Source organism: Balearica regulorum, chromosome 3 (genome assembly GCF_011004875.1).
Source record: "Balearica regulorum gibbericeps isolate bBalReg1 chromosome 3, bBalReg1.pri, whole genome shotgun sequence".
Lineage (NCBI taxonomy): Eukaryota > Metazoa > Chordata > Aves > Gruiformes > Gruidae > Balearica > Balearica regulorum.
This window is the reverse complement of record NC_046186.1, coordinates 40,999,258-41,232,418: the sequence shown is the minus strand read 5'-3', so window position 1 is coordinate 41,232,418 and position 233,161 is coordinate 40,999,258. Positions and strand designations below refer to the sequence as shown.

General features: G+C 42.8%; 4 protein-coding genes across 19 annotated transcripts; 3 read left to right on the top strand and 1 right to left on the bottom strand.

The window, feature by feature from the left end:
* Positions 1-496: 496 nt before the first annotated feature.
* ANKRD6 (ankyrin repeat domain 6) lies at positions 497-112,374 on the bottom strand. 14 transcript variants are annotated; one of them, XM_075747692.1, is made up of 19 exons: positions 112,221-112,343; positions 111,629-111,761; positions 53,372-53,527; positions 52,536-52,701; positions 35,752-36,008; positions 26,687-26,785; positions 18,570-18,668; positions 17,784-17,882; positions 14,162-14,260; positions 13,016-13,114; positions 11,172-11,270; positions 10,865-10,942; positions 9,940-10,044; positions 9,553-9,693; positions 9,008-9,184; positions 6,791-6,943; positions 6,103-6,216; positions 4,046-4,388; positions 497-2,827 (listed from the first exon to the last, which is right to left on the bottom strand). In XM_075747692.1, the coding sequence occupies exons 5-19, from the start codon at positions 35,869-35,871 to the stop codon at positions 2,256-2,258; spliced, it is 2,397 nt and encodes a 798-aa protein (XP_075603807.1). In that variant the 5' UTR covers positions 35,872-36,008; positions 52,536-52,701; positions 53,372-53,527; positions 111,629-111,761; positions 112,221-112,343; the 3' UTR covers positions 497-2,255. The 14 variants fall into 14 exon arrangements, with proteins under 14 accessions (XP_075603807.1, XP_075603810.1, XP_075603805.1 ...); XM_075747695.1 differs by lacking the exon at positions 52,536-52,701 and having other exon boundaries at positions 9,553-9,690; positions 112,221-112,374; XM_075747690.1 differs by lacking the exon at positions 52,536-52,701.
* A 3,325-nt stretch (positions 112,375-115,699) lies between these two features.
* RRAGD (Ras related GTP binding D) lies at positions 115,700-134,468 on the top strand. Its single transcript, XM_075747680.1, has 7 exons — positions 115,700-115,978; positions 122,668-122,963; positions 123,387-123,586; positions 124,581-124,695; positions 130,444-130,586; positions 131,191-131,339; positions 133,293-134,468. Exons 1-7 carry the CDS (start codon positions 115,831-115,833, stop codon positions 133,442-133,444), a joined length of 1,203 nt encoding a protein of 400 aa, XP_075603795.1. The 5' UTR covers positions 115,700-115,830; the 3' UTR covers positions 133,445-134,468.
* Positions 134,469-148,292: 13,824 nt separating this feature from the next.
* Positions 148,293-178,698, top strand: UBE2J1 (ubiquitin conjugating enzyme E2 J1). Of its 3 annotated transcripts, none has more exons than XM_075747666.1 (8): positions 148,293-148,518; positions 160,274-160,347; positions 162,915-163,046; positions 163,693-163,777; positions 165,194-165,299; positions 167,707-167,836; positions 171,661-171,792; positions 177,175-178,698. In XM_075747666.1, the coding sequence occupies exons 1-8, from the start codon at positions 148,488-148,490 to the stop codon at positions 177,442-177,444; spliced, it is 960 nt and encodes a 319-aa protein (XP_075603781.1). In that variant the 5' UTR covers positions 148,293-148,487; the 3' UTR covers positions 177,445-178,698. The 3 variants fall into 3 exon arrangements, with proteins under 3 accessions (XP_075603781.1, XP_075603783.1, XP_075603782.1); XM_075747668.1 differs by having other exon boundaries at positions 148,315-148,498; XM_075747667.1 differs by lacking the exon at positions 171,661-171,792 and having other exon boundaries at positions 148,319-148,518.
* A 1,646-nt stretch (positions 178,699-180,344) lies between these two features.
* On the top strand, positions 180,345-221,023 carry GABRR2 (gamma-aminobutyric acid type A receptor subunit rho2). Its single transcript, XM_075747679.1, has 9 exons — positions 180,345-180,500; positions 190,166-190,272; positions 202,489-202,556; positions 205,661-205,884; positions 209,926-210,008; positions 211,541-211,681; positions 211,927-212,079; positions 214,138-214,334; positions 218,021-221,023. The coding sequence occupies exons 1-9, from the start codon at positions 180,388-180,390 to the stop codon at positions 218,327-218,329; spliced, it is 1,395 nt and encodes a 464-aa protein (XP_075603794.1). The 5' UTR covers positions 180,345-180,387; the 3' UTR covers positions 218,330-221,023.
* Positions 221,024-233,161: the final 12,138 nt, after the last annotated feature.

Below are 233,161 nucleotides of genomic sequence, written 5' to 3'. Positions count from 1 at the left end.
AGAAAGGAATTAGCAGAAAATGCCTCCCTTTATTTTACAGCGTGCTTGTTGGCTTCAGAAAACCTCTGAAATCAGCACTCTGCAACCAAGTGACTGTCTTAAATGACTACTCCCTTAGTTACCATCTTCAATTACTGCTCCAGTGGCGACCCTGGTAGCACAGTTTGTGAAGCAGATCAGCTAAAGCCACAGCCTCGCCCTTTCCCTTCTGCTTGTGCAAGCCCACGAGAGCACCTGTGATCCGCTGCGCAACTCCACCCCAGGCCAGAAACTTCCGAAGCGTGCGTGCATCAGGTAACAAATGGCAGTCAGTCCCTGCAGCCTCCCTCGGGACAGGTGGTAAACCCGGGTTCTGTGGTTTATAGCCACAAATACAAAAGCTTAAAAAGTCAAAAATCCCAATTTTCTGCTTCCTCTCCTGAGTCAAGTGAGGTGGATTTTTCTCCATTTTCTCTGGCTAGAAAACACTACACAACAGACTTCTGAGCAACACAGATCACTTCTGAGCAACGCTTATTTTAATTGCTTGGCAAAACATTCACTTGATCAAGATGATACAAAAACGGCATGCTTCTGCATTCCTACAGTAGCTTAAACAAAACTGTAAACGTATGAAAGTGTCTATATTAGACTACAGAAGTCAGAGCAATAAAACTAGTATTTCCATAACTGCGGATATATTTTTCTTGTCTTGATAGTGCATTAATAGGAACTTTAAAAATATTGTTATATAATACAATTTTCTTCACTTTATACATCAGCTAAGAAGATGAAAGCTTAATTACTAATTAGTCAATGGTGTCTTCAGTACTGTGAAGTATTTTGTATTGATTTTAGGGCTCTTCAGTACAGGATAAAAATCTCTTTCTCCCTGGCATAACAGTACTGTCCTGTGTTTGAATTGGTTTTGAACAATTGTTCCATCACAATCTGCTAAGTAAACTTACTTTTCTAACAGAACCTGATGGAGCCGCCTTAGAGGTTGAGGAGGAAACCCTAAAGGGGAGCAGATGAAACAAGTTACGGTGCTTCTAGTTGATTTGGAGTCTGTCAGCCTGGACCATGACATTGGTCCTTGGAAGTTTTGATTTTGTAACAAAAACCAGATCCATAAGAACTTTAAAATGTTGCTGAGTTCTATTTTGTGGGAGTGCTTGTGAAACCAGTCCTAAGACCTAAAGACTCACCAGAGCCCAGCCTCTCTTTTTAGAGATACAAGGTAAAACCAGAGAGGAATCACTCGGGGACAAAGGAAGACGGTCTGGACAAGGTGTCTGGGAGAAAATCCTCCCTCTGCAGAAAAAGAAACATCTGACTTCAGGGAACCAAGCTTTCACTTCTTTAGATAAAAGACTTCAGTAGTAGAGAATTCAGCCATTTGCTGCTTGCAGGAAAAGAGAGTTATGTAAAAATTACACCTAACAAGCAGAGCATGGTTATGGTAAAATATTTGCCATCCGTGCCCTAAACAGAACTTTTCAGGCAGATTACTCAAGTACGGCCCCCAACAACCGTGTAACCACAAGGAGCTTTGCAACCAGAACACCAGTAAAACCAAGACAAAGCTAATTTAGTATTTGTTTTAATAACATAAAACCAAAAGACAAGCAAAGTGGCGACTGCAGCCTCCGTACCTAATGGGATGACTCACCTTAGCATCTCACTGCGTGGGCGCCTGGCCACTCCCAGCGGGCAGCCTGCCCCTGGCACCTACACGGGCTTGTAGTTTGAGTTGGGTCTGTAGCTTCTCTCCACTGACTAGAGGGAGGCCATGGGGAGTATCTAAAATAGTATCGCTAGCCCTTCATCACTAAGGAATTTCTGTCAAAAGCTCTCAAACATCCTGGATTTGTTTCAGTATTGGTATCGCCACGTGTTTACATGTAGCATACAGTGGAACCCTCTAGCCACACATGACCTGGGTGGAAGTAAGGAAATTCCCTTTTCAGAAAGCAATTTTGGTTTCTAATGCAGTTTGTTTTCAAGCAGCACCTGGAAATTGAGAGTGCAATATTTAACGGACTCTGGGAAATAACAAAGAAAGGATCTAATCTGCAGCATCTCGTTGTCATCAGTACGGTCTGCATATGAATTCTCCTTGGTTCTGGAGTTTACAAAGTTATTTCTACTCCTGAAAAAAGAGCATTTTGTTTGGATGTAACAGGCACTACAAATGTACATATTGGTATTCCAGATTCCTGTACAGCTGGTTCCAAAATGAGTCCCATTGCTTGTCTTCACCTCCTCGGTAGATGCTAGCTCTCTTTCTGCACCTTAGTCCTTAATTTGCTGAGCTCCTCTTCTAAGCTTTTAATGTGTTCCTTGAGCGCAGCTTTGTCTTGCTGCGCTTTCTGATTAGCTTGGCACCGGGCTTCTTCTATCTTCCGTTCGTACCACTTCTCCATCTGTGTGGAGACAGCCTCAAAGAAGTACTGTGTTATCTCCAGGGCCTGGGAGGTGTCTCTGAGCGGAGGGGCAGGCGGCTGCCCCGCGGGCAAGGTGGGGGGCTGCTGTTCCTGGCTCGGATGTGCCCCGGCATGGTGCAGAGCTTTGTGCCTTGCCTGCCCGCTCTTGCCGGACTTCTTTGTCTGAGTTCCTTTGTCGATGAAGTAGCTGCTCTGTGGTTCGGTCTTCACAGGTTCAGTCAAGGGCTGCAAAGCAGCTTGAACTTTCACATGTCTTAATTTGGATCCTGAAAGCTCAGAGGAGGGCAGCTCCTGCTGGAACCGGTGGAACGTGCTGGCACTAACAGCTTTGTCTTTCGGCCTGACATCTTGAGCAGGGGCAGAAGAAACTGGTCCACCAACGATTAACTGTTGCTCTGTACCTACAGAACAAAATATATACGTATGTATTTAGACAAGCTCTTGGCATTTATTTGAGCATTCATAAATCCTCATTGTTTGATGAATGATGTGGTTTCCGTGTACCATGCTGTGTGTACAGTGTAGAGGCTCATGTTAGCTTATCGCATCTTCACAGTCAGGTGATGTAATAGTCACTAAAACAGAAAAGCTGGCTCAGGCAGAGAGGCGCTGCATTGTGGCTGCGGGACTACAGACTGGCAACAATCAAAGGACTTCACAAGAAGGAATTGTAGCAAAGATCAGGCTAAAGTCCCAAAGTAGTTTGCTGGTATTTATGAACACCCCGCTTCTACAAAACTTGAAGCCCCACTAATTTTGCAAAGGTAACACATTTTGATGCTCCTGAACTGTTCATTGCAGTAGCTACACTCATAGTGCCACAACATCTCCTGTGTGGTCTTCTGCCCTTCTAGTCTGGGGTAGCCAAGTCCTTGTCTGTTCTGTTTGGGTAGTAATTTGAGGGGCATATACAATGTAATTCACAGAAGCCTAGGGCTTTGATGGCGCTCTCCTTGGCTGTGGAGTCCTGGGCATTCTGCCCATTTCTTTTTTCCTCAAAAGCTTCCCTGACCAAGCACAGAGAGGTGGCTTGAACCAGTCTTCCCTGTCTTAGGGTGGCCATGATCCCTGAATGGCCTTGAATGTTGCTATTTTTGTTCTTGTCCAATGAACTAATAATTAAACAGACTTTGGTTCAAGGAAAGAGGAAAAAGTGAGAGGTTTATTCTAGATCCTTGCAGTTTGAATATTAACAAGGAAAATGAGGTTCACATCCTTGCACCCTGCCATTATAGGTTCTATACATGTGAAAAACGCTAAATACCATACACTTTCTTCAGTAGACTGTATAATCTGCGCACCTTCCTGACAGACAACAGTGTGGGAGCAATTCTGACTGGGAAGCTGTAGAAATTTCAGAAAACAGAGTTATAACAGAGCATCCAAGCACCTGGCTTCAAAGACACAGCAACATGGAAGCATCAGGAAGAGCCACTGGAATTCCACCACCCAGCTGCATCTTAAAATATTCCCAGTGGCTGCCTTGAAGTATATTCTAATCCCAAGACATCAGGCATATGGATGGGGGGAACACACAGCGAGAATTGATATCTGTGGCATTACTGCAAGTATCCTTCAGATAATTAGCTCGCCTTTGAATGAATATGACATCTAAGTACCTGACAAGGTTGTACCTGATGCACCATCTTGCTGAATGCAAAACTGTTGCCCAAAGCTCTGTTCTGGCTCCTGGACTCTGCTCCTTCCCCCGTCTTCCGAGAGGTTATTTGGGAGCGTGATAAAGGAATGCTGGTGGGAGCCCTCTGACTGCAGCAGAGGCTGGTTGGCTTTACAGTCCTTGGCACTGTGGGGGTTGTTCTCGGTATCCAGGGTCTCAGTGAGAGACTCACAAGTGGACAAAGTTGATTTTGGTCTTGATGACCTGGAATCTCCAGAAAGCTTGAGCTCCAGATTCTGAATTTTCAACATGCACCAAGTCTTCAGCTCATCGACCAAGGAAATCTGTGAGAAAGAGACTGTGAATTAGATGATCCCACAATTAGATCCTATGGTTCCTGGGCTGCTGAGGATGTGTGGCAGGGAGAAAGAGGAGCAAGTTAGTATCTGTGGGCTTAGACTCCCTGTACTGACGTGCATGCTGCCACTGGGAATATTTAAAGGACTGCAAATCAGAAAAGATGAGGAACTATGCATTAGCTAACGAAAGGCATCCTCTTTAGACCAAGCTACCACCTCTTAGATTTGAATGTGGTACTTCAAATGTGGCTCTAAGTCCTCTGGTCAAGGCTGACTTGTTTAATCATGCAGTCAATCGTACTTTCTAAGTGCAAGGAACATCACATGTGCTCAAAGCTGCCATTTTTAAAGAGTGAAATTCAAAATAGCTGCTTGTGGGACACAGCTTTCTACCATTGCCAACCTCTGCTCCTCTATTCATTTGGTGCTAAAAATGAGTCCAAGGCTAAATGATAAATTACTAACAGCTTTCAAAGTACAAAGGTGCTTAATAAGTGTCAGCCGCAGAGGCATTTGCCAGTTATCATTTAGAATATGAGTAGCTCTTTTACCTTCTTGTTCATACAACATCATTAATTTAGGTCGGGCCCTCCCATGCACATGGACATTTAGTCAAGCCCAACTCAGTTTTTGCAGTAGTTACAATTAGACCCAAGAGAAGAGGAACAGCCGATCTGGCTTAATGGTAATTCCAGTTCACCTGATGGATCACTCCAGCATCTCATTTCTTAAATGGAGATTACAAGGAGCTGGAGCACAAGCCCAGACATTCAGAAGCCAATATAATACGTCTTTTACAATGAAATAAAAACTAAAGCTGCCTTAGTTTGGTAAGTACTTTGGAGAAAAGCATTTTGCAGATGTTAGACTGAAGATCAGTAGTTTATGCTGGGATTATCACAGCTGCCAGCCTTTTAACATGGATTTGGAATGGTCTTACAAAAAGTCATGACATTTTACTAGCACAAATTCTTAGAAGAATACCAATCATGAGAAAATTAATTGCATTTTAAATTTACCTGTGTGAGTGGAGAAATGCAAATTTCTTAGCATGTTTTAATGGTGAGTTTTTGCAGAAGCTAGAAGGGAAAGAGCTGGATCTGTATGGGAACAGTTATTCTTGTAATGCTGGTTCAACAAGCACGCAGAAAGAACTTGCCTATTGGCAGTAACACACAGCGTGGAGGTGGTGCACCGTTGCCAAAGTCAGAGGGAAGAACTGCAGCCTTTTAATACGTGGGCAAAAAAAGATGAGATCGAGAAGAAGGGAGAGATTCCCAGGGCACACAACCAAATGGATGAGAAGTAAAAGGAACAACACAGATCTTAGCCTGTGGTGCTATTTGCAGATGTTCCTGCAGATGTCCTTTAATGAAGCAAAAGCTGAAAGCACAACTGTAAAAAACATAGCGGTAGGAATTTTTGTAAAGCACTATGCTAGAAAAAAAGATACTTTGTTACAGATCCCACACTTCTGACCCACCAAACTAAGTTATGACAGCAGGACTGGATTTCTAATGCAAAAGCTTTATAAATTTGGATTAAAGATTAAGGTGGTGGATAGGAATAATTTGATCTTTGAAGCTCTTTTGCCTGTTTCAACAGATGAGAGAAATCTCCAGTATTCTCTCTGCCTGCTGGAACAGAACTCTTGAGCTGATCCATCTGAGCTCACAGGAGTAGCTGTTTCAAGCCCTACCTGCCGTTTCTCCCCCTCACTTTTTTCCAGCTCAGCGTGCTGTTGCAGGCGGTGAAGGCACTCTGTTCTCTCTGCGGACAGCCGCTCAGCCATAAGCTTGTCTAAAACACGGAGCTGTGGATAAAAAACCACAATTTAGCTGAGATGATCATGTTAAAAAACAAACAAAACCCCCATGCGTGAACCTTGTAAGCCCAAGTACAGTCTGTCTTTCAGTCTTTGTTTCTAGAAATGCCACCAAGTACAATTGGATGTAGCTTGCAAAAAGGTTCAAGCACAAGATTATCAATGAATAACAATTACATTAAAAATAAAAAATAATTTAGAGGCTCTTCAATCTCAGTGCAAACAGAATTCAGCAAGAGGGATTTTTACAATTATGAACCAACCAGCTGTAGGACTGCCTTCTGTCTTTAAGCTTCCCTCTTAGGGCCTCAAGCAGTTTAGATTTATTGGCTGAAGAACCACCTGAAGCCACTTAACACATTAAATGTGTTTTCCTCAGGACCCTAGTTTGCAACATTAGATCCCTGTGGAACATCACAGTTCCCTGGTCTTGAGTATCAGGCAGGTATCAGGTTCAATTTTACAACACAAGAAGCAAAAAACAAATCATGACAATGAAAATATTCATTCAGCTTAGGATATGTTTCTAATAGGCAGGCAGAGCTCTGGGTCATATTCTTACTTGATGTTGAGTTTTGCTTTCCATCTGGCCCAGCTTAACATTCATCTTATCTTGTACTGTCCCAAACTCAGCTTTCATCTCTTCTACTGTTGCCTCCAGCTGATTCTCCAGTTTATTTATCAGGGGCTCACAACGACATCCATTTATTGGTGCCTGAAAGGAGTAACACAGTCACTTGCTACCTCCCGCTGTCCTCTTAGTGCACTTGGAACATTATCACAGCCTCCTTGAGTGGGACTTGGGCTCTTCTGTACCGTGTACTGTATCTCACCCTCCCGAGAACATCTTACGGTAGCTCAGCAAACAGGCTATTATTAGCTGGAAAAGCACAGACTAAAACAAGGATTAATCTGATTTATACGGACACATCCTAACAGAGCAGTGTTGATTTTTGCTGGGGCTACAAGCAGCAACGAGCTCAGGTCACGTATGCTGTGCGTACCGTGTGCCGTATGAAGGGTTACCACATTACAGGCCTGTGCCCCGATGTCTCGATGCAGTAATTCTGAATTGTATGAAAAAAATGTGATTTTTGTAGACATATGTGTCCTTGTGTGCATTTATTTTTTTAACCTCATGACAATAATGTGCTGTTTTTTCCCATGTAGTGTGTGGCAAGGTCTCGCTGCTCCTGCCTGCCATCACCCTGCTGACACGCTGCGCACCCCGCTGCCTGCCTTTGACTTGCACAACGCGTCCCAAGGCTCCTCGGCGAGGCGAGCTGCACCCACCACACTGAAATCTCTCAGGGAGACGGTCGCAACAGGCTCCCTTAAGTGAGGACAGCTAATCCCCGTCGGCTTCCTCTGCGCTCCGCTGGCAGAAGTTGGCTCCTGCAGGGGGGTGAGTCAGGAGCCCAGGCAGCAGCTCGGAAGCCGTCTGCAGAGAGAGGAGCCTCCCTCTCCCCTTCGGCCCTGCACTACCGTTTCACAAATTGGGGTTATTCCCTTGGCAGGGGAAGGCGGGTGGTTTGCGGAGGGCTAGAGAAAGCTTTGGAAATACATGTACTTAAGAAATTTGGTTTGCTCTTCAGGGCCTGAGGGCATCAAAGAAGACAGACAAGCTCAAAAGAAGGGGAGAGAGGAGTGTCATGTGTTTCAGGAAACGCTCTAAGGGAGTCTAGCTGTATTAAACTAACCTTGGTGAATAGATTAGATTTGTATACAAATCCTATCTGCTCTTTGCACCTTTCTTCCTGCACCCCAAGTTGTTCCTACTGGCCCATCCTCCCACCATCAGATCCTAGGGACAGGGAGATACCCCTTTTAATGGACGAAAGGTCCTCCATCCTCCCTGATGTCTGCTACTAGGATAATCCCAGAGTGCCCCTGCCTGGAAGCTTCCCAAGCGTTACACAGTGAGATGCTGGAAAACAAGGCCAGTAAAACCTCTGACATCTGACTTGAGTGATCTTCAGAATCTGCTGAATTTCTTATGCATAGCAAGGGATTGAGGAGAGCTGGTGGATGGATTTGAGAAGCCGAGGAAATGAAAGAACTGACCTCCAAGAAGTACCGGAGGGCAATATTAAGAAAGCAAGAGTGTAGACGTTTACAATGTCTACGGGGTAATTTGCTGACTGTTTTCATGCTCTTTTAGAAATGTGTACTAGTAAATATTTGCGGAATAAAATAAATTGAGTGGAGTAAAACATCTGCCTCTAAACCAGAATAAATGCACATGCACTGGTATTTCTTGGTTTATTTGTGAACCAATTTCTGTACCACTCCTGCCTCCAGTAATCCTAGAATCCCCAAAGACACCTTGCAATAAACAGAACTGAAACACAATGTATGGAGCGTACTCAAGCTCTTGGTATAGGTAGTAAGCTTCAGTGCTCACACAATGCTTTAATTTATTTTTATTGGCAAAGGTCTTTGCATTTCCTGCTGGAAATTTCAATATTTCAAAGTGTACCATAAAAGTTCCGGTGTCATTTCCAATCACTGTTCACACCTTACTTCAAAAAGAAATACTTTGTAGAACAAAACTAGTTAAGCATGTCTTCCTCAGCACGCAGAAAACCAGCTTATCGTTTACCAGACTTCAGGCCAAAATGCAGCTGAAGCCCAAACGAGGCAAACAAATCCACAGTTGTGATTTCATACCCTTGGGAGGGCAGTTCAGCGAGCGCGTTTTCCATCCATTACCTAACTGTGCCGCAACTCCAAGCGCTGCTCCCTGCCTCTCCCTCCGCGAGGGCAGCGGCCGGCTCACCTGCATCACCTTCCCATCCTTTCCTCGATAGAGCGTGTAGAGCTGGTAGGCTCGGACCTCGTGGGGAGGGGGTGGAGACGTGCAGTGATGTTTACTTCTGCGCTTCGGCACGTTTTGCTGGGGCCGAGGGAGAGTCTGCTGATCAGCTGGGGAGATGGGGTCTGAGAGAGCTGAAACCTGCGTGAAATACACACAATGTTTTCCCTGTTTATGAGCCCCCTGGTAAACTATTTCTGGTGGGAATGGGACAAACCCATGGTGATAACTGCAGCAAAAACCTGATTAAAACACCAATCCAGCCACAGTGGTTGGCCACAGCTTTGGTGTCTGGCAGCAGAGTAACCAGATTTCCACACAAATCCAGTGCGCGTGACTCTCAATAGCTGAATTTCCCCACCAGAAATTGGTTTTGCCTGAAGACAACCTCTGCCCCATGGGCACGGCGGGGCTGGTGCCCTGCCTCACTGGCACACCAAAGGGACACCTGTACCTTTACAACTACACCCTCTCTCTCTCTCTCTCTGCTGTTTTAAATCTACTGATACCTTTTCCTTTGGCTTTTTCTTTTTGCTCTTCTTCCCTTTGGGATCTGGTGAGGTTGACCGGGGTTCGTCTTTCAGATCGCTCTTCCCCTGCGGTGGCTGGTCACTGCTCGGCGTGTCGTCAGCAGCCGAGACGCTGCCCTGCTTGAAGCAAAGACAGGGAGTTCAGAGCAGTTGCAGAGATGGGGAAAAGGTGCCTTTTCGTCAATTTCCTAGCTTAAAGCTGCTCTGCGCACGAGTGGGCAACTCTCCAGCAGCAAAGCATGACAGACTGCCCCAGACAGCTGCCACAGTCACGCACAAGTGATGGCTCCAAACAGATTTAGCCCTGATGGGTTCTATTTACACCCCCTCCTCGCAGCAGATGCAGCTGGTAGTGCCGGGCTGTACCTTGCTCTGTACCACTTCATCCCGTGGTACCGACTGCGCTCGCCTTTCCTCCTTCAGCCTCTCTCTCTTCTTCCTCAGGCTTCTTCCACGGTTAAAGCGCGAGACCTGAGGGCAGACCACACTATTACTCAGCAATGCCATGCTCTTTCCTACCACAGAAGTCAAGCGATAGAGCAGACCTTTCTCATCTCTACTAAAAGGGGATATAGAAAAGAAAGCACACTGCCAGATGGATGCGGATGGGCCAAGCAACGTAGGTGTTTATAGTCATGAAAACACACCACCACTGAGCTAAGGCCACCAGGGCACTTCGCTGCCCATGGAGGGATGACAGCCTCCTCCTGTGTCCCCACGCTGATTGCCAAGCCCAGCCCAGCCCTTGTCACACAGAGATGACGAGGAGGAGCAGGGCAGGGACGGCGCCTGGTCTCCTACCAGAACACAGAGCCCTCCCACCTGCCTTCCGGCCTGGAGAGCATTGTAACATATTGCACAGAGCAGCAGAGTATAAACAGGACGTTTTGTCCCCATTTCAAAGCATTTTCAGTGCAAGCAACCATCTTGGAGGTGGGAGATGTCTGAGGTAGGCAGCAGCGGGCATAGCCTGGGAGCTTTTCGGTACAGGGCAGCTTTCCAACCCCTGGGCCGCCGCAGGGAACAAGTGCCTTTTGCTGCTCCATCCTCCACCAGCCAGGACAGCCAGGACCTCTGCCAGTGCTTAATACTGAGGCTTCATCTGCACATCTTGCTGGGCTCATGAGCTGAAAGGCTCCATGCCAACAGACCTGAGGCCACCACGCAATGCCAGCAGAAATGTAGGCACCTTTCACAGGAGAAAGTTAAGGACCAGGGCATGTGGCCGCTCTAGGTTAACTGGCCTCAGCTCTGTGTGTATGCGTGTCTTGGGGAGAGATTTGTAACGTACCTGTGATGCTTTAGTGAGGAGGAGAGCAACTTCAGGGTTATTGTGCTGTCTGGCAACCTCTAGAGGGGTCTGACCTGCCTGAGAGGAAAAAGAAAACAGCATTTCCTTCAAAACACAAGCTACTGGAAATGTGGAATTTGTTCACCCAAGGTTAGTACATGCTCTGTGCACAAGAGTAAAGTGACTAACTGCTTTCATTTACCCAGATTTAATTCGACACCCAAATATTTTCTACCAACACTACGAAGAGTGTTGAAGGGAGTCTGCATTAATACAAAACACCAAAGAAACTCCACTTTCTGCTTACATTGTTGACCACGGATGCATCGGCCCCTGCCTCCAGCAACAGCTTAACCACCTTCCTGTGATTCAGAGCCGCAGCTAGATGGAGTGCAGTGTCCCCTGCCTGCAAGTTAGAAAGCAGAAAACAACCGTGTAACGCAAGTCCTTGGTCTCGCCCTGCAGAAATCACACCTTCCTAACAGATGCTCAGGGGTCAAAAGACCTACACTTACTGATGCAACAACTAAGACTAAATAAGGCCTGGTCAATGAAAAAAGCAGAGTTGGGAGGAAGAGGACAGGAGGGGGCAAGGAGCTACTTCAGCCTGGTTTTGAGAAATGCAGCTGGGGTGCTGGTGATCTGGTTTAACTAAACCAAGTGACACAAGATGCAGCTTGGAGACATCCCAGCTCTACCGCCAGCAAACGGATACGACATCTGAGGGCAGAACCGGTTTTCCCACCACAACTTTCTCTTTTTTTTTTTTTTTAGGTTTGATTATTTGGTGCGCAGGTGGTCATGTATCACATTACTCAAAAATAATCAGATAAGTACCAGCAGCAAGATGGCTGGTGTTCTCTTCACGAGATTCCTCAAGAAAAACAGGCTTTGGACCAAAGCCAGGAGGCGATCTGGGTCCAGCACTAACACAGTGCCCTGCCCTTGTCCTGGTGCAGTGAAGTGAAGATGGCCGTGATCAGATTCGGGCACCAGTAACAGAGCCAGCAGCTGTTCAAGGGAGGCCAGGCACGTGCATATAATGCCCTCCTGTCCCCTTTGCCTTCCATTTTGCCTTCTGAAAATTACATCTCCTCAAGACGAGTAGAAATCTATTGCTTGCTGCTAACTTAGATGAGGCGCATTCATAAATAAAATCATTGTATGTGCAAATATGGAACAACTTGGGGTAGTGCTGGGGAATGAAGGAATGAACCTCTGGGCCAGGTTCACACTAGTTGATCTTAATATTCAGTAGCTCATTTTGCAAGTTAAAAAACTTATTTCCAAATAAAATTACATAGTAAATTTAACATGATGAAACCCATCTTGTTTGCTGTAGTATCTCCTATCTAAGAAACAAGATTAAATGTACAGATCAGGAAACATCTTTATGATCCTCAACTACACATAGAAAATTTCCCAGGAACATGAGACGATGTGGTTAAGCACCACATAATCTGTTTATTTAGCAGATTTAACACATTTTCATGTCCTAAATCCATTCCCTTCTACCACCCAGTTAGGCTACGCTATAGGTACAGCAATCAATTACTTCTCTATAAAACAACTATGGATGATCAATCCTAGGTTAGACTGATCATTAATTTGAATTTAATGCATTCTTTTTCTTCACTTTCATGTCCTTTTAATTCCCCCTACTGCAAAGGGGCAGCAAAGAAAAGTATTCCAGAGGAATTCACACTTTTGTAGCATCTGAAAAGGAGTTCTACTTCACAATGTCTCTGTAATGGCCACAGGATCATTAAAATCTAGTTACAGAGGAGAAAATGGGCCCCCATAAAACAACCGAGTCTCTTGCCAAGTCCCATTCTGCACAGAACTGGTAAGGTCCCAGGATCTCCAACTCCTAATCCTATGCTATGACCCCTGCCCCAAACCCCCTTTCAACACCAACATACAATCGCAGAACCTCATAAATAGGCAATGCTTTAAAGAAACGATGCAAATGTGATGGCAAAATAATAAACCACTGATATGCCATCACTTTAAGGCTATTCTTAAAAGCTCAGGCATTTGGTGGCACAATGAAGCACAAAGAGAAGCGGGATTACTTGGGTAGGAATCCCTCTTCCCAACAACTAGCCGTATGCAAAGGGCGCAGAGTTGCAATGAGGTTCATGCACTGACCTGGTTCTTTTCATGGACAGAACAGAAAGCACTGAGCAGCACCCTAACGATGGGCAAGTGATTATAACGAGCAGCCACATGCAGACAGGTATCTCCTGCCTGCGAACAGAAACAAAGCTCTGAGCACGTAATCGCAGTAATAAAGCTTGCACTTGTCATGGTGTTCAGGGATGAAATAATCCTATTAAACCAAAAAGAGCAGTAAATGCCACACACCTCCACTGAACAGCAATGCTGTTGTCTCTGCGGTACAAAATCTACTGTCATGGGTGGGAAAGTTTAGCAAGAGCTGGGGTCAGACAAGGTGGGGGTACAAATTCTTTAACCACTGACAGGAAATACTGGAATTATAAAATGCTGGTTTATGCACTACAAAACCTGATTTACATTTTTACATTCAATCTGTTGTTCTGAACCGCAAAACAATGTGATTTGGAAACTCAATGTGGTGTTGCACATAATAAAGAAAACCTGAGGAGTGGGGGCCAGGCAGCGTCCCCACAGGGGTGGCACGTGCACAGCTGGAATGGGAGCTGGGAGCAGAGCCGCATCGGTTTCCATCTCTGTGTCCTTCTGCCCACCTTGTTATCAAGCAGGAACAAAAACATCTGGCTTCCTTTTGTAGATTTTGTTTTCCTTTGTCATGCTAGAATCATTATAAAATAGGAGGAAAGCTGTCTGAAATTGAAGTCACCTTGAATCTACCTCATTTGACAGACCGACACACAGTGTATATTATCTGTCTCAGCAAGAGCAGATCTGAAGACTTTCACTTCTCTGGCATAAAACCTCTTTAACATTTCCATCTTTTTGAGAGAGGAACCCTTTTGCAGAATTGCACGACAGTGTATGGGTCAGGCCATCAGGACCCCCAAAAAGCAGCAACCAGCTGCCTCCGTCTGTGCAACAGCAAAGCCCCTTTTGGCTCCTTCCGTCCCTGCTCAGGAGATGGGTATAAGTAGTGCATCACTCAGCCATATCAAAACCATTCCTGTACTTGATGTAGACAATGGTTTGTTGGGGGGGGGTCAACAGCATTTCTAATAAAAATCACAGCTTAAAGCATTTCTGAGCGTTTGTACAAGTTAAAGCAATATAGCTAAAAGAAAGGCACACAAAACCGAACATATTCTTTCCAAAACTCACATTATTTTTGAGGTCTGCTCGAGATCCTCCAAGTAACAAAACACGAGTACTCTGGGAATGGCTATTCTGGCAAGCCAGGTGAAGAGGTGTATTACCTGCCTTAGAGAAATACAGAAAAATATAAAAGTCGTATTTAGAAATTGGGTGTAAGCATTAAAAAATAAAACCTCACAGGTCTTCCCACAAGAAAATCCACCCAGGGGTGGGAAATTATCGCTGTTATTTTCCCAAAGATGTGAGCTGAATGAACCCGGAGACTGAAATACCCTCCTCATCCTGGAAGCGATTTATCTGGGATATAGTAAAGGCAGAAGTCGGATGGTCTAATGATATCTGCATTGGTCAAGTCTGTTTGCAGGAAGCAGACTCTAGAAACTGTCTGGTTCATTAATATCAAACAGCACTATCAAGTATTTCATTTAAAGAAATATAATTCTTGTGTTTCGGGTTTCCCCCACGCGCACACACAAAGAACCACGCTGCCACGGCACGGCATCTCTGATCTCAAGCAAAGTCAGCTGCAACTGCAGCAGGGTGCTAGGCAGACGAGGGTCACAATGATTTCTGTTTCCTTACGATCGTAACACAAACCAGCTCCAAGTCTTGCTGAGTTTGTAGGTGGTCTCACAGGGCAGGATGCAGGTTTCAGGCTATCGGGAAGCTTTGATGTTCAGAAAGCATACCAGTCTCCAGCCAAGATGAGAAAGTGAAAAGAAAAAAAAAAAAAAGCCACCCAAACCCCAGAGAATCACATGCTAAGGTTCCTGAAAGAAGCAAACGTGCAGTTTCTATGGACAGAAATCAAAGAAGAGTTTGCTTGTGTTTTCTAAGACTGTGAAGGATTTTATTGGTCTGACAAGTTTTTCTGGCAGCATTTGGCTTTTGTTGGCCTGAATATGACTGGGAATTTTGGCTCTTGGGAGCTAGAAATGAAATCAGCTCAGGTAAAAAGGTTTCCCATGCTTACTAGGCTGCCTGTTCACCTCAATAATGTCCTTTAATTTGTCTCCCGTGCTTTCAAGACACAGATCAAGCTGCAGGGTTTGAATTACAAAAGGCCAACTCTTAGATGTGGTTTTAGGTCTTCGGTTCCATGTTACAGACTATTTCAGGCCTGAATGTAGTCTCTAAGCTGTGGCAGACATGAACATTTTCTTTCTCAGCTAAATTGCATTTAAGTGTTGATTTTTTTCCCTCTTGAGTTTATCTCTAAAAAGCCTCTGCAATGTCTTTATCATCTGCTGTTTGGAAGGTCAGCCCTGGCGGGAAGGCTGAGAGGTCCCGTGCAGTAGGTGGTGGACGAGGACCTCAGAGCTGGGAGAAGTCATAGTGCTGGTGCCTCGGGTCAGGGCTCACCGAGCAGGCTCATCTGGCTCGTCTCCCACAGCGTGACAAATCTCTTACCAGCTTCTATGAGAGGGAGAGTGGGTCCAAGTTTGTTGTTGGGGGTCTTCACTGGTCTACTGAATCTTCACTGAAATGTTCATACTGATGGCGGATCTAAAAAGAAGGCTACAACTGATCCCATGGGATGATCTATCACAGCAGAAGAGGTTTTATTAAGCCAAGTAAATAAAGTGCATTTCCAGGGTGATTGCTGGACAGGAGGAATATTGATACCCACGTGGTTTACCCACGTGTTGTCCCATTCCTCAAATGCCTGCCTGACTTGCCTTTAAAATCCCGGGTGTCCTGTCTGCCCTCTGCATTTCACTCAATATAGAAGCTGTCTTCAATTGCATTGCTCTTTTATATACTGTGCTCAAGGTGCTGTGCTGTGAGAAGTGCGTCCGTACAAGTGTTCTCCCAGGATACATTAACCAGGAGTTACAGAAAATACAGAGTCAAATCCCTCCGGTCTTCTGCTGCTCAGCAGGCTTTGGCAAATCTAGCAGCCCGTATCTGCCCATCCAGCCAAAATTGCACGATGCCCAGGTGTAAGTCAACAGTCCCTAGGGTGTTCCTGGACATGGCTCTCAGCCCTGGCTGCCACAAAAGCTGTCAGAAAGATTATGCCTTGTTGTCAGTAACATAAAAAGTTGAGAGATCACAGAAACCGTTTTGGGATTAAGTAGACTTAAGCTCTTCATTTTTCCTTTAAATCAAAAGGGGTAAAAGCACGTGCATATGTGCAAGCATGCACGATTCCCACATTTTTCAGTGGCTCCTGAGAAAAGACCCTGTCCATTAAAAAACACCCAAATGGTGAAATGCAAAGGGAGAGGATTGGGTGGGTAAGACATCAAAGACCAGCGCAGGAGCTGTTCACACAGTATTAAAGTCTGCCAGTCACATTTCAGGCATCAACCCTACCAAGCTATTCTGTGCGCGTGCTTTCCAAGACAGGTTGTCTCCAGTTGACATACGCTGTATTGTAAGCTAAATCTTCCACTACCCTGAAGCATCCAGCATCCAGGATAACCAGACTTGCATCTTAAGCCCATACCTTTGTACAAAAGTATACCTATAGACATAGACAAGCGTATCCAGGCAGAGGAGTATAATGGTTCACAGGACTATAAAGTCAAGCATGAGAAGTTGTCTGAAGTACCTTTGATACAAATCTAGGTGAATATTACAGCAAAAATAATTACAGAAAATTAAAATTGGAAGTTGGAACACTATCAAAGAAGGAATACACATAAAATAATATCAAAGATGATGTAATTATAGACCACAAAGTGACCACGACTGTACAAACACATGCATGTATATTGCAAATGTACACGTGCACACAGAGAAACACTATGCCCAGGCAACATGCCTTTTTACTCAAAATCTTGGACTTTGGCCATCTGCCTCCCTTCTTCCCTTTCTTCGCTAGTCCCTTTCAGTTGGCATTTTCGAGTGAAGTTTACTAAAAAATGCTCAGAGACCCCATCAAGCCATCCCAAAGCCCTCTCGCCTGTAACCAAGGACATGGTGCCAACCGAGCGGTCCCAACCCTAACTCAGCTCACGCCATAGGCTGCTACTGCCACTTCATAGACTATTTCATTAACTTTTGAATTTGTGAATTGAAGTCTCCCACAGACATTACAATTAAGAGTGGAACTAAAACCCCTTGCTTTGTTGTTCTTTCCTCTAAACTGCTCTCAAAGTATTATAAATACAAAAAGAAGATAATCTGGGTTCATTACAAGATTTTGGTATGAGCTTACGATCATGTATTAGGAAGAACTTGCTAACAAAAGATACGGTATTTTTTTCCCCTCTGTGGCTTACATTCACTTGGCTGTTTAATTTATGGGGGGAAAAAAAAAAGATTTTGAATGCCATATTCCTATTAGTACAATTCCTTTTCATTTTAAATCACACCAATCACAATGAATTCACTCGGTATAAATTAGAGCACCGTGGAGACTCCACAGGAATTGCAGCCATAATTAACGTATCATTCAATGTGCTATTGAGTTCCTCCTGCATCAGCTGTCAAAATATGAATTTCCTAATGCCTGTGGAGGAATCATCCAGGCATAATAAATGCAAAAAGAGACGAAAAAAAAAAATCCTACTAGGAGCTGGTCCTCCACTTGCTGAGAAATGCCATGGCCAAAACTCTCCAGTGCTAAGAATCAGCCACCTTACACCAGAACTGAAAGAGCCTCCTGCATGGGTCTCACCTTGTTCTTGGCAAGAACGTTGGCTCCTGCTTTAACGAGCACTTTGGCGGACTGACTGAATCCATGCCAACACGCTTCATGAAGAGCGGTGTTCCCATCCTGAAGAGCACACACACAAGAGGAGAAGGTTAGTGCACTGTGTCCACGTGCAGAGTAACATTACATTCAGAAGGCAGCAGCTGCACGGTCCACCTGCTCCCCCAAAAAATAAATAATTTTCCTTCCCTATTAGCTAATTTTCTATTTTATTTTTTATCAGAGGCAGATATACACCAGACTAAAACATAAAATAATTTCTACTGACAACTTGTGTACTTTTTCCTATCTACTCTTTCTATCTTCAACCTCTATCTTCTACTCCTTCCCACATCTCCTAGCAAGCAGAGAACAGCACTAAAGCTTTTGTTTGGATCTTGGAATTAGTTATATTTACTCCTAAACTAAATTTACAGCTTGGAATTCTCAGTTTCAGGGATAATCAAGGGAAACTGCAGTGTTTTGCTTAGGGCATAGTATATTTGTACGTTTCTTTAATTCCTCCCTTAATAAGCTGAGACTAGATTCTTAAATCAAAAATTATCAGCCTGATTGATACAAAAAGAATAACTAAATAATCAGTAATTTATATTAAAGATATGGTACAGCTTTTTTTCAGTGTAATTGTTCCAATTACTTTCCAAGCATCAGATACTTACTCAGGAGGATAAACCATAACTTTCTCTCTGAGACCTTAATATCACTGGCTGGCAAGGCTGCCATCCCACAGGACTTTGTTTTGCCTGTTACCTTGTCTTGTCTGTCCAAAGCACACCCCTCTTGAATCAGAGATGCTATAACATCGGTGTTCCCTACGACAGCAGCCCGGTGCAATGCTGTCTGATCACCCTGCAAAAAGAAGCAAATTTGTAATCGGTACCATTCCCACCTCATTTTGACTCAATGCAAACGCATACAACACACGCAGGGGCTGCAACTTCAACACACGTACTGTTTAAATCCAAGCTGCCTTTGAAAACAGTCCCTGTAAACAACTGTCACTAAAGTTTCCAAGATTAATGAAGTTATTGAAAGTATCAGAAAACTACAAACCAACTGTTTACAGAAGTCTGCAAGTCATCACAATCCCATATACAGCGCTGAAGCATTCTAAAAATATGGTAGTATTAGAAGGACAGTGAATCTAACACATTTGGCACTAGGAATCTAATAACAATATCTGAAGGGAACTAAAGGGAATTACAGGCTGTTGTAATACATCATAATGATCCTCCAGTACTTAGACTAACTGGATGAAGCTCTCCTGTTTTGGCTCTGATCGCTCCATCAGCCCTGCTTAAGACAAGGAGCATGAGATGAGATCAGTCTTTTCAGCACCTCTCATGAATTTACCAATTAGTGCTAAGAGTGGAGGCAATTTTATGATGAGGACCACAACTGCAAGACCACCAACTCATTTCATTCAAGCAACTGAGTGATCTTGAAGTCCGAACGACCTTCATTTCTCATTGACCTGCCACATAGCAGCAGCAAGCAAGTTTCTTACATCAGTTATTTTCTTGATGGCCAAGTTTCAAAAAGAAATTACGCTGATGCAGTCATCTTGTCTGACTGCCCATCTATCTCCCCTCTAACAACTGTCAAACTCGTTTGCTGAGCTGGAGAGCCCAAGATTAATTTTCTGTAAAACTTCCAGAAACCGAAGGCTAGGGAGATGCAAACTACTGGCCCTGCCCATCGAGAGTTATCTCTGTATTTTTACGTGCATGTTGGTGAGACCATGATAAAGGAGAGGGAACAGGAGGATTTATGCAGCAGCACGTAGGGACGCAAAAGACCGACTGATGGCCAACCGAGCTGCAGTAGCTCCACTTGCTGCCACAACAACAGGTCTTGGCTTCCCTTTGAAGTTGCTTTGAACCTGCAATGCTGAAGCAGAGCCTGTGAGTCCAGGCACAAAGACTACCTTCAAAGCTGCACACAGCCTTTTTTGGGGGATGAATAAAGAGAGTGGGAAACCAATCCCTTTCTGTTATCTAGATAATGGTCACCAAAACCACACGAAGGGCAAAGATAGCCAATGTATCCTGAGGGGGAAAAAAGCTTGCAGAAAGCTAGTCCTAAATAGATACAAAATTTCTCTGCTAAAAATCTGTAACAGATAATGCCATATTATATTAAATACTAAAACTAGAGGAATTTCTGTACTTTCTGTCCTACGGTCTACAAGTCTTTAGATAACTGGACAATTCAAATAATTTCTTCTCAAAGGCAATTAGCAGCTGACTTAAAAATTGCACTTAGTGGGGTTCTTTTGTGCTAATGACACCAAAATAGTTATTAATCCGTAAGGGAAAAATGAGCATTGCCAACCATGATCTTTCAGTAACTCCTATAATACCAACTCCCACCAGCAGTAAATCATTAAACTGGCTTATAATCATGAAGTTGATTTTTCAAAAAATGTGTTGAAGGCTTTTCTAAAATTTGCTAGATGTGTTTCATCTCTAGAGGTTACATACTCTTACTTTTGTTCTTGTCCCTATCAAGACTGGAAATGACTGGACAGTAATGGTTCCAGGAACTGGGACTTTCAGAAAAACACAAAGTATTGGGAAACTGACAGCACCGCAAGTTCTCTGAACCTGTGTATTTGTTCCAAATTTAAAGATAACCAAAATGTTATGGAAAATGTCCAGATTATACCATGTCACAAGTGCAAGTGTCAGATAATTTCCAGTAACTATTACTGCACAGAAATCTGCTTGCTAACAAGCCAGGGAAGAACTTAACACCCTTTCTTGATAACGCATGGTACTGATGACTGGCACAGCTACTGCAGTACTGGTAATGTGGACACTGCAAAGGTCATTTTATCTGACTACCATGAAGTGGAAAGTAATCCGTCAACTATCCCTTTGCACCAGCAGAACTACACAAGACATTATAATAAAGACTAAAACAAGATGACATCTGCCATTGCGATGGATGGAGCTTGGACAATGAATGGTTGGTTCCTACTTCTTTACAGTCAGGAAAATTGTTCGTGGAGAAGACCAAATTGGGGGTAGGAATGGATTGTATTGCATTTAATTTGTAATTAAGGATCTTCTCGCTGGGCCAGTTTAAATCAAGGCTGTTCTTGTCATTAGCCCAATCCCATCACAGTAATTGCAGTGAGGTCAAAGGCCATTCAGCTTTTTGGGGTTTGTTGATACGACAGCTACTTCTAATGGCATCTCAGTTAAATAAAAGACAACACATATGTGGAAGGCGGGAAGCACACCTCACTGCTGCAGGAGCAGGTCTCCCTTGGGGTGCCCAGTCCATGTGCTGGGGGGACCATTCACCAGGGCTGCACAGCGGCACTGGGACAGCTTCAGCCATGTCCGAGCTTTGTCCATTACTATATTCTGGTCCACAAAATGGAAGCATGGGTAGGTGAAGGGACACAAGTCCTGCAGATGGCAGGCTCAGGTGTCTCCTGCCCAAGGTGTGGGCTTTGGTGCTGACATCTTCCCTCACAAGCATGGGGAGAGCCAAGCATCAAAGAGTAAGGTCCGACCAGCACCCCGACCAGGTAAAGAAATACATCATCCATGTAACAGGGAGTGTCAAAGGATATCTCAAACCTTGCCCCACCTGGACTGAGGCACCTCCCAGAGAAGAGATGGCAGGTACCAATGTCCTGGTGAAGGTCCCTACCACCACCAGGCCCCTCAGCCAGCAGGGCAGGACCTGGTCAACCGTTCCCTCGGACCACAGCACACACATTAACCTCAAACTGCTTAAGGTGCCGTGCAAGCTGGACCCTCAGACTGCAATGGCCTCTGCGTGCAAGTCACTGAGCGACCCAGACAGAGATGGCGTAGCCCACTGATAAATAACACTGCCTGCACCGCTGTGTTTCCAACCTGTCCTGCCTCCTCATCAGAAGAGGAGCAAACCCCTATCTTACCTCTTACGGAGTCAGATAAAACAGATGAGTTATATTTTTTTCACAACGTGAATTTTCAGACAGTGTAATCACTGACTCGTGCATCTTTTCATTAATTGCTAAAATAACTGTCTGTGAAAGCACTCATCAGAGTTCTGCCTTTAGCAAGGCATTGGGGGCTGTTCCAGAGGCTCGGAGAGCAATTACACCGGTAAATGCGTATTAACTGCCCAGACTATTACGCTGGGCAGAAATTATGATCCTATTTGTAAGTGATTTATGCCTTAGGAACAGACTGCAGATCAGCAGCAATGAGGAGAGATAAGTCCAGTGCTATGTCACGCAAATGTGACCTTGACAGAAACAACAGAGTCTGCCTAAATGCAGATGTGGGCCCGATGCCAAAAAGACACTTAGGTGCTTGAGTGAAGCTTGGTAGAAGTAAAGCACTTAAGTCTACACCGGTGCATCTTAAATCCCCTTCCTCAGCTGCTGCCTAGCCCTGAAAACAACTCAAACTCAGGTGTTTCCACTCCAACACCGCAGACATCTCGGTTTGCACACTGCCACAGGGCACCGCCGTCACGGTGGCACTGAGGAGGTCGTTGCGTGGCACACGTCCCGCCCTGCCGCAGCCCCTAACACAGGTATCCCCGCTCCTCTCCCTCGCCCTGTGAGCGCCCTTGTCGCAGGCGTGCTAGAAGAAGCTCCACACAAGTTGCAGATAGGCCCACCACCTTTTAAAACGACACCAGCGAAGGAGGTGGCCGCTGGCTCTTCTGCAGCAGCCCTGAGATGATGGTACTTGCCCAGCTTGTCTTGCCATGAAAGCACTGCTGTGTGCAAAGTGCTCCACTTTTAAGAAAAATCTCGGTATTGACTGGGCTAGAGAGAGGGAGACGCTGGGACAGGAGTCTGCATCCCACAGTGCAGAGGATGCAGGGCGGCACATCCCGAGAGCTCTGCCTGTGACGGGGCTATTGCACAGCCAGGCCCAGCACCAGCAGGCAGTATGTTTCCACAGAGTGAAACCACGCTCTTTACAGAGAGCTTAAACACCTGCTTTCAGGAGAGGGTTACAGGCTGGGAGTCCTGAAGAAAGGCAGATACCTAAATCTTGACCATCTCCATGGATTTTGGCATTACCCTTTTCTTTAGCACTTCTGTTTCGGCTAGGCCTGTAGTGCTTGTTCAGTGTCCCGGTGTTTGCAATCACCTCCTCCAGTTTCCTCACTTGCTGACTAACTTAAAGCAGTGGGTGCAACCACTAGGACCAGGCACCTAGGGACTGGACAGGCACCTGTTTTACATCTGAAGTTCACCCCAAGGGAAAGGAAACAACACAAGCAACTTACAAAAGGGTTTCAAGTGGCATTAGTACTTCTGCCAGCTCTCCTGGGTTACTGCAGTCTCTTTTATAGACTCTACAGCCCAAACTTAACAAGATTCAGTGTACACTAGTTTGTAATACATGTTACTTTTTCCTTTCTCTGATTTCAAAAAATACTATAACCACCATATTTTGTTTTCCTGCACAATCCCATTCTCCAGAACATCCATCAGTTGTACAATCTCCTTTAAAGCCCCTCTCCAGCATCACACTTTGCCTCCTCACCTTCTTTCCATCTTTGCAGAAATCACCAAATAAACTGTCTCACTACAGGAGAATTGCACCAAAATAAGCAGCAAAACCTTATGCCTTCTAGCCCTGATGCAAAGTGCTGGACGGCACTTGCAAAGTCTTATACTATGAAATCAAACCACTAAATTGATGGTAGAAAGTTGAAAATATTTTAAAGTTAAATATAACCAACTGTTAAATACTCTCAGGAGCACATAAGCATAGGTGGATATCCTGAAGCAGCCGTACACAAAGGCAACTGAATGTGCCCTAGTGTTTCTCAACATCACTGTGCTGCTCTCCTCCTCCTCCTCTAAAGAAAGGCAGTCACCATGATACACAGTAAGAACAACTTCACTCTGAACGATAAATGATGATGCATGACCAGCAGATGTGATCAAGGCATGAGAAAATAATCAGGAACGAAACAAATTACAGCTTCAATGAGACTGAAATGGTTGTACAGGCATAAGCCATTTTGCATATTTACATTCAGCTAGAAATGATTATGAACCCTGGGTTATTGTTCTATTTGAAATTAATTTTCTGCTTCTTGAACTGGAGCTTCCAGAAGGGAAGTTTCGGTGCCTCGAGCCTTTGTTTTAAATCAACTTGTTTTCCCAGCTAGATTTTCAGAGAGCGCATACAGGGCAGGAAACTTGATGCAGAGCACCCAGCACAAAGCCCGCCATGCAGCCATGCACCGCCAAAGAGCTCGGTCATGCCAGACCGCCAGGCCAAGGTTTCGCAGCATGCAGCCGTGGGAGACGTCAAGCTCAAGGCAGGATTGATGCACAAGATTTCTAACCTCCTTCTCTCTTTCTGATCTTCTAGGTTCCTTCCTAGCCTTTCTCTTCTGGTTTCTCTTATCTTTTTCGTCCTTGGTTTCCTTCACCGGGACAACTTTCTCCTTGACTATTTCTGAGGTGTGTGCTGTATGGATACTCATTGACCACTCAGAGATGGCATTGGGATCCCAGTAAGAGTTTTCGGTATTGGCAGGGAGAAGGAAGGAGTTAGCTCCCGGGGTGGCGTACTCTACAGAGCTGGACTCCACCGGTTGAAATTCATAATAATCCCACTCCAGGCCACTGGAGGTCATTCTTCAACTAATTCTTACGGCTCCTACTGTGTTTTAAAGAACGTATCTGTAGAACATGAAGTGAGTGTTTTAATCTCTCCACAACATTTAGCAACTTTTAAGTTTTCGCTTATCATGTGGCAGATGAAAAGTCTTGTATTCATTAATTAAAGTCTTGTATTCATTAATTAGCTAAAGAGAGTCAATGCCAAAATAAAATGTGTTTAGGTTTCTCTTGTTATTTAGAAAAATAAAATATAGGTCATCTTTATAGAACCTGGAGATGGTTTTGTGTTATCATAACAATGCCACAGACAAAAATCAACTAAGTAATTTACTTTTTAATTAAATATGATAGTCCCCACTCCCACATGTGATTTCATCTCTGAACCTAAATCTGTATTCCTGAAAAACAGCAATGAAATGTACAGATGTTAATCAACATTTGAAACCAAGATGCCTTTGCTGCCAAATAAGCACACAGTAAAAGTGAGCAAAGGCATAACTAATAGATTGCAACCAAAAGAGAATATGAACATATTCTGTGGGGCATAAATAGCGTGTAAAAATGAATTATACAAGGAGAAACCATAGAGAACCTTCTTTGAAGACCTATGTAAAAGGAAAGCAGAAATATTTTAGTTAATACCTTTCACAAGAAAAAATTGTCACTTGGAGTTTTAGCCTTCCTCCTCCTCTGAGTTAAATCCAAACACACCCTCTGAGATTCAGCAACTCCTGAGGCTCTCCTCAACCCCAGCCAAACTACTGCTACTAAATACAGAGCTAAAATCAAAAAACATTTTAAAGAAACAGTATCTGTGAATCAAGCGTGCATCTATTCTGTTTAGATTAATCACATTTAGAAGCGGTATTAATTTGTCGTGAACAAAGCCACTGAGAAGCTTGCAAGGCAAGTGAAATAGGTCTTCTACGAGCCGAATATTTCTACAGCACAAGACTCTTCACAAAACTGAAATGATGCTAAACACTCGTTTACTGTTTTTCCATTATGGCTATCACGTTTACATATAAACAGCCTAGATATTATTCCTAGAGGATTAAAAAAACCCCAGACTTACTCAAAAAACAGTTTTCACCAGAAACCCGATTTGACAAAGTCAGTGGAAGCTCTTGCATTCTTAGAGCAGCAACTTGCTTTTCTCAGGAAAACCAACTGTACTTGTAAAGTACCTGCAATTTTGTCTTAAATACCTGATGAATCATTTTCGCTGGGAGAAGTCACAAAACATACTCAGGATACATCTGAATAAACTGATACTCCCATTACACTTGCAAATCTGCTCCATTTCACAGATGGGCACAGGGAAAGAATAAAGAGCGCAGGAAGGAAAATTTCTTCCTAGAAAAACAAGTTTCCATGTAGAAAGCTGGCTGCACCATTACCCCAGTCCTCAGCTTGTCAGACAGCCTGCTCACATCTCACAGGGAAGCAGCTACTCATGCAAAGAAAGAAACCAGTTTTCCAATTTCTATAGATATTTAAGACTCTCTAGATGCAAACAAATGCTTAAGGGGATTTTCAAGAGTGAGGTAACTAAAACCATGTTACCGGTCACTCCAATGTGCCTTAAAGCTTGGTCCAAGATTAGAACTATTCTTGTGGAAAACCCGAGAAATTCCAGTAACTTACATATTTTACCGAATGAAAACAAACTCCCATTTGTTAAATTCAAAGCTGGTTTCGGTTGTGCTGATGCTTCACCACACGACAGCCTCACAGATGCGACCACCCCCACATCGAGTGCAGCTTCCAACAGGATGATTTCCCTGCGATGCTGCACAGCGCTCTGGACAGCTGTGCAATACTCCATACGCTGTGGCATGTGTCTACACAAAAAGCATCTCCCACTTCAGGCAAACATCACAACGGATTGTCTCCCTTACCTCACATCCTCCAGTGGGTTCCCATAGGGTACAACGAACTCCTAGTTTATTTCCAAACCAAGCGTCAGACGACGACTCTCACTGCTACTCACACCCGCCTGGTGCAACCAGAGGTCTAATAAAGCTCTGCAGCTTCAGCAAGAGGACCAAGCTATTCGTTGAAAACCACCACATTTTACATTGTCTCCCATGCAGTTTTGGATCTCCAAATTAGAGGTTACATCTCCAAATTAGAAAATAGAGAGACAGATTTTCTTTTCATTTAATCCTACTTGGATTAATCCTACAGTGAAGGTCTACTGTTACTTGCAAATTACCTTTTCCCCTCCACCCCAAGCAAGAAGGTTGTATCTACTTACATCATCCTGAATATCCAGGTCACAACCTGCCTTCAACAGGACCTGGACAACGTGGAGATGACCCTTGTGGGCAGCAAGATGCAAGGGGGTCCGGCCATGCTGTGAATGAGAAGAAAACAGTAATACCTTAAGATGAATTTTTACATGTGGTAGTTGACAAGAACTTTAACCCACACAATCTGAAAAAGAAAACTCATCAGGGAGAATCAAGAATTAACTCCAGGAAGAGAGAGACAGAGAGCGAGAGCATGTGTGTATGTGTATATATGAAATCTCAAAGCATCAATACAAAAAGTGAGTCAAAAACCTTAAGAACTGTTAAACGCCAACACTCTAAAACTGTTCCTTGCAAATTTTATTTCATCGCAATTAAGAAAACAGGATCCCAGACATTGCTAAAATCACAGAGTATCTTCACAAAGAATCCCATTTACTTCATTAGTCATTTTATGAGACAAGAGTTACATTAGTCTTCACCTGTGTCTATTACCTATCTATATCTTCATTACTACTGCTATTGTCTATTTTTCCACCCAAAGATTTAGCTTGCAAAGGAACATAAATCACCTACGGAAGGAGCGAACACCTCAAGAGCTGGCTGGCTACTAGTGGCCTGAAGTAAGCAGAAGGCAACCACCACTGTTCTGAGGTTTTAAGTAACTTCCCCAGTGGGAAAGCTACTTCAAGTAAATAAAAAAACAATCTCAGGACAGGATTGTTTTCACTGAGCAAATCTCATACCCACATTGCTGGTAGAGCCTCGGGAAATCAGCCTCTTCAGAGCAAAAAGGAAAGCCAGCATTGAAATCCACAGAACTGCTGGGGAGAAGATGTCCATGTCACTACTGATGAGTTGTGCTGTGCTTTGAAAACGTTAAATGTTGATTAATTGTCCTATGTTATCGATCTGAAGGGCCAGATCTAAAAGTCCTCACCCACTCTGACACATGGGTCTCTCAAAACCCAAACGTTGTCTCCCATTAGTGGCAGCACCTCGTTCCCGCATGGGAAACTTCCCTTCCTGTCCCGGTGAAGGTGTGGGAAGGGCTCGCTTTCAGCTGTCACCACTGCCCCTGGGTGCTTCTTGATTGACCTGGTTGCAGGTCCCTAAATGCCTGCCCCTACAGTGAAGGGCACCAACCTGCACCGAGCACGCTTCCTTCTTCATCAGCCTGGAGGAGAGCCAGGGCTATGTCTCTGTTCCAGGTAACTCAATAGCAGGAGGCAGAAAAAAAGAAAAAGAAAAAAACCCCAGAATAATAATAAAAAAGAAGCTAGATTGACCTATCATTCCCAGCTATGAACAATGTGGTTGGATTATGAATATGTGCTCCAGCATGTTCAGGTTTATGGGTTCTGACTTTCTACATTACTTAATGGCAATAAGTAAATCACTTAATCCGGGCATCTCACTTCCTGGCAAGTTACTAATATATCATGAAAACAATTTATTGCAATCTGTGCACAGAGCAGAAAAAAATCCCAAACAAACCCAACTTGAAGTCAGCTCATGTACTTTAAAAGGAAAACAGTGTCAACTACATGAATATATCGCAGCAGGGAAACTTTCTGATAAGATAACCATCTACAACCACTGAAAAAATGCTGAGGTGCAGCCAAAGGTACTATGTTAAAAGTAAACTATGAAAGCAGGGTATGTGTTTATTTCAGTACGAGGGACATGTCTTCCTCACCCAACACACCCTCCTAGGCAATCACCACACAGAGCATGCCTGGTGGCAGGGCACAAGCCCAAGAAAAGGTTGCAAAACCGCAGAAGATCCAGATCACACAACCTTGACCTGCCCGTTCAGTGCCTTAAGGCACATTAAAATGAAGCCGCCCCAGGGAACGGGCTTATCCGGAGGAGGCTGCCCTTGCCCCAGGGAGCAACAACTTCTCCTGTCACAGGGACCAACCTGTCCCCCATTCTCCGTAGCTGGGCAGCCTCCCCGTGCTCATGGCCAGCCACAGGAGATGGTGCTGGAGGAGGAGAGGGCATTTGCTGGAAGAGGCCACCACGGGGCCAGGGAGAGCTGCGAGCAAGGGTTGCCTGGCTGTTCCTGTCACTCAGCAAACAGAGGCTCACATTAACAGTGCATTTCCCCTATCATTGTCCCCAAGCGTTCAAAAACTTCAGCCAGGTCCCCAAAACTCAGGTTTTTGTTTTAAAAAAAAAAAAAAGTCATTGAAATGGAACACTAAAGCATTATTTTTCTTGCAGACAGTTTGTGTGTTTTGAGATTCTCTATCCAGTAACATAGGTTCAGAGGCATCCCACCTACTGGAGACCCCTAGAGAGAGACCTTCAGAGAACAGAGCTACTGCATACATGCAGTCCTTGAGCTCTTCCTACTATAAAGGGACACTATAAATGAAAACTGTGACTCTGCCTATGATGGGAGAGTGGGAAGGAGGATCAATTCCAGCACATTACACTGATTACAGGCTCAGGCTTTTGGAAGAGCACTGATCATCTCAAAATTAATCATAACTCTGCAAGAACTGGCAATGCCAGATTTTCTTTTTCTTCCCAGTAACATCAAAATGAGAGATGGGCAGTACAGCTGGATGGTGTTCCAGTGCAGGCAACACAAACACTGGAAAAACACTCCAACCCTCTCCCCACAAAAACATATACATAGTATGTACGTATATATGCACGCACACACCAATTCAGAAAAAACTCGGAGGGAGAGACAAGGCAATCTGGGTGCCCCTCATGCTGTGATGACAGACTTGGAGCTCAGCAAGCTTTGGAGAGAAACATTCAATGGGGCCATGCCACAGCGAGAAGCCTCAGCAGCAACAGTCAGAGCTGCTCATGCCTTCATATCTCTACGTCAAACCAACAGCCCATAAAGTTTTTCTCTCACAGCAATGCATCCTACCCAAAATATCTAGGGGGAAGAGAGATGAAGGCAGCCAGATGAACTTCCCTCTGCACGTCTCCTCCATGAAGACATTTTGCACTCACCACTGCAGCACCAAAGAGGGGGCTTATCTGAATATAAACATGGGTCCTAGTGGGAAAGGAAACACACACAAACAAGAGTGTCTCCTAGATGCTAATTTCAAGGAGACATCACTAAAACCGGGGACTGCTTAACATGCAGATTACCAACTTAAAAGCTTATGAGCATTTCCAAATATGAACTGTAATGGTTTGGGGGTTATTACAGAAATACAAATGAGAGACTGCTACAAGTTAGGATTAATGAACCAATAAAGCAGTCATTCACTTTAAAAAATACGCAATTCGGACTTCTATTCAAATGTAAATAATTGCTTCAGCAGGCAACAAATCATACAAATCCTCCCGTGTCACAGGCTTATTGACACAATAAATGGGACCTATTGCACCAAGGCTGCAACTTCCAACAACCGTGACACGCTGCTATAGCTATGGGGTGTATCAGGTTGCAGCCAAGCACAGTAAGCAGCCACATGAATCTCAGCAGTAAAATGCAAGGGTAGGGGTTTTGTTTGTATTTAATCTGTATTCTAACTTCCAAACATTGACAGGCAGCTGTCGATAGGTACTGTTTAAAAGCAGAATTTTCTCAGAGCAGCTGCCAATGTGTGCCCTCTGCAACCAAATCCACAGAGGAGGGCCTTAGCACGGTCAGCCACATGAGCTTTCCTTGAGTTTATGTCCTTGTAGATACTTTTATGCAAGTACATTCAGTTCTCCATCTCACCCTGCTCTGGTGCTGCACAAGGACTGTTAGTTATTCATCCATTTTGCACTTATACAAAAACACGCCTATCCATGTTTTATCTGAAAGCTTGAAAACAAAACCCCAGTCTTGTCACATTGCTCACACTGATGATTTGTTAGACCGCTCTTCGTGAATACCTGCTCACTCAAGTCAGCAGCAAGTTTCCCAGTGACCTCAACAGGCATTCAGCGAGTGCCTAAATGTTTGCAAGTCCCCTTTCATTTATTTTTATTTATTGTTTAAAACAGACATAACTAGTTTTTCAAACACAAAGATGTGAAAGCACCAAAATATATTTCTTTTTTGTTTCTGTCTGAACTTAAAAAGGAAGGAAAAAACCAAGATTGTTTTAAAGAACTCAATATGCTCTGAATTTGAAATCTTGATGACAAGATTACAAGTACGCCAGCATTATGAAAGTGTTGCCATATGGCAGGTTCCTAACATGACTAGTTCAAAAATCAAATCAAACAAACAAACAGAATTATTGAATCAAAACAGAAGCACTACCTTTTGAATTTCTATGGTTTTTGCCAAATGATCATTCCTTCTCTGCAGAATTCAATTTTATAGCTATGATCTTAATGCTACGCTCTGCAGAAAAGCTATATTCTGTTTCCCTTTGAAAAAATATTCATAAAAGCCATAGTGCTATACAAATTACAATAAAACTGCCTGTATTACCTTTATGACTTCCTCTGGAAATCATTTTCACGTTTAACAGACAAATGGCACACTCCTCTCTGCGTGCTTGCTAACACACAGCTTTTTCTGGCCCTCTTAATTCTCGCTATTGAATGCTACACCCCATGCTGCAATGCCCCAGTGAAATCCAACACCCAGTAACACTTCGTTTTGGGGAGCTGTAGCACAGAGGTTCAGACCTGGTAATTTCAATTCCGGGCACGGAGCAAGCCCATGTTAAGGGCTGCCATTCTCCCAGAAGTGCCTTGTTTCAGCCAGGCACCCTTGGGATGCACCACAAGTTGATGCCTACGAGGTGAAAGACCACTTTTCTTCATCCTCCAGGCGTAGTTCTGGGGACAAGATCGAGAGAAGAGCTGACCTCATCTGAGATGTCACTACTACCATTCCTCCTGGGCCACTCCTAGTGGTTCTCAGTCCCTTCCCTAACCTATCTCAACTCACAAAATAAATAAAAAAATAACCCAGGAAAAGGAAAACATCCTGGGAGGACAGCGAGGCAGAGCAGCTCAGCAAAAGTCCCAGTGCTTAACTGTTGAAGATGCAGCTGTCAGTAACTTTACTGAAAGAGAGCTCTACTACAAAAGGACTGAAAGAAGGGACCAGCTTTCTTGCTTGAAAGAAAAGACTTAATTATACCAGGCCCAATTCTTAATTTTCCAGCTTTTACAGCATATTCATCAAAATACTTTACAAAAGCACCTGCTTGTTGGATGAGCCAATCTGTACGATCACTTGTTCTGGGTATTTTTTGCCCATTTCATGAAGAAAACAGCTATAAATTTCACACCTATGAATAATGTCAGACAAAAAGGCACAAAAATGGTAATCTTCTCTTCTTTCTACCAGGCAGAGCAGGAACAGAGCACCCTGGTCGAGAAAACAATCAAATCAGAGCCATGAAGCCTCACACACTGAGATGCAGACCATCTCTTGGCCACCACCTCACATGACTGGTGGCAGAAATTCCAGCACCAGGACGAGCGATCGATGTATGTGCAATGCAGGACCACCAGCCCTGTCTCTCTCTGGGCTCCCTGACGTCAGATCAACAGTGTTCAAGGCCAGGTTGGATGGGGCTTCGGGCAACCTTGTCTAGTGGACGGTGTCCCTGCCTGTGGCAGGGGAGTTGGAACCAGATCATCTTTAATGTCCTTCCAACCCAAACCATTCTATGATTTTATGAACCTGCTGGCCATCAGCTCTTCTTTACGTATTTTACAAGGCCCCAAACCTGGAAAGCGCCCCAGTGTCCCCCACTGGAGTCGGAGAAGATGCTAGAGCACACACTTCCATATTGACTTCACCTGCACAGAAGCCTTGCTAGTAACGCTGTCAAAACAAAACAAGTGCATCCCTAAGGAAACACTCAAGTGAGCACCTGGACACTCCAATTCTCCATTGAATTTTGATTCTTTCAAACTATTCTTCTGAAATCATATAGTTAGAGGTGGCAAAAATGAAATACTATTTTGCAGCTGAACTGTTGTTTACTGAAATGGCAATTAACCACATTATATGACCATCCCTATATATAATAAAAATAGAACTGGATGAGCTTGCCAGCTATCCATCATTTAATAGTACTTGGTTGGTTACAGAAAATATGCTTCATTATTCTTAAGGCATGCTCAATTAATCCAGTTTGAATAAAGAACTTTCTAGCATTTAGCTCTAGACCCTGGTAACTTCAAGCTGTGGCTCTGCATGGTGTTTTTCCACAAGAATCGGTCTGTGCTTACAGATGTGTATCAGAAATAAATTTTAAGCCTAAAGTGATGTGGGAACTTGGTCCCTCCCTCCAAAGAGCTTTGTCTCTGCATGTCGTCTTCCTCCAATAAAACTGATAGAATTCAGCAGGAATTTTGGCTGAGAAGTACAAACCTCCCCCCCTTTGTTTTTTCTTTTAGAGTAAATCCCTAGAATTTAATTTGACAGAACAAACTGAAGACTTTGTATAAAAGCAGAAGGCGTACAGGTATAAGAGAACTAAGGCATGCACGTGAATAGATTTATTTTTATGCTTCATTTGCAATGAGTTTTATGTTGGGGAGGAGAGTGGGCTCTGGGTTTCAGTTTATCTGAAAACTTGATCAATAATTCTCCACTTCAACAAGCATGCCATCTAATTTCCATCCCAAAATTAACATCTCCTATCCTGAAAGTAGTTCTCATTTTGTGCCTCTTCTGCTTATTGAAAGACTGCACAAGAACCTGTCTCTCTGATGGCTAAAAAATCCCTTCAAATTTCCAGTTTAAATATACATGAGGCTAATTCATACATGCTTGCTCCTGTGATAACCTTGTCCTTGACTTTAAATGGCTCTTTCTCCTTCCAGCCTTTGTGTGTCACCAGATTAGCAAGCCAAGCTCTTGCAGGGTATGTTTATTCAGCCTTTCATAGGGAAATAGGCACATGCTCTCCCTATGCTGCTAGCTGGCTGGGTGAGGGCCAGATGCAAACTGGATGCTGTGTAGACCTGGATAGGACATTACTCAGCCTGAACTGATGACCTTTAATGAGGGCAGCAGCTTGGTCTCATGCCTCATTGTTCACATTGAGCTCACCTTTATCTGGCTCATAGCATGGGAGGAATTAAGTGCCTGAGCACCTCCAAAATACTCCATGTGTGTAGCCTCGGTTGCTCTGAGAACCTCTCTGCTCCTCTGTGCACTCCTCCACAGTCTTGCTGATCTGACTTCATCTCTTCTGAGCCAGGCTTGTCACTGGGCTACCCAAGTACCTTGTATGGGCTGCCTGCTGATGTGCCACGATGCATCCGGAATGAAAAGAGGCACAGATTTTGTCATCCCCCCTCCCTGGGCTCCATGGGGATGACCCACAACCTCTACGAAAGAACAGCTACAATCCCATAGTACCAGGTCAGCTACAGGGATGGACTCACAGCTCACCGGCTTTCCCAACAGAAACACCAACACTCTGCACCTGGGCACAGTTTTGCCACCAAATGAGCTTTGCTTTGATTTTCCATGCAAGGGTTGAACAACAAAGCAAGTGCAAGAAGCAGGAAGCCACATATATCGTATAGGAAAGAAAAACTTGTTAACTCTAGCAAACCTGCATTTTATCAAATTAACGTGATTTTGTGTTTGACAGATCTACACAATTTGCTTCTTATTGCAATTAACTGAAGGCCTTGATAATTGCATAATAAACAATCTTAACAATGAGAAAGTGTCAATTTTACATTTGAATCATGGATTATGGCAACTAATTCCATGAAACAGTTAAATCCGTGGCATGATTATTCTGGCAACCATTACAAAGGACACCACATTTTATGTTCAAACAGTGTGGAAGCTGGATTTGAAATTACATTAATGCACAGATTTATACAAAGCACAGCATCCTTTCAATCATCTATATATTTTCAGGTAGGTCCCTCAGCAGTCTCAAAGCTCATGATCTTAAAAAATAAAAACAAAAACCGAACAACCACAAAACCCTGAGCTACCATTCCGACATCTGTAAGTCAGTATTCTCTGATCTATTATTACCTTTAATAGCTGTTCATCAGCTACAGAGCTGCTTGGACAGAGCCAAACAGGCATGGATCCCTTCATGTTTGTTACATCTGTACTTTGTATCTACCAACCAGAGGCCGCTTAGTTTTGGCAAAAAAACCCCTTACAAACACTGGTTGTTCTTGGATTGCTCCAGCTTTCAAAATAAATACTATGTACAACTCAAACACTGCAAAGGGATTGAAAACAACTGTCACTGACAGATAAAAAGAGGAAAAGGCAGATTACTTATCAAATGCACTCACATTTGCTTTCTGTCTGTAAATATTAGCTCCCATATATATATAGTGTTCAAAACCAATATGGAAATATAAATAAAACTAGACACGATGGAGAACAATAGCTCATCAAAACAGGACGTCCCAAATTTTATGTTACAGCTCTAAAGATCTAACTTACCCAATTCTTTTTAAGTGTTTTTGCTGATCAAACCTCTGCAACAGCCACTTCTAGCTCATCACTTATATGCCAGTATTATTTATAACATGTTGAGAGTTAGGAAAAGGTGAGTATCAGTTCAAACTCTCTTAGCATCTAAGCAGAAATCCTTCAATGCTGACTTTATCTCAAAGGTACGGGGAACACAGTTTGCAACCTCCAAGTTTGGAACTGACTGGGGACTACACAGCACAAATCAATGAAGATGTCGGGTATAAGTGAGACTGCTGTACCAAGAGATCTCAGCGGCAAGAAACGCTTTCTGCGTACCTTTACCCTACCGCAACAGGTGGCTTTCCCCCATCCCCTCACCCTGAAAGATGGGCGCTCTAAACCGCCCTCCCTCAACCCTGATGAATCACTCCATTCATCAGTTCGTACGGTGTTCAAAAGTCAATGCACGCTTTGAAAAATGTCGCTGTGTTTCTAAGGACTCGGTGTTCATCACAGCTGCGTCCGCTGGGAAGTGTATAAACACAAGGCATGCACTATATTGTAAATTCACATGCGCTATTAAGTATAAACTTGAAGGAAATCTAAACACTAACCTCGGTCACATTCAGAACGGTAAAGCTATGAGGGCATTTTCACAGACAATGGTCTAGGAGTTATGTTAGTTCCCACGGATTTCGCAAAGCGTTTTTCTCTTGTTACCTTGGTAACCGCTACCTTGGCACCCTTGTTGATAAGCTGCACCACATTCTCCACTTGGCCTTTGTAGGCGGCTACTAGCAGGCGTTCTGAAAGCACGGCGACCACATCCTGCTGGCTCATGAATTAGGAGAGAAAGGTTTTCAGGTTTCTTCAGTCCAAAAACAAAGGCTTGGGATCGGTTCAAGCAGCATGCAGGCAGGTGAGGAAGGACCCCGGCTCCCTGGACGGTGATGTTATTGCTATGCCATCCTCTGGACCTGTGGATCAGAAAACAACACTGCCGTCAGCACGGTTTCAGAGACGGAAACACTGCAGCAGCTCCTCCCTGAGTGTTTGTCTTTGCATCGCTTTGGGAGGGGGTCACAAAAAACCCTCGGAGCCTCCTGAAGACATTGCACTTGTGTTGCAGTGCAGAGGGATGCAGACAGTAGCACATTTTCAGCATGCCCTCACTTCCCTACTTTGGGACAAAAATCCTTCAACTTTCTGAAAGCGTAACTCTTTTGGCCTAACCTGTATTTCTGTGGGCCCCTGTCATTCTCTCCTTCCCCCTAGGTCCCCCAGACTTTAATCGGCCAAGGATGGGTTAACTACCTCCACTGCTAATAGCAGCTCTGCCTGTGTTGGCCAAGGGAACAAGAATAGGTTATAGTTACTGGCTGCGGATATAAATACACAAACCACTGCCCTGGAAGGATTGAGTGCAGTCAGCAATTACAGGCAGCTGACTGTTCCCTCATGAGTATAAAATGCTTCACAGCCTCCCCCGAACCATCCCAAGGACACCTTTGGGAGGGATCACAACCTGCAGTTGGGAAACACTCATCTTTGCTGTCAGCTAGAAATTATGTTCCCCCTGCGGTGCTGACATCACACTACATCGACCCCAGAAACAATTCAGATTTAGGACTCATCATGCAGACTTATGAGCATGTTCTTCTTCCCCAGCTCCACTGACCCATCCACTGAGCCATCAGAGCTGGATAGACATTTCTGACATAATTCCAGAAAATGTACCCGTAGAACACTTTGAGCTGTAGCATCCAGAACCTGCCCAGTTTGGGAGGATTTCAGCTTTACCTGTGCTTTTCACACTTTGGTATTTAATTGTTTCAGTACAGGAAAAATACCTTCAAGAGAGCCAGTGTGTATACAGATGATTTATCTTTCTTTCTCACTTGAAATATCACTGCACTGCTCCTTATCAGCTACCAGTATCACAGGCTTTGCATAGTCTAAGGGTAATTGGTACAAGGACTAGATGATCCTGGAGATTGATAGTGGAATACAATGCCTTTCACCCTGATGTTATCCCTTTGAATCCATCTCAAAAGAGCAATAACTAAAAGCTATTACTGCTTAATGGCTTTTGCCCCCCTAAATTGATTTGTTTGTCTCAGTTTAGCTGATAGTACAAAACCCTCCCCATCATAATCCCACCACTCAAAGTACTGACATTTTTGCTAACAGCTCCAGCAGGGAGATCATCACCAGATCAGCGGAAAGATTTAATTTCCATCCTCATACCAGGAAGACACTCCCAGCAACAAGAAGAAAATGCATGGGTGGTTGTGGCACACGAACTTCCCATCTTCTAAATATTGGGGGCAAGACCTTTTAATGAACATCACTCCAATGTTACAAGATCATACCATGTTGTGGTTTAACCCCAGCCAGCAACTAACGCACCACACAGCTGCTCACTCACTTCCCCACCCCTGGTAGGATGGGGGAGAGAATTAGAAGGGTAGAAGTGAGAAAACTCATAGGTGGAGATAAGAACAGTTTAATAATTGAAATAAAATACTACTACTAAATTGTAATGAAAAGGAAAATAACAAAAAGATAAATAAACAAACCCAAAGAAAAACAAGCGATACAAATGAAAAACAATTCCTCACAACCTGCTGACCAATGTCCAGCCAGTCCCTGAGCAGTGATTGCCACCCCCAGCCAAATCCCCCCAGTTTACATACCAGGCATGACATCATATGGTAAGGAATATTGGCCAGTTTGCGTCAGCTGTCCTGGCTGTATCCCCTCCCAGCTTCTTGTGCACCCCCAGCCTTCTCGCTGGCAGGGCATGAAAAGCTGAAAAGTCCTTGACTTAGTGTAAGCACTACTTAGTAACAACTAAAACATCAGTGTGTTATCAACATTATTCTCATCCTAAATCCAAAATACAGCACTACACCAGCTACCATGAAGAAAATTAACTCTATCCCAGCCAAAACCAGGACAATCCACCAGTATAACTCTGCAACAAAAAGATGCTGTAGCCTTGTTTATTTGAACGGTTAACAGGGTATTGTGATCCTCCGTGTCACCAAAGTCATAGAATCATAGAATGGTTTGGGTTGGAAGGGACCTCAAAGATCATCAAGTTCCAACCCCCCTGCCATGGGCAGGGACACCTTCCACTAGACCAGGTTGCCCAAAGCCCCATCCAACCTGGCCTTGAACACTTCCAGGGAGGGGGCATCCACAGCTTCTCTGGGCAACCTGTTCCAGTGCCTCACCACCCTCCCTGGACCCTGCAGGATCACTGATCTACACTAAATGTTTTTGATCATGTATATTAAAACACGTTGGTTAATTTGTAGTAGTAGAGGATACCAGCAGAATTTAATTTGCACTCCTATGGTAATTTGTATTAACGAACCTTAAAACACTTTATGAGTATTAATTCTTATAACACCTTGTGAGGTGAACGATATGCTCAAGAATATTACATGCATTTTAGAAAAAGACCCCGATAATTGACTCTTGATTTCTAAGTATAAGCATTAGGTAACACTATTTCCAGATAAGAGATTCAGGTTAGCCTTTGCTCACCTTCCTCCTGCTTTCTAAGTGCAACCATGTTTGGAACAACATGGAAATAGCTGCACATTTATTCAGAGAAACAAGACAAAAACTTTCTGGGCCTCAAAGTCAGTGCAACAAGGGACAACAGAGAAGCGGTGTCGTACCCTGTGCCACTGGGCCAGTCTCACCCACACCCTCAACATGAAGGACACAGTTCGGACACCCTGGTAACATGGAAAAGATGGAAGTAAGAAGAAAAAACCCCTCGTGTCCTTCACCAGCACTGCACACATTGTACCCTGCCCCTCCAGCACAGTGATGTGCCCAGTATAGTACAAACCACATAAAAAAACCAAGAAATACAGATGGCCTACACTTAATAATTTGATCTGTGAAAAGCAACACAAGCTTCCATCTCACCTCCCTAAGCATTTGCTTTCTGGTGACTCATATCGAAGCAAGCTGAAACCCCCAAGCCTGGCTCCCCTGCTCCCAACGCCTCCCTGATGCTCCCATCACGTCCCAGAGCAGCTTCTCCACAACCAGAAGCGCTTCCCACTCCTTCCCTCCGTGACCAGCACACAGTGCAGGGCAAGCCTTACAACAGGGATCTTACTCCGTGAGCTTTTCAGGCAGCGAGGTGGTTTGTTTCGGTGCCAGCCCTTGCTGGTGCAGTGGTGGTTTCCAGGTGACTTGTACCATCACTTGTTTGTCCCCATCCTTACACCTAACCTGGCTACCCATACACTAACAATCAGCTCTGTGCATCTTAAAACATCTGTTGTTGGACCCTGTGTGGTTTTCTTATCCCTTAAATTAAAAAAAAAAAAAAAAAAAAAGCAGTTGCATCATTGACATGGAGAGGTTTTCATATTCACTGCAAAAAGCCCAATGTAAGCACTTTCCTGACACGCCGACATTTCTGAGCAAATTCAGAGACAGAGTAGATGCTTGTTACGTCTTAGCCACACACACTAATACCCCAAATGACTTGCAACAGTGGTAAGTTTAGTTTAGGGAAAAGGCCAGTTAACAGGTATGTACCTGCGCAAGGTAGATGCTGGAAATCGTACTCACTTCCTAGTTTGATTTTTCCCCCCTCTCGCTGCCTTCCCATTACTACAGTACGCGTGGCCAGAGATCACGAGCCTCCTCGGCCTGCCATGCCCTGCCACGCTGGAGTGACAGACCGCAACGGCCCCGCTGTTACCATGTAATCTGCCTTCTTGCCTCTTCCACTGATTGTATCATGTATAAAAGCACAGCAAGGAGTTGACTCAACTATTGGTCTTTTACAGATGTCTCCTAGGCTGTCCAAGTCTCCGGCAGCCGTCGGTCCCTTTCCTGGGGGCAGTCATGTCACAAGCCCAGCTCCTGCTCCTGGCTGTTTTGCAGACAGGTGCTCACACAACAGGTCACATTCCCCACACCGGCTGCTTTATGTCTTCTCAGTTGGGATTATTTGCGACTCAGAAAAACATGTCCAACTAGGATAGGAGCCCAGACCAACTTTCCTTTTCTCCTGAGCTGGTAGGAAAAGGCAATGGGTGACCGGTGGCAGTGGGAGGGGGAACAACCTCCTCGTTCCCTTCCCAACGGACCCTTCCCCAGCAACCCCACCTTGGCAGAGCCGGCGGGGTGTAGCACCCTCACCAGAGCAGGGAGGCATCACTCCCCACTGGCTTTAACTCTTTATGCGCCTCAGACCCCCAGAGTATCTTTCCTTGAACACGTCTGCACCCGCAGCAGGAGGAGGAAGGTACCAGATCCCCAAGGACTACAATTAAAAGCTCGACCGCTCCTTTCACACCCAGATGGTGCAAAATGAACCTGAAAACACGATTACAGGCGCTGTATTGCATCCCTGCTGCCAGCGCCTCCTGCCCAGAATTAAATCCCTCATTATCACCCCCCAAATCCAGGAGCTCGAGCGAAGCACAGAGCACGGGAATATTCAAACCTTCTGCCTTCAAAACAAACAAAAAAAAAGGATTTTGCTTTAACATATTTTTCAATAAGAAACAGCCATGTCTGTGTTTCTCTGTTTAAGATCAGATTACTTACCTGGGGCAGGTTGGGAAAGCAACACCTACTTGCCCTGCCTCTCTGGGGAAGCCTGCCAGGTGTGATGCCCACAGGTTCAGCTGCTCTGCCGCAGGGCAATCCCTTCTGAGGATAACCTGCTCACCCCATCTGTGGAGTGTGGAAAAGGACAGGTCGACTGTGGATTATTTCTGACCGGCAGCAGCGAGGCACCATCCCCAGACGCTTGAAGTCCAGCCACATCCCCACAGATGATGCCCGCAGCTCACGCCATCCCACGGATGCTATAGGAGATGTTTGGCCGGGAACGGCACAGCATGAAAAGCTCACAGCTCCTGCCTCTCTCCCGTGCAACTGGCAGAGCAGGCGAAAAACACTCTATGCACCTTCCCCCCTCCCCAGCTCCCTCCCCTCCAAACTGCTGCCAGACTGCTTCAGCGTCTGTATCGCCTAGATGTCTGTAACAAAACAAGTATAGGAATGATGTTTTTTGTAAGCTAAAGGAAAGTCCAGGACACATCAAACATTACTGATACTGAAAGGCTAGGCAACGACCTCTCCTAAATTCAAAGAAAGGGTAAAAAACCAGCTTCCTCTCTGAGGGAAGTGAAAATAGCTGAAAACTCTGAAAGATTTAAGAGACATGAGTTAATCAACTTTATAAGTCCCCTGTGCTAAACGGAAAGGATGCAATGCCAGAGCACAGGTTGCTTTCTGTACAACCACCAAGTTAAAGTAGTATCTATCTGAATAAAAGAACGCTTATGCTTACATAGCTAACAAAAAGTTTCCATGCGTAGCAAGGTACAAGATGAAAGGGAGAGGAAAAAAAAAAGAAAAAGGGATCCCCCCCCTTTTCTGCAAGGGACCCCAAAAACTCTCAGAATGTGGTAGCTTCATTTTATGCAACATAAATAATAGAATAAAAAATATTCTAAATTATTGTAGAATAGCTCAGTATAAGATAAGGAGTTGGACCATTTTGTAATGGGAGTGTACATAATAGCTACTATTTTATAATAATAAAAATCTTTCTACGAAAACTTCCTGTGTTTAAATACTGCCTATCTCTTCTTTGCTTTGCTCTCAGAGCAAAATGAGTTTCTTTGCTTATTAGTACATAGCAGGATATTAAAATGTATAAAATTATCTTCTTCTGGTCCACCCTCTTTGCAAAGCACTTTGTCATATTTAAAATATGACATAAACGCAAAGATTGTACTCACTTTAGAATAACAGCATTATTCAGCAGAGTGCATTATTGCATTAAAAACAGTTTCATGGAATCAAACCCATTTTATCATTTACTGCAGATATATCTGCCATTTCTCTCAAGTGACTTTAAGAGGGTTTTTTTTCCAAGACCTGTGGCACTGCTTTACTTTAAGTGATTTTTCTCCAGCTCCCTCATGGATCCAGTATGAACTACTCCAGAAAAATGTACGTATTTTGCTAAAGGGAGGACTCTGCCTCTTACCCCTTCCTGCCCCAAAAGACAGATAAAACCAGTCAAAGGTGTCATTATGAAAACCACACTGGAAGCAGCCATTATCTGGAAAACAGCAAAGCCCCACCCAGTCAAGAACAACATGCTTTTAATTCATACTTTTCTGTACAATGACACCAATACTATTTTTTGAAGCTAGATTTTATATCAATCAACATTTCGAACTGGATACCTACATAAAAGTCTGATAGCTTATGTGTTGGTCTCTTCTTTTTTTCCTATTGTTTTCATTGCATATTTTATCATACCAAGTAAAAATTTTTCAGTTTTCATATGGACAGTGGTGTGATTCATCACCCTATGTATCAGCACAGTCTGGGACATGTGAAAGCGTTTTCTGGGCCTTTTTTTTTTTTCCCCACTTGTTGCTATTAATTACTTCAACAATGACTATTTAGCAGCCTGCCAGGGAGCATCTGCATGACAGCTGCTCATCATGCTTCCCACCACAACCAGACCGGACTGATTGATGTCACTGCCCCACCACAGCTGGTGGCCGCCTGCAGCCAGACCAACAGCCAACCCCACGGGCGGCGAGCATGGGGAGACAGTGACGGCAGCTCCCCCAACTGCTTCGTCGAGCACGGCTCCGTCGCCTGACATCAACCATCGGCTTCACTGAACGTAAACCCTCAGCTGTCCGGCAGCTCTCGGGTGATGCCTTGTTACCACCAAACCCAACCTTCAAAGTTGCACCTGCCAAACAGAATGCTTTTGGACAGAGGTACAGGCACACAGAGACCAACGATGCAGACCAAAGAGGCAGTTTCAAGTCATCAGTGAGACATCACTCATCTCCTCATACAAAGACAACTGTTTTTCTTCCCCTCCTGCTTATCTCTCTGCCATGTAGCCCTGACCCCTCTTATTTATTATGCAGGTTATATATTTACCGCTTTCCATATAACGTGATTTATTTTTTTATTTGGCTTATCTCATTGAAGTTTCACAACTTTATTACTCTCCCCGCCCTCTCTTTCAACACCTGTGTGCACACACATGTCAAAACCATTCAGCACAAGCGAACTCAACCCTCAGCAAGCCTTCATCAGTTGAGCACTATTTACATGACAAAACAATATCTATTGTTTGATAGGGGACGGTGCCTGTGTGCAAACACACATGCATGAGATGTCGCGGTCCCATTTGCATAAAACCAGTTAGGAGGTCTTTCCAGCTCACTGCTGTTTAACAGAAGTGCTAAAGCCCAACCTTGGGAATGAAGCAGGCACACGGCTGCGCTCGTGGGAGAGCGGGGTTTTACGTTACGCTCATGCACAGCGGGGCTTCTGGATGGGAGAACCGTCCCTCACCACCATCCTCTGCGCAGGAGCCACCTGCCAATCGGTTAAAAGGCCATATGGATCCCACCCAAGCGGACTGCAGAACCTCACTGGGAGCAGAAGGTGCCAAAATCCTTTCCATAACAAACTGCCTTTCCTTCTCCGCTGCTCCTCCCTGCTTTCTTACTCCCAAGGGCATGTCCTCCGCTGCTAGGAAAGGCCTTCTGACCTCCGTGCTCCACTTCCATACTGGAAAGATGGTTTTAGAATCACCACTTTTCCAGTTACCTATAGCACAGGCAGTACCTGCCATTCAGTTTGGGGACCCTGCTGCCGGTGTGTTGGTGTGGCAGCACAGAGGTCTCTTCCTCCTTCTCCCTGCGTTTGCTCCGAACCCTCCTCCCTGCCAGCACAAGGAACCCCTTGCTTTCCCAGGCAGTATATAATGGCAACTCAGGTAAACATTGCAAAAGACACACTGGAAAATGTCAAGAAAAAATTAATTCCTACTTTTATAGAGTTTTTTCCAAGGCCAGAAAACACCGCTACGATAATCTAATGCCAGCCGGCACCAAGCCACAAACTTCTATTTGAGCTAGATCTTATCTTTTATAAACAGGAGTAAAGATGTGTAGCCAGGCAGCAATCAGAGAATGCTCTGACTGACAGAGCAGGGAAGAAGAAAACACACATTTACCAGCTTTGAAATATTTTCCAGCTGACAAAAGAGCATTGGAGATGTTCCTCCTCTTCAAGAAAAACACAGTGTAGGAGCTGTCAGCAGCAATGACACAGTTTCCCCTGTGCCATCACAGCTAACATCTTGGGAGAGCATGGGGAGATGCAGTGAGGTAGCTGGACCGGTGCCCCCCAGTTCAGCACTGAATCACAGAGACACCGCGAATACCCAAGATGTTATGGCATTAGCACAATATTCCTCAGTATCACTAGGTATCTGGCACGAGTGCAGGAGTCTGGCAGGCGGTGCGTCAATTAAAAGCTTAATGAGTCTCAAGCTGAAAGTCAGTGGATGAAATCTTTCTTACTGATGCAGTGGCCTGGGAGGGAGAGAGATGTATTCAGACCAACATGAGTGGAAATGCCAAGTATGTCCACTGTGCCCCGGTTATGGTGCATGCTATTACCGTTGAGAGAAGGCAATTTTTCTAGTTGCGTCCCATCACGGGGTACTGCAACAGCAAGAGGAAGCACAAATTTCCAGGGATCTGGCACACCCTGGAAAATGGGCAAGTGGGAGAAACCAAGCGCAGCAGGGAAGCAAACACAGAGGTCGCACACCACCGCACGGGTACGGTATCGCCCCGCCAGCCAGCACTGCTGGGACGGCAGTTCTCACCTCCTAAACCCGGGCACTAATCCCCAGCCACTGTTGAGACACTGGCTGTAACATCCAAGCAAAACCATTATCAATCAGCTACAACAAGCTGCACCTGATTCACACAGGGAACCACTTTAGGGAAGGTCCCAAACCAGAGGGCTCCCTCTGGCCTCAACAGGCTTTAGAAGAGCCCTGAACACCAAATACTGAACTTCAAATACAATACAAGAACAATACAAGAACTCCAATACAAGAACTCCAAATACTGGGACGCAACTTAAAAGCATCTCTGAGGAAATCCTAGTAAGGAGAGAGCCCAGCCTTTAGTGACTACAAAGCCTGCTGAAAAAGTGTGCGTTTAGGGACTTTCTCCTGTCCATGAGTTTGGGTCAGAGGTAGCAAGACTCTCTGATGTTGTGCATGAAGCCTCCACGCTGCACATATCTCATGGTGCTCAGCGTTTCAGGTTACACAGCAGCAGGTGAAGGGGACAAAGCTTTTGTCACCAGACCACAGGATCGATTCTGCGCCAGGTTAGGTCAGCTACCAAAGTTGCTGTTTCATGGCTGCACAGGATCCTACATGACACCCACAGAAAGTCTCTACTCCATTTCTAGTGCAAAGGTGTTCCATAAATGACTAAAAAATTGCAACACATATTAAAGGATACATTTGTCAGCAGTCTCAGCAAATACACTGGACTTCCACATCATTTCTTACATGTGGAGGTATATAATGGTACAGAAACAAGGGCAATAAACAGAGATTTCAATACTGTCAGTGTTGTACCCCAGAAAATTACTACACTCACTTCTTTTCCCCACAAAATTAGCCATTTTATCAAAATGACCCCTAATCTTTTTCTAATATATTAACGAAGCATGGAAGATCACTGCCCATAGATGGGGATCCCTGTTCTTTCATTTCCTTCATTGCTTTCTATTCTAGATAAAACACACTGAAGTCTTTTTGTCCCTTCCTTCTAGATCATGTTTTCCAGCTCTTTGCTTGTTCATTCTCTGCTATATTTCTTTTGAGGCTTGGTAATCAAAACCACACAGTGTATTTGCAGAGGACTCTTGATGTGAGCAGCCCTAAAGGGGAGAAATACTGAACAGAAGATGTCTGCTGAAATACTGACAGAGAAAATTCCTGCCAGCCTGGGAACCAGCAGCAGCCTTGAGAAGCACAGCTGGCATCTTTGCTGTACAGCTGGGTACCTAGAAACCAGAGGCATCCTGAGCTACCAGCGATAAAGCACAAAAATAAGGGACTGTAACAGCAACTCACTATCTGAAAAGGTGAAAAATAGTCTGGAAAAAGGGGAAAACATCCTGAGAAAGTAAAGATCAGTAACTGCCATTGGCTGTTCTAACTCTAAGAATAGGAAAACAGTCTGGAAAATAAAAATTGCTCTTTCAGAACAAAAAAGCATCATCTGTTGGCCATCCCAGGTGAAAAATAGAAATTAACAGCACCTGTTGGTTGCCTGAAGGGGTGGTGTCCTACACCCTCTTAAATCTCTATGATATAAAAAGGACTTAATTTTTAACTAAAAGGGTGCTTTTCCTTCTGAGAACTTTCTGTGCTGTATGCACTTTTTAATTCCCTGAACAGGTTGAGCTTCCTGTATGAACTTTCTATAAGATTTCCGAGACAAGCTCTTGGACCCTCAATGGGGATGCCTGGCTGACTCCCAACTCTGTGACAAGGATCATCTTTGAAGTGAGACTCTACCTATTACTTTATTAGTCCTCTCCTGGCCCCACTTCTGGGGTCAGTTTGCTTTGTTCTCCCACTTCTGGGATGATGCACTTGGTATCAGTAATATGATGAACATACATATATCTATGATTCTATATATGCATGTAAGTAATCTACTGTAAGTATATCTGTTGTTATATTATGAATAAGTTTACTAGGGAAAAGTTTGTAGTAACCTGTAATATTAAATATATATTCTTGTTGCTACTATTATTGATCACTGCTGTTATTGTTTGCTGTTAACAATTTGTAATAGCTTTATATATATATTTGCTGTATTGATCACATAAATTTTGTGTTATTTTTGGTAACCTTAATAGAGCAGAGAAGTTTAGAGGATGAAGCCTCTGTGTTCTTGTGTATTACAGAATCCCTGCAAACCCATGGTGGTGATCTCCTTACTCCCACAGGCCAGGTAACCCTTCAGGTCATGACAACTCCCCAGTTAATAATTCCCCCTGGTCTCCTCCACAGCTCCACTTCTGCATCCCAGAGCCCTGGAGCCAGGCTTGCCTTTCCTTGCAACTGCATCAGACAGATCAAATCTACTTCCCAGCCCACTCCAAATTCTCAGATCTGTTTCTGCAGCCTAATCAGTCGTTCCCTGCCTTGTAGGAAGCAGAGATTGATTCTCACAGCCGAGCGAGCGTAGTGCTTGGCACTCGCCTCTGCAGACTTTAATCCTCTTGATTTTGGACCCAGCGCTGCCAAATCCCTACAGATTACTGCTCCGGAAGTTTCTGTATCTCCTCCCCACGCCACCCTCCCACAGTGCTTACAGGTCCTTTCTGTTCCACCACCCCATTTGTGAACTAAGGGTTAAACACCGTTTCTACTTTTCTGAAGCGGAGCACCAAGAAAAACACATTTAAGTGAGTGTGAGGAGCCCAACGGCCCTATTTTAACACCCATTTCTGTGTAGTTACACAAGGATGGTCAGAAGCAGTAATAACTTGCAAAGCCAAAACCCACAAACATTTCAAGCAGCAACAGAGAGAGTATCTACTTGGAAACCCTTTTTTATTGTGTTAAAGGAATGTTACATCATATTGTACAACATACTGCAGTCCTGTCAGGACTAAAGCAATTAGTTTCATTAGTAGCACCCCATAGCTGCTAATCCATCTGAAATATCTAGATAACTTAAATCCTTGTGAAAAGCAAGTCTGCGTGATAAAAAACACTTTAAAAATAAATAATGCATTTTGGAAAGGGTTATATGCATCAGAATTTTTTTTTTTTCTGCTTTACTGTATGGTGCTATTAACTTTAAGTTCTTTTAATGCTGATATTATGGATGATCTTGTTTCCATGTTGGCTTGCAAGGGCAATAGAAGACAGCTGTGCAGGGATTTTCTCAATGGAAAAACCTCTGGCAAGATGAGAAGTTGCACTGGTGGGAGCATGTTAGTGAAAGAGGCTTAATGGGGGAAAAGACCCTCCTTCGACACTGACAGTATTTCTTCCCCGATAACTCACGTACAGGCCTTGGATCAGAGGTCTCCATCATGGAAGCTGAGGACAGTGAGACCGAAGTGCTGCAAAGGAACGATGCCTACTGAGGTTTTGCACTACTCCCTCCTCCTCCTCCCAAAATGAACTTGTAGTACAGTTTAATTTTTTTCCTGTTTAAACAAATTCAAGGGATGCTTTCTTATGAGTTACGAAGGTGCATCTTCCACAGGTAGCGACTGGGTACCACAACCCCTTTTAATCCACACCTTCACAAATGACAGCTTCCTATCCACCTCTGTAGCTCACAAGGCATCAGAGTGTAACTCGGAGGTCTGCTCCCCATACTGCAGTGACCCCTGAGACACAAGGCTTCCAGTCTGGGTCCCTGGGCAGGTACTTCTCAGTGTCAGGTATCACCCCCTCCCAAGTTACCATCTGAAGCAAGCTCTCTAACTTACCATGGGAAAACCTTCCTCTGCCAGGGAAGGAGCCTGAAGTGCTCTGCATATTTGCAGACACCAATAAATGTATTTGTGTTGTGGGAGAAGATAGAATTTTATCTCAGTGTAGAAGTCATCCTGCCTATCGCCATATACAGTGCCCCGGATTTTAATGATCACGTTAGCAGGCAATAAAATGAACACTGATTATCTTCAGGGTTTGGCCCCTTCATGTACAACATCCATCAAGGCCATATATACAGAACAAATGGTAAAGGATATGCAAGTACCACTTGCTTCATAAATCTATTTGCAAGTTGTGAAAAATCAGTCACTATGGGCTAAATATATTTTCCTCAGTGAGGATCATAAAGCAATTCAGAAGCTTTCTGCAGATGTCTTGATTTCTCATCCAGTTGGTACACCTGAAAGGGCTGCACTGGAGAAGGCTGACATTACTGCTTTGAATGGTTGGGCACTTTCTTGAATGGGCCCAGAAAAACTGCATAATTATCACTATCTTTTAAAAATACCACAACTACCACACTATGAACCACCTTCTGAATCTTTACGCTTGTCTAGTAACAGAATTTCAGTATTATACAGATGAAGACTTTCACCACCAAGAGGAAAAATATTTTTAAAACAACAGCTTAACTGCACAATTAATTCTTTACTGCTGATGCCAGTGAGTACTGTGCTATTCCTGTTGCAGTAAATGTAATAGATCTAACGTATCTGCTCTGCTTCACTGATAATTAGTGTAAGTAGGGCCATTAGAAATTTATGAATCAGGTGCTCTGACTGCATATATGATCTATCAAAGGCAGTTTAAACTGACTTCACCATCTGAACCAACATTGTAAGACAAAAGTGTCATCGGGGTAATATTTCCTAAGTATCCAGCCGCATTTTCAGTGTTTTCTGGGGGCTGTTACTGAGCAGATGTTTAGTACCCTTGCCAGGAGCCCCGTGCAACCTTGTGAGAATTCCTGAGAAGGCTGGCAACAGTTTGTGAGGGACAAACAGCCAGTTCTGCCTAACTCACAGAATCACAGACTGGCTGAGGTTGGCAGGGATCTCTGGATCAAGCAGGACCACCTAGAGATGGTTGCCCAGGACCATACCCAGATGGCTTTTGAATATCTCCAAGGATGGAGCTTCTACAACCTCCCTGGGCAACCTTTGCCAGTGCTCGGTCACCCTCACAGTGAAGGTGCTTCCTGATGTTCAGAGGGAACCTCCTGTGTTTCAGTCTGTGCCCACTGCTTGTGATCCTGTCACTAGGCACCACTGAAAAGAGGCTGGCTCTGTCCTCTTCAGGTATTTCTGTACACTGATGAGATCCCCCCAAGCCTTCTCTTATTCAGGCTGAAAAGTCCCAGCTCTCTCAGCCTTTGCTCATAAGGGAGATGATCCAGGTCCTTCATGGCCCTTTGCTGGAAAATTTATTAAGCTATCGTCACCTGAACCCATTGAAATTGAACCACGTGTTTAATATTGGACACATGCTCATTGGGTGAAGAGTTTACACAAGAAGAGGAAATTACTTCTTCATCTACAGAACGAGAAAGTCTATAAAACAGCACAGTATACGCTACTTGCAGAACAGTTTGCACAGCAAACAGATTAATTCATTACACTTGCAATCTAAATGGTTTCTCCTGGAATGAGATTAGGAAAGCTAGAGATTTTCACCAGTGGGACTCAAACAGCAGGACGGCATCCTTAGTGCAAGCACATTCCTGCAGTATACCACCCTGCAGCACACTCATGCTTTTTCTCACGCTACTGGCATTCTTGTCTACTGTCTCCTTGCTAGCTTCTTTGTTGTCTTCTGCTTCTTTTCACGTGCACAGAGCTCCAAAACCAATATCCAGACCATGCCCACCACCCACATGGCTGGTCTGTGCTCAGCCCTGTATGCTGCGCATTTGGATCACTCTCATACGTTCCTTTCCCCACCTCTTCTACACAGGAAGGTTTTTCCAAATAAATGTAAGAAACAATCAAGTTCACTCCAGCGTCAGTGAAATTTGAAACATCTTCACAAAACGATTAAAAGCCAGAAACATCTGGATTTCTCTGCCATCCATCCAAAAACCAAACCTGTATTTCCAGAAATTCTTATTTTAGAGGTTGTATGACATGGACTACACTTTTAAGATACGAGTTCACATGCAAGTTTTACCATAGAGCTACGATTCACAGTAACAATTAAAAATTATCACTTCCATTATATTACATGATGTTCCTCCAAAGACAGTCATTGATGACTGAAGCCAAATCTCAGATTCGTGAGAGCAAAAGAAAAAACAAACCAATCGCGAGGAAGTGTTTGGCACCACTCTTTCTGCTCTGACCACAGATGACTGAACGCAAATTTTCAAGACTCTCCAAAAGTCAGGGGTTCTCTGGACAGCACTGTGCCACCAGATGTAAAGAAAAAGGTTCACTGGGCAGTGCAGACATCTACCACTGACTTAATCAGCTAGGCTCCCTTTATGGTCAACAAAGGACATGATCCATGTCATCCTAAAGTACATTTCAACTGTCAAGATGAATCACACTCTAAAATTACTTACTTCATTAAGCATCATCTTGGGTACTGCACTATAAACATCCAAAGTTGGATTAAATGAATCCTATCCACAATATTTGTGAGAAACACTCAGCTTTCTGCAATTTGCTAGAGGACTTTTATCTGCCTGACTTCACCATGACATCTCCTGTAAATGTAAATCACTGTGATTTATTTAGAATTAAAACACTCAAATTGGAAAAGAAATGCAAAAAACAACTGGTGCAGAAAGTATCAGCAAATCTCAGTAATTACTTGCTTTTGCACGGACTTCAGAAATCACACCACGCTCTCAGGTTTTATTTTCTAAGCCCTAAGCTGCTTCTGGCGATGATCCCACAAGCCTGGCTCATCCTCCAGCATCAAGACTGCCTTATTTCCCAGAAACAATAAAACAGCTTAGCGTGTGGAAAGCCCCTCCTTGTGCAGAAGATGGGACTTTCTAGGGGGACAGTCTCTGACATTCTCTTGAAAAATTCAATCATCATCACAAACCCTATTCCATCAAATACACAGTGCACTACTGCAACATGTTGTACACAACCAGGTCGGGAACAAATACATTATATGGCATAAAACATATTCCTTATTCAATACCATCACAGACTCCGCTAGATGCAACTCCCCCTCACGTGAAGTAGGCTAACTGGAGAAAACGAAGTTCGTTCTTCTCTCTGTGTATATCACATTTACATACATGCACATATATGCATATGCATATATATGTGACAGACCTTCAGGTCATTTCTATATCCACCAGCAACTTAACAGTTAAAGAATATTACACAATTATATCCTTCAGTCATTCTGACTCCAATAAAACATTTCTCCACTTCCCCATCCACTCATATACATTTTCCACGTGTAGCTGAGAGGATGAAAATACTATTGTACACATACATATCTACATATGGACACACATACATACAAGTATGTAAAAATACAGATCTTATTTCTAAGGAACTATGTGCATTCTTACAAAGTGTTTGAGCTTTTAACATTGTGAACTCCAGAGGCTAAAGGTTTTAAGGAACTGTCCTCCAGATTTTGGTCTTTCATCTTCCTCTCCATCCAGCACTACAGTCCTGGTTTACATACAAGGGAAGTGGTAGACACTGTATACACATCCCTGTAAGCTGTCAAAAACACAGTCTTCCACAGAAAGCATTACAGGCTCCACCTATCTGAAAATCCACTATTTTACAATGCTTTCCTGTACCTGAGTATTTATCCTCCTGAAGCATTCATATAGCTGTGATTCCTTTTTAAGCAGAAAATGGAATAAATAAAATACATAATTGTAATCTATGCTTCTAACAACATATTGCTCGGTCTGTCATTGCTTTAATTGTGCAACTTTTAGCAAAGACTGGTTTGCGTTTTTTTTCTTCTTACACGTGTATCAGAATTGTAAGTGCCTTAATATGTCAAGGAGGACTATTTCATTTTACCATATTTGCTGTTAAGGTACCCTTGGAAGACACTCAGCTTGCTTTCACTCAGGGCTCAGGAATCAATATTGCTGTACCATGCATAAAAAGTTATTAACCAATACTGTATATACCTTAGATAAATATCCCAGCTCATCAAGCACTCCACGAAAGGAAACTCCCCAGATTGCTCTGAGGGAAACCAGTCACTCAATCTCAAGGATTTTTTGCCAGCTGGGTCCAGGCAGAGCACAGGTGATGTGTCTCAAGGGATGGGCTCCACAGGCAGACCTCTTTCAGCTGTGGAAAGGCAGGAGTGGTACCCGGGTTCAAATGCCTGGGCAAGGCCTAGACACTGGAGTCGCCTCCTTCCAACCTCCCCAGCTGCTGCCTCGTACTCTGTAGCATCCCACTGAGTATGTGATCCTTTGGGTCTACAAGTTTGTCTTTTAAAGTCTAGAGCTACGACCTACAAAACATCTAAGAATGCACCTTGCAGTGGGTTTCTGAACACAGTCATTCACTATTCAGAAGTAAAAGGCAATTGAAAATCACAGAGAAAACAGCAAGCATTCTGAAGATGTCCATGCAGTCTTCCTATCAGCCCCAGGAGCTGGTCCCTCCCAGGTGATCTTTTTCCCTGACAAAGCAGTTCTCCTTCCTAGGAGCCAGACCCTTGCTTAGGGAAATCCCATTTCAATAGGATACTTTTCTTCACTAGCCTCGAGCCACCAGTCCTTAGAAATGCAGTTCAACAGGGGTGTACATGGACAGCAGAGGAGGCAAGGAACTACATACTTGACAGGACACAGAAGTGTGATGTAAATACCATAACCCAGCCCCACAGGTAAAACTCCGAGCTCTTCTCAATCCCTATTTACCCAGGAACTTTAATGCATTTCTGCATGTCATTATTTTTAGACATTTTAGACAAAAAATTTTAAAAAAATCAGGTTTGCTTTTTACTCACTCTTATAGATCAACTGTTCAGTTTTTTCTGATGAACATTTTACAGATGTGTCTTGCAGGGCAACCTCTGGCTGGGAACAACAGGGATGCCAGCTTCAGTCTTTTCCAGTGCTGACAGCAACAGCGAGTCTCTGGACCACGGTATGGTACACTGCTCCTGCATGAGTGGAAACACATCATAAATGAAGCATCAAAACAGACTGAGGAGTACAGAAATTTAACACTGGTGTTTTCTGCAGCATTCAGCTGCCTGAATGCATCTGGGCAAAACCAGCCATTTCCTCCTGAGGTTTTCACACCCGCTTCCCACTATAAACAAAACCAGTTCAAACCATGGCTTTCCAGTTTGGTTCCCGCTAACTGATCTCTGAAAATGCAAAGCAGTGAGAGCTGCACAATTATACAAACAAGGAAAATGAAGCAGAAACCTTTGTCTTTTCCCAAAAATCATGTGACATCAATAAAATCAGGAAAAGGACTTGTTCTGTCACTGTCACCCCAGCCCAGGTATCCAGTTTCAGCCATGACACCTAGGTGGATGCGAGTGACAGAACCAGGACAGAGTGAGAAGATTTTTCGCTGGCTGTGGGAACTTATTAGGCGTATTCGCTAAGGTTTCCATTTTCAGCATGTGATCCCTCTCTTGTTCTCTTTACACAAATAATCCTACTAGCTCCCCTTTCTTGCTGCTTTTCCAGGTTTATCTGTTGCCATAACTGTCATTACATCCTTTCTGAAGCCAGCATATCCCCTCTAAACTCCAGACAGGCTACCATGTTAGCAGTATTCGTGAGTAGCTGAAAAGCCTTACAAGCCTTCACTGCAAAAAAAGGAGGTCTCTACTATTCCTGGGTCATAAACTCAACCCCTGAGGCACGCAGGGGTGGAGTGGCCGGGGACTCAGGGTGGTTTGCTCTCCGAAGGTAAAATGGCAGCTCTGAACATCGGTAGAGAAGCAAGTTGCAGAAGCTTCCCCAGGGCACAGAGGCAGAGTGAGCAGCTGCCACTTTAACAAGCAGGAAATGGACTTTTACTGTCCTCCTAAAATCCCTGCGGTGGAGGCAAGGGATCTGCCAGAGACTGGGCTGCTGGTAAAACAGAGCAAGCCATAAAAATAAACGATGCACTCAATTATCGCCTCTAAATGGCAATGACCACACTGGGGAGAAAGGTGACTCCCTTCTCTTTCTGAAGCCCACTGACATGCTACAGAAACAGTTTAATGACAACAAGCTTCCCTGCTTCACCTCTTCCACCCTGCAAAGATAAGAAATATTTCATATGAAAACTGCTAGGAAATGAGGGTAGTATTCTAGCAGAGCATTACTCCACGCTTGCCCGCTTCTTGCTTGCTTCACTAGGTATCTGCTTCAGGCCAGTGCTGGGAGATGGACTCATGGACTACCCACGTTTCACCACGCTCATGTAAAGGTGAGAGAAAAGTTGCAAGAGAGCGTACGACCCCAGTGCTGAGCATGTAAACTCACATGCATCTTATAAAAAGTTAATACCTGTGTAGGGTGTTTTTTTGTTGTTTTTTTTTCTCCCAAAGAGTGATGCCTTTTCAAATGAACCTTTTTTGCAAAACAAAACTGGAGCAGTGGTCATCTCCTTGGTCATCTCCTTCCCTTACAGTTAGAGAGAGACCGAATAGACTGCCTGGGAGTGCCTGGCTCCACAGGCTAGAAATGAACCCTCCGGTCTGGGTGCAATGTCACTGCTTGTTCAACGGTGGTAACAAATGATGGAAGTCACTTGGCCTGCTTGAACTTTTGAGAGCTGCAGGCAGAAAACTGCTAAGAATAAATGATGTCTCTTGATCTCTGAAGCAGAACTCACTGCCAAAATGCCAGTTCAGTGACTTCAATTAGAAAATGCTGTTGGAAGACCTTACCATCCCTCTTTCCTACTAATTAACATCTCCACATAATTCAGCTGCTTTTCCTGTCGTTTTTCCTAAAGCATTCAGATCAGCAGATGTGTTTGTGTACAAAACCCCTGGTACTACAGAAAGGCATTGGAAAAATAACCACTAGTTATGTCTGTGACTTGACCTTTTGGTACGGTTTTGCTGACTGTGTTGTCAATGACAATGTCATTATCTTGCAAATACACCTTTCTGTTTCATTTTAATTAGAAATATCAGCTGAAACATAAAGAACCAAATAAATAAACTGTAGCTAAGCTACAGGTAGACTATTAATAACCATGTTCAAGATGATGCGCAAAAAGACGTAGTCTAAAGTTAGAATCGCAGAAATGGAAATTGGAGAGAGATCTGCAGAGATCATCTAATCCCTTCTTATAGCTTTTACCAGAGCTGTGGTTACCACAATTTCTCTGGGTCTGTTGGTTTTGGTTTTTTCCAGTCTCACAGGATCAAAGGCAGAACTTTAAACTGCCTTGTTGGGAAACCATTCTTCCTTTCTCAAAATCCTTATCATTCCCACAGGTTATTAACAGCACTTCCCTTAAGTTTGTTGAAATTAAGCCCCTTGTCTTTATTCCACTGCTCCCACTCCTTCCTTCTCTGAAAATCACAAATGCTCTTTTTTTTTTTTTAAAGGAAAAATTAAGAAAAAAACCCTTACCAGTATTACTTAAGGTAGAATAAAATAGCTATACATCTCTCTTGCCCTTCCTCACATCCCTCTCTTGGATGAAAGTTTTTTTCCAGTATACTTCAAGATGCACTTTGGACATTTACTTTTTTATAAGGAAATGAGAAACTCCTCTGTGATTATCAAGAACCTTTACTATCATTAACAAACTCAGGTACAAGTCTGATTTTTCTTTTTTTTTTTTTTTTTTTTTTTAAGGTGAAGACACAGCAGCTCCTTCAACTATCAATAGGTAGTTTAGATGCTATGCTTCAAACTCCTTGTTCAAACTTTCTTCTTCAACTTTTATTTCTGCAAGCAAGCCAGACTGTGGAACCTGACCCACTAGCAATCACGTAAGTACAAAAAATACCAGCTACTGACAGTGAATATAAGTCAGACAACAGCAGAATAATTAGACGTGAAAACATCTTTATGTCCTACAGGCCTAACGCAAACATGAAGGGTGGTTGTATCAATACGCAGGACAGTCATAACCCAAGTAAAGCAGGCACAGATGGGTTTGCTGGACCCAAATGTACGCTGCAAGCAAACCCCGACCTCTCCAACTTTGATGCTTTCATGCGCCAAGTCTTGACAGCAGAAAGCACTTGGTGTGAGAGGCTGCACGGCGGGGAGACCCCAACACCACCACACCTGAAGAGGGACCTGAGTCTTGGGCTGCACCTGGGCAGGAAGGCTCCCAAGCAGGACCTTACCCGTAGACAGTGCAACACCATGACCTCTCCGGGAAGGAGCTTAGGAAGGGAACCAAGACCTGTGAGTTTCACATCCAGTGTACAAGGTTTGACAGGGCAAAACCCAAACGTTTGCTCTTGAGCAGTCTCCAATTAGCCCAGACAGGCTGCTGGGTGCGTGGCGCTGTGCTGCCTGAGGGCTCAGGGCAGATGGGCAGCACACCTGCGGACAACTACATTCAGCTGAACAAAACAAAATGGAAGAGTTTGATTTTGGCTTTCAACCTAACCACTGCACTAATCCCGTTCAGACTAAAATTTAACAAAAATAGTCCAAGCTGCCTTTCTTCTCTTTTCTTTTACAGAAGTGTCCACTGAAACACAAGCTGTTGACAATACAAAATGCAGTAACACTGAACCTAAGATGTAACTCAATTCACCGACTGCAAAGGAAGAGTAACTTAACAAGACCGAAGTCTGACTCCTTTTATCCTTTGCTGTATCACTTAAGTCATTACTAACTAGCCACGCTTTTAAGTTCTTGCAATTAATATGAATGTTGGTCATTAAGTTCCTGTTTATATGATGCTTCGAGATTTAAATTATGTTTCCGTTCCACTACCACACTTAAGTATCTGTGGATTAACTTACTGTCATGGGACTAAGCAATGGAAAGCAAAATATAGGCCATTTTCACAAATCATGTAAAAAGAATTACTTCTTTTTATTCATTTATTCCAGCTGCTTTATAGTACAGCATGTGTCTCTGGGGCTCCATATTTTAGCGTAACAGGAGCTGATGCTGGTACTTAGCAAGCTGGAAATATAAATCTAACCTCTCAAGTCCCTGAATTACAAACTCAGGTATCTGAGTTTTGGTAACCAGCTTAGAAAACCATGATTTCTATTCTGGGAGAGCCTGCTTATACTCCTTGCTGAACAGCTGCTCCTCTCAAAACTGCAGTTCATTAATGAATGGAGAAGACAACCTACTGACAGATAATGCAGCCTAATGACAAATACTGACAGCCTGAGGTATTCAACCCCTTTTTCCCTTCGGTCTTCATAGGCAAAGCCTGCTGCCAGACCACTGTGCATAACAGTGCAATTTGGGAAGGACAGCAGCAACCAACAGTAGGGGAGCAACAGGGCAAAGACTGCTTACAGAAGCTGGATTATGTAAATCCATGGGGTTGGATGGGAATCATCCATGCTGAAAGAGCTGGTTGATCATTTCTTTATCATGGTGAAGTGGAAGAAGTCCCTTATAACTGGAAAAGGCTAACATTACACTCATCTTCAGATGGTATAGACGGGAAGGAGGACCCAGGGAAATATAGGCCACTTAGGTTACCTCAGTCCCTGGAAAGATCATGGAGTACATCCCTGTGGAACACATGTTCCAGCATGTGCAGGATGAGAAGGTAAATCACTAACAGCCAGCCCATACACGCTCAACAAATCAATGAGCTACTGTTTAATATCAATGACCCCAATGATGGCACTGAGTGCACCTTTGGCATATCTGCGAATGACACTGAATTGGGGGAATGGCTGACCTGCTAGAAAGTAGTGTTGATCCGTTGAGCTTGACAAACTTCAGGACTGAACCAACGGAAACCTCCAAGGAGAAGCGTGAAGTTCCACAGCAGGGCAGAATAGCCCATGGACCAATACAGGGTGGGAACTGACCAGCTGAGCAATAGCCCTGCTAACAAACGCAAGCGTTACAGTGAACACTGAGCTTAATGTTTACCAACAGTGTGCTTTCATGTGCATAAGGCAAACTCCATGCTGCACCACACTAGTAGGGAACATGACCAGCAGATCAAGGGAAGCTGTTTGTCCATCACTTCTGAGGTCACACCTGGGACACTGTGCCCCATTTTGCACCCCCTAAGTTCAAGAAGGGGGTTGAGAAACTGGAAAGGATCCAGGAGAGGGCTACCAACATGGTCATGAACCTAGAGTAACACCTGCAAGAAGAGGCTGAGAGAGCACAGTTTAATCTGGCAAAGAGGAGGTTATGGTTGATCTAACAGCAGCCTACAACTACTTGAGCAGTAGCTTGGGTGATTAAGAAGGTAACAGAGCCAAATGTTTTGCAGTAGTGGAAAATGATGCAACAAGGCACAACAGGTGCAAATTGAAATTTGGGAGATTCACAATGGACATTAGGAAGAAATTCCTTTCTAGGAAGGTAGTGCAGTGCTGGAGCAGGCAGCACAGAGATATGGTGGACTCTCCATCCTTGGAAATATCCAAGACCTGGCTAGACAAAGCCAGGGCTGACCTGATCTGGTGTAGTGACAAGTCTGCTTCAAGCAAGAAGATGGATTAGATGACCTCAGAAGGTCCCTTCCAAACAACATCCTATGAGTCTACTGTAGATAAAACCACTTTACCCTAGTGATGACTTAGAATCATGGACTTATTTTGGTTGGAAATGACCCTTAAAATCAAGTCCAACCATTAACCTAACACTGCCAAGTCTACCACTAAACCATGTCCCTAAGCACTGCATCTACATGTCTTTTAAATACCTCCAGGGATGGTGACTCCACCACTTCCCTGGGCAGCCTGTTTCAATGATTGACAGCCCTTTCAGTGAAGAATTTTTTCCTAATATCCAATCTAAACCTCCCCTGGCACAACTTAAGGCCGTTTCCTCTTGTCCTATCACTTGTTACTTGGGAGAAGAGACCAACACCCACCTGGCTACAACCTCCTGTCAGGTAGTTGCAGAGACCAATCAGGTCTCCCCTCAGCCTCCTTTTCTCCAGGCTAAACAACCCCAGTTCCCTCAGCTGCTCCTCGTAAGACTTGTGCTCCAGACACTTCACCTGCTTTGTTGTTGTTCTTTGGACACGCTCCAGCACCTCAATGTCTTTCTTGTAGTGAGGGCCCAAAAGTGAACACAGTACTCAAGGTGTGGCCTCACCAGTGCTGACTACAGGGAGACAATCACCTCCCTAGTCCCACTGGCCACGCTACTTCTGATACAAGCCATACTTAATGCAGAAAGAAACATTATTGCAAAATACAGTCACAAGTACTCTGCCTCTTAAATTCAAATACATTTTCATTTTTAAAAGGTACCAAATATAATTGACATTCCATATCTATGTGCAGTATTTATTTTTACTTTTATTTCCTACAATTTTTGACCATTATGCTAAGACTTAGTATTTTGCAAGGCACCTGTACTAAGAAATGTCACACCACAGAGAATGTAACTGTGATCACACAGGCTCATGTTATTATTGAATTAATGAATTCTCCCTCCTCATCCTACTTGTTTCCAAGTGCAAAGGTATGCTGAGAACAGCTGTTTTGGTAAAAGTCACCAGAATACGTTTATGTTATAGCTCCCTCCACCACCACCCAGACATTTCAAATGAGGCGATTTCTCCATTTGGTAATCCCCAACTTTGAACACCATCAGAAGGTACTACTGTTCAATTAATTTCTGTTTTTTGTGGTTACTTCTTGGATGAATTTATACACTATTTCTACTTAGGAAAAAATGGTATATCCTGAAAACAGGTTCCCAAAATGTCTCAGAGGGTGTACAAGGAGCACAGGGTAGGTACTGTCACAATTGCATTTGGGAACTGGAAAAATAGCATGTTCTTTTCTACAACAAACAAACCAACCAACCAGAAACATTAGTGCTATAAACCTAATTAAGCCTAATTTAATTTAATTTTCATCAGCTATATCATTCTGTTCACCTCACCAGGTTCAGCAGGAACACCGCTAGTGTGATTTCACTTGGGTATCTTATCTCTTACCTGTACTCCTTGGAAACTGTGTACTAACAGAAGTAACTTTACACCTACACGAATGGTTCATCTGGCAAATGATATCTGGAATGCACAGTGCAATTTATGAAATTACTGCAATGTGCTGCTAATTTACACCTTATCTGTTAAAGACTACTTACAATCTGAAACGGTTCAATGAAAAGGGTCCGGAGGGTGAAATAGGTCTCAATGAATCTATTTTAAACCTGCTCAATTTAAAAATAAAATAACTTATTTTCTAATAGCTTTTTGAACAGCAAACACACCTGCAATGCAAAGGTCAAATTTCCCCCCTCTATTCTACCATTACAGCCTCATTTTTTCAGTGCCTATACTAACAACAAAGCTTTTCATCATGATTGCACCTTCACCAACAAATATGCTACAGATGCTACTGACTCCTACATGGACAGCTATCTATTTTGTTTCTCTAAGGACTTCAGTAGTTTGATCAGAGAAATTCTGGACCTAAAGTCACTGCCAACAATTTGGATATATGCCTTTTTTTGATAAATAAATCTAACAGAGAAATAGTGGAAATAGTATTGGTAGGGACTGTTAACACCTTTCCCAAAGATGAGCAAAAGGTCAGCATCTCATAACTGATGGGTGGGCCCCTTGCTCAGTAAATAATTTCTTCATGTTGATAGTCTTGGCAACTCCCTCTCTGCCACTGACCAGGATCCTGCTGGAGGAAGGTTATGGTGGAGGGGAGGCTGGAGCAGCTGGGCATCACCTGGCAGCCACAGGATTGCTTCGACACCTACGTGATTTTGAGACACTGCAATGGGACTGAAAAGGCACAAATGGCCAGGTAGCTTTGCTTGCTGTGTCTTTTTAAAATTAATTTTTACACTTTTCCTAATTGAAAAAGTGTAAAGGGGCCATACCGCGCTTGTTGCTTAACATTTGAAGTGAGACGGGTGGCAACGGGAGTAATTCTCCACCTCCCAGACACTTGTGCACAGAAGAGATGGCTGCAGGACAGACACTGTTCAGGTGCTGGGGTGCCAGCAGCATTGCTTCCCACACCTGTCATCACGTGAAAGGTGAGGACTTCAAAATCCAAGTGGCCTTCTGTTTGGTCAGGTCAATGTTTCCAAGCTTCCTCAGTGTCTAGCAAAACTGTAATCCTTACCTGGCCCACTGTTAAGAATTCCAAACTGGAAGTCTGAGCAAAGCAGCCCTGCTATGTTTATTAGCGTAAATGAGGTGGCTGAAGGACAGTAGAGTAATACTGTAGTACTTCACACTACAAAAAGAGAATGGCAGTGGGAAAAAGCTTATTTTTCTTTAACAGACTTTTCCTTTCAAAATCCACTTATTTGAACTATTTATCTTCAGGAATTTATTTTATAACTGCCTGCTCATTTTCATCCTTGCAGGCTGCCAGAAAACAGAATTCTCGAGAGAAGAAATCTGATTCAGCCTCTCTCTTCCAGGCTTACGAATTTCAATTGGGAGCTCATGAGTTGAATTGCTTTTTATTCATACCTCATCTTGCACTGTGATAGAGTTTTGGACAATGACGGTAAGACTGATTTTCTTACTGTATGGTACTTCCTTTACATTTGAATAAATATAGTTTGATCTTTACATGTGAGGTAGTTTTCAGCATGAATTTTATAAAGCATCTGAAGAGGCAGCAATAGTAGATCTCGTTTTTCCTCTCAGATTACAAACTGAGGTATTAAGAATAAAAAGCAAAGATCAAAAAAATAATTAAAAACATGAAAAAACTCTTAACAGGAAAGGATCTCACTTGCTGTTTTTATGTCTCTCTGGGATGTTCTTCTTCGCTCTGTTCTGCTTCCTTCTTTTCATGCCTCCATCTCAAAGCCCATCTGCTGTCAGTCATCCGCACTCAATCTGGTTGCTAATACAATACTTTTCCTTCCTGCCTTTGTGTCAGAGCCTCTGAGCTCCTCACAGTCTCCCGTTCATTGTAGAGATTCAGATCAGCACTTTTTATGGAGCCTTAGTTCAATTTGGTGGATCAACCAGGACACTGTCCTCTTTTATCACTTCATTTACACATTGCAAAATACTTCTAAAATGTACAACTAGTTTACAATGTACCCACATGGTTGTTGGAAACTACTAGTGTAAATGCCTTGACGTTGGATACATTAGTGAAAACATGGCTGTAATCTGTGTGCTGCTGGAGGGCAAAACACAATTCCCTACCTACTACTCAGGGAAGGCAGTTCAAAAAACAAACAGAAAACACACAAAAATGGCAGAAAAAAAAAAAGTTGTAAGAGCATGGTTTTTAAAGAAACAATGCAGAATACAGGCCCAGAGTCTTAGCTGTGCATTGAAAAAACTGTTTCTGCCATCGTCAGAGTAATCCCTTCTGTTTTTCATAATTATTATCAAAACATTTATTTTCCTGTGAAAATCAGCCTGCCATTCAATCTTGGAAAATCATAACCAGCCTGAAATAAAAAGATGATGAGTATTAACACAAAGGTACTGATCCAGTCTGATCTTCAGGTGCCTTCACAGCAGTATATCCAGAATCTTCCCCTGAAATATTTCACCTTTCTGCCCTTTTCCCACTGCTCCATTGCTTTTCCCTGTGTTTTCTGTTTTGACATCATGTCCAAATCAACAGCAACCAAGCAGAACTTAGAGCCTATCTAAGAACAAATACAGATAGCTCTCAGGTGAAATTAGGCAACAGACTTAAAAGCTCATTTATGTCAGGGAAACGGGAAAGGACAGAAGTCTCATGGGATGTGTGACTGCAGTCTGTAGAGCAGGTTTACTGACCACCAAAGATGAACGCACATCCTCAGATTTTATACAGAAATTGCTAAAACCAGTAACAGCAAACTGCAACAAGGGCAGTCTGGAAGGCAAAAAATAAAAACTAGAAAACAAAATATCAAGGTTTAATTATCCCTACTCCCCCAGCCCAGCACACAGCTTTTGAGGTTGATGTTATTGCCATGACAGCCCAACTTTTGCTATAACCACCACTGAGCCGCAGTTGCACCACTGCCCAGAAACGACTATACAAACATAGAAGAGAAGATGATCCCTGCCCTTTTGAGAGAGAATTTGAGAGAAAAACCAAGAGGCAGCAACTGGACAGACAGGCACACGGTGTAGGAGAGATTCAGAAGCAACGCTAGCAGCAAACTAGCAGCATCTTAGTTACCATTTTCTTTTGCAGGCACCACACTAAACCACGCAAGGCTTCCCAGGCAGCACCATGGATCTTTCCATGCAGTTCTCCCTGGGCATGAGCGTTTTTGTCAAAGTGTGTGAAGGAGGGAACAGAAGGTGGCATCCTGATTCATCCAGGGATGCAGGCCAAGCTCTTAAAGCTGAATGAAAGATGAAAAGTCACCAGAGGCTCTCCCCCCTCCCATAAAAAAATGGCAACCACATTACGTTCATTACGGTAGAGAAAAGGGGGATGGCTGTGGGGAGGAAGGTGCTTTGGTCAAACCCTAAGACTAGGGAAACAACCTCCGCAGGGGTATGCCAGGGCAGCAGCAGCAGGGTAAAATCCTCACCTTACCCACATCACTGAACTATGTTGTAGTAACAGACGCACAAATTACAAGACATAAATTCTAGGCAGTTTTAACGGTACAGAAGTATACAAAAGAGATGGATGCAGAAGAATTTGGCAAGTTTTAGGTACAGTGTAGTCACAATCACCTTGAGGAACCCTGCATTAAAGATTTTATTACTAGGAACCTGAGTGGCAAGCAGGATGATGACTGTTAAACAAATGATCAAATATACGGAATTGCTGGTGACGGTTTGGAAAAGGGGAAAAAAGTTGGAGGTTATAGGATAGAAAAATGTCAGCTGACATCTCCAGGTCCACAAGACTATGTTGTAAAGACAGGTATTTCTGGCCCATACAGAAGATAAGTCAGGCGTACAGCAACAAAGAGAAGTCTTCAGAAGTTGAGCTGATGTTTATCTCAAGGTAATCTCATCCACAAGGCGCAGAAAACAAAGCCAAATGACCAAGGGCACAACCACAGAGAACAATTACCAAAAAGCCAGACAGGGGAGGATTCTCCAACTAAATCGCTGAGGTGGCAGAAGAACCCGAAGAGGACACAATCAGAGAACAAAAGCATGGGCATGATTTCAAGAACAACATCGGGGACTGCAGACAGCTGACAGCTCAAGTGAGGCTAAGGAGGCACACTGCAGGTTGTAAACATTGATGAGGAAGAGGTCAGTAAAGATGCTGCCCAGAATGAAATGTGCAAAGCTGGACTGGAAAAGGCATGGGTGCATTAGAGAGAGACACTCCACCAACAGCTACTGACAGCATGTTGAGCAACGAGAGGGAGAAGAGAGTTGCAGAGAGTACTTAGAGGTGCGAATGTAACTGGTGATGGGGTGGCCTTTTTTTCAAGCTGGAAGAGATTCAAATGAGCTTATGTTGCTAGCAAAACCAGAGGAACAGGAGGTGAGGGTGGGTACTAAGAGAAGAGATGAAAAAATCAGTGAAATGATTGAGATCGGACATAATCAGTAGGGCAAGTGGAGGGGTTAGCAAAAGAGGGCAGGCAAAGAACTTCTCCTTTGCTGGAGGATGGAGGGCTTGTAAGAAGGGAGACAAGAACACAAGCAATGAAAAAAATTCTTTTGCCAGTCTTCTCTTCAAAGCAATTGCTGAGTTCCTATGCATGGCGAGAAGTGGAGGGAGAAAAATGGGAACTCCACAGGGACAAGCCCAAGCTGGCAAAAACAGGCTCTGGAGAGGGACTGCTGTTAAGCCAAGGGACGGCGTGGCTACCAGCCTACCAGTACCATGGGAAACCAGCCTGGCACTGAGCTCCACAACAGCACAAAGCCAGTCCAGGGGCGCCTCACAGAGATGTCAGAGCAGATTCTCGTGTTATTCCAACAACGAAATACAAGACACATCAAAAGAAAACACATACCCTTAAATATCCCTAAATGAATGCTGGAATGGCGCTTGGTATGCAATAAAGAAGCAAACATGCCCCCGAAGTGTCAATTGTATTTGTGTAATATAAATTGTAAATACATTTGTATTTATATATTGTATTGTAAATATATTTGTATATATTGTACAATATATGTAAATATATTTTTGTTATTTTGATGTGTGCACAGCCTTGCTCACAAGTTGTTAAGAAATTTCAGTTTTTAAGTTCCTGCCCTGTTAAGGCCTTCTGGGAAACCTGAATATTCCATTTTACAAAGATTTATCCAACATAATGAGAGCTAAAAGATGCAAGAATCATTTGGAAGACTGCCCTATTAGATGTACTGTTCAGATGCTTCCCATTTTTCCCATGTTCACTGCTTTAAAGACTAGAGTATCTCTAAGAATTAGGACGAGATACACCATAAAAGTTTTTAAATCAATGATTACTGAGAAATTTCCAGATATTAAAACTGAATAGAATAAGCTTAGTTCAGAGAAAAAATATCTATCAATCAAGTCTACTATGTTCTTTCAGATTTTCTTAATGCACATGATTCAAGAAACACATAGGTATTTTCCAAAATACGCAGCAGTCCATTTAGGAGGAGGTATTTCTAATTTTCTTTAGGAGGGGAAAGATGATTTACATCCTCCTGTCTTTTATATCAGTCATGCAAGTCTTTTTTAAAGACTTTTCCCCACACACACACACATTTTTGATGCATGCACTATTCAATTAAAAAACAACCTTTAACTGAAGGTTATGAAATGAACTACTCTGGCACGGGTCCCTTCCATGGGGTGCAGACCTTCAGGAGCAAACTGCTCCAGCATGGGTCCCCCACGCGGTCACAAGTCCTGCCAGCAAACCTGCTCTGGCGTGGGCTCCTCTCTCCACGGGGCCACAGGTCCTGCCAGGAGCTTGCTCCACTGTGGGCTTCCCATGGGGTCACAGCCTCCTGCGGGTGCATCCACCTGCTCCAGCATGGGGTACCCCACAGGCTGCAGGCAGACATCTACTCCACCATCAACCTCCATGGGCTGCAGGGGGACAGCCTGCCTCACCATGGTCTTCTCCACAGGCTGCAGGGGAATCTCTGCTCCGGTGCCTGGAGCACCTCCTGCCCCTCCTTCTGCACTGACCTTGGTGTCTGCAGAATTGTTCCTCTCACATATTCTCACTTCTCTCTCTAGCTGCAAAAGCTCGCCCTAAGTTGTTTTTTTTTCCCCTTCTTAAATATGTTATCACAGAGGCGCTGATTGGCTTGGCCTTGGCCAGCGGCGGGTCCGTCTTGGAGCCGGCTGGTATTGGCTCTGTCAGACACAGGGGAAGCTTCTAGCAGCTTCTCATAGAAGCCACCCCAGTAGCCCCCCCCCATCCCCCCCCCGCTACCAAAACCTTGCCACACAAACCCAATACAGCACCTTAAATATATTTTAGCAGCATAAATATTAGTTATTGTATTGTATAAGAGCAGAATTGTTCCTCTCTAGAACCATCAATTCAATACGTTCATATACTTACATTCAGTTAATAAAATGCAAAGCATCTATTTCACTACCTTTGAAATATAAATATGCTGAGCTCCACAATTCACCTGGTATACTTGGCAAAGTATTTTAAGTGATGTTGGAAAATACAATGAGTTATACAGCAAAGACCAGTAAGGCTAGACAACGTTGATAGTGATGCCGTAACACTTATTTAGTTTTCAATCTTCTAAATCCAGAGGACACACGGTTTATGTTCAACAACATACGTCAACACATTTATGTCAACACAACGGTATCTTAGAAAATCAACTGTTGACAGAAAGGTGATTGCTTTTCCTCAGTACCGAGACTGAATAAGGTCATCTTTTCACAAACAAGCATCATTATAGATCAAATCCTATGTTGGTAAAGCCCACCTAAACCTCTCTTGAAACACTTTGTTTTATTTATTAATGGTCAGAAAATTTTAGTCTGCCACACTATAGAAACAGAAAATGAGCAATGCTCCCGAAAAAAGGCCAATCTTACTGGAAGTTGCAATTAAAGCCTTCCACACGGTGGCCACAAAAATCAGACAGAAAATATATAGCACATGCAGCAGCAATTTTTTCTAACTGAACGTTTGATTGATTCTACAAACCTTTCCTATAGAAGGGAGGCAAAAGAGAGCTGGCACTGTACTTTATAATATATACAAGGAAGAGCACTCAGAAAGGGAAGTGTTTAGCCATTCATAGGCTGTACCTGTATTATTAACTAAGTCTCTCCAAGCTCTAGGTGAAAGCAGAAACAGATGCCGTGTTTTCTTTGAGATATTTTTGCAAGTTCAACCCAATGCACTGGGGACACGTCCGTCTCTGGGTGCACACCCTGCAGAGCTGTGCTACACCTCACTGAGAGTTTTGGCCAAGAAAAGATCGTTTGCCTGTGCAAAAACTGGGTAGAAAAAATGGTAGACCTAGCTGGGCTAGGTTTAATACACTGTATGGGATGGTTAGTGTCTGGAGAGTATTCAATAATGTGCATTATCAGGGCATAATACACTGACTTTCTTCCAAGATGACTGGACTTGATTATTTGTGTAAAAAAGCTGGACAGGGCGCCATTCAGTAACGGCGCTAAACTGAGAGCACAGGCAAAATCCCCTCTCGTTCTGGGGCACAGCGGAGAGCCAGAGTTTGCCCAAAGACCCACTGTCATGGCTCATACCTATTTTCATGTGGCATGTCCACCCAGAGTGGGGAGATGGTAATTTGGTCTCTTTGTTCATTCAGTTCCTAATCTCTCTGTTGAGACTGACAGCGGGGGAGACCATTAGTGTCAGCTCTGCTGGGACATTCTGTTATTAAGGCTACTTAAGCTTTTCCAAGTAAATTGCATGTGTCAAACTAACATCACACAGTGATGGGCAAAAAAGCCATTACGCAACTGCTCTCCCTTTCTATGGATCCACCCAGGAGCAAGGGGGAAGGGAAAAGACACAACCCTGGAGACTTTGGCCAATTCTTTGCAGTTCCCTGTTCCTCCCACTCATTATATTCCTATTTTACACTATTCAGAGCCAATGCATTAGTCATTCCCTCAAATTCATTCACTTAACTGGAAGTTAATGACTGGGCATACATGTCCCTCTCAAAGCCTTGCAACAGTCACCACGTTGGGTACACCTTGCTTAACTTAAACCTTATAAAAGATTTGGTTTAGACTAGTTTAATTTCCTTCTACAGTCAATGGAGAAAGAGAAACAGCTGTAATGTAGTCACAGGATGAGTGTCCCAGGTTCTTTCTGGCCCCCTCCTCTGACCACAAAGGGAACTCACCTCTAATTTTCACACACCTCTACTTAGATGGTGTGGACCCCACACGTAACAACAAACTTTCCATTAAAGAAAGTACTTTGCTATGTCAAGGCTTCCATCTTCTCACAAAAAAGAGCCAAAAATTGTTTGTAGACTATCTGCTGAACTGTAATTTTAGCCCTGAGATCTTATCTGCAGGCTACGAGATCCCCAGCACCTTTTAACCACTGTTCATTCATCTGTCATTTAGCATCTTTAAGCAGCAAAGGCATTCCTTGTGTCGCTTTGAGTACATTTAATCTTACACATGTAAAACCTTAAGTAGAAAATAAGTACGATTCTTGACCCTATTAAGCCACAGGGAATTTGCTGTTAGCTTTGACAGGGTTTGGATTTCACTCCAGCTCCTGACACCCAGAGAGCTGTAGGCTTGTTATTGTTCATATTTGCAAATGGATTTAAGTATTTAGGATATTTTTTTTATCTCTGAATATAGGATCTTTTTTGGATCTCAGAACATTTAATCTGTGGATCTTCTCCACCTATAACACAGCACACTGAAGAATTCTTTCTGCTGGGTGTAATGTCTGCTGTTTAAAATCCACACATGTTCTTTGAAGTGAACAGGACCGCCAGTCTACTATAAAACTCCAAAACACAAATTTGAAAAAGAACAGTTCTTCCCAGTTCAAATATGCGTTCAAGTGAATTATGGCATTTCCCCATTGTGTCTTTCTTCCCTCTCTTTTGCTAGTTTCTTTACTCCTTGTCAGAATGAAATAAAACGAGAAAAGGGAGAAATACTAGAGGGGAAGTTTAAGCACATAAAAGTTAGTCAACTCAAAGTTATAGCTGCCAAAGGAACATTAATTCAGCTAACTGCACAGTCACTGTAAGGCACACACGTTAAAACCAGATACCGTTACACTCTATGATGCACAGACACTAAAGAACTGTTACAGTTCTTACAGGAAAACGTACCTGTATATTTACAAACTTGCTGGCTTAGTTTATTCTTCTCTGTTTAAATTCCTCATGATGAATGTAACTAGCTGCATTGCTGTTTCATTAAGTACCCTGACATTTTAGCTAGATGTTTCAAAGAGATTTATGCCCCTCCATCGAAAAGGGGCAAAAGGAGAGGCAAAGATGAACAAAGGCCTGTGGAGCAGTATGACCGTGGGAACGAGGTGCTCTCCACATGAAAACAGAAGAGCTCTTCAGATAACATCAGAATGGCTAGCCTATGAAATGTCACTTTTTCAGCTTTCTCTAATATTTGAGGAATTCCTATACTGTGTATAGGAATTAATTCAAATAAATGAACAAGTTATCAAACTTCCCTCCTAAACTATGTCCCACAACTGAAGAATCTGATGTCCACACTGCCCCACCTCTCTCTCTCATCACCATACTGGGACCCAAACCACCACCCCACGGGACAGACAAGGGACAGAAGCAGCATATCAACAGGTATCTCAGCCCGACCCTCTTCGCTGACTGCAGAGCACGCTTATGGAGACAGAGGCAGAAGGCAATCCCGACTAGGCACTGATTTTGGTGATTTTGAACATCCCTCTGGAGGAAATACTTCTCTTTCCATTCACTAGAAGGGAGTCCAAGGGAGACAGGTTAGCTTAAGAGTCCAGTGAAGAGCCTGATGATTCAGTAACACCCAAAAGACTTCACAAAAGACCTGCTTATATTTCTCACATTCATTATAAATCCTCATGTTTAAAATATATTAGCAAATACAGGAACTATTTTTCCTCACCTAATATAAACTAAAATGCATACTTTTCATGTATGTATGTGAGGGCACTAGATTAGTCCCATTTCTGGTTTGGATACTGAGACCCAAATACAGGATTCAGCCTCAGTGGTGGTTCCCACCATACTGCCACTACCGACTCACTTCCAGTCTTCCCATAAAACATCCAGCTCAGAGAAGATGCACAGATGCGTCTGGACAGGCAGGCAGGTCTGTCTGAAAGTGCACTCGCTGGGTGAATTGTTTGGTGTATTTTTGATACAACATGACTACTACTTCTCAATATTGTGCAGAGCTGGTTTTAGAGGGAAATGTTTTGGGGTTTGGTGCATTTGGGAGGGTTGGTTTTTTGTTTTTAACTGTAAGTACCTTATTGCATATCAAAGTATACTTTGAAGAAACCTAGTACCAGCTTCATTTTGCCATGCAATCTTAGAAACACAAGACTAGCTAATAAGGTTTTGAAATGTTTCACATCGTACAAATCAAGTGGCTTTGAACACACTCAACAAATACAATTCTTATTAAATGGAGCACACACATACTTCTAACATCTGATATGAAACAGTTAAAAGAACAACATTCATTAAATGGATATTTCCAAATCAATTAAAAGACCTTCAAAAAAATAAAAACCAAATCAGGAGCGGAAAGTATTTCTCAAATTAAGCTGTGCATTGTACAGCAAACACCTGCATCATCGCCACAGTTAGACACCTGCAAGCTCCAAAGCCAAAGTCCAACCAAGACAGAAGAAAGCAGAGATCACAGCACAGGTAGCATGCCCTCTACTAATCACCTACTATGGACCAAAACCATCTTCTCACCAGAAAAAAAAAGGGGGGGGGAAGATGTGTGTGTGTGTATATATATATATATGTGCGCCTATGTATCTATATATGTATGATACATCTTTCATTAGACACTTGCATCAAAATACATGAGATGATACTGTAATTGCTACCTGCCAAGGTTTATGAGTGAATTACAGAAGGGGCCACTCGTTACAATGAGCAGGAGGGAAATTATTTCCAAAAGCCAAAGAAATTTTATTTCCTTGCATTGCCTCAGAGCTGACAGTTCATTGGAGATGTCTCAGCAGAGAGTGGGCTCCTCTGACTCTGCGGGGTCCTGAGAACAGCTGCTCCTGTCCCTGCAAGATCTCTTCTTAACATCTGGAATGTTTCACATCTTACTACCTTCTACCTGGTTTCCAAACAGAAATTATTCCCAAACAATGCATTATTGCTCACTCTCCAACCGAGGAGAGGGGAGGGGGAAAGGAATCCTCTGAGCAGGATCGTAGAAGATTATATTTACCCCAGTTTGATCCCATTCTCAGTAATTTGGGCAACAAAGAGCTCCGGCTCCGCTGGGGGTGGGGAGAAGGGCACATCTCCTGGTGTGCCTGATCCTACCATAAGTAAACCAAGTAATCCCCTTCTGAACTACTTGAGTCCTCCCAAGCAATTATTTTAGAAAACAAACACATCAGCCAGTCTGTATTATCCATATCCAGACATATCCACCAGGCTCTTGAATAAACTCTCAGCTACTTCTTTCACGCCCTCAGTGGTAACAGTCACCTCTCCAGGGGTGCGGGGTTGCACACAGGGTTGGACAATCCCAGTGGCAAGAACCATCAGTCCCTGGCTTCATCCTGCAGTCAGCACACGGAGCCAGGACTCAGCACAAACAGCAACAGAGAGAAGGAGAATTATAGGGAAACGTCACAAAAATAAGGAGCATCAGAGGTCCCTGATAAACCTATGGCATCTTAGGAGCTGCAGAGGCGAGAGACGTATGCTGCTCTGCTTGTATAAACGTTCAGTAGGGCCAGGCTTTTAAGAAGGCAGACAAGAAATTTGGTCATAGCTGCTATTCACCGAGCCCTGGCATCACCAACACAGGAGGGTAAAGACAAAGTTCAGTCCCAACTTAAATTCTGTTTTCGAACATAAAATCATTATAAGAAAAGGGAGCAAACAACTCAGCTGCCAAAAGCTTGCCTAATTAGCAGGAATTTGTTTGCCTCACATTTCTTGAATTCCTTTCTCTTTGCAAGACAATTGACTAAGAAATACTCCTTTCCTCAAAAAAGCACCCAAGCAGAATAAATAGAACAACTAATATAAAGTGGCAGCTGTAAATTAATCTATATAGTAGGCAGTTCGTAAGGCTTTGTTCATCCCGACAGCTTTGTTGGCTACAAACCAGAGGAAACAAAAACAACCCCAAATATTCATTCATATCCGCAAACTGTGCATTAAACAGCGGCGCTAATACTTAATCTCACCAGATGCTGGGACGAAACAAGCATTACAGTCTCAGCGCACTGAAGTGTTGTCGTGCCAAACAAGAACTGTTATCGCGCCGGTGCAATCATCTGAAAAACAAGCAGGTGTGCACGCACACGTGCACAAGCGAGCAAGTAAAGTTCTTCAGTTGTTGCCTAAGTTCCTTCCAAGGCTCTCTTACTTTTTCAACTGGTATCTTTTGAGCCTGTTACACACAGATTACAGACAAAGTATATGTTCTCTTTCTCCAAATGGACCTCTGTGCCCCCAGTTCACACTCATGCACTCTTAATGCAGAATTTTGAGTGATTATACCTATTTTTGTCATACTTATTTTTATGTTGTCAATTTAAATGAAGCCGAACGTAAGAAAAAGGACTGAGTTTGCACAGTAAAACACTCTAACTTATAACCTTTTTGGTAAGGAGAAAAAAACCCAGCTGTTCTGTAATAGCTAGTAGAGCGCTATGTTATTAAGTGCTTTTTTCTGAAGCCTATCTCAAACAAGTTATTACATCTTAATCACTCTAACAACTATTGAAAAATGTTTAGCAAAACCTCTGATGAATAGTTTTATAACTATTTCTTTAACATTGAGCTGGGAATGGGAATGAAAACAACGGCAGCTGATTCTAAATGTTTATTATATTCAGGTGATGTTATTTGCCTCACAGATACATTACCCAACACAAAAATGTATTGTTATATTCAACACAAGTAGAACAATATGTTCATTTGAAGCATCCAGATCAAAGCTCCTCCTGGGTTCTTCAAACGAAAAGGCAATGTCGCTAAAAGCAATTTATTTTTTTTAACCCCTCTCTTAATTTATGGTGTCATATGGAGAAAAAAAATATTATATATAGCTGCTCATATTACATACTGCAGTATGCAAATATCATGGGGAAAAAACAATGAAAATAAATCACAGTCCTCTCTTTCACTGCCATTTAAATGTATTTCATCCAGGAAGGTAACCTCTAGCTGATGACTTGCAGCAGCAGCATCAGTAAGAGTATGTCACAGCTCATTTGCCAGAGCTGCAAGAATGAAGCTCGTCCTGTACTGGAGATGTACCTCCATAAACAAAGTGAACAGGTGTTTGTGGAAATACCCTCTTTATGAGGTCTGACTTTTGGTTTCTTGATCCATAGCACCACTGCAAAGACAGCTGCCAGATTCAGGTACCCACAAAACTTAATGCCTCAAAAAAAAAATTTAAAAAAAAATAAAATTAAATTGAGTTATTAACCAGGTCAGTTCATACAGCACCTTCTCCTCACTCCTCCCTTCTTCCCAGGGTTAACTTTACTCCTGAATTCTCTCCCTCCTCCCCCTCAGCAGCACAGGGGTTGGGGAATGGGGGTTGTGGTCAGTTCATCACACGTTGTCTCTGCTGCTCCTTCCTCCTCAGGGGGAGGACTCCTCACACTCTTCCCCTGCTCCAGCATGTGGTCCCTCCCACAGGAGAGAGTTCCCCACCAACTTCTCCAACACAAGTCCTTCCCACAGGCTGCAGTCCTCCACCAACTTCTCCAATGTGAGTCCTTCCCATGGGCTGCAGTTCTTCACCAACTGCTCCAGCATGGGTCCCTTCCATGGGGTGCAGACCTTCAGGAACAGACTGCTCCAGCATGGGTCCCCCACGGGGTCGCAAGTCCTGCCAGCAAACCTGCTCTGGCGTGGGCTCCTCTCTCCACAGATCCACAGGTCCTGCCAGGAGCCTGCTCCACTGTGGGCTTCCCACGGGGTCACAGCCTCCTGCGGGTGCATCCACCTGCTCCAGCATGGGGTACCCCACGGGCTGCAGGCAGACATCTACTCCACCATCAACCTCCATGGGCTGCAGGGGGACAGCCTGCCTCACCATGGTCTTCTCCACAGGCTGCAGGGGAATCTCTGCTCCGGTGCCTGGAGCACCTCCTCCCCCTCCTTCTGCACTGGCCTTGGTGTCTGCAGAGTTGTTCCTCTCACATATTCTCCCTCCTCTCTCTGGCTGCAAAATGCTGCTCCTAGTTTTGGGGTTTTTTTCCTTATTAAATATGTTACCCCAGAGGTGCTACCACTGTCACTGATGGGCTCGGCCTTGGCCAGCGGCGGGTCCATCTTGGAGCTGGCTGGCATTGGCTCTGTTGGACATAGGGGAAGCTTCTAGTAGCGTCTCACAGAAACCATCTCTGTATCCTCCCCCTACCAAAACCTGGCCACACAAACCAAATACAACCATCTACCACACCGGACCTGCTAAACCTGCTCCTGCCACCTTTGGCTCGTACCCCTACAGCCAGGCTCCAGCCAGCACCCAACCCTGCAGCCCCAAGCTCCAGCAGCTCTGCCCCCTCTGCCCTGGGATAAGGCAAGCCCTGGCCACACTGGTCTCACCACCAACACAGCATATAACCATCTCACCATTGCAAGAGAAAGCTTTTGCTCCCCATCAAGTCCCCTTCAGTAACAGCTGGACCTGAGACGTCTCTCCTCCAAGCTACTCCCACCTCTCTTTGCACCAGCAGTCCATCCGCGCTGCCCCTGCACAGGATCAGCATGTGTCCGAGGCAGCTTGTTGGCTTGGGCTTTGCACTGCACCTCTCAGGCTTGTGCTCCCACCAAGGCTGAAGGGAACTGCGGCAAGCCCCAAACGCCAGCTCCGGCGCAGCACCGGCAGCTCAGCTGGGAGGCAGCAGGGAAAAGTCAGTAGAACTGCACTCCTCGGACCCTAACCCCAGGTGAACTGCTGCACACATTCACGCCATCTGTGTCTGGAAAGACTGCATCACTAAAAAGAAGAGGAAACCCTGACTATAAGTGCTAAAAAGGGTTACAGCAAACTATCAGCATACCCATTCCTAACTCAGTAAATTGTGAAATTCATTACGAGAAGGATTACGTCCCCAGGGCACTGTGCTCTGGCCAAAACACACCCACACATCCCTATTTGCAGTTCCTCCCTGGACAAACCCCAGCAAATAAATAGTCTTCCTGCTGACATGGTGTTGTCAAGTGCTAATGGAAACACTCGGTAGCTTATGAGCAGAACTATTTCCAGGTGACCAGGTCACTTCACTGAAGCGTAAACATAACATAAAATTATATATGAACAGAAACTGGGCTCAGTTCTTCTATGCACATGCACGTGTGCATGTATCTTGCACTGCCGTCTGTCAGAGGCTTGTACTAGCAGCTGCAGGAGGCAAACGCACCCCCTGCTTAATCCCCTCTCCACATCAGAAAATAGCTCATTTTCCTAGCTGAATGCATGCTATATATTTTCTTTATCTATGTGTATCATTAGGCATTCTTTTCTCCATGTCATGAATGAATTGGGGAAGAGTCACTGATTTCTAATGAGGAAGAGCAGAAAGGCTGGATGACAATAAAGGGACCCTGCATTAATCAAATGTCCAGTCCAGACAGAAACACCAAGGCTTTAATCTCTGTCTGAGAGGAGTGTCGGTTAAAGCTTTCACTCAAGAGAGAAAAAGAGATTTCACATGGCAGGTGCTGCAATTGCTGTAGAAGTGAAAAACTCCATTATCCCAAACGTCTGGTGAGTGTTAGGAGAGAATGAGGGAAAAGAAGAAAGGAAACAATGCAGACAGCAGCCTCGACACAGAGGCAAGTGAGAAGAAATGGGATTTCTTGCTAAATTCTCACATTATTATGCATTAACAAATTTAAAGAGACTAAACAACATGACAGGCCAATGTACTTGTTCCTCATCTGTAAGCAACTCGGAAGAGGCGACGTTTCGTTCCAGCACTGCTCCCTGCATGACCAGTGGTAGCTATGCAGGACGGAGACGGGGCACGTAAAACACGAGCCTGCCTCGCTCCATGGTGCAGCTCAGCCTTCGCATCCCTCATGCTGGGATCCTGCTCCCATCTCTTCCCTAGAGCATGTTCCTGTCTCTTGGCTCAATCGCCTCTTTGGCCATCCAAAATCACGTCGGCACTGCGGAGTCTGCAGTGCAAAACTCTTCTCTGTGCTGCCTGTGTCATCTAGAAGAGCCTTCATGCATCTCCCTGTCTCATCTACTTTCCAACTCCAGGATCCCAGGAGAAAATGTGTCCTTTCTTGCCTGAGCTTCTTAATTTCTCTCTGTGTTATTAATTATCTCTGTAACAGTATTATTTCAGTCAGTGAAGTGTTTTAGCATAAAAATTGTGTGAAAGACTCTTGACAATGACCTGCCACAGAAAACCTACCCTGTGCCTCTGTAATATTAAAATATATATTTAGATGAGGAGAGGGAAAGCTCCTCTTTATTACTTATATTAGAAATTAGGGTCTTGCCTCTCATGGGATGTCTTATGAACAACTGGAAAGGCCATGTCAGAGTAATAGGCATCACTGCAAAAGTACCAAAGGAAAGGAAAAATCCTTCTTGTTACTTTGTTTGGTTTTGGATTATGTTCAGGAAGACACATCGCTTTGGTACAATTGCCAAAGTATTTCCTGCATCATCCCAGTTTGCAGCCCAGAGCTGGGTAAACTCCCATCCTAACCACACTGGTCCTCCATGGAGACCTCCAACACAGTCAGACAAGACTTTGGTGTTTGAAACACTGCTACGGTGAAAAGCGAAGCAGTCAGGAGAAACAGCAGACCTTTTCAGGCTCACTGCATGCATCATTGAAATAAAAAAATATACAGTTTCTTCCTTCCTTCACAGATGAACTACAAGCCAATAAAGTGGCGTGATTCCTAGAACTAGTGAGCACTTTGCAGAGCCTAACCTTCCCAATCATCAGCTTCATAACAACACGAAACCAACACTGACATTTACATCTGACAGGCTAATCTCTAAGACCTACACAAATTTACAAATCCTCAGCTCAAAGCACCGTGACTTCACTACGTTCACCCAGCTGTACTGAACGTGTATCCCGCACCTTGCATTTCTCTCCTTCTGCTGTTCCACCTGAATCTGTCATCCTTCTTGCATCACCCTTCCCTAAAAACAGCCTACTATTTTCATTTAAAATACGGCTTCTTAACCATTTTAGATAAAACTTTTATCAGTCATGTTCACATCCCCAAAATAATGTTGCAGTCATTCAATTCTCACACAATATATAAACATTTGTCTCAGCTCTCTAGGCCAGATACCCTTCCAAAAGTCATGCCACAGTTTATGATAAAAAAATGCTATCATCTGCAGCTACAGTAGTGGTAGGGTAGTATCAGGAAAAATTACAAGGAAGTGCTGCTGAAGACAAACATTTATTATGTGAAAATAATCTGATTAAATATTCAGCAACAGCTACACTGCAGCAAAAGAACTGTTTCACCTTCAGAAATTAACACAAACATTCATTTATGAAATGCGGGCTGCTGCTGTCCAATCCCATGTTATCCAGAGAAAGTCTACAACTAACATAATACAGACAGTGGCTTGAAGAGTAACAAAAAGCTTCAGGTCTGAATTTTTCAGTGGTTCTTCCCAAAGCAAAAAAGGAAAAACATATTGTGCACACACACACACCCCCCAAATACATGTGCTATAGCTGCTGGATGGAGGAAAACCAGCGGTACCACATTACCTCGCACAGACAAAACCCAGCATCACCAACACTACTCGCAGCCGCGCACTGAAGCCCTCACAGTGAGACGTGTTTGCGAGGCATCTGCTGCTGGAGATCCTCTTTCCTTGCTCCCTCTTCTGAGGACTGCTAGTCTATACAGGTATCTGCCTTAAACATAAATACATTGGGATGTCAATATACAGAGAGAGATTTAGAACTTGAAGGGTGGCATCTTCTTCAGTACGGTCTCAGGAATAAAAAGAAAAGAAAGAAAAAAAAGGCCTAAATGTGGAGGAGTGGCAGCAAAGTATGAAGGTCCTGCATCCCGGGAGGACTGGAGTGATGTGAGGCTGTGCCCAAAGAGAAGCTGCGGATGGGGAGGAAGGAAGGCACGGAAAGGGTGGGAGGATGTTGCCCTCGCTTTGTTTGGAGGACAAAAGAGTTATAGCTAATGATGAAATGCCTCATGGCCTCATTGGTGAGCGGTAGTCTTTGAGGTGCAAATGTGTTCAGCCAAACAGCCATCAATTTCAACTGCCAAGTGTGTTTTTTCAGTCTCTAGATCCCAAAGAGTTCAAAAAAAAAACCATGCAAAAAGCACCAAGGGCAGGCTGCAGGCAGCCCAGCGAGGCAGTGTGCTGGGAACAGCCCTCCTTGCCCAGGGTGGGTTGAAGTCACCTTTTCAGGCTTTGTTCTGGTGAGCAGGCTACGAGGCTTTCAGGAAATCTGAAGAGGAGTAAAAGCCAAACCCAGCAAGCAGATCCCAAGTGTGCAGGTGACTGACACGGCCAAGATGACTCAACAGCATGCTCCTGCTGAAATGGGAGCACTTACACTCTTTGCTGTACACTTGGCCACCTGCTCCTGATGTTCCTTTTGCTGGAGCCCACGGGTGAGCTAGTTCAACTCACTGAGCAGGCACCAAGCCAAGGTGGGAAGTGAACACTCTTCTGATGGCGCAGTGGAGGGACCCTTCTTTTACAGGACTGGCGACACAATGAGGAGCTGATCACTGACATTCAGGGATCTTGGGATTATGACAGTAAAGTCAGTGAAACACTAGTTCAATAACCAGCCATGGTCAGAGCCTTGGGAATTAATGGGGCCAAACATTAGAAACTGCTAGAGAAAAAAAATACAAGAGGTCCCCAAAATGCCACTGAATAAATATATGATACGTAAACCAAAGTCCATATCTCCAATTTTGCATGAGGTTCTGGCCTCCTCACTCAAAAAAAGAGACACCAGCTCCAATACAAGGATTGTTGAGATGAGCCAGAACTCCTCGGAAAGGAACAGAGGAAACTTTGCAGGGAGGTGACACAGGGCAGCACAATGGTGCCACACAGATGAACTGTTCATTGTCCTTTCTAACAAAAACAAGACCAAAAAAAAAAAAAAAAAAAGAAAAAAAGGGGAAAAAAAGAAAAATATCAGAGGAAGCTGGGAGGAGCCAGTTTAAGAACAAGCAAGAGGAGAGCAAGACCTCCACAACTCCTTGTCAAAGGAGGCTGTAGATGCTGAAAGATCATACGGGGTCAAGGGAGAGCAGACAAGTACATGGAAAAGAAGTCTGCTGAGGGACAACAAATACACAAAACCATACTTGGCTCTGAAAGTCCCAGAGCTGCTGGTATCCTAGAGAGCCTTAGGGGGAAATAACTGGGATGGTCTCAGTTGACTACAAGTTAGCCAATGTGGCACCCATCTACAAGAAGAGCCAGAAGGAGGATCTGGGGAACTACAGGCCTGTCAGTCTGACCTCGGTGCTAGGGAAGGATATGGAGCAGATCATCCTGAGTGCCATCACGTGGCACATCCAGGACAATCAGGTGATCCGACCCGTGTTTATGACAGGCAAGTGCTGCTTGACTAACCTGATCTCCTTCTATGACAAGGTGACCCACTTAGTGGATGAGGGAAAGGCTGTGGATGTTGTCTACCTGGACTTTAGTAAGGCCATTGACACTGTTTCCCACAGCATTCATGGAGAAACTGGCTGCTCATTGCTTGGATACAAGCAAGTACACTTCACTGGGTAAAAAACCGGCTGGATGGTCGGGTGCAAATAGTTGTGGTAAATGGAGTTAAATCCAGTTGGCAGCTGGTCACAATTGGTGTTCCCCAGGGCTCAGTGTTCAGGCCAGTTCTCTTTAATACCTTTATCAATGATCTGGATGAGGGGATCGAGTGCACCTTCAGTAAGTTTACAGACAACGCCAAGTTGTGCGGGAGTGTTAATCTGCTTGAGGGTAGGAAGGGTCTGCAGAGGGATCTGGACAGGCTGGATCGATGGGCCAAGGCCAATTGTATGAGGTTCAACAAGGCCGAGTGTCGGGTCCTGCACTTGCGCCACAACAACCCCATGCAACGCTACAGGCTTGGGGAAGAGTGGCTGGAGAGCTGTCTGGCAGAAAAGGACCTGGGGGTATTGGTCCACAGTCAGCTGAATATGAATCAGCAATGTGCCCAGGTGGCCAAGAAGGCCAACAGCATACTGGCTTATATCAGGAATAGTGTGGCCAGCAGGAGTAGGGAGGTGATTGTCCCCCTGTACTCAGCACTGGTGAGGTTGCGCCTTGAGTACTGTGTTCAGTTTTGGGCCCCTCACTACAAGAAGGATGCTGAGCTGCTGGGGTGTGTCCAGAGAAGGGCAACGAAGCTGGTGAAGGGTCTGGAGCACAAGTCTTATGAGGAGCGGCTGAGGGAACTGGGGTTGTTTAGTCTGGAGAAAAGGAGGCTGAGGGGAGACTTTATTACTCTCTACAACTACCTGAAAGGAGGTTGTAGCCAGGTGGGCGTTGGTCTCTTCTCCCAAGTAACAAGTGATAGGACAAGAGGAAATGGCCTTAAGTTGCACCAGGGGAGGTTTAGATTAGATATTAGGAAAAAATTATTCACCAAAAGGGTGAACAGGCTGCCCATCCTTTGTAGACTTTGTGTCTTCCCTCTTCTCAGCGAGTTCCTAAACATGAGCCTAAACAGGTTTACAGCCATTGGTTGAGTGTTTTAATTGAGATTATTTTCCAAAATGTTCTGACCTCCCGAAATTTTCTCATGCGTGCTTTCTTTAGTACAACAAGATAAGGCAGGAAGATGAGTGGCTCTGCTGCCTCAACTGGACCAAAAACTTCTCTCTCATCTTGCCTCAGACAGTAGCCAGAAGTGGATGGCTACGTGTCATGGTTTAGCCCAGCTGGCAACTAAGCACCATGTGGCTTCTCACTCACTCTTCCCCCCCCCCGCCCCCCGCAGTGGGATGGGGAGGAGAATTGTAAGAAAAAGGTAAAACTCATGGGTTGAGATAAGGACAGTTTAATAGGACAGCAAAGGAAGAGGAAAATAACAGTGCTAATAAAAGAACATACAAAGTGGATGATACACAATGCAATTTGCTCACTGCCTGGAACACGATGCCCAGCCTGTCCCCAAGCACCAATCCCTCCTCCCTGGCCTCCCCCCCTTAAAAGTAGAGCTACTGAACCAACCGCTGTAAACCTGCTTAGGCTCACGTTTAGGAACTCGCTGAGAAGAGGGAAGACAAAGTCTACAAAGGAAGGTTGAGATTGTCACTGAAAAAGTGAAAAAAGAAAAACTAAAAGAATTACAAACTGCCATCCTGCCTTTAATACTCAGAAACAAATTACTAAGCATCCACAAAGGGAATACAGGAACGGCAATGAGCTAACAAAAACCAAACAGCATAAAAGTCATTCAAAAATTACACCTGATGTAATGTTCCCTTTTGACAGGGTAACCTGCCAGTAGGCAAAAAGAAAAAAGCAGCTTCTTCATCTTGACTTCAGTAGAGCTTTTGACACGAACACATGAACTGAGAAATAAAGCCTATGGGTGCAAGCTAGGTGCACAAGTGGTTTAGGAAATCAGTAACTCAGTAGTTATCAATGTTTCCTTATCAAACTGTCCAGCCATTTCTAACAGGGTCCCATATGTGCCTATACGGGGTCTATTTTTGTTCACTAGTCCATTTTGTGACCAAGGGAACAGAGATAACACTTGTGAATTCTGTGCCTGACATTGGAATGGGTAAAGTTTCAAGTCCTCTAGAGAGAGAAAGGATCCATGTTTCAAAGTAATTTCAAATTGCAGAAATGGTCTGGAATAAAGAGGATGCAATCAATAAAGTGCAAAATTCCACATTTAGACAAGAATAATCAACTCTACAAATGCAAAAATAGGAATGAACTGACTAAGCAGCAGTACTGCAGGAAAGCACCTGTTAGACACTGAGTCAAAAACTAAATGCAAATGAAGAGTATCATGCTGAAGGATAAAAGATACCTCTCAGGCTGGGACATGTTAACAGTGGCTAAAGAACTGTGGATTTTAGTAGGCAAAGGAAAAAAAATGCAGAGGCTCGTTTGTGTGAATACGATATGCCAGTGTGACTTTGACTGTGATTTAAAACCAAGTTAATTAAACTGATGCAAAAATTGAAGTGATGCTGTTGTAAAGTAACCCATGTTTAATTCATTTAGCATAGCTCGATAAAGAACTTTTAGGCTACTTATCCACATTACTCAGCACTGATGGGTATATTTTTCATTTAAATAATTTTGCATGTGACCACTAGACAGTATTAAATTGTGGTAAATCTCACCAGTGAATTTCCTCTCTGAGAGAAGTAACTTCTATGTCATCCCATTTTTGCTAGCAAAATTACTTTTAAAATGTGCACGAAAAGCTGAGCATTTGCAGCTGCTCATTGGAAATGGAGTGAAGAAAAACAGTCCGAGGCAAGCACTGAATCTCTCCTGTGTCGACTCCAAAGAGGCACAGGTCTCACCACTTTCTACAAAGCTAAACAGCTGCTTCATTTCAGAGAGAAATTTTGATCACCTTTACGTGAGAAAACTAGTTTTGGTGCACCTTTTGTTTCACAACTAGAAGCGTTCAGCATACAGACTCGCTGTATTTATTACTACTAAAACCTCAAAATATGAGTAACTCCCTTTAGCAAATTGTCAGTTGCCATCCCTTATTACAGTGCATTGCTCTTGCACTTTGACTATTAAAGCAAAACATGCCTTTCCCATTTAACATGACCCCCTGCTCACTACACCATGTTATTTGTACAATACCATCAGTGACACGAGGGAATTTTCAACAAACTACCAGTAACACGTTCTCTACTTCAGGAAACATTCATTCATATAATGGTGCATACAATTATATGAATCAGATATAACCCTGAAGTCCCTATTCTCCACGGATAACAACAGATATATGTCTGTCTCAATAAGTATTATATCCATGTCCTGCCATAGTATTATTGAGTGTATTTACGCTATCAGAAGAAACAGTATCCTGCCGATGTTACTACCGTGATGGAAAGTGTTATGGAGAGCCAGGTGAACGTGTATACCCAAGCAGGCCAGGCCTGAAGCAACGTAGACCAGAAGAACTCAAATTAAGAAAACAATGAGAACAAAAATCTGAAGAGGTCAGACAGACAAATAAAGCGGCAATTAGACACAGAGGTAGCTGAATCCAGTGATGTGACCAGAACACTTGTATTCCAGTACCAGGTTTGATAACAGCTTTCTCTGCGCTGTAGAGAGTCATTTAATTTCTCTACACTTCTGGTTCACAAGCTATAAAGATGCTGATTCCAGATTTACTGTGACATACAGTGGTACTTTGAAAATGCACTACTGTTTGCACTGAGCTATCGTTCTTAGAAGCAACATAAAAGATGAAAATAAGAGTAGGAGAAAATGAATGCAAGGGAAGAAAGGACAAAATGAAAAGGAACACAAGAAAACACAAGAAACGAGTTAAAGACAAAAGTTTGAGATTAACTCTTTAACTCAAGATTAAAAGTGTGACAAATCATTAATGTTTCTTAAATAGTTTTCTATTTGATACCATGTTACAGCCTAAGGCAAAAACTCTGAAACCCAGCACAAAGCAAGCTACCCTCTTTGTACAGGCTATACAAATAAATATGTAAAAATAAGGAGTATGTTTATTTAAGTTATATTCTCCAGGATCCTCATATTGACTGATCACAATGAATCAGGACACATGTTCTAGGAAAACAGCATATTGAGAAAATAATTAAATAAATTAAGGGCAGTATAAAAATTGCCAATTTTCTTTTTGAAGATTTATTTAGGATACATTATCAAATTGTTCTTGTGGCAAAGATTTCTGCTGGCCAAAAGGCACCTCCAATTTCCCCAAGCTTCAGCTGCTTATTTTCAGGAAGAAAGGAACACTGTGTGAATGTCCTGAAAATTGGCTTTGTTGGCTCAGTATTCTGCTTTGAATGGAGCAGAGGTTCACAGGCAACGCAATATCAGAAATGACTAATGCTACTCATACTAACATACGCCTCTATTTTTACACTGTCCTCCGTTCTTCTGCCAGATGCCTCTCTTCCTTCACTTCATCTCCTTAATGAAGCTTGGCTATTTAGGTCCCAGTGCTTTGATTTTAGAAAATGACATAAGATACTTTACAAAAATACATTATCATTATTATTAAGATGACTGACTGCCTCAAATTTAAAAAAAAAAACAAAACAACCACATAACATTTAGTTTATCTGTTCAAAGAGATGTTCAGTGGTGCCAATACCCCAGCCTCCAGAGGCTGAAACCAGCTGCAAATCTCCAGCCAACAAACCAACCACCTGAATTAAAACAGGCACGGGATATTTATTGCAGATAAGGCCATACACGTGGAAGTGTACACAACATTTTGTCCCCATTTCGGTGGTTTGTTTTTTTTTACATTGGCAAAGAAATGGCAGTGTAGTATCAATGTACACTGGGATGCCAGATAAACATCCAGACCTGCTGATGGTTTGATCATCCCGAGATCCCACCGCACCTAACAAATCTCAGTCTGTTATTTTGCTCACCTCTAATGAATTAGTATCATAAGCCCCCCCCCAAACCTTTCATTTTGGTTTTATGCTCCCATCATATGTAATGAATTTATATTGCTAACTTGCATGACTTTATCATATACCCTGTTATGTGATTAATTTTTAATTTGCCTTAATTGAAACACTGAGGAAGGAATATAAAAGTTAAAAAACAACATAAAGCCAGCATGTCAAACTCGTATTTATTAGTACATTCAAGGGTGCAATTCATCTATCTTGAGGAAGCCAGAAAAGGGTGGAAGGTCTCATTTGGATGTTTTCTGGCACAGCAAGGACCACTGTGATAAAAGCAAAGCACAGCAGTCACAAAAAGTTGTGCCACTCTGGGTACAGAGGGAGTTACAGAGCAGGTGCGACCTCCGTAAGAAACCCTTCCAACCCAGTGTCTCTCCCATACAGAAGACAGTACCACTACTTCCAAATAGTCCAAAGGAGTCCTAAAATTGGAGTATAGCTCCAATTGCATCCACAAAAGCAGCTACACTGCCTGGGACCACACGGCATCTCAGGTCTGATGCTGTCCTTCGAGGCATTGGGCAGTTCCCAAACTGTCTAGGGTACGTGCTCAGGAGACGAGAAAAGCCATCAAGGGTCAGTAAACGACAACTATGAGCGTTTCAGAGTTGACCTACTCATTTCTGTTAGGCAGAATGGTTGCACTTCTACATCATCCTGTTATCTTCTGTGCAATAGGGTACAAGAGTTTTTTTTCTTTAGCAGGTGAGATAGCTTTCATATTTCGTATCACAGCTGTTTTTACTGACAAGTGAGATTATAAAGACAAATTAAACTTCTTGTATACAAAACCACTGGTAAGAGAAAAGAGGTCAGGTCCCCGCGTGTGGTGGGAAGCAGAACATTACGCATAGCTTTAGACAGTCTGTTCAGCGTTCATTTCTCTGCTTCACTGTTAATAAACCGTGAACTAGCTAGCCACTTTGACTAACAGTTAATACTTTGACCCAGTGCATACATAAAAACAGACGTAGCCCCAGGGAACAGGTTTACTCCCAAGGTCGATCTAACCAGGGAAAAATCTTACATACAGGTTTGGGTTGATCTAATTCAGCTGTAGCACAGACTAGGGCCAAATGATCCTTGGCACAAATGATCCTTGTGCAAACATGCCATGAGGGGCAGCTAGCAGGTATTACACAGGCCAGAAAAAAAGAAGCCTGTTAATGCAGGGCTGGATGAGAGGTTTCATAGCATGCAGTGACCCTCCTTCCTCCCGCGCCTTCCGCTGCCCAGAGGAATGATTATGCAGGATAAAGCATTATGCAGGACAGTGGAGCAAAAGCTGTAGAAGAGAGTAATGCCTTCCTGATCCGCCAAATAAACATGGATATTCAGCAATTTGTTTTCAAGAGGTATCTTTTTTAAATAGCTTGTGACATTTATGCTGCAGATAAGGGGCAGGGCAAGAAATTCCCTTAGCATGAGGGAATTTACCAGGCTCTTTTTCCCTCTTACACAAGGCTAATGTGATGGTTCCCAAACCCTAATGCACATATTGCTTCTGATTTGTATCTAATAGCAAATAATGACAAGCACTTGCCTTGAGGGGCTGTAAGAAAAACCAGAGTATTACAATTATTATTTCAGTTCTCGCATGCCCACAGCAATGATAACCACGGGACTGAACAGCTCTCCTAACTTGTCCAATGGATTCAAAGTATTTCTCTATTTCTCCTCTGTTCATGGTAGCTTTTTCGGCAGGTGAACACAGAGGGCAAAATAGCCTTTCATTTCAGTGACACCTGGATCCAAATGAACTCAGCATACAGTAGGTAAACAGATACACAGGACAGGCTGTAAAATGAGTAATGAAGTAACAACAACCCTCATGAGTAGGTACCACCCTCTCCTGGATATTAAACTTAGTCCAGTATTGGTGAATTACTGGATTTTCTGTCATTTCAACCTGGGTAATTGTACTACTGATCTGTACACATTACTGTGCTGTTACTTAGAAATAAGCTATTGGACTGGTATCTGATACTGCACCCCAAACCGTACCTCAGTGGGTCTGCCTTAAGCCCTTAAAATCCATCAGAGACTCATTCCTTAAACGTATGACCATTAGTGATATGAAAGATAGCAAAGCAGATAAGGTAAGAGAGTAGGGAATGCCTCCAGAGACCCAAGACCTACACACAGTTTCAAGTACACACAGGCTGTTGGTTTGCCATGGAGAAAAGAGAGGGAAGAGCAGGATCATTAGGGTAGTCAACTGCCAACTCATCATCTAGTAATGAGAGAAAAGGTGGAGAGGCTTGCTTTTTGGAGGTTAGTTTTGTGGTAGCAGGAGATGCTGACCCCTTTATAAAGGAAAAATCAAGACATGACTACTTACTAGCTTGAGATTTTGACCAGTGTGACTTCTCTTCATAACCTGAGACCAAACCTTGCAATGCCCCGGTGACTTTGTCCAACCACCCTCGGAACGACTGACCTGCTGACAATATCTCACTGCTTCACCTACGAAGCTGAATGGCCAACGTAAACCTTTTGGTGCAAACATCCTTGCTGCCCTTTTCCGAATGGTTACATTTTCATCACTGTCATCACCTTCACCAGATACTCACTGTTCAAAAGCTCAATCCAGGGTGAAGGACAAATACATGGCAGCGATGTAAGGGCAACTCTGAAATGATAACTAGACATGAAATCAATAGCAGTGTGCAACTATTGGGAGATCAGTAATATATGTGAAAGCATCTGAGCCGAAAGTAGTTTCATCTTCAATCAGAATAGCACCATGTATGAGGACTTAGTTCCCTTCAGGTATTTAAAGCGCTGTTCTAATATCCAAAGTGTGCAGCTTCCACAGATCTCCAGAGGGCCCTTCCAAACTCAACTATTATGTGATATGAGTGAGGTTAGAGAATGTTAATAAGCATATATAATGGTAGAATATGAAAAGACACTGTCACTTTTAAAATAAATTAATTTGTACAATGACTGTTGTAAGAATTCAGTTTCAAGGCTTACGTTGCATGTATTCTACTTGCCAGAAGAAATACAAGATACAAATGGGCCAAAGGATAATTTCATATGGGAATATAATTACATCCAATGATGGCTGAATTCTCCTTCAGCAAGGGAATATCTGCAATAAGCCTTTTGAAAATATCTATATACAATTGATAGAAGAAAAAAAAAACCCCACAGATGTCTGACAGAGTGGTAGGCTGCTACTGCTATTAACTCATTTTGAGAAAGCCTTTGAAATACCGACTGCCTTAATGGCTCAACTGTCCCAGACAACCACTGGCAATGCCTTATTTTAATCCTATTGTAAGGAGAGAAGCTCCAAAATGAAACTAATCTTTAAAGACAGGAGAATTAAGCTACTTCTCCCTGTAGGCTATGCATGTTCTCTTTGTCAGAGACTTTTACTGTGCATTAAAATGCACTTTACTTCCAAAGAACAACACGTGCTTCGTGAGCCACATTTTCAAAAATGAAGAAAACACGTTCTGGTTATTGAACTTGTCCACGAATTGATGGATGTGTCTTCCAAGAAGCAGTTATAAAATAACAATTGGATCAGTCCTGCTTTATTTGTCTGCTCACCAGAAAAGACAACACTGTAATCAGTGCAGGCTCACTTGGAGTAAAACAGAAGGTGAAACAGAAACAGCAGGAATATCTACATGAGATGATCTGACCAGCAAACTAAAAGCACATCCTATAGTAAAACCTTAGCTTCTTCCTTCCCAAGGGGCCAGAGACAAAACAATCCTGATGCCTTTATATGACAACAGATCTACTCATACTTCCCTCATGAAAAAAATGTGGTCTAAAATCAAATCTTTTGGAGATTCTGTATGGGATTTCATATCCATTTAGTTCACCAGCTCAGAGGTTTCCAAGTGTTGTGAGACCCAGCTCCACATTCACCTCTTTGGAGCAGCAAGCGTCATTCCTCCTCAGGAGGTTAAGAGGGACCTATGATGCCTCACAACACCATCCACATCCACTTGCAGCCCCTGGGAAGGCCCATGGCTGCACAGATGGTGCCACACAAGGCATGCCAAACCTGCCTTCCCTTCCTGAACAGGGACCCAATATGACAGAAGTCATTCTTACAGCTACAGATCTCCCTGAAATAGAAAACACCAAACCCCTGGTAATGACCACTCCACTAGCTCTTCTGCAACACTATCATATTACATTTTGAGTATCGTAACATAAAGAACCCTCTATCTTTATTAAATGGATGAGGAAGTGGCAAGCTGGGGTTAGGGAGAGGAGGGCAGCAATGAGAGAGTAGGGAAGCCTGCAAAACATGTTCAGTCCTGGACACTAGGTCTTGGAGATCTGTAGCAGTAACACCAGGCAACAGCTCAATCCTTAAAAAAAACCACCCCACACCTCAAATCTTTAGATCAGGCAGAAAATTCCTCCACTCCACACCATTCTACACGAAGTGCAGTACACAGCTGTAACTTTTCTTGGGCAGGTGCACACTGCGATTTTCACAACATCCAGTATTTTCTGACGTGAAGCAATACTTTCTATGATCCCAGAACAAAACAGGGCAAGGTCTGAAGAGAACTGGCATACCAGCTTCTCCATCTTGCGTTCACAGAATCACAGAATCAGAGAATCCCAGAATGGTAGGGGTTGGAAGGGATCTCTGGAGATCATTTAGTCCAACCCCCCTGCTAAAGCAGGATCACCTACAGCAGGTTGCACAGGATCATGTCCAGGTGGGTTTTTAATATCTCCAGAGAAGGAGAATCTACAACCTCTTTGGGCAGCCTGTTCCAGGGCTCTGGCACCCTCAGAGTAAAGAAGTTTTTCCTCATGTTCAGATGGAAGTTCCTGTATTCCAGTTTATGCCCATTGCCCCTTGTCCTGTCACTGGGCATCACCAAAAAGACTCTGGCCCCATCCTTTTGACATCCACCCTTTAGACATTTATAAGCGTTGATGAGATCCCCCCCTCAGCCTTCTCTTCTCCAGGATAAACAGACCCAGCTGTCTCAGCCTTTCCTCATATGAGAGATGCTCCAGTCCCCTCATCATCTTTGTAGCCCTCCACTGGACTCTCTCCAGTAGTTCCCTGTCTTGAACTGGGGAGCCCAGAACTGGACACAGAACTCCAGATGTGGCCTCAGCAGGGCAGAGTAGAGGGGCAGGATAACCTCCCTCGACCTGCTGGCCACGCTCTTCTTCATGCACCCCAGGGTACCACTGCCCTTCTTGGCCACAAGGGCACACTGCTGGCTCATGGAGAGCTGGTTGTCCCCCAGGACTCCCAGGTCCTTCTCCGCAGTGCTGCTTCCCAGCAGGTCAAGCCCTAACCTGTACTGGTGCCTGGGGTTATTCCTCCCTAGGTGCAGGACCCTACACTTGCCCTTGTTGAGTTTCATATGGTTCCTTTCTGCCCAGCTCTCCAGCCTGTCCCGGTCGCACTGAATGGCAGCGCAACCTTCTGGTGTGTCGGCCATTCCTCTCAGTTTTGTATCAGAAATTCACTTAAGAACAGAGATTCACTTTTACAGTAACGTTAAAGATTTGATTAAGACTGAAGGACTCCCTTCACTGGGAGGGGAGATTGTCACCTGCTGGCACAAGAGAAAAGGGTATCTCAGCACACCTGCAGGGAACCATGTGTCTACAGCTCTGTTTTCTGCAGTGATCTGCTATCCGCCTCCCAAGAAGCCAGTGCTGTGCTCCCCAGCTAAAAGAATAGACTTGAAGAATAAACTTTGTAATGAATTCTCTCAAGTGAGCAAAAGAAGCTGTGCTGGTTTATGACAGGTTGCTCATTCCCTTAAAAATGCTTTATCCCTGTAATATCAGCTTTTGCAGGGTGGAGGACAAAACCAGCCATGGAAAGCATTCTGAAAAGAGGAATGTGCTTGTCTTCTACCTCCCTCCCCCACCCCTCCCACCACCCCACAATCAGTCTGCAAGGTTTCACGCAGAAAACCATCAGGTTAGAAATCAGGAGCAAGTTCACCATATACTTCTTACTCATCCGTGCTGTGACCCTGGCAGACCTGCTCTATCCCCATAAATGCGGAGGGCTCTTTAGAAGGACTGTGTTCCTGGGATGCCCTGCCACAACGAACTCATCGGGGAGGGCAGAGAGTCCCTCTGCGAGACACCTTCAGTCTGCAGGTAGGAGGGAAGGGGCACCAGCCGACCTCTGCATCAGGTGTAGGTGGTGGCATGGGCTACTGGGACGGTACCTCACAGGCAGGGGGAGAAGAGGCTGCCTGGCCTTTGAATTCTTTTGCATCCACTCTGTTTTGTCTTCTTTCTTGCTTGGGGAGGGAGGGAAAGGGAGGGAAGGAGGTCCCACCTAGCCACATATATTGCTATGCTCCCCAACAAGTACCCTGCCAGCGCAGGTTACCTTAGCACTTAAACGATTTAGATGTTTGCTACTACGTTATGAGGTCTCCCTCTGAGATCTGAAGGGATGCCAGCTGCTGCAACTGTTAGAAGGACAAGCAGCATGGAGGGGCAGTGCAGCCTTCCCAGACAAACCCTTCATGCATTATAAAGAAGTCAAACACAGAACTTGCATGCAGCGTGGAAAGCAGCAGCCTAATTCCTGAGTTAGACATTTTGTCCAGAAGATTTTAATATGAAATAAGGATTAGAGTCTTCTAAAAAGCTCTCTCAGATGGGACCGACTGCCAAGCCAACGCACCAGCAGCCAACACAAAAAGCTGGAAGCAATCTGTGGACACAGGGCAGCTCCCTTGAAGCTAGAGACTGACGGCTCTGGTGGCAATGCTGAAAGGATGCTGCAGTGTTTGCTGCAACAGCACTGCACACTTCAACTTGAAGGAAACACCACAAATGGACACAATAGGAGCTCTTCCATTAATTGAAGGGGCGAAAGTACTGAACTATTAAAAGGCACTTCTCTCTTGAGGTGTTTAACTCAACAAACACCACCAGAGTTTCAAATAATGGATCATTTCTAAGACATTTGTATGATAATATGTCATACCTAATGAAGAACTAAGGTTTAGAGACAAGTTTATGAGACTCAGTTGTGCTAACTTCAAGCTTTCACAAGCAAGGACTCCTAAACCTGACAGACTACATGCAGCTCCTCCATACAGTTCCTCCACTGCATCAAGTACTCAGCAGATTCTTGAGGTGACAGGTCACACGTCTATGTTTACATATCAGTTATTACCTACTAGCAATCAGATACTAACATTTGAGGTGTGATGGGTAATTTTACTAAGGTGTACTCCTTGGTAACACAGCTGCTGCAGCCTGGATGACACACAAAATGTCACCTAGTTAAGTTAGAAACTGGCACAGTTGTTCTCCAGGAAAACTGTAAGAAATGTGGTATCTTCAGCAGGGAAAAATCCTATGTTTGGGATTCTGACATAGCCTAGATAAAATATACATTAAATTCACCCTGTAGGAAGTTCCAAGTTGATCAATACAGATAAAAATCAAACTTTCAATGTAAATTTAAATTCCCCCAAACTGGCTAGTTTTAGAAGTGAAGTAATACCATTGCACATCTTCAGATTTAAGAAAGGCAGAATGAATCAACTTCCTCTGCATTTTCCCCCCATCCCTCCCAGTCAAAGCAATTCATCCCTCTGGTAATTCAGGTAGGCTAGAGGGAAGTGTCGCAGGACAACACTTAATATCTCCTCCTCTCCTCTCCAATTCAAAAGAGAGCAACAAAAGACTCAGTAATGGAGATCCATTCTCTGAGTGAAAAGGTCCAATTTTACAAGATTCATCACAAAGTCTCTTATTCATCAGCAGCCTTGGCACTCTTACTCTTCTCCCTCACACAGACATTTCTGGAATGTGTTTCAGGCTACTAGGAAAAAAAAAAAAAAAAGGGATAGTTCAGCAGGAAGCAGCAAAGGCTAAAGAAATGAAGAATCCAAAATCGATTCTGCTCCTGTCCTGCAAAACACAATTTCTGCCAGAACCATCAAGCAGAGCAGGACTGTCCCCTTATATTACCTCCAGTAATACTGACAAACTATTTACATAAGAGCACAATACTTGTGATTTTACATCAACAGACTTGTAGCTGTTCTCTTATAAGGCATTTGAGATTTTCTGTTAACCAGATTTGGAGACTGAGGACTACAGATCTGTATTTTTATACACTTAGGGAAAGTTCTACTTGAAAAGTTTCCTCCTTGCTAGACTGCATGTTGATTTAATAACTGACCTGCTAGGATGGGGATGTACAGGAATTCACCTGAGAAGTTTCAGGAGGTTTTACCATCATTATTATGACAAGAATATTGCTCTTGCTTGCTCTGATTCAAAGCTTACAAAAAACAAAAAACAAACAAAAAAAACCCCCCACAACTAAGAGATTAAAACAAAGTTTGCAGAACCAACAGGAGCAAGAAATTTCTTAATTGAGTGTTGGACCTGGCATGTGGGCAACCTTTGCAAGAGAGTGCCAGTGCCTTCTTAAAGAATACCTTCTCTGCCCTTCCAGAGGCAGTTCTGCTCAGGATCAGACAAGGGACAAAATCTTGTTATTATTCCATTCCCTGGATTTAAACTGATGTGAATTGACCATCATTAGTATAGTGCAAAGAAGTTTCCCCAGAGATCCAACCCTTTGGCATAGTACTACAGTGATAGCTATTAAAATGCAGAAACAAAAATCCTGAAAAACATTTTTTTCCAGATTTATGTGCAGTGTAAATTCATGCAACAGAATACAGTAAAAGAAACGGACGTACAGAAAATGATCCTGGTTTTGATGAATGTGTCAGTTTAGGAGCACAACAGGAAACCTAAGGAACACATTTGCCCCGAAGGAGTTAATATAACACTAAAGCTGAAAAGCAAATCATAGAGAGGGCAGGAACTGCCAGAATTAGTCAACCGTTGTTCCCTATGGTGCGAGCTTGCTCTTGGGTTCCAGGTCACAGCTTCCACACAAAAGCACTCTTACCTCTCCTGAGCCTTGCCCAGTCACTGCTTGTCCTGTGCACCACACAAGGCACGTCTCCCACAGAGCAACACGTACATGACGTCTTTAAGCTATACACCGCAGCATTCTTTTCTTACGGTTTTTCATGTTTGATTTCCTTTTTAAATAGAAGTCACAGAAAACCAAATACCCAGCAGCACCCCATGCCTCTACATTCTCTCATACTACTTGCCTATGCTAATGATCCACAGGGCTTGTAGTCAGGGTGTTTAAAACCACGGTACACGCCTCCTCTGGTACTTGAACTACAGGAATAAGTGCTGGAAGAAACAGGCATACAAGGCAGCAGAAGCAGACTGGCTAGTGGTGAGGAACAGTCAGCTTCTTGCCACGGATTCACACAAATATTTGTAAGACATGAGAGGAATGTTGGGAGTCCAGCTTTTTTTTTTTTTTTTTTTGGAAGGGGGGAAGGAGAGGGAGGTATTACTGAACAGTGAGAAATGCTGTCTGCTGACTGGGTTCAGCATAAATGAGAACAGGTTTGGCACTTTCTGAAAGGCAACGTAGATGCAGATAAGATTCAGGGCACCTGTTGTAATTGGTGTCCTCAGCATGGGCTGAAGTGTTTTTCTATACCATAGACATAATTATGAATGTATGCATACAAATAATGCAGAATGATTGTACTTGCCTTATTTCTGTGGCTGTAATGTAAAGCCTTGCTCAAAAACAAATAAAAAAAAAATTAAAATTCATACATTAACACAGCTGAATTGATGAATGGGAACTAAAGGCAAAGACCTGTTGCCTTGTTCATCTCACTTTGCACAAGTTACAAAAACCTCCTTAGCACAGCAAACTGCTACAAGTATTTTCAGCTTTATTTCTCAGAGACAAGTTACAGAAAAATTTTGCAGGAAACATCCAATGATGAAGTCCTGAATGTTTATTTCTTACATAATTTAGAACAAACACCTCTAGTGCTTTACCTTTCCACTTCCTTCTCTCTGGAATTGTATTGCATTTAAGCAGAGAAAGAGTGTATACTTCTAAGTGGAAAACAGGTATACATTTGGTTATTCAATTTGCATCTGGAAAAGTTAAGCTGATATCACCATGAAGCAGAAGGCAAACATTTTAACAGGTAAGAGGATAGTGTTTCTGTGATTTTTTTTCTTTTTCTTTTCTTCATAAATCAAGCCAGGAATTCTAAAGCTATTCTCATTAAAAATGCCCCTCGGGTTATCTGAAGACGTGTGCTGACATGCCAGTAGGATCTTTACAATTGCAGATTTTGGGGGGGGAAGGGGGGGTTACTCTTGAGAAAAGGCGTGTGCTGGGACAGACTGCACAACAATGACAGCAGCAGAGTTTTGGTACAAGATCTTTGCTTCATCAAAATGTACTGGGTGGAATATATTAGTAGGACACATTTGCTGACTCAGATGTTACAACCTGAAAGTCCAGGAATAAGTTTAGTTTATGCAATACACACTTATTTCTGAAGACAGTCCTAGCATCGGGTGAATAACCTTGCAGACAGAGGTTTGAAGAACTATCTGCAAATGGCCTTCGGCTGCACTGACCCATCTCCCGCCGTGCCTGCTCTTATTACACCTTTTCCATGGGATCGGCAAAGCTGAAGTTGTTCGCCAAGGTCTCAGTCCTTTCCAACTCCTTCACATTCAAATACTTCAGATACCAAGTATTAAGTAACATCCTAAACCACAAAAAACATACATTGCCTGTAGAATTACTTCTTGAGACAAATCTGTCCCCCACTCCCCTCCAGCTCCACCCTTCTCAGCCATGCTTATGAACCAGTCATTAAATCAAGCTATCTGTGTACCCATTATCTGCAGTTTTTATGGACTGTACAGCACCAGAATTTACATATGATCTTGCCTAATGGAGCACTGTTTATTGCAAAACTTGCAATGATTTTTCAACCAAAAAGAGGTTTAAATATCTTTCTTAAGAACTACAGAGCCTCAAGATACAGATGCATGAATTTCTTTTAGGATACAGAACATTCAAACATTTAGATATGTAACACCAATACACAATACTGCAAAGAAACTAAATAACCTGGGCATCCAGCTGTAGGTGGCCCTGTCCGAGCAGGGGGTTGGACCAGATGACCTCCAGAGGTCCCTTCCAACCCCAACCACCATGGTTCTGTGATCCATCTAAAATATATTCAGTGACTTACACAATACAGATGTATGATTTTTAGTTAAGCATATCAAGATGAATAAACTGGGTAGTTATGGAAAGCTGCCCAGAAGAGGACCTGGGGGTGCTGGTTGACAGCCAGCTAAACATGAGCCAGCAGCGTGCTCAGGTGGCCAAGAAGGCCAACAGCATACTGGCTTATATCAGGAATAGTGTGGCCAGCAGGAGTAGGGAGGTGATTGTCCCCCTGTACTCAGCACTGGTGAGGTTGCGCCTTGAGTACTGTGTTCAGTTTTGGGCCCCTCACTACAAGAAGGATGCTGAGCTGCTGGGGTGTGTCCAGAGAAGGGCAACGAAGCTGGTGAAGGGTCTGGAGCACAAGTCTTATGAGGAGCAGCTGAGGGACCTGGGGTTGTTTAGTCTGGAGAAGAGGAAGCTGAGGGGAGACCTTATCACTTTCTACAACTACCTGAAAGGAGGTTGTGGTGAGGTGGGCGTTGGTCTCTTCTCCCAAGTAACTAGAGACAGGACGAGAGGAAATGGCCTCATGTTGTGTCAGGGGAGGTTTAGATAGGGTATTAGGAGAAATTTCTTCACCACAAAGAGTGGTCAAGCATTGGAACAGGCTGCCCAGAGAGATGGTGGAGTCACCATCCCTGGAGGTGTTCAAAAACCATGTAGACATGACACTTGGGGACGTGGTTTAGTAGGCATGGTGGTGTTGGGTTGATGGTTGGATTTGATGATCTTAGAGGTGTTTCCAACCTTAATGAATCTACGATTCTATGAAATTAGAAATTTGTAAGGATGTATTCAAGCGTTTATTCTCATGACAAAACAAAGACACAACCATCAGATAAATGAGGACCAGAGCAGTGTGTTCCACACACATAACCTGAACCATTCCACTCCCTCAATTTGTCCTGAGTTGTTTAACTGTTGAAGACGAAAAGGTACAGCAGCAAAATTCTTCTCCGTGCACATCTGAAGATATCCGACCCAACCCAAAGCAAGGCAATTTCTCTGCAGCAAACAACTAAATCAGTAATTCTAGTAGGCATATCAAAGTTCATTTTCCTCATCAACCATTCATATCCAAGGATGCAATGCTGTGATGCTCAGATCTGTGTTGCACAATGTTCTTGTTGGTACAAGATGTAAAATAAACACAGGTAGTCCAGAACAGGGGCACTAGTCTAAAACTCTATGATTCTGCTCCTCTTACACATTCATTTTGTCAGTGAGGTTTTTAATGTATCAGCCTAAAGTGAGTGCCATGACCATGACAAGTACAGTAGGGTTATATTTGGATTTGTAATTCCCAGTGGTTTTGTTACTGAAACAAAAAGATAATACAGTTAATGCAAAGAAGAAGAATAAGAATTAAAACTGAAAGAGGGTTTATCACTAAAGCTGAAAAGACAGAATACCACCATGGGAATTATCTTATACAGAGAGATAAACTTGGCAATTACTACCTGAAAAATCAGTTTACTCTTATTTTTTAAGTCAGTGAATAGCCTGCTTTAGTGTAGCAGATCACCCATCAGGGTGGTTGTCATGAACCAGAAGAAACATATCCTTTCAAAAAGTCCGACAAAGCACATGGATGAGACTTGCTAATTACAGAGAGGGAACATAGGCATGCTTTACCTCCTATGTGAGCCTGAAGTTTTTCTGAAGCCTTTCCCATGAGGTGTTTCAAACAACAGGTAGGAACAGCTTACTTTTACTCCTAGGTAATTACAGAGTATTGGTGGAAGGCAGATGTCTGAAGTTATTTAAAATGGGAAAAAGTCGACAAAGTTGACAAGTTCTGGACTTGGGGGACTGGACTGGGAACTTGATTCCCCAGAGAAACAAGACTTTGGTGCTTAATGCACTTGCCATTATCAACAAATGGTCAGGGACAGGAAGAGTGAGATGCCACACAGATTCAGACATCCTCCAAGTTCTTCCAGAAGGAAGACTATTATAAGAAACAGTATCTGTAAAAAGTAATCTTAATCCCCCTATGAAGCTGTAATGCTATACAACAGCTGATACTTAGCAGTAGAGCTCTTTTTTTTCTGATCTTTTCTGGCTGATGGATGGTCAAGCTGTCCTTCACAGCAGTATCTGTATAAGTGGTATTTGTGACTAATCTCCAAAGAGGTCATGACAGAGAATACTTTGGAAATCCTGATTCCCCTGCCTGATCTCATGGCAGACATAGAGCTGAATAAGCTCTCAGTGGGTCGTGGGCACCTTCTGTGCTGTCTTTAATACTTGCTAAATTCTCTGGAAGTTCTGCAGAAGACTCTTCCCCACACCATGCAGGAGTCCAGTGGTGGAAATCTCAGTCAGGTAACAAAAGTCTGACTTATGGTTCCCTACTCCAGAGCTCTTTTGTTCCAACCCATCAAACAGCCGCGTTCCCAAAACATCCTTCCTCATTTGTTCTGGCAGGGTAAGGCCATGCAGAGCAACAGTCCACTACCTTCAGCTCAGCATTTGACTCATGAGGAACGCTTCCACCCTGAGCTCAAAACAAACAAAATCATATGTTCCTGTCCTATTCTACTTACATTGCAAACTAAGATCTCAATTAATTAATTTTAAAAAGCTATGCATCGACACAAAGTACTTCCGGGCCAAGTAACTGAAGTTAATCTTCTGTAACTTCTCTCAGTGCAGGCTACAGCTCAATTAACACAACTCCTCTTGAGTATCACATTGCTCTTCCATATATCTCGAGAATCTCGCCAGCTGTACAAACATAGGAACAACAGAAGAAAGTAGGTATCACAAAACCTTGGATCTTGCATCAGGTGACTATAATAAGCATTGCACAAGGGTGCTTTGATGTTACAAAAGACCTAAGAAAATATCGATAGGTTAGGTCGTACTCTTGCTAGGTTTACTGTCTTACCAAAGGGCACTTGTCAGACACATGCCATCTGCTGCACTGAAATGCAATACCCAACCAGGTAAAATAAAAATTTCCCATACCAGCAGGCTCTTTGCACAAATAACAAGGAACACCACTAGCGTCATTTTAGGTGATTAGAGTCTACGTTACAGAGAGTGCATCTCTTCCAAGCTGCTCCTCTTACAGGACAGAATCTCAGCTCCTGGTGAAGACTCTGCCCTAATGGCTATGCACAGGTTCATCATCCAGAAATATCTGTACTTGTGTCAAGTACAGGGAGCTGAAAGCACAAAGGGAACACAAATGCGCCCACTCCCTCTCACTGCTTCCTGTTCCCTCAACTTTTCCATGCACTTGCCAGCCCTGTAGGAACCCGAAGTAGCAACCCTGCACTGGAAGCCATCTCTCTGGGATGGAAGCTGGGTTTAAAGAGACTCAGCCTCTTAATGCTTGTGGAGGTTTCCCACAGCTTGGAAGAAGGGGAAATCTGGAAAAGTCTGACCACATAGGCCAGGTTACTGCACCTTTGTACCATCAGGATCCCTTAGTGCAAGCACCTCCTTGGTCAGCTACTGGTAGGAACCACGGAGCACAATGCTATTTGTTGCACCCATTTCGGCCTCCTTATGTCTCTAATTTGTCTAGAAGCAAAAATAGATGCTTTGGCCTTATTCTGAGTACTGAAAAGGATCGCACAGTTCACTGTACCTGCTTTATAGTTAATAAATATTTTGAAATTTCAGTGTATCCGAGTCTGCTTCATACTTTACAAGGAGTTAGCTTGTGCAAGATAGTGCTACCATATGGACAATATCCACATTATCTGCCCACAAAGGCTGCACAGGTCCTGAATAGAAATATGAAGCAAAAAATCAAAACCAATGATGGAATAACAGAAAAGGGCAGGCCCATGTTACAGGGACATCGTGTTCCTGGACCATGTTCCCAGAACAAAACAGTATTTTCCTCCTGGCCTTCTGCTTCCCTACGCTCATGAAGCTTAGCACCCCTGTGCCTCCTGTAGTCCAGGACACTCTTTCCAGACAGATCCCATTTTCACTTTTACAACATACAGAAAAAAAACCCAGCCAAAATCTCAAGAAGGAGGCAGTTCCTGTCCAGTAGGATACAAAGAGATACTCCTTCACTCGTCACTCCTACCAAGGAATACAGTAGACCAGCGTTACCAAAAAACCACTGACCTGCTAAGGACTGAAAACCTAACAAAGCTGGAAGAGCAGCCAGAAAAGCCCATGAGCTGCTGATGTTGGAGTAGACAGGGTTAAAAGAAGTCAGAGATGCAAAAAATATGCCCCAAGACCCAACCATTACTAAGGTTGAAGTGAAAGCAGAAAAAAAAAAGATTGTAAACTGAGACAGGTAAAGCCTAGAAAAGATGAGGAGGAAGAAAATCACAAACACAGAGTTTTTAAAAAGCCTCAGAAGACACGTTTCAACAACCAATCTGGTAAGGAGCACCTGGAAGAGCATAGGGGAGGGACAAGTATCTTTTTTCCTTCTCTCACAAATTCTTTTTTAAAGGTTTGTTAAACTACCTTTTTCTCTATTCATGGTTTGTCTGGGTTCAAAGTGGTGACTCAGCACTTATTAACCACTGTCAGGAACACAACTAGCAAAAGAGCAGATTTGTAAGGGATGAGGAACAGACCAAAGAAAACCAGACGATTCACAGATCAAGGATGAGAGATTACTTCTAGGACAAAAAAAGAGGAGAAGACAAAGGTGAGCTACAATACAGAGAAACTTTTGGAAGTGGCACAAGATGAAGAGGATTTTTGCTTGGAAAAATTAAACAGATAGCAGCGGAGGACATCTTCGTTACCTTAAAAGCACAAGAGTGGCCTAATATGGCCAAAACACACGTTGGCATTTCAATGCAGACAAGATCAAACTTCACTCCTGAAATATGCCGATCCATCCTCGGACTTGCGGCTATTGCAACATGATTAAGGAAGAGTTACAGCATAGTTTTCCTCTGTCGGCACTACAAGACTGAATCATACCTTATCATGGGAGCTGTGCTGCCACACAACCATCAGCTCTTAATGGCGTATAAAACAGAGAGAGAAAACTAAGGAAAAGGAGGACTTACTCTGGTGCCATTTTTTTTTTCATACAGTGAGTCTGCCTATTTGTCTTTGGCTCACTACAGGGCGGCAGAAAGGAGGGGAAAAAAGAGAAAGTAAGCTTTTTATATATTTGTATGCTTGTTTTCCAGTCCCTCCACAAGGCCAGTTTTGTAAACAGAAAGCAAGCTGAGATTTTCTTTATCTTGTTTACTACTCCCGTAATTCTAATGTACCATGCAGAGCTGACAAGTATCTCTCTGCTGAACACTCTCCATTGAGAACGCATTGCAAGTTCTTTTGCAACACACGTTATTTTACTCAGGCTATCTGCACCTTAAAACACTCAGCCTATTGTTTCAGCAGCACAGACCTGCATGCTGAATTATAAAAATTGTCCAATATCATATCATCTTGGCTACAGATTTAATTTCATGGAATATGAAACTTCACTGAAAATCATTATACAATGAGACAAGGAAACACAAACGTTGGTTTCCTTTTTTTTTTTTTTTTTAAATATTAAGTGTAAGCCTACTACAACTCCCTCTGGGAGGATGTTTTTCATACAAAGCCAAATTCTTTGAGTCTTATTCACATAAACAGATTCACTGAATTAAATGAGATCAGTCACACAAGCAGAGAAATTGGATTTTGATCTAGCATTAGTTACAAAATATGGCATAAAAATTCACTTTTAAAAAGCCCAGGATAATAAGCATCCATCTTTATTTAATAATGCAAAGACTAGTTAGAAGGTTTTGGTTTTCAGGTCTACCCTTCTGAGATTTAGTAAATTAATTATAATTTGACTACACACAAGTTGTGCATAATTACCTCTATATGGGCAATACTGTTATTCAAGTACAAACCAAGATAATTTAGTTAAGAGTAATTATTTTAGTATCATTTTATTTTTAATCTTTACTTAAGCAAGGGCTGAAAATCCCATTTACAGAGCATAAGAGAAGTGATTTTTTAATGGCACTTGGTAAAATCTGCTAACTTCTGCATTACAGACACTTTTACCCTATTCTGTTTTTCTTGAAAAAACATGTGTTTAAGATACACAAACCATGAGAAACTTCTCTGTTAGCAGAAGAGTGAATACTCATACTCAAAATCTGAAGCATGAGAACTAATCAAGTGAGGGTTTGTTTGTTTGTTTTTACAAGTAAATAGCACAGACATGCAACAGATGCTTGCCTGCTATATTAAAATTTAAAATGTGAATTTATTAATAACAATCAGACTGAGACACTGTCTGTATGGTTAATGCATTTCAAAATCTTAGTATTTTGGGGAGGATGACGGTATACAGCTCCCTAGAATGACAAGAAAATCCATCATCTGAATGTATAACATTGTAGCACACATTTCAATCGTTTGCTGAGAAATTCCATCATAGTTTCACTCCACTGGCTTAGCTTACTTGAAAAGCACATTTAGTGTTTCTTCCACCAAGGTGGAGTAACCGCATGTTTCATGAGAGCTACAGAGGACTGAAAGACAGAGTAAGATCTCCATTTCATTGACACTCTTTGTTGCATTTCTGGGAAACACAGAGACCATGTCCTAAATAATACTGGCTTCACACCATGGCCTAACGATTTGCTCAACACTTGCTTCTGCTTAGTCGAGGGGAGATTCTTCATTTCAAATTATGAAGAGAACAAATAAACCTTTAAAATGTTGGGGTTTTTTAACTGCTGTGCTCAGTTCAAAGAATGCATCACTAACCCGTTTTCTTGTTTTGCCTATGATGTGCTACCAAAACCAGCTCATCCCATGTAATTATATTCAAACACTTGCTAGAGGTACAAACCCACTTTGATATATAAGCAAATTTATATTAATACTGTATTTCAAAAATGATTATTCTTAAAAGCTGAAATACATGCATCCAAATTCTGGATGCTAGATTTTGAATAAAATATGTTTCTAGCTTCCATGCCAAGTATTGCACTTTGAGGATTAAAAACAAAAAGAAGAAAAACCCAATATGAGTCTAATAACTGAAGCAGCAACATCCTTATTTGTATGTCTGCAGAGTTATAGACACAAAAGGCTAGATTCGCTGAAAGAGTAATGGAGTGTGGAATCTAGAAGTTTGATTTTAAACTTCTCAAACGTGCTGGTGGGCAGAGATAAGGGGGAACTGAGACGAGGCAGAAAAAAATTGGGTTTTTTTTCAACTTAAGTTACTCCTGTAGGCACACAATATATCTGGGAATAATTTTTAAAAATAGGGTCTTTTTCCAGTTAAGAATCTCTGCCAAGGACCAAAGCTTATACCTACAAATTCTGTTTCAACTTATTCATGTGGCATGCTACTTGGTGCAAGTATTCATCCAATCTTTTGATTCTGTCGTTCACTTTTCACGTTGGGCTGCATCTTTATTCCAGATAAACAAAGTGTAAAATTCTCCTTGAGAAAGGACTGGATACTTTCTGAATAAGCAAGGGAGGCCTAAATGTAGAAATACTCAACCTGGTCTGACAAGTAGGAAGCAGAAGTACTCTAAACAGTTTGTATTTGAGACTTGTCAAACAAATTCACCGAGGGCACTCTTTGACCAAAACTAAATCCCAAACCGCATACTGAAACTTAAATTTTCTGAAGCAAGCTGGGATGTGACTATAGAAAGCAAGGAGAGTGCTAGCAATTACTACTGCAGAAAACAAAACCAAACTTATTCAACTGTCTGAACAGTTCAACCACATCCTGAAAGTTTTAACTCTGGCCCTCTCGTCTCAGAAAAGGTTTAACAAAACTAGAAGAGTTTCAAGGAAGGATAACATAAAAACAAAATCAAAGGCAAGAAACAATTAAGAAGGGGAAAATCAGATTGGAGAAATACTAGATCAGCATCAGATGAAACCAGCGGATGTCAGGCTCAAAACAAGTGAGAAGAAATGGCTCTTCTTCCCATAAAGCAATTTTCAAGCAGTAGTTCTCCTAGTCTTCTCCTCTGGTTTTCTCAGCCTGTTTTCTACTCATGTTCCCTCCTCACCTTGAGAGAGTCACTGACATGAATGTCTTAAAAGAGGACAAGGAATTAAGGTGTATATATGCCACCCTTCCCTGCAAATGAAATGCAGCCATGTAACAGAGGTGAGAATTACCCAGACAGAGCACGAAAGCGTTCACCTAAACTTCCGAACCAGGCTTACGGTACCTGCGGGTAGGTGGCTGCTCAGCTGCTGGCCACTGCATAGGATGAACTGAATGAGATCTCCCCAGATGGACAGTCTTGTCCTAGTCAGCCAGATATATCCCTCTCTCACTGCCTTCAGGTTGATTGAAATAACATGATTCATGAAGACGACCACACAGAGAAACAGCTAACATTAGGCAGTTTGTTTTTTCAAGCTATGTCAAAAGCATCTATATCACTTGCTAAGTTTTTGAAGGCTCTTTATCTTATTAGACTTTAAATAAATTAGATCTGTTCTTGCTTATTTTGAGGCTAGTAGCAACTAAGACGGCTAACATCTACCCCCTCTCTTGACTGAGCTGGCCTCACTTGTCCCAAATCCAGTCCTGCTTTATCAAGGCATACTGGTAACTAAGCTGTCTGTCTCCAGAGGCATCTCCACTTGCCCATCAAGACATCAGAGAAAGTGACATGGATGATAAACTCACTCAGTGCATGCCAGGTCAGGATTTCTTAAACCTGGGCTTCTCCAAACACCAAAGTGTAATCTTATGGTGGAATGAAAGGATCTTAGTAGCTGATTATTCATTAATAAAATACCGTACTTTAAATTTACACTTCATCTTACTCCACACTAGAGTCTCCCACTTGTATCGATAGACTTAAACCATAGCTGCACTAATGCAGGCCATTCAAGCATACTGAACAGCCTGGGGGAAACTAGCACATCTCTGGAAGAAATCATCACACATTAAAAGTGGGGTACGGTCTCCTGTGCTGATGAAATTTGCATCTCTACAATCTCTTCTCTGGGGGCAGGGGGCATCTGACATAACGCTGACAAGTCCAGAGACTGGATTTCAGCATGTCTAAGAGAACCTAAACCAATGAAAGAAGTGGATGTTGCAGGTAGCATAGCACAGGGGCAGGAGGAAAAACAATTTCCAACTACATCTTGCCTCTCAGCTTTTTCCATGCTACCAAGTTTTTTGGGCAGGGACTCATATTTACCTGTAAGGCACCATATGACAGCACACAGAAATGATAATATGATACAAGTTAAAACATAACATTTATTCTTATTGTAACTACCTTCCGACTCTGATATGAAAAAACAAGCTGTTTGGCAACAGCTGCTGTGACATCCACCTGCAACTCCGTCATCCAGCACTGTTCAATGAAAAAATGTACCACTGAAGATAGATAGATACTTGAGCAGTTCTGTTGCCAGCAGAAATCTATTTGAACTTTCTGTGTTTCCACATATGCAAATTTTAGATCTTGGGAGCTAGTCAAAGGCTGAACTTGTATCACAGTATAATGAAAGAGGAAGAATATGAAGATTTGAGACCTATACCACTTATACTAAGAGGGAAAAAAAAAGGCACATGAAAAGAGCATGGTCTGATTTTATACAGAAGCTGTGAAAAGCTATGGGAAAAAAAAATTACTTGGAAGAATACAGAAGCTGCTGTAAAGTCTGGAAAAGACAAAATGATAAGACAGCGCTGTACTTTCAAAATCTGGATTTAAACCAAAACAATAATGTCAATGAAAGACTGCAGATGGCAGGCAGATAATTCCACAGCTAGAGGAAAGACCAGCCCCAGCCTCCCATCCCTAAATCCTCTCAATAGACTTCAGCCAGACACAGTCTAATCACAAAAGTGGTCAGAAAGAAAATGAAGGAAAATTACTCATATGTAAGCTTTACAATATACTAATGATCTGGCTTAAGCAATGGGTATGCCTTGCAGATATTAGTGCAATTACTGAACGCAGTAGTGATAAAGTGAAAAGATCATGTCCTGCCCAAGACTCTGAATCAATTTCTGCAACTGTAGCACACGTATAGACATCAAACCCTTAATAAAACATACCTAAAACGATTCACTGTGATCACTACTAAAAAGTTACTCAAATATTGAGCGGACATATGATTACCATACATTCATGGTGCTTTTTTATTTTATAAAGCTAGTACTTTCCTCAGTGACTGACCCATGTGAGACAATTTAGGGAATTTTGACTCAGAAGTGTATTGGTACAATATAAATAGACTAGCAACAGGTCTTGCTAAGATGTCACATTGCAGATGCTGATAAAACCAACAGAAAATATTTTTGACTGGCTTAAAGCAGTCGGCGTCTCAAATTGGAAAAGAAAATGATCCCACTGCAATGCGGACACAATGATGTGAATTGTGAATCCCTTAGGAATTAATTCCCATCAAATCCAAATGCATTTTCCATAATGCAGATGCAAACGCTTTCATCCAACACCATGCCAGGTCACGCATCCAAAAACTTTATCTTCAGTGGCTCACTTCACAAAAACAGATGGTGTTTAGGTGGGGAAGAAGGCAAGTCACGAGACAGAAAGGGAAAGTAAGGGATAGACTGTTAGAAGCAGCTTGTTTTAAACCAGGATTTGAAGGAGGTAAGATTTCATGATTTGAAGAGTACTCCAAATATGCTTTTGATCACAACATAAGATAAAAAAGCTTAGGCTTCTTTGGCATAGGGCCAAATATGTTCTTGTTCATGATTAGGGCAGACCTGCCTGGGTGCCCACACTCAGCACATCACACCCCAGCTACCCCTTAGCCCCAGAACCCTCCGCCTGGCATCCACACCAGATGCTTCCATCCACTTCCCCCAGATGTGCCCAAATCCCATCCCCAACCACAGCCAGCTTCCCCCATGGCCGTGGCTTGGCTGAGATGCACCTAGGGTTTGGAGGACCAGCAGAAGGCCTGGGGAGTAGGAAGAGAGGCACAGAGGAGCAGACAGGAAGACATGAGTGCTGGCAGTAAGACAGTGTCTTCCTGTTGATTGCGAGGACCTTGAATTTCATGCCACACATGGCAGGACCACTGATAAAGACCTATGGGAACAAAGTAAAAACAGTGCAAGAACAAGGCAGCAATCTACAGCCCTGCATCATATCATGAGCTAGCTATGCACTCAATATTGCATCAGAAGTACATCACTGAGGCTTACAAGACAACCCCTCCTCTAGTGGGTAATACAAGAATTCAAGTTGGTGTACTGTATTGGTCAGGCTACCTGATGTGGATTCCTTTATTACAACAGGACTGTTTGCACAGGACATCTTCCTCTTCCAATACACCAGATTAACTATTAGCAGTAATGTGCTAGATTTCTTTTAACCTCAAAGTCCTGTGCAGCCTTAATGCTTCATTTATCACACACTTCTCAATAACATGTCCTAAATTGATACTTAGTCATTTCATTACTGTTTTTTGATAGCGTTCTTGAGAACATCCCAACACATGCACATTTGAAAGCTATGCAACAAATAAACCAGGAATTCATATATGTTTATTCCAGTTCTTCCTAACTTTTGAACATCTGCCTTCACAAGCCCAACAGTCTTCTGAATAGTAGCATGAGACAAACCAAACACAGAGAAGAGGAGAAAAGAATTTTTAGAAAGAAGCCATTACACATAATTCAGTGAAATGTCACAGGGAAGGCTTCCCGCTCCTCACACTGTTGCTAATAAGAAAATTATCTGGAAAATGTATTTTTAAATTTAATCCCAGTTAAAGAATCAATCTTTAAACAGAAATATTAGCAAGCTATAGTCATAATATAATTAATGGTTGGGTAGGCACAGATGATAACAATAACAGCATTATTTAAATAGCCCTTTTCATCAATCTATCTTAAAACATACAAAACAGACAAACTATTTAAGTGCAAGAACCTAGAATCAGATTAGGATTACCAGAGCTAGAAGCTCCCAGACTAAAAAAAACTTTATCATCAATTAAATCTTACAAACTATAATTTGAATCAATCATCATTCCTTCTAAGTAATCACATGTGTACCAAGAAACACGTTATTACCTATCAACCACTAGTTTGCTTACAATATGTAGAAAAGAAAGCTAGATTTGAAGTTCATGCTTATTTTAATTCCCACTACTTATCATTGTATAATACATAACATTTTAATTCATGTAATAAATACATTTGAACTTGAACAGGAATTTTTAAGAAGTTCTTTCATTACTCTAAGGCCTACGGCAACTGGTCCACACATAATTATTTGTTTGAACTCAAATAGGCAGAAATTAAGGTATTCTTCTGCTTGGAGTGTTAAGATGAAAAGAGCGTTTGATTCAATTTCAGTCAAATATCTAGATTAAGTTTCTCAGCAAGATGCTAAAATCATAGTTGCCTTAAAAAATATGTATTTCTCATTTAACTGATGGCTGAAAAATAATTTTTTCCCCCAAAATGCTATACTTTTGGAAGGTAAACTGTGAAGGCAATCAGAATATAATGCTCTCTAATGTGCTGACAAAGCTTCATCATTATTAATAATCTTTGCCTCTGCCAATCCTTAGAAATATTAAACCTTGGAGCACCAATGCAGTAAAAACAACAATTTCAGCAAATACTCTTGTCCAGCATCACTAATACCTAAGATGATCTCAAGGAAGCTGAGAAAAGTCTAAAGAATTGAAAAGACACTAGGAGCAACTGTAGCTGTCAGAGATACTGAAGTTGGTGTTTCTGCCTTGCCTCATGTAATTATTCATCCACACTGTAATCTGAGTTTTGATTAGAAGATTGGGTTTTTTCCCTCCTGAGTAGCAAAAGAAAAAAGAATTTAGATGCAAATTTGATCCCATAAAATCCTGGTATGAAATTTAAATAACCTGTATTTACACAGCAAGTAAGGCTGCACTTCAGTCCATCACATTTCTCCTCAGTACTAAAGGAGTGTACATATTCAGCAGACAAAACTATGTACAGAACAGATTTTTATAAACCTGTCAATAATACTCTACAGCATACGCACCATATTCCCTACCAATATATTCACCTTACGTGGCAATCTGTTGAAAAAACATCCAGAATAATTTCTGAGTAAAATAATAGCAAATACTCTTGCATACCATTGCTACCTTGTGGACCCTTTTGGAAGAGATTAGTTACTTCACTCGTGACTACTCCACTCCCTGATAGCAGGGGCTGCTGAAGAATAGTTTGTTGCAGTATATTGATAGGAGTTGTGAGAGAGAAAAGTGAAATCCTGAAATGCATGGAAGTCGGGTCCTCATAGCTGGACAGGAGGCAGGGGAGAAAATTATCCCCTTGCTATACTGTTACGGACTGGGCTCTTTCCAAAGCACAGCTACACTTTCTGGTTTTGGTTGGATCATTCTTGAAGAAGTCACATATTTTACTCCTTAATAAACAAAAGGAGTTAAAATTACTTATTTCAATGTTTTATTTTCCCAAAGCAATTATAATTCATTTATGTCTTTGACAAATATCTCCCTAGGCCAATCTTGCCAGTGAAATATGTTACCTCATTTGTGGTTTTAAATAAAATACTTCCTCTAGTGATGTGTTGCACTGATGTATCTCTAAGAAAAGATATGACAGTGAGTTCTCTGGAAGTTCATCCAAAGTCCTGACTGTTGAGGGAAAAAGAAGAATTGCAAATCTGAAACTAATGAAAATAAATAAATAAAAACATAGTTGTCAGCTGGTATTAATTTAAGACCTTAAAAGTGCTTTACAAACATTCATCATTACGCCACCCATCCAAACAGATAAATATTGTTAGTCTTATTATAAAAATTTAGAGAGTAGGGGGCAAGGTTTTTTCTTACATCACAAAATGACTCACTGGCAAAGTCAAGCAGAGGTGAAGCTGAAGATAAATGGAGAAATACAGCTTGAGGCTCAATCGCTTATTACCCTACAAGTACCTGATTTATTAAGAAATCATTCATCTAATCAAATGCAAGAACATTGCAAGTTCTGCACTGTCAGTGCAAACTCCAGAACGTGCCACCTGTGACAGAGCATGATGCTAAGCCTGGTGCTGCAACTATATTATATCAGCAAACACTAGAGCCTTATTTTTGGAGCCAGCTTCCCACAGTTTCTGTTCCCCAGAAAAGAAAAGAGCTCTGCAAAAAGCCTGAAGAAAAAAGCACCTGGATGATCAGGAGGTTGATAACTTTATTTTTACCCATCATTTACTGATCATTTCATTTCTAGTGGTCAAGGCCAGTTTCCTCCATGAGGCTGACAGCAGTGTCTGGGTAAATAGCAGGGGGAAGTGAAAACTTTCCCAACTGACTATGGTCACAAAGCCACTTCTGAATTTTATTACAGTTTCTTTTCAAACAAACAATGGGGAGAGAAGCAATGAGATTACTACTGTTACAGAATTCCCATCCACTCTCACAGACTAATAGGTCCTCACTGACACAAACAGGCATACATCATCTACATACCAGCCATCTAAATAAGGATTTCTATAGACCTTCAACACTCACTTAAATCTAAAGGCAGTGGATTTGTACATGAAGTGGATGTAACTAGTATTTTCTGCTCAGAAATCATTATGAAGTTCTGAATTAGTGTCATTAGGCTATGTCTCGTGGTCCGCAACGCAACTGAAGATCTTACATGTAATCATACCTCTCCAGAAACACTTTGTTTTTCAAGTATCTACAGAATGAAGATTACACAATACTTGGAACTTGAGCCTGCCAAAATAAGTTGTTATAAAACTAGCTGCACACCCAGACATATCACGTTGAAAGCAACAAAAAGAAGTAAATAACATTCTTCTCAGAATAAACCATATACTCAAACAGTCCTGCTAGAGGACCTGGACCATGGCTACGTAACGCTGCATAAGAATTTAGTCTTTTTCACATTTTTGCATCTTTGAAAAGAGACAGATTTACTCATCTGCCCAGTAGATTGCTCCTTTAACATTGGTAGGACATTTTAACTTTGCTTAAACAGCTAATGGAGGGAAGATCCCCCTGCCAGTAAGACACATTCTACCCCTCCCAGTTTCTTCCCTGTGAATGAAAGGTAGACAGTAGCAGACATGTCCTTTTGGTCATGTGTATTGTAGAAATATCAATCAGAAACCCAAATAATCACTTCACACATAATTATAAAAATACAAAGATATTGGTTATGCCTTTTAAAAAACCAGAGCGCTGTCTACAGCCCATGCTGTAACGCATACAACACCCCAGGGCATGATAAGCCCTTTATTAATGCTTGCAATGAAACGAACATTGCAGAACAAATATCCACCGTAGCCATGGATTTCTAAAATCAGAGAGCTCTACCAGCAGCGAGTGTATACTCACAAGGTGTTGAGTCCTCAAGGAAAACTGCTGTTTGCAGTAAACTAGTGGAAATATTTTCAGTGGAGTTTTCAGGTGATGTCAACAACAGGAAGGATGACTTTGAGCCAGATTTCCATTTCTCATCAGACGCGGCCTTAAAAGTTGGAACAAGAGCGTTAAGGCTCCTCGTTTATACCCCTAAACCTGCAATTAAACCCCTGCGTAGATCCAGGCTCCTGTATCTATGCGGCAGGCCGGGGAGTTCCTGTGTGCAGGAAGGGGGGGGGGGGGGTGTCACTCCCCGGACCCTACTCGGGGCCGTACCAAGGAAACACTTTAATTACGCGGGCACCGAGTAATGATTTTGCAGGGCCCGTACCGAGCCGCAGCCCCGCCACAGCCCTGCCACCTCCGCCACTACCTGGCCGCCCCCCGCCACAAGCGCTCCTCGCACCGCCCAGGCCCCCCCGCCGCCGGCCCCAGCCCGCCGCCGTCCGCCACGACGCGCTCTCCCCCCCCCCCCCGCCCCCGTCACCACAGCCACCCGTGACCCCGGCGGGTAGGTGCGGGTCTGCCCCCGGGGACCCACGCCTGCCAGCGGCGTCCAGCTCACCTACGCTCCCCCCCCCCGCGGCACAGGCTCCCCGCCGGGCGCGGAGCCGGGCACAGCCAGCCCGACCGTCTCCAACGGCGCCTCAGCCGCCGGGCTGGGCTGCCCCGGAGGTGCCGCCACCGTGCCCGCTGCGAGGGCGACACCCAGCGGCCGCGGCGGGCGGACGGGCGGGCAGCGCCCGGACAACTCGCCCCGCCAGCCCGGGCCGCCTCCTCCCCGGCGAGGGGCCGTGACAGGACGGGGTGACAGGACGGACCGCCCGGCCCGGCCCGCGACCCCGGAGCCCTCGCAAGCCATTCCCCACCGAGGAAATGGGGAAGGTCGCGCGCGCGGAGGCGTGGGGCCACGGTCCCCCTACCTGGCACCGGCGCGGGCAGCAGAGCCGAGGGCAGGCAGGGGAGCCAAGGCTTGATCACCTGCCTGGTCTTGAGCGGGGCCGGGGTTACCTGCCGCTGACCAGGGACGTTGGGCTCTGGCAAGTGCTCCTGGAGAGCTGGATGCTCTCCTGAACCGAAGCTCCTTTGCAACTTAATTGTGGAAGCTCATAATAATTTGCATAGGAGCAGAAGTGCTAGAAAACCAATTTTGGGGAGCAGAGTGAGCCAGCGGGCTTTGAAGGCTGGGCTGAAGGTCAAAGAGGGCTGACTTGAAAGCTCACTGTGCCCACTCACCACCTCACCCACCCCTCTAGCTATTACATCCCAGGGACCTTCGGTTCACTGGAATGATGTGGGCAATTACGTGTGTACATCGGTAATTCACAAACTGGTAGAGAGGCAAGTCAGACGGGACCATCTGTAGACACCAGTGCAGGAGAAAGGAGTTTGTGTGAGTAGGCTGAGTAAAACGATAAAAGTGGGATCTGAAGAAGGAGGAGAAAAAGAGAAAGCTAGCAGCTGCTCCCCATACAATGCTGGATCCTGCAGGCACATACATCGCTTTCAAAGGCTGTTCCTCTGGCTTGAAGGCATTCTCAGGGTGATGCCCTACATGAACTAAACATTGAAGTATCACAGGCGCTGTCTAGTTACGTGATGAATCTATTCTTTTGAATGTTTTTGCAGATCATTCTACTTAGGCATTTTTCACCAAACAATTACTATGGTATTCATCATTCTGTGGCAGTAGTCACACCCTAGGTTCACATCAAAACCCATGGTGCTCTGCAGGAAAGATTTACTGACTGAATTTTGTGTTCTGACGCCTCTCTGATCTCAGCAGACCTTTGTAGCTTTGTCAAAACGACAGCACTAGTCTGAAGTCTGGTGTCATTACTGAAATTAGAATGTAATTGCTAAAATACATAAAAAATACGTTGTGATTCCTCACACTGTAATTTTGTTTGCTTGTTTCCATATTCAGGATAGCCCTGCTTCATGGGAATTTTATTTTACTTGATATTGTGTAAAATTCTGATGTAGGAATGGAAGTATTTGTGTGAGTAACAGTTAAGCTATATGATAAATAAGTTCCATATATGTAAATGTTTGCAGGACTACTTTGGCTATGTTTTATCATTATGATTGAGAAATAAGACGTTAACACATTGCAGAAAAAGACTTTCTTGGCACTGATCTGCCACCAGCCTATTTAATGGGAGATTTCTCCCTTTAACAGAAGCAGGCTGAGACACTGTCACGATCCTGCAAACCTAGATACATACAGGCTCCTTTGATTGTGTGGACGTCAGTGGGACCATTCCCTGTGCTTAATTATTGTTAACCATTTTTAATCCAGACAGCAAATTTTGTATTCTTCTGGATTTTTTTTTTCTGTTGGAAAGAGAAATTCATGAGGGATTCCCTCAGTTGCCTGAAACAGAAAGTATGTCATGTCTATGAACTGCAGCTCCCCGCTGACAAAGTCCAGTCTCATCTAATATTGTACATGTCATATATCCAAAGACTCCACCCCGTATCTACCTGCTCTTACTACAAGTCCTGTGACTGAAGGCTGGGCACTGGATGTGCAACAGGTTTCAAAGTTAAATGACCTGGCAAAAGAAAAGGAGGAAAGAAAAAGTCCAGGTGCAGAAAGGACAGAGAACAACTTGCTGGCGAGGGGGAACAAGTCCCGAAGCTTATGTAGAGTTGACGACAGGTTATATTTCCGAGGGGCTGGCTGAAGTGCTAGGGGTTGGCAGGAAACCTATCTGGTGATGGGCCTGGAGTCTCCGTGGCTTTGAACCTGAAGCTGTGGTCAAACAGGAGGTCACTGACATCAGTGTTGTGGGAAGAGTTGCATCGTAACCAGCCCTGTCATTCCTGAGCTTGTACACCCCGATTTAGTCTTTTAGTATCTCCAAATGAGTCTCTCTCTCTCACTGGTGATGTTTCATAGCTCTTTGTGTAAAAGAAACCTAACACAGTCAGATTTCTGGGCAAGACCCACTTCCCCTAGCCAGTCTTGTAACCCAATAGCCTTTTCTGTGCAGATGTGGTCAGCCGGTGAGTGAGATCTGCCAGAGAATCGGGAACTTGGCTGCCAGTCACCACAGTGGGGAGCATGGGACTAACACACACCCTGCAGTGCTTAGACTGGTACAGGACAACCAGAGCAGCACTGCAAACTCTGGAGAAGGGGCCTGGCTGAGGGGCAGGTCTGTCTTCACGGTGCAGGTCTGGAGGAAGCAATGGCAGGCAGCTGAGCACACCTCAGTCTGCCAGGGGCCTCAAAATCCCATCCTCTTCCAAAGAGAGTTCACTACTATGGCTTTCTTTAGTCTAACGTTCTCATCCAGAGTATTATTTCTAAAATAATCTCTCACTCACACTGCAAATATGTTACTACCCACCATTACTGCTGGGCTTAACACTTTGGGCCCGGCCATACGAGGGCACGGTCAGCACGGAAGGAGCGCTGGGCAGGCCACGGGCAGTGCCGCTGGCACCATGTGGGCCCCGAGCAGGCACGGTGGATGTGGGAGCTGAGCAGCGCTGGGCAGACATGGGCCCTGCCCGAGTCCCACGGTCTCCGTGCAGGGTGAGGCTGCAAGACTTGACTGACTTCGGCCCCCCCCGGGAGGGCTACCTGTAATAAAAATGCCTGTAGAAATTGTGGTGTAGCAGACTGGCTCACCTGGCCGCCGTCGCCACTCTGCTCACCCACCCCGGCCCCCGCACGCCAGAGGCAGCGTCTCGCGTGTGCACCGGTCCCACGCGTGTCTCTAGGCCCGCGTAGGGCGCCACGGGACAGCGGGGCCGGGGCGGGAGGCAGCGGTGCCCAGCAGGCCTCGGAGCCCGCCTGCGAGCACCGCACCGCCCGGCTCCGCCTGCCAGCGGTGGGTGCCAGCGGTGGGTGCCAGCGGCGGAGCCGTGGCCTGGGCGACCGGCGGGCGCGGAGGCCCCGCCGGCCCATGACCGGCCGCGTCAGGTGACGCGGGTCACGCCGCCTCCCCCGCCCGCTCGCTCTGCGCCCCGCCGGCAGGCTGCGCCGCGCGCTCCGCCGAGCGCCGTGCGGGGGAGGGGAGCGGCGGCGGCGGGGAGCGGCGGCGGCGGCGGGGCACGGCGCCAGCGCGGCACCTCGGCCCCCCCGCGCCAGCGGCCAGGCGCGCCCCGAGGCCGCCCGCAGGCAGAGGGGCCCTCGGAGCCCCGCCGGGAGCGCGGCCGGCATGAGCCAGGTGCCGAGGAAGCTGCCGGAGGAGGAGGAGGGGGACGAGGAGGAGGAAGAGGAGGAGGAGATCGTGGGCTTGGCGGGCTACGCCGACGGGGCCGAGTCCTTCTCGGACGGGGACGCGGAAAGCGGCGGCGATGAGGCGTGTGAGTGCCACCCGCGGCGGCCGCAGCAGCATCGGCACCGGGGCCGGCGGGGAGCGGCGTCGCGGCCACCGTGGGGCTGCGGGGGCTGCTCCCGGAGAGCCGGGGGGGGGGGGGCAGGCACCGGCCTCGGAGGGGGTTGTGGGGGAGCGGCCACAAGGAGTGCGGGTGAGGGGTGAGGCGGGGCGGGGGGGCGAGGTGCGGGGCAGGGGCGGCCCCGTGTGCGCGGAGACGTGGGTGAGGCGGGGCAGGGGCCGAGGTGAGGTAGGGACGGTGGCGGGCGGGACGGGGCCACCCCCGGAGGAGTTGAGGTTTGGCAGCTGGGGGTCGGGCCTGGCTGCCAGCGGATGTGGGTCAGGGAGGAGGCAAGGCTCCCCGCGGGATTTGGGGCACGGCGAGGGTGAGCAGGGCACGAAGGGAGGCAGGGATACAGGGATAGCGGTGTGGGGGAGACGAGGCGTCCGGAGGGAGGGCAGGCCTCGCTGGGGACGGGGGTGGGTGGTAAGAGGCCAGGCTGAGCGGGGATGCTGCGGAGGTGACCGTGGCAGGGGACGAGGCGGGGACAGGGTGCTCGTTGGGCGCTACCCTGGGGTCAGAGAGCGGGGAACTCTCTCTCGGGCAGGAGCAGGGCAAGGGCTGACAGGTAGCAGGAAGGGCTGGGAAAGAGGGAGGAGGCGAAAGGAGTGCAGACAAAGTGGGGGTAATCTCCTTTCAGTATTTTCCATGTCTGGGGTGAGAGCTACTCGTGGCCGCAGCCTGGTGATGTGACTTGAGTGTGCCAAGGATGGGGGTGGGGAGGGTGTCAGGTTATAAAAGGCAGCGGCAACACACAGCTCTGTGTCCAGGGCTGCTCTGCAGCTGTGAATGTCAGTCCCCACAGTGGCAGGCTCCACTAAATGTCTGTTGCCCATGTGTCTGTGCGTATGGGGACCCACGTTTCTCGCTGCGTATCCGTGTCAGTATGGATGGTGATGCTAGGAAGGACAGGCTTACCCGGAAAAGCAGCCTCATTCAGTAAAAAGAGGCAATGCCAGCTCAGAGCCTGTTGCTTTCATTCAGAGCCTGAATTCATTCTTCTGAAATGTATTTCACAAAGGAGCTTGGAAATCTCTCAGTATCTCAAGGCGAAGAAAGAATTGCTTTTTTATAAGAGCATAACAAAAGGCCACATGTTTTAAAGCTACTTTGATTATTAGCACACAGAACCCTTCTGCTTAAAGGCCCAGCCCTACAGGCTGTCAGGGAGATATCACATTCGCAAATGCAATTTTGGGGAGAGAGGTAGGTCAGTGCTTTGAGTAGAAGCCTATATTTTGATGCAAAGAAAATATATTTTAGCATATTTCTTTTGTGCTAAACTAACTTAGCATTTTCTGTAGAGAAGTAATCCATATTCTGTCCTCAGAGGAATTTATTGGATATTTTTCAATAGGAACTTTGCTAGACTGCTAAAAATGTCAATTGCTTCTCCATAGTAACACCAGAATATTGTACTTAAAAGAAACAAACCTTTACATTTGAACAGTAGAAATCAGTCCATGTAGGGACCTCTTTTACACAGGTTTAAAACAAAGATCCATTTTAACAGTCTGGATCCTCTGGCTTTCTGTTTCATTCTTAATTCTCTGAAGAAAGAGGCATAGAGCATCTGTAATGGAGGAGGTTTGGGTCTGTGTTTTGTGTATTTAACACTGGGCTGCAGGGCAAGGGTCTTTCCTTTTCCCAGTTTTTGTCCTCTCTCTTTCTGGATCCGTACAGTAAGTAAGTAAGTAGTCCAAAATTCAGTGTCACAGCCTCCACTTTTCTACAAAGAGTGGAAAGGGCAATATAAGGAGAACAGCTTCAATGCATGGCTGTAGAAAGTGAAGGGAGAAGCCAGGCTTAAAAGTAAAAGCATAATTTGTGCTTGTAGGCATACAGGAGATTTCAAAACTTCATATTGGTCATCTCTCACTCCATACTGGTTTCTTGTCTCTAGCCTGAATGCTGAAACCAGGGCTCTTTTCCTCCTCTTAATCTTTTTACTTTACACATAGGGTCATATTCAGAGACCTTAAAGCACTTAGTTTACATAAAGTCTAGTCATATTTTTTAAATATGCAATTAAAAAGTATTTGGAAGCCGGGAAATCCTCTGCAGAGTGTCCAAGAAAGTAGCTTTCAGACATATCATTGCAGAGTGCTGCACTTGTGGCAGAGTGGAACCAGGTCTTCTGGTTCTGAGTCTTTTCTTTAGCCACAAAAATTTCCTTCCACTAGGCACTTCTGCAATGTTTATGAACCCACAGTAGCTGAACAGCTTTCTTGATTGCATATAAGCTTTTTCTGTTAACTCTTTCAGGCATCTGTTAGTATTGAAGATGTTTAGAGTATGTGTTTTGTAAGGCTGTTGTCTTGAGAGCACTCCAAAGTGCTGCAAATATCTCAGTCACAGTAGTATTAGAAATGCTACGAGATCAATGGGCTTGAAGGTACACGAATGGAGAGTTTGGGACTGCTAATTGTCCTTTACACAAATGAGGTTAAAGCTTAAAAATAACATGATTGCATTAGTGGGGGAAAAAAGAATTATTAGCTTTATTAGTTTAAAACTCAGAGGTTTGTTACTTTACAGATGGTAACATGAGCAAAATAATTTCTTTTGGCTTGATGTCACTTGAGCAGATGAACTGCAGTGCTTTATTTGGATGTTTGAAAACCAGTGAGATCTACAAATACATCTTCCAATGTGGCATCTCTGTCACATATGCCCGTGAAGCACTGATAGTCACCTGCTTTGACAATTAATTGCAATTGATGTGGAAATCAGGATGGTCTTCAAAAACTATTTTAGTTATCAATGAATATCTCTAATAGCGTGAAGGAGATATTAAAGTATTAATTGTGTACTGTGCATCCTGGTAAGGCAGGTCAGGACTACGACATGCAGTTCTCAACTCCTCAGTGCTGGGCTCTTCTGCATGTTATAACACACACAAATTGTACTCCATAAGCAAGGACACAACTGCAATTGTGAAATTTTGCGAGGTATTGAGTGCTTCTCTGTGGGGAGAGTGCTTTTGGGTTTGTTAAGTTTAATTTGTGAATACTGCAAAGGATATGGCCCCTAACCAGTGTGACTTCTGTTCTTTATGGCTGCTTGAAAGAGTTGAAAGATGAAGGACTGTTGATACGTGTTAGAAGCTGGCATTTTATAACATTTACTCTTTGCAAAAGTGAATGAAGCAGGAAATGTGTTGCATCTCGCAATAGGGAAAATCATCTTCCCCATTAGAGAATAGAGAAGAGTTTAGTGTTTCTCTTAGGCGTATTATGATCTCACTCAGTAACCTAGTCTGGGAAGTTGCAGTGATACATCTACTGGCATTTCTGTGGCAAATTAAAGGAGGAGTTGTCATGTACTCTGCAAAGGAATGTGGGCAGGCAGCACATCGTCCAATTCCTTTACATATAAGGTAATCTCTTAACTCTCTCTCAGAGGAAAGTGCTGTAGCAGCCTTGCTATCTAGTCAGGTTTGGATGATACTCATTTACATTTCCCTGTCTTTGAACTGGCAGGATCTCAAAAGCTAAATAACAGTCTTACTAGCAGAAGAGCTGGTGTTCATTCTTCTTATCAGTAACTGTGTTTGTACATGCAACTGTATTTTTTTTTTGTTTGTATGGCTTTAATACAAAGCAGTTTCTTTCTAGTAAGTGTTATAGCCCAGAAAAATCTAACAGTCTGGAATAATTTAATACAACAATGTAAAACCCCGAGTTATTTAAAATATTTTTAAATACATGTGAGTTTTTAGCCTATTCCTTAAAGAAAAAGGAGTTATGTAGGTAGCCTGTCTTCTGGTTGTCTCATCACGGGTCAGAACTTTGGAAACTGCTGTCCACTTTCAGCCAAATTTGACAGACAGACATCTCAAAGATGATTAAGGTCCCACACGTTTGATGAAAACTGGCATACAGAAGAGAGGAGACCCAAATGAAAGTGTCCTCAGAGGGACAGGTGAGCAGATACGGGTGTTCTCTGTGGCAGCAGCTGGCAAAGCAGTGTACATGTATACGTACTGGTGTACATAAGATCTAGCCAACTGGCGTGTGTTGAGCTCCACATCAGTCACAGCATGTCATATCTGTTATTTGGAGGATATGTCATAAGATATACAGGAGGAAGTTGGTGTTACTGTGGTGGGAAGAGGAAGGGGACACAAAGTACAAATCCGTAGCAAATTAGACTTCATAAGTTCTGTTGTGTACAGAGCAAATGGCAGTTTTTCAAATTTTTTGAAACATGCAATAAAGTCTCAACCAGAAGACTGTTCTTTATATACCTTTATGAAATATTTTATTCTGACTAGTTCTGGTAAAGCTTTGAGTAAATTATTTTCTCTTCTGATGGCCAAAATGTAAATTGCATGATGTATCCACATTAATGAAATTGCTATTATACGTTTGGCAGCTGTGGAAAAATTGTGCACTAAAGAAGAGAGTGGGGTGGAGGAAATGCCGTTAAATCCTGTACCTTTGGTTTGCTTTGTTGGCGAGACTGTACCCCCAAAACGTAATATTGTTACATCATCCTAGAGCAGATGTTTATTATTCTGCTATAGGTATGAAGTATTGTAGGCACATGTATCTTGCAGCCACAGGAGGGTACTATCACTGTTCAGGTTGACAAGAAGAGTAGAGCAGCATGTTGACTGCAGTTTATTACTTCCTAAATTTGTTGTCTGTGGATCAGCAGACCTTGGCCATTGCTGCATTAGGAGCATGAGATTCTTATGGAGTTACCTGTTGCTATTCTGCTTGAAGGAGTTTCATCTGTGCACTGGTCCTGCTTGGTAGTGTTTCATGTGTGATAATTGACAAGAACACAGTAAGTGGTAATACCTGTCAAGGCCTTTCAAATGTATTTAAAAGGGATAGGATCCCACTGATAATGAGTTTTCAACTCCGTGTCAGTCAGGCACTGTGATGACATGGCCCACACTGAGTGGCATAACCACTCACAAGCCAGTAGATGGTGCCAAGGGACGTTTGATGCTAACACCGCAAGACCTTCTGAAGTTGAGAAGCCCTAATCCTGGGTAACTGAAGCTCATGAGGCACAAACAGATGTGAATAAGGTTCTGTGCACTCCTGGCAGGCACATCCTGCTCTTGTGTTTCTGAAAGTTGTGAGTGAGGCTTGAGGAATACAAGAGGGTGGACGTGATCACCACCCCTGGGTGCAAAACATGCCCCAAGGCAAAGGATTCCTTCAAGCTTTCTATGTTTTTCAGCTCATAAGGCTATGTAGTAAATCGACAGGTTCAAATTGTTGTTGCTGAAGTTTCTTGGTTTGGATTTTCATACTTTTGGAGTAAAGTTGATGGCTTAAAGTATGCAGGGCATATGCAGGAAGGATGCCTATGAACAAATGTGTGCCAGTTTTCTGCAATTCAAAATCTATCCCAGTATAAAAAGACAAAGAAATACAATTATGTCATGCTCTGAATAATGTTGAATAGTCTGCAGTGGGTGGGAGAAGGTCTGCCTGATGGCTGGTGTGTTTAGCCTGTTGTCTGATCAGTATTTTAAATCTGACCACTGTGTGCTGTGAGCGTTACTCTGCAGATTTAGCATTGACAGTTCAGTTTTTTGCATTGCTTGTGTTTGATGCTGCAAACAGGATATCACAGAGGTATTTGAAAGATTTTTACATCTACGTGCAGTACCGTTTTCAGCTTGGACATTTCAAAGTTATAGCCCAGCTAAATGCAGCAATTGAGACAGTTGTAGCTATTTAATTAGAGATACCTGAAACTGAAGTTGGTGTGCTTACAGGTGTGGATAGCTATACATTCATGTCTTTACAGATATAACAGTATAGTTTACTCCTATGACTACCTTTATACTAATATAACTGCACCAGCACTAGAAAATGTTCTGGTTTAGTGGTACCAGTTTCAAACTGGGTTTCAAACTGGGGTAGGTAACACAATGAAATCACTGTGTTTCCAGGCCTTTATTTTGCAAATAGGCAAGGGATATGCTATAATCTTATTTATTGGATAACAAACTTTTACAGATTGTAACACAAATTGTTCAATAGCAGGTGAAATCCTTCCTACCTTAGAAAAGGACTCCTCATGAGCTCAGTACTGTGTTGTAAGTCCCAGCAGGAATTGTTTGCCTGCTGAGTTGTCCTCCTCCTGTACCTCCTGGGATGTGTGATTTTATCTATCTATCTATTTTAGAGGAAGGAAGCCCTCATGTAGCCTTGGGAAGATCACACAGATGTATCTAGCACAAACTTACTCCTTTCTTCCAGCAGTGTTATGTAGTTGACGAGGGTATTTGTTACTGGATTATATTATTTTAAAGTTGGGTTAGAATGTATGTGGGGTAGTGTTAATTAGAGTGAAATCAGGTATTTTAGGATGTCTGTGCATGATAACACATTTTTCACATACAAATCGAGCGACCAAACCTTCTGCAGTCTCTGTGTTACAGGCGAGAAGTAGGTTTTCTGATAGTATAGCCTAAGGGGCAAATAATTCAAGTTAAAATCCCTAATCTTAAAAATTGGTAACATTTGCATAAACTCAAGTAAAATATCATGAAAATAAATGTCAAATGCATGTTATCTGGCAGTTACTAATTATATTGCCATAGTATATATGTATATATACTTTTCTTCTTGTGTGATTTTATTCAGTTTTGGATTTCAATGATCCCTTCAGTACTGAAGTTAAGCCAAGAATCCTGCTCATGGGATTGAGAAGAAGTGGGAAGTCTTCCATTCAGAAAGTTGTCTTTCACAAAATGTCGCCAAATGAGACTCTCTTCTTGGAGAGCACAAACAAGATCTGCAGAGAGGATGTTTCCAACAGCTCCTTTGTCAACTTTCAGATATGGGATTTTCCTGGGCAAATTGACTTCTTTGACCCTACGTTTGACTATGAGATGATTTTCAGAGGCACTGGAGCACTGATATTTGTTATTGATTCTCAGGTAAAAAAAGGGGGGGGGGTTAAGCTACCTTTTTCTTTTCTTACTTTAGCAATAGACAGATGGGTTGAGAAGCACAGATTTTTTTTTTAAAGCAAATAAATAACTTACATCACAAACACACATTAAAAGAAAGTCATTAAAACTTGAAGAGCTGCTTGGTTATTTTTAATCTCTCTCTGCAGTATGTTCGAAAGTTAACTAATTTGCTTTAATATCTCAAGGTTCTTGCTCAGACTCCTAAGTGCTGACAGCATGAGATTGGTGCATATGCTAGATGTAGGCTCAGGCTTCTGCTTATAAGAAATTACAAAAAAATTAAGCTGTTGTTCAACTGTAGCATTATCTAAAAGTATGTACCATAAAATTTTATATATATTTTTAAGAACTTTCCTGCAGTTGTAGCTTTTCTTTTTACTTCATTAGGATGATTATATGGAAGCGTTAGCTCGGCTGCATCTTACTGTGACCAGAGCCTATAAAGTGAATCCAGATATCAACTTTGAAATCTTTATCCATAAAGTGGATGGTTTATCTGATGATCACAAAATTGAAACGCAAAGAGATATTCACCAGAGAGCAAATGATGACCTTGCAGATGCTGGATTGGAGAAGATTCACCTCAGGTGAGAAAAGTTGCTGTGCAGAGAATCCCAAAGAGGAGAGCAGCTTATTTGGCAAGTTAACCATTTTCTGTTCTCTTGAAGTAGCAGGCAACAAGCTATTGATATATGAAGGAAAAGGATAATCAGAGACATTGCTTTTGACCAAATGACTTTTTTGGGCCAAACAAAGTATCTTATTTCTGATTGCTGTCTTGGAGGGAAAGATGCAGAGGAGATGTGCTTTAAAACAGATTACAAATACACCAGAGTCCTACCAGTTTTTGCTGCAACTGCTGTCTTGAAATAAGTTGCTTGGACAGTGGCAGCAACCAGAGCTCCAGCCAGTAGAGTGTATATGGTACCTTACATCACTTTTGTCTTCTTTGAAACCTCTCTGCCTTGCAGTGCCCTCCCAATCACTAGTCCTCACTGCTGCAGCCTGCTTGGAGCCACTTGGGAAGACAGGTGCTGTATCTTTGCCTTATGTCTGCTGATAAAGCAGAGCATTGTAGCAAATAATGAAAAATAGTGGACTTCCGCAGACTGGGAACTAGAGGACATCAAGTTGTCGTGTCTGTCTTAGCACTTAAAGCCAAGTACAAATATATTAAAAACAGAGACCCGCTCCATGACCATGCCAGCTCTTTAGAGCTCTTAACAACTTGACTGCATCATTGAATTGATATATGGGTTCACAGCTTTCAAAAAGTAGATCACAACAGACGTATTCAGTAATACTCCTTTCCTGCAATTTGAAAAATATTTTCGTAAGAATACCAAGGTGGGAGTTGCATCATGAAGTTCTACATTGAGGTCTAGTGTGCAGTGTCTAGGGTTTTTTCATAGAGAAACAAAGTCCTATGCTTCAATAACATGTGAATTTTGATCACAAGGGGTAATTGCATAAGTGTAGGCACTTGCTGTTTGACAATATTTCATTTCACTCATATTATGAAAGGTACATCATGTTCACAGTATGTGGCTAAAAGGAAAATGTGGTAACGTTTTTTTCCAGCTTTTATCTGACAAGCATATATGATCATTCTATATTTGAAGCATTTAGCAAAGTGGTACAGAAACTGATTCCACAGCTCCCAACACTGGAAAACCTGCTTAACATCTTTATTTCAGTAAGTACTTGTTATATACTTTGTCTGTAGATCCGGCTATGTCCAACATGCATGTTGAGATACTCTGTTTGCTGCCTTCTGAGAGATTATGAGCAATGTGAACTCTCAGAGAAATTATCAAAACTTAGTTGAAATGCACCCACATGCAGCTTGGGTGCACCCTCATGCACCCTCACCTCTCTGTCTATTAAACAGTGTTGCTGAGCTGCTGAGATACTCACAGTATTTCCTGAATCATATAAAGTGGGTTAGCAGCCCTCACTTTTCTGCTCATACAGTAATCTGAATGTTACAAAGGTCTGTGCTGCATGCATTTAAGTAGTACTTAAAATTTGTGTAAATAAATTCTTAAAGGAACATCATCTAGTCTGACCTCTTACGTAGAGCTTCTTAGAATTAATTCTACTTAATGTGCAAAGTTTAACCTGCTTAAGAAGGTGTCCTCTTGTCTTGAAATTTTTAGAGGTAGAGTCCATCGCAGCTTTCACAGTTTCCATAGTTACTCCCAAGGCCAGTTAGAGAGCTTTGCATATCTAGTGGCTTATTAACCTCTGTGGAGGTAATTGCTTGCTCCACTGTTCCCATATGTGTGGTCCCTTCCTCTCCTTTGTATTGGTTCTGACACTCGCCTGTTCCATCATGGAGTCACTGTGATGCACACTAATGCATTGTTTTATTTAGTTAAAAGTGGGTCATGGAGGAGTCCAACATTCTTTTGTTTTGGCACAAGATAAAAGGTGGGAACGTGTGGCCATGAGCAAAGGGGAACACAGTGAGTTGGTTGTGAAAAGGGGGAACCCTCAGTTTTGGGGGTCATTAAGTCAGGTCATAGCAGCTCCTGAAACTGCACCCTTTCTCACAGTATTCTAATTTTGTACCTTGCATCTAGCATTGCTCTGTCAAGCTTCAAGTTCGAAGCAAGGCACTTAGTTGTGCCTTTTTGTGATTTTTAAGCAATGAAATTTTTTAATATCGTTCAACAGCCTGTAAGATAAAATTAGACTTCACAGTTTCTCAGTGTAGGGTGTGAAAATGGAGACAGAATAAAGTTGGATACGTTGCTGAAAGGGAGAGCTAGGATTAGAGGGAGGTCTTTCCAAAACTTATTCTCTTACTATTAAGCAATGAATGATGCTATTTCATAATGAATGGTTTGTTACAAAGATCTGTTTCTACCAAAATGGATTGACTGTATACCAGTTATCATCCAGTCTCAAACTCCACTTAGGACAGAAAGATAATGAAGGAGTCATGACAACAGTTCTGGAGCAATTGGATATTGAATATGCTACATGGTCTTAAAGAGAAAGCTGTCTGAACCGTAGTCCTCCTTGGAACAGAGTCACCCCAGTCACTCCTGTCGTGAGTCAGATCTCTGTACAGGCTCTCTTCACTGTTTGCAGTTGGTGAAGAATTTCTGCCAAAGCACCACATGAATCGAGCACGGGCTGCTTCCTGAATGACTGATGACAGTTGCTTGTGTGTCTGGAACACCCAGAAGGCAGCTCAAATAATATCTAGTCTGTTAGATGTAATTTGTAAGGAAGAACAACTCTTTCAAATGAATAGGAATTCAAAAAAAGCCAAAGAGGTATGCTATTTCCCCTATTCAGTAGGGGCAACAGTCTCAGACTGTTTCTTAGCTCCAAACAGAGCAAAATCCAGTTTGTTAATGACCTATAGCAAGGTGTATCCTCAGCATGCTTGCTGTCTGTTTTGTCAAGTATCTTCTATCTGTAGAAAGCAAATTCGAAATGACACTATTTGCAACCACAGGAAGACTAAACATCATCTTTCAGCATAGAATTACTTAGCGGGTGCCTCTTTACTTTAGCAACTTAGTGACAACAAATCTTGACATGGATTTTGGTCATGCTTTACCTCAGGAAGCCAGTGTGTTGGATATCAAAGTGTGGGTGTATTGGTGTTCTAGTTTGGGTTTTGCAGCAATATTCATGAGCATGTGCTTTCATTTATGCCATGAAGACTTCCAACATGAAAAGCTGATGATCACAAAAATAGACTCTGAAGTTCACGTCAGGTTTTTGCCTAACTTTATAGTGCCACAGTGTGTTAGCTTGTACGTTTGAGGAACCATCAGTGTGATAATACTGCTTCTACATTCTTTAATGTAACTGCTCATAAAGCATAAAATAACAGTTCATTTGGCATTCAAAATCCATGTACATCTTACCTGACTAACACTCTTATCAGCTTCATGTAGAAGGATGTTTGTTTTCTAATTACTGTCGCCTTACCAAGCAATCAAGTCATTTGACACGGGAATGTGGATTTTCATTTTAAGGTTGTTGGGGATTTGAGGAATGTTAAAAAGTATGGGTTAAAAATAAACAATGAGTTATCATGGCAAAAATAAAATTAAGTGCGGTTTTGTTTATTTGATGATATAAATTTCATCTGTAATTTCAAATGTAATATTTAAAATTAAAATTCATTCATGAAATCTGCTGTTTGCCACAAGACCTGTTTAAATAACCGTCCAGAATTCATTCCTAACTGTAAGTGACTGGTGATATCCTGTAAGTTCTTTTAAAAATTACTTTTTAGGGCCAAATTCTGTCTGCATACTTTAAGGAAGGAGGAAGCTAGGCCCACTTACCTAACTGAGGAATTGCAGTAATACTACTAGTTTTACTGAACCAATTCCATTTAAAGAATAGAAACTGCCTTCTACTTATCAAACCCACTATAGCTGGTTTGAATTTCAACTACTTCATGGTTTTTACCTATCGAAAATAAAATCTCATATATTCATTGCAGAAGATTTTTTGCAATGACTCTCTTGGTTCAGATCAGCCATGGAATACTCCTACATCAATTCAGAGTGCTTGAAAGAGCTTCTAGCGCGTGTTGCATCTTCTTTCCAGACTGTAGGGTTCTGTCAGAGATTACAATTGCTTATTCTGAGCCTGCTTTTATTGACATCAGTGACAGCATCTTAGTTGCACAAGGCAGCTGTTGGCCTTTGTTTCTCTAATAAGGAGCCCTCCTGCTCTAGTAACAGAAACAGTTGAATTCTTACTGTCATTTTCCCTGGCTGAGTGTTAATGGTATAATATCTTTTTGAATAGTATTTTTTATCCACTGTTTCCTGAATTTTTTAATGACTTGTAATTATTGTTTGTACTGGTATTTTTTTTTCCTTGAGCAATTTCCTCACAAACTGTCTGGCAAATCTGTTGCTTTTTCAGTTAAAGTTGTACTAAAAACACTGGCAAATGAGATCTGTGAAGTCACATGGGTACAGTTCAGTGGTGACTACTCCTGGCAGTCCATCCTACCCTTTTGCCAAGGTTTCTGTCACCGTATAAAGTTCAACAGAAGCAAATATGTGCCAGTTTCTCAGCAGGTCCTGCCACAGCGTACTAGTTTCAACTGAAAACATGCATGGTTTAAGTTAGGACAGCAAGCTCTGCCTTTACTAGCAGGTGTAACTGCTGGCATGGCAAACATCTCAGGATGAAAACTTTTTCAGCTGTCACTGCAAGTACAGGCAGGCTGCAGCAGCTGGAGTTCTGAGATGGAAAAATCACTTCTCATTGCTAAATGTTACTATATTGTCACTGGCATCTTAATAATTTAAGATACATCTGACCTGTACAGCTGAAATTATCACTATGTCCTTATGTAATACAAAATATTATAATCAACTCCTCATGAATGACACTGCAGGGCTCGAGTTCCAACTTCTTGTGTCTAAAATTACTTGTATTTCCAAATATGTATTTTGACAATGAATTACAGCTATATACTTACGTGATACTTACAGGTGAATCTTGTGATTAATCTTATTTGACAGCATCTGTTGAAATGTGTGACGTGCTGTCAGAATTACTATTTAAAAATTAAAATTACAGAACTATCACATGCGGCCAGAATAACCAAAATAAATACACATACCTTTTTGTTCTTAGTGCTCAAAGAATGTAGATTCATAGACCCAGGTAGGCTGAAAGGGACCTTTAGAAGTCAGCTCCTGCTCAGAGTCAGGCCAGTTAGAGCAGGTTGCTCATGGCTGAGTCCAGTCCAGCTTTGTGTATCTCCAGGGATGGAAACTGCAACCTCTCAGGTCGGCGTGCTCCCAGTGCTTCACCATCCTCACGTTAAATCTTTTTTCCTTGTATCAAGTCAGAATTCCAGCTTATGCCTGTTGTCCTTCAACACTGTAGCTCTGAGTTTGGCTCTGTCTTCTGTGCATCCTTATATTAGGTATTTGTAGATAGCGACAAGCCTTCTCTTCCTCTGAGACTCTTCTTGTACATTGTGTGCTTCAGCCCACGTACCTAAGGTATCCACAGTGTGTACTTTGTTTTGAATATTTTTTTAATTAATGAATTACTGAAATGTACCACTCATGGAGTCTTTTCCATAATGAAATGCAAGAATTTCACCTCTGTACTCTGTAATTGTTGACAGATGTTTCCAGCCTTAGTTGTGTGTGTGATGGTGGAAGAATTAAGCCTCTTTAAGAAGAAAATGCCCAAAATATTGCTGGCCATTGTTCAAAAGCATACCTGGGTTTAAATTTTTCTACCCATTTCATGAAATTTGGAGTGGGAGGGTCACTTTAGTCTCTTAACTATGTGTTAAATAGTTGACTTGGGAAAGAAGAAGAAAAAGGAAAAGTTCTGTAACTACAAAGGAAGCTGAAGTTGTTAGGAGTTTTCAGAGTGTTTTTTGGTAGTTACAAAACTGCTGTGGCAGCAGTCCCAAACCATATTAAAAAGGGACACCCATATATGGAGAAAATTTGGTTGGATAGGGGAAAGTTGCTTCTCTTCCTGTATAGGTGGATTCTGAAGCATATTTTATAGCTTGAGCTTTAGCAGTACTGGGAAATTGCACTTTGTGTTCATACTGGGACAGCTGCCCGGGTGCAATCCCTTGATATCAGCAAGCAAAGCTACTGTTTTCAGTTAAATGGTACACGTTTTTTCCTCTTTTTTGCAGGAAGCAGAGGCTTATGGCAGTTACACTTGTCTACGCAAAGAGTATGAGCTAGCATTCCTGGCTAGCCTCTGAGAGCTGCAAATATGATACATCTCCAGTATGGAGGGAGTCTTAATCAGCTTGGCAGGATGACAGGAATGTGGCTGTCATCACATTAGCAAGCTTTAGCATTATAAACATGGCTTTATAAACAATGCTACATGAAAACTGAAAGAGCACCCTCAAAATACTGGTCTTTCTCCTGTGATCCTAAAAGATGTTCTAAGGAACCAAACAATGAAACAGCTACAGACCCAGATGAGACAATTTCTCCATTTCCTTGAGAAATTCTTTGTCCATCAACTTTTTCTTTTCCTTGCTTCTGTCTTCTTACTGTCCAGCTAGAATAACTTTAAATTACAGCTCTCTTTTTATGTCCATTGTTACAGTCAAACACCCAAAAGTTTGATCTTGGAACATTTGTTTTCCCCTGCATTTTCCACTGAAAATAAATGTAATCTCTCCAGATGTTTTCCAGAGAGGGGAAGTCTGGGAGTGTAATTTGGCGTTATGTCTGCTCAGAGGCAGAAACTGTTGGAAGGTCGGTGAGCATCATGGTTTGCTACAACTACAACAATGCTTACGTACAATTCTTTCAAAATGAGCTTGATTGCACTTTAACTTCCACTTCTTCAGCCTAGCTTTTTGCGTAACAAGCAAGTAGGGGAACAAAAAAGCTTGGTATTAATTTGAAGACGTGTTTTCCATTTTATTTTTCTTTTTTCTTTTGTTAAATAGAATTCTGGGATTGAGAAGGCATTTTTATTTGATGTAGTCAGTAAGATCTATATTGCAACGGACAGTACTCCAGTGGATATGCAAACTTATGAGCTCTGCTGTGATATGATAGATGTTGTGATTGACATTTCTTGTATATATGGGTAAGTAAATTGTTAATGTTTTTCATAAAACTGTGTACCTAGAATCTGAGTGGCCTCAAAATCAGAATGATGTGGGTATAAACAGTAATGAGAATGTATAATTTGCCAGAGTAATTTGTCAGGATGGGGGGAAGGAGGAAACAGCAGGCCTCTGAGGTACAGATCCCCTGCCAGCAACGAGCACTGCTCCCCGCCCAGCCTCTTTTGTGAACACCTTCCTCTTTCTATGCTAATAATTTTATTTGGAGGAAGGAGTGGGAAGTAACTAACCTAAAATAAAAGGAAACATTATCTTTTTTGTTCCCCAGGAACAAATTCAACAGAAGGATGCCTCCCATTAAAAAAAAAAAAAAAAAAGTGGGGCCATATTTAGTTTTGTTTACTTTAATAGCTAGTGGCCTCTGCTGGCCTCAGAGAGCTGCTTCACTTGTACTTCAGTTCTCTGTTTGTCCTCTTTTCCCTACACGACCTTTGTGGGTTTTGGGGGTTTTTGTTTCAGTTTCCTTTCCTTATACATTAGCAACTGGAGATCTTCTGCGGTAGCATGTACATCTCCTTGCAATTTATGTTTTAAATGTATGTTTGTTTGAATATTGTCCTTTAGGCTTAAAGACGATGGCACTGGAACTCCTTATGACAAAGAATCAATGGCAATCATAAAATTGAACAATACAACTGTCCTTTATTTAAAAGAGGTGACAAAATTCCTTGCTCTTGTTTGTTTTGTCAGAGAAGAAAGCTTTGAGAGAAAAGGTATTTTTTCCCTTTTCTAGTATTGCATTACTTTTCCCTTATATTAGCGAGTTAACGAATAACTGTGGTTGTCATTAGCTGATAACAGTCTTTAGCTGTATCACAAATATTAAAGGTAAGTACAGCTTGGTAGAGCTTACATAACATGTTTAAAGGCATGAGGTATTTGTGCTGGCATTAAGATAAGATGAAATCATAAATGTATTTGACAACTTTCTGATATGAAAGCATATGAAAGTTTACATCCAGTACAGTAAAGCTTCCATCTGCAACAGTAGAATGTGTCAGTTTATCTTGGCTAACATTGACTCGTACCTGTTGGCGCCAGCATACGCATTTGGAACAGCTTGCGTGCCATAACCAAGGAAAAATTACTGAAACTGCCTGATAGAAAAAAATATGTTCTTGCTTTCCTCATCTCTGAAAGGAGGCTTTTAAAAAGCTGGATATTTGGGAACTAGATGGCTTTCATATTTTGCAGTTAAAGTCCATAAAATTTCTTGGTTATCTCTCTGACCCTGGTCAAGGTCAATACTGAAAGCTTAGTTCATGATCATTCTGCTTGCTGGCATGATTTTCACCAAGTTACTGGTCTTAGTGAAATGCCCTGAGACCAGAACTGAGCAGTGGAAGAATGACCCATCATCTGGGCTCGTGTCCCCATCTTGTGATATTACTTCACTATTGTTGGTGTGTTTGTGGATGCAGTACTCATACCATGTCTGCTGGGCTGTTCGACGGGCTGTTTAGCTTTTATTTTATAGAACTTCAACTGGTTGAATTTCTCTTTAATACCCATACTGCCTTTATTATCTATGAATGTTAGAAGTGGTCACTTTCTTTTTTTGCTGTAAGTGTAAGATGTGTTACTTTGACATACCTACTAAGAACAGTTTCAGAAAACACACCATGTTGAATAAACACCCATTAGGGTTTGTCCACAACTGTGTCAGGTTGTTGTGTCTACATAGTTTGTTCGGGACACTTAGTGCTGTAGCCTCTACTCTTTAACAGTACAGTTCTGGTATTATAATGCAGATTAGCTTTTGCTACCTGGTGACTTCCACATAATATTTTGTCTGAACTCTAGGGAGAGGGAAAACAATTCCTGGAAAAAAATCAAAGTGTAACATGGTGGATTCAAGCCACTTAAAATGTGTACCATCTTCTGTTAGGGAAATTGAAGTAGAAAACACTGCAGTATTTGAGTTAAGAAAGCTTATGGCATTAACCTTGAATGAGGTTAGTAAGCTCAGTACCAAAATTCTAAAATTGTACTGCAGTATTACACAATTGTAGCACCCAGTAAGTCTTCGATTGACTACCAGTATGGCTTTACAGCTTTTCTATGGGATCACATTCAGCCCACTCACATGGTAATATTATCTGCCTGTTATGTACATATGTAATCTAACAGCATGTCTATTGTGTTATTTTTCAATTAAAATGTAAGATGAAATATAGCTGGCTGTTATTTGGTAATATTTCTATCAAATATCCATTTCAAAGCTTATGAATTTTCAAAAAAATGGAAACTTTTTTAATTACCAGATGCTACTTATTTTTATCACAGTTATTCTGTAAAGCAAATTTACAAAATGACACCATATTTCATGAAATATATTAATTTTTCATGTAGTATATTGAGCACTTCTCCAAAGCTCTTTATTTTAAAGCTTTGTTATCTGCCAATGAACTTCTATTTGTTTTCTCTTAAGACTGATAAGTATATTTAATATTGGACATAGTATGAAACTGTAATGCTCACTGAATTATTTGTATTTATCAAATGTGCTTTTGCTTAGTACAGAAAAAAATGCCTGGAAAATTCACTGATTGTGACCTCCAGAGAGACAGTGTGGTATTTCACTAAATGTAGAATATAAGCAATTTTTCATTACCTAATTTGTATAAATGTCTTTATTAATATGGAAAACATTTCTGTTTCTGTAGGATTAATAGACTACAATTTCCATTGTTTTCGAAAAGCCATACAAGAAGTATTTGAAGTAAGAATGAAAGTAGTAAGATCTCGAAAACATCAAAGCCTCATGCAAAAAAATAAAAGACCCACTCCCAATGGGACACCAAGAATGCCACTGTAACTGAGGTTTTCTGGCACTGTGGCAAGCAAAGTTGTCGTGAAGTTGATGTGACTTCTGCATCTCATTGCACTGAGTGAAGAAGAAAACAAATGGGACTGATGTATTATATGAATTTTCCCTGAACGTTCAGAAAGCACTGTTTAAATATTTTTATCCAATCGGTTCTTTTCATATAGTGAGCACTTTGAGCAAAATGTTGTATATATAAGCATTGAGGTGAACACTTGTAAGAATTTTCTTAATATATGCTGTAAACCTTTTTCATGCCATATTAAGAAAAAAACAGCTGTGACAGAAATACTGGGTACATAATTTGCACTTTTTTCATGTTTTCCTTGTGGAGTTGGACTTTGATAAACTTAGTTTTTATGGTGATTTTGATGCATGGTGTCAGGTAAAATGTATGATGTAGTTTATTTACCTGCTACAATCAAATTGGTTAGTAAACAATTAAGAAAACTTGGTATAATGCCTTTTAAAATTTGTGACAGCTAATACCTAACATTCATACAGATCTAATTTCGTATATTTTTCAATTTGTAAACTGAAGAATAATTTTCAAGTATTGCAGCAATAAGCATCTTACCAGGGATCATAACTGGTAGGTAAATATTAGCTTTTATAAAACAGGCTTTTGGCCAAATTTCACCCGGAGTTCTCCATAACACTGGTCATGCCCTCTGTTGGGTCTGTTTTTATTATTTACCTCAGCATATACCACTAAAATACCTTTCTATAAAGATAATTGTTTTGTAAAATGGCTCTACGTTTCACTGGTATTTTTATAAGGCTTCAGAGGAGGGTGTTGTATCTGAAAGGTTGAATTTACATTGCTAAGTTTGGTTTGAGAGCCTGCACATCTACAGCTGGCACAGTGAATAATCTGTATGTATTTCCACCCTGTCATTCTGATGTACTGATAGGAAGTCTTAAAGATGCGAGCACTGGGTTCTGATTCCCTCTTACAGGTGTACGTCTGTGATTGAAATCAAGAAGAGACCATTAAAATGAGGACTGGACAATCTACCTGCTGTAGTAATCAGCATATGTCACTACTTTTTATTTTAGTATTGAACACAGGCAGACTTGCCACAGGATCAACCAGGACAGCAGAGCACTCTCAAACCTAAAAAGAAGTAAAACTTACTTTCTGAGTTCTGTATTCCCTGGTTTTGTTTAATTAATGATACAAAATTATCAGAAGAGCAACTCTTTTTTTCCCCAGTCCCACTACAAACCAATTGCATGCACGGTCCAGCAGTGTTTTCAGCAGCTCTTGGGAGTGGGAAGAGCTTGATTTGAACGGGGGGCAGCATGCCGTACACCAGAAGCAGGTAAGGGGAGCTGTACCTCACTCATTTGTAACTAATCTGCCCCTAGCTGAGAGAGCTCTGGAGACAGAAGGGAAGATGGAATTGGAAAGTGTTCTCTTAGCCGCGGTAAGGTGGAATGCTGCATGTCTGTCGGGGTGTTAAGAGGCCCCAGTGTTTGCTGGCTTCTTGTTGAACAAGGAGGGGTGTAACCTGTGGTAAGCCAGTCTCAATTCAGTTGTGGGTCAAATGGAAATGCAGAGTTTCTGTGCTATATATTGACACATCTTGAGGCTCTAGTACTATACCAGATACATGAGCTGGGAGAGCCAGTTAGCATGAATGCAAAGGCTCTCTGTGCAAACATCTCCCAAAACAGCAGACCAGTAGTTTCCAAGCATTTTACTGCTGCCTCATGCATGTGACTTTTACCTTTTTGAAACAGACTGTCTCTTTTCACATGAGTTTGTTGAATATATGCAGAGTTCTTAGAAAAAGGTGCTAGTCAATAGATGGAGCTCAGCCCCGTCAAGGCTAACGTGGTAAGTAATGCAGTTCTAGGTGGTCGGGAAGGTGAGGAGCCTTGACCATAGCCAAAAGTACTGGCCCTGCTGCCAGTGTGAAGGATAATGACAGTAGCTGTAATCAAAGCAGAACGCTTCAGAAATGCAGAGCTCAAATTCCTTTCGCTGCTGTCACCACCTGTCATTGTAGGTGAGGGCAGCTCTTCTGACCAATGCCTCATTTAAAGTAATGCAAAGCTGTCTCCAGAGTTCACCACAGCAATGGTGGGTAAGAGCCACCTTTTGACAGCTTTCCAAGTCCACAGGACTTTCATTGAAGGGCTACCATAATTTCTGGCCACACATTTGTCTTTCCTTTTGTTGAGTCCCACCATTGAGTCTCCCTTCACTCCTTCAGGTATAGGTGGCTATGTGGGACAAAGAACACCTACCAGGCTGGAGCAGACACTTGTTTTTTGTTTTGTTTTGTTTTTCAAATGAAGTATCTCATCATACTGACTATGGTATGAATCATAACTAAAGAATGTAGTTTCCATATATTTGGCCTGAGTTCTATATAGTCATGCATACCCTTGTATTGAGAGACTGTCAACTTACTTAAGACAATTAAGTTAGCTTTTGTAGTCCCCTCTAGAATTTGGCATAGATTATGTTGCATAATTTAGTGAAGGTGACTTTAGCTAATGTATAAAATTTCTAATAATAATTTCTAAACATTTTTTTATCAGATTACTTATGTTTCAAATATGTTTAATTATAAAATTGAAAATGTTAAAAATGCATTAGTTTTACTGTTTAACTTTGGTATCTTCAGTTTAGGTGATGACTTGCATGTTTCACTTTTGAGTAATCATTTTCTAAGTAGTACCTCAGATTTTCATGTTCTAGCAGAAGTGACTGAACATCGAGTGAGGCATGCAAGGTTGGTTTGGGTTTTTTTTTTAAAGAGCATATTATTTCAAATATCTTACTTTTAGATTCTATTGAGATTATAGTTTTTATTTTAAAGGGATGAAGTACCCCATGTGTTACAAAAGAGAATTCTGAGAAGGCAGTGTTGAGTGAGATACCTTTTTTAAAATGAGAAATTGTGCAAGAAGTAAATCACTTCCTGAGGAGTACAGTATTTTTAAAATACCTGATCTGTGAGTCTTCATTTTTATATGTCATCCGAGTTGCTCAGACATAGTGGGAACCATTATTGAACTAGCCATGTCTCTTTAAAACACTGGTTTAGAATAAACCCAAAGCAATTTAGTATTCCATAGACACTTCAAGGTCAGGAGCTGAATAACTAAAACATTGGTTCCAAGAACTTGTAGTTGAGGAAATCTCTGTAAGTAATTCAACAGGCAGCAGCCCAGAGTACTTAAGAGATTCTTTGAAGAGTTAAAATGCATCGTCAAGCATGCACTGGAACGTGGCTATTTAAAATGTTACAGTGATGGAATGTCTTCCTAAATTTCTGTGATTACAGACGTGCTGTGCATTAGCATGGAAGTGTAATCAAGGGGAGCAAACTGCTCTGATAAAGTATAATTCAAATGGATCATTTGAGATCTCATGATTTATGATGGAACTTTTTTTTCCTCATTAAAACAAAAATTCTGAGTTTCCTTGCATGTGCAATTGCACTCCTGTGATAAAGTTTTATACTACGGAAGTTCACTCTGTGAAAGTACTGCAGCGATTTTTAAAAGAAATTTTAAAAAACCTATAAATTCCCTCCATTTTTATATGTGTCATCAGATTAAGTTGAAGAATTAAAGAAAATAATCAGGTCATCTTACACAGTAGCAACTGTTTGCTTTGATGACACATTTATTGTCCCTGTCATTTGCAATAGTCATTGCAGAATATTTTTTTCTTAAATTGAACATTGAGGTTTTTCCATTTTAGTACTGAATGATGTGCATAACATTATTACATAGTGATTTTTGTTGCTGCAGCTTTATCTCTGTCCCGTTCGCTGGGGAAATCAAATCATTAACGCCAAAATTTCTTATTCAGATTCTAAATATTTATCGATAGCCACATGGGGATTTACTCAACTACAGACAAACACATCAATTTCACCTATTTCAGCTGTGTGAAAAATGAGAAATAAGCTTGGTTGGGAAATTCTTTTGGGCTCCTCTGATACGGCGGCATATGGTTGACATCCCACTTGATTTCCCACTGAATATTTGCACATGAGCTCATCCACATATCTTCAAATGGTTACATTTTTAAAAGACTCTCAGCAGACTATTTCTTTTCATTTGTTTTCTCCCTGGTATCTTCTGCGTTACTTTTCTCATTTTGCTATCTCTGCATACATATTTTGTTGTAAACAGGTCAGATACCCCATCTCCTTGGTTCCTGCCAGCCAGGAACCTCTTTGGCTTATATGCATCGTGAGCTACAGGCGAGGTCTTGAGCAAAAAGCTGCTGAAAAAATATTGAGTACAAAAATATCTAAATTGTATAAAATCCATTACCTGCTACTAACATCCTTAAAAATATACAATGTATTTATGTAATCTTGGTATGTATACACACCATAACCTTCGTGTTCACATTCAAGTTACAGTTTATGCTGGCAGTCAGATTTTAAACATCTCTTAATCATCTCCAGAACAAATTATGTCCAGGGAAAAAAAGAGATCTAATGCAGCAGTCTCTCACAATGTCTCTTGGACTAAACTAACATATTTTTGAGAAGGTAAAGATTTTCAAGAAACTAGTTAGAGGAGATTACTGAATATTTTCCTTAATAATACCAGCAGCTGCTTCAAGAAGGATTATTTGTTTCAGAATTGCTGAGTACCAGAAGGTAGAGAAAAAAACCCACTGATGGCCTTTTTTAAAAAATCCAACAAAAAAGCCCAAACCAACAACTAAACACAGCCTAAATTGAGAAGGGTTGGGATTAAACACCTCATAGATGAGTGCAAACATGAGAGACAAGAAATAGAGCGGCCTAGTGTGTAGGCCAGAACATTTCATAGTGTATTCCAAGCTGCCACCTTCAACAAAATGCAGGCCAAGACGAGATGATGGGTGTATCACAACAAGATGCATGCGTGTACGTGGCACCACGGGGAGGTGGTCGGGGGGAGCTCAGTTGCACCATATGGTCCTCAAAGGCCCACATAGTAGTGCCCCGGCAGTGACTTACTGGACAGTATCAGAGCTGCCTTTGCCATTACAGCAGGATTTACCCTTTGTATAGGTTTTACCCTCCACTCGGTGTGAACTGAAAGCCATTATGGACTCTGCTGAACTAAAGGGTAGTATCGGTACAAATATAAGCCAGGCGTGAATGTGTTCACACTGGAAATCAGAAATGGATTTCTAAATTGAGAGCAGCGATGTTCCGGAGCCTCTGCTCGGTGCAGGGACAGCAAACAGCCTGACTACGTCCAAGAGGAACCTCAGGCTGTCAGTGAAAATGGGTGTAAGTTCTGGTGAGCATGCAAACTACCTGAGTGCTAGCACCAGGGAATACTATGATCCCAACTCACTTTCTCATCAGCACTGTGAGTTTCTGACCCAGATGAGCTGATGTTTGCATGTAGGTGTTTATATGTCACGTAAGTGTCCGCTCAGCCGGTACCAATCCATTCATGACTGCAAGATTATGTTCTTGGTCCTCATAATTAGGAGGCCTCCTTGCTCTTTCCCACACTCATACCTAGTGCGTCCTTCCTTGATAAGACACTGCTCTAGTCCTTCCTCAGCTTTCTGCTGTTCCAGATAAAACAGCCATCCAACAGTTTGGGAGCCAGGAATGCTTTCGGAGTCCTTCACACCCACTGCTGCGAGTTCCCTCCTGCAGCTGGGGTTCCTCTAATGCTGCTGAAAAAACTGCCTGATGGATGGAGTGGTGGATGTCCCAGCAATTAAGTTCAAATCTTTAACCAGCACTCCTAGGGTTTCCAGAAGCCCCACCATCCACTTTGTAGTGGTATCACTCAAGGGACCTAACACCTGTGATGCAATTCCTACTTGTTCTGAGGTTAAATCAACTATTGATTGAATTTTCCCCTGTTGTTCATGCACATCCACGTCAGTTTTTACTTCAGTAACCACCAGAGCCACCTGAGCCTTGGGAAACAATCTGTAGATACCTGTCCATACCTCGGTCAATATCTTTCAGAATTGATTAATAATTGCACCCAATCTATGGGGAAGACAGGGGGGGATACCTTCTCCCACTCTTTCACCTCCCCTTTTCCCTTTTGGTTGGTTACAACAATTTTTGAGAATTTTGACTACCCTTGGAATGTTCAGGCCAGTATATTCCTATTGCCAGGTCTCCTGCATGCTTTCCAAGTCCTGTTCAGGGTTAGCAAAAATTGTTTCAAGAATACCACCCAGGGATCTTCCCCAAGGCTGAATGGTCAGGGCTGGCATGGCATGTGGGAGAGTATGGGTGGGTATCTAGAGACCCTTTCACCCCCAATGGTTTGGAGCTTCACTCCCGAACAACTGCAAGACCCTGATAAAATGGTAGAATATTTGAAAGAAAAATGCTGTGGGGATTCTAAGGAGACACAACTTACTGCGCTGTGCTGGGCCCTGGCCATGATCTGTCAAACACTGCTTGATAGTAGACAGCACCAACAGAGACTCCCTGGTTCCCATCCACAAGCTAATTTGTGAACTGAGTGATCAGCAGAACCCACTCACCCTTTAACAGTCCCATATGGCCAGTGCGGAAGTCCAATGGAGAGTGGAAGCTTATGGCAGACTATCGTGGCCTGAATGAAGTCACACCGCCGATGAGTGCTGCCATGCCAGACATGCTGGAACTTCAATATGAACTGGAGTCAAAGGCAGCCAAATGGTATGCTACAACTGATATCGCTAATGCATTTTTCTCGATCCCTTTGGCAGCAGAGTGCAGGCCGCAGTTTGCCGTCACTTGGAGGGGCGTCCAGTACACCTGAAATCGACTGCCCCAGGGGTGGAAACACAGCCCCACGTTGGACGCCAAAAAAAAGACTCTGGTGGGTTGACCCTGGCTGGGGGCCAGGTGCCCACCAGAGCTGCTCTATCACTCCCCTCGTTCACTAGACGGGGGAGAAAAGGTGTAACAAAAAGCTTATGGGTTGAGATAAGGACAGGGAGAGATCATTCACTAATTATCGTCACGAGCAAAACAGACTGAACTGAGAGAGGGAATTCATCTAATTTATTACCAAGCAAAACAGAGTAGAGGAATGAGAAATAAAATCAAATCTTAAAACACCTCCCCCCACCCCTCCCATCTTCCCGGGCTCAATTTCACTCCCGGCTTCAACCTCTGCCCCCTCAGGGGGATGAGGAATGGGGGTTATGGTCAGTTCATCACACGTTGTTTCTGCCACTTCTTCATCCTCAGGGGGAGGACTCCTCTCATCGTTCCCCTGCTCCAGCATGGAGTCCCTCTCACGGGAGACAGTCCTTCACAACATTCTCCAACATGAGTCTCTCCCTTGGGCTACAGTCCTTCATGAACTGCTCCAGCATGGGCCTCTCCCACGGGGTGCAGACCTTCAGGAACAGACTGCTCCAGCATGGGGTCCCCCACAGGGTCACAAGTCCTGCCAGCAAACCTGCTCTGCCGTGGGCTCCTCCCTCCACGGGGCCACAGGTCCTGCCAGGAGCTTGCTCCAGCGTGGGCTTCCCATGGGCCACAGCCTCCTTCGGGTGCCTCCACCTGCTCCGGCATGGGGTCCTCCACAGGCTGCAGGCGGAATCTCTACACCCCCTCATCCTCCCTCCATGGGCTGCAGGGGGACAGCCTGCTTCACTATGGTCTTCACCATGGGCTGCAGGGGGATCTCTGCTCCGGTGCCTGGAGCACCTCCTGCCCCTCCTTCTTCACTGACTTTGGTGTCTGCAGAGTTTCTTACATCTTCTCACTCCTCTCTCTGGCTGCAAAAAGCACTCTCTAACTGTTTTTTCTCTTTCTTAAATATGTTATCATAGAGGCGCTGATGGGCTCGGCCTTGGCCAGCGGTGGGTCCGTCTTGGAGCCGGCTGGCATTGGCTCTGTCAGACACAGGGGAAGCTTCTAGCAGCTTCTCACAGAAGCCACCCCTGTAGCCCCCCCCCCCCCGGCTACCAAAACCTGGCCACGCAAACCCAACACATGAGGTTAAATCAACTATTGATTGAATTTTCCCCTGTTGTTCATGCACATCCACATCAGTTTTGGGGACTACTTCTGTAACCACTAGAGCCACCTGAGCCTTGGGAAACAATCTGTTTCAACTCCTTTTGCAAAGCAGCATACAGAGAGAACAGGGGAAATCCATTAGCCCCAAATCAAAAAGGATTGAGCCAAATCAAAAGGTCCCAGGGGCCAACATCTTTGTCTCTAAACCCTGCACTGAGAGGTGGAACCATACTCTGCTTTTCTGCAGTGCCCTTTTCGAGGACTGACTCATCCTCTGGCGAGCCAAATGGTCTGATCCACAAATTGCTTCTCTCAATACTCCCTTCGCAGCTGCTCGAACTTCTTTTGACTGCCAGTATGCCATTCATCATGCTGTCTGGTCTCACATCCCAAGTGCTGAACACAAGCTCTGCAGCACAGGCACGTGAATCAGCTCACTCCTGCCAATCCCATTCCCCTTGCTCAGCACTGTTTCCAGTCCTGTTCCTTCAGCAATTTCATTTCATATTTCAATTCCACATTTTCTATCTATAAAGCAGCAGTCGCCACTCCAAGTTCTGCAATTCTTCATAAAGCCCATTATGCAGGAACTTGAGTACTGGCTTTAAATTTAGTGTTCTCTTGACGTTATAAATGCCTTTCCTGCTTTTCTGCATGCACCCTCTCCCATGAAAGCTTCCTGCTCCCATGAACTGAGTGCATCCCTCAAAGTTCCTCAGGATGGGAGAAGTTCATTCCCTTCTTCTCTCCCCTCTTTATATTGCTACCATTAATGGTCCCCATAGAATCCAAGCTATAAATCTCTAATTTGAATAGTTACAACACCAGACTGCACAATTGGTTTCAGCTTTTGTTATTCCTCTTCCAGAATAACAAAATTGCTCTGCAGCCTGCATCCCCTGCCAATCTTGCCCCTCGTCAGTCGCGTTGCTAAACACCTTCCACCATCTGCAAGCTACTAGACTAAGCATTAACAAGCTCACCTCCCCCTGCAAGACACCAGATGAGTCTTCACTGGCCAGTGTCACCAAACTGCCACTTTCTGACTCTGCTTTTCCCTTCCAGCATTTTACACCTTTTCACATCAGTGTTTTTCTTCTGGACTTCATCTTAAGAACTGTACCTCCATCTCTGGTTCTGCCTTATCTTGCCTGGCTGTGCTGAGCCCTTTCTCACGGTGCAGCGATCCCCTGAGGGTGCTGAACCAAGGCTATGGGGATGGGCCCTGCCAGGGCTGGGGTGTGGAGCCCAAGCAGCTGAAGCTGCAGAGGGAGGTGACTTGCTAGCAGGTGGTGGAGATCGTGTCAATATGGTTGGCTGAGGCCCAGAAAGCAGTGCAGTTTGCCAGAGGGCAGACACGTTCAGTCAGCAGAGCCGCCCTCTGGGCTCTCGACTGTTGTGATTACGGCTTTAGTCCAGTTGCCCACATGGGTCCTTCGTGTTGTTGAAGGTGCTCTAAGCACTCCACCTGGCCTTCAGCTACTGCTTCATTCAGAATGGCACCAGTAGCCCATATCATACCTTTCTGCTCCATATGGATGTCTGGCATATGTTAGGATACCTCATATGGCATCAGACGCTTATGTGTGTGCAATTGAACCAAGCCCTAGATTTCCACTAACCATCTGAGAAACTCCTGGGTGTCACAGATAACTACAGGGGGCTGGCAGAGACAACTGATAGCTTAATATGTCTTGGTTAATGACACAGTAAGCTTTAATCATACTTACATTGATTGTAACAAACACTTTTTGAGGAGCTTTAAGTTAAGAGCCTGCTCATAAATCCTTTATTTCCATTGCTGAGTCAGCAGGAGCTGTATGCTACCAGCTGTACGCCAGCAGGTACACCCAAGTTCACATTAGAGTCGTGAAGAGCATTTTTGGAATGGATGGGGTGGAAAGGCTGCTTGGTGGCAGACGTAATCCTGACTGCTTTCCCTCTGGCTGCCATGTAATTGTGAAGATGGATGCTCCCTTCCCAGAAGGAACCATAAGGGAGTAAGTCAAAGTGAAGGGGTGTGGGGAGCAACTCATGTAAGGAAAAAGTGACAAAAAGAAAATCTGGGGCCTGAAGCCCTGAAGAGGGAGGATCATGAAAAAGTGGCTGCATGAGTCAAAGGCTATGCCTGGTATTTTCTCCCTAAATAGTGGCACAGGAGCAAAATAATTTTTAACTGGAGTAGTTCATAACTATTCTCCAACTATCTAGCTCTCCCTGCAATTTGCGCAGTAAAGACTATACACCAGAGAAAATTTCTGCCATTATCTGTAGTTTGTAAAGATAGAGTAACTAGATCAGGGAAGTCTGGAGTCACAAACAGCTGTCCCTTGGACAGCAGACTCAGCTTTGACTTGTGCCTTTGCACGTTTCTTCTGAACCAGGAAACCATGTGAACTATTACAATGATGATGCCAGAGGGGTGTGAGTCAAATGACTGGCATGGGTCTTTCCATTCTTCAGGAGGAAAAAAAAAGGTGAAAAATATGTACCTTTATTTTGACTTCACATAGTGTGGACTACTGCAAGATGTTCCACAAACTGCACTGATGGTCCAGAGACTCTCTTGCTTGGGCACTTACAGTAATCTGGTAACTTCTTCCCTCATTCTCTTTCTTCTGTTTCTGAAATAATGCTAATTAAAAGTCAGCTAGCAAAGCCGCACATTTTGTGAGATGGTTGCTTTAGAGGTAAGCTTGAAGAAAAGACAGTAATCACTCTCCTGAGAAGCACCATGCATCTGTGCAATTGCTACAGGGCATTGATTGCACAATGCTGTGCTTGTTTTTATTGGTGAGGAGGAGGTGCACTTATTGAATCCGGATTTACCAGGTCTGAATTCACATAAAGGATTTTAAAAGCTGAGACTGTATTAGTCACCTATGAGCACAATAATGATTTCTCTTCCAAGTGAGTCATATCTGTTCCCACTGATAATATAGACATTTTAATATTAGATTCCTTAATACCATTAGAGTTTAATTCTGCAGCCAACTGTCTGTATTGAAAGGGTAGTATTATAAATGAAGCAAACTGTTCTACATTTTGTGAATTGGTGAAAGCAGGGTGTGAGTGCTTTATACAAAGAACTGTTGTATTTTCATAAGCTTTTGTGATCTCAAACCTTCTCTAGAAGAAATGATTTGTAGCTGAGTTTACGAGACAGCCTACAAAGCATACAACCCCCGCTCTGAACTGACTTCATGTAATCACTTCACGTACAGTACATACTGTTGAAATGTACCTAACCTCACACAATGGTATGACCTGCACAGAGATATAAATAATAGTTCAATGTCACCTTACCTAGCTTAATTCCCTGAGACCTGTGAGAATATACACTGATGCATCAGACCCATGTGCAAAACCCAAACTCCTGTGTCACCCAGGAGAAAGGGTGGGTTTGGGGAGTAACTCCCTCTTCGGGGGCTCCTGCTGGAGCCTTCTTGGTGTCCACCCCCCCAGCTCTGCACACTGAACTCTCTGATTCCCATTCCTACCTGCTGAGCTTCCTTCCTGGACCTTTAAAGTTGATTCATCAAGAGTCTTACTGTTAAAAGTAAGAAAGAGGCTCTATCAAATGAAATGTTTGTAATTTAAACGAAAGGGAAATGCATGATACATTTGTATCAGATCTAGAGTTATAGCTACCAGATACAGCTATACCTACATATGAAAATACCTAACTATGACGGTCTATGACATAGATGGCTTTGCCTAATCCCCCTTTGCAGCTAATGGAAAAAACTAGGAACTTTTAAAGCATGATTTGTCGGATCTACAGCTAACATCTGTGCCAGGAAAGATGAACTCTGCTGTAAAAGCTCCTGGTTCTGCATGTGAAGTGAGCCTCTGGTAATGAGCCCTGAAATGTATATACATAGTCTGCAATTGTCCAGGGGAATCCTGCCCATCTGTTTACTCTGATTTGGCCTTTCTTTCACAGTAGAATTGGCTCCAATTGAAGAATTATGCATTTTATCAGACCTTATGATTGTCATTAATTTAGCAGTATTTTTTGCCACAGAGGGGTCTATTTGCTCCTTTGCTCTGAAGCTAGGTGGTTGCATTAGAGTATCTGTTCTCATCCAAAAGAAAAAGAAGTCAGTATACTCCAACTGCAGAAAAGTACATAGAAATATGAGCAAAAACATCTTCTCGGAAATGAAAAAGAAAAAAAAAATTAGAAATTATTAGTGATTTTTTGGTCAAACTGAAGCCTTACTTCAATGTAAAACATTTACTAAAGCCACACAATTTTTAATATTTTGAGTTACCAAAACTGATGCTTCTTGCTGTCCTGCAACCAATTTGGTGAAGCTGTACAAAATCTTTCTGCAAGGATTCAGTGTGGTATTAAATAACAAAATCTTTGTTGCAGCAGCGTTCAGGCAAACTTTCAGTTTCTATATGCTTCAGCTGAGCATGTTTATTTTTTTCACCAAGTTAGATCATATGACAGGATACCCAAGCTACATGAAGTGCTGCCAGCACCTAGGATCTGACTGCAATTTTGCTACTATATTTGGTGTTTGGTTTTTAAAAAAAAACACTAGTTGTAGCACAAAATGGCTTCTCTGTGCAAAAGTCTGAACAAAAGGCAGATGAAAACACAAATCCAAAGGGCGTTTTTGAGCAGAGGCAGGAAAAGGAGGGAGGCTGCCGCTCCAGACTGGCAACACTGACTGTGCGAGAGCTCTGCAGTGCTCGTTCCTTGTCTGCCCCAAGCAGCTACTGATATGCGGGGCTGGGAATTAATCCCCAGATTTCTACCCGTATGGTGACTACCTCACAGGAATCGGTGGTTTCATCTGGCAGCGTTCACCTCCCGCAGCTCTGACTTTTAATTAACAATACAGCTAAAAATGAAAGCGCTTTCGTACTGCTAGCTCTGCACAATTTCACATGGTGATTACGCCAACACCCAGCCAGGCCATGATGTAGCTTACTTAAACAGGGAAAATGTATACGTCCTGCCAGTGAATTTCTGTTACTTAAAATTTAAGTCCATTCAGCTTATTATCTGTAGTGCTTAGCTGTCATGTAGTTACAGTGACTATGTATTTCTTTTTTTAGCTAAAGCCCAAGTTTCATGTTAACTGCAGGTGTTTCCTCCTTGAACTACATAAAATGACATCGTAAGTGTGGCCAGGGTCAAAGCCCAGAGCTCAGAAGGGAAAGCTGAACTCCACATTACTCTTAATTAGTTCATAATAACTATCATTTCTCAATTCATGCCATTATTCACATTCTAATACCATTTTTTAAATCATCCTCGCTCAAAATAGGTTCCAGAACTTTTTACATGGAAATCCAAAATACTGCTCTCCTATTTGGAGGACAACATTTAGTCACAGATGGTCCGAGAGCCCTTCTCCTGCAGCACAGCAAGATGGCTCTGGCAAACGAGGAAAGATGGCACATACCTGCTAACAATGACCAAAATAGTTTGTAACCATGACACCCAGCTCACCATATCCAGCAGTCAGATCAGCCTTTGTTAGCCAGAAAAGCTGAGATATCATCAAGAGTTGGCCATTAAATGTACCCTGGGGGTGCTTTTGGTGTAAGAGGGAACCCCAAGGTCTGATGCTATCCCTTCCCTTCTGCTATATACATTATTTATGCTTTACATTATTCGTAGTGCTTTGTCCTGTAAAAAAAAAAAAATCACTTTGCCCCTTTGAAAATTCAGCTACTTGTTAAGGTGGAGTAAAGTTGCTTTGTTTATTTATGGCTGTTACCACAACATCACTGTGCAACAGAACAGGAAAGGGAAGAGTAACACCTTGTTTTGTAGTCCTGAGAGCATGAGGAGGTGAAAAAAATATCCCTACTCAAATGTTTTTGTTTGCAACTGATTTCCATTGCTGTTCAATCAAAGAAGGAAAGCAGAAAAGAGGACTAAGACATCAAAACATGAAAAAATTATTTTTTTAAAGATGATTAGGAAGAATATAAAAGTAACAGAGAAAATTAAGGACAATTCATGAGACAGAGACAAGAGTTTCAAGCTTATGCTGTTGATGACAAGCACATAAAAGCTTAGATGTTTCTTATTTACAGCCTGTACTGAATTAAAGGGAAACTGAGACTGCTGAGATTATGACCACTTTCATGTTGTATTTCCTTAGCTATACATTCTTAAAAGTGCTATCCCAAGTGTACCATGGCTGTAACCAGGTGGCAGAGAAACCAAAGTTGTAGATTCAAATTCTCCTCTCACATTGTGGCATGGAAAAGCTGATATCCCCATTACGTCAAGCTCTTGCTGGTAATTCTGGCCTAAACTAACAATCAGTGGTGTATGACACTGTTTCAGTTTGTCATGATCCTGAAAACCAACAAACAAGATGCTGTGAAGTCTTACAGTGTGGTTCAGTCTTTCGGGTGGGGTGTTGGTGGGTCTGTGGGTTCCCAGAAGCCCCTTTTCTAAGCACCCAGTTTTCAAACCGATCTACTTGTGCTATGAAGTCTTGAGGCACCTCATCCCATGACCTCTGTGGCTCAAGGCAGAGACCAGATGGGGACGCAGCGGGCATTTTCACTACTGCAGCCACCACGGCAGAACTGCGGCCTAGTGATCGTAGCATCATGTCCCAGCCGGGCTGCGCTTGGAGTCACGGTTCTGCTGCAGGGCCCGAGTCTCATATATCGCTGCTGGAAACTGGCTGCTTCTTCCACGCTACGACAGAGAAGGACGGGCAGCTTGTTAATTTTAATTTGTGCAACACACGACATGAATATTCACCAGCTGCCGTGGCACTCCCGCCCGCCCCTAGCTGCGCGGCCTGCTTCGGGCCCGGGCTGGGCGGGCCCTGCCGAAGGCCATCCCGCGGGGCCAGGCCGCGGGGCGGGAACGGCGAGGCCCCGGGGGCGGTGCCGGCGCGGCAGGTGCCTCCCTCCGCGGTCACAGCGAGGCCGCTGCTGCCGCTGCCACGTCAGGGGAGTTTCCCGAGGCGAGGCGGGCTCGGCCGGGCCCGGCTTTTCTCCTCCTCCGTCCCCTGTCCTGGCCCTCGCTGCCAGAGACGCTGCAGAGGGAGTGAGCGGTGCCCGCTGCCATGGAGGCCCGGTACAACCTCAAGAGCCCGGGTAGGCGGCGCGGCGGCCCAGCAGGCTCCGGCGGGCGCCAGGGAGGCGGCCGCCGGCCTCGCCTGCAGGCCGCGGCCGGACGGGGGGCGGCAGGGCCGGGCGGGGGCTGTGCAGCGGTTGTGCGGCCGTGCCTTGCAGGCTGCCCGGCCCGCTGCCTTTCGCGGCGGGCGGCCGGCCGGGCGGGTGTGCCCGCCCGGGGGCTGCCGCGATCCGCGTGAGACTCTGGGGCCGCTGCCGGGGCGCGGCGGCGGGACCGGCAGTCGCCTCTCCCGGGGTGCGGCGGGACAGGTGCAGCGGCTGGGCCGAGGCCGCGGTGGGGGGGAGGGATGAGGCCCGGGCCGCGGCGGTGCTGCGGTCAGCTGCGCGCCGGGGAGGTGGCGGTGTTCAGGCGGAGGCCGGCTGGATCCCTTCTGGGTCCCTTCTGCTTCCCAGTGCGATGGCGTTGAAAACGCCCTCCAAGCTATAGTTCGGTTCAAAACACCCTGGCTACATGGGGGTGGGGGTGGTGTGTCTGTGTTTGCCCACGCTTTTTTGCTGGTTCGTGGGAGCGTACTTTTGAACTTCTTGTCAGGTGGCTGTGCCCCGTTCCCCTGGGTATTGCCTCCGTTCCAAGTAGGTGCGTGTGAGGGGACAGGTTGCCAACGATAGCTTAGTCTGTGTGGCATAAGTTTGTTTTACAGAAGTGCTACTGTACACATTTACATATGTGTGTGTGTTTGTTCATGGGATTCCGTGTTAAAATTCATGCCTTATAAGTTGTAGATGTTCTCTGAATCCTTGAAGTGATACGAATGCCTCAAGAGATGTGGGAGATGTCTTGAGAAACAGCACTGGAAGGGAAGGTTTTGCTCCTTAGGAAGAAACCAAGGACAGGTCAGGTCCGTCCCGTACAGCTGTGTGGGAGCAGTGGCCTTGCACCAGCTGCGTGGGCTTCACCTCCTGGGAGCTGCATGTGCAGCCGGAGACCTGTCACTGCTGAAGCAAAACATCTTCCACAGCTTGTAAGGGCTAGTTGGGTTTGTGTGTCGGTTGCTTGCCCTGCCCCTGCCTTCCCCTAATCCAGTTTTGGGAAGTGGGTGTTATGAGCTTTGTATTATTATGATGAACAGTGGCTTTATTAGTTAATCATACTGTCCTATTGCCAGCATGGGAGGTGGGAAGAAACTTAATGTCATGATGGCTTGTACCTTACAAAGGTAAATGACAGGCTTCCTTACAAAACATGCCTGATGGTTGATGTATCTATTGCTAAATTATGTCCCTTGCCCTCACACCCAAGTTGCATAACTGAAAGATAAGAAGGATCGTAAAGCAAATTATGTACTTGTTATAGTTTAAAGTATCAGGAAGGCTTTTTTCTTTTTGAGACCTATGCTGGATATGTTGCATATGTGAATTTACATGATCCCTAGTTATGGTTTGCCACGTCATTGAAAATAGTGGTGGTGTGCTATGTGACGTGCTCCTGGGATCTGGGTGGAGAGGGCAAATATTTGTGGTTTAATTTAGAAATGTTCTTCTCCCCTGTTGTTACTATTCCCCTTGTTTTCAAGAGACAATTATCTTTACTGGAATTGGTTTTCGTCACCTGTGCTGTTCCGTAGCAAAATAACCTTACTTGGCAAAGATTAATGATTCATACAATGGGTCAATATTGCTTCCCCAAATTAAACATGCTCTATAGCATATTGATGTATTCAGTTATTTATTTCCATATGGATACTGAAAGTCTATAAAAATTATTTAAATCACTTTTTAAATCTCTATAATATGATTTAAAACACTCATTTCAATAGTCACTTAATATGCATGAAATTTTTCATTAAAAAAGGGCCAAAAGGTATTGAATAAATACCAAAAAAGATTTTAAATAAATATTGTTTCTTCAACAGTCGTCCAGTAAAATGAGTTGACTGTAGTTATGTATAGCCATTGCTTTTAGTCTGGCACTTTCTTGCTAACCAGGTAGATAAGCATATGCAATTATTAATATTTTTGTGTATATTCTACAAATTCCTATCTCGTTATGGTTACATGTGCAGTTTAATGATGGTATCTTACACTTGCCATTCAACTAAAGGCTTGAGATGGAAATGTAGAATGTTCTAATATTAAGGTGGTTTTAATTAATGCAAATGCACTGAAATACGTAAAAACAAATTCACCATGTTTCCTATTTCAAATGGTTGTGTCATCTGTGGGCTGAAGGTATTATTTTAGTAGCTGAGCCCTCTAGGGCTTTAGAGGTAGTAGCTGTCCTTGTGCCTGTTGTTCTTATGGCTCTGACTTGAACAGAGGAAGAACCAAGCTGCTAACCTTCAGGTCCTGGTCAGCTTTAGGGATTTGGAGTGTGCTATCTTGAGACAGAGTGGAAAAAAAGCAATCGTTTTGTACCTGCACAAGAGGCTTCTTTTGTTGAAATCTGCTTTTTGGACTTGAGCAAACTCTGGTTGCAGATGGTGACTTATGTCTGCTCAGTAGTTCTAAAGAGAGCAAATGCTACTTGCAGTTTTAGTATAAGTTATTTAAATGATTGTATTAGGCTTCATCTGAAATATTGTAGAGGAAAACACATTTTAAATAGGAAAATTTTGTTAAAAGAAACCTGTGCTTTCACTGATCTTCTTTTTAAGCCAAATTCTGCTGCAGGGCTATGACAGGAGCTGAAGTTCTTCTATGGTTTATACTTGGATCCCTCTTCTTTGAGTAGGTGTGCTAGACTAGATTGATGAATGAGCATCACTTAGGCTCTCTAGTGTCTTTCTTTTTGTGTGGTCTATTTGAGAGCACGTGAAAAGAAATACTGCTACACAGCTTTGTCCTGCAGCTAATTGCTCCTAGTCAATATATTCATCATCTTCCTTATCCCAGTTTCTCCAGCTAATGTTAGTTCATCCCAACATATCTAAAAGACAGTAACTCTCCACAACATGGAACAACTTGTTCCCCTGCACGCTGTGTGTCTGTTGACGAGAGGCAGCACAGCTGGTGCTCTGACAGCTCTCGGTTTATGATAGGTACACATCATGGCCACTGCAGGTCTGGGCTCAGCGAGGGTCTGTGCTAAGCTGCTGCTGGCTACTGTCAGTTACCCTCTGTGGCAGCAGTCACCTGAAGCTGTCTCCTCACACCATCTGTGAAGGTGTTTGTTTTATTTCTTCCCCAAAAGACCATTAATTTTGGAAGGGAAGAAATTTCACACTCCACACTTCAGGCTTGTGTTGATTCAATAAGGCAAAGCCTTTTAAGCTGTTGCTTCATATTTTTATGTCTATTTTTGGCACTTGTAAAAGGGCAAGCTATTTTCTGTCTTAGGATTTCAAAATGGATTAGTCAATGTATATCAGCCTGCTACCATATGGCTGATAAACCTCTCCCATCAACGTTAAAGCTCAGCTGACTAAAGCACAGACTTCATCCTCTTCATGCTTCAGGAACATCCCTATTTTCTGAAATTTATAAGACAGCTACTTGCAATAATCGCTTTACTTCCCCCCCCCCCCCCCCCCCCCCCAAGAGCTGTGACCTTAGTCTGCTGCAAGATCAGACACCAAATCTTGTAGTCACTGTTTTTGTAGTGACGGTCTCCCTCTTTCATGTAGGATGTTGCCAGTCTTCTCAGTGGGTATTAGCACAGACACACTTGAATTATGAACAGCTACTTACAGTGACTCACAGTCCACAAACAACGGTGCTTTTTTATTTTATTTTGGGTCGGGTTTTTGTTTGCTTTCAGCAGAGCTCCTCCACTGGAATTTGGTGAGGGGACTGGAGGGAGCACAGGGAGGAAGGCATGGCGTGTGTGTCCTGCATTTGCTGCCCATGGACGGTGCTTTTGGATCTTAGATGCACAGGGAACATAACGTGCCAAGACTGTGATCCTCTTAGCTGTCATCTTCAATACATTTACTGCTTTTCCTACAAACTATACTTCTCTCTCCGCTCCATACTTTTTACAAGTACAAAATATTCCTTGTCAACAAGCATGCATCAGTTCGTTGTTAATGAAAAACAGTCAGTAGAATGTAGCCAGTAGGTACTGTGCTGCTTAGTACCTTCTGTCTATGAAATAAATACAGAATTTTTTAAAAATAAAAAGTTGAATGGATGTTAAAAATTGATTTGATCTCAGTGCATTCAACAAGCACCTTACATTTGTTAAGTTTTATCTCCCTTTGTGTTGACTGAACAGTTATTCTGAATTGTAACTGCAGAGAGAGTCCTGTACTCCCTGCTACTCTGAGGGAAATGAGGAATAAAGGCCTTTCATTTCCAAGGATGAGAGGAAAGAGAGAATAGACCAATTAAAAGTATTCTTTTTTGTTGGTTGGGGTTTTTTTTACAGTTGTCAATACTTTATATGAGTACAGGAGGCTTGTGAGTCTTGCTAAAGGATATAGGTAAGACCGTGAAGATGTAAAGCAGCTATTCAGAAGGCTTGTGGGTCTTGGGCAAGGATGTATCTGAAACCCTGAAGTTGTAAAGCCTGTCTCTTGGCAAATGGTATTTCCATTTGTTATTGTAGCAGAAAACAAACGAACCATCAAACTGAACTTTAAAATAAATTTTGGAACCTGTGGCTGCTCCAGACAGTTATCTGAGTTCTGCAATCACACATTTTGGGTTTGTAAGAACAATTGTTTTGTCTTGTTATGTGAGATCAGCATAAAATGAGAACTTGACTAGTGGAGAACATTGCAGAAGCAGTGAATGAGGAATGACTTCATTGTCTCAATTTGCTTTTATTTAGACAGAGAAGTGCGATTTCTCTAGTATGGTGAAATAGTGTTCCACAGATTGTGATGTTTAGAATAATGTTGAAACTATAGTAGATTTCAGTAGAGATGGCTTTAAAATGGTGATACTGTTAACCTGAGACTGAAGTTTTAACTCTAGCACTGGAGGATGTAGGTTTGAGAAGGTGGTCACTGGTGGTATGGGAAAGATTGTTAGCGTTATGACTTGCTTCCACTACTGGCTTTCTAGTTCTAGAAGACTGAAAAATCTGGAAGTCTTTGCATGGTCTGTTGCAAGTATGCCTGTTTCTACATCTGTTGCTGAGTTGTTCAAGCAAAGATTTGTATAGTCCACTGTCCCATCACAGACAGAGGCAGTAAGGAATACTTTGGAAAAGAGCTTTAAAGAAATAGAATATGTAGTATGTTCTCCTAATCAGTAATTTAAGGACTTGCCCAACTGGAAGTTTCATCTGTATTCCAGGGATTTTATTTTGGATGGATATGACTAGGACGTGTGTGGGGTTTTTGGTTGGGTTTTTTGGTTTTGTTTTGGTTTTTTTATGAAGACGGATCAGGTATCTCTGTCCTAATGAAACTTTAAATGTGGTCTTGATTCAAAATCGAGTGACTATAAACTGCTATGCGAATTTTTATGAAAATATAGTCACATTTTTGTGAAATAATATACAAAAATATATACAGGAACTCAGAAATCTATTTAAAGACAGATATGAACTCAGAAGGGTTAAGAAAGGTGAGGCAAAATGAATAAACACAAGGAATGCAGAGGTAGAGAAGAGCATTAGTAATGTGGAGCTCACTTGAAAGTGTGAAAGTGTGGTAATGTGGGTTTATTTCTAGAGTAGATACCATTTGACTCTATTCTGCAAAAGGATTGTAATTTATAATTCAGGGTACTTTTGTCTCAAGCCCCTTTTTTCCCTTTTATTGTTTTTAGTTCACTAATGATCACGTATCATTCACAGGTTCTAAGCTGTCCAGGAAAATCACATCCACAATGGAGTAGGTGACACACAGTTACCTAGTGACACTGCGCAGGTCGCTGTGAACCTGTTAGAGTCTTTGTATGTTTAGATTTAATAAACCATTCTCTAGAATGTACAATGTGACTTAAAAATAACCATTCTCCATATCAAAGAGCTATAGTAAAAATATTTAATAACTCACCAGTCTGCTATGACTCTTTGCTTTAAATATGTTTTCTTGCATGCTTTAGTGACCAAATCACTTAGTGATTTTTTTTTTTTACTTAAAGCATCAAAGCTTATTGAGTGTTGTCATCTTATGATAAATCCTATGTACTTTACATTTCAATCCTGACTATTTTTTTTAATTGTGTGATCCAGTCTTTGTGCAGATGAACTGCTGACTGACTGTGATTCACTGTTATTTTTCCCCTTACATGAAATTTAAACTCACCTTTAGTAAACAGGATTTTCTTTTGAATGCAAATACAGGCAGTTTGGGAACTGGTGGTGGTTCGGCAGGTGACACTGTGCACTGAGCTCTGAAGTGCCTTGGTGGTTATACTGGCCATGGGTCAGGCTTTCTTAGCTCAGTGGTCAGATATTGAGTGGAGAGGGAAAAAACAAAGCCAGCTGGATTTAAAAAGACTTTCCCAAAATGTCATCCATGACATACACATCATCTAATTGAAGGGCTTTGCTTGTCTCAAATTGATTGTTCCAGGTTTTTTCTACTTTTCTAATATTATTGTCTAATATTTTTCCTAATTGTATCATCAATCATTGCATCATTAGTAGACAGACACGTAACAATGATGACACAAACTGGAACACAGAAAGTTCCATTTCAACATGAGGAAAAACTTCTTTACTCTGAGGGTGATGGAGCCCTGGAACAGGCTGCCCAAAGAGGTTGTGGAGTCTCCTTCTCTGGAGATACTCAGAACCCGCCTGGACGCCATCCTGTGCAACCTGCTGTAGGTGATCCTGCTTTAGCAGGGGGGTTGGACTGGATGATCTCCAGAGGTCCCTTCCAACCCCTACCAATCTGTGATTTACTAATAGCTTAAGTGGGCTGAGTAGTTATAAACCCCTTAATGCCAGAGAAACTTTATAAGAGTTTTACTAATTCATTGGAAAACCTGGATTTGATAAGTAAATTGCATCCTTACTTACGCTGTCTTGGTCAGCAGAACCATGGGGAAAAATTACTACTCTTTCTGTATTTCTCCTGAGTAGACCTCTAAATCTTATTTAAAATGAAGAAGAAAAAATAATAATAGCAGCTATTAAAAAAAAAAATTTAGAAAGCATTTGCTGAAGCAGTAAAAGCCGTGAGATTGTTTTATTCCCTTTTTTCCAGATCAGTTAAATCAACTTGAAAGATTAGGAGATCTCTAACTTTATGCCAGCTGTTTTGGGTTCCTTTATTTGTTCATTATGTATTTTCTTTTTCAAACAGAAGAACTGAAAATTGGTAGAAGGAAATGGTTGCTTTCCATTTGAAGAAGATACTGTCAGGTACAACCCATATCACTTAAATAAGAATTTGTTTCACTGATGAGCCTGCAGTCGTCTTTGTGCACACAAAATGCTGCCTCTTCAATCGATGAAGTACTAGAGGCTGAGCCTTGCTGAACTGAGACCTCACCCTCGCTGTGCTTCCTAACTTGGGTTTGATTACACTGTCACCCACCTCGCCTCTACCACTCCCCTCGCCTGGCTCTGTTTCTCCTGTTGAGCTCTTGTACCTGAGTACCATTGCCTCTTGTAGACAAGTTGTGGCAGATCTTCAGGAAGCTTGTGACAGTGTCTGGGTTTTTGAGTGTTGGAGGGAGTTGGAACTTGTATCAGATTTTCTGAACTTCCAGTGAGCAAAAGGTGTGTTATTTCAGCATAACAAAGTTGCATACAACATTGCAACAGGATTTATATTTACATTAATATAACCTTGGTCAGCTTGATTGCCACATCATTCACTGATGATGTGAAAATGAACTAAAATCCTTCCTGATTAAATACAGAAGACTACTAACAAAACAAAGCTCTGTAAGGCTAAATATGATTGCTTTATTTTAAGACTTTACAAAAATTGTTATTGTGGGAAAAAAAAAATCACACGTAATAATTTACTAAGAGAACACCGATGTTCAAATCCCATTGTCTCTTATGAAGACTGATCCCTTGTATTTCCTGTGTACAGAAGGGTTTCCCAAGCCACGAGGTGCAAACTAGTCTAGTTAGGCATGATAGCAGGAGTATGTGAATGTGACCTCAGGAAATATCCAAGAGCAGCAGTTGTGTTGAACAGAAATTCCAGGATAGCTTAAGGTTAATAAGAAGTAGGATTTGACCAGGACACATTTTTTGACAGAAATAAACCTACATATCATACATTCATTACACACACATTACACAAATTTTGCACGTTGATTGTGTTATTTCACTGCCGCTCAATCCTAAAGCAAGTTGATTTTTGCTTTAAATTTGATTCTCACATTTTTAACATCCATGTTTTGCTTTTCAGAAAAATTTGGTAAGTTTGGCATAATACAAGAGGCAGATTGTCAGGCAGAGCCTCTGGCCCGTAGCACCCGCTGTTTCCTTTCCTCCGCAGAGCAGTGGAGAGCTCCCATGTCTCCTGCCAGGGCAGGAACTCTCATTTGCTCTCTAGAGTTAGCCCAGAAACTTAATTTCTTCAGTATTTAATTTCAATGAAATAATGATAAATTGTTGCTGATTATACCTGTGAAAGCATGGTTATTTTTCATGCTGACAGTCATGCCACATTAAAAAATATCTTCATTAATTTGTCTCTAAAACCTGTCTTCGACAATTTGAATGTCTTGATTTCAGGGTTTTTTTGGCTGAATTAGTGATACTTTTTCCACTTTATTGACAGTTTGCAATTCTTTATTTTGCATTGGCCCAAATCTCTCTAATTTTTAAGAATTGCCATTGCAAAATGTTTACTCAGATGATTCAGTGTGATTTTTTTAAGTGTGTTGAAATACCATCTTTTGCATCAAAACTCTTTTTAATGAACATTGGAAAAGAATGTCATGTACTTGTTGCAGGCAGACTTTGTGAATTACATTTGTTTCTTCCATTGTGGTTTTCAGCAGCCGAAGGAGGGACTGTGTTCATGAATACTGCGGCTATGCTTAAACAAGAAACAGTTTATTACTTACTTCACTGGATCACACGTTCTCAGAATGAACCTTTATCGATCCAGGCTGTTCTTTCCAGCCTGTCAGTTGCCATTTTTCAGCAATGTGGAAATAAAACAACAGAATGGTCTGGGTTGGAAGGGACCTTAAGGGCTATATAGTTCCAGCCTCCCTGCCATGAGTGGGGACACCCTCCACTAGACCAGGTTGCCCAAAGCCCTGTCCAACCTGGCCTTGAACACCTCAACGGATGAGGTATCCGCAGCTTCTCTGGGCAACCTGTTCCAGTGCCTCACCACCCTCACAGTGAAGAATTTCTTCCTTATGTCCAATCTAACCCCATCCTCTTTCAGTTTAAAATCATTGCCCCCTGTCCTGTCACTACAGGCTGTGATAAAAAGTCTCTCCCTGTGTGTCTTATGACTCCCTTGTCAGTATTGAAAGGACACAGTAAGGTCTCCCCAGAGCCTTCTCCAGGCTGAACAACCCCGGCTGTCTCAGCCTGTCTTCGTATATATATGCTTCTTTTTCTTAAGATATCCTAGGTTGCTTAATACTGAAAACTTCTTATAAGCAAATTATCTCTATGGTGTACAAAAGCTAAATTATATATTTTTGCTGTATTTCATGCTCCAAGAGCAGAATAATATTTCTTATTCTTTCAGCATATTTTATGCTGACTTCTTAAAATATCTATAGTTTGGCTTCTTGATAATAAAATAACGCTATGAAAAAAATACAGTATCACTGTCACTTAAATACAAAAATATGTTTAAAAAAATGCTTTAAACTACTTCTCTTTTAAATTCTGCTTATCAGGAGACCACCTGCTTGTTGTCCCCACCTGAATGCTGTCTCTGTTACTTCTCAGTGCAAACACTTGGTTTCTCTATTGCTGTCTGCCAGCTGCTGGTACTTGGTACCGGGGGCAGCCTCGGAGTTAAAGCAGTAAAAAGGCTGTTCCTTTTGGGACAAATCCAAAGTGCTGATGTGCACTGTCAAACATCCTGCGCCCAGTTGTAGGCTGGGTACAAACCTTTCTCTGAGTGCTGGTAGACTTTTGTAGAATGGTCTTGAAATTTTTTTTTCCCCCCTCAGTTAACATGGGTAACTGCACGTCATGCTGGTATGGGGGGGGCTGTATTTATTTTCTATCTTGGTCCTTTATCTGGGAAATCTCAGTGGCAGAGTTGTCTGCTTTGTCCACAACTATTACATCTTCGTTAGGTCTTGTTATATATGTTCACTCCTGAATTAGCTCATCCTGGTGTGTGCCACTCTGCTTCTGAAGGCAAGTGTCCAGGCTTGGGGGCCGTGAAGCAATGCTGGGTCTGAAGCCTTTTCTGGTCCAGGCTGGTTTTCTTACTGTTCCTCACTAATGAACTGGTAAACCTTAATGCAGTTGAAAGAGACTAGCTGTTTTTCAGCAGAGCCCAGATGCTGCTGCCAGTGACGTGACCTTCTGGGCTCTGCAGAGTGTTTAATTGACACCTCCCCTTGGCGGCAGCAGCAAATTTCCACATAGTCTGTTTGCTTTTCAGGTTGTAATTAGGGAAATTTTCAAACCTGGAGCTGTTGTTTATAGCTGTCAAGAAGTGCGAAGGAGCAAAAGAACTCTTCACAGTAGATTGAAATCAAAATTCCTCTGCAGGAAGGTTAGAGTAGCTTCCCTCTCAGCATCATGAAAGTGAGTAAAGCCCTGGAGTCTGAGCATGCTATGCAGCCTGCAGTCAGTGGGTGATGCCAGGCTTTGTAAATTGAGGAACTACGGTTCACTTTAACCATATATTTATGCTTACACTGTAAGGGAATTTGGGTAGTGTTTCTCCTTCTTTGTAGTTAGATAATTACATGAGTGGGAGAGACATCTGTGGTTTGGACTGAATGTGGAGGATGGATTAAAGGATCCTGTTCCTATGTAGTTGCTTAAAGAGGTTACTGGTATTTGCACTTTTTCCAGTAGGTAGAAAGTTCTTACTCCCTCCTACTTAACCTTATTTGTGAGGCAGCATCCTTGAATTTCTTGTCTGTACTTCTTCTGTTTAGTCTGCTCTTCAGTTTGGCTGAGTTCTTTATTAAGCATTAATGCACGATGCACATGAAGGCACCTGGCAGGACAAGTGATGTAACAGAACTTACTAAAGGGGAAGGAAGAAGGAGATGCAGAAAATACAGGTGATGCTGGTGGTTCTGAAGTAGAAGATTGGAGAGGGTAACTAATGACTATGCTGAATTTAGGATAGAAAAATATCTGTGTGTCCACACGCAGTAGTAGGTTCAAATTACAAAGGCCCTGGGTAAATTTTTCTGGCTGGGCATATGCGTTTTCAAATCTAGTGTAAAACATCTCATTCTGCCAGTGTGTTGGTTTCTCTCAAATCTTACTGTGACCTCCTTTGAAATTAAGGGAGTAGTCATGTAATAGTCATGGGAGGTGTCAGGATAAAGCTTTTCAAGAGTTGTTTGAAGATGCACATGATGTCCTTTATGATAAAATATTGAGGTTATTAGTCTTGTATTTAAAGTCTGAAACTCCGTTAATGACACCTATGTTTTTCCTCATGTCTTTGATGCAATTAATAATGTAAAACTACTTTAGTCCCAGTGTTCAGTGCTGAGAAACTGTGACCATGCAACATGTTTTTCATAACTTTGTGCTTGTATAACTCATTTAAGATTTATTCAGTGTGAGTAATTTATATTGTGTCTTGGATTATTAACTCCAGTGAAGAAGCTGGGATGTGCTGAAAAAGATTAGTTTGCTGAAAGGAGCTCTTACAAAAATACATAAACATTTCTTGATGCAATGCACATTCTCTTTTTTTCTTTATTTTCATGTCTTACACTTTCTCTTTTTCAGCTGTCAAACGTTTGATGAAAGAGGCTGCAGAACTGAAGGATCCTACAGATCATTATCATGCACAGCCTTTGGAGGTTTGTTTCTTTAAATGTTTGCAAGAGCTTGTAATTAGGCTGTGTTGTTATATTATATATTCTTAAGTTCTCTGTATGTGTTTGTATTTAAAATGTACATATTTAGATACTAGCAGACTTTTTGAAATTTATTTTCTTTTTTCCTGTGATGAAAATCAACAGCAGAATTCCACTTTAATCGTATTGTAGTTTCAGGTTGTTAGTGAAAGTACATAATATCGGGTTTACATTGCATCTGAATAATTTTATCACACAGATATAGTATGTTTATTATTATATATGAGGATTTGCTATTTTGCATACAAAAAACCCTGTGAAAAATGTAAATGGGTGCAGTTCTGGGTGCATTGTAAGAGGCAATGCTTAGAGTCCACTTAAATAGTAGTTTCTTGAAGTCATCTAAACACCCAATTAAGATTTTGGGCTGAGAGGACAGTGAAGTTTTGGTGGTTAGAAGCTTAAACAGAAGCTCCTCCTGATTTCACTGGAATACTAAAAAAGGCAACATTCTGTGGTATTCAGTTCAGGGGGGTTGATTTAGCTGTTCACAGGAATGTGCAGCACACAACATGTGTACAGAAAATAGCATGTTTCTAGGTGCTATAAAACATACCTTATCAACTAGTTTTTGTCTTTACCTTGTTTTTCCCCTTCCTGTAGTGAAATAGAAGGTTTAATTCATGCTATTACTTGTAACTTACGTGAAGGTCTGATTCCTGGATTGGAACAGTGACTCTCTGGGAAGACAGCAGTGGCAGATGAAAGGAAGTGCTGAAAATGTTGACAGTTACCTCCTATCCTTGAAAAAATTGTAACTAGGTGGGCAGTCACAGCCCTGTGATACCACCAGTGTTCAGCATTAGTTGAGAGATCTTGTTCACTGAGAGCAAGCCTCATTTGGACTCCTGTCCTAACAGCAGTTGTTCTGCTTGTAAATATTCAGGAAGTTGTGGGCATCACGAGATCCGATACACTAAACCAAACACAGAACCCCAAAGAAATAATGCTTAAAGAGAAGTTATTTATGTTTCTAATGAAAATAGTAGTCCAAATTTCAGAGCATGCCTGTTATGCAGTAAGGCACAGTAACTGTTTCAAAATAGTTTATTGTAGTGGATTGACGCTGGCTGGAGGCCAGATGCCTGCCAAAGCCACTCTATCACTCCACTCCTCAGCTGGACAGGGGAGAGAAAATATAACAAAAGGCTCGAGAAAATATAACATGGGTCGAGATAAGGACAGGGAGAGATCGCTCACCAATTACCATCATGGGCAAAACAGGCTCAGCTTAGGGAAAATTAATTTAATTTATGACCAGTGAAATCAGAGTAGGATAATGAGAAATAAACTCAAATCTTAAAACACCTTCCCCCCATCCTTCCCTTCTTCCCAGGCTCAACTTCACTCCCAATTTTCTCTACCTCTTCCCCTCCAAGCAGCTCAGGAGGATGGGGAATAGGGGTTGCAGTCAGTTCATCACACGTTGTCTCTGCCACTCCTTCCTCCTCAGGGAGAGAACTCCTCACACTCTTATGCTCCAGTGTGGGGTCCCTCCCACGGGAGACAGTCCTCCACCAACTTCTCCGATGCGAGTCCTTTCCTCGGGCTGCAGTTCTTCATGAACTGCTCCAACGTGCATCCCTTTGATGGCATCACAAGTCCTGCCAGCAAACCTGTTCCCGCATGGGCTTCTCACAGGGTCACAGCCTCCTTTGGGCATTCACCTGCTCCAGCATGGGGGTCCTCCATGGGCTGCAGGTGGATATCTGTTCCCCATCAACTTCCATGAACTGCAGGGGGACAGCCTGCCTCACCATGGTCTTCTGTATGGGCTGCAGGGGAGTCTCTGCTCTAGTGCCTGGAGCACCACCTCCTGCCCCTCCTTCTTCACTGACCTTGGTGTCTGCAGAGTTTTCTCTCACATAGTCTCATTCCTCTGTCTGGCTGCTGTTGCACTGGGGTTTTTTTCCCCTTTTTTAACTATGTTATCCCAGAGGCACTGCCACTGTTGCTGATGGTCTCAGCCTTGGCCAGCAGCAGGTCTGTGTTGGAGCCGGCTGGCATTGGGTCTGTCAGACATAGGGGAAGCTTCTAATAGCTTCTTGGGCTTTGGGGAGGCTGTCATTAATGTTCTTTCTTGGGGTGGGTCTTCTGTTGGTTCTCCAGAAATTATTATTCACTGGGGCAAAGACCCAGTTTTCCCTTGGTTGACTCAGTTTTCCATTTGTCAGATAATAAAACTCTTGTCATCATTGATACAACTAGAGTGAAGAGCTTGAATAACGAATTTGAGGGTTTCAACAAAGCCATTGTGTAAGAAAATTACCAGAAAGCTACACTATTTTATCCTTTTAACCAGAATCTTAGTACATCTGAGAGTACAAATGAGAGTGGTTGTCTCACTCTCCATTTGATTTTGACTTCTTAAAACTTCTGCTGCACACTGTTTCTTTAGCCTGTCCTTGTTCAAGAAAATGGTGTTTAGTTGTTTATTTCTTTTGACACACTTTTTTTTTCTTTTTTTTTCCCCCCCCCTCCCTCTTCTCTCTTTGGTGGGGGCCTTTTAGGATAATCTTTTTGAATGGCACTTTACTGTTAGAGGCCCTCCAGATTCAGATTTTGATGGAGGGATTTATCACGGACGAATAGTACTACCACATGAATATCCCATGAAACCACCTAGCATTATTTTGCTGACGGTAAGCATGTTTACTAGTTTTTCCTTTTTACGTGATCAATTTAACCATAGGTGTCTGAGAGAGAGATTCTTGGCATTTGAGGTAATGTTATTTTTGTAAGAAAGGTGGCATAGTACAGTTAATGCTTCCAATTTAACACCAGAAGTCTTCTAAGGTGACTTTGTTATTCTGTAATTACATGAAGCTTTACAACTAATAAATGGAAGTTTTCTCCAGGAATAATCGCATTGCTGATGTGATTATCTAACCTTCTGTTCTCTCCAGGGGCCACCTTGGTCTCTGTTGGAGACATTGGTTGCATGTAGGAGGGCAGACTTGTGGTTTAGGGCAAGGGCCCACATTTGTGCATGGTTTCATAGAGACTTTCAGGCTCTCTGCACATGGTGTGTGGGTTACAGGAGCAACAGGCAAGCCACCATGTCACACTGGGACGTGTGAGGTATCAGTTAAGGGTTTCTTCATGCATGAATAGAGGCAGATGACTTTGTTCAGAAAGCTGAATGCCAATTTTGTGAGGTTGGCAGTAATACAATTATCAAGTATTGTTTGCATATAGATTTGTTTGATGATGATTGTTACAACTTGTACCAAAAACCAAGAGTTAACTTCCAGCATGTTTTATTGTCTCCTTCTCCTTCCTTTGAAGGCCAATGGCAGGTTTGAAGTGGGGAAGAAAATTTGTTTAAGCATCTCAGGGCATCATCCTGAAACATGGCAGCCTTCATGGAGTAGTAAGTAACAGTTACTTGGAAAATGTTACCCCCATCAAGGAACTGGATCTTTAAACAAAAAAAAAAATCACAAAAAAATGTTTATAGTGGAAAAGGAGACAAATTTTGAGGGACTAAGTATGGGAGAACTTGAGAAATGTAAAGTCATGAAGGAGCAACATAGGAAGATTTGGGAATAATATTAAAAAATGCACCGTGAAAGGGTTGAGAAGCTGAGGGGTGATGGTAAGATCTTATTTGTTTGGATGCACAAGCATTAAGAATTCTCAAACTACTTAGAATGTTCTTTGGTTTTGTTTTGTTGTTGTTTTTTTTTTTTAATTGTTCTTATGAAAATACTTTAAATCCTACTACTTTACCCCATTTTTGTATAATCACTAAAACCAGCTTGAATATTGATAGAGGTGAGTGTGGTCAGCTTTTCATTCTGATGCTGTACTTCTGAACACTCAAGAGGAAAGACAAAGTGATCTGAGTTCAGAATAACTGAATATTTCTACTTTTTTTTTTTTTTAAAGTTCATTATCACAGAATTGGCACAATGCATCCAAGGCAATATTTCTCTGTTTATATAACTTTAGTTTTGCTGATATCCATTTATTTCTTTGGATATCAGTTGCACTCTTAAAATATGTTAAGATCTTAGGAATTTTCTAGCAGCCCACTCTTCAACTTTTGTAAAGTCTCTTATGTTTTTTTAAAGAGTAGAAAATACTGTCTTCTAAGTAGAAGGTGTAAATATCCTATCTCTATTTTGTGGTACTTATCATGTGATATTTATTTACCAAATCTACTAGCAAAGTGTCTTCAATTCTTAAATTTCATGACTATGTAAAAAAATTGAACGGTAGATATTGTCAAAATAGATGTTTGAGATGACAATTCTGTTATAAGCTGTTATTAGTATTTAAGTAAGCTCCTTCCCCAGCATGATGACATAAAAGGAACAAGTTCTGCAGTACACTGCATAAAAGGAAACCACTGAGCTTGTGTGCACTAAATTGCAGAATTTGTGTCTAATAGAAAACACACACAAAAAGAAGAATGTCTTATGAATTCTCCTTTTCCTCCCCCTCCTTTACATGTTAATTCTACCATACCTTTTCTCTTCAGAACCCATTTTTAAAGACTGGAACTCTAATCTTTATACTGATGCAGCATTTTTGTGACAACTTGTCTTTTCTTCTCTGTGTTGACTGGTGGAAGAATAAGGCCTTACCTTTAATTTAAAAAATGAAGAAAACCTTGCTGCGTACAAAAAAAACCCCAGTGCTGCTTGTAAGAAATCCAGACTACTCCTTTGGCCAAAATGAAGTTTTGCAGGCAGAACTGCAGCTTTTCTGTACTAAGGGTAGAGTGAGATGAAATAACATTTGTTTCTGCAGCCTTGTTTGTATCTCTGTTTTCCCATTTTAGTAAGAACAGCTTTACTAGCTATTATTGGATTTATGCCAACCAAAGGTGAAGGAGCAATAGGATCTCTAGATTACACACCGGAAGAAAGAAGAGCTCTTGCAAAGAAGTAAGTACTAAGTTTGTTACTGTAGGTACATATGTGTGTAATATGTTTTAGGGTAAGGCACCGAGTAGAAAGTCACTTCAGTCTCTTTTCTTGCATTTATTCCAAATGTAAGAAAAAGTTCTATGACTTGTATATATTTTTTTTCCCCGAACATTGTGCAATCTCAAACCTTATGGTCAAACAAAATACTTTGAGAGGGCTGCATTCCTTCCAGCATTGTGTGGTCAAATTAGAGGTTCGTCTGAAATTCAGGCTTAGAGATGTAATTAACATTGTGATACAGTGGTAATTGTAGTGTGGAGGGAAGATGAGTGTGATGGAATTGCTAGTAAGTGTAAGTGGGGGAGAAAACAACCAAAACAATGATGCATCATTTCCCTTAAGTAAATAGTAATAATGAAACAACGTCACAAAAATCTGAAGCAACTGCTTCTGAATGATTTTTAGGAAATTAGTTTAAAATTAGATTTGTGACTATGATGAAATGATTAGCTTAGTGGACAAGGGGAGAGAGTGGATGATGTTTATCTTGACTTCAGCAAGGCTTTTGGCATTGTCTTCCTTACCATCGTCATAGAGAAACTCATGAAGTACAGCCTAGGTAAGTGGGGACTGTAAGGTGGATTAAGAAGTGGCTGAGCTGCCTGGCCTAAAGGATTATGGTAAAAACCATAAAGTCCAGCTGCAGGCTGGTCACTACTGGTGTACTCCAGGGGTTGATACTGGGACCAGTGCTATTCGGTGTCATTAACGACCTGGATGATGGGGCAGAGTGCACACTCAGCGAGTTTGCAGAGGATACAATACTGGGAGGAGTGGCTGATACACCAGAAGGTTGTGCTGCCATCCAGAGGAACCTCAATGGGCTGGAGGAATCTCATCAAGTTCAACAAAGAGAGAAGCAAAGTCCTGCCCAAGGGGAGGAATAATGCCAGCTGACCAGCTGGAAAGGACCTTGGAAGGGGAGGACCTGGGGGTTGTGGTGGACTCCAAACTGATCACAAGGCAGCAATGTGCCCTTGCACCAAGAAGGCTAATGGTATCCTGGGCTGCATTGGGAAGAGCATTGCCAGCAGGTCGAGGGAAATGATCCTTCCTCTATATTCAGCACTGGTGAGACATCTGGAGTGCTGGTTCCAGGTTGGGGCTGCGTCCAGGTCAGGGTAAAAGAAGATAGGGACTTAGTGCAGCGAATCCAGTGCAGTGCCACGAAGGTGATTGAGGGGCTGGAATGTGTTTCGTACAAGGAGAGCCTAAGAGAGCTGGGAGTGTTCAGCCTGGAGAAGAGAAAGCTCGGAGGATCTTATCTATGTGTGCAAATACCTGAAAGGAATGTGTAGACAGAGCCAAGCTCTTCTCAGTGGCATCCAGTGATAGGACAAGAGGCAATGGGCACAAATTGAAACCCACAAAATGCAATCTGAATGCAAGAAAACACTTTTTTACTGTGGAGGTGGTCAAAGCACTAGCACAGGTTGCCCAGAGAGGTTGTGGAGTTTCTATCCTCGGAGGTATTAAAAATGTGACTGGAAACAGACCTGAGCAACGTGCTCTGCTTGACCTGCTTTGAGCAAGGAGACTGGACTAAATGATCTCCAGAGGTCCCTCCCAACCTTACCTATTCTGTCATTATCCTTAAATGAAGTCTTATACCTGTGGGGGTTTTTTTGTCTTTCTCCTTTCCCCAGCTGAGGAGGAGAAGGTGCTTGAAAGACCATATCCCTATCTTATAGGTAAAGTTACCGTATTCCAAATTGTAACTAGTACCTTATTTTCCAGGCTTATTCTGAGCTTATTCTGCCTGTACTCTGAGTCAATTGGAAGCCACAACTTTGCTGTTAGCGTGGCTCTGAGTCAAAGCTAATAAACCCTGATGAGAGGTAGAGTTTAGTGGTTTGGTCTTGATACTGTAGTATCAAGGCTGTGTGGTTTCTCATTGACTTGGAGAGCTGCCTGCAGTGTGCCCTATAAACAAATCATGTGTGCAAGAGAGGAAAGTTAATGCTCTCGCAGAAGCTGAAATTCCTGGATCTGAGGTGCAAGCTCCTGGGTCCAATTTAATATTTGTAATAATAGTTAGATCTTTATAATTTACAATTTCAATTTGCTGCGGATATAAAGTAAGGTTTAAAATGGTAGCAAAGTATTAATGAAGTATAGAAAATAGCAATATGTAAGTCAGTTGTTAGTATTTTCCTAAATGACATGAGAGAATATGTATTTGTAGTAAATTCTTAATGTATTTTTTTTCAAGTTAGTGTGATTTGGGGCAGGGGGAAGTACTTTTAAGCTATGGGTCTTGACACCACTTGTCTTTCTGTGGATTGTTTTGCAAATAGTTTGTTTAAACAAGCACACAAGAACATTGTGAGAACATGCTATTCTGAGCTATGTCATTTGTGGCCAGGTCACAAGACTTCTGTTGTGAAATGTGTGGCACATCTATGAAGACAGCCCTCTTACCGCTAACATCCGGAGGCATGTCAAGCCAGGCGGACAAGGAGGCTAAAGAGCTTGCCAGACAAATTAACTTCAAGGTGAAGTCACTGTTTAAACTTTTTATCTCTGTTGTAAAAAATTTAAAAAAATAATTTTTTTTGAGGAAAAGCTTGTAAATTGCAGAAACGTTCATCAATCACTACATGGAAACCTGGTTTTTTTAGGACAGTCTGAAAGAGAAAAATAGGAGCGGATCTCTTGCAATGTGCCAGTTAATTGATTAGTTTTAACTTCAGTGGTGAGCACTGTGGTAAGAACTGCCTACGTATGTTGCTTTTATTTCTATGTTTTCAGTCACTAATGACTTGATTAAATTCTCCAGAATTAGTCTTATCATAAAAGTGTTAGGAAAGTTTGGGCAAAGCTAACCTAAATTTCTTTTCCTTTGTGATTTTTTTTTTCCCCACCCCCACCCTCCTTTTGGCTTGTGGAAGGAATAAAACATATTCCTACTGAAAAATGGTTCCAAATTCTTTTGAACTACTCTGCAGCTGAAGATACTGAAAGTTGAACTCTGGTATGGAAGTTGCTGTTACCCAAAATGTGTTCTAGCTTGTGTTTCAATGAAAGTAAGGTTTGTTTAGCCGAATACATGCCTTAGAAAATTGCATGTCTTGCATGCACAGTGTTGTTTTTCACTGGGTTTTCCACTAAACTCTTAAATCAGCAATTAAGAAAGACTGCTGTGCATGAGGGCAGGGAACTACAGTGATGTACTATGACAGTGTGGCATTGGTGCAGAATACATCCTCACTAAGGTCAGGGATGCTAATATGTCCCCTTTTATCACCAATGTTCTCCTAACACTGTCCTAAAGACTACTTTTTTTGTGTGTGTGTTCAATGAGAGCAAAGATGCCTCCTACTGAGCATTACTGCCAGTTTTGCAGGACCTGTGTTTTCCTGTGATCTCACATCTAGACGTGTTGATAGGTTGAGTCTGTGTGTAATAACATTTACAATAAAAACATTGCAAATTATTTTACAAAGATGAGATAGCTCAACTTTAAAACTCTGTCCCTCTACTTAGAGCAATGGACTGCCTGCTCCTGGCTTTTTTACAGTATATAAGGGTTAAAAAGTGTAGGATTCAGTTTTACTTAAGAGCTGCTAATCTTCATCACAGAAATTCTAGAAATATCAGAGTGTGTGTGTATATATATACATATTTAGAAAGAATTCTTAATTTACATTTCATACCTTTTTCAGTTTTAAAAATAAAGACTTAGGGACCTCAATCTCTAAAGAATGTTGGTGAGTTCCATGTATCCACATATTTAACTCCACTTCCTAAGAACAAGCACTCAGCAGGGGGAAAAATGAACAAAAGCCTCAGGTTTCTACAGCCTTTTACAATCCATTGTGGGTTTTTTACAAGGTAAATCAGTTCTGTCCTCTGGCTGTGCCTTCCCTCCATTTCTCAAATAAAATGTTAGGGATGGGGTTTTTTTAAGCTTCCTGCTTCTCTGATCTGCTTGACTTCGTTATTGTTTGATTGATGCTGGGCTGAGGCATTTGATTGATGTTTGCAGTAAACTAATAGTATGGGAATACAAAGGTTTTTAATCATTTTCATATATTCCGTGTCAATTTATGGGGTAAGATTTAACATCAGATTGCTGATTGAGTATATAATTTGAGAGCGCCTCTCTACTAGCAACCATACTAGCAATCTCTGCATTATCTTGATCCTTAAGAGATTTCCTAACTTTTTCTAGATGATCCTGGGATTATGAGAAATTATTTCATACCACCCTTAAGCAAAATGGTAACTTCTAAAAATGCCCATGTGTGGTATTGAGAAAGGAATACAAAATTCAGAAGAAAAAATAACAAACCACATTACAGTTTTCCTGCTTCTGTGAGCCTCCACCTTTCTCCTTGTCTGTTTTAATAGAAAATTACTTTTTTTAATCAGCTTTACATTGACTTGCAGATTTTGTGCATTGTAGGCGCTATATACCATAAATTCCACTCCACTTAAAAGAAAAAAAACTGTCAAAACAATATGAATTACCTACATGTTGCCAGCTCAAGGTGTATTTTGCAGTAAAATTAATTCTCCACTCACCCTCGTTATTGTAAATATGTTGATCTTCTTTCCTTAATGTCTGTGTGCTCTCCAGCTATTTTGAAGCAGAGGTAAGGGCTACAGAAAAGAGAGACTAGGTGACGAAAAAGTTCTGTTTTGGGAACTTTCAAGTACTTTCTTTTTTTTAATACTAGTCTGACTTCAGTCTAGCATAATAGGCTTAGTACTTTCATAAACTAAATCAAATTTGCATTTTGAAGTGTATGTGCTTTTATAGAGATTGGTAGTAAAGATGAAATGAGGTCTTCTTGGGAAAAGCAGAAGTATGAAAAGCTGTGGTCACAGTTTCCAGGGAAGGAACTTAAAACTGGATGTGGGAAAGGAAAATTCACTCTGCGGGTTGACAAATGCTGGAGCAGGCTACCCAGAGAGGCTGTGGAATCTCCAGCTTTGGCGATGCTCAAAATGTGACCGAACGATGACTCTACTTTGAGGAGGGAGTTGGACCAGGTGACATCTAGAGGTCCATTTCAGCCAAAATTATTCATAATCCTGTGTTGCTGCTTTGCTAGTCCGTATTTGAGTCATAACTTGTCCTATCTAATGTTGGAGTTCAAATAGTCAAGTGCAAAAGGAAGGCATTGTTGTTGGATTATAAGTGGGTTTATATCTTAAATTCATCTTCAGGTTGTTTCGGTAACGCTTTTTTTGGATTCTCCTGAGATAATATACATCAAGAAACAGGGAATTTTATTTCCTTACACAAAATAATATCACAAAAGAATCTTATCTTGTGATCTTATCAGCTTGTTTTTACCATAACTGGTTGGTTTCTAATACACTGTTTCTATTTCTTACTACTACTACCTCTACTGATATCTGCACTTGAAGACAAGTATTAGACTTAGAATTGTCGTCTTTATAATAAATTGAGATTTAGATAAATGACTTGGGAGGAGACTTGCTTACTGATTAAAAACTGATCTAGTCGTGACTTTTTTTTTATATGCATAAATTTTAAAGTGTTTCAGTTCAGGACTGTGATGTTATGTCCTTTTCCATTCCCAAGGGATGATTGCAGGCATATATATTGTTTTAACAAGAGGTCTGTTCGTGATCATCTATATGTCACTACTGATCTCTTGTCTCCAATATCCAAAAGCACAAAACCTGGATTCTGGGATTTGATGCTTATTAGACTTTTTATAAATGCATACAAAAGCAGTATTGTAAGACTTGTATTTTTTCTTTTGCTTTGCTTGTGTTGAAATTTAAATAGTAGAAACTGAGGTATGTGTGCCTGACACAGTGTGGTGCCATGCATATATGCCCACTCTGGCTGTGAGGCAACTTTGGTACTAGAACCAGTGTAGCCACATTAAATTAGCACTTACCAGGGGCTAGTTAGCCCTGATGAGAAACAGGCTGTATTAGTTCACTTGCAACAACAGTAGTCAGCATTCACTTAAGGACAGGAGAAACAGGAGTTTTAAAAAAATGATGTTATTTCTGGCATAATGGTGTCCTGGATCTTCTGAAGAATTTTGGTTTTTGCTCTATATATCTGTGTGTTTTTTTAATTTTATGCCTGTTACGTGCAAACAAAATTGTTTTTTAAACTGATGTTTGCACATCTATAGGCTGATTTCTAAAGAATGAGAGGTTCTCACACCTGTTGGTGTGTAATTGAAATGCAGTTGGCATACTTGATTATTACATTTCAGTAAGTCTCATATTCTCCATACATTAAAATACATGTTCCAAACCAAGCCAGATCTTTTTGGAGCAATTTTGAATTTGTCTCTGAAGCATACATATGTACTCCTTATAGGCAGAAGTCAATTCATCCAGGAAGTCTGATGCTGGACCCTCAAACACGTCAGGATTGAACCACTCTGTCGCTTCATGTGAGCCCCAGCAGGATGGTGCACCTAGAGCGTTCCAGGATCCCACAACTGCAACGGTATGGTCCATCTTTGAGCTTTATCAGTGCAACTACAGGCATAGTCCAAACGTGAAATTGGTACTATTAAGCTGATTGGAGGCTTCATTAAGAGTATGTAGTTCATACATTTCTTCTAGAACTTTTGCATACTTTTGTATAAAAATCTGTGTAATCTTTAGCAAATGGTATGCTGAATCACTTTTAGCAATAGTGATCTCTTTGCTTTCACTTCCTTCTCTTAAGAGCAATAAATAACGTTCTTTTAGCAATTCTTGTTCCCAGTAGTTCCTTTAATGTATGGGTTAACAGTCCATTAAAATATGGTGTCTGAAGTACTACAACTTACCATCTGCACAATATATCACAGGTTTTTGCAATAGAATTCTTAGCTAGGGGCAAAAAATGTTTCAGTGATAATTTGTAGCTTTTAAATATTAATTAAAGCTATCTTCCTGTTTTTCATAACCTCATAAGTCAATCTGACTAAAATATTCTTCGCGTTTGAAGTATGACACATGTTTTAATACTGCTAGGTGTAGGGCTTACATAATGGTTTTGGAAGTGACCGAGGCCTGGTGGTGGGCCAAAGCAGCTGCTGTTATGACTGTGGCAAATGCAATCTAAATTCACTGATAAATTGCAGGCAAATCCCAACTAAGCTGTCTTTTTTAGAGAGGATGGGGCTGCAGATCATTTAAAAATCCTAAAACACGTCAAATAACGTCAGACCATCTGTTGCGTGTTTGCAACGTATTTTCAAGCTATGTAGAAATATAAACATGCTAATAGCATACTTTTTTCCCACCACAATAAGGATTTTTCCAGATTGTTCAGGATTTAATAAACCATTTTATTTTATTCTTCTTATTACAAATCCTGGCTAATAGAGTAGAACTAGCCATAATACCAAGGCATTGCTAGCATTTTCTTGAGGAAAAAAACCTGATTTTTTTATTAATCCTATTTCTAAGAAATTTGTTTTAATCAATTATGCTGATTCAATCAGTAATGATGAATTTATTTCACATGGGACTGTTCTGCTGAAAATTGAGACCTTTAAACGTATAAATGTATGTAAAAATATTTTGTGTTTAAACGGTACATGATGAAAAGTTGATTCATGTTTTAAGGGATCAGACTGTCACGCTTACGATTGTTAGTTTGAGTTTGAAGAGCTGTGTTTCTGAGCTGCCACATTTTGAGTGTTAGGAATTTTCTGGAGCCTTTGGGGAGTGAAAACTTGAAGGCACACAGCGGAAGAAAGAAATGTGTAACAGGAAAGACTATTTTAAAGAATTTGAGCTTGCTATTTTTGTGTTCTTATTCATGAGAAAGTTAATAGAAATCTTCTCAAACTAGAGTGCTGGAGGCCTTGATCAGCTAATAGACGTGAAAGAGTACCCATGCAAACCTCAGACCCTTTCTATTCAGCTGGGCTTCTCGCATGTGTAAAATCAGCTTGGGTTAGTTTTTGTTGCATAAAGACCTAATTCTACCTTACTAAGATTTAAGAGTTAGATGTGGGCAACATCAAAACTATTTTTTTTTTCTTCTTCTTGGATAAAATGTTTACTGCTTGCTCTGTAAATGTGTGTTTAATTAAAAGCTATTGTGGAACATTTTATTCTCAAAGGGCATGAATTTCAAGTTCACAAGAGAAAAAGGGCAGGGGTAGGCCCAATGTTGAATGGTTGCATTAGCTTGCATAATTCCTTGCATTAGCTTGCATAATTCCTTGCATTAGCTTGCATAATTCCTTGCATTAGCTTGCATAATTCCTTGCATAATTGATATAGTAGGTTTAACGTGCCTAACTCCGAAGTCATGGGACCTTATGTCTTGCTACACAATAGAGAGAAAAAAAAAATAGCAGTAATCATGCAGGAAGAATGGAGTGTTACCTTTCTTCTGTTCTTGGAACGGTTGTAACCCATCTTCATGAAAAACATGATGGTACATAGGTGCTAAGGAAAGGGTCTACCTATAGCTGAGGAGGAGGGAATCTGTAGGCTATGTTTTACTATGGGAAAACAGCTCTACAGATTGCTTCATGGACAAACTTGTTCTTTCCAGCAACAATTGTTTGTTACATGATTTTTACCTTTAACCTGCTTGAAAGGACAGAGATTTTTGCCATGAATTAATGCAGGACAATTGCGAGTACAGTAATGTCCTTCCTGGGATACGTTTAACTGAATTCTTGTCTGAAGAGCACACTGAAATGGGTCTCTGGCGTGGCATCGCTTTGAGTCCACTCCCCCTGTTTCATGTGGGGCCTTATTCCTGAAGAGAGAATTTCTCATTCTATCAGAAGAAAAGATATTTTGAATTGACTTTGCAATTCTGTTAGCTTTAACTTAGAAATAGAGCCTCACTGACTAAAGAAGCACCAAGACTTACAGTATTTTAGTACAGCATATTCTTTTTAGATTTCAAAACTCAATTTGAAGTAGTAGTTTGTTTTAGTAATGGCAATTGTTATATTAATAGCAATGCTATTCTAGTGTGAACTGGTGTGTTATTCAGTACTTTAGCCTTATAGATTTTTGCCTGTGAAGAGAGTTGTGTGATGTAATTGTTGAATGGGTGTGTTTGTCTATACGGTTGAAGAGGTGCACTCATTGTTCTTGGCTTTTGGGCTCTCCCTGTCTGACCTCATCTTCTAGGCCACTTCCTTCCCTCCCCACGTTCTCTTGTCATTTTGCCAGACTTAACAGCCACTGATTTAATTCCAGCCAGCAGCTCAGGCCCACGCAGCCACTCGCTTACTCTCCCCCCAGTGGGAGGGGGGAGAGAACTGAAAGGGTAAAAGTGAGAAAACTCATGGGCTGAGATAAAGACAGTTTCAGAAGCTTCAGAAATAATATGACACATAAAGTGCATATTCAGTGACTGTAAAGATCAGATGCTAAAGGTAGCTGCAATGTAGCTCTTATTTAATATTTTAATTTTTAGTCTATTAAGCCCTTATTCCCAATATTTCCAGTATAATTTGGCAGAAAATGACTTAATACAATTTCCATCCAATTTTATGTGAGGTGTTGCTTTAGTCTAAAAATCTTGACATTGTTACTTAAGGAGAATTTAAAAACTTGCTGCGAGTGAAGACAAGAAGATTGTGATTTTTATTTTATTTTTTCAACTTACAATTCAGCCCATCTGCCACTTTTGGGATTCTTAAATATTAAGTCTTCAGACAAAAAAAAATCTAGATGTATATATTATTTAAGATACAGTAGGGCACGTGGTCCTAAATTTATATTGAGTAATGATCACTCTCTTCTTATTTAATTTTCTTCTCCTAATACTTGGTCATTGATTAGGTTGTTAGTCCCAAGGCAGTGGATTAGCTCAGCTTTGGGTGAAGAACTGTCTTCTGTTGCCCTGATGCATCTATATAATTTTCTCAAATAAATAAAATCAAAGCCTTGCAGTTATCAGTGAGGTTTCTTTTGAATTACAGCTCCGTTCACATCACTGTATGGCACCTTGTCTCATTCAGAACAGGGTCTTTCTGTTTTATTTTTAAAAAATTGAAGTGTTGGGAAGAAACCCAGGTGTGTCACAGCCAGTGCTAGTTACTTCAGTAAGTATGAAGGATCAGGAGTATTTCTAGACTTTTTAAAATTCCTTTTTTAAAGGCTACTTTAAGAAGAATAACGCTTTGCCTGCTGAACTTGCAGTTCTTGCTTCCTGAATTCACTTCTCTCCCTCTCCCCTTCTGAAAGATGGGAGCATAGATGAATCTAGGAACTTTGCTTTCAAAGGCTCAGCTTCCCCAAGTCTTTATTTTCCTTGGCATGAGGAGCTTTCAAGTAGGTTCAGTTATGAAACAGAATGACTTTCTTCTGCAGTGTAGCGGAAATCATGGCAAGCCGCTTGCATTGTTCTTGGCTGCCTCTGCTGATAAAATAAATCTTTTAAAAACATTTTTCTTTGAAGCTACCCAAGCTGCTTGCTTGCTTAGGCAAGAAACTTATGTCAACAGGCAAGCTGTCAAACATGTCAAGTAATTAGGTTGGTACTCTTGCTGATAATAAACAGTGGGAATACTAATGATGAGGAGGTAGGAAAGGAAGGTCTCTTCCCTGGGATAGTCCAAACACTGAGTAGGTGAAAATTTGGGGATTCTTCTCCCACATTGAGAATGTGTGGCCAAAGAGTCACAGGACCAAGTACTGCTTACTGTCTTGTGGATAGTCAAACCTGGTATGCAGTTGAGGACATTCCCTATCTGGCCCTGTGGAAAGGATATCTTTTGTGGATATAGTAGCTGGCCAAAATAGTGCTTAAGGTTATGGATATTGTGTCCATTAAAAGGCTTTTGCTTGGAAGCAAATACAAAATGTCCAGCATTCTAGTTTTACCTACTGTAATGATAATCAGTCTTCTAGAAGAAGGGAGTGGGGGAGAGAAGCTAACTCTGGAAAATAGCTGCAAGATGCTTTAGGTGGGAATACCTGAAAACTGTTCTGAGAAGTGAAAAGAAGACTTCAATAATAGCTCTGACCTTTTTGTCAGAGCTACTTTTAAACACTTAAATTTTAACCTTGTCAAAATGTTTATTTCCAACAACTGTGCTGTGTCACTATTTTTAATATTAAAGCATTGGAAGTTTTGAGCCTTTTAGTATTGCAAGCGAGATTAGGCCGGTGGAATACCAGAACCTGTAGTTTCAGTCTTAGAAACTGAAAAATCATTTTCTTTAGAATAATACTCTCCTGAGCTGAACATCAGTTGCCAGTATTTACATGTAGCAAAAAATTAATGGTAGGCTAACGTTTGACCAGTAGAGGGCAATAGGTATGTGCCTGTGTAAATACAGTGCTCAAGAACCCCTGGAATCGCTGAGGTGTTTTGTGTTCAGGATTTTTTTTTTTTCCAGGGGTGTTGATGATAACAGGCTTTTGGACCCAGCTGTTCACAGGAAGCAGTGCAGCATTGCTTAATTACAGTTCTCTGGACTTCTTTCTTTCCTTTCTTGCCCTTTCCAACTTGTTTCCCCTTCAAGTATAGGTGACGTTACAAATCCTCAGAGGCTTAACTACCTGGGGGATTATTAAAGATTTCTTGAACTGCAAAGAGTTAAGCAAGTCCTAGACAAAGATACTCAAAACCTCTTGATTTGAAACCAGTCTATAATTCAAATATTGTTTGAGAGACTTCCTTCAGACTTTTCTTGTCCTTAGAACTGCTAATTTGCAGCTTGAAATAGACTTCTCAAGATAGCATATGGACAAAAATGATGGCTATACCAATCTTGTAATTACTAGTGCCATGTATTATCAGGCTTTCAAGTATTAACGATTATCCTAAGAGTACAGTTTAGTCCTAATGATTTTATTCCTTGCTAATCTTAAGCGCTGTCTTGCCTCACAACTCTTTGTTTCCTTTTTTCAGTCTGAAACTCAGAACAGCAGTGCAGTGGCCAGTCAAGAGCACACTCCGCCTGTGTCCACTAACATGTCTCTGAGTCCTCGGCAGCGCCGTGCCCAGCAGCAGAGTCAGAGACGGGCTCCGTCTTCAACTGACTTTAATCGGGTACAGCAACCAAGAGTCAACATGAACCACACTGGATCAACTGTTCTGATTGTCCTTCTGACTTTTGCATTGGCAGCTCTTATATTTCGTAGAATATGTTTAGCTAACGAGTATATATTTGAGTTGTAACGTTCTTTGTCGTAACAGCAGTGATTTGAATGCTTCATTGAACATTCTGTATTGGGTATGACGAGAACTGTTTACAAACTTTACTTTTTGTATTTACGCTTAAATCCTTATGAATGTTAATGTACCTACAGATACATTACTTGTAAGAAAAGCAAAGTTGGACATTTAACTGCTACAAGTGTTAATTGAGTGCCCTCTAGATACTTGGTGAAACAGTGCAGTGGAATAGTAACATTGACATGTGGGAGGGGAGTCAATATGAGTAATTTATCAACTAGAAAAAGACAATTTAAAAAAAAGTGGCTGAATCACTTTTTTATGGAGCATAAATACAATTAGTCACCCCATCTAAGTTAGGATAAGTTTTGACGTTGGAGAAGAAATAATAGAATGAAACACTACTATGTGTTTGCATCCAGTGAACTCTTAATTTAGAGGGGATACAGTTTTGTAACCACTTTTATTTACCATGACACATTTCTAGAGGGGGGACACACATGAATTGGTTGTGGTGCTGCTTTGTGTGTGTGATAGGGGGAAAGAAGTAAAGGAGGAAGGAAGGGGCCAGAAAACTACTTGCGTTATTTTGATTTTTATTTTTTTGGAAGAAAGATTGGATAATCTTTTGCGAGATTTGAATGTCCTCTTCTAATACTCTCAATTGTATATCTTGTTTTTTTTTAAATTTGAAGATTATATGAAACATCTATTATTGCAATAGTTATAAATATGTAATATAATTATTTACCCAGAGCTATTGTCTTTTAATTATACCAGAAATATACATAACATGTTAAACTGAATGTTTCATATGTGGTTTTATTTACTAAAGAAATTTTAAACCTTATTAAACGCTCATATATATATATTAACATGCTTAAGAGAAATATTTATTAAAACCTTGGTAGTAATAAAGAATTTCAAGCCAGTCTTCAGTTATGTTTCAAGTATCACATGGCCTTTTGTTTGGATTTTTTTTGTTTCAGGTATTTTTTTAACCTAAAATCACTATTGGACCCAGAGGGTTTCATCATTATTAGTTTATTTACCAATTGTTTGATTTCACAGCACTCATGATAAAAAATACATATACAAGCAATAGACTTAAAATTTTTAGGATTTTGAGAGGTTTTGTCTGTGAATGTTTAAGTATTGCAGTGAAGTAGAAGAAAGCAATCGGTGGGATAGCTTGCTTTCCTCTTGTATTGTTGTTCTAGCTTTAAGTGTATTCTAGCATGTTTATTTCAAAGAAAATGAAATTCAGTGAACTTTCTTTTCATTACTATCAAACATGATAGCACTGATTTAAGTGAGATTCTCATCCTGTTTCTCAGCAAGTATTTACCAAGCTGCCTGCAGCTTTCCTAAGTTTTGTTAAATGTAGTATGTATTAGTGTTTTGAAATGTTAAAGTAGCTATAATTATAAAATAAGGAAAGCCCAGTGTGTGTCTAACAGGCATGTGGAAATTAAAAAAAACCCAAAAACCAAAAAACAAAAAACCCCAAAAACCAAACTACAAAAACTGAGTTCTTTTTTAGTGCTTCTTGTGGATTGTTGATAATCTTGTTTGCAGGTACAATGGGACAAAGATCAAAAAATAGGTTTCTTAAGGAGATCAGACAAAAGTATGTAGTTTGTTCAGGTGGTTCAGCACTTACTTACACATTCTACTGCAGAACAATTTATGTCGTTATATAAATTGATGCGTTTTTACCCAATTTGTATATTGATTTTATCAGAAAATTAAAAAAAGCACAAACCAAAACCCCCCAAACCCACACCAAAAACCATCTCCAGATCCAGTAGCCTCTGAAATAGAAGTACTGTGTTTTCTATGGTGTGCTGCTTGCATTCTTACTCTATTCAGGTATTGCAAACCTGGGCTCACAGAGGAGAATTCTGGAAGAGGTCTGACCCAGAAGACAGCTCTGCTGGTTTTTGACCTGCTTGCTCCCCTGGAAGCTTTCCTTGGAATGTGTTTTTGTTTTCCTAGAGCCTCACCCATTGTGCCAAGCAAAATTTTGCTCTTGTACCCATACTACACACTGGTTATTAGTAAAGCAGCTAAGTCTTCTGCAAAGAGGCAGACTCTATTCTCTACATGAGAAAATGAGTTTCGAATGGTTTCTGAAAACAGCCTCTTCCTTGTGATTAAAGAAATAGCTGCTTTGTGGCTTTTTGTTTTTATTTCAGTCTTTTTTAATAAAATGCCTGACTGTGCAAATACCTATTTGGAAAAATAAATCTTAATGGTGATTTGATTTATGTAGAGAGTCAATTGCATGTGTAGATGCTTTGGGGGTCACTGTGTTCTAATTTTTGTTTAAAAATCAACAGTAAATAAAGTCATCGTTTTCAGAGGAAATAGCTCATCTTTTATCTTCAACAGCATAAAGACCCAACTCAGAAAATAAAATCTCAGCTGCTATAAAACCATCAACATCCCTACATTTTCAATGGTATACATACCTGAAACATAGCACAGGTGCTTTCCTGTTGGGGAAAAAAAAAAAAGTGCCCTGCAAAGGAACAGAAAATCTGGAAAGCCTGATGGAAAAGGGACAGCCCGGTTTTACACAGTCTGGCAGGAGGATAGCACTGTCCTGAGATTAGGGGATTGAGCAAAAAGCCGGCATGCGGAATTGCGGGATTTTTATATAATGGCTTTCGTAAATATCCTTTAGGACCCAGTGGAAATGTCTGGTGAGGCAAACTTCATGAGTAATGGCCAATCATTAAGCAGAGATGAGGGAAAAGCTTTGAGCGAGAAGCCCTTGAAAGCCTGTCGAAAACATCATGTCGGGAAAGCGGCGTTTCTACCACCCATCGCCACCGAACGCGCGACGTCGGAATTAGAGTTGATTCAATGTTTAAACCCGGGGGGACTCGTACTGCAGGAGGTTACTGGAGTGCAGAGCGCCTGTCTCCTGTTCCCAGCAAGATGCCTTATTTTGTAAAACTCCTTTTAATAATCTTTTGCTTAGTTCTTCTCGTGGAAAGCAGAAAACAGAGGAGGAGGAGGTGGACAAGCCAGCTGGGGGTGCAGAGGGCAAGGTAAGGGTTAGTCAAACACACAGGTTTCTTTTCATGGAATGTTTTTTATGTGTATATATATGTGTGTTACTACATAGACATAAAAATCTGCCCTGTCAGTGTCTTTGTGTGTATTGTATGTGCAAACAGCTTTATAAATAATGTTTTTATAATAGTCTCTGCTAGTCTAATCAGTCTTAACTGTAAATGGACTCATTTAATGCTAATATTAATTATCTCTTAACAAGGTAGGTTTTCCAGATAAGTTGGCCATTGTAAAAATAGTCTTAGCCCTATATGTGAATTACTGAGAGCACTCAGAGAAGTTGCAATTAATAGAGCTGTTCAAATCTACGTATTGTTTCAGCACTGTTTGAAGAGCAGGTTATTTACCTTGCTTGTTGGAATGTCCGGGCTACTACGTTCACTTGAAATTGCATGTTATTCTCTAACAATTTGAGGTGGGGATGTTAGTTAGCATGCATGATACTAATTAATAACAAATAAATCCCTGCAGGTTACCCAGGGATTGTGAAATTAAACATATAGTTTGAAGAAATACATGGAAACCTTAAAAAAATACATATTTTAAAGTCAAGCAAAGGCACGAGCAAGAGTTAAAGGTCTTAGTAAAGTTTATTAGATTTACTGTTGCTGAGATTTGACCGGAGGTTTACATTAGAAAAGATAATCTTCCAAACCTGTCAGACAGTCCAAAGTATGTTATCCTTTTTTGTGCTTATGTCATCCAGTGGCAATTATATCTTACAAGATTGTTCATTGTTCACAGGGCTCAAAAATAAAATTGGGTTAATCCATCTTATTAAATGGCTTCACCAGGGCTGTAAACCTTCATCTTTTCCTTTATTTTGCTGGGTTTTTTTGGTTTAACAGTCCACGCTTTTATAGGGACTGTTGTTACTTGAATGTTTCACAAAGAAATGTGATATAATTGAAAGCAAATAATACCTAATATGCCCTCAGATTTATACAGCTTATTGGAAAACACAGTGGCATATACTTTTAGTGGCATAAGTGTTATAAAGCTGAAAGAGCTAGGGCCTGATCCTGGAATCCTAAAGCCAGCTAAAGTTTTGCCACTGATTTCCACAGAATCTCCATTATTGAATGAGATCTGTCATTTAATTTGGAACATTTTCCCAAATCTATTTCTGGGAAATATGGGGAATTCAACAGTAGCGTTTTCTCACAAACTGCTCATTACGGTAGAGATCATTGACCGTAAAGTAACAAAATAACATAAATAATGATAAAAAACAAAATTTCTTTTAAATGTGTCTTTATCCAAAAGTGGTGCCATTCTCTGGGTTAATAAGTTGTTTGAATATTTTGTGCTTTATTTAAATATTGCAAAAGTAATTTACAATTTCAACAGTGCCATTGTTTTTTGTGAAGTTGTGATAGAGTGGAAATCAAAGCACTGCTAAAATTATTTATATAGATGAATTTACTGTAAAGAATGACCGACACTGTTTGGTTTCCTGTGAAACAATGATTTTAATGAACAGTTTTCCAGCCAGGTAGAACCTGAGGAACTATATGTCTGTAATACAGATATATTTACGTTTCCTATGCAAACAGTGTACTTATCTAAGAGTATATGAAAGTAAGTATTAGGGGCTATTAAATGTGAATGACATTTTAAATGCAGAGAATTCTGCAAAAAAAGAGTGTGTGAAGCAAAGACACTGATATCTTAAATTTCCAGTTATGTGGAAAATAGTTGTCCCTAAACCAGCAATGAATAGTGGACTCTTCTAGCAAATTAAAATCCGTTCCTATGCTGGTTTTCTAATAATGTAAAAGAAATGAAAACAGTGTCCTTTGTAATAACTGCATCACATTTTCTGCTTAGTATTTCTCTGCTGACTTACCATAAGAAATGCAATAAATTTGACAGCAAACATATTAGCCAAGAAAATTTATTCCGATGTTTGGGAATGTATTTGATGAGTTTGCTATTTTGTGTCCTTTAAGGTGATGCATCAACCTGATCTTTCGATCTTTATATTGATTTCCAGAAGCTAGCTTGGGTTGTGCAAGTGCAGAACACCTTCAGTTCCGTAGCTCATTACCTGAAGGTTGTACAACGGAGCTCTGAGGGCTTTTTTTTCTATGAGCATGACACCTCACTCCGCATGCTGAATGGATAATGCTTGCCTAGTTTTTTCTTCCCTTTCATCTTCCCTTACTCCTGCATCCCCCCACCTCACTGATAACACAACTCTTTCTACAGATTGAGGTACGACTTAAAGAAGCAGCTGCCTCTGTGCGGCGTTGGCGTGATCATTGCCTGGAGCAGCCTCATGTTGTGCTCTGGAGAGCCTGGCTTTGTGTAGGAAATTGGTGCATGCTCACAGAGTAACAGCTCCTGACTTTGTACTTTGATGGTAGGTTTTTACGTTTTCCAGGGATACAGTCTCCGTCATTTATATTGCAAAACTGGGCACAGGATATTAGTGACTATAGGCTATTTGTATGAAGTCGAGGACGTTCTTGCTGATGTACAAGCTGACAAATGGTGTACGAAACCAAGGGCTCATAACTAACAGAATTATTGGTTAAAAAATTTTACATTTCTTTCTGTTTGGAGAAATCAAGTGATAAATGAACCACAAAGTAAAACTTGTCAGAGTCATCTGAATGACTGCTGGGCAGGGGATGTTGGCCCCAGCGATACCAACACACCAGAGAATAAATTTCCAGAGAGGAGGTAAAGACTTTGGTGCTGAAGGAGATGGTGTGAGCGTGGAAAGGTGCAGGTGTATGTGTCGGATGAGCCATGGTCTGTGCTGCCGTGTTGGTAGCTGGGATTTTCCAGGGACCTGGGTACTGCTGCCAGCCCATGTCAGACTTGCAATGTGTAGTACTGACTGTACAGCGCTTGTAGCTTCCTCGGCGCATCAGCATCACTGTAAGTGCCAAGCCAAGTGCTGTGGGCATGTCCAACACTGGAACAGAAACATTTCAGGGTACTCTTCAGTAGCTCTGTGGTGGCTGCATCTCAGGAATTGCAAATAAGTGAACAAATGCCGGTAATCCTCCTAGACCATCCATCTGGGCAGAAATTCCACACAGAAAAAGAGAAACTCTGAAAAGTAGTACTTCTGTTAATATTTATTGCTGATCATGCTTCTGGTTACGATTATTGCTCTGCATAAATTGTCCTAGAGAGCTCAGGAGACATTTGCCATCTTGACTGTGCATGTGAATGCCACGTTACCAGTGGCCTCTGCCCGTCGGGCTCCGAGTCTGCCTATTCCTCTCTCCTACCAGTTGTGCGAAGCCTCATGCTTCAACCAGCAGGAATGCTGTGCTTTTTAAATAGAAGTAGCTTTGAGCTTTGGTTAGCTAAAGACTTCCTGCCAAGGTTTTTGGAAGTGGTCAGTGATTTGGAGTATCTCATTAGAGATGTAATTTTCAGGACATGCTATGTGCCAGCCTGAGGTTGGGACCCAGAAGCAGAGGTAGACCATCAGGACATGGCAGCACGAGACTCAGCACATGGACTGTTTTTCCAAACGGCAGTCCACCGGGCCAAGTAGTCTGCTGCTCCCTGCTGAAACGGCTCCTGCTGGCAGGCATGCTCCCTCCGGTGCCTTGCAGGGCTGCATTTTTTCCCCCAGCTTTCAACCAGGTGCTGCAGACGTGTCTTCTGGCCTGTGGTACTTCCTGCCTCCCTGCCTCTCTTGATCCTCTCAGCTGTATGGTGGTTTCTCAGAAAATGCAGCATTTGTAAGTGGCTCCGTGGTTAAAATGTTGATAACCATTTTTTTAAAGGTGTGTTGCTCACATGGGGTTCAAGTCCAGGGTGTTGCACAGCCTCTAGTTGTGCAAGGTCTGATGTCTCCCAGGATTTTTTCACCAACGCTGCAGCACTGCAGCAGGGCCAAATAGCAACGTGAAACAAAACCAGGGAGAGACATGTACACACGCGCAAACCGCAACAGCAGATCTGAGATGCAAACCTCATGCCTTATCATGGCTGCGTGCTCCATGTCTTCGTGTTTGCCATTGTGACTTCTCCGCTGTTGCTAACGTTGCCCCCTCTGGCTTTGTAGTAGCTGTGTAGTTGTCCTTGTAGACTGTGAGATGTTTAGAGCCTCAGCACTGCTTCCTCACCAGCCTGCGACTCTCCAACAGCCGGGCCTCCTCCTGCCCCTCCAGCAGAACAGCAGCCCCCGGCTCCCCCCGCTAGACCTGTTACCCTCCGCCCGTGTTACTGTTGTTGGCTTTAGGCGAGACAGATGTAGGAAGAGGCTTGGGATATGCTTGGTAAAAAAAGAGGCTCCATTTATTGCTGTGAAGAACAAATGTATTCTGCATTCATCTTTAATAAGCTGAAAAAATGAACAACCATAGAACAGATTTCTTTTTCCTGGTTAAAAACATATCTTATAAAAAAGAATCAAAAATGGAGGGTCCAAAGCAACAGATGATAGGGTGTGTTGGGCACACGACCATGAAATATTCCTAATGTGTACGATAACAGTGACTGTGTGCATCCTCTGAGCTTGTGTCCACCATTTTGCAGTATCTGATTTAGGGTTTTTTTTCTAGAAATCTGTCAAGGAAAGTCACTTTCCTTTCTTTCCTGCTTCAGGCATAAAACCACTGATGTGTCAGTGTTGAGCATGTTACATCCAGAGGTAGGGCAACAGAGTCTCTGTCTCCTGCAGCTCCGGGAACAACAGGGACTGGTGTGGCCATCCAAGTAAACCAGGATAGATCTGTCTTGTTGTGGAGCTACCAGGGCCTCTTGGGCAGATGGGACTCACCAAGTCCTTGAAATGGTGGCCCTGACAGACAATAGAAGGAGACATGTCCAGAATGAAGGATCTTGAGGTTCCTAGCTTGTCAGAAAGTTCTCGACCATATCTGAGCCCGTGTGATCCCTGTACGTTAATACTGAAGATACACATCTATGTAGGATATACTCATAGCATGATGGAGATAATAAATTTGGAATGCTCATCTAGGAGCGAGTTAATTGTCATGGCAGTTATAAACTGTTATTATACCTTGTGGTGGGTTGACCCTGGCTGAGGGCCAGGTGCCCACCAGAGCCGCTCTATCACTCCCCTCTTTCATTAGACAGGGGAGAAAAGGTACAATGAAAGAAAAACTTACGGGTCGAGATAAGGACAGGGAGAGATCATTCTCTAATTATCATCACGAGCAAAACAGACGGAACTTAGAGAGGGAATTCATCTTATTTATTACTAAGCAAAACAGAGTAGAGGAATGAGAAATAAAACCAAATCTTAAAAACACCTCCCCCCACCCCTCCCATCTTCCCGGGCTCAACTTCACTCCCGGCTTCAACCTCCGCCCCCCCTCAGCAGCACAGGGGGACGGGGAATGGGGGTTACGGTCAGTTCATCACACGGTGTTTCTGCTGCTCCTTCAGCCTCAGGGGGAGGACTCATCGTTCCCCCGCTCCAGCGTGGGGTCCCTCTCACGGGAGACAGTCCTTCACGACCTTCTCCAACGTGAGTCTCCTCCACGGGGTGCAGACCTTCAGGAGCAAACTGCTCCAGCGTGGGTCCCCCACGGGGTCACAAGTCCTGCCAGCAAACCTGCTCTGGCGTGGGCTCCTCTCTCCACGGGGCCACAGGTCCTGCCAGGAGCTTGCTCCAGCGTGGGCTTCCCACGGGGTCACAGCCTCCTTCAGGTGTCTCCACCTGCTCCGGCGTGGGGTCCTCCACGGGCTGCAGGTGGAATCTCTACACCCCCTCATTCTCCCTCCATGGGCTGCAGGGGGACAGCCTGCTTCACCACGGTCTTCACCACGGGCTGCAGGGGAATCTTGCTCCGGCGCCTGGAGCACCTCCTCCCCCTCCTTCTTCACTGACCTTGGTGTCTGCAGAGTTTCTTACATCTTCTCACTCCTCTCTCCAGCTGCAAAAGCGCTCTCTAACTGTTTTTCTCTTTCTTAAATATGTTACCACAGAGGCGCTGATTGGCTTGGCCTTGGCCAGCGGCGGGTCCATCTTGGAGCCGGCTGGCATTGGCTCTATCATCAGACACAGGGGAAGCTTCTAGCAGCTTCTCACAGAAGCCACCCCTGTAGCCCCCCCGCTACCAAAACCTTGCCACGCAAAACCAACACATACCTTCTCTTTTTCATGTATCCTCTAGGAGATCTTTGCAGGAGTTATATGCTTTGTTGGTTAGAAAAACAGGAGCTTTTGTACCTTTCTTGGTGCTAGGTTTACACAGTGTGCATCTCCTCCAGCTTGCTGTGGCTGCTACACAAAGTAAATGGCACCTTCAACTAATGCATTTGGGTTTTTTTTTTACCCAGAGAATTTACTGAAGTGTGGTAAGATTTTCACTGAAACTGTAGAAATACTTTTCTGAATCCCAATAGGAAATAGGATAACAGGAACCAATGACCCATGACCATGAGCTACCATCTTGTTGTGACCAAAGTCAATGCTGAATTCTCCGGAGGGAGGTGCAGAACCCTCCCAGACCCTGGCTGCCAGCAGCTGTGCCTGCTCGGGATGGAGATGACTTTTCCTTTCAGGCTCACCACTTAGCCACTGCCTTATGCCCTACAGCATGAGGACTGTGTCCAGTTTTCTAAGTTCTTGCTCTGGAAAGGTCTGAATGTCTGCATAAATACCCGCTGCTTTTTTTGAGTCCAGCTAAGCTGTTATCTGTGATTTCTCGTGCCACCAAAATTTAACTTTCTTTCATATTTTTGGCAATATAAAAAAAGATCTGGTTTATACAATTGAGAACAATTCTCACTAAAAATGGCTGGAAAGGAAAATATAAACAAATCAGGGCAATAATGGAGAAGCCTTTACAGAAACTTAATGTTATACCTGTCCCCTTCTCTCTTCTGTAAGCAGGAATAAGTCACAAAAGACAGTTTTATCAAACTCGTCCCACATGAATGAAGTGTAAACAGCAATAAAATTATAGATGAAAAACATGGCAAAAAAGAGAAAGGGAGATGCGTGGCTTTAAAGGAATAGTAGCAAATTGCAGAGTGTGCATAAAGCTGAAAGAAACCCTGAAAAATCTATAATCAGAACTGCTAAAGACCATAAGTACATCAGGGAGGATTTAAGAGATATCGGTCATCAGATTGTCAGTAAACAGGCAAGAGGGTTCAGTGCATCCCTCAGCTCTGCAAAGGGCCTGGCGGCTGTATTCACCTTTGCCGCGGATAATGAGACGCTTCCTTCGCCAAACAGCGGCGGGGGTGGCATGGGATACCCGCCGGAGAGGATCAGAAGATACTAGCATAGCTGATGTCATGTGCTGTTATAAAGAATGGGGTTTTTTTTCAAACAAACTTGGTCTTGCTTTTGGATTAAATAGTCAAAAATAGTTATCATACATTTCAAAAGCTGTGTAGACTGACTGACATTAAAAATAGCTCTATACAAAATCTTCGTAAATGGATTAAATTGATTAAAAATTAAATGACAGACCTCTACATCAGTAAATTCTGAATCGTCTGTCATGTACCTGAAGGATTGGGCATGAACTGGAGATTAAATGCTGGCTATTAAATGCAACCCCTGGCTCAGGAATTCCTGAAAACCTCTTTTTTTCCTAAGGCAACGTGGGTGCCCTCAGCCAGCCCTCTGCAGCCATGGAATTGTTCTTAGCAGCTCTCCTGTGTGCTATTTGCTGTTCGATGATTTTTAACTGAATCGATCAGAGCCTGGCATTTCAGTGAGGCTGTGCCATCGAGTTACAGGACAGCATTGCAATACCATCAGACTTTTCCATCCTATTTCCTCATATGGCATGAAATCCGAAGTTTGATTGGATTTTTAATTTGATTCCCCCCTCTGCCCCCCCCCCCCCCCATTCTTTGAGTAGAGAGATTTGATTGAACATTTACTGGTACTTGGGCCTTTTCCTGATGGTTAAAGTCGAGCAGACACAGGAAGATCATTCTTCTCCACTTCCAGCTTTTCAGGAGCAGAGGCAATACTGCGTGCTGCGCTGCGAAGCGGAGCGCTTTGTCAGCAGCCCTAACCTTTGCAAAAAACCACAACCTCCCCCTGCAGCAAACAGTTAAAAGCTACACTTTTGCCTCCAACCATTCCTGTTAATGGCCGCGCTTGGGTTTATCCCCTGCTTTTAGGTAGACATGAATGCAGCCGTGTTGGGAGAGCACTTGCTCCAGTTGGCTCTTTTTCACAGCCAGCAGGGAGAGAGATGCTCTGACATCCCAATTTAAACAGGAGTGAGGTGAGAGGGATCCACATTTCCCTATGTAGCATGTGCCCTGGAGCACAAGGGCTTATTTTCCTTCAAAACATAATTTTAAAGCATTTTTTTAAAATTTCTGTTGCTTCTTTTCCACCTCCTCATTAAACAGGTTATCAATGTTAGCAGCTATCAATGTCCCTTAGGTTTTATTGTTTCTTTTCTGAATTGAATGCTCTGATAGGAAACTTTTATTCTGGTTTGCAATGTATGCTCCCTTTGTTCATACTCATCATGATTTGTATTTTAATGACCCTAAAGCACATCCATGGCCCTTCCACAGCCACACTTACGCGTGTGGTGATGGTTTTCCAAGCTCTGAATTTTTGAGCAAGATTTTAAGCCTAATTCACTCTCATTTCTGTATCTATTAGAGTAGTGCCTTCATTTTTCTTCCAAGATTTTTGTTCTTTACCAGCCAGTAATATTTATCCCACAGAGGCACATGAATCTGAATCCTTTTGTATAAAGTTCTTTCTATTTATTATTATTATTTTTACTAACTTGCTGACAAGTAGCTAATTGCAGGAGTATTTACAGCTTTGTCAGATCTTATGCCCAGAGCAAAGGGGTTGAGGAATCTTAATGGTCCAAGTCCTCCTTCCTGCACCTCTGGGGAACATCAGGGATGCTGATCTGGATTTTCTTCTCCAAGTCCATGCAGTATCTGTCTGCCTGCTGCTTAGTTACCCACTTATGCCATTTAGGTGACTTCCTGACACTTTTCTCAAGGGTTTGTTGACATCCTTGTTCTACTGTTTAATGATCTCTCAAATAAAGTGTTAGGACTTTTTTCCCCTTAATATTCAGAAAAAGTGAAGGATTGCAGATCTTGCTGACTTCTTTAGATAAAACCCTTCTTTTCCTGCTGCTGTGGAGGGAAACGGGTGGTTTTGTCATTGTTAGAAGTCAGAAGGCAAAGCGAGCCCTCTGTTCACTGCTGGTACTCAGCTGATGCTTGTGGGCCAGATACTCTCAGAACAGCGTATGACATTGCGAGATCACCATCAAAAACAAGTTTCTCATGCTAACATCGCCTTGGTACCCAGCCAAGTCCTGGCTGGGCAACGTGTGGGGCAGAGTCAGCTGCTTCTACTGTGGCTTGCTGTGTCACATTTGCTGCATCCCCACTCCTCCACGAGATGCTGTGCTCTCAGACTCGTGCCTCCCCGCGAGCCGTGGTGTCCGGGGCAGAGGGAGCACTGTGTCCATCTTGGATCCAGCTGGGATGGCAGAGCTGCCCACAGTGGGGGCCAGGTCTGGGTTAACGCTGTGGAGAAGCAGCGTTGGGGCTGCCGTGCCTATGCCATGGTGCTGGCAGCAATCCCGCTTCCCTCTGTGGGGCTGTGCCCACAAGGCCACTACTCCTGGGGCTCTGAAATCTGGCAGAGATGTCAGACCAACGCTATTGCTGTCTTTTACAGTCACATCTATAAGAAGAATCATGACGTGACCAAAACTTGGAAAGGAAAGACGGAGCAGCTTCTCAGGGTTGATGACCATGACTTCACCATGCGGCCAGCTTTTGGAGGTGAGAATAAAACGATTCTCTTGATTTCATGCCCATCTAATTAAAAATGATCTAATTATCTAACTAATCATCTAATTTAAAGAAAAAAAGCGCCTCTGGCCAGATACACCAATGTGAAGGGAAAGGTGGTTTCAGGAAATTGTCAAAGTAATTCAGAGAGGCCTCATCCTCACCTCTTAGTCCTCTGTACAGCTGCTACACTCCTTTGTGTTGCTGAAGTTGGCTCTTTTTTTTGGCTGGTGTTCCCCAGAGCTCAGGACAGACCCTCCCAGTAAGTATTTCACTCTGTTGAGAAGATGAACAAGCTGCAATGTTGTAGTTGTGAAGTTGCGATGACCTTCTTGGCTGTCATGATCAAATTGCATGGTAAAGAACTCATTAAGTGGATCACATCCCGTCCTTGCTAGGAGAAAATGGAGTATTTTTTTCCAGATAAAATCTTGTCTCAAACGCTCTAAAGCAGCCAAAAGAGCAGGAGGGGAGGCCTCCATCTCTTCTGTCTTCTGTTGTACCCAGTTACAGGAACGTGCTCGCCTGGTCTTTCTAAGCTCTCAACTGCAAATTTCACAACTTGAATACAGTGCGCTGGTATACCAGCATGAAAATCCTTCCTGACCTCCTCTTCTCATTAGATCAATAACCAAGCCCCTCCAGAGCTGAGGACAGGGTTTTCTGCAGCTTTTGCTGAATGATTAATACTGCATCCTTTGTCAATTGGCCTTCTAGGAGGAAGAGCAACATTTCCCTATCCAGTGGGTCACACGAGTATTTTGCGTTATGTACCTAATCCATACAACAGAGCTTCTCTGACCTGCCCATTCCTGGCATGACTGGAAAGATGTTTTCTCGCCCAACAGTGCGGATGTGCTGATCTGGCAGCATAGTGCTGCCCCCACGCTCACAATTTATATATCTCCAAACTCCAGAGTCCAAAATGTGTCATCACCAGTGTTTCCACCCCCATCACTGTAATTTACTAGCAAGTTGCAGCCCAGCCTGCCCGTTGGAGGTAACTCATTGATAATCAATGGTAAACTTGATCTGCTATTTCTAGGCTTGAAGAGTTTGCCTTAACTTGTCCTCTGAGTGGAACATAGGCAAATCTCCCTGGGGTTGGTGCCAGCACATCCGACAAGCCCCGGGTGTGCAGCTGAGGCTCAGGGCTGGGGCCTGGGAGCTGGCTCTGGAGGCACTGGACATGCCTGCTCCTTTTAATCTGCTGTAAAAGTGATGCTGAATGAGCTGCCCTCAGTCTCCTCACCCACTCCACTTGGGTATCTCCTCGAAAGTGATGCTGCTGCTCCACCCTCTGGTTAGGAAAAGGGAGGTTATGGCTTATTGCTGGTATTTCCTCTCCTGTCAGGTTACTTCTTTTAGTAGGTGAGCTCTTCAGCAGGGTGGATTTGGGAAGGAACCTGGCCTCTGAAAGATAAAAACACCAGGGAGCTGTGAGATTAGTTTCATGGACTGACCTAAATCCTCTTGGGTGCAAGAAGAGATGGTCACTGTCAGGATTGTTCAGCCAGCCACCTTGTTGGCTCAGTCTACTGTTTGTTTATTTATTGGTCCTGGGTTTTTTTACCTGCCTTTTTAGGCTTCTTTTTTTCCATTCTTCTGTTCTGACTGCAAAGCCTGGATCTGTGAGGTTTTGGCTGGATGTCCATTGCCTTCAAGTTTGGCTTTGCTTTGTTGGCATGCTGTTCTGTCATGGATATTGGTGATTGTGTGCCATCCCACACGGCTTGCTTTATCACAGAATCATAGCAGGGACATCTTTCACTACATCAGATTGCTCAAAGCTCCATCCAACCTGACCGCGAACACTTCCAATGATGAGCTCAACACTTCATTGATTTGTGTCACTAGATTGTGTGTTGTCTTCTGAAGGGGGATAGGAGGTTGCATGGTTTCACACATGTGAGGATGGATTGCTGATTTGGTATGCTTCAGCTTTCCTAACAGAAGACTAGATGCTGAGAAGTAGATATGATGCTCCGTTGAATGAGTTCGCTAAAGTGTACGTATGTCCCTAAATACCAGGTATGCCCTGTCCTGCTATAAGCTCAGAGGGTCCCCCCTACTGCCCATCACATAGATCCTCTCTCCTTCTCCTCTTCCTCCCCAAGGCCTTAAAAGAGAGCAGTGCGGAAAGCTCCTGTGACTGCTTCTGAAGCAGTAACATTTTCTTGGCTTTATTCTTCTCATACCTTCAGATAGGAACCACCATCATATAATAATCTGGCTGCAAACATATTTTCCTCTGACCATTTTCACTCCTTGCTGCAAGGCTGGTGCTTGTGTTGGAATTGCTCCTTTTGTCTCAGAGAAGATGGTGTTTCTGGTGCTGAAGATCATCCCTGCTCAGCCCCGATCACATCAGGAGCTGACCGTGCTTGTTCTAGCGGCTCTCCTGAAGCAAACGAGAATGGAGAAGCAAAGCGCAGAGGCGAGCTCCGATTTGAAAGCACGCAGGACCCCGGGCTGCAGCCCCTCGGACATACAGCATGCATCGCAGGCAGTTGCAGGCACTGAGTGGACAGGACCATGCACAACTTGTAATTACAGCAGTGGGAAGAGAATCCCAAATGCTTGCCTTTTGCCAACTCATGAGACAGTGGTCACCACTAAACCAGTCTCACTCAGGGTGGCCATCCAAGCCATATTTTGTCATATTAAAATGTGAGGGAACAGACCAAGCAGAGAAAAAAAGCCAGCTCAGAGATAGTGCAGCTATGGGATCCTTATTTGTCTTGGTGACTCTAGGTTGAACAGAGTTGGTTTTAACAGTAAAAGGTTTTCCCAGCCAGTGAAGTCAGTGACAAACTCTGCTGATCCCAAAGGGAAACGATCAAGCTTTCCTTTTGATGGGCAAAAGTCAGTGTCAGAGAGAGAATCTTACTAGTCTTCTAGGTAGCAGAGAAAAGCTTCAAAGCATGTGCATCAAAACCCTTAGAAACCCACATCATTAAAGATTAGGCTGCCATGTTGGGTTTTCAGATTACTTTTTTTTTTTTTTTAAGCCAATCTCAGGTTTTGCAGTTTGGCTGATGACTTCTGAATGCCTGATGTGGCAGCGCCACTCTCTCCTCAGTGTCACCCCTGGCTCCTGGGTTGATGGGGTGGGATGTCAGGGCTTCTCTGGGAGATCGGAACTCCTTCCCTTGACTTGGTTGGAGATAACTGCAGAGCCACTGTGATTTTTTGAGTTTTTTTTCCTAGCTAGATGTATGTCAGGGTCATAATGCCTGTGCTTTTTGGGGAAGCCAAGAGGTTTTGTTTTGTTGTGCTTATGGTTTAGGTTTTGATGTCTGGTGTCACCACTGCCCTGTATTTCTGTAAACAGACCAAACTTTTGCTATTTTATCAACATCGCAGACCCTGTGAGGAACATCTTTGTGCACAGTTCCCACCAAGTAGACACACATGGTTACACAGTTACTCTTCCAGTGCTAATATAACTGCATTTTTAATATCCTTCTTGTCTTGTTTTCCTATGCTGCCTCCCATGACAGGTGTTAGGATACTGCTAGAGCCTAAAACCTTGGAGTAACATTTATAAAATCAAGAAATCTCCTAAAAGCCTTTGGTGAGAAAGTGACTTTTTGTAAAGGAAAAACACAGTGTTTCTGTCAGTTTTGCTCAAAACCTCCTTATCTCACGGAGCTACCTGGGACAAAGGTGGGGTGTTAGGAAAGTTGCACTAAAGTTGCATGTGATAAGGAACAAAACATGGCAACAACTTTGTTGAGGCTCCAGCCTTGGAAAGCATGATTCATGTACACGAAGATAGCTTGGGTGCTACATGTTCTTGCAGAGCTGCAGAATTATGCTGTGTATTCTTGGTGACAGATGATAAGCCGAATGGAAAAAAATACAAAGGAAAGAAAACAAAAGCCTGGTAAGAGGCGATCCTTATATTTTCTTCTGTAATGTTATTTGTCAGGCAGTCACAGTGATTTGCTATGCCCTGTGAGTCCTTCCAGGTTTTTTGCTGAGGCAATGCCAGTCAAACTGATGTGGTCTGACCTGCGTAGGATAAAAAGGCTTTTGTACTGCCGAAGCGGATTAGAGGAGCCCGTGGGACGCGTCTGACTGTAACTGGTCGCTGCCCTAAGACCCTCTCTGCTCTCTGAGGGCAGATCAGGGACCTCGGTCTAATGGAGAGTCCAGCCCTGTGGCACTGTGTTGGGCCTGTGATGTTATGGTGCAGGTGGGAAAGGCAACTCATCTCTGGAAAGCATAAATAATATCATAAGGAGAATGTGAGTGACATTAGACTATAAAGAAACCTAATACTGTAATAGTGATAGTTCCTAAGCTGGGTGGAATAATGAGCAGCTGTTATCCTTCGACATTTTTGGTGGACCAGTCTACAGCTTCACCACTGAACTTGAAGCTAAAAACGGGATGGCGTCTGTAGCTGCTTTATTTTGGTGACGGCGACTCTTGCTGGTCTGCAGAGGACAGTCAGCAAGCTGCCAGCCCGACACAGCTGGGACCACTTGACAGAGCAGGCTGGGGTTATGCAAGGTGAAATGGAAGAAAAACATTAGAGAAAGGTGAAAGTTTTTTCAAGAAAAAGTGTCTTTGTAAAGAGCAAGGGAGCAAGCAAATGTTGTGTAAGTTGTGTTATTAACAGCCCAATAAGCATGGTTGTCTTGCCTGCTCTCAGCCCATTAGAAACAAGCTATTGGGTATGGTGGTAATGACAAAGATTTTTGCTCTGCTGATGTTCAAAGTAGCCTCCATAAGCTAACATAGACTGCATTTGTTATGACCCTTAGGGAGTTATCTCCATGTCAGTGACCTTGTTCTAGCTAGCAGATGTTCAGGTATTATTTACAAATATTAATATTTAAAGATTATGTAAATGTTTGGTTTGCTGCCTTCCTTAAACATCCATTTTAAGCATTTCATCTATGACATCTCATATTTTACAGGGAGCCTGTGAATAAGCAGCTTTAGTTGATACTTAAAATAGCTGTATCTTCTTTGCTGAGGAACAGTCTAATGCTGCACTTTTATCATATTTCTTCATAGCCTAATAACCTAACGTTGGCTGGTCCTCACTGCCCTTTCCTGGCAGTATTTTTGTCAGGATGGATGAATGGTGGGGTGAATGAAGCATCTGTAGTTCACTGGAGACTGTTTTGCAGCTTGCAGACATGGGATCCCTAAGGGACATTCTCAAGCCTCTCTGGGTGTGCACAATATATCTGGCAGCAAAGAAGTCTTCAACCTGCTTGTTTCCCATGTAGACATTTTTATCTCAGGGCCTATGTCTACCTCGTTCCTTCACAGATAAATGAGGGGACAGAGAGATTGTCCCAGGAAAAAACAATGAGCCTTTGAAATCACTGCCAAAAAGAAAAATTAAAGACATGTTGCAAAGCTTTAGTCTCAGAGCTGGAGTGGAAAACTCACACCAGGCGTTTTCACAATAGCATGCTCTTCCCTATCTTCCAAAGCGTGTTAAAAAATAAAAAACGTGTTTGTGTCCAGTACCTGTTCTGACTGGGAACTGACTCGTCAGCTTTCATGGCTGCTCCTCAGTGGATGGTCTTAGGTGCCAAGACACGCTGGGATGCAACAGGCTTTAACGTTGGGCATCTTTTGAAGTCATTCCTGAATGAGACTTGTGGAAACCTCCTGGGTTCCCTGGAGGGGTTAGCCCCAGACCAGATGTCCCATTCAACCTGGGACAGAGTTTAGTATTCAAACTGGAGTTTTTGCAAGGTGGAGCAAGTCACAAAATCTTCTCTGTGTCAGAACCCACCCAAAATGGAGACTTGTTGGCTCTATTCTACTTGTACAAACACTGGATGCAGATTCAAAGTGGGTCTTCTCTAAAGGTATTCTGTACAGCATCTTTTCTATACGCAGCACCTCAGCTGAATGTGTAGTGGCTCTCACTGAAGAGTAGGTCACAAGACAGAGCAGATCACTGCAGAGGAAAGAGAAATGAGGGAGGACTCTCACCGCTGATTCTCAGGACACCAGGTTGTGAACTTGGCAAAGGAATAAAGGCATATAAAGCCACAAACACCTTGACAGGCTGGTCCCTGAGTATCTTTTTAGTACCCAAGTTTGATTTGAGGCAAGGACACTGACATGCCAGAATTTACAGAAATAAGATGCGGTTTCAGAAGGTGGTACCTTTACAGTGAGAAGGTGCTCTATTATATCACCTGTAAATGCTATATAGAAATTGTGGGGCTAATGGATACTGCCCAATACCAGAGAGAAAGTAGAAGTGCTCCCATAAGCCTCGGGTTGTGCTTCAGCTCACTTAAATCTCTCTCAACATGCAAATATAAATATCTCCCTCAAAATGAAAAACTCTTGTTTTCCATTCCCAATTTTTATATCATTTTATATCATCAAATTTGCTAAGGACCATGTGAGTGTCTTGAGCTTGCTTGGAAGCTGCCGCTGTGCTGTCTCTTAGATGGAAGGTAAATAGTTTATTGGTGGGTTAATTTCTGTGTTGTAAGTGGAAGACTGTGACTTTTATGAAGTTTTTTAAGAGTCCAGGGTTTGCTTTCTGGTTGTATCAGTCCTGCTGAATTAGGGTTTGTTTTGTGCAAGATATTGCTGTGGACAGTGATGGAGATAATGGATGTTGACATGTTTGCTGTTTCTGGAAGAAATGCTTCAGATGAAGGTTATACAATTTCTCTCTAGACCTTGATCTTTAAATACTTAAGCTCATCTTTAATTTGAATAATTCCATGGATTTGGCTGACACTTTTCAGAGACCCTAACATATGAGCTGCAAAGCTTTGCTGGCCTGCAGTCTTTGAGCAAAGCAGCACTACTTCCTCTTCTCAGTCAAATCCACAGCTTTCACATGGGTCCGTTTAGCTTCCCATCCAGCAGTGAACATCCTAGAGAGGAGCCTGAGCTTTGAGGTTTTTTCCAGTGTTACAGTGTTCAGGTCTTTTCCTGTTTGCAGTTTTCCAAGCTGATCCTTCTGTATTTCATCTCTCTAAAGAAAAAATGAATATTGATAAAATGTTGTTTCTGACAAGAAAAAGCTAGTTGATGAGGGCTTTTTTACATTTAATAATCTAAGTTACCTGCTCAGTGTGTCAGATACCATCTTAGCTGTTCTTTTCCCTTTCCATTCACACCTTCCTCATCCTCTGGTCCCTCTCAATAAAGAGGTTTTTTTTTCTTTTTTCTGTTTGCTCATCCCCAGTGGCATTTGATGCGGAATTTGGCAAAGCATCTGGAGCCCCAGTGGTTCAACGGTTTAGTTTCCAGAGGGACAGGATTAAAAAGCTAGCAGTTCCCAATTGACTCTAAGGATTAGTGAGACCGAAGATCTCTAGACATCTTTCTGTGACCGATCAACAGCCATTTAATTCAACGGTGCGTGCTGCAGCCAAGATGACATTTAAGGAAACCCAGGGTTTGTTTCTGTGGTTTAAAGAGGGCATTTCTTTACAGGGCTTCTGTTTTGCTCCGGACACTGCATGCATTTACAATGGTGCTCACATCAAGTGCCTCTGCAAAACTGCATCTTGGTAGATGTTCTGAAGAGTGACCGGCCAAGTGAATAAGCAATTATCCTTATCAGTTATGCTGATGACCTAGAGCAGGACTTGGTGATCATTTCATTCCTACCACTAGCTCCCAGGCAGCAATATTTGAGCTGGCCCCACTGGCCCTTCACCCATTCTTCCCTGCTCAGCCCAACCTCTTGTCCAAGCCTCCTCCAAAGGGTCTTGATGTCTCAATGTGCCCTCATTCCCATCCATGTGCTTTCTTATTGCCTCAGCCCCAGGTGATGAATGAGGAACAGGGAGAAGGGAAAAGCAGTGATTGCTCCCGCTGATTGTAGTAGGATTTTGCCCAAAGGGTAGGGTAAATATTTCCACTGATAAGTAAGTTTTACAGTCTCATCTTCATACTGTCTGTATGAAGAACTTCACATTTGAGTCCAGAGTTGAAATGATTTCTCCCTCTCTCTCTTATACTCACTCTTTTATCATCCCTCAAATTCGTGACTAACTGCAGAAAAGAAAAAAAGTAAAAGCAGTTTCACTGAAGCACAAGACACCTAACCCAACCTCAGGCCTCTTCTCTCATGGGCTTTCCAGACCATCCAGCTTTACTGAACACTCTTTATTCTGGGTTTAATAAAGCTCCATGGGGGCTCCAGAGTGAACCTTAGACGTTGTCCTCGCAATGAGGTAACTGCTGGTTATCTGGGAGCCAAACTGAGTGCTGGGTGCAGGAACATGAAAAAAGAAAAGAATATGGACATAGTATTTTATATTCAGAGCAGATAGGGAAGAAATAAGAGAGAGGGAAAAATACCAACTTGGCAGTGTTCTTCTGTTTATGGTTTTGGTTTTTTGTGTTCGGTTTTTGGTTGGCTTTTTTTAGAATCTGTGATTAGCGCTCAGTCAAGTGTGGAAATAGCAGCAGTAAATAGACTTTGGATGGGTGTTGATTTCCCAAGTCAAGGCTAAATTAAGCATTCATACACAGAGAATGTCTCTTGCAGTCTGGAATTTGGAGGGGAGCTGCCCAGCATGTGCTGGGCACACAGCCCCTCCACAGCAGGGAGAGCCACTGGGAAGTACCACGACCCACCACTGCCTTCCTCTTCCAGCACAACCTGATTCCACTGTGAAGCCGTCCTGGCAGAGACCGTGTCTTCTCCATCAGCACCATGCCTACCATGACACGGCTGTTTGGAAGCAATGATGTGGGCACTACTGCAGTGTCAACAGCTGTGTGTGACAACAAATAATATTAATTATAAATGCCTTCTCTGGCAAGAGCCAGAGGCAGTGCTGAGGGCAGCCTTGTGCCTGCCCTGATGTGGGCTGTGTTGGACCATGGAGCATTTCTGAAGTGACTTACTCTGAGCATTGAGACTTGCTGTAGCAGAGGCCCAAGCTAAGTATCACAAACATGACCACACTAAAGAGCAATTAGGTATTTAAAGGCATTAAGGGAATAGATAAGTATTTGAATCATTGCCCAGGCTCTTCTTGAGCACCATGTATGACTTCACAAGGTATCTGAGCAAAGAAAGGCTAATTGGCTGCCAACAGGGCACTGCCTATCAGCAGGCTTGAGTTGTTTCCCTGTTGATTATACTACACATCAAAATGTTTGTTATCACCACAGATACAGTGCTTTTTGCTACCTTGTTTAAAAAAAAACAACAACCAAAGCACATTTTTACTGAGCAGGAGGAATGTCATAGAGAAATTCTTTCTCTTGATGTTGCTTTAAACTTTTGTTTACTCAATGTCCTAAATAATCATAGACAGTTGAAGGAAGTGTGGCCGCAACCAAGGTATAAACTCATAGAGTGATTTCAGATTGAAAAAGACTGCATTAAAATATGCAGGGTACATCATGGTGAGATGTAGCATCACTTCTTATGCCAACTGAAAGAACCGGAAGTAACAAGTCACCTCCTCAAAACCAGCACTCTGTAAGCTAATTTGCTTGTTTGACCTTATCATACTCTACAACTACTCAACTGACAAGGATGAAGGGGAGCAGAATACTGCAAAGCCATTGCCACAATATTTCCAGTTAACGAAACCACCTTTTTCTCTGGTCAAACCAGAAGATGATGCATTTGTGGGCTGACAGAAGGGCCATGTGCTAGTCGTTGTCTGCAGAATGCTGGATTGTGTGTTAGGAAGGACATATCTGCCATCTACGTCAGCAATGTGTCCTCCTGGGTCAAGGAGCCAGTCAAAAGAAAGGATGAATGGCAAGGGTGACAAGGAAAAGATATCTGTGATTTTGCCATGGATTTGCCTCTCTTTGATGAGTTACAATGGTCTGAGAAGGAATCCACTGGCTGATGAGTGGTTGCATCCTGTGGCCGGATCAGTAGAGACTGAGCACGTTTCCTGGCCTGGCAGGCAGGGACTGGCTCACGAGGAGCTGAGCTGGTGCCACCAAAGGCAGAAAGCTCTCTGACCTGCCGTCCTCCTCCCCGCCTGTCTCCTCTGGCCCTGGGGGCCACCTCAGCCATCTGACTGGTCTTTCCCTGGGCTGATTCAAGTCACTGATTTTGAATAAAATAGAGCAATTGCTGCTGCTGCTGTTGGTTTTGGCTGGGCTAATTTTCTGTGGGTCAGTAAGCTGAACAGTCTTGTAGAAGGTCCCACCGCAAGCTCAGTCTACTCTTCTATGCAACTTCACCTTTTGCTGAAAGTCATTCCCCATATAATTTGGGGAGGGAGCTGAGGACTATTCTTGCCTGCTGAATGAGCACAGCTGTGTTGTGAAGCCCTGTGTGCAAGAGGAAAAAATCCTCAGCAGTTCCCAGTCCCGCTGCTGGATGTGGTTGTGACGGCATGTCTGCTTTTCATCAGCGGGTGCAGACTGGGGCTTTGTGGGTTTTCACTTTTTGGGGAATACCTGGGAGAAGGGGAACTGAACGCCAACAGAGTGAGAATTTCCTTGGCTTCCAGTGATTTCTTATAGTATATAAGCAATTGAAAGGGAACCAGGAAAGGCAGCAAGACGGGCTTGTATCATTGGAGTGAAAAATCTTAGCAAAGTCTCTGGGCTCCTGAGAAACATGCCAGTGCTGATTAACTGGAATTTCTCCCCAGATATATCTTCCTGGTGAACACTCTTTGACTTGGACAGACACCACCAAGACATGAATAGGAGTGACCAAATATTTGCTGGCATTTTTTTTAAGCATGAAGTGCACAGCTGTGTGTCTGAATGTGACATGTAGGCGTTTGTAAGCATCTAGCAGTCATCTAAAAGTGCTGGGTTAGCCATGTTTCAGCTTCATTGCTGGGAGCAACAGTCACTTAAATTGGAATTGGTAGTGCCTAGGAGCCTGGTCCAGCTCCCACGGGGCTTGCTTCAGGGTGTCTGTACCCAGCACAGCCGCTGACAGATGGCACGGGCACAACAGGCTGGAGCTGTGCATGCAGAAGGGAGATGGTGTCACAGTCAGCACGCTCTGCTGTAATTCGGTGAGGCTGGCTTATCAAAGCCCTAGGAAAACCTGTATCAGGGCCAGTCACAGTAATCAGCTTGTCTCATGGGCTTTGCAATTACCCTTTCCTTACCGAAGCTGGGCTGGCACTTCTTTCTCCTTCAGCAGAGTGAAACGTGAGGCTGTGTTCAAAAGCCCTGAGGATGTGTGGGAATCTGTGCATGCTGCTGCAGGTACTGGATGCACAAAAGGATTGTGGTGCCTCTTAAATACCATCTACCTGCTAATCAGGTTCAAAATCTAGGTGCTAAAAATCTTTGCAAATCTTCATGGAGGCCACTATGGTCCTTGGGTACTTCATTTCTGCTGAGCAAGTCCCAAGCAAGTCTGCAGAGCTGCTACTTCCTTCATCATGGTTTGTCTCACTGATGTTGCACAGGCTGGAGATACACTCATTGGCATGAGCCCTGTGAGACCCACTGTCACACGCTGAGAGCTCAAGGTATCAATGTATCTACCTGGACTGTTCCTCAACAGTTCCTGCTGACCTGCCTTGGTGGGTCATGCTTCGTGTGCATGTCTCTGTAGGCACTTACCTCTTCACTGCTCTGGAAAAAGGAAAAAGCTGTGTGAGGACACACTATGGGGAACTTGAGGAGGTCTTGGTCATTAATGAGCAGCAGTCTACCATGAAGTTTTGATGCGGGGCTTCTAGTAATAGAGCATTTATTATGGGATGTTTTCTGCTTATTTACTCTTTGTGAATTCTCTGGTTGCTAATTTTAAAACTACTGTGGAAAACTATTAACATCATCAATGAGTCATATGAATGAAAATGTTGATGGGCTCTTGAGAGTTTAATGTAGCTTGCCTTGTTGATAAGAAATGAGAAACCAACAAGGAAGAACTCATTGCTTGCAGTTTCTTCCTCTCAGTCGCCTGTTCTTGGGGCTAAATTTGTTTATCAAGGCCTAAAATTTATGATGAGATGGCTCAGTTTTTAAAAACATATGCAAATGTTTCATGCAAGCTCTGGCTTAGCTGGGCAGAGTGTCAACATTGCAGTGTGTGCCAAGGGGAAGATAATTCAGTATTTCAAAAGGGGCCTTACATGGTTATTTGCTGACTCTTCTCCCAGCCCCCTTTGAAGAATCATGGACAGAAAAGTATAACATAAGTTCAGAAATGTTTTACATGCCACCTTATAGTGCTAATTGAATGCAGATGGTATAAAAGAACAGTTGTTTACATATCTAAATCTCATTCTCCTATAGGCCCTGCAATTCCTGTTGGGGTGGATGTGCAGGTTGAAAGCTTGGACAGTATTTCTGAGGTTGACATGGTACGTAATCCTCTTTTAAGCCTCAATTATTTCTAGTCATAAAACGTCCCTCCCACTTGAAACCTGTGGGTTTCAAATCATTGGTCAGACGAAAGTAATGGTAGCATTTGGCAAATTCAAAGAGGCTGATATTCAGAACTAAAGACTTCATAAAACCAGGTGATCAAAGGCTTATCTCTGTATCTTCAGATAAAGATTAAAAGTATGAAGGAAAAAGGGACCTTAGATGTGAGAATAATGGGTGCTACAAAGGATCTATCACAACCAAAAATAGAAAGAGCTGTGTACAAAGGTTTGAAGGTATATGGTGAAGTTCACATAAGCCATGCTTACTGGAAGAGTTTTCTTCCTTAGGGAACCATTGAGGCCATATGTTTTAAAGGCATGATTCTGGGAGGCACATTAGAAAATTAAGTTGTAAACATAAGTGAGAAGTAGCTGCTCCTGCACTTCTCCCTGCTCTCTTCATCACTGGGAGAAACGTCACTGAGGACCGTGAGTGGGAACTGCCAGGGGCAACCTGAGCTGCCTCTGCCAAAGTGGAATGTGGTGTGAGGGAATAGTCTTTCAGCCACCAGTGATGCTATTCAAGAAATTTGCACCAAGTTCAACTGTGATTTAGCATCCTTATTTTTTTAATTAACTAAAAAAGAGGAATAAACACATGCAGTTGTTAACCCTCAACAGATTTCAAGGTGTTCCAAGCAAAAGGAGTGTTCATACACATTTTCCTGTTTAGTTTTGTTTGGTTTTTTTTACTACAGCAAATGGAATAAAAACACTGGAAAGAGAAGTGGAAAGGGGAATATAGAGGAGAAGAGGAAGCTTCTTGGTTCCTTCCTCCTTCTGCCTTTTCCTCCCTGTTCTTGGACAACTTCTCTGGTGTAGACAAAATACGAAGACTTAGAGGAAGAAGTTTAGGTTGATTGTTTTTCACTGTGGTGCAATTACACCTTCATTAAAACAAGGGAGCTTGCCTGCCTGGATATTGAAAGAGAAGGTTTGGAGGGATGCGTGCAATGAAGCACATGTGAGGGAGCTGTCAGCGCAGGAAATGGCTGTTACAAGGAGACTTGGGGCTCTAATATATCAAGATAATGTCATAGCAGCAAAGAGACCTAATTAGTCCAAGTAAATAACTTGCAATGCTTTCTGTCAGGAACGTCTGATTTCAACAAAAATCTTGTCAGTCAGAAAGCTTTGAGGTCAGTTCTCTCCCTTTGTTGTTGATAACTTCGCAGTTCTATTTTCCCGGCAGAGGACAAGTACTTTCCACAGCAGTTGCTGATTTATATTTGAGATGGAAGAACAGTCTCCCAGGTCAGTTTGGGTTATGTTGGTTTGTTTTTCCAGCAGTTTGTCCCAGCGTGGGTGTTCACAGAAAGGAGAATGGGCATTAAGCTGTCTGCATGGGCAGGGTAGCCAGGCTGGCTGTGCCTGCACCGGGGTGCCCTCCTCATCTCCCCGCTGCAGGCAGGGCAGAGCTGCAGGCAGGGCAAAACTGCAGGCAGGGCTTGTTTCAAACTGCTCTGAAGGATTAGTGGCCTTAGAAATTGGGTAACCTCGGTCAGGAAGTCTTTACCTACTGCTGCTTCAGCAGGCACCTGGTGCCCCAAAGAAGCACCAGACCAAAGCTGGTCGCTGCTGTGTCTGCTGGTGAGGGGTGGTCTCAGGGCTGCCCAGAGCATGGCACATGAAATGTGCTGCCAAAAGCAAGGCACTTCTGTATGCTCATTCACTGTGCCTCCGGCAGGTACTATCATTCTCTCAGTTCATCATAAAACTTGTTTCCTAAGGGATTTTCCTACTCATGAGTGGTGAAAAAAAACCCCTTTTCTCAGTGTACAACTAGTGTGTGTGCTGGTCAGAAAGGAACAAGCTGTCGGTGATTGCAAACTGCCTCATTTGACTCACGCTGTGAGAAAATATCTGTAAGTTGGATTTTGTACTTAGAAGCAGTCATCAGCTTCCAGTTGGGCTTGATGTTTGCAGCACTTGGAGCTCTGTGTGTTGGCCATTGGAGGCCTGTTTGGACAGGAGCCCTCTCCTTCTCCCAGGCCCTTCCAGGGGGGAACAGGAGCTGGCAGCATCCCTTGAGGGGAGCAGGGATGGAGGCTGGAACCACTCTGCCAAGGTGGAGGCCTGCATATGGGTGAGAAGATGTGTCTCTCCAGCAAGTGTCTGCCATGGTCAGAGAGGGAGCCCTGGTGTCCGGCCAGCTCTGCAGCAAGGCAAGAGTGGGCACTGGAGACTTCTTTAACAAATCTGTGGGAAAAAAAAATGTTGGCAGTGCAAGACTGTTTCCGGGGCAGCCCTTTGATATTGAGAGTCAGGTTAACTGATGGTTTGTCGTCAGCAAAGCGAAATGAAGTGGTGGTGGTGGTTTTAGAAAGCAGTTGCCAAGTGGTTAGGAAGAGATCCCAGCCTGTCCTGCTGCCTGCCCAGGCTTGGCAGCTGCAGCTCCCATAACCACTCACTTAATTGGGAATATAAAGAAAACAAGTGTATTTTATCTCTCAGCATGAGAGAGTAGATTCAGCTCTGAAAGCAGCAGCTGCCAGGTCGGGATCAACAAACAGATGTTTTCCTTTGTGTGACTGAAACTCCTGCTCCCTCATTGAGCTTAAAAGAGAGCTTTATTTTACATTTGTACAGTAGGAAAAATAGTTCCCTCACTTGGTTGCTGTTTGCAACAATTTAGTTATTTTGGGGATAAATTGCTTAGTGTTTAGCCTGACCATTAAACCGATTTTCCTCTAGAACACACTATCGATACCATAGTCCTTCAAGATAATTTTGCCAGGATTGAAGAATCCTTTCTGCAGGGTGATGCTTCTCTTGGGGCACATATACATGCATCCCTTTTGGGACTAAACATTACTGGGCATTGTAATACATTGATTGGGGGTTTATATTTTGTTTTGCCTGAAATTATTTTGTCAAGAAAATCTACTCACAAAGAACATTGGTCCAGGGAAGAAACAAGAGTTGAGAGGGGAGGGATTTAATCTACCTAGTATGAGTGAGTTTTCTTTCTGGTGTTTCCTAGATGTAGAGCGCAACACTGACAGATCTCTCTCTGGTTCTCTTCCTTTTTCGTGAAGGATTTCACTATGACTCTGTACTTAAGGCACTACTGGAAGGATGAGCGTCTCTCGTTTCCCAGCACCACCAACAAGAGCATGACCTTTGATGGCAGGCTGGTGAAGAAGATCTGGGTCCCCGATGTCTTCTTCGTGCACTCCAAAAGGTCCTTCATTCATGACACCACCACGGACAACATCATGCTGCGAGTGTTCCCTGATGGTCACGTCCTGTACAGCATGAGGTAATGGTGTAGCACTGCTGCTCCCGAGCATCCCCCAGGGCTTCACTGTTAGTTTTGCTCCTGGCATGGCTTTGCTACCGCCAGGACTGCTACTGCCAACCCTGCTACTCCCACCACTGATGCAGAGCCCTGTTTCCAGCATGTACAGTACAAGATGTTTCACAGAAAGCTGTGAGAAACCATGCTGTGGGCAGTAACAGGATAATCTCCTCCCGGGGGAAGCTTTCCCCTAACTCTTTGCAGTCAGAGGAGGGCTTAGTCGAGCAGGAATGTTCGTCCCAGGGTCAGTGTGTGATTAAACTGGAAGCTGCTGATATACCAGATGGTGACCTCTATAATTATCTTATTTTGTTTCCTGTTTGTCTAGAAAAACTTTTTTTGTTAGTTTGTGGTTTTTGTGGCATGTTGATATGAAGGTTTAAGTTTATTGAAGCTGAAATGGCAACATTAAAGACAACCTGTAGTTCCTGATCTCCTAGCAGGTTTGTTGGCTGGAAGAATCCTCAGGCACTATATAACCTAAAGGGTTACCCAGCCTGCGAGCGTACAGAGATCATGACTGTGTGTTTGCAGGATTCTGTAATACGCAAGAACATGGAGGCTTTATCCTCTAAACTTCTCTACCTTATTATGGATTCCAAAAATACCACAAAAATCACCACTAGCACGTATACCTATTAATTAACAAAGTGAAAAAAATATGTATCATGCTATTACAAATTATTATCAGCAATCAAAAATATAGCATCAATCAATTGTATAGCAACAGCCAATAACAGCATAACGAAGTAGGTATGTTCTATTACAGGTTACTATAAACTTGCCATTAGTAGAGCAACTTATCAACAATATAACAGCAGATATACTTATGACAGTTTGCTTATATGGATGTATAATACTAGTATCAAGTGATACCATCATCTAGTGAACCAAATCATCCCACAGGTGGGGGGACAAACCAAAACAGCCCCAGAAGTGGGCCCAGAGGGGGATAACAGACAGAGTCTCACTTCAGAGATGCTCCATGTCACGGAGTCTGGCATCAGCTGGGCATCCACAGTGAGAGTCCAGGAGCTGGTAGAAAGTCCATGCCATGAATTCATCCTGTTTAGAAATGGAAAAGTACGTGCAGCATGGGAAGTTCTTAGGGAGAGACGCTCCATTCTGAATAAAAATTAAGTCCTCCTTATACCACAGAGGCATAAGAGGGTGTAGGACACCACCACTTTGAACAGTAAATAGGTGCTGTTCATTTCTATTTTTCACCTGGAGCGGCCAATAGATGATGATGTTTTTTGTTCTTTCAAACCTATTTTTATTTTCCAGACTGTTTTGCACCTTTTCAGACAATAAGTTGCCATTACAGTCCCTTGTTTTTGCGCTTATCAATGATATCTCAGGATGTCTCAGGTTTCTAGGTACCCAGGGTCACTTCAGAGGCCACCTCCTCTTTTCAAGGATGCTGCAGCTTCCCAGGCTGGCAGCCCTTTCTCTGTCAATATTTTTCAGCGGACGTTTTCTTTTGCTCAGTAATTTTCCCCTTCTAACCAGGCCGCCTTTATGGCTGCTCACATCAGCATCCCAGCAGATTTTATTTTCTTTAGAAGAATGCAAAAAGAGATGCAGAAAAAAATACATCACCAGAGGAGAAAAGCTTGAAAGCCCAGACAAAAGGACATTTCCTCAGGACAGAAAACATGCTCTCAGTGAACAGTGACCTTTGTATGTTTTGTAGCACAAGGATTTCTGTTCTAGGATCTTTCTGGAACTTATTCACTTCAGTGATGGTAAAATAATTTTCAAAAACAAGGAAAGGTTTTTTATAAAGTTTAATTCGGGAGCCTATTTCTCTTTGAAGAACGAGCATAGTGCACCATATTGTCCCAAGCAGCACAATATCCCACCGTACCAGGGGGCTCTAAAGTTCACTGATATCATAGTCCAAATATAATTCTACTCAATTTATTAAAAAAGCCCCAACCTCGACAAATTATTAAAACCACAAAGAAATGCGTGTGTGTAAGAAAGAGAGTATGCACCCTATGACCACTTCATTTTGCCTGGTCTTAATGACGAAAATCCCATCTTGACCAAACGCTTAGGAACACTTTCTCTGTTCTGAACCCACTTAATAAATTCATTTATTGCATGAAAGGTCTAATTACTCATACCTTAACTAAGCACCTAAAGATGCTGTCTGTTTTATGAGAACTGGCTGAGAATGAAGGTGCCATGTAGCAGAAGTGACAAGAAGGAGAAAGAAAAATGAAGAAGGAGGTTAGCTGTAAGCTTGGGTCAGCACTGAGGGGAGAAGAGCAGGAGAAGGGTAGAGACCTTCTTGACAGAAGTTGCTTGATGTAACTGGACGTTCATTTCTACTGCTCACACCCCGCAGTTCTCATGTGCTGAAGCCAGCAGCACGCCACTTGTTATCAGTGCTCAACAACCAAAATGTTTTTTTAATGGAAAATATTGGCTCTGTTCAGATCTGCTCATTTGCCCACATGCAGAGTATTTACTTTCAAAATTTTCTGTGAGCTGTTGAGGAGGTGATGTGACTTTCTAATGTTACCCACAAGACAGAAAAATGTGAGTTAACCACAGCTGTCTGCACAGGAGTTAAATGGACAATTTGATATGTAAAATCCAAGGAGAATGAGAATCTGCATGGTATTTGGGCCTGGTGGTGTTTAGGACACTTGGAACGTGATTCGGCTGACCAAGCATGGATGTCCAGTGGCACTGGAAATGCCCTCAGGTGTCTTGAGATGTCTGCATGGTGTTGGCACTGGGCTGAGGGACATTGCATTCCTCATCTGGGCCTTGGGCTTTCAAGGCCACCGGAACACTGCCCTCTAATTGAGGAATATCTTATTGAGGAGCTCAGTTTCTGTGCTGTCCCTGACTAATGAATTGTTAATGACTACAAGTTGTGCCACAGTTTAGGTGACCCCAAGGAAAGAAAATAGCACATTGTAAAGAGACTGAGCTATACAATGCTACACACAACAAGGGCAGGTCATTGCTACAGTATATCTTCTGGAGCATATCTTGACAAAGCTTCTTCAAGTTTTGCTCATAAGGCAAAATTTTGCTGTAGTTTTATAATCAAAATGAACAGTGTGTGATTTTCAAGTGTGATGAGGGCATAAGTCAGAGTATGATTTGGATCACAATCCCTTGAACAGAAGAAAAGTTCTTTACATCTACAATGAATCTAGGAAATGGTCGTGGCCAACATAATTCAGTGTCTGAAATAATGACTCACAGCTGATTTGCCACTACTAAATTGGGAGCTCCACTGCAAATCTGCCCACAAGAGAAAGTTCACTGACCCACTGGAAAACTTGTTACATAATGTTGTACATAACTGGAGTAGTTTAAAAACTGGAGCTGTGATTGCTGCAGCTCTTTAGCTAAGACCCAAACTTAATGGAGGCAAATCTCACTCCTTGAAAAACACCTGCACCCATTTTGCACCCCCTGCCCCAGAAATACACACCCCCGATTAAAATAATTTGGTCCAGGACTGGAAGACACTGCTTTGGCCTTAATAATGTATATACTGGAGGAATTTTGTGGCTTGCAATGAAGTTGGTCATGTTCCTCAGGCTTGGGTCATTTTTGGGGTGGCTATGGAGGGGACTGAGCAATAGAGAAAATGAGGAAGTCTTAATCAAACTGGGAACCTTTGAATGTGTATGGTGAAGTTATTTTATGTTGTTGCCTTATAGGTAAATGGTTGGATGTAAAACACAGTGGAAGTATCTGTACTGACATTAGTATTACTGTAATGTCCAAGATAGTACTTTAGTTCCTTGACAGGTTACAGCTATTCCTTGAAATTACAGCTTCCTTTGGAGTTTCTGTGTATAATCCATCTCGTTTGGACCTGGAGAATTGATTGGCATTGTCCTGGGGATTTTATGGTAACACTATGCATAATTGGTGGCTTTAAAGCTGCAGAATGATTTATCTGAGTTAATGTTCTCCTTTCGATGTTCCTCATAGAAACCAACATTTCTCATTTTCGATTTCTAGGATCACAGTGACAGCAATGTGCAACATGGACTTCAGCCGCTTCCCCCTGGACTCTCAGACATGTTCTCTGGAGCTGGAAAGCTGTATGTTATATCTGTGCTAATAGCTAGACATGCTCCATGGCTGGCTGCACACACATAGACTGGGCACATTTCAGAATACAGTCTATTTTAGAGCCTGAAAAAATAGTTCACCAGAATTACTAGGAGTCTTTCTATCAACTTACTGTGTTGTATATCTAGCCCTTATGCTGCGAGACAGGGTAATTTGCAAGGAAAGCATCCTTGTATGAATTTTGTAGGCAGCACTTTCAGGCAGAAAAGTTCAACATATATACTAGTTCTCAGCAGCTTGCTGATCAGAAATTTGGGAGAGAAATTTTGGTCTGTTCATTGCTTCTGACAGGAAGGTGGTGCTTTCAAGTGTCACAGTAAAAAGATGAGTATAATGATAACTGATTTTCTCTAATTTCATTACCAATGTAGTTTATATATCATAGAATGTTGACCCTGCAAACACTGTGACTTTGGCTCAGCTTCTTTGGGAAGTTGTTCTGTGGAGAATGCAATGGCTGTTCTGTAAACTTTCTGCAGGGTGTGACATGACTAACATCTAATTGTTTTGAGGTCGTCCGAGCTATTTAACTGTATTTTCCTCTACAAACAACAGAATCACAGAATCATGGGGTAATTTAGATTGGGAGGAGAGTTTTAAGTTGGTCCTGAGGTCAGCTGGTCCAATACCCTGCTCAGAGTAGGGAGAACTTTCTAGCAGGTTGCTCAGGGCTGTGTCCAGTTGGGTTTTTAACATCTCCAGGATAATGGAGGCTCCATAACTTCTGTGCAACCTGTTCAAATGTTTGACAGCCCTCATCCTGAAAAAGTTTCCTTTTACCTGCTTGGAAAAAGTCCTTTGCTGCAGCTTGTATCCCTTGCCTCTTGTCGTTTTGCTCTGCATCTGAGAGAAGAGTCTGAGAAAAGCTTGTCTCCATCTCCTGTATGACCCTCAGTAGGGCAGCAGTTGGACCCCACCAGACTGCTCTTCTTGCAGCTGAACTAACCCAGCTCCCCCAGCCTCTTGTCTTATGGCATGTGCTCCAGCCCCCTGACCATCTTGATAACCTTTTTTTTTTTAAATTCACCACTCCTCCTACCTAGTGCACTAATTCTTTAAGTTTTCATTTACAGTCTTCAAATATTTCTAGACTTTTGCTTCAGATCACACCTGTCGCTTTTGCTTTTATCATTCTAAGATAGTTTGAGGTGTCTGTTTCCACTTCCTCTGAATTCAGGTGTTTATGCAGGTGACTGTTTCCTGAGTTATTCTTACCAGTTAGCAATACCTTGTCTATGATTGTCTAGCTGTCATTTCATCAGTGTGGAGTAAAAAGATGAGTTTCCCTGAATCAGGATGACCAGGATTTTTTGTTTTGTTGTTGTTGTCATGGTATATCATATGCCAAGATCTTTTTAACTTGCTGTTGTTAGCAAACTTACTTGCGGCATTACTTTATTCCAAAGATGCTTTTGTGTTTGTTAATTTTGTCCTGATCTATTAACTTTTTTTTCCTCTCCATGCTAAAGCCACACTACCTTGTGTTTCTTGTTTTACTAAGATGCTTACACTGATGAAGATCTGATGCTGTACTGGAAAAATGGGAATGAATCTCTGAAAACCGATGAAAAGATTTCTTTGTCTCAGTTTTTGATACAAAAATTCCACACTACATCAAGACTGGCTTTCTACAGTAGCACAGGTATTGGCCTTTTCTAATTTAGTGCTATTGTTAAAGCTAATACTGTATTAACTTCTTGTGAGAGAGCTTTTGGGATTTCATGTCACTGAAATGGAGTCTCCACAGTCTGGACAATACATATTTTGAAAGATCAGTTTCTCTTCTCACTACCCTTTAGAAATAAAAGATCAAAAGAAAGATCTTGCCTCTCTGTGCCTACCATCCAGGCTGTTCTCACTGATTCTGGCTTTCCTCCTCTCTCAAAGGTTGGTACAATCGCCTCTACATAAACTTCACTTTACGCCGACACATCTTTTTCTTCTTGCTCCAAACCTACTTCCCCGCCACGCTGATGGTCATGTTGTCCTGGGTGTCCTTCTGGATTGATCGCCGAGCAGTTCCTGCCAGAGTCTCTTTGGGTGAGAGCAACTGCAACAAGCCATGACTGCGTGAAAATCTTTGAACGTGAAAATTTTGGCAGGAAAGGGAACTGTTCATTTTGATGGTTAAAGATATCGGGCAAGCAGATGTTTATTTTATCTGATGATTAATATAACATAAAACTTGCAGTTTGTCTTAAGTCCTTCATCACTAAGCAGTCCTCCTGATCTATACTTAGCTCAGGACAGAAAGGGCTGTGGTTTTAAAAATAAAGTTTGGCAGAGAAGAGACGTTTCAGTATTTATGAGTCAATAAATCAAGTTTTTTCCTTGTTGTCCAGTCCTGCAGTTCTGAGATATTACCATAGGTGAGGGTAGAGTTTCACAGGAGTTTAGGCACCTACAGGGAGTCTAAGGCTTCTGTTACAATTTTCATGAGAGCCTTTCATGAGCAGGATCCTGCTGTGTCCCAGTTGCCATAGTGGGTGTCCCAGCCCAGGTATGGGTCCTCCCAACCAACTGGCACTGGTGCCATAGGTGGTGGCCTTCTCCAGGCTGCCTGGAGCGTGCTGTTGTGGCACATCTTCACAAAGTTGGGAAAGAAAGGCAGCAAGGAATCTAGTCCTATCAGCACCTGCAGATTTAGGTGTCACTCCATGTGGTGTGCCCCTGGGGACAGTGAGGGCATCTCTAACATCAGGCTTCAGACAACAGCGAGGCAGTGAAGGGAGTGTGGCTTTCCTCTCACATCTGCAGTGCTGAGGGTGAGATGCTGCCAGCCCCGAGGTCAGGCAGAGGTTGGGTTTCTCCTCTTGAGGAGAAACTGAGGGTCCAACACTTATGGGATAGGGAGGTCTTTCATTTGAGGGAATGGGAAAGCGAAGAAGATGCTGCTTGAAATTCCTGCGCACACCAATATGCCTCTCTGGACATCTAAAACCCATCAGGAGGAGGCTTTGTCTGCCTCTGGACCAGAGGAAATTCTTTCAGCTGAGCATAAAAAGAGCCAATTTGTTTATCATTCCATGCATAGTTTGGAGGAAGGCAAAAATGTAATAGGAGGAATCTCTGAATGTTAAGATGTAAGGCTTCCAATACTAAAAGCGTAAAAGCAGTATTTTAGCCTACAAGTTTGTCTAATTTAGAGAGCTATGCACTGCAGCAAACATATGAGAAGAGGCAGTCAAGAGCCTGCTCTACTGAAAGAAATGCGTTCAGTGGATATTATTTAAAAAAATTAGATCCTGATGAAAAGTGAACAATGGTAGCTGTGTTTACAGTGGTCACTGTTTTGAGATGGCTGAAGTAGTTATGAATGCTTTTTGGCTCTGTTTTCTCTATTTAAGTGGCTTTAGGAACTTGTAAATATTTTTCTCTCCATGACAATTCAAAGTATATACTAATTTGCAGGATTTTATCTACATCTGTCTAAATATATATATGCATACACATATATATACATATTCATACACATATATGTATATAACCATAAATACACACATGTATGTTTATAAACATGTACACATGCACACATCTATATATATATTACAATGTTTGTTGTTCAAAACCTTTTGTTTCCCACAGCTTGAACTGTAGACAAATGTTCCTAGAGGTAAAAACATAATGCTTTTCTTTTTCATGGTTTCATGCAAAAAATTTTCTCTTTATTGCACGTCTCTTTACAGATCAGTGATTTAGATCCAATCCTCTTCAGCTGTGATCAAAAGTCAATACTAGGTTGCTTTCTGGCAGTGTCTGTAACACAGATTGGTACAGCTAGGAAACAGGAGTCCTTGACACCATTGGTCTTAGCAGACCTGACTCTAAGCACTGTATTAAAATCCTGGAGGTTAAGGAGGGAGTTAGATGCTGTTCCTAGCAAAATGATGGCTGCTTTGTTGTTCCTCAAAACTAAACCCATCATGTGCACCAAAGTGCAGACAGTGGAACAGTTATGCATTGGCAGGAGAGATACCTATCACAAGTTTATTTCATACCTAACATTTTTTAGAGCATCATGTAAAGCATAATTTCTGTTTTTCTTCAGGCAAAAGACTGTATCAGTCAATAACATTTATTTCTCTTGGTTCTTTCCAGGGATAACCACCGTGCTGACCATGTCTACGATCATCACTGGGGTGAACGCCTCCATGCCCCGCGTTTCCTACATCAAAGCAGTGGACATTTACCTGTGGGTCAGTTTTGTGTTTGTCTTCCTCTCGGTGCTGGAATACGCGGCAGTGAATTACCTGACTACGGTGCAAGAGAGGAAAGAGAGGAAACTCCGGGAGAGGGTGAGAAAAAAATTTTGGTTTGTTCATCCATTTATTCCTTTTTGTCTTACAGCTGATCTGGTCTTTATATTGACTGGGTTGTGTCTGTAAATGGGAAAACATCCATGTGCGTATAATTGGATCTGTTTAGACTGCTCTGCCTTGGGCTGAATTGCTAACACCAGAAAAAAAAGTAGTTGGTCTCATGGGTCTTCATAGAAACATCAGAGAAGAGGAGAGCATGACCTGAACTGGGGAAGATTGCAACCTGGAACTGTGTGGGGATGACAGAGGGGAAAGCATCAAATCTGATACTTCACTGCAGCTGCCACAATTGCTATATTTTTAAGCTAAAGGTGTTAATTGGGTGCAAATTCATTTCCCCCCTCTACAGTCAGCTTTACTCTGGAAACTGGATTCAATGGCTGTTAACAGTGGAGTTGTTCCCCATTACCAAACACAAACAAGAGTCAGCCAAGTTTATGCTTGTACTTTTTAATGTGCTATGAAAAATCTTATCCTGCATCCTTGGAGTTTTTCAAGACCTGACCAGATACAGCCCTGAGCAGCCTGGCCCTGCTGTGAGCAGGAGATAGGACTAGAGACATCCTGAGGTCCCTTCCAGCCTGAATTATCCTACAGACCCGTGAGCCCTTCTTCTTTGTAATTAAACAAAACACCATCACCTTTTGAACACTAAGGCTCGGAACCAAATCTTTTCAGTCCCCACACACCCAGAATGTCATGTTGTACAGCTTCTTTCTTCCCATTAGGAACTTACCATATTAGTTCACAGGTAACATTGGTCATGTACTGCCTTTGACTCCTGGAGAAATTTGTGTCAGCCTTTCAGAAATGCCAATGCAGACATCCTCTTTCATATGATTTGGCTGTGACGTTTCCCACTCTGAACTACTCTGTTGGCTTTGCATGTCCTTCTCTTCCCCTTCCACATCTTCCTATGACTTCCTTCAAGTACAGAATAGACCACCTATCAGCCCAGTACCTTTCCTAGTTGACAACTCATCAAAAATTTAGTCAGATATACACTTTAAAAAGAGGTTGGAATAAATTCAACAGACTCCTGTGACAAAATTTTACCTCTCTCCAAGGCCTTCTCAACAATAGTGTGATTCTGGAAAGCTGCTTGAACAGGTCCTGAGTATCTTGATTTATCTATGCCCCCATCCTAGTCCCCACCCAGGGCCCAGCAGTTCTCTGCAAGACCAGGTAGAGATGCTCTGTGCAAGCACAGCAAGTCAAGTGTGTCTTACCTGCTGTGCGTGAGCAGTGATCCGTGGCCTTTTAGCCAGCCCTGCTCAGACTTCCCGAGTCCAAATAACAAAAATCATCCTTGCTAGGTTTGACTTGCCTAAAATAAACCTGCATTTTCTTTTAAAAGGCAATAACCCCTCTCCTTTGTCTTTAACTGTATTGGAGGGATGAAATGAACTTGAGAGGGTTTGTTACTGTTATGCTAAATTTTCAGGAATGTTTTCCCACATCCAGTGATGGCATAGCTTGTAATTTATATCACAACTCTGCCCTTTATCGAGTCTTGTACATTTAATTCTATATTTAGCAAATGGCTTTTTACTACCCAAGGTAAAATATTCTATCCAGTCTTCAGTGGTGGTAATGGGAACAGAGATAATAAACAGCATTATCTGAGGGGATTGCAGCAAAATGTAGGTGAGCACTCTTGTAGAAGCAGAAGAGACATTTCTCATGGTAAATGTAGATCTTGTCAGGTGATGCTGATTCCCTATGAAAGACCCCCAAAATCCTAATGTGAATATGTTAGGCTGCCCAGGGAAGAGCTCTATGTTGTGTCTACATTAAGAAATTAAAGGCTGATGGGCATGGAGTATCTAAAACTACCCTCCTTTCCCTCAGAATTGGAGTGGTTGCTGTGAACTGCCTGTAGCAAATGGTCTGTGGCCAATGCTTATTCCCAAACCGTACCTGGGAGCTTTTTGGTGCTTGTTGACCAGGACAAAATTCAGGCCAGAGACATTTCTGACACTCTAATAGCATTGTCAATTTAGTTCCCATGCCCAGGGAACGTCATTGACAGTATTTAATTCATTGGTGTGAACATAGACTGAAATTGTTGCAGGGTGAAATTATGTAGCATACTTCTGCATGTATGTGCCTATGTGAAGATGGGTGTGATTTAAGACTCTGCGGAGTTGGGTTTCTAGTACGTTAGGCTCCCTTGTCCATAGGTGTGACTGTCATCACATGTACATGAAGCCATGAGAACTGCTGTTTGACCTGGAGGCTGAGAGTAAAGCTGCAGGATTTCTTTCTCTGCTGGGTCCTGCAGCAATTAGCTTACCGTTGTTTTAACCACTTTCCCTTCCACCCACCCACCATCTCCTGGACTGTCATCAGTTGATGATAAAGAGCCTGATGTAGTTCTTCCCTGTGGGGTTTTTTTGTGGCTTTCGGGTTAGTTTTTTGGGTTTTTTTTTAGGTACACCTGCTTAGTATAAAAATATGTCTTAAAACCCAACTGATGTTCAGCTGTACCCATGGAGTGGTGAAAAAAATTCCTGGAGTGGTGGGTCTAACAAGTAGAGCAAATGGGCTACAAACTTATCATGTTTTTCTGCACACAGTCTGCTGATACCAAATCATTTGGTTATGGCTAGAACACAGAAAACACTTCTTAAGTTGATTTTTCAGGTTTTTGGTAAGCGATGTGATCTGTTGGTTAAATAATTTGAAGAAAAAGCCTTCAGTGCACAGTTTTCCAATGGCATCCTGAATATTACATGTTCAGATATATACATGTTTTTTTTTATATATATATTCTGGATATATGCATTTCTGTGTATATATACTTAATTATTTTAGCTGAACTTATCCTTGAAAACAAGTCCTTGGAAAACCGACACATCAAAGTTGGTGGAGGGAGGAATTGGGGGGTCAAAGTATTATTGGGTAATGGGGAACCAGAGGCAGGAACTCCTAGCAGAAAGGAGGTTTTGGAGTCCATTTTCGTTGCATACAAATATATAAACCATATTGCTGGGACAGAAAACCTGCAGATTTTAAACAGTAGAAGACAGTATTTGCTATTCAAAATTCTATCTGTATTTATTGATGTTTTTAGACTTATGGGACACATGCAGGTGCTGCTGAAGTCAATGCAAGTTTCGACATCATTGACTTCAATAGAGCTGGGATTTTACGTTAGGATTTCTTTTAACTGGTCTTCTCCTTGGTTTAAAATCAAATTTACAAAGAAAACATGTGTATCTGTGAAACCAGAACTTGGCCCTTTTTTTTTTTCCATAACATGTACCAGATAAGCCATTTCCACAGATAAAACTGCATCCTGTCCTTGAATATTTATAAACACAAAGGCTGCAAAATAAGGAATCTCAAGACAGCAAGGCTGAACAGAGCTAGCTAAGAAAACCTTTCTGTTGGTTTTTCTGTCTGCTAAAGCATTTTTCTAATCTTTTCTGAAGCTGCTTGTCCAAGCAGTGTATCTAAACCATGTCTCTTCCTTTTGGAACAGAAGCAAAAACAAACAAAAAAAAAAAGTGGCTTTTTTGTTCAAAGAGAAACTTATAGTATCTCAACTAAAATTTCAAGCTCAACTGCTTACCAGCTGTCTGTTAATAGAAAGACATAATTTCTGTTGCTAATGTGTTCTTCCAGTGTTCAGCTATATTTCTCGTTTATGTTCCTAGTTTCCATGTACGTGTGGAATACCTCATTCAAAAACTATGATGCTGGATGGAAACTACAGTGAATCTGATGCCAACAGCCTGGCAGGATATACAAGAAACCAGATGGTCCCAGAGGAATTAAAACAAGAAAAGATGGTTGTGCACTTAGCTATGAGCAATGAATCTAATTCATCAAGGAAAAGAGGCCTGAAGGGCCATGTGGGCTTACGCATCATCCAGAACACTCATGCAATTGATAAATACTCAAGATTAATATTTCCAGGCACCTATATATTTTTTAATTTGATATATTGGTCTGTTTTTAGCTAAGCATGCTGGCACAGCAGTGGCTGAAGCAGAAGACATTTACGAAACTCTTTTGTTGCTTCTTTTTCAGTCTAACCTGGATCCAAAGCCAGAAAACTTAGTACTTTATTGCTTCTTTGGAGGTAAAGGGGAGGACACATCCTCCAGCAAGCAACTCCATGTACAGGCATCGTGGAGGAACCTGCTGTGCTGGTTGCTTTCCAATCCACACCCCAGCTCCCATTTGCTTTATGACACATGTCATTTCTCATACTTGAAAAGATCTGCTCACCATTTGCCCAAAAGGTGCTGTATGTTCATTTGGGGCCAGCCACGCTGGTGGGGCCTGCTGTGCAATGGACAACCAGAGACAGTGCTCACGTGGCCTGTCAGGGACTGACAAATGCAACTTGCAAGGGGAGGTCTGGACAGCGCATCTCCTGTAAGGGAACTGAATGAGGCCTTTCCTTTTCAAAATCTCTGCTTTTGAGCAAATCCTCTTATTTTTCTTTGACATATGAACATCGTATTTCTTTCTATTGGCTTATGAAGAAGACCTCCTTTAGGGTCCAAATTCTGCTTTCTCTGAATAGGACCTTCATTAATACCATTAGATCAGTTGACTGGCCAGGATCGGTAGGGTTGGTTACAGAGTGCAGGTGGTATGTTTGAGTCGGTGGTCATTTTTTTTCCAGATTAGAAGTAAGGATTGATGATGAGGCAGAGCAAAGAAGCTCACAGACTCACAGAAGATGGCTCCCAAAGTACATGGGTAATGAAAACAGGGAGGTTTAGGTATGTGTTCTCCATATAACTTGAGCACAGCACATGATATGTGGCACCTGCCCTCTAAAATGAGAGGGGAAGCTGATGTGTAGCATATACAGTCAGCACACGGTGAACGGGCAGTGTCTCTGGGACCATCGCTTTCTCTCTTCAGAAGCAGAAGACAGTGTTGAGGGCAGCACTGGTGGCTTTCAAGGATTTTCCTCACCCCTGTGAGGAAAGGGCAACCCACAGAGAAATTGTATATCCCAATGTGCCTCTCCCAATCAACGCATTGTCCTTCTGTTCAGGCATTTTGGATCAAGAGGGAGAGATGTCTTCCAGAACCTCTCTGCAGAAACACAGGCATGTCAGAGATTAAATGGCCATACTGTGGGATTCAATGAGACCCTGCCTAGCCTCTTGCTCCAGGGTTGATGTAAGTCCTTTGAAGCTGTTGGAGACCATTGTAACAAGCTTCTGTGCTTGGCATTTCATTTTTCGTCCTGTGATATCTCCCTTTCCTTTGCTGACAACACTGACAGCAAAACCCAAATGTAGAAACATGATAGAAAGAAGACAATGATATCCAGGTTTGCGTGCTCCTTATTTTTAGAAAACACCATGACTTTTGGGCTGTAGTGGAGATTATGTTCATCAAAACATTTGGTTACCAAGCTGAAACTCAGGAGGGTGAAACAGAGCCTGAAATGTGAAGACCCAGGACTGAGGTTAGGAGCTGACTCAATGATGAGACTAAGTTACACACCTGACTGGGGACTGGGTCATGAAGATTCATATAAATAACATGAATAAAGGAAAAGCAAACAAAAATACTAAAAAAACTGTAACTATTTGTTGGCATGTGAAATTTTCTGCTTAATTGTGATGTCCTAAATCTCAAGGGAAGTAGAAGACGGCAGGGAAGTGTCAACTCCAGGCTGTCAACACATACCCAGGTTTTTCCTTGTGCCTCAAATACTGCTGCCTAAGTCACACTGATTTACTGGAAACAAAATTGATGAGAGAAACTAAAATGAACAACTGTGTTCCTCTTTCGTTAGCCACGTTAATAAGTGACATGAATGGACTTCTGGTCTGGTCATAAAAGTAAGAAAATACAGCCCTGAAATCACTGGCAAGAAGAGGACCCATGGAAGGACAGCATCTGAAAGGAAGGATTGCCCTGTATCCCAGCCTGCCACTTCTCTCCTGAGCCACCAGGTCAGTGCATTTGCCACCCATGGCTCTCCTTGGAGCTGAAACCTGGATATTTCTCACATCAACAGATGGAGGTCACTAAAAAAAGATACAAAAAATATTAAAGAAATAGCCCACTCATCTTTTGAGAGGTTAAAGCCTGGTTAACAGTATGCATTCTTCAGCATTTGCAGTTTTGAGTGTAAACCAGGAACCAATGCCACAGCTGGCAGGAGGACAGCACAGTGAAGGGACCTTTGCTGGGGGAAGGCAGCAAAACTGCACCACAAAGTCACCATTAGTCACAGGGAGTGAGAAGCTTGGTTCCTGTGCCCCCCGTTTTGTCAGTCTTTCTGCATTACCCATGGCACATGCCACTCAACCTCTCAGTGCCTCATCTCCTCCATCTGGAAAGTGGGGAGCAATAACATTTACCTACCTCACGAGGTGCCGAGGGGCTTAACTTGCTTAACTAGCACGTGTGTGGGGCATGGTTATGATTTCTGAGTAGGTCACCCAGTGGGAATCCGAACGTTTTTGTCTTAGTTATCAGTGAGTTCTTCAAATGTGTCCTCTGAATCAGTCCAGCTGGAAGAAAGGGGGTATCTCCCCCGCCTCATAATGATATTAAGCCAGATAACTCCCCTGCATTATAATGATATTAAACCAGAGATAAAAGTAGCCCAACAGCCAAAAAGTGAGCACTGTCAATGAATAATGCCTCCTGGCATACAAAAAAAAAAAAAAAAAAAAGAACTCCTAGTGCTTCACTTTGCCATTTGTTTTTATTACATCTCATTTTTCCTTGGAAGTTTTGTGGAGACACAGACAGTCCTTCAGATCCTATCATCTTTGTACTACTGCTGCCTGTAGTTTAAATGCTAGCTAATAAACATTTTTTGGAGAGGCCACCTTATTGTTATCTCATGTGCACGTGTACATAACTGATAGAGATTGATGTCTGTTTCTACCGGACACAATTATACAGCCTATAAAACCATCAATGTTTCCATTAAAGGAAAAAAAGTATCTCTACCTTAGGCACCACTTATTATTCATCAAAACAAAAGATGAAAAATATAAATGCAAATAAACCCAAGACACTCCTTCAGGCAGCATATGAATTGTATTTTTCTGCTTATTGAAAGGAGAGTGGCTAGGCATGAAACTAGAACAAATATTTGAAGTGTGGTACTGAGAATGTATTTCACCTTTCATCTCCTCTGGTTTAACAAGAAGAGAGAAAATGTTAGCCCTGCTCATTCTGCATCTGGCTCCATTGTACTTTTACTTACTTCTAACCAAATCATGTCTTTGAAATAAAGTAACTCTCTCTATAGATATGTACACATATGTATAATGTTTATAACACATATGTACAATGTATATGCAGGTAGCATATAACGAAGGAAGACACTGAGACATGTACCTATGTTAAATAGTGTACATATGTGAAAATGTAATATATTGTATGTAAATTACCAATTATTATGCCCAGAAAACTTACTATGTTGAATTGAAAAAAGGTTCTTGATGCCAGCCAAGAGCCAAGATATGAGGCATTGGCAAAAATTATGGGTTCTTTCATGTTTTCCTTCTGAAAAAGGAAGTGTTGAGAAGTTTGCAAGAAAGGCTGATGCTAACCTGGTTGTACAATGCATACAATCCACTGTCCTGATTGTTGTAATCAAACCTTGTAATAAAATAACAGATGGAAAGGGTGGAAAAGAGTCCATTTCATGGTGCAAACTTTAAAATGTGATTTTAATTCTCTTTGGAGATCTGTTACCTATGAGCTAATGCCCAGGGGTAAAGGATTTGAATAAACACCTCCTTTGTAATTGATTTTAAATAAAAAACATCGCAAAAGGTGGGAGAAATGCAGTGGAAGCATGCAAGTACTTTGAAGTATGCAAAGCTCCTTGGGAAAACTGAGCTGTTAATTACAGCTATAAGCTACAGAGACCTTTTGTGAAAACTGCAGCCCACAACTGAAGACATTTTCATAATTACTTCACATTTAAGGGCACATTTTCAAAAGCCCAAATGGCAGGTATATATCTCAATCTCTATTTGATTATAAATGAGAACTTGTCATTTTATTCCTCCTTTGTGCCTTTGAAAAGATTGTCTCCACGCTTACCAATGGCAGATAAAACCGTGCTGAGGTCCCGGCTGCCCGATCTCAGCTATTATCCCTAATGCAGACAATGGGACTAAATGCACACGGGCGAGGCTGACACCGTGACCACTGAATAATGGCTATTGTCTGTCAGATTTCCACAATGGAGAGATTACAGCAAGGTACAATCTAAGTAACTGAGATGCTGCCCTGCTGAAATATAAAGAACAGAAAAATGTATTTAAAAACCAGCAAGACTTTAGCACTATTAAAATTAAAATGTAATCCAGTCTCACACTAAGCTGATTAATTCCTTTGCAAAAATTGACATTTGAAATAATGTATCAGGGTCATTACTTTCCTGGTCAGAGGAATTACCATTTCAGATGAAGCGAGAAGGGTGGGGAGGGAAATCGTGCACAAGCAGAGGGCCAGGCGCTGCTCTCAGCATCCAGTTTTTGCAGTGGTGCAAGGGTGATTGCCAGCCTGAGCAGAGCCTGCTGCGGAGGCAAGGATCGCAGGACCCAGCTTTCCCAAGGCGCTCGGTGTCTGGGTACCACGCATCACCATGTAGCACTCCTTGATTTGAGCAAGAAAAAGCTATCCTCTGCCAGATGTGGTGGAATCCCCACCAGCCGTGGGGCAGTGGTGAGGGGTGGTGTGGTGCAGGTGATGCAGCTGTCTTGGCTAGACGTTTGGGTTCAGTTCTGGCCATGTGTGTCATTAGCTGGTCCCTAGCCAGGGTTTCACACAGGAGCCACATGCCTGCAGCAGCCCCAGGCAGAGAAACACGGGGCAGAGGCCCCTCCACATCAACCCAAGGACATATGTACAGCACCCAGGTGCCCCCCTCACCTCCTGACTCATCCTGCCAGCGTCAGAGAGATGGGAGCTACATCACTGGCATGTCACGAAAGGTGTCCTCCAGCCCTCCTGTTGCAAGGGACCCAGGAACCAGGACAGTCCTGCGTTGCCTGTTCCTCAAAGCAAGCAGCAAAGCCCTTAGCAGATAATTAGACGTCTGATTTTTAAGATTCCCTGCCTTTGAGAGAATGCATAAGACTTATCTTGGCCAGTTGTCCAAATTGGATTTCTTCCACAAGTCTTTCAGGGGTCTCTGAGTGTGGATATGTGCACTTGCAATCATAGAAATTAGCTTAGGAAAAGTGCCTGGCAACTCAATCCATGCAAAATGCATATAAATGATGTGGGGGGAAAAAAAAAAAATATTTTACTGCTCTACTTGTCACGCAGATTTATAGAAGAAAATTGTGTGTTTAGCTTAGAGGGAATTCAGAGAGGGAAATGAAAGGACAAGTTAATTGTAACGACAGTTTGAATTACTTGAACAAATATATTTTGGGAAATGGGATGGAACATTAGAGCTATAAAACTCTCTAACCTCCTGGCTCTTTCCATTTTATCTGGATTTTTATTAGGGTCCAAATTCATTTCAACCATGACATTTTTAACCTTTCTTATTAAGGTGCATAATGACCACATTTTTATAGGTACGGCTGGGAGGAGATCTTCAGTGGCACGCACAGATTGTAATTGCAGCAGCCTCCATGTAACAATACTACTCTTTTTCCGTCTAGAGTTTCAGGAGAGCTGCCATTCCACAAAACAGGAAAGGCAGAGTTATTCAGCCGTTAGGCAGGGAGACAAGACACTCTCCAAGAAGCTGGACAAGAGAAAGACCGTATCATTTGCAGCTGATAGTAGCCTCGGCATCTAATGCACATTGCTAGGTGCTCAGGTGTGGTGCTGAGGAAGACTTTGTAAGACTATGTGGGGAGGAAAGGAAACTCCTGCTTGGGCCAGGTCTGGAGACACTAACCATCTCGGACGGTCATCACCCTAACCATCACCCCCAGCCGTGATGGTGACACAGATGCAAACTGCCACCCTGGGGAAGGTGACAAAGGATGTTTCCTCAGGGCTTGGTCCCATGTACTGTGCCTCTGTGAGACCCTTTCTTTGCAGGGTCAAGGTCTGTGTGCCCCAAACGGCTCTGATCTGGCCCCAGGACAGCACACTGAAGGGAATGTTTCTCTTCCTCTGGGGATGGGGGCTCTCCATGTCTGTTTTGTCCATGAGGGGGGTTGGTGCCCTGGTCTGCAGATGTGGTGCCTGTTTGCAGGATTTTCCTGTCAGATTCCTGCCATGTCAGACCTCCCTTTCATCCCAGTAGTGGCCCAGGGGAGGAGGAGGAGCCCTTGCTTCAAAGGGCTGGTTCGTTTGGAAAGGGGCTGGTGTATGGCACAGAAAGCAGAAGAAAGGATCAAAATGGGACACCCTGCTGATGACTTGGGGTCAAATGGTCTGTCCCAGACTCTTGGGCACTCTGTGCCCTAAGTGCCAGAGGATATGAAAACCGTGCAACTCAATTTTGAACTGAGCTGCTAAATGGAAATGGACCTTGCTGAGCTGCCCGGAGCCCTTACCGCCACTCACATGGAGTAAGGCTGGGGTAGGAGTTCTGTGAGTGTCATTCTTTACCTCACTAACATGCGTGGGAAGGCCTGGCGCCCAGCAGTGATGCTGCCCAGGAGCAATGCTGCCCATCAGCTTGCCCTTCCCCAAGCTCAGCCTCCCACAGAAGGGATCTCCCCATCTCCTGCCCACCCTCGTGCAGGCCCAGCCACACAGCTCTTAGCAGGGCATGGCTTCCTTAAAAAAAAGAAAAAAAGCAGGGAAATGGAAAGAGGCAAGAAGAGGAAAAATGTCCCCCACAAATGAAAGAAAGTATTTTTTGTGACTGTGCCAAAGGCAGTATTTTGCCAAGCCATTAGCTGCTCCTCACTTCTCCAGCTTTTCTTTGATCGTGACTGTAATGCTTGTGCTTTCCCTTCCTTAGTCCTCTGGCAGCTGACGTAAACGTTACAGCATGTCAATATTCTTCCCACGTCTCAGCTGGTGACAAAAGCCATGAAAACAAGTGACTAACAGCTCCAGTGCAAGCCACCTTTGTGCTGGTGCTCTGCCAAGAGAAGAAATCGTTGAGGCTGTTTTACAAGTACAAACTCTGTCTGTAAGATCATTTCCTTACTGTGTGAATCCAATAAACCGATTAGTTGAAGCAGTTTAGTTGGGAGGAGGTAGACCAGCCTCTTCACTTTCTGCCATCATTACAGCAGGTAATGGATTCAAAGACTTCACATTCACTTGCTGCCAAGCAGACACCCCTCCATCCATCTTCTGGTGTCTACCCTGATCCTTGTTTCTGGTCTCTGTGAGGCTAAGAGAGGAGATCAGGAATCGCCCAGAAACAAGCTGGTGGCAGCCACAGAAGAGGGAAAAGAGGCTAAAAAATGTTTCTCAAGGGATGGGAAGGCTGGAGAGAGTGAAGCTGCTGAACTCGGTCCCTGGGCACTTGGGCAGAGCGCGCACGCGTGGCACAAAGGCTAGGTGCGTGCCGGTCTCTGGCACAGCGCGGTGAGGCCCAGCCCAGCTCCTGAACCGACCCCTTGCTGGCCAAGGAACGGTAGACTTGGGGCACACCCCCACCACCGGGACAAGGCCGCCATGCCGAGCACTGCCGCAGCAGTCAGGGGCTGGCAGGGCTGCAGGGAGGCCAGCCAGCCGGCTCCCACGCCTGAAGGCAGCATCAACTGAACTTATTTCTGACAGACGCTCGTGCAGCCTGCTCTTGAAGACCTGCAATCCCACAGCCTCCCCGGGCAGTTTGTACCAGTGGTTAACCAGCCTTAAAATTAGAAAACGTTTACTGGTAGCCAGGCTGAATCTCCCTTGCTGTAACTTGGGTCTGTTACACCCTGTGCTCCCTGCAGTGGATATGAAGGAAAGTTTATGTACCTAAGTTTGTGCAGGTTCCCTCTGCTCCTCACTTCTTTGGACTAGGTGACCTCCATTCTGTCTGTGACCCTCCTCGAAGCTCCAGAAAAGCCTGACAACAGCCTTACTACAATCAAGCCCTGCTCACCCCTACCATTTTCTTCTACAGAAGAAGTGGCACGGTTTGAGGTTGGCATTTGATTTTTTTTTTCATATACATTTTCCAGCTATTTCATTAAATGTCTCATTACACTGCATAGAGATGATAACTCATCCGTGAACAACAGCCCCATCTTTTCCATAGCACCTGCTAAGCTTACCTGGCAGCCCAGAAGTGACTAGTTTTGAACATTTACAAAAATTCTACTGGGCAGAATAAACCCCTCTCCTGACTGAATCATCAATAAGCTCACACATTCCATAAATGCACAGAAGTGCTTTTCCATGCCTTCTGCATCTCTGCAAAGTTTGGTTCCTGCCATGGTGGCAAATAATAGCCCCAGCATAATCCAAAGCAGGACTTTCACAGGATGGGTCTCTTTTATCAGCTCAACTCTCCAGCGGGGAGGCTCTGATGAGCTGAGGCCACATCCCACAGCCGGGCAGCGGAGAGGCAGGAGGAAGGCTGAGCCCATGCCCTGCCCTGCCCGGCTGCCCTCCCTCCCCTGCACCAGCACACGCGTGGGCAGGCAGGCGGAAAGCTGGGCCCCGTGCGTGCCTGGGATATGGATAAGTGCATTTTCATATTACATCTAATGTAATAAGTCAGTTAAATGCCCCTAGTCTGGGGAGGGCAGTATGTTAATAAACAGTTGTTACCAGCAGTTGACAGTTGGTTAGCACAGATTAATTCCTAATGAAGAAAAAAACTCTTTATGTAATGTAATGCTTCTGGCCAGGGATCAAGGGTTGCAATCATCCACCCACGGCAGACCTTTAAATCCGGCTTTGTTCCACTGCAGGAAAAACAGACCAAAAAAAACCCCTGCTATTTTTTAAAGGTTATGATTCAGCCAGCGTCACTCAGATCCTAATTCCAAGAGCGCTGAGCTTGTTTCCTAAAGAGTACAATATGTTGCACCATAGCCTGGTGATGCAGATGTGGTGGAGGAGGCGGTGTGAGGCGGGAGGGGGACACCACGTGAACCCCATGCCCTGGGGATCCAGGAGATGGCCTCATGCAGCCCTGGGCATGCTAGAGCTCTTGGATCTGGTGGGATGATGTCATGTCCCTGGCCACATCCACGGGTGTTTGGAAGGAATTTTATAATTACGGCTTAATGCAAGAATTATTCTATTTTACTTGAGCATCTTATATTTTACAATATATTGACTTACACAAAATAAACGTACATTAAGTAGAAGCAGCCCCACAAGCTGTGACATGTGAATAAGAGAAGACAAATGAGACTCACATCTCCTGAGCAGCGTGGGTCCTCAGCAGGTAAAATGGGATCTCTCAGATGTTGGGGTTTTCTTTCGTCTCCTTTCCGTTTCACCTTGCTTTTCCACAGTGATGCTAAGCTGCGGAAAGCAGATTAAATCTGTAAGAAGTGTGAGAACAAAGTAAGTTCTGGGCAGGCAAAGGACTTCAAACAGGGAGAAAGACTGGTGGCAGAGATACTGTCATAGGCAGAGACTTCAAAAGAGACACAGCAGGTGATTAACTTTGCAACTAATCGGTGCAGACAGAGCGAGGTACGCAGGCTGCGTGAGCAAGGCCGTACTCTGCAAATTTCTATTTAAGCAATTCCTTAGAGTTTTTGCCATTTATGTACACTCATGTTAAGGGACCGGGAATTGTCCTGTGATTGTGTCTGGGAGCATGATGTTGCCCCTAAGGGTGTCCCATTCCCCGGGTCCCAGGGGTGGGAGGGCAGGGGCCTCACTGCTGAGGGAGCATGCTGCCAACGCAACAGCCTGGCCAGTGGCACCCCCAAACCGCTCTGCAACTTAAACTAACACTGCGGCAGATGAGAGAGGTGAAAAGAAACACCGTGGGGTTCCTGCCCAGGCTAATGCTGCCCAGAGAAGACATCTCCAGAAGTCCCTGACCACCAAAGGGCTGTCAGCCGATGGTACCTGGGTGTGCAAACGAGGCTTCCCAGCAGGCTGCCATGCCAGCAATGGGGGTTCAGTACTGATGTGAGCAGAGAAAATGGTCATCGCCCCCTCTCTGAGCCTTTTTCACACATTGGGTTTTACCAGTAAAGTCCATGAACAGCTTTATGCCTCTCAGCACAAAGCAAAAATCCAACTTCCTTTACTCATGGGCAACTCTGCATGTGCTGTAATGGAAATTACAGGCCACCTTTATAACCAAAAGAAAATTTTGTGACACCAATACAAAGTGAGCAATGAGATGAAAACATGTGATGATTGACATCAGAGATGGAACAGCCCCATTAGATCATCTTAATCATCTCTCAAAAATGCTAAATGTTTTCTAATACTTTGTCTTGGCTATGAAAGAAATTACTGTTAGAGGGATGCCAGCCTGGAGATTGTTAATGGCTTTTTTGGCTCTGGCACACTGGACAATGCCTTTAATGACAAATGGAAAGATGAGGTCTTCCAAGAAGCTGCAAAAGCCATGTGCAAAAAGCATGTACAAATTAATAAAAACCATTTTTTAATTTGCTTCAGCACTAGAGAAAGAGAAAAAAAAACAACCCCAGATAACATTTTGCAGAAATCCTAATATGTTCTTGGGCTTTGGGGTTTTGAAAGAATGAAGTCTTAAAAAAAAGTTCACCAACATTTTCTGTATCAAAATGTGCTGCTTTAGAAATAATTACTTTCTAGTTTTCTGGGTTTATTTAATTTCCTTGCTCAGTCTTACTATTAAAAGAAGCTAGGAAATGAAGGGATATGAAGAAAATGAACAAAAGGAAAAATTTTAAAAGCTTGCAGAAATATTTTAATGGAGAGAGGAAGATGATTCTGGTGGGGTTCTTTCTCTTTTTTTTTAATTTAATTTTTTTTAAAAAATGTTGGAGAAGCAGCATTCTCAGGGCTCAGCTCTGGGCAGTAGCATAGGACACCATGCACTGACTGCTGATGATAATGTGTGTGTGCTGGGGCCTCGTGGGTGCATGGGCCAGTTCTTCCACATCTCCATGCTCTGAACAGGGCTCCCAGACGTTTTTCTACCACTTCTTTTTTTCTCTGCCGTGATCCTATTTGGGGCCCACTGTAGACAGGGGAAAGCAGGTTTGTCCCATAGGGAATTTCTTCTTACGTGGGGAAGTCTTCAGCGAAATGGCCAAAAGGAAACATGTCTCCTTCCTCTGCCACCATATGCACAGAGGAGCGGAGTATCACCAGACAGGAGTACTCACTCACAGCGGTGGGTATGCTCAGTAACCCAATGAGACACCCCAAGTCTCTTGGTCATGCTTTGAAAGTGCACATGTTTGGAAAAAATGCACAGTTTCATTTTCTACAGTGAATGCAGGTCTATAATCCATGGGCAAATGCAATCGTGTTATATTTCCATTTTTAATCATGGAAAAACAACTTTCTCTTCCTGTTAAAACCAAAACTCCAGTCTGATCTTTGAATATTCTTTCTTTTGACAAGGGCATTTTGTTTTCCTAGACATGTTATGCTTTATATATTCAGCAGAAAACTCAGCTATCCTGTTTCTACATACCATGGGCTGAATTTCCAGAGGAGATTTCTGCTTTTACTGGACTATTTCTGGACTGACATCAGCACGCTGTGATGCAAAGCCATAAACTTGCAGTACGCATGCCCACAGTCTGCTTTTTGGGTCCTTGCCCAGAGCATCTCAAAACACCGTCTCCCCTTCTATTAGCTCTGCTCTGGATTTCTCTCTGAAATAATTACATCATTTTCCTTTAAAGATAAACCATTCAAACACTATTAGTATCAAGCCTCTGATAACAAATTCACTCTTATCAGAGAGGGAGGGGAAAGCATTGGGCCTGAGAAATCAGCCTGTTTTCAAGTACCTGGGAGTGCAGTGAAGCTGCATTCAAATCAAAGCCATAAACAAAGCGGCAGCTTTCTGTAATTAGAGAGTGATGTCTTTTGAAGTCAGAGGAGGAAGAAAGGATAAGATATATTTTATTTTGTCTTTTTGCATCTTTGGGTGAGTTTTACCACCTGTAGGAGCTGCTCAGCCAGCTCCCCTGAAGCCTCTGGTTATCCACGTGTTAGGGCGCCTGTGGACTCTGGCAACGTGGATTTTTCTACATTCACCCCATTCTGGGCAGTTTGGGTCATTAGGGACCTCCCCAACCCTCTCCCTTCCCCAGAGAGTACCAGGAATTCACTGTTTCCTTCCAGATATAAATACACAGCTGCTTACAGTCTCTTTTTCATGCTGGGGTAAACGCCGCTGATACAGCAAATTGTATAAGCAAGACCCTCAAAAGCCACACTCATACTAAAGAATAGTCTTCTGATCATGGGGGGTTTTGCATGAAAAAATGATTCCTCCCCTTAGGAAGAGTTTGTATTGCTTTTATGCCTCCTTCCCTTTCCACTCCTGTCACGGCTCGCTCAGGATGACCAACATATGACCAGCTCCCAAAACCCCCTTCACCTCCTCCCCGACTCACCCCAGCCTCTGGGCAATGATGCTGGGGCTGCACAGTGTGGACATCCCTGCCAGGCCCCATCCGCAGGGAACCCTCTTGCCAGACAGCCGGGAAAAGTAGCTGTGGAGCTGCTTGTCTCCAGCAGGTGGGAGCCTGCCTGCACTGCTGCTGCCTGCCTGCCTGGGACTGCTGCCTGCCTGCCTGGAACTGCTGCCTGCCTGCACTGCTGGCCACACTGTTGCCTGCACTGCTGCCCACACTTCTGCCTGCACCACTGCTTGCACTGCTGCCCACTTACCTGCTTGTTTGCCTGCACTGCTGCCTGCTCACCCACAAACTACCTGCACTGTTTCCTGCCAGCCCACACCACTGCCTGCACTGCTGCCTGCCTGCTCTGCTGCCCACACAGCTGCTTACACCACTGCCCACCTACAATACTGCATGCTCTGCTGCCTGCCTTCACCACTGCTTGCCTGCCTGCATGACTGCCTGCACCACAGCCCCAACCACTGCCCACCTGCCTGCCCCACTGCCCCCACTGCTTCCCATGTTTTGGCCTGCATCACTGCTCCAAGAGGCAGAGAGCCAGCCTGGGTCAGCGTCGCTTCCCAGTGCAGCCGCCTGTTGCAGAGCTTGAGACTCTGGCAAAGAAAAAGTACTGAGCTGATATTCCAGATGGAAAAAACACAAGAAAAATAGAGTGAACAATAACAAAAATTCCCCCTTTCTTTTGCTTATCGTCTATGTCTCTGCACCCGAATGGAAATAAAAGTTGGAGATGATCCTGTTCACCTGGCTGCAATTACAGGTGCAGCCACAGACTTCAGTGCTGGGTGTAAGGCCCACCTCCCATCCTGTCTCATCCCCAAAGGTCCCCAAGGCCAGTCCCAGGTGGGTCACAAGCAAAGGGCACTGGCTGCAGAAGCGGGGCAGCCACCATGCGGACACACGCCCTGGGGGACAGGCAGCTGCTCAGGGCTGTGTTGTCCTGCTGCTGCTGCGGCTCATTCACTGCTGCATAACTTGGCTTGAATGTGTGATGAAATGAGAGCAAGAGGTTGAATTAGGAAGGAAAGGTGCTGGCTGTGAGGAGGTAAAGAGGATAAACATGCAGGAAGAGGCCAAATGTGCAGAAAGCAGTGACGTGAGAACCCAAAATAGTCAGCAAAACTGGTACTAATTAAGTTTGTGGTTTTGTTGAGGCTTTCTTCTTTTATGGGTGTGTCTAATATGTTTTAAACTCTACCACTCTGCTACCGTGCTTGCAAGGTGGTATACATCCAGTTTTCTCTATTTTATCTGGAAATAGAGCCATGTAAGATAAACACTGCCTCTTCTATCTGTTCGCCCTCAGTGAGCTGCTGAGACCTTTCTGACGGAGCTTTTGTGCTCCGGTCCCCCTGGCGCTGCGCCTCATGCTCGCTCATACACTTCAGTGGCTCTTTTCAATGGCCTCCACATGTGGCCGCTTTAGTGGGACGTGCACAGATTCATATAACTGGCATTGACCTGGTTTGGAAGGGAAAAGAAAAAACAACGGTAAAACCACGTGGGGAAGTTAAAAAAAAAAAAAAAGACTGTTTTTTTCTGTAATGCAGTTCACCTACCACTTTACAACCCCAACGCTGTACCCCTTCCTTTTCAACATCTAGCAATCTGTTTTTCCTAGGCAGCTTCTGCTCGAGGCAGGTCAAGGACTCTTTGACCTTGCTGAGCTGGATGTCCCCTGCTTAATCCCTGCTCCCAGGTCAGCACAGGAAGCACTACTTCGCCCACTGACAGTGACACGTTTTATGCTTTCTGGGAAGCACAGACCTGTTCTCAGTGATGCTCGGCAAAAGGCAAGTGGCAATAGTCACAAGCTGCAGCAGGGTACAAGAAGAAAGCTGTTCAGTGAGGCTGGGGAAACTCACCTTTGAAGGTATCCAAAATTCAACTGTACAGGACCCTGAGAAGCCTGGTCTAAGTGGATCTCCCAGTTTTAAAAGTAGAAAGTGCCATCAAGACATTTTCAGTAGATCGTACAGGAAAACAAGCCTGCAGAAAAGAAATGCAAACGTCAAGACTTCCTCTTAAGGCTTGGTTCATACTTGTATAAAGATTCAAATACTCTTGCAAACCAAAATATCCTTGCAAACCATTAAAATCATGGCATAGGATAAATACATCAGCTCTAGACAGTGGTTGTGTTAATAAGTGTCTGGCTTTCAAACAATTTCTTGGAATAGCAAGAAACCAGACACCAAGGCTGATGGTCTCACATCCAAGCCCCATTGCTTTATGACTTTGATGTGAAATGAGCCTATCGAATAATTCAATAAAGTCTCAAGAGATCAATGATAATTTGTGCTGCAAAAGAAACATCAAAATTACACTAATGAAAAATTGTATATGATATGAAGA

Coding starts and splice junctions, on each gene's coding strand:
- UBE2J1 (XM_075747666.1), top strand. CDS start 148,488: ATGGAGGCCCGGTACAACCTCAAGAGCCCGG. Junction 160,348..162,914: donor ATCATGCACAGCCTTTGGAG/GTTTGTTTCTTT, acceptor GGGGCCTTTTAG/GATAATCTTTTTGAATGGCA. Junction 165,300..167,706: donor AGAAGAGCTCTTGCAAAGAA/GTAAGTACTAAG, acceptor ATTTGTGGCCAG/GTCACAAGACTTCTGTTGTG.
- ANKRD6 (XM_075747686.1), bottom strand. CDS start 24,440: ATGACCTCCAGTGGCCTGGAGTGGGATTATTATGAATTTCAACCGGTG. Junction 9,185..9,552: donor AGAAAAAGCCAAAGGAAAAG/GTATCAGTAGAT, acceptor TATTTCACGCAG/GTTTCAGCTCTCTCAGACCC. Junction 6,217..6,790: donor AAAGCAAAACTCAACATCAA/GTAAGAATATGA, acceptor TTTTATCCACAG/CTCCGTGTTTTAGACAAGCT.
- RRAGD (XM_075747680.1), top strand. CDS start 115,831: ATGAGCCAGGTGCCGAGGAAGCTGCCGGAGGAGGAGGAGGGGGACGAG. Junction 123,587..124,580: donor TTGGAGAAGATTCACCTCAG/GTGAGAAAAGTT, acceptor GTTTTTTTCCAG/CTTTTATCTGACAAGCATAT. Junction 131,340..133,292: donor AGAAAGCTTTGAGAGAAAAG/GTATTTTTTCCC, acceptor CTGTTTCTGTAG/GATTAATAGACTACAATTTC.
- GABRR2 (XM_075747679.1), top strand. CDS start 180,388: ATGCCTTATTTTGTAAAACTCCTTTTAATAATCTTTTGCTTAGTTCTT. Junction 202,557..205,660: donor GTATTTCTGAGGTTGACATG/GTACGTAATCCT, acceptor TTTTTCGTGAAG/GATTTCACTATGACTCTGTA. Junction 205,885..209,925: donor CACGTCCTGTACAGCATGAG/GTAATGGTGTAG, acceptor TTCGATTTCTAG/GATCACAGTGACAGCAATGT.